We start from the raw sequence: 242,491 nt of genomic DNA, 5'->3' as shown, positions 1-242,491 counted from the left end.
GGAGGTCTGAATGCCTGAGCTGGTTTCCTGTTACCGTGGAAACCAGGGGTCCCGTATTGAGATGATTTGTTTATATCACGCAAGTAGGCTAAGTCTAGAATTAGTAATCATGGCCCTACTTTTACACTTACGACAATTTAACAAGATGTAAACTGATACATAGTGTTTGTTATTGTTGTAGTTAAAAGTGGTGTAAATAAAAAAAAAAGGGGGGGGGGGACTAACTGTTTATGAGCATTTTCCATCATTGGAGGCACATTTCTTGCCTTTTGGAGGGAAACTACTTAAAAAGGACACTGGGCAGTAAAGGTAATTAACGATAATGGGTAGTAATAATAATAATAATAATAATAAATATTATTATTATTACTATTATAAATACAATACTGAATATTTTTAAAGCCAATTAAAAAATGTATATAAAAGAAGTAGTGTACAGTAATTTTCTGGGGCTAAGATTTTCCAAATATTGTATTATAATTCCTTATTTCTTAGAGTGCCTAATATTTTTATTGTTAGTTTAGACAAATTTATTTTATAAATTTATTTTAGTTTAGTAACTGCATGATGTAATATGCTCCCATTTTGTTGCCCTATTCAACTGACTGTAAATTCATCCAATTAAATGCAATAAAAATGTGCATACAGTCATATGGCAGGATGACTTGGACTTACAAATTAGATGTACATGCGTGCTTTCCAAATTGAATATCTCACACGCCAATGCATGTGCATATAACAGCATTATGCAGCTCTGTGAAGATTATATGGTCACTTATTATTTAATCTACTTGAGAGAGTCTGGCCACTATGGCAGTCCTCAGCCTGGGGTGGGGATTATGAGTTTAAGGATATATGTGCTTGAGTTTCATCTTTTGCTGGTTAACTGCACCATTGCAAATAGTAAACGTTTGGTTTAGGTGTGAGAGCCAAGATGAACTTTTCATTGCTTTAAATGTGTTTTCAGCTCCTGATTGTGTATTTGAGGTGAATCTGTCAAAATCTTGTACATATAGAATGTGTACTATAATCAGCAAAAATTAAGTATACAAGTAGAAATTGTTCAGTGAGCTGCAAGTGTGCACAAAATAGATACAAAGTGAAAACAAAATACAATATCTTAATATGTGATCTTTTTCTGTGTACTAAAAAAAATCCCAAGTAACAATATCTAGGACCAGTGGTGAAGTAATAAAGTGCCAACACTTCATTACTGTACTTTTCGTCCTCAGGTATTTTTTTTTTACTTTATTTGGGTATATTTTCTGACAAAGTTTGTTTTTACATTTGTACATTTCAAATAAGAGACTGAACATTGTACCCCTTTTCCAAAATAATGTTACTACTTTTTCCAATATTTCCAGAGGACAACATGACATTAAACAGTAATTAACTCGGTTGAGATGTTGGAGTGGCAGAAAAAAAATACAGGAACAAGTTACAACCACGTGGAGAAGTGTAAATTGTAAAGACTTAATGGTGGTAACTGATTTGGAGAAGTAAGATATTGTCCACCAATGCATTGCTTTATTTAAGCATTTTTTTCTTCACATTGTGCTAAATTATTAAATGGGTAGCTATACGTTTGGTACTTACAGCAAGTGCATTCCAGCCTGCCAGTTGTGTACAGTTGTGCTTGAAAGTTTACATATACCCTATTAGTATGTAACTGTGAGCACACTAATTGGCTAGAAACAGGCTTAATGCCCAAAAAAATCCAAACTACTGTGGCAATTGTTTTGATATTTTCAGAGGCTGGAGTTGACATTAGTCGAGATGTGTATGAGAATTTTGGTGACCATTCATAGCATTTTAGTGTCACTAAGCCATGTTTAGCTTGTGTACATTTACAGTAGTGCTCATAAGTTTACATGTATACCCCGAGGGTATGTAAACTTTCAAACACAACTGTATACAGTATTTAAAAAAAAATAATCCTGGATTCATCCAAAACACACTACAACCTGATTAACTTAATCGGACCTTCTCTATGTTCGGTGTTTTGATCACGATTATGTTCTCCAACAACGAGATGAACACAAAATTCGCAACAGGCGTTGAAGGTATGTATCAACTATTGTATTGGTATTTCAACAGTCAATATTCATTTTTGTTTAATTGTAAAAGTACAGTGTAGCACAAAAGGACGACTTTCCAAAGAAGCAGTCCTCAACCTGAGGAGAGGACAGACGCGCAACACAGGCGCGTGTGCGACTGCGCGCAGCTCGGAATACGCCATCCGCGCACTACTTTAAGTTACCGAGTCGAAGAAAAAATGGTGGCCAGCGCCAGAGTGCAGAAGCTCCTCCGACGATATAAACTCGCGATTGCCGCCGCCCTGACCATCCTCCTCATTCAAGGTCTCGTCGTGTGGAGCCTGAAAAGTCTGGAAGAGGGCGAGGCGGAGGTGAGCAACGGTCCACGCGGTCGTTTAGCGGGATGACACGGATTCTGTCGGGCTCATTTGGAGCTAGCTAACCGCTATCTTAGCTCAACGTCACTTCAGATACGGGTAGCGCTAGCTGAGGGAGGTTAGCTGCGAACAAGGCTTCGCTATCGAATCAGCCTTGCCTGCCACTCGACAGCTAGTACTTGACTTGACGACTAACAAACGGAAATCTTTCAAAAAGAAAAGACTAATCATATGTTGCCTGACCGAAACAGGTACGACTAGCATCATTTCGTCACACGCTCGAGTGCTCGAGCAGCCCCTCTGATGTACATAGTAAGATTTCAAATATGCAACGCTACGCTGACATATTTGTGTATACACCCCCCCCCCCAATCATTTATTACATTCATTTATAAAAGAAAAAAGACAAACAAAAACAAAATAAAATTGTGTGACAGCTGACAAATATATCAATGGCATAATGATCAAACCGAATAACCGTTATCATATTTCTTAATCAAGCTGGATTCTTTTAAATGTAATTTTTAACTTTGATTATTATTTTTTTGGCCGTCTTTATTTAGATTGTTCCCTAAACCGATTCCTTTTACAGAAACACAAGGTTCCATCAGTCTGGTCCTGAATCTTGTTGTTGTTTTTAAAGATCTGTGTTCCTTTTAACTTAAACAAGTATTTGCTTTCTCTTTTATCAAATCTTTATTTGAATATTCAATGGCAACGTTTTGTTGTGAGCCTTCATCATTTGTAGAATACTAATAAATATACAAATTCAAAACATTAAAAAATTGTAATTGAATACTGTATTTGTTTGATCTCTAAAGGACTTTATAGCATTTCCCCATACCTCAATAGATATGGAACAATCATATCATAGTGTTATATAAAATGAACAGCGTTTTCTTTTGCAGTGAATCCTTTACTTTGTGTGACAGAGCTATTGTTTTTAATATTTTTACCTTTATGTACTGTATATGTGATTAGTACATCCAAGTTATCATCCAAAATAAAACCCCAAAACTTTGTTTCTCTTACGCTGTTGATTTCAATTCCATCTATATTGATTGAAGCGTCAGTGTCTTTCCATTTATTACTGAATACCATAAGCAGGGTTCACCAATTCCGGTCCTCAAAAGAATTAGTGAACCCTGCTTAAAGTTAGTTTTTCCCCAGATTAAGGCATAATGAATTTATATCAAAACACGCTTTTATTCTTTTAAATTCTTGTTTAACCACATTCAACACCTGCGTTACATCTTTTCAGATTCAATACCGATTAATCCCAAAACAAATCTTTAACTCTTTGACTGCCAGACGTTTTCAGAAAAGGGATGCCGTGGGTGCCAGCCGATTTAAGCATTTTGACTGATCTTTCAAGGTCCACAGAGAATTTTGTGTTTGGACTATGAAAACACACATACTACCAAATGAAAGATTGGACTCTCATCAAAGTTTGTTTCTACCTTATTCCGTTTTTTTAGTAATCAACAATAGAAAATGGTTAATTTCACCCAAATGCTGTTTTGAAACAAAATACGGAGAAATCAAGCTTTTTGTGAAACGATATTATTTCATACACTCTAGTGAATTTGACACCTTTTTTTTCCCATGAATGATGCCACAAACACCTAAACAGTGCTTTACTTCTGTAAAACACTACCACCAACAATGAAAAAGTGTTTTTTGATAGCAAAATCCGCTTATTTACATTCAACAGTGTAACAATTTGACAAAACAATTTCGCAAACTATTTACAAATGTGTGCAACTGTGGTACTATTTACAATTGTGTGGATGTTTCAAATACAGTTTTTCTTTTTGTAACACTCCCCTGCGTGCAAGGAGACGCAGCAGGATTTGCACAACAGACTAGTTTCACTGTGATTGCAGACGCTACACTTTTTTGCTGGCTTTTTTTCCGGGGAATAGCAAGTATATACTGCAGTGTGTGTTTGGCCATGTTGCCATCAAGTCTACTCTCACGCTCATGGTATGGTGACATTACGGTGGTGTTACGTCTGGCTTTCTCATGTCCTTCAGTTCCTATACCGGCTGGTAAGAGATGTTCTGATCCATCTTATCCGCTCCATTCATGGTGGCATCGTAGTCCATAACCAGTGTCCGATTGAAAGTCCGCCTGAGCACAAGTGCTCGGTTGTGCTCCGCGTTTTCCGGCGTTAGCATCGCTAGCCGGTGAGGCTTTATGACGTGATCATAGCCGCCGCGTCAACGCTTCCAACTTCGGCGTCAACCTCGGAGTCACCATCATCATCATCGTCGTCATCAATGTGCTCTTTAGCACTGGTTGATGCTTCTCTTCTTTGAAAAAAACGATCAAGCGTGAGCTGCTTGCCACCGGTCGCCATTTTTGCTTCCTCAGTCATTGTCCCCTCAACATTCTAGCTCCGCCTCACGTCTTCTACTACTGACGCCTACCCGATCTTGTCCAAAGAGAGTCATCGCTGCCATCTAGGGGCCAAAAATAGTCATTATACTAACTAGATCTGCTTGATACTTTCAGCACAGCTGGCCAAGGCTTTCCTCCACCCGTTTCCAAAAAAAAAACAAAAAAAACTTGGTGAACGTCTTTTAACGTCTTTGGCGCTCCTCCGTAGGATTTTACTAAACGTTATTTAATGTTTTTGGCAGTCAAAGAGTTAAGTTGATTATTGAGATGTTTTGTACGCAAATTTAGAAAATACTAGTCAGTAAACTTGCACATGTACACTGTAAGATTTGCATGAAAATGTATTTATCGGAACCTTCAGGCTTATAACTGTGAGCCACTGTATTTAACAAACAATCTGTTGCAATTAACGTGTGAACCCTAACTCTAAATAAGACGTTTTGTTGAATATTATATTTCCATTAAAAATTGATGTTTAATCATCGATTCGGCCGCATATCGAATTGATTCAAGAATTGTGCGCTGCAATTTTGCGATATATTGCCGAATCGTTTTTTTTTAACACCCCTAGTGCTAACAGTCGTCAGCCATAAAGCAGACTAGCATCTTTCCAACAATATTACTGGTTTTTGACACACTTATTATTCATTCAGGATTAGAAGATGTTTGACTTAGAGTTCAACTCTATTTTATGGAACTCAGATCCATTCTCCATAGAACACCTGAAGCCTGCTCACTACCTCGAGGCATTGCCAGAGTGGCATGTTGTTAACTTTGTGACCGATGTAGGCGTGTGAAGACAGAAAATGTTTCTCTCACCCAGATTCTGGAATGTGACCTGAGACCTGAGTTGAAATGCATCTATGCTTGTTTGAAATATGAAACATGAAAACTTTGTGTTTTGTAGAGCTGCTTGATTATGAAGAAAATATTAATCACGATTAATTTGATATTAATTGAAATCACGATTAGGATGATCATTTATTTTTGGGTACAAAACAAGAAAATGTTTAAACATGTTAAAAATATTAACACAAATACATTTCTTTGAAACACTATAATTATGCAAGTTCCTTTTGGACCAAACAAGATTTACTAAATTAGTCATTTTAAAATTAAAAAAGGTACAAATATATACATTTAAACAACTCACAATTAGTATTAATAATCTTTTATTGTAGTTAACGATATTGACGATTTTGTAATTGTGGAGTGTAGTAATTGAAATTGCTGTAATCTAATTTTGATTAATTGCACAGGCTGCCCTACCTTATGTGTGGTTGCCAAAGAAAGAAAGGTTCAGTTGAACCTCTAAGGTTGACCAAGTTTTGTTGTGCGATGATAATCCTAACTCTGAATCAAATGATTAGCTCTGCAGAAGCCTGATAAGGATCCTGATGATTTGATCCAGATGTGTTGGAGGAGGGAAAGACATCTAAAACAGGTTGGCTCGGAGCTCTCGAGGTCCGGACTTGAGCACCCCTGGGTTAAATGAGTCTTTATTGATGATATTTTTTTCAACATGGGTTTTATTGTCCACAACAAGTTATTTTGGTATTTTTGTTCCTGAAATTGCCGTTCACCTTGTCATTGTGCCACTATACAGTATGAAAAACTCGAATAATATCACTGACATTACAACCAGCATTTTGTCTTTTGTTTATCAGTGGAGATTAATGGAATTAGGTTGTAAAAATGATATTATGTGTGTTGCTGGATGTTGTAAAGTTTAACATGTCCACTCTGTCAGTCATGATGAAATATCAATTGATTTAAAAAGCTTTTAGAAATCTGAAATCTAGTTGTTAATGCAATCCACAGTCAGTTTGCTTACTGAGTTATGCTGCTAAGTGATGGTCCAGCATGAGTGCATAAAATGCTAACATTAGCCAAAATGCCCACCCTGTTATTGTCCACACTGTAAGCAGGCGTGCATATTTTTATGTTGTGCATTTTTTTGCTTGTTATTGTAATGTGCGACAATGTCAAAAGAGTGTGTGAGCTCATTCAATATCAACTCCCAACAGCATAAAAGCTACAAATTACAACAAATATGAAGTTCAATGGAAAATCTGAACCTTGTAAAACGGGGACGTCTCAAACATAGTCTTATTGACTGAAGTTCAATTTCCAGTTTTCTGGTGGTCATCGTATTTCTCTACTTCAGGGTTGTTGTCATTGCTCCCCCTGTACTGTATTTGATAACAAATTTAAAAAGTGTTAACAAGGGATTAATTTGGTACAATATTTGATTTGATTTAATTGCTTGGCTCATCAATTGAATCATGTGGAGTTTGGCACTTAAGTTAAAGTGCTCACTGCTGTGTTATTGTGACAGCAGTGTAGAAGTGATGTTAATTCATTCTGTTGAACTGCCAGTGCCCCTTCTGCTTTCTGATTAAGGTGCACACAGGTTGAAACATGCGCCAGGAATTAGACATCCACTCAGAATGAGTCTAATGAGAGTGTAGAGGAGGCATCTAGCTTGCTCACCTTTGAAAAATGTCACACATTGTATGCTGCCTCACTAAGATCAGTGACAGTGATGCCCAGTCGATGGGCTCTTGGGAGCTGAAGCCAATGCGCATTTTAGGTTTTAGGGCGCAGCTTTTTCCTCAGCTCAAGAAATGTGACACACTGACACGGCTTCGTATGTTCCATGTAGGTAGATAATGCTCAGCAATGCGTGTTTGAACACTCAAATTTCACTCCCCCTCTGTTAAAGCCCTAATACAGGTGAGTTGAACTAGATTGCGCCCAGCTTTTTTGGTCTTTGCATAAACTTGCTCCGTTCATAATCTAATTATGCTGCGACGTGCCTGTCAATTTTAAGCGCCCCCTAATAACATCAATGTGTTATATTTAAAGCTTTCACATTAGAAGGGGAAGGAATGAAAAGACTGAAAAGTCGTTATCAGCACTGACTGGAACTTAACGCTCCATGCTGCTCTTCGCTTCATAGAATGGCGATGCTGATATGGTTTCCCCCCTCATTAATTGGAAAGCAAAGAGGCTGACTTGCTTGGCTTTGAATCAATACATTTTGACATGATGGTGTTAATTAAAATCTGTGCAAATGCCTGATAAGGAAAATTGAAACGTTAGCCACATTAGGACGCTTGTCTTTAGTGTGAGAACGTTTGCTCAGGAAAGTGTCACGCATTTATTGGTGTTAGAAGGCATTTAATTGGAGACAGCGTCAAGCTTCAAAAAACAAAATGTAAGGTTTTTCCTTTATGTTCATCTTCGTCATGAACATTTCAGGTAGCAATTTAAAGTGATGCTTGTTGTTAAACAGAATTACTTCCTGCTGCTGTAATGGATTTTAGAAAGAGGTTGCGATTGTTGTATTTGCTGGCAACCAGCTTACTGGCAGACAAGTGTATAATTTGGCTCCTTGTCCCACCACACAGTTCTGGTCTCTCGCCTGCTCCTGTCATCCTTGGGCAGTCGGCCCACCAGCTGTGGGAGGCCAGGCAGCTTGACTCCTGCCACATCGACTGTGACAGAAGCACAAAACTCTCAGCTACAGCTTTGAATGACCTTTTAGTGCAACATATCAGCGTGCCAGCGCAAGAGCGGCAAGTTGCCCAAAATGTTTTTGCATTCTATTTTTGGATTGATTTCTGTTAAGGTAAAGCAGTTTACCTCCACGCTGTGTACAAACAATGCTTGAAATGGAAGTGCAATTACATTTACAAAGTACAGTGGCATTTTAGGGAAGTAGAAAATCCTTTTACTTATATTATATTAAGATGCGGCTGTCTCATACACAGCATAAATCATGAAGCACAATATTTCATCCTCAAAGTTAAAATTAATCATACTAAATGTCTTTGAATGTCTGCTGGATGGTGGAGCTCCCTGACTTTTATTTTCAAGCTGTTAAAATTGTTGAGGTTTGCATGCCGGTCCCGTGCGTGTGTGGAATGTGTGTGAACACGTCACAAGCGTATGAACCCCCCTCAAGATTTGCCACAGGGGCCTGGCTGAGCTTTCTGTACTGATTCATAGGGCTTGTTATGTCTTTCGCCATTTATGCCTATCTCCCAAAATGTTTGCAGATTTGCTTAAAAGATCAACCAAGCTTAAAAATAGCTCTTTGTGGTGATGACTAATGTGGACTTTTTAGGTTTACTGGCATCATCAAATATTCCTGTTGGGTTTGCTTAATTGTTAATGTGTGGGTAGAATTTGTACCTTATGGTTTCCCTCTTTTCACCCACTCCCAACTTTTCTCCATAGAAAAAAACAAGACGGTCTAAACTGCCCGACAACAGCAGCCAGGACCAAAAGAGGGATGGCACAGTTTTAGAGAGACACAACCTGTTGTCTGGGAGTAACAAGGGCAGATGGAAGGGCAGGCCGGAAAGGACAGGAGGCACAGCAGCCAGTGCAATCAGAAAAGGGAGCAGCCGAAGACAAGGAAAGCCGGGAATGGGGCTGAAGAATCCCCTCGAGCAGGGGCAAACGGGCACGGGCTTGGATGGTGTGGCGCCCCATGACCCATCCAGTAACTTGAGTGCCATGCGAGGTGGTGCTGATGGCTTGATGGCGGCCAGGTTGCCAGCTACTGCCTTACCAGGGGAGCCGGGCAGCGTGGACGGGGCACACCAATCCCCCAGCAGTGATTTTGAGCCCAAATGCGATATCATCGGCAAGGATGCGTGGTCGGCCCTGCATCGTGCGGGCTCACAGCAGTGTCGCCAGGAGATCGCCAACATTGTGTGCCTGCATCAGGCCGGGCAGCTCATGCCAGATGCTTTACCGCAGTTCTGCCCCCAACTCGGTGAGAACCCGCCACACTATGAACAAATATTTATGGTGATTGTGCTTGTTATGCAGGCTGTCCACACCATTTCAATTCATGACCAACTAATGCAATGTTAAAAATATCATGCCACATTGCACTGGATTCAGTTAAGTGGAGTTATAGCACACGACTGTTGTCAAATAGTTCACATTGTTTTTATTAGGAATTTGTCTCTCAAAATCACAGGCATAATTTTTTTTGATGTCCTTCATTAGGTGTGTCAAGTGCTGTTCAGTCAGCTGGCGAGCTGGACAACAGCCTGGCCAACGTAGAGAACCCTGTCCGTGTGGTTTTTGTCTTGATGGTGCACGGCCGCTCTGTACGGCAGCTCAAGCGGCTCATTAAAGCAATATACCACTCGGACCACTACTACTACATCCACGTCGACAAGGTAAGAAGATGAGGAGACTTTACTGGCATGTAAAGCATAGCACAATTTTAATAGAATAGTAGGAAAGTAATTCCTCAGGGCTAGTTAACAGTATTGTTTGTCGTCCCCCTTTTCTTGGTGTTGGCTGCACTGAGCTCAAAATTGTGTTTACCGGTCCACTGGCATTATGTAGATTACATTTATCCCACAGGTCTAACAGCATGGTTGAGGGGATTAGAATAAAGAGATGTTATTCTTAGCAGCTGGATTTAGTGAACGCCACCATCACGTGCTGTTGGAATTCAAAAGGCCAACCTGTTGCTTGTTGAAGTCTGAGACCTATATTTGTAGCATTCAGCATTGTACTCTACCTTTTATAGGTTGCGGCATTAGAATTTTCTTTTAAATTGAGCTGGGCAAAAGGAGCTCTGCAGTTTCATGTCTGTTGTATTTAGGCTGTCTAGCTTTAATTACTAATCACTCTCCCCCAAATGATTCATTTCTTTAAACTGCTTATCACACCAGAAACTTTAATTAGGTGTGTTGGTCTGGAAACTAGCTGCTGTTAATTCAGCAAATGTAACTGCAATGTTATTTATTTTTAGTTGTGACTCATGCCGTTCTAAGACAGTGGTAGTGGTTACACATGCATAGTTGTTCCCCACTTATGAGGAATCCCCTGTTGAGCAGTTTCTCCTTAGTCTGAATTCTGATGATTTATCCTAATGTCACTTTAACAAGGGAATGTATTGTACTACTTTTAGAGTTCTGACTTATTTATAGCTTTATGATCTATGTTTAGTGTTGTAACACTTCATACCAATTTTGTGTACAGACGCTCCCCAACTTACGAACGAGTTACGTTCCGAGCGATCGTTCGTAAGGTGAATTTGTTCGTAAGTTGCTTCAGTGCTATATTTTGTATTATAATTTATGTTTAAAGAGAATACGTACAGTACTGTAGTACGTATGTTAGAGAGAGAGAGCGAGAGACACACAGATTATGTACATGTACGTAATAAGATAAATAAAATGAAGTTTAACTTACTTTTGGAAGATGTACTCGATGCTTAAGGATTTGATGGAGGAGGAGGAAGAGGAGGATTTTATATCATGAGAGGTTCTTCGTCGTCGCTGGAATGGGCTTCAAAAGTTACTTCCTCCTCCGTAACTTCAATGTAGGAAGAAGTTGAGGGTCGCGGAGAAGAAGATGAGGGTTGATGAGTATCTTCCTTGGAGGATTTACTAGAAACTGGCCGAAAGAAGCGATCTAACGACGATTGCACAGTTTTCTTCTTTTTTCATCATAAATGATGCGGTAGCACTGTATGGCATCATTCAATTGATTTGCAACCTTTGTGCAACGTTCAATATTTGGGTCTTGCTGCTCGAAGAGTGCGATGGCTTTATCTATGAGCGACAGGCGTTTCTTCTTCTTTCTCCTCCTCGACACGTTGCTGAGCCTCCAATGCTGGGTGAGCTGTCACAGCGCCAAGCGTCGGTATTAGCGGCGGAAAGAAGCACTACAGTACTCGGAAAAAGGTGCGCAATACAAAATCTAACTTACAGCATCTCTTTCCGAACATTTTTTGACATGCGCGCAGACATGTTCGTATGTACCGTTGTTCGTAACTCGAATGTTCCTAAGTAGGGGAGCGTCTGTACATCATTTTGCCGTGGTAGTGCGGTTATCAAAATGTGTCACAAAACCACGCCCTCATTTGAACTTTTGACCTCATGATCGGAATACCTTCCAGCGGTCGGGCTACATGCATCGGGAGGTCCTCCAAATAGCCCAGCAGTACCCAAATATACGTGCCACGCCCTGGAGAATGGTGACCATTTGGGGTGGTGCCAGCCTGCTGAAGGCGTACCTGCGCAGCATGCAGGACCTCCTCTCCATGCTGGACTGGAAGTGGGATTTTTTCATCAATCTCAGCGGCACAGACTTCCCCACCAGGTTGGTCAGCTAAGTTTATTTATATATATATATATATATATGGATGCAGTGCAAATATAAGTTATAACCTCCATAAAGCTTAGTTTAGTCTGCTTATTCTTTTAATTTTCCCTGATTATTTGCATTGTTTCCTCGTGTATCTTCCTCATTTTTTAATTTTGAATGCTACGCGATTATTGTGATTCAACTTCAATACAAAATTAACAGATTTTTGAGAGAAAGTCACCATTAGTGCTGACAGTTAATTTACTCAACCTCTGATATATAATTTCCATGAAAAAGCTGTTCCTTTCATTAAATGTGTGAGCACCAGCACATTCCAAAGAATTTTTATTTTTTGTTTCTTTACTGAATACTCCTCTTGGTCTTTCTGTTGCGCCACAGGACTAATGATGAGCTGGTGGCCTTTCTATCACAGCACAGATACAAGAACTTCCTCAAGTCCCATGGCAGAGAGAATGCCCGGTGAGGCTTTGTGCACAAAATGTCTAAAATACATAAAAACATCATTTTAATCCACAAATTTAGATGTGTTTTTTCCAAAAACAATTTTCTCAAAGTTCTCTTCAGTATAGGGATGCACGATAATGCTATTTTCAAAAGATACCGATAAACCAATAATAATAATAAGCCGATAATTGTTTGCAAAATTAACTTGAATACAAATATACTTTCGAGTCCTACTATAAGTCTAACATTTACAAATACATTGAAACATTGTGTTAAGCACCATGAAGCTGAATTTGATTGATATCTCTGCTTCAAAGACCACCAGTATCTCATTTTGAGTCGGCCAAAACAAAACAGTCATGTGTTAAAAAATGCAACAAAAAAGTAAAGAAAGCCCACACTGGCGACTCCCATGTCGCCACGATGCATCTTCTGTGAACACGAGGTCACGCCTCACGCGCATTATGATGTCACAATTATGTGACACTAGCATAGGAGAGGGGAGGGGTTGAGGAGTTGGGCACAACTTGAGCCACAACCACAACAGATGGACCAACGCGGCAAGTCTATTATTATGGGTAGATTTCTTTATTATCAGGTTTATTTGTCAATTTGGTCAATAATTATCGGCCACTGATATTATCGTGCATCTGTAGTTAATTAGTAATCACATTAATTCAGCAGTCAATAGTGTCAATAGAGTGTGACCTCGGCAAGAACTAAAAAATAGCTAATAAAAGGCAGCGGCAGTTATGTAGTCATGCTGGCACACTGGTTTGGCTTGGATTTCAAGTGTCAAGCGAAACTGGCAGAACAATGAATCCTGATTAGAGGTCCTCTCTTTTCATAGTAAGAAGTTAGATGACAACTAAAGACAGTCGACAAGCAATTCAATTCAAGTCAACTGAAAATTTTCTTGGCTATAATATGTTGTATGTGCCCCCACTTGTCTAAACATGACATTGTGATTAATGTTGCGTTTGTCGAATATGAGTTCAACATCAAAATCCACCCGTTTTATCCATCTCATCATTTTGTCACTTGCGGTGGACTGAAAATGACAGCTGCTCCTCTTTAACGACCAATCACGACTCAGCTTCAGCAGGTGATAAAATGGCCGCCCTTTTGAGATAGATAAAAACGGGTGGATTGTGCTGCTTAATTCATTATACCACAAACACAATCTGAATACCGTGTTTAGACTAGTGAAGAAGGTATATTATAATCACCAACTGAGGGGTGTAGTTAATCCATAACTTTTTGCGTGTCCAATAAACCAACTGGTGAGATGAGAAATGAACAGAGTTTCCTGCGCAGGATAATTCTTAAAGGAGATCTCCTGTTGCACCATTGAATCAAACTCCGACAAGTTCTGATCAACAATGCACACCCTCCTCTCGAAGGGCCAGCCTTTTATTACAATTCAGTCTCCAAGCAGAATATCTCTCCCTTCATGAATGAGCAAATGTGTTATACAGTTGAAGGACATGTCAAACAATAGAACTCTTAGTGCAGTTGCAGCTGTCTTCGTCTCTAGCCAAAATATGTATATTTTCAAGGCACTTTTCATATTCTTCTTCATAACAAAATCTCACTTTATCATTTGACCCAAAAGCACCAATGACCGTGACTAATGGAAAAGCAAAACAAGTTCTGTTCAAGACCACAATGTACGTGTACAAAATAAAACAAGAAATTCTGGACCAATCAGTGTATAGCAAAATCAAGGGCGAAAATATGTTTTCGTACAAAGTGATGAGAAGGAACTTTTCTAGACTAAATAATATGGTCCCAGCTTTAACCCAGAACATACGAGGTCAACATCATGTGCCCTGCTCAGGACACAAGACACTTTGACAAACTTAAAATGAAGAATTAAATGTTCAACTTTGACAAACTTAAAATGAAGAATTAAATGTTCATGATCAGTAACAATAATCGATATATGAAAATAGGTATTAAAATGTTATAATATCCTTCAGTCCCCCTTTTGGGCTTACGTAAACACTAAGCCCAATAACTAAATATTTAAACATTTTACACAAAGATTCCAGCGGGATCTACATCGGATGTTGCAGCAGGCCGGGCTGAGGAAGTAACAGACTCCATCATCATGTAAGAAGACTTATTTCGTACGTCCTGTTTTTCAATTGCGGCAGAAATAATTTTCTCGCAAAGGGAACGAATACAGGGTATACAACAACATCCGCATATTGTTATTAGAGCCGTAAATACAGCAATTGATATCAAAATTGTGGAAATTAAGGTTTTGTAGCGGCCAAATACAGTCATCCAATTATCCCATAGCGAAGTGTCTATACCCGAGTGTTCATTCATCTTTCTATTAAGTGTCCGGAGTCCCTTAATTGCCATAGTTAAAGTACCATCCGGTGCGGTATTATTAGGAATGAAGGTACAACATTGATCTGCGAACATTGAGCAAACTCCCCCTTTTTCTGCCAATAGCATATCAAGTGCAATTCGGTTCTGAAAAGCCATCAAAGATGTGGCAGCCAATTGGCCATGTACAGCTTCAAATCCAGATTGAGTCCAATTTCCTAGTCTTTGTACATTGTAATGCACATAATTAATTCTGTCTACATTTTTGTTAATGGTACACCACCAACAAATTAGGGATTCAAATCCTGAAGTTATTTGATTAGTCAATTTGTATTCATTTGGCACACCTCTCGGCACTCCAATTGCATCAATGTAGGTGGGGACATTTTCCTGTTGCCAAGAAGATCGTTTAATTCTATGGAAAGGAGGAGAAGATTGTGGTTCCCAAGTGTCAATCATTTGTAAAAGGTTATCAACCGAGGTGGGAAAAAGTTGTACTGGCAGAAGAAGGGTGATGAGAGCACAATATCCTTTGCCATCCCAAGGCAACTTGTCAAATATCTGATTATGCCCACACCACCACCAAATGTCAGCCCTTGATTGCGGCTTGAATTTTTGACCCACATTTATTATTGTAGTGCAGTGTGAAATGTGATCTAGTTCTCCCAATTGTTCTCCGGTACCTGTCATTTTAATACATGAAAAATTACCATCTGCAATTTCCTTTGAAAATATTGGTTTAGTTGTCTGCAAATTCACTAGTGGATATATCTTATCCCATTGAGAGCATTTGGCATTTGGGGCAGTTTTATTCATAATTTCCATTATACATTGTTCCTCGATTTTAGCCGGGATTACTCTCAATAAAGGTCGTGGTCCCACACATACTACACACTCCTTACCAGAGGCGTGTGCTGCCTCGTATGCTAGCAATAGCCAATTGTTGCTGCTTTTGGACACTCCTGTAGTAACCCTAAACCATTCAATTACACCATCAATCGGTACACTTACAGCTTTTACCCCATTCTCCATTGAGTATTTAGTCATTTTTGGTTGGTCTATCTTACTCATAGTCTTATTTACACAGATTAGAATAGGAAAACGTGGGTCAACGCCGTGGGACCATGCCCATAACAGTAATCCAAAACAGGAGGTGTTGTACAGAGTTACATTAGCTGGTCGTATATTCCCGTCGGGAATGGAAAAGGTTAATTCTAGTTGACCTCCCATTTTACGCAGTGTTGTCCTTTTAGAAAAGAAAACAGCCTCCTTGCTTTTTCCCGGTGGCCAATATTGTCCACTTTGGGTGGTTATAAAAGTACCCCAATCTAGTTGCGCAACATTTCCTGTCAAATACCACCAATATTTCACCCATATTCCTCCCCTTGTCTCTTCCCATCCTCTAAATCCCTTTAATGACGTAATGGGAATTTTGGCAGAGGTGTTTGTGTTTGGGGCAACTGTCACCGTGACTGAGTCATCATACGTTTTGGATATAACCCAGGGAATGTGTGGAGAGTTCATGTCTCGCTTAGCCCGAATTTTTGTGGTTGCGTTTACAGATGTGGTTAGGGGATCCCAAAAACACAAAATTGGCATAACAGTCAGTATAAGAAAGAGTGTCGTAATGCAGACGCAATTGAAGACGCATTGTCTCTTCGAAGCAGCCATCTTGTGATTTTTTCTTTTTTTTTTTTTTAAACAGTCGTCACTTTCTTTATTTTCTTGTGTGGATGGTGCACTCAGGTTCCTTGAGCAGCATCAGCAGAAGGTTGAACAGAGCCTTTTTGTGAAGAGGGTCCTTCTGCCTCTCTCCAACTGCCAGGGGTGCAAAAATCGGTCACCGGGATTTTATCTTCCCAAGTTGTGACTCATTCTTTGTGGAATGCCCTGGAAAAAGGGACACATTCCTCCTGTTTCCATTCGAAAGACGTCCTCAGCGAAACTCAATCTTCATGTAGTAATTCCTCAGCTCGTTAGCTGACACTGGAAGCAGTTGAATGGCCTCTCGGCTGGCACGTCTGGTCACTGGAGCAGCTGGCTGGTCTCTCTGTTGATTCCCGGTGGTGGCTGGCTCCTGAAGGTGGGGGTTGAGTAGAAGGCGGACCTCCGGCTGGTCTAATAGGCAAGATGTGGAACCAGGTGCCCCGTGGACTGGACTAGATTGACCTTTTCATCACCTTATCTGGGTGCAAAATATTTTCATTTAGTCACTAATAAACATTTATTCACATCCCTTCTTTTTGAAAGAGCATTTTGGTAGTGTTATTAGTTAGGGGTTAGTAAATGTTAGTAAAGTTCTGTAGGCCTCTCCTGTGGGAAAAAATTCTGTTTGTTGTGACATTAAATTAGGATCCAGCCTTTGGCTGACTTTAATGACCTGAGCACATTCTTAAATGCAAAAAATGAAAATCTTTAGCCAGTTCAAATCTGACGAGGCCAATTTTGTTTACAGAATGTAATAATTATTGGAATGTTTTATAATATTTATTGTTATAGATATAGCATGGATGTGCTTCCAGCCATTAAATAAATGCAACTTTCGTCAACAAATAAAATCAAAAAATAACATCTAACCCCAGGGCCCCAAGGGAAAAATAGAAATAGAAATGGAACATATTCACCTTATTTTCGCCGTCCCTGCCAAAACTTACTCCTTCTCCATGGTCAAGGAAATCCCCAATTGTCCTCCTGTAAAATTCATTCTCACGGACTATCTATAATTATCGCATTAAGACTAACTTTTAATTTTAAATTTATTTATTTAACATGGACTGTTTGTGTCCTTCGCGACGATATACCCAGACCAACCAATAATTCCCCCATCTGAAAAAAAAATCGCTTTAGAGACTCTTTCAGACTAATATATAAAGTTTTGCAGTAAATAAATTTTGCTTGCTTTTTGTTTAGAAAGAGGGGAAAATTTTACATTTAACCAGCAAATTCGACAATGCGTCCCAAGCAACTATTTAAATTTCAAAAGAGAATTCGGGAAAACACTAGAAGACCAAACTTAAAAAAGTAAAATATAATAATTAAGATTGAAATAAATTGTATCTTATCTGTATTCATATTAGCTGTTTCAATTTCTGAAACCAGACGAAATTTACCTGTATTATCTTTTGTACTATAAAAATATTGTAGCTTATGCCAATGAATTTTACAAAGAATCTCAGTTTTCAGCCAATTCATCAATTATTATTAATACATAAAGTTGCCCTTAGTTTTAATGTTACCATTAAGCTTGCTAGTCCCCCTTTTTGATGTTTGTCCAAAAAGCTGACTGTTTCAAAATAGACAGAGATAAACAAATCAGATCAAATCAAAATAGACATCAAACGTTTTTAAAATGTAATAAATCTGTGTGTATATAGTGTTGTCAATCAGTTCATTATATTTACGAAATGTTTTACTGTAGATGTTATCACCTTATATCTGTCAAAAATAGAGTGCAGTGTAAACAGTCAGTATCACATCATATGGCCCGGTATCACTAATTCAAGGAAAGCATTGTTTGTGGGGTTGAGTCACCATCGTAGTGGACAGTTCTGGACGCAGGAATGCTTTAAGGACGCTTGTGCAGAGCATATGGAGCAGTTTTTCATAGGACAGTTCGTGCGGAGCATTGTGTGCATTGGGCAGTGGAGCAGTTTTTCTTTTATCACATTTGTATATGATGGCACAGTCATTGTTGCAACAGGTGGCGCCAGGAACCTCCCCTCTCCATCAGGTATTGGCAGGATGTTTTGTGATGATGGCTGCATCACGCCCCTCTGATGGTGGTGGCAGTTGCAGTTTCTTTGTGGGTGGGGGTTTTTAAAGAGGTCTGTGTCCCGCCAGTTGACTTTGTTCCGAAATAATGACCCTTGACCAATAATCCTCACTCGACTGAAAACATTAAAATCTGCCCCAACAGTATTTAGGTTATAACATGTCAGTAAATATTAAAACCAAAAACTTCCTTTATTAAAAAAATTAAATAAAAATAAAAATAATAAAAAATAATAATTAAAACAATGAAAGTTTACAATTTTAAATAATTGCTAATTATATGTCAATATTTGTTATGGTTTACAATATTTAATTTAATATGTTTTGCATACCTTCATAAATAATACTTAGGATAAAATAGGACAGATATACTCTAACAATTTACAAATATAGTTAATTAATAAGTGTGTAGTTTTCAATTAATGTTTTCTCAATGGAGGCCGCAGCCCGTAAAGTCAGCCTTTGGTCAAACGTCAAAGCAGGAATGATTTTTAATTACATAGCACCTCAAATTATGTCAAAAATGTGTTTCTTCCAGATAGCTTCCCCAGTCTGTTTGTAATGAGACTTCAAATGTCGAATTCAAAGGTTAAATATATTCAGGAGAGATTAAAATTACTTTCTATTTATAAACGTCGGAGAAAAAATAAATAAAAAACTCCTTTTAAATTATAATTAACACATTACTTCATCCCCAGGACCGGAACATGGCACTTTGGTGCGACCCCAATTGTCCTTAATGGGTGTGTCTCCTGATTCTGAAAAGATATTTAAAATTTATTAAACAATGTTCTCGCGCACAAACAAAATCATAAGGGAAAAAACAATCATCTATATAAGAATTATTCCACATTAATTGCCATCCAAGTTATTTGTTTTTAGTTATTATTATTATTATTATTAAAATAAGAGTAGAGACTAAACTATTTAATCTAAAACAATCACACAATTAACATTACCTTTTATAAAAACATTTTATTTGACCTCATTACAAAGATTGATGGCTGTTGGCATTTTTTAACCCGAGAAAGGGAATGAGTCATAGCAACTACAATCAGTCAAAGCCACCCATGCTCTACAAGCATAAGACATGCATCTAAATTTTATAATATCTTAAAACTATACCTCTCTATGTTATTTGTGTATTAATATTCGTTCGTTTTATAGCAAACATAATTTTTAAATATGACGTATTTGCACTCTTGAAGTATTCAACATTAGTGCTTAAGAAATTTATGTAAGGGGCTTATAAAATCAGTTACGGCAACAATTTATATAATGTCGTTCAATTATTTAACGCAGACAATTGCGGGTTTTAGCGTTAGAAGTTTTATTAGTAATTTTACCGTCTAATTAATTTATCCCGTTTAGCGCTTATTAAACGGCTTAATTTGTTTTATTACATAAATTTGTATTATACAGTTATTTTATTTGCAAAGCAACATTTCAGTATTCATCATTTTTTCAATACACTTTTCTTAAAGATACGTCCGGGACTCTCCTCTATATAAAATTACATACACTCATAACATTATTAACGGGCGGTCGCCGTGTACGCACATTCAAAGTTAAATTGCCGTCATTAAAACCATCGAACAAATGCCATATCTTATTAGAATAAACTAACCTTTTTCACAATATAATCAAGTCCCGTCGTTCAATATTAATTACATTTTAAGTCATTATTTAAACGGTATGATTAATCCGGAAGCTTTAATTCCGACTAGCGGAAGTCATATCAGGTCAAATCATTTAGTCTTATATCATTATTTAGTTATATAAATGGTTATAACTTCACAAAAATACCTAAAGCTAGTATTCTAGCATTATTCATTATTTTGTCAACAAGCTTTCGATCATTTCTGGCTTTTCTTCCACTCGAAGAAATTACAGATGTGTGTTGCACCAGCTCATCTAGTTCGTGACGTTTTTTCACACATGCAAGTTCAACGTTCTTCATCAAAGAGATTAGACACACTGCAGATTGTAATGACGGAAAATAACCTTTTCTACAGCCGTCTTGCATCCAGTCGCAAAGTTCTTTTTTTGTTTCTCGTTTAGCCTTTGTAGGTAAAATCCCTATAGCCACAGCGCATGCGTTCCCAATTTGTTTATCCAGCGTCATCCCATCTAAACTCAACGGAATCCCATTCGGGTCAAACCACTGTGTTTTGAGTTCAAATAGAGTGTCCATGTTTCGTCTTAATTATTAACTTAGGTATTTTATAGCTTATTAATTTGTATTATATTATATTGTAGATTATCATAGTTCAGTTGTATTAATATTTAAAATGAAGTGACGTCTCACTTATAACAAAATTAGTCAACTTTTCTCGTCGCGGTCACTTTAAGATTTTACCGTGACGTCAGAGTTTCTTCACCGATCAGACGGCATACACACAACGGACAGACAAGACATGTCGTTTTGTACGACATATCAACACATAAATATCCGGATGTCAACTGCGCTACCCCAGCTTCAACAGTTTCTTTGTCTTTGAATTTTAATCACGAATATTCAATAGACCTATTGGCTTGATCTAAAACGTCGTATCAAATATGCTTTAGTCAGCCCGACTTACACGAGTTGAGTCAATACATCTTATATCTCTTATATCTTGTCTAAAAATGTCAATATCCAATTATTCATAGACCTATCGATTAATCTTAAAACGGCGTACTAAATCCGTTTTATGTCAATCTGACTTCCTATAAGTTGAGTCCTTTGTCCCTAGAAAATGAAGCAGTCGATCCTCCCGCAGCTTTAATCGGCAACACTTATTCAAGGATCTTTGTTATCTAATTACCCAAGAATCTATTACTCATAAAAACAAAGTGTTTGTCTCTCCCGCGCATCAGGCAGGGATCAAGACAAAGATGCTTTTTGAGCCGACTTCTCTCAACTTAAATATGTATGGACGTAAAACCAATGCCCACACATCTAACGCTTGGTTACAACAATAATGTTTCCCCAGCTGATTTACTCTCAACTTCAACAACTTAATCTTATGTCAACTGCGCTACCTCAGCTTCAACAGTTTCTTAACCTCATATACACAGACTTCAAATCAATTATCTACGTATCTATCGTCTGTAAAAACCAAATTGTAAAGACAAAATGTTTCCCAGTACTGACTTACAAGCGATCGCTATTCAATTCAATGTGCACCACAAATATGTATACTTCAAATACCGTAGGAAATTATTCAATTCAATGTGCACCACAAATATGTATACTTCAAATACCGTAGGAAATTCCACAATTATTGACTCCATACAACCAAACAACTTAAACTTCTACCTCTGCTCACACAAATCTCACCCTTGATTTGGTTATCTTACAAGAACGCATGGCGGCCGGAGCGCTCCTAGACAGAAAGAATTCCTCAAAACGTGGATAAGATCTCCACTTACCTCAATTAATATGGCGCCAGGAATTCAAACCGTCCGCGAACGCAACAACCGTCAAACGCCTTGCCGTCGGAGGGTCACCAACTGAAGAAGGTATATTATAATCACCAACTGAGGGGTGTAGTTAATCCATAACTTTTTGCGTGTCCAATAAACCAACTGGTGAGATGAGAAATGAACAGAGTTTCCTGCGCAGGATAATTCTTAAAGGAGATCTCCTGTTGCACCATTGAATCAAACTCCGACAAGTTCTGATCAACAATGCACACCCTCCTCTCGAAGGGCCAGCCTTTTATTACAATTCAGTCTCCAAGCAGAATATCTCTCCCTTCTTGAATGAGCAAATGTGTTATACAGTTGAAGGACATGTCAAACAATAGAACTCTTAGTGCAGTTGCAGCTGTCTTCGTCTCTAGCCAAAATATGTATATTTTCAAGGCACTTTTCATATTCTTCTTCATAACAAAATCTCACTTTATCATTTGACCCAAAAGCACCAATGACCGTGACTAATGGAAAAGCAAAACAAGTTCTGTTCAAGACCACAATGTACGTGTACAAAATAAAACAAGAAATTCTGGACCAATCAGTGTATAGCAAAATCAAGGGCGAAAATATGTTTTCGTACAAAGTGATGAGAAGGAACTTTTCTAGACTAAATAATATGGTCCCAGCTTTAACCCAGAACATACGAGGTCAACATCATGTGCCCTGCTCAGGACACAAGACACTTTGACAAACTTAAAATGAAGAATTAAATGTTCATGATCAGTAACAATAATCGATATATGAAAATAGGTATTAAAATGTTATAATATCCTTCACTAGTAAGGCTGCATAGAACAGATGATTGTAAGGACAATTTTTGAGCACCTTGTGAACAGTATCTAATACTTATGACACTATAGGGACAGCAAAAATCTTTCCCCCCTACCATTCACAAATCTCTGGGAAAGCTCTCATTTACTAGGACAATTGCTTCCTCAATCAATCAGTGGCACTTGTCTTGTGTTGAAGGTTTATTAAGAAGCAGGGCCTTGATCGTCTGTTTCACGAGTGTGACAACCACATGTGGCGTCTGGGAGAGCGCAGCATCCCAGATGGCCTGGAAGTGTCGGGTGGCTCCGATTGGTTCGCACTCACCCGCCGCTTTGTGGAGTATGTCATCAATTCCCAGGACGAGCTGGTGTCGGGACTTAAGCAGTTCTATTCCTATACTCTGCTCCCCGCTGAGGTGAGTGTAGGCCTGAGGTGGGCCCTCTTTAGAGTTCTGTCGCTGCTGAGCATCAAGATCATGTGACACTCTGCTGCTATTTTGCTAAGATGTTCTCAAAGTAACACACAAATCAGATCTTTTGTATAACTAAGTTTGTCTTTCTGCCCTGTCCCCAGTCGTTTTTCCACACCGTGCTCGGAAACAGTCACATGTGCGACAGCCTGGTGGACAACAACCTTCGTGTGACCAACTGGAATCGTAAACTGGGCTGCAAATGCCAGTACAAGCACATTGTGGATTGGTGTGGCTGCTCCCCGAATGACTTCAAGCCCCAAGACCTCATTCGCATCCAGGTGAGTGAGTGAGTCAGCACAAGATTTGTTGCCATGCTCCATTACCACTAATTGTGTTCCTTTGTTTAACCACAGCAATTGTCCCGACCGACTTTCTTCGCACGCAAATTTGAGTCGTCAGTGAACCAGGAAGCCATTGACATGCTGGACACCCACCTGTATGGCCAGTATGCACCAGGAACTGTTGCTATTAAGGCATACTGGGAGAACCAGTTTGAGCAGATGGATAGCGTGGCCTCGCTCAGTGACGTGGCGCTCACTGCTCACGCTTCTTTGTTTCGCCTGGGCCTGAAAAGTCTGGCGACCTCCCAGGGCAGAAAAGAGGCCTGCAGGTCCGGAAACTTTATGAATAACAAAGTGATTCAAATAGATATTTTGTGCTTGATTTATTTTTTGTTTGCTGTCTAGTTTACACAATTTCCCCCCCCCCCCCCATCCCCTCCTTATCGAGACAGGTTTGAACCTATCGGCTACCCTCTGTCAGTGCACTTGTACTTCTATGATGACCACTTTCAAGGGTACTTGATACGTCAGGAGGTTCAGACTGCGGGGTCAAATGTCAAGGAGTCAATAGAGACATGGGCTGTGCCCCATTCGGCAGTGGTGTTTGAGAAGAACCTTAAGGTGTTTGAAAGGCTAAAAAATATTGAGGTGAGGGGATACTTGTCGCGTGTCTTAAACATTGTGGAAAAAAAGAAGAAGAAAAAAACACCTTTGCTGGATATAAACAGTAAAATATCTATTGGTTATATAAACCATTGATCCTTTTCCTTAACAGGTCGGCACAGAATGGGATCCAAAAGAAAGACTATTTCGTAATTTTGGCAGCATCATAGGTCCTATGGACGAACCACTGGCAGTTCAGAAATGGGCTCGCGGGCCCAACCTCACAGCCACCATCGTGTGGATTGACCCCGCCCAGGTGGTGGCAGCTTCTTACGACATCACGGTGGATGTGGATGCAGAATACACCCAGTACAAGCCACCGCTGCAGCGCCCCCTGCGGCCTGGCATTTGGATAGTACGCGTATTGAAGCAGTGGGAGCAGGTGGCCCAAGTTCAGTTTCTTGTCATGCCCTTAACCTTGAAAGATAAACAGCCACTGCGCCAAGGTGAGGCTTCAATTGTATTTATTCTTCTTTTTTTGTGTGCATGTTATTCGTTGCTGTTTTTTAATCAAATCCCACGAATAACCAACGTTAAATAACTCTTGAGTATACTCTGGTAAGCATCTCATATGATAGTATTAGCATTCAATATTTTGAGATCTAAGCTTTGCATTTGGGAGAGCTGCAACACATGTTCAGGTGTTGTAAAGACTGTAGTTCAAAGAAGAACCACAAGAGGGCAGAATGTTCTTTACAATAGCCGCTCTTCCATCCATTGCCTATACTGCCTATCTACTGCTAACTTTGGGTGAAAGGCAGACCACACAAGTGGACTGGTCACCGGTTAATCTCAGAGAGCATAGCAACGCACAACCATTCACATTCACAGTCACTGAGTGGGAATGGAATCCACACTCACTACTCTCAACGGTGACGATACAAGGAAAAATCCCACGGCGCTCACCTCATGGAATTTGACTGCAATTTAGCATTATTGTACATTTTTCTCATCTGCAAAGGATTCTTGTCATTGTCATGTCTTCGTAAATGCCTCCCACAGATAAGGACGCTTGGCTGCATGCAGGCCCACCAGGAAATTTGTACCTGGAGCAGAGCTTCCAGCAGTTGACTTCCATACTGAAGCTGCCGCCACAGGAGGCCGCCATGCTGGAAGCCCAACGAAATGCCCAGTTGGTGGGCCCGCCCCTTGAAGCGTGGGTCGACCGCTTTGTGGCGAACTTCTGGGTTATTGGGGACTCATGCGCCACACAGACTTCATCCTGCACAGCCTTGGTGCCGTGCTCCAAAACGACCTGGAGCTCCCTGTCCCCGGACCCCAAATCTGAACTGGGCCCAGTTAAAAGTGACGGGAGAATCAGGTAGCGCCAGTGTGGGACAGCCATTAAGGAAACGCACGCCTGTGCTTGGTGCCTGCAAGCGGCAACGAGAGCTCCAGGAGAGCCGGTGTGCGTGGGAAGTTTGTCTCAAAGCGAAAGGCCACCAAAACAACATGACATCTTGCACGGGAGAGTCACAACATTCTCAGTGAAAATGACTTGCGAGAGGTGAATGCTGGAAATTTGCACATTGACGACTGCCAGCCCAGAAACCTTTCTTGGTTTGCAGGATCACATGAATGCCTGATACATGTTTTTTTTACCCCCCTGAAAGAAAGTTATGGGAGTGTGAAACATCACCCTTCCCAAATGGTCAGTTTCTCACTACTTGCAGTCAGGATGCAGTTTGAAGTCAACCACAGTCTCCTTGCCGTGTTTTGTTCTCATCTCAAGACAGAACAAAACTTTTTCAAGCATTTTATATTGTAAACATGGAACAGTTGAAGTGCACTATGCTGTTAGATAACGTTACACAGCAGCCATTTCATTATATTGTGCCGACGAGAAGCTGAAAAAGGTCAGTTGTTTATTTGCAATCGTTGTGGGTCACTCACGACATACAGGTGTTGATTAATTGTATGCTTCACACATTTTGTTGTTTTTGCAAAACATTTTTTTATATTTAGGTTCATTCAATGTCCCTACGCTCTTAAAACATGTTAATCTGTTCTCCAACCACTGCTTGCAGAGGGACTTGATTCAAATTTTGAAGCCAATGTAGAAGTTCAAGGAAATTCTGAATTCAATTCATGTTACATTTTTTGCAGCCTGTTTATTAGTGTAGATGCAGTTTTTTTGTGCATGGGTCTGCTCTCCACTCAAGGGAGAAACACTTCAATTCCTTTGACCAGAAATGGTAAACACTGTATGTTTTTATTTTTTTAAAGATTTATATTGAGATAAATCAAAGCTGCCTTTACTTAGCTGAGATGACTTGTTTACTGCAGGATTAAAGATTCCCAAGATGTGCAATTTCTGCCTGCCCAGTTTGCATTTTAGTTTGCAGTTTCGACACATTTAATGTGATCATATATATATATATATATATATATATATATATATATATATATATATATATATATATATATATAATTTTATTTTTAAGAATATATATACTGTATATTCTTAAAAAATGTGTTTTTCAAGTGACCTTGTATACATTGCACAGTACAGTTGCTTCAGTGAAGCCCCATGTCTGTAAAAAGAGAACTGCAGATGTTATTTTTATACTGTGTACTGTTTGACAACAAGTTGTGTCCAGTCCATACGTCTTTGAAATGTAAAGTAGCATCAATATGTGTTTTTCTTGCATTTTATTTCCTGATCGGTGATGGAGCGGTTGAGTTTTCCGTCCTTGCTGCTGTGGTAACCTAAGGAGGTCAGACGTGGACTCGTGTGTACTGCACGTTGTGCCGAGTCTCCAAACAAGAACAATGACGTCATTAAAATGGACACGGATATCAAGGCTTGAGCTTCTCTGTTTTGTCAAACTTTGTCGGATGTTTACCCTCCAGGGCGCTGCAGACTTTCTTGTCACTTCCTTGTTGAAATGCTCAACATGTTTTTTTTAGAACACTACACATCAATATTTAGTCAGGCTTGTTCCTTCCTATCCACAGGGTTGTCAAGCATTTAAGCTAGCAGTGAAAGAGGAAGTGAGGTGAGCAATGATCTACAGCTCTATGGGGTACAGTGAGGGATGGATGGGATCCAACAAACTGAGGAAAAGGAGGTGAAGATGTTTTCCCTTAACAGGCTTCACACCTACATTCAACATCCTGCGCTCTAATGAGGCCTTGATGCATACGGTGATTCTTAAGTGTTTTAAACCAATTCTCAATTCAAAACATTTTCCCAATGCATTACTACTTTTAAAATCTGACATTTACCAATGAAAAGGTGGAAATTATTTTAGTTATTAACTCTTTGACTGCCAAAAACGTTAAATAACGTTTAGTAAAATCCTATGGAGGAGTGCCAAAGACGTTAAAATACGTTGTTGTTTTTTCAAAACAGAGGTGAAACTAACCATTTTCTATTGTTGATTACTGAAAAACGGAATAAGGTAAAAAACAAACTTTTTTTTCTGATGAAAGATGAGAGTCCAATCTTTAATTTGGTAGTATGTGTGTTTCCATAGTCCAAACACATAATTTTCTGTGGACCTTGAAAGATCAGTCAAAAATGCTTAAATCGGCTGGCACCCATGGCATCCCTTTTCTGAAAACGTCTGGCAGTCAAAGAGTTAAAAACATGATGCAGCAAAATAGAATAATTCCACCAAAACAACGTATATTTTCCTGTTGGCTTCGTCACCAGTGCTAAATAATGCTGTAGTTGATAATATAAATAGGGATATTGTATAACAATATAACTGAGTGTGTTCATCTGCTGCATTCATTAGAACTGTTATTATGAGCGTCATTATGTCGCTCTTAAACAATTCAGAATAATAGATGGCATGCTCTGAGGAATTTTATGTTGCCATGGCAACATCGAGCATCTTAGCTGTTGAGAATGCAGAACGAACCCAAACTGCATAAAATCATCTTTTCTCCAACGGCTTCCTTGTGGTAAAATGCTACCTGTTTTCCAAGGAGAGCTTGTAATGCAAATATACATATATATATATATTATTAAAGGAAGCATTAATTAGTAACGATATGCCTGAACCGGTCACAAGACATTCAGTGCGCCGTACACAGAGTGAAGCTGTTATTGCTAAAACCAGATGCACTCAACATAATTGAAGTACTTTATACATTACAAATTCTACTGCCACAAATGTCAAACTGTTTCAACCAAAGTGTTCTGGGAATAATGTGCCTCAAAAGTCGAACCCAATTTGGAGTTCTAATCATCATGTGTGATGTCAAGAGGACATTTGCAGTGACAACCTGAAATGGAACTTAGTGAGAAATGTGAAAGTTCCTGACTGCTCGGTACAAAATGAGGAATACAGTTAGCTTAATATGAATTACATACCTAGCAAGTTGGCTAACGATCTGCAAATTTGTGAATAGTTTTACTATGCAGCCCCACAAGTCAAAACACGCCATTGTGATTAATATTGTCTCTGTGTAATATGAATTAAGCAGAAAAAAATCGAACCATTTTTATCCATCTCAGGGCGCGGCCATTTTGCCACTTGCTATTGACTGAAAAACGACATGACAGTTGCTCCGAATTTGGCTGTTACTCAGGTTTTAATGAAAAAAATGTGCCTTCTTTTTTGTTAAGAAATTTTAGATTACTGTCTGACTAGATAATAATAAATGAATGTACTTGCAATTATTTGCACCAAAAGAACAATAAATATTTTGAGCTGTTGTTATTTATACGTAGATTTGAGATTAAATTTGGATGAAATGGGCCCCTGAATTAAAATGTGTTTGACAACCCTGCCTTACAACCTAATATTTGTTCCACAAAAATATATTAACAATATGTGTCTGTGTAATCTTTTTTGGGTCATGTTATCAGATAAATATTGATTCCGAACTGCTACAGATAATACACAATGTAAGTAAGTATTGAGAGTGGGTCACGGCATACAAGCCCCTACTGAAGTCCCACCACTGGTGTTAATAACTTTTTTATTATTATTTTTTTTTTTTTTATGGCAGGAGAAGGACCGAGGAGGAAGATGAGGTGCTGCTGATAAATGTCAGCAAGGGAGGTGAGCATCTGCTGCCAAAGAGCTCCAGGCGCAATGAAACCATAACCATGGCGACCATACTGATCGTTGCCTGCATCCTGCAACGTGCTGTCTAACAATTCACTACACCTGCGCAATCCAATGCAGACGAGAGCTGTTTAAAATATGCTTATTGTTGTGGATGTGGTTGTAGTTGTATTGGTGTAAAGAGAGCTTGGAAAATGTTGCAATATCATGATTATTTTTTTTAATGATTCGATTTCTGCAAACCATTGTAGTGGGTGACAGCGGCATGCGGGGCAATTTCACGTCCGGGTCTTTCGCCACCAGGACCCCCGTGGGCATCGGTTTCACAGTGAGTGAGCTTCCTGCCATGCACCCACTCACCAAGAGTTTGTTTTGCAAGATTCACCCCCACCCCCTCCCACCCTCACACAAGCTGCTGCCTTCATCTGAGTGATGAGAAGGACACGGCATCACGGCGGGCTGTTTGTACTCAAGTTGTGACATAACACAGACCTGTTTTGTTTTTTAATTCACTGTGGAGTGCTTGCGTCTCTTAAGTGAATACAGAATGACCTAGTCGTGAGAAGAAGCTTCATCTTCTCACTACATTCATTACAATTCTCAACATCCTGTGGGGGGTTTCTTGACGGAAGGTCGGTTATTAAGGGTAATTACGCTCCTGTCATGATTCCGTGATTGTGATGAGGGCCGTAACGTTGAACAGTGGAGGCAGTCTGTTTGCTTCTGGGTGTTGGCTCCAGTGGCGTTTTAAACAAGGATGATATTATGCTTTGTGACGTGGGGGGGAGGAGGGCCAGACGAGAGGCACGGCTCAGTGTAGTGCATGATGTGGCACTTGGCTTCATGTCGATGCATTTATACAGCAGCATGGTGGAGTCTGTGACAACGTAAGGAATTGCCTTTGCCATTTAGATTAACTTGAAGGTCCTTGATGTGTAGCTCCAGCGGCACCCTGCACCGCCATGCATTCAATTGGACCCGTTTATGTGTCTTGTAGTATTTGTGTAGTGGCTTCACACTTGCATGAGAGGATCAAAAATGTGAAATAATGTATGCCAACTACACACTTGTGGGTCACATTCACAATCTAATGCATCGCAAATCAAAAGCTGCAACAAAAAGGCCTCAACATTAAAGTAATACCTTCGTGGAGGCAGTTTTTGGGGTAACAAATGTTGTGACTGTGACCACATGCTGACATTTTCCCGCCTAAATATTTGTCAGCTTTGACATTTAAAGATCAAGGTCCTTTCTTCATGCTGACTCACATTTGGTCGCACAAAATATTAAGAGTCAACGTTGGCAGAGATGTTTACCTTATCTGATAAAACACGTTATCAGTATCTAAATGTGATAGTCAAATAACGCCAGAGGTTTTATTTTTAGTCTACTATTCTTCATGTCGATGCTTGTTTTGAGGAAAGATTGAAGAAGATAGAATTACAAAGTCTGACAAAAAGAAAAGCCATATTTCATAACTATAGTCTTCTGATTCTAATTCTGTGTTTCTAATGCTGATAACTTAACATGACACCTTCCATTATAGGGCACTGGCATGATATGGTTAAATTAGTCAGTGGTGGATTAACACAAGCGCCATTCATGTTCAGTCTAGGCATAAAAAGATAAAACATGGCTACATCAAAGTCAAAAGGTAAGCAGAGCCGCATTGAGCTTTGTCGGATGCCCAGATTAGCATTAGCTCACAATGTTATCTTGTCATAAGTCGACGTTGGTACTAAGTTGATCGTCTCAGTTTGCGCACAACTTTTGCATGTTGTCATGTGGAGTGAAATCGCCATCCGTGCTACCATACTTGTTGTTAAAAGATGCTTTTATAGGGCCTATTTGGTGACTTTTTTATTTGTTTATCATCATGTTTTTCATCGTAAACATTAGGGATGGGCGAGTCGGACGATACCTTATTATTATTTCAAGGTATCAGTACTCCCGACAATGGTTGCCCTCTTGTGGCCATTTTATAATCAGGGCTAGAAATTAGAAGGATAATAAATTGTCATTAATTTCATGCAATTTTAAGGGGGGAAATGCTTTATTGGATTTTATATATATTTCTTTAAATTATGCTGTCATTGTTTTTTTTTGGGGGGGGGGGGTATTTATCAAAAGTAGTAGTGGTATCGGTGGCTATTCAAGAGTTGAATACTCGTGTTGGTACCGGCCTGAAAAAAAAAAAGTGGTATGGAAAATCCCTAGTAAAGATGACATTTTGTTTTATTCATATTTATTTTATTTGGAAATGTGTTTTTGGTTTTAACTCTGATTGTTGAAATATTTAAATGTGTCAAATAAACATAGCACCTTACAACGCACTTTTGCAACAAGATTGACTGGTCCTGTGTTTGTATGACAGAGAATTTTTGTTGTGTCATTTGAGGGAAAGGTCATTTTAGCGCTTGAATCGCTTTTCAACAGTTGCTAAAAGTGTCCCAACAAAATTTAAAAGTGGTTCAATGTGTTGCTAGGTTCTTTGGGGTGCGGGTGGGGGTTGGTGACATACCGGGGTCGTCTGAAAAGGAACAAAAAAGCTAAATTGGCATCAATGAAACCATGCAAACAATAACATAGTTTCTTATTACGAAAGCTAGGGGGAGCCAAATACTGCAGGGAAATGCTTGCACATTTAATTGCTAAATTGACTCTGGGGAAACGATCAAACACGTTTGACATGCTAATTAAGCAAACGAGTCTTATTTTTAAATAGAATCATCTGGTCATGGCAAGACCAAATGTTGGTGATTGGTTAAGAAGGTGAGGAGAGGGGAAAATCCCTTAGAGCAGAAATAACCGATGGAAGATTATAACAGTGACCGCTTCATTGTGGTCATGAATGAAACGTTAGGGGCGTTCAAATGAGTTAAGTAAAAATGAAAGCAGGCTTCTTATGCTCAATTGACAACACCTGTGGCCCGGATGAGTCAGCTATCGGCTCATCTGACCCCTGCAGCTGTTTTGGGTACAATATAAGCCTGGGGGGTTGGCCCAAAGGATGTTTCACTCATGAAAACGCGCGCGCGCGCGCGCTCACACAGTAGACGCTGCCGCCGCCGCGCACTCTTCGTCAATTCATATCGTCTGCCCACGCCAGGATGCAAAGCAGAGAAATGTTTCCGCCCGGGTGTCATTTTCTGCTCTTATGACTGCTGGATGCTTCTAATTTGGCCCCATTCGCATTTTTTTCCCCTTTACATTTTTTTCATAAACACTGAAGGGTGAGCTTTTTCCATTTCCCCCCGTGGTGATCAGGATCATTTTTGTGACCGCACAGCATGCGAGCAAAAGAGCTGGAGACTGCCGGCGACACAGACTGAGATCTACAGCCTGTATACACACATATCCACACACAACACTGTGTGCGTCCTGACTGGACTACATCTTGGACTAGAGTGGCTTTGGCTCCGTGAACGCATCGTTTGCAATCGCGATGTCCACCAGGAAGTCGTCGTTGACGCAAAAGCAGTCTAAAAATGGGACGTCCAAATATGTGTTGGAGCGATGCGCTTCTATTCACGAGTATTATGATATTGCCTTCAAGGTGTGTATTTGCTTTATGCCATTTCGGTATTTTTATTTTCTAGCTGTATTGCAGTAGGGATCACAAAGTATACAGCATATACATGTAGTGTATTGTTTTAGTGCAGACTCAAAGTTTTAATGGTCATTTCGACAGTTTGAGACTGTAAATCTTCCCTTTGTCCACATGTGCTGATGCAAATATTTGTCGAGGGTGTACTTGTGGCAACCCTACCATTTCCAAAAGCATTAAAGGCACACCTGTTACTGTCAAGATGCTCACACAATAGGTGAGTTTAATTGCACCAAGCAATTCATTACTGCGACGAGTTCAAGTGAACGCGCTCTTGCAATGACTGCAGGGCACTTCATTAGGCACACATGGACAAGGGGTCGTTAGTTAGCGATGTGTGTATAGTTGCAACTGCAGTGCATCATGAGAAATGGCAAATAATGTAACCAATATATTGGAAAAGGCTCCCAAAATGATTAAATGCAGCAATTTAACACCACTGTCAACTGCAACTATATTTGCAAAACGAATAGCTCTCTGCCAATGAAAACTAAGCATAAGCTCTTGTATTGGATCTCTCTTTGGGGCACAATTTGACTGTAAACATCCAATCCACTTGACAGTGTCACATGTTGGTGGCATCTCAGTGCGGTCTGATGTTCATCATATTTCCAAAGAAGCCCATCCTAGAGTTGTTGTGCAATGCGTTTTCTGTTGGGAAATATTTCCACACAACTTGATTCATGTAACAGTCAGTATTTCCTTTCCGCCACAGATGAATTGCAATTATTATCAAAAGCATTGTTGCGTTTATGCCCCATTTCCCTCCCTCTGCTGACGTTTGTGTTCTACTTGATAGGTGATGCTGTTGGGAGACTCATCGGTGGGAAAGACGTGCATCTTGCTGCGATTTAAAGACGGGGCATTTGTGGGCGGCAACTTCATTGCCACCGTTGGCATAGACTTTAGGGTGAGAGCAATCCTGTTGAAAAACACTCTCTTTGCCTCACATTTGTCATTTGTCTCCCATTCCTCTTACTCTGAGAACTGTAAAGCAAATAGCGAGCCACTCCTGAGTGTGCCAATTATCACCTCGCTTCCATCAGCGCGTGACGATCGCACCCAATGTACGAATCCTGTCAACAGGCAGCCAGTAGAGTTCACAGCCCACTTGTGCCGCTTGGAGCCACCGGCTGCTTCTTACATGGGCAACCGCCCACATCCTCGGCTCCTTTGTTCTGTGCTGGTCAAGTTCTTAACTCATCCTTCCACTTGACCTCGGAGCATCCTTCCTACCTTTTCTTTCTTAACCTGTATTGAGCCATGGTATATCTTTTACACTCAAATCATGTCACCAAAAAAAAAAACGTTACCAAAAGCATATAGTGAAATAATGATGCTCAGTGTATCACTCTAAAAGCGGTTAGGTCAAAAATAACCCCAATTGGGTCAAAAATGGACTGACCCAACTTTTTCAGTAATTAAACAGATTCAATTAATAACCCACAAAGCAACCTATTTTTTGGCTTGTTTTATGGGTTATTCGTTTGGGAAAATTGAATTTAAAAAAATGTAAAAAAAACAATTTGGGGGTTGGGGGGTGAACCGACCCAACTTATTTAAATGACCCAAACCAACCCAATTTTCATTTTTGTAAATGAACCAACCCGATTTTTGAGTTATTTAATCCAACACGTTGGGTCAAATCAAATGACCCATAGTTTGTTGGGTCAAAATTTTGAGCAAATTGAATAACCCAATTGAACTTTGGGGGAAATAAACTGACCCAACTTTGAGTTATTTAATCCTAAACATTGGGTCATATTAAATGACCCATAGCAACCCAATTTGTTGGGTTGTTTTGTGGGTTAATCGTTTGACCCAAAATTTTGGGCAAATTGAATAACCCAATTGAATTAGGGGGAAAAAATGAACCGACCCAACTTTTTGAGTTATTTAATCCAAAACGTTGGGTCAAATTAAATGACCCATACTAACCCAATTTGTTGGGTATTTTTGTTGTTTTTGAGTTATTTAACCCATTAACATTGGGTCAAATTAAATGACCCATAGCAAACAATTTATGGGTTGTTTTGTGGGTTATTCATTTGACTCAACTTTTTTAGTTAATTGAATAACCCAAAAAGTTGAGTTGGTACCTTTTGACCCAATTTATTTTTTATTTTTTGCCTAACTAGAATGCATTGATTTTGCCGCTGCATTTTCACGACAAAAAATATGACAGTGAATACTATACGCACATATACGGTACGTGTGCATTTAAGTCTGTTTGTCTGGTGTGTATCCCACCGGAAATACACAAACAAAAATGCAGGACAGAACCACCATTTTGGAACGAGGAGGAAACCCACTACTTAATTAGTGTGTTGAGTGACATGAATATAATTAATTTTATTAATTGTAGAATATTAAAAGTGGTATTTGCATCTATTTGCGGAATGTGCATGCAGGAGTAAGTCTGTCCGCTCGTGCATCTACAAAGTAAACGGGTTACCCAAATGTTTTAGAAACCAGAATTTTGAGTGTCTGTAAACACAATCAGTGGTAACAAGTGGATACAAAGATTAATTGCACCTTCTGAAATTTGGTAGAAGAGCATTAAATAGTCTGCCTGTCACGATTGCCGGCAAAGCGAGAGCAACAAAGATGCATTATTGGCATGAAATAGCTCATTTCCTTTACAAACCTCCTGAAGGCTCAAGACACACTAGCCGGCAGTGTTTTGGAATCCGAATCACCGCTCTCTTGCGATAAACACAAAAGTGCTCTTTTAATAGTGAACCCGCTTAACCTTCTGTTTCCCTCCAATCAACACAAAACACTCCCGCTAATGGCGAGACAACTACGGGCGGAAATTGTGCTGCATTAGCCAGAGTGATGTATTGTCTTGGCGAGAAGACATTAGGGAGTGTAATGGTCGTCTGAGCTATGTGGATCATCTCCACTGAGGACAATGTGTTTTTCCAGCACTCAAAGAAAACGCAACAGGTCCTGTCCTCAGGATCCACAGACAAAGAAAGTGAGGAAAAAAGACGAAAAAGATGCATTCACCGCCGCACCGCTCATTCACAGTCATGAATACTCGGCTTCAGGCTTCTTAGGGCTGTGAAAAGGGGGTTCAAGCTGCTGGAAAATGGAGTAAGCTGAGTGAAACAGTTGAGTGCTGAGGTTGTTATTTGTGCATGAAAAGACAGGCAGTGCTGTTGTCAGCTTGGAACATGGCTGCTCTATTTTCGGCATGCTTCCTTATAGCAGTTACTCAGCATGCAGGCTCCTCTCACATCATAATTGGGGGGAAAATAGAAAGCCATGGCAACTAATGCAGGGGTTGAACCATGTCCATTCTGCCACAGTATTCAGCAGGTGGCTTCTGCTGCTTCTGTAAGATATGAACAAACACATCTTGAGCTTACAACCCCCCGAAACCGTGTTTTTCGCACACGTATTTTAGACACGTATTCATATTCACACTTGCCTTATCTGTGAATTGCTTTCTGGTGGGAAGGTTATTGTTGTGAAAGGTTAACAAACCACAATGTCTTGGCAATAGATGGCCATGGGAGCTGACGACTTTTACAATAGTGTTTGATTTATGACATGTAACAGTACATTCACTTTTCTACAAGTTCAAACAGTGCTGCATTATGCTGAAATAAGTTTACTTTGTGTTTTTTTTTCTTTAACTAAATAAGACAACAAAAATGCACTGAAGCCAAAATAACAATAACGCTATACTCTAGTTCCAAAAAAGTAGCATGTGTGTGGAGGCGGGGACTAATTGTTAGTTTCTGTCTTCCAAAATGGACAGGAATCACGAGTTGTCTTTCTTTACTCTAACTTGCAAAAAAAAAAAGCATCAGCATCATTACTTTCTTTCTCCGTCTCAATTTCTCTTTCGCGATCTCTACTCTTCTTCGCGCTTCTTTCCACGCAACAAGTGCGTATACTTTTAGCTTCAAATAAGTAATATGAAGTAAGTTACTATAGAATAATATGTATCATTATTTTGTGAAGCCGCGACTAAAAGTTAAGTCATGGTTGTATTTCAGATTTAGTATTCTATAGCTGAACTCATTTTTACACTTAAAGGCAGTTAAAGGGGAAGTCGACACCACCCCCCCCCCCCATTTTTTTTTTTACAAAATGTTCTATGCAGACTCATTGGTCTAAATATGGTATTTTTGTTAATATGAGTTAAGCAGCAAAATCCAGCCGTTTTTATCTCACATTTGTGGAATTTGAGTTATGAAACAAAATACAGCCATTTTTATCCATCTCAGGGGGCGGCCATTTTCCCACTTGCTGTCGACTGAAAATGCCGTCAGTTGCTCAGGTCTCAGGTAGCAACCAATCACAATGCAGTTTCAGAAAACAGGTGATCTGTGATTGGTCGTTGCCTGAGCCCTGAACAACTGTGATGTCATCTTTCGCAAGTAGCAAAATGGCCGCCCCCTAAGATGGATAAAAATGGCTGTATTTTGTTTCATAACTCAAATTCCACAAATGTGATATTAATCAGAATGTCATGTTTAGACTAGTGAGGTCACATATAACATGTTATGGTCAAGAAATGTTTAAGGTTGACTTTCACTTATATTCATATATTATATTATATTCAGATTTTATGAAGGTGAGTTTGATTCCAAAACGAATCAATTCTATATCAATGATTTCCCATAGAACACGTTTATTCCAAATAAACAAATGGACATAACGCTCATGTAAGTAGTGCAGTTCATCACCATGACAATACAACCATAAAAATATTCAAATGAGAGAGCTGGGAGTGTTAAAACTGTTTGCAAAATTTGAATGTTCACTTTTGCACTAGCCTGTATTTTAATTTTGTTTTTGGCTGGAGTGGTCCCAACTGCTTTGGACCCAGGAAATCAGATAGCCGCCCTGTGAGTTAGCAGGAAATGAACAGTGGGAGTCACTTAATATTCTGCCCATTGTCCTACTGGCTGATCTTGTTGTGCATGTTTCACAATTAACTGTCTCTGGCGGCGTTTACAAGCCACTTGTACTCTTTTCTTTAGCCACATGCTGCGCCTTTGTGCTTTTTTCGTCCCCTCAAATGTGCGTCATTCGTTTCCGTGCCATTTCCTCACAGCACTCTGCTCTGTTAAGCATGCGGTGCATGTCTCACGGCTCTTCTTGCTTGTGTCCCTAGAACAAAGTGGTCGATGTCGACAACCTGAAAGTCAAACTCCAGGTGAGCGAGTCCCTTGTCCTCCTCCCGTCTATTTTGCGCACACATGTTCAGCCATACGTCCGACGGATTATGTCACACTCAACTGGGAGGGTTTACAAATTGAGGGGACTATACCGGATTTCTTCACACAAAGGCGCCAAGTCGTCGTTGCTTATAACCTGTTTGTTGAACAGTAGTGGGAGGTGACAGAATTTGATAGCTCTGCGGTAGCTTTGGTGGAGGCTTAACCTCTTGTCTCTCACATGATTCATGCTCATCTTGTATCATATGTTGCTGTTAATGCAGAATTTGACGCCCACGCAGAGTTTACATCATTTATCTAGCTAGCAGAGGATGGGAAATTTATTTTTAAAAGCACAATTGGCTCCAGCTCGTGGTTGGCACCGTGTGTTTGTCTTTTAGTACATATTATCAATATAAGCATGACAATGAAAATATTCTTATCTTAGCATCCACTTTTTGTCAAGTGCTTTGGAATTAATCCGTGACAGTGACAAAAATAGTCAGATCCATTCACTGATGTCAACAAGTTGGCTTTTACCAGATTTGGACAACACGTAATATTTGAGCCATTCCTCCGTTGGTGCTTTGCAGTTGAACTTGTTCAGTATGCCAACATTTCTGTTTGTGTCAACATGTAATTATGTGGTTTGTTTGAGATCTGGGATACAGCCGGCCAGGAAAGATTCCGAAGCGTGACGCACGCCTACTATAGAGATGCCCAAGGTAACCTTTACTCGTTGGAGCTTACTTCCTCATACTGTGTTTGTGTGTGGGAGCGACCTTTTCTAAGATATGCAGTGCTTTTCAAGCACATGTGTGTGTTACTGTTGCAATACAACTGCCTCTCTTTTCATTTTGACAGCACTACTTCTGCTTTATGATATCACCAATAAGCCATCATTTGACAACATCAGGGTAAGATTTTTAAACTTCCTGCTGCTACAAACCCCCTTGACAAAACACAATGAAGGCTTACATTCCCTTCCCCTCCACCGGAAGCAACACAATGTTATCAAAACAGGCCAGTTTTGATAAGGGAAAGCAGTAAAAGTGTTCCTCGGTGGCTCCTTCTCACGGCTGTTGATTGATGGATGCGTCCCTGGGGGACGAACACGATGCACTTGAGATATTTGTTTGTAAACTAAACGCACATCACTACTGTGTCGATCTGCTTGTTCTTTTGAAAGGCTTGGCTAAATGAAATACACGAGTATGCCCAGAAGGATGTGGTCATCATGTTGCTCGGCAACAAGGTGAGCAAACCTTCCTTTACTTTTGTGTTACACAAAAAGATCAGGAGGATAAATGTAGCATCCTCATTCATATGCATGTTCAGAAAAATGCTCATATATTCAGCTTTTCATTTCTTTCAATGTTGTTTTAAAACATGCAACCAACCCAAGACATGACACATACATTTTTCTAAAATAAATCATAAATTGAGAATCCCTTTCAAGCGCTTCTTTGCTCGAAACCATTTTCTGCACAATGCCTCTGGTGACGAGGAGTCTGCTTGCTGCCAGCAACAATCGTAACTAATCTGTCAAAATGCTCCCTCTAGTGGTTGACAGAGTCACTGCGCTCGGGAGAGTCATCTATGTCAATGAGGCTTATTTTCGGTGAGAGTAGCTGGGATGGCGGCGTCAGGACTCCACTAGAGGGGAAGTTTGTGACACCGCTTCACTCAACGGGAGCTCTAGCTCGGGAACATCCTCTTATCTGGCAGCCAGGCGAGAATTGACTGCCATATAAGAGGATGAGCAGTGTGCATGGCCTGTAACAATTATCTCAGTCAATCTACGACCTCTGACCTCCAGCTTCGGGGTCAGTGACTGTTTGTCATTGTGCTGGTTTACAGGCAGACTTGGCTGCAGAGAGGGTAGTGAAGACCGAGGATGGGGAGAAGTTGGCTAAGGTAAGGTTTCAAATGTCTATCTGGGCAAAAGTTTTGGGACACACCATGGAGGTTAATTATGTGCCTTCTGCCATCTGGTGGAAAAGCATATCATTTCTCGTCACTGACCTAGATAGCGGAACAAACATATTGTTGTCAGTAAATAATTTTTGGCTACATAATTTTCTGACCAATGAAGTGAAATTGGATCATTTTTCGCAGCACACTTGATGATCCCTCATAGCACGATAATAGGACCACGGGTGGGCAAAGAATGGACTGTGGGCCACATATGGTCTACTTCATTCTTTAATACAGCCCACTGAGCATCTAAATCTAAATCGTCTATAGTCCTATATTCGTTTCATACATTTAGCCATCTTTCCCTATACAGTTGTTTCCTCACTTTTTGCGGGTGATACGTTTTCCGCTAAGTAGAGGTCATTAAAGTTGGGGTCTTCCCCCATTCAATAAGTGCTAATACTTTCTGTCACCATAATGAGCTCCTTCAGTTGCGTAAACGAGCCTCATTGAAGTTAATTGCTTTCAATTAACTTGTTCCCGGTAGGAGGAATGAAATGCATTGTGTACAAGTAACTAGGATCTGTTCTAAAAATAGCTCACCAGTGATGGGACACTGACTTGCTAAGAAGAATTAACATAATTAATATTCTATATTTTGTTTAAAAATGTAATAGATTGTGTTGAATGAAAGAAACAGATGTTTTTATTTATTTAATTGTTACATAAAAGGACAAAAATAGCAGCATGAATGGATCCAAATGAAAATCTGTGATGAATCCGCAATAACTGAACCGCAAAGTACTGAGTGATCACCGTCATTTGGGGACTTAAGCTGTGACCTAGCTGCACCATTCAAGTGTTTTTTTTATTTTTTTTATAAAAAAAAAAAATGTTTTTTGTTTTCTAGGAGTATGGAGTGCCATTCATGGAGACCAGCGCAAAGACCGGCGTCAATGTAGAGTTGGCCTTTCTAGCTATCGCAAAGTGAGTGTAAAAGCTGCTTAGTGTTTTGGCATTAAGATCAAATCCCAATTTCAGAACCCAGACAGTTGTCTCAGTGAAAGCTTAGATTAATTAGGCAAGCAGCCAGTCAGTGAGAAAAACAACAGGTAGGAGGGTGGTAAAAAAAAAAAAAAAAAGCACATCTGAGGTCAAGTATACATGGTTGGCTAATTTAAAATAACCTACTGCTGCTATTTTGAACAAGTTATCATCCATGACAGGTGGTTATGATAGAGGGAGGATGGAAGCAGCTGCCGGTGGCCTTCCAATCGCTTTATTGAACAAATGGTAACAAAATGCAATAATCAAAAGCACATTCTCATCACACCTGCCGGTAGCTTCATCTGACAACAGTAGCAGAGACATTCTTCTGTCACGTCACGTGTGTGACATTCAATTCTTCCGGGCTTCAAGCTTAAGGCAAATAAGACCTTATAAATTATTGGATATTTGTTGTGTTTTAGGTTAGCGCTGTCAGCATATATAAGTTGTTTAGCTTCCCTTCTCAGGGATATGAGGCAAATGTGCTGCATCATGCGTGTGACCCACAAAATTGGCAACACCTGGCAACCCCCTGACCCCCTACTCCCTATTTTGTCCAAAAATGAGCCTTAAAATCAAAACCAATTTCTGTCAACTGCTATACTCAGATAACATACTCTTGTTAAAACCATTTTCCCTCTGAAAATCAACATTTAAAGGGGAAGTTAACCATGACCATTTGTTGACAATATGTTACATGTGACCTTACTAGTTTAAACGTGATATTCTGATTAATATTCCATTTGTACAATATGGGTTAAGCAGCAAAATCCAGCCATTTTTATCCACCTCAGAGGGCGGCCATTTTGCCACTTGCTGTCTCGACTGAAGATCACGTTGCAGTTGCTCAGGGCTCAGGCAACAACCAATCACTGCTCACCTGTTTTCTGAAGCTAAGCTATCATTGGTTGTTACCTGAGCAACTGTGATGTGTCATTTTCACTCGACAGCAAGTGGCAAAATGGCCGCCTGATTGGATTTTGCTGCTTAACTGATGTTTCACTAACGGAATATTCACCAGTATACTGATTTAGGCTAGTGGGGCTGCATATTATTGACTTCCCCTTTAATGAAAGTTGGTCGCTGTACTTATAAGATATAATACGTGTATATCTTTAAATGGAAATCAACAAATATATCGTACAAGTAGTTTTGAAATTTTTTCTATCAGGCTCTATTTTTGGAGAATCACCAAGCTAATGCTAATGCTTTAACCAAAAGCATGTTTTTTCTTGCAGTACTAGAATAAAGTGTGATTGCACATCCACTACAGTAGGTGGCAGCGGTGCTCTCATTGTCGGAGAGTATGCAAGGAGTATTAGCTCCCCTGCAGAGGTATACTTACCGCAATTTTATAGAGATATGACACTATTGATCTACCTTATTCCTACGCCTCATGAGCTTTTTGCGGTAATTATGCTCCCGAGTTTTGGATTGAATCAAAACTGGCCTTTTGTTTGCATGGGAACTGTTGCCACGAGTCCACTTTCTGAAACAGTTACAGATTTTACCAATGTGGGAATGCCAGTTGTTGGAGCTTTAGCTTCCTGCTAATGTAGCATGGTAGTAAGATGACAAAAAAAAAGCTAATGATAACAAACAATTGTATGTTTACTTTCCGAATTTTGTCTCTTCAAACGTGAGGCAATCTCAAAAGCTCTGGGGCGAATCAGTACCTACAAAAGAATAAAGCTTCTCCCGCGGTAACTGTTGGAAAGCAAGCAGGTGTCTTCATCCACAAAATGTAACAAATCCAGCATAGTGGTTGATGTGGGCTTCTTTGATTTTCAGACTAAGTCCTCTGTCATCCTCATCCCCGGGTAGGCGCTGTAAATTAGCATTTTTCACAACAACATTCCCTCTTCCTCTCCGGGATGGCTGTTCAAAATATTGATCTGTATTGTAACTGTAACCCAATAAATGACTGATTTATTAAGATACAGCAAGAATGGTCATCTCGAAGTAAATACGCTTTAACAGTGGTCGTGAATGTGGAAAAAAAAAATTCATGATGACAAGCACATAGAAACAACAAAGGCGTCTGTTTCTTTGTCTATAAAAACAAATAAGAATTGATTGCAGGAGCTGTTATTGATGTCATAATGTCGTTCTTGATGGCTAATATGATGGAGACTGTATCCAGATTCATCTGGCTTGACAGTTACAATTGGCCCTCTGAGGGCAATGTAAAGTCTGACCCTCTGTATTAGATTGTGCAAAGATAATGATGTTGCAGCTGATGAGTGCACATTTTGACCAATTGTGGTTATGATATACTGAAAACAGCCTTCTAGCCCTCTATCACATGCACTTTTTTTTTTTTTCATTTCTTAACCTTCCTTCTATAGTTGATTCGCTCCATCCCACTACTCATCCGCCCCGTCAATATCTGACTTCCTCTCTTTCACGTTCTCGTTCTACCAGGGAGCTGAAGCACAGAACCACCCATCAGCCACACGAGCCCAAGTTCCAGATCCACGACTACGTCGAATCTCAGAAGCACAAGACCGGTTGCTGCAGCCTTGAGTAGCTAAACCCGACACTGGGCCGGGAGACACACACACATACGCTTAAACACACGCAGAGAAGGGGATCAAGACAGAAGGGGTGGGGGGGGGGGGTGTAAGTAAAGCCAATCCCGGCACTAATCCTAAGAAGTGAGCGTCGTCCTCTTCTCCACTCAAGTGAATGACAGTGAATCCGATTGCCATCCCTTATCGAAAATGTGAATATCACTCTGTAGAAATGTGTTGTGGTCTTTGTGGTGACAGTTGTGATCAAACAAACACACAAAAAAAAGCCAAGATTTACAATATGCTATCTGTCTGCAGGGAAATGAGCAGTATGTTTGCAGTGTGCTTGGTTAAGTTTTATATGAACAATCAATATGACTGTTGATAGGGAATATAATGACTTTGCTTTCGTGTCCCTTTTCAAAGGCTGTGAACTGAATCCCTTTTGGCCTTACAGTCTTTATCTTCACTGAGTGTGCATACACAGCGCCACAGTCGCACTGTAGCTACATAACCACGTGTAATGTTGTTAGAATAAAATCAATGTTTGAGGGCTTCTGCCCATTTTGTGTGTGTGCTCCACTTGAAGGCCACACGTGAACTTCATTCAATGATTTGCTGCAGGATCTTTCCACTGTTGCACCAGAGATTATTTCCTGCCATGCTTAGGGAATCCCCAAAACATGTACACTCTTGTTTCACAAACACTCTGAAACATAACCGTCTCTCTGTTAACAATTGATGTTGTTGTGGAGACTGTACAGAAGCTGTATTTGTTCCATGCACTGTATTGTCTTAATTTGTACAATGTTCATTTTCAATGTTTGCTTGTCACGTTTGTTCCTTCTTAGAGGTGTCACGTTGATCACAAAGTGCCACGAAAAAGTGCTTTGTTATCATATTATATATATATATATATATAAAGTATATTTTGTAATGTATGTGGTGCTGTTTTATACAAGTGTTTGTGCGCGTGTTGGTACGGTATTTTGAGGGAAAGCTGTGGGAGTCAGGTTGTGCTGAGGTCAATGAGCCACAGTGTGGCAGCAGTGAGCCTGTTTATTTTGTGCAACCCAAAAGTAAATGTGGAGCATTTACAGGCCACCGTGGTGATCTATTCTTTCTATATCTTCACACGACGTCTCAATTGCGACCTTGCCGTTGGTTCTATACGTGAGTTGTATGTGGTGGAGTTAGTCGTAAACATGAAGCACATCTGTGATTCACTGTACCAGCTTTCACACCTCCTCTTCCTCCTCCTCATTTCACATATGAGTCAGAGTGTGCATCATTTTGCTTTCTCAATCCTTTACCTCTAATGAGCTACACAGCTTTAAGCACACCTACTTATCAGTGCTTCTCCAACTGCTTTGCATTTCTCTGTTAGTATGCTTGTCTTTTGTCCACTTATCAGCTCACTCTACGTGGAAAATATTTTGTTAAGAGTTTCGAGCTGTACAAGGGCCTGGAATCTCTCTCTCTCTCTCTCTCTCTCTCTCTCTCTCTCTCTCTCTCTCTCTATATATATATATATATATATATATATATATATATATATTAATCTGCTAGCTCCCACGCAGTGCATCCCACTGACAGGTAGCCTATACAGTATTATGTTATTTTGGTTGCCTTCGTGTCAGCATTTTGTAACATCAACACTAAACGAAGCGAAACTGAGCAATATTCGCCTTATTAACTTTTGTATTGGATTCGTTTTTGTTGTGCAAGTGCACCTAATGAAATAACCGTTGACCCGTTCGTTTCCCATAGCTTTGCGACTGCTTTGCATGAAGCGGCCAGCTGGGCTGGTCCGTGAACGCACCTCCCTCTTCCTGAGTGGACTTTCTACTTGGGTCGTGGAGAGTGTGCTGACGGAGTTTTTGGACCGGGACCTTCGCTCCACGCCGCAAGCGGGTCACGCATTGGACCCAGCCCCTGTCGGACTTTGAACCCGTTATTCGGTGAAAGTAAAAAGCGCGCTCGTCTACTCGTTCGAAGGGCTCGCACTTCTTCGTTTGACGCTCCCCACTCAGAAGCAAGCAGCAGCAGCAGCAGCATCACTCCGGGTCATTTTTCGAGTCTTTTCCACCACGGGTATCGAGCAACAGGTTGAGCCGCGGCCGAAAGAAGCAGTCGATCATGCCGAGTAAAAGCCAGTACTTGCGTCCCCGGCTCTGTACGCTGGATAAAGGTGACAACGGCTACGGCTTCCACCTCCACGGGGAGAAGGGAAAGACCGGTCAGTTCATCCGGCTGGTGGAGCCCGACAGCCCGGCTGAATTGTCGGGGCTCCGCGCCGGGGACCGTCTGGTGTTCGTCAACGGGGAGGACGTGGAGAACGAGAGCCACCAGCAAGTCGTGGGCCGGATAAGAGTTACTTCGGGCCGGCTGGAGCTCATCGTGATGGACCCGGACACGGAGCAGCTGCTGAAGAAGCACAACATCAAGTGTCTGAAGGAGTACGTCAACGACGGGGTCCCGTTACCCTTCGAGGATGAAGAGGACAAGGGGTCAGAAAATGGAGATGAGCGGCGAGCAGAGGGCGTCGAGGCGGAGGAGGAGCGAAGCGGGGGGTCCAGGGGGAGCACACCCGTACCGGACAGTAACGGAGAGATTCACGCGGACGCCGAGAGGAAGCTGAGCGTCGATTCAGACAAGGTGAGGCGCTTCAGGAACTTCATCAGGTACACTTGCACTATCATTCTCATGAAACCTACAAGAAGGAGTCTGACATTACACTACATTGACAGAGTTCAAGTGTCGTTCTCATGGGCACACAGAGGTGGCAAAACTACTCAAACTTTACACCAATGAAGTAGATACTCTGAAATGTGTTTAAGTACAAATTTAAAATAATATTTTTATTACAATTATATCCAACACCAGTTTTTAATAATTTGGCACAATGGGAAAAAACTTTTATGCACATAAAATAGTTTACTTTTATTAGTGCTAAGAACAAACAATAGGGGAGAAAAAAGACTTTTGAGTAACAAAAAAATGCAAAATTAGCTAATGATAACGAGTAAAGAAAATACACGACAATTTTATTTTTATTTTTCAGATTAGACAGAATTTTTTAACACCAAAAACGGGTGGGTTTTACCCTGGCACAAGACATAATCCATACTGTACATCAAGAATAATTCTTCCCTAATTAGGGTCAAGGGTGGGTTGGCACGGCACCAAACGCTGCTGCCTTTAGGTAGGCAGGTACACGACCGGCTTGACGCCAGTCAGTGTCAGGGCACACATCACGCCTATCGTACCTTCAGTATTCAGAATGTGGGAATCTGGAGTACCTAACCAGTGTCTGACCAAGATATGTGAAGTCATTGGGCTATATTTTCATGGACAGTGTGCTTTCATTGGGCGTAAAAATGGGTGCATTGTGTTTTTCGTGCCAGTGCAAGCTGAATTTAATGTGGAATTTTGTAAACTGCACTACGCTCTGCTGGGTTTTCAGGCAGACCGAGGGGCTTTTTCTTTTATAAGCCCCCGGCGTACCTAACAATTTGGTGGCCGAAAGTCAACTAAATTTTAGACTAGCTGGGAGCAGGTCTAAATTGTGGCACAGGTGGTGTAACAGATTCAGAGTTCTATGTATATGTATGGTGGATATCATCATATTTTAATTCATAAACATGACAACAGGGTGCATGAAATCATATGAATCATTGTAGAAATCAATTAATTGAACATATTATTATCATTATCATTATTATTATTATATTTCTAAAATCACTCTCCTTTGCAGCAGTACAGCTATGAGGTGACACTCTCAGACTTAAACAATCGGGTTGGAAGGCGGTGTCCAAGTGCCCACTTCACAGCTGTCATCTTAGATGTCCTGAATTCCTTATAAAAAATACTTTGTCAAAGATTGTGCGCCAAAGCTAGTCGGTTGTGTTTACACCCACAATGGTGCAAATGCCCCTTTCTAAGTGTGCTCGTCTGTGAAAATACCAAAAGTGAAAAGACTGTGGTAAACATTAGTTGTATGAAAACATTCTGTACAAATTGGTCATCGAAATCACTTGACTGGTCGGATATCATAGTTTGCACAATGTTAGCAGAGTCCCTACACCGGGGTTCACCACCATGGTGCCCTCGGGCACTGGGTAGCTCTCAAGGTTCACGAGTCCCCCAGGGGCCTGTTCTAAAAAAATAGCACACTAGTGATGCGACATTGTAATTTTCTAGGATCGTTGCAGAATTGATCATTTGAAAATGAAAATAGATATTGATATTTATAGATTTATAGAAGTGTTGCATATCTTAAATCACATTATTTAAAAAAAAAATGTTTTGGGAAAACAAGGGGGAAAAAACACAAGAAGAGTCAAGTGACCTCGATTCAACCTTTGCTGATTACCCCGTCATGGATGGCTGACAATTTACACAATTTTTAGCAAGCACTTCAAAAAAAAAAAAAAGAGATTGTGATAGTAAATTCAAATGATTTGGTCAATTGTGTTATTAGGCTAACAAAATGATACAGATAAAAATCATTATTGACAATTATTGTGAGAAACATACCCATGATGAATACTATCAACTCTTAATAATAACATTTATTATTTCTGAATTATGTATCAAACTTACTTGGGCACTTAATCAGTACCTCAGAATCAGCTGTCACTTTCAAAATGATTGCTGACCCCATCATTCTTGTGGTTGCACAGTGAATGTTGAACTGCACTGTGGTGCTGTTTGTAAACAAGAAGGACAGCATTTTGGAACGACAGATTATTTACAGGGCAGTTGCACCACTGTCATCTCAAATCGCAACTTGTTGAATGAAAAGTTGAAACTGAACATTGTTATCAGAATGTATTATTTGTCATATAATGCACGTGTTGTAACTGGTGTGTGTACACGACACACAGAAGCTGGCAAACTAGAGGTGGAAAGCCTCAGGTGACATTTTCGAGTGACCTCTGCAAATGAGATTAAATGCTGAGAGCGCCGTGAAGAATAGCTCCTCTGTGTCAGTAACGTAGCGAGCTGCGCCCACATGCTCATGCTGGCTGGACATTTGCTGTGGGTGCTGAGATAGGACAAACAACGCGGGTCAGATCACCAAAACACAACAAGGGCCCATCAACGTCCTCTTTGCAAATATTTTGGAATAATGGGGTTATGCCCTGCATCTGTCTTTAATTCACATCTTGGAAGAAGCTACTTTATCACTGTGCCCTGCCAATAATCAGACTGATCTTTTTTTTTTTCTTTTTTTTTCTTCTTCTTTTTTTTCCCAGGAGAGCTCAGTATTGTTCATTCGATTTGACATCATCATTGCTCTCCTTTTTTTAAAAAAACAAACAAATAAATTAAAAAAATTTAATAAATGTTTTTTTTTTTTAATATATATACATATATATATATACATATACATATATATATATATATATATATACTTTTTTTTTTTTGTATGTGGGTGAGTATGTGTATGTGCGTGTGTGTGTGTGTGTGTGTGTGTGCGTGCGTGCGAGCGTGTGTGTATTCATCAGTTCACCTAAAGCCCATTAAAAAAAATCCCATACTAATAATATAATATAATAATAAATTGCCAAATGCAGAAACATCAATGTAAGTTATCACGATGTGGTGGCTCTCGCTAACAGACAGAATTAAGTAACCGGAATTAGGTTAAAAAATTCTATATACGTAGACCATGTTTCTATAAATTTTGATATTTGGTTTTTATTTGAGGCAGATATTTTTTCCATTAAAATGTGATTTATGAGAAGGTTAGACCATTGGTCGATATTCAGAGTTTGTTTATTTTTCCAGTTAACAAGAATTGTTTTTTTAGCGATAGTAAGGGCTACAAGTGTAGATTGAAATTGTTTATGTGGTAAGTCAGTTGTTGTTAGGTCACCTAGCAAACACAAGTTTGGAGATAAAGGTATCCTACAGTCCAAAATAGCGGAAAGTTTTTCTAAGACTTTAGTCCAGAAATACATAACCGGAGTACATAACCATAAAGCATGAACATAAGTGTCTGTAGTGTTTTGTAAGCATTGGAGACAAATGTCGGAGTCTGAGAGTCCCATTTTCTTCATCATATATTGAGTAATGTATGTTCTGTGAATAATTTTATATTGGATAAGTTGTAAATTTGTGTGTTTTGTCATTTTAAATGCGTTTTCAAACAAATAACCAGATTGATCTAATGACGACACCACCGGGTAGATGAATATTTTTCTTTATCCAAGACAAATATTTTACAATGAAAAACAAACCACAAGAGCAGGACACACTCATTGTCCACTTAATCTCCTTAAATCAAACTAAATCAATTTTTTTGAGACTTTGGATCTTTGTTTATATGAGCACATTCTCCCTCCACAGTCTCCACTTGTTGCTGGGCTTGCTCGTATTTATCTTGTTCCCACGCTTGTCTGTGTGTGAGGCCATGAACGCACCATCGGGGTTCATTCAAAATGCACTAGACGAGAAGCGTCTCCATCCACTGTGGAACATGCGTCTTCCACTGCATTCTGGTTGTTTACCCCCGAGGCTGTTTGCGTCTGTTTGTCTGTCTGAGCCCCTGCTTGCTTTCATCAGTGGCGATATGTGATGAGGGGCCAACATGTCCACAGCCAGAAGCAAAATAGTGTCAAAGCAAAAGCAATTTCTACAAAAGCAAGACATGCCGAGGGTCAGCTGCCCCACAGATTTTCTTTGTTAATTATTATTTAAAAAAAGAAAAGTGCTTGCAGTGAAACTCATTATTAAAACTCATTCACTGCCATTGACGGCTATAGACGTCAAAAATTCATTTGAACTATTTCTATTAGTTCACTTTTGCTAACAAGAGTATGAAAACCTAGATTTTTTTTTATTGCACATTCAGAACAGATATACAATTTGTGATTAATCCTTGGTTAACTAGTGAAGCCATGTGATTAAATACAATTTTAAAAAAAATGATCCCGACGCCCCTAATTTTATTTTTTTATATTAAAAACAAGGAGCGTCAGACGATTAAAATTTGTAATCGTAATTAATCGCATGACTTCAATAGTTGACTCAGGATTAATCACAAATTTTACATCTGTTATAAATGTACAATACAGCATTTTTTCTAGGTTTTCATAAAAAAATGAAATGAAAAGAAACAAAAAGTTAAACTAATAGAAATAGTTCACATGAATTTTTTTACGTCTATAGTCGTCAATGGCAGTGAATGAGTTAAGCATAGTCGATTTTGACGTGCAAAGTAGATTTGAAGAAAGAGGGAAGCAACAAGTATTTTATATGATTTGCGGTAGGCATTAACTGTATTCAATTGGACATAATTGTGATTCCCCCTAACACACACACACACACACACACACGCACACACACACACACACACACACACACACACACCATGATAATTCTTCTTCACGGAAATTTGCATAATTTACTACTTCTCTCCACCCTCTGATTGTAATCTGAATCACACACACGCGAAAAGAGAAGAGAATTAGTTGTTGGGAAGCAGAAGTACACTTTAGGCCTGTTTGTTCTGTTTTGATCTGTGTTGATTGCAGTATTTGTCAAAATGAAAACAAAATTAAACATATGTAAAATTGTAAATAATAATAATAGATTTACATGCTCTCTTTTTTTCTTTGCTTTTTTTTAAAGAAAGAAACTGAGATGAACTTGATGCGTTATTGGATCTTTAGTTCTAACTGAGAAAGGCAAGGAGTGCTAATGGCTTTAGTACCTTGTAAGCGAGCAGCAAAACGACCTTTGGAGCTCACTGTGTATTTTTGCGCTTTGTTTGACGATGACGACGAAGCCTCAGTTATTTTGTTGGCTGGTTCACTTCTCCATGTTGTGACCTTCATTTGTGCGCAGTCTCACTCTCACCTATAATACGTTCATCTTTACATTTAAATGCACTTCTCATCACGTGGTGCGAGAACATCTGTGTAACCATGGCAACATCGTAAGATTCTCCCTGGCTTCCGGGAGGGGGCGTTTCTCTTCGTTACCCTCTTTTGTGTTGCTTCAAAGATCCGGCCAGACGGACGTGCTTGGGTGTCAGTGCGTGCGTGTTGTGTTTGCATGCTTGTGTGTCATCCTGGCGGGACCTCAGGGTTTGGGCAAAAGGAATGCTGCACATGATGTTGGGAGAAAATCCCGGGATGTCGAGCTGTATTAGAAACGCACTCTGAAATGAATGCAACATGGAGACACTAATGTCCCTTGAGTTCAATTTACACTTGGTTGGTCCCAAAAGTCTCTTTGTGCGCGTGCGCCCTACAACCGTCAAAACAGCAGAAAGTTGTCATGAAAAGCCAACAATGCTTGTTCCAGCACGTCCTGTACCTGCAGCCTGCAGGCCAAAGTGAATTGTACCATTAGGCCATCTGCACAATGCGTCAAGAGTAAACATGGGATCAAGCAGTGTGCAATCAAACAACATAACCTAGCAGTGCATAAGTGCTGACCGAGTCTTTGTATCTTTATATTGGAGAAAAAAAAATGTATGTTTAAATAGCTGATAGCACCAGCAGACTTTTATTTATATACAACCTGTTGACAAACAAAAATGATGTACAAACCCAATTCCCAAAAAGTTGGGACACTATACAAAGTGTGGATAAAAACTGAATGCAAGTATGTGGAAATGCCAAATTTTAATATTTTACTACAGACGCTCCCCACCTTACGAACGAGTTACGTTCGGGACGATCGTTCGTAAGGTGAATTTGTTCGTAAGTTGCTTCAGTGCTATATTTTGTATTATAATTTATGTTTAAAGCCTATATAAGTATATTGAAGGTTTATATAAGTATGTTTAAGGCTTGTACAAGTAACCTGCATTGGTTTGTACTGAAAAAAACTTTTAATAAAATGGAGAGAATACGTACAGTACTGTACTGTACTACGTATGTTAGAGAGAGAGAGCGAGAGACACACACAGTATGTACATGTACGTAATAAGATAAATAAAATGAAGTTTAACTTACCTTTGGAAGATGTGCTCAATGCTTAAGGAGATGATGGAGGAGGAGGAAGAGGAGGATTTTATGTCATGAGAGATTCTTCGTCGTCGCTGGAATCGGCTTCAAAAGTTATTTCCTGCTTCATGGGGACCGGCGTTTCTTCCTCCTCCTCCTCGCCACGTTGCTCAGCCTCCAATGAGCTCTCACAGCGCCAAGCGTCGGTATTAGCGGCGGAAAGAAGCACTACGCGCAATACAAAATCTAACTTACAGCATCTCTTTCCGAACATTTTTCGACATACTGTACGCGCAGAAATGTTCGTATGTACCGTTGTTCGTAACTCGAATGTTCGTAAGTAGGGGAGCGTCTGTATGTTGATTTTAAATTCCATGGTGTCAACAAATCTCCAAAAAGTTGGGACAAGGCCGTTTTCACCACTGTGAGGCATCCCCTCTTCTTCTTACAACAGTCTGCAAATGTCTGGGGATCGAGGAGACAAGTTTCGAAATAGGAATGCCGTCCCATTCTTGTCTAAGACGCGTCTCTCGAACTGTTCGACTGTCTTGGGCTTTCTTTTATGCACATTTCTCTTTATGATGCGCCAAATGTGCTCTAGAAGTGAAAGAAGTGGACTGCAGGCTGGCCATTTCAATACCCGGCGGGATCCTTTTCCTACGCAGCCATGATGTTGTAATTGGTGCTGCATGTGGTCTGGCATTATCGTGCTGAGAAATGCAAGATCTTCTCTGAAAGTGATGATGCCTGGATGGGAGCATATGTTGTTCTCCAATCTCAATATACCTTTCCAGATGTGGAAATGTCACCCTATACCATCACAGATGCAGGCTTATAAACTGAGTGCTGATAACAACTTGGGTTGTCCTTGTCCTCTTGAGTCAGTTATGATATAGCGTCCCAACTTTTTTTTTTTAGATTTGTTGACACCATGAAATTGACAATCAACATATTTTCCCCTTAAAATGATACATTTACTCAGTTTAAACTTTTGACCTGTCATCTATGTTCTATTCTGAACAAAATATTGAAATTTGCACTTCCACATAATTGCATTCAGTTTTTATTCACAATTTGCATTGTGTCCCAACTTTTTGGGAATTGGGTTTGTAAGTCTATAGCATTATGTTATAGCATTAAGCTAGCAGACATTTACAAGACAATGTGTTTGCTCAAATACACAAGTGATTGTCTTGAGTTAGTTTACAGGAAACTTCAACTGTATGATGGCGTATTAGGGCCACGTATATAAAAATATATATATTCTTAGAGAGGGTGTAATATACCGAGAAAAAAAAATCGCAGATTTGCAAGAAAAAAAACACAGAAACTTGCGTACTAGCGTAGCGATAGTCTGGAGGAGGTGCTGGCTTTTGTTCACCAGGAGCTAACGTGAGGATTTGTTGCCGGTAAATGGGACAATCTTTATAAAACGAAAAGGCTTTCTTCTTAAACTTTACTCGTCATACACGGCAAGCTACAGCGACAACACTTCCTGACCCCTTATCAGATGACAAACACTAGCAGACGCTAGCAGACTTTAGGTAAATGCAAGTGAATGACTGAGAACAACAGATTCAACACATCAATTTAGCGACTTGTACCCAACGCTTCAAAGTGTGAAGGCTAAATATGATATGGTTAATCAGCGCTAAAGCAATTACTATCTCCTTATTTGAAAACCCGACCGAAAAGTATTGGCACAAGCATCCGAGTACGCTACGTGTACTTCTAGCAAAACTGTGAGTTTATTTCTCGTAAATTTGGGAGTTTTTTCTCGCAAATTTGCCACTTCGGAATGTTGCAACTATACACGTTTTTTTTTTCTTGTAAATGTGTGTTTTTTCTCTCTGAATATTACCCCCTCTCTAAAAATATACAGTGCTGCTCAAAAGTTTGTGAACCCTGCAGGCATGGTCAGATTTTTTTGTATAAAATATTAAAATAACCTTATTAAATGTTTAGTCGTACCCAAATCTACAATGCTGACATTGAAAATTATGGACTTGAACAAAAAGAATGATGATATTGTCATTCATTATCGAGCAAAAGTTGTTGATTTAAGAAAAACTCAGATTTCATGGGTGCAAAAGTATGTGAACCTCTCACTTAATCGGACATTGCACCTTTTGCAATGAGAACTTCATCCAAACACTTTCTTTAGTGACTTATCAGTCTTTCACATCTACTTTGGCTGATTTTTGCCACTCTTCCTTGCAAAATGCAGCCAGTTGAGAGAGGATGGATTTGCGTCTAGCATAAACTGCCCGCTTCATGTCCCGCCGCAGTATTTTGAAAGAATTTAAATCAGGACTTTGACTGGGCACATCCAGAACATGAATTTTGTTCTTCAGACATTCCTTGGTTGTATTTCTAGAATGCTTTGGATTATTGTCATGTTGCACGAGCCATCATCTACCAGGCTGTAACTTTACAAAGGACGGCTTCAGGTTATGATCCAGGATTTCACAATTTTCCTCTGAATTCATGATTCCCTGGATTGTGTGAGTTGTCCAGGTCTTGAGGATGAAAAGCCAGCCCAGAATTTAACATTCTCACTACCCTGCTTCACTGTAGGAAGAAACTTTCTCCAAACATGTTTTAGTTGTGACCAAACAGTTCAATTTTGGACTCATCTGTCCACAGAAGGGACTTCCAAAAAGCTTCAGGTTTGTCCAAGTACTCTCTGGCAAAGTTGAGATGGGCAGCTTTGATCTTTTTTTGTGAGCAGAGGCTTCTACCTAGCAAGCCTTCCATGAAAGCCTTCTTTCTTCTGATTGTTGAAGCATGCACATGTCCCAGATGCAGCAAAAGAGGTCTGCAAATCGAGTTTGAGTTAGCTTTTTACCTGAATTATTATTTTTCTTGTGGTTCTTGCTGATATCTTTAGAAGGTCGTCCACTTCTAGGCAGGATTGTAGTAATTTTCAGGGTTCTCTAGTTGCAGATGATCTGCTTCACAGTGGAATGATGAAGCTCATTTTTTTTTAGATGACTTTATAGCTTTCCCCAGACAGATGTGCTGCCACTTGCTGAGGTCCCCTGAGATTTCTCTTCCTCTCAGCATGGTTGACCTGTATGGGTTCACCTGGGCAAGACTAAAGTGACGTGGTTTTGTCTCCGTTTCAGTCAGAGATGCACAATTTCTTCGCTAAACCTCTCATTTCATTGGTCTATTTCAGTGGTTAGTTTAGCTACCAATTTGTCCTAACTGATCCTACTTGACTGCTTGTTTTAAGCAATGCAGCTCAGGGTTCACTTACTTTTGCATCTACATGAATTGATCAAAAACTCTTAAGTTAAGTTATGACTACACAATTGATTTAAAAAAAAAAAGGCAAAAAAAGGACAATGCATTGAATTGATAAACCTACACCTGTTATTTCATATAAAATTAAATGGTTCAGATTGAACAACAAAATCAGGTTGAAACAATTGGAAAGTCCAAATTGCTCAAGAGGTTCACAGCACGCTCAGGAGGGACAGAATTGAATAGTACAATATATGACAGCATTTTCACGAGTATGAGTACAAACATGCAGTAGCCAATTAACCAATAGGCAATTTATAGTCATCAAAAGAAAACGAATCACTGTATTCTTTAGTGGTATCGAACCAAGAGAGACCTGTAATAGTTTGTCTAAATAATAAAGTCAGTACTCTAAGCGGCCATGATGCAATGCAAATTTGCGCTGCACGACTTTTGTGTCTGAATCTCAATTCCATGAGCTTCTTATCAGATTTGACCTTTTTCACTCCCCATTTGCAGCATCTGATGAAATGGCCCGGGGGGAAAGAGCCAGATGACACTTGAGAATATTAAAGGGCCAATTTTGATGTTCATTTGTCAGTTAGTGGAGATTAGCAGCAGCTACAATAATGATTGCCTGTTACTGTTCAGGAGTCTCCGCCTTGCCAGGACTGCAGAACATTTGCACTGGTTTCCTGTCATTGTTATCGGTGGAAGGTTACCCCACCTTGTCTTTTTGATTGTCCCTCTACACGGCAGTTACAGTATGTGGAGGTCTGCATGGATATATTGTAGCTCAACTTCCCATAGGTGATGTCATAATCTTCTTGCACTCAGTTTCGCGTCAAGATACGATTAAGCCACAATATCTTTTCTCATTTTGTAGGTGTAATGCTTTGTTGAGCTACTACTATAGGTTCTACTTTCTACATGTACAATGTCTTTTTTGACTATTAAAAGTTTGAAATACTTGCCACCGTAATGTATTGCATACACACAGTGCAATGAACTGAACAATTTAAGCCTAAGAGCATTTTGCTGATAGTGATTTTGTGGCGGAGATAACGCAGCAACTGCAATGACACAAAACATATAAAACGATAAAAGGTAACAGATACAGATATAGACAAGTTAAATATTAGTCAAGGTTCAAAGTAAACAGAAATTCCAGCTGATACTTTGTGTATTACTCAAGCGGGTTTTGTTCATGTCTCACTATTGCATGACGTTGACGTACAGGATCAAATATACTTCGTGGTTCACTCAGTGCTGCCTGCACTTTATCATAGATAGTGTGTGTGTGTGTGTGTGTGTGTGTGTGTGTGTTGAAAGGGCTCGTGTTCACATGGTTGCACGTATACTGTACGTGTGCTAGTGTCTTTTTGTTGACTTCACATGCACGAGTCACATTTAGGAGTCACCCTTCCCGCCTCTAATTGTTGATTGTTGGCTTTCAGAGGAAATGGTCCATGTGATAAGTCTGCAAGAGGATGTTATAGTATTGAATATGCAGCGACCTGTTTAGATATTTCCCCATCCTGCATTATTTATAGGAAAGTGCCATTTCAAGCATGTAATGTATGGCTTTGTATCCAAGGAAAAACACGGTGGGCAATTTTGGTATTGCTATGATTCTGTTAAAATTGGATTCAGATTGTTGCTCTTAAGTTCATCACTGATTATGGATGCATCTCAAATCCTGGATGCCTATTTTTCAATGTTTTTTGTTTCTTACTGTGTGACTACTTGCTAGTTTTTTCAATGACAAATACATAAATGATTTTGTAGTTTAGAATGATGTGGTTAGTGGATTAAAAAAAAATACTGGTCACCAGCAACACTCTCACTCTCATTCAAGGTACGAATGAAACATGCATGTTGTCAGAAAACCCCTAGTAAAAATGGGAGAAGGAACCCCGATCCTTGCTTTTGACTGTGAGGCAGACATGCTAACCACATGCGTCACTGGGCTGCCCACCACAAAAACAACAGAAAGGGAGGAACACAAAATAAATCTTACCTCCACAAAACCTGGTGCAGCTTTTGCCATGTCACCTACACGCAAGCTAAATCAAGCCTCAAGATAGCATGTAATAGAGCGGGCGACCATATTTGGTCACTAGAGTGGGTTTTCAAAATGGACGCCACATGCATCTCTGTGAGGCAACGATCTTATAAGCTAAAAAAAATATCAAATAAAGCAAAATATAATTACCTTTTTGTATGACGATACATCATTAAAATTAGATGTTGATAATACAACATTTTTTTAAAGTTAATTTGTCATATAAGGCATTTAAGTGGCGTGACAAATGGTTAAATACTCCAATGGCGTCAAATATATGGACGAAACTGTGACTTTTGGTGGCCATTACGCCATCCAGCAAAGTTGTGCGCTGTGTCACACAGAGATCTGAGTCAACAATGAGGCTACAAATACGAGCTTAGCTGACCAAAGTCGCATTCAGATGCAGAATTTAATATTTCATTGTCAAAACCTTTAAGAGCCCGCTTCCCTCTGTGAAGTAGGTACGATATGCTCTGTTGCCAGCAGCAACACACAACTAAATGACTGTGAAAATCTTCAGTGCAAGACAACTGAAAAAACTCTTTAGGGGCTCAAAAAGAACAATAATGCTTAAGTGCAGTTGAATAACAGTTGAAATTGGCAATTACATTTTAACCTTTGACCTCAGGAAGAGTTCTTTTATATCATTTTATTGCATCGGATATTACTCAAGCACAGTGAAATTATATTCTATTTGTTGAAAGAAATTATATAATAAAATTAGGGATAGACTGATCGGTCTGGCCGATAATCGGCGCCGATATTCAACATTTTATGAATATCGGCATCAGCCTCTTTTTTTGTTTTGATGGCCGATATATTAAAAACTGTTATTTTTGCTCCAATGGGCGCTTTTCTCCTCCGTTTGCTCTGAGTCAGCGGCTGTTGACTCCCTGCAGTATTGGCCCGACCACAGCACCATCTGATTGGTTGCTTGTGCAGTGCTAACAGCCAATAAGCAGCAATTAGCTAACCTAATAGCCATTTTTTTTAGCGGTTATTGGGGAGTAATCTCGGGGTGGTTAGCGTGTGGGTGAACGGTTAGCCCGCAAGCTAACAGTTAGCTCGCAAATTAACGGCTATTAGGTTAGCTCGCGGGTTAACTGTTAGCTCGCGAATTAGCAGCTATTAGCCCGTGAGCTATCCGGCTAGCTCGCAAATTAACGGCTATTAGGTTAGCTCGCGGGTTAACTGTTAGCTCGCGAATTAGCGGCTATTAGCCCGTGAGCTAACCGGCTAGCTCGCAAATTAATGGCAATTAGGTTAACCCGCGAGCTAACCTAATAGCCGTTTTTTAGCGGCTATTTGGGAGTTATCCCGGGGTTAGTGTGTGGGTGAATGGTTAGCCTGCGAGCTAACAGTTAGCCCGCAAATTAGTGGCTATTTGGGAGTTAGTGTGCGGAAGCCACATTATAGTTGGTGCAAAAGCTGATGGCAAACAAAAAACCTTTAACATGTTGCAAATCACAAAAGCTGTTTAATAAACATGTCATTGAAGGCATTTAAGCAGTCAAGTGCTGGAGTTTTTATTATTATTTTATTATTTAAAATTTTGACACCAACTTTTTTTTTCTGCAAATGTGTATTGGCTTCAAATATCGGTTTTACCGATAATCGGTTTCGGCCCTGAAAAAAGCATATTGGTCTATCTCTAAATAAAATATTGTGACAGGTTGGTCTATCATTGTTAGCGTTTATGAAGACAGATTTCCAAATGTCACCGAATAGTAGAAAAGACCGTCATGAAAAATAATAGCGATGACTCATATAAAGCAAGCGTGCTGTTCACAAAAAGAACTGTTTTCATGAAACACTCAATGCAAACAATTGCTCTCAATTTGTCACGTATGCAAATCATAATTCTGCGTGTCACTAACGCGTCTTAGTGACGCCAGTCCAAACAACAGCTCCACTGTACTGTCATGAGTCCAAGGCCATTGCGGCCCAGGCAGGGCTTGAAACCTGCCTTGGGTCCATGTGTGTAAAAGTGGGTGGGTGTGTTTCTGGTGATAGTGATTTTGTCGCTACCGGAGCGAGAGTCCACAATGCCACATTCCATTCTGCTAAAGGTTCACCACCCCGGCCGGACAATAAGCGGGAGGGCCGCGCCCTGCCTGGGGGTGGGTGGAGGGGGAAATGACTTGCTGCTCACCCTCAAATAGACTCACCCCTATTTGTCCTCCTCCTTTCCCACCATGCAATACACACAATTGTTATTATACTTTATACTGTCTTTGCTCTACAGCGATGCTTTTACTTACGCATGTAATTTGTTTCATGACAAGTCAACATGACAGTATGTGCAAAGTTAATTTGGCAAAGGAATACTAATTTATCAATGCATAACTTTATTGGCAATCAATTTCTTTACCATCATTGCTAGTCTCCACCTTATATTATTACTACTTAACTGTAAATACATTTGAGGCGACTCAAATACACGAAACGAGGTCATCATTGGGTACACGGTATCTGCACAGTGATTGATTGATTAGTATAACAATTCTTCACATGTAGCTAAAAAAATGGCAATAAAAGTATAAGAAACATTTCTGCTTTGCCACTGCTAACTACTGTACGACAACAATACAGCATCCACCCACCCATTCTCTGCTGCTCATCCTGTTTAGGGTCAGGGTTAGCTGGAGCATATCCCAGCTGACTTTTGGCCAGCGGCGGAGTACACCCGGGCACATCACAAACAACCGTTAACAACCATAGGCAATAGGAATGTCGGGTTTTTTTTGCACCCGAGTCCAAAGTCACTTCATTTTGAGGGTCTGCTTCAAATAGAAATAAAATAAATAGATAATATTAATAATAATAATAATACATAAATAAATAATTTTTATATATATATATATAAATAATAAATAAAAAGACTCATAGTCCTGATCCAATAACTCGGGATGTTCAATACCACTTTTATTTTTACCGATACGAGTATGAATACTCAACTCTTGAGTAGTCACCGATAACATGTACCGATACAACTGGTCAATGTATGTTATCTGTGAAAATGTAAAAATCGGATCTTTTTCAGCCGATACTGATCAGCTAAAAATCACACGGTCGGCCCAGTTTTTTGAAATTGGATCGGGACAACCCAAATAAGCAACTTATAGGGCTCTTTTTCTATAGATAGCAGACAAAAAGTGTCACTTCTTGATTTTTCTGCTGGTGCAAGCCACTTTTAGCGTGTTTGGAAATTTGGCAGACTCCACTGCAACATGCTGGTTGGTCCGGCGGACTGAAAGTGTTTTCTTTTACACGCTCCTGGTGCACCTGACAGCTTGATGTCCGAATATAGGCTAAACTTTAGACCAGCTCAAAGCAGGTCTAAGTTGTGGCGCAGGTGGTGTAACTAGATTTTGATCGAGGTTCAAGCAGACGGATTCAGACGTCCGTGGACGTGTGTTGGATGTCATTGTTCATTTGTAAATATGACAACAGTGTGCGTCAAAACCCTCTGAATCATTGAATGTATTTTCAAAATCACCCCACTGGCCACAGCACAGTTTTGGGATACGCTCTGCAGGTGGCAGGAAGACTGGCTGAGAAGATAGAACTTGTCTGATAGGAGTGAGCTGTCAGTCAGTGGGAGGTCATCTCGATGTGTTTAAAAAAAGAAGCAGACTTAGGCAGGACCTGCAGGGCCATCTTCTAGATAGCCCAGTCGGTTAATCAATATCTCCCCATTTTGTCTTATCACAGTCGGCTGTGTTGACTGACATTGTTTGTCCGTTTTCAGGCCTTTTCCCCTGTGGAGTCTATTGTAATGGGAACCCTCTGGAGAATGTAGCTTTAGTGTCTTTTGTGGAGTTTGTCCCATCCTGGAATGGAAGTGGGGGACAGTAGCCTGCTTTGTTTCCCTCCTCTGCCTGCCTTGCAGCTGGTCCAGTGGTCCTGCTTGAAATCCAACACCCCCATCCCTGCGTGAGCACAAAACCTGCAGTGTGGCGCTTAAAAGGGGGGGGGGGGGGGTACCAGGTTCACAATAGTGCGGCCATCAAACGTTTAGGACGCTCGTCTGGGACGTTGTTAATCGGTGCCAAAAACGACACATGACAATCACAAGGTGCGCGAGGCCGCCTGATTTGTGGCGTCACGGCGTAACCATGGTGATCGGCGGAGTGTCACCGTGCGCTTTTTCTTGACGCGTGATCAAAGGAGCCAATCTTGCGGGAGCGCCGCCCCCTCATTGAGAGGGGGCGGGAACCAGAGGAGAATAAGCCAAATAGAGACTTGAAAGAGTGACCAGCTGAGCGTGACAGCTTCACTATCAAGCGCAGCTTACTGTAACAGATGCTTGCACAGAAGGAGGCCTATTTAAATTGTCCAAAAAAAAAAAAATCCACTTACACATTTGATCTCTTCCTGTTGTGCAACAATAAGAAAAGTTGCGAGGGATGAGCAGGGCCGCGCAGCCAGGGGTGCTTCACTTTGCGCGCTTTCCGTTGCGCATGCTAGCAGAATGAGTGGCGGCCCTTCAACCAATCACACACAACACAAACACACACTCGGCGCCACTCACACAAACCACAAACTGCCTCGCAGATCAAACCACACTCTGTTCAGCACAATGTGTCCTGTCATCAGCCAACAGATCGTTAGCGAGACACTTTTCTGGGCCCTTATATTACTTTGAATAATAAACAATAATATTCAATACTAAAATTGTATTCAATTGGAATAATCATATAGCAAATAATATGTTTGTTTTTCCTGTTGGAAAGTTAATTCTTGTTTCATGGAGGATCATGAACAAACCTGAAAACATATAAAGGGCCGAGGCCTCCATGAAAATGCAAAGTTCAGCTTCAAGAAAAACTCGTGGAGAGTCTGATTCAGAGATGCAAACTTGTGACTCACATGTCTTTGGGGAATATAAAATGAGGCCCGGCATTGTTTGGGAATGATTGGTATTCAACACAACTTCTCCGTTTTTAAGGCCAAAGCCTCGCAGGAGCGGAGATTCAAAGTACACGCTCTGCTTTGGTTGTCTGACAGGCTGCGCTCGGGCTCTCGGTGGCCACATCATTAGGTACACCTTCACAATCTAATGAGCTGTATCGAGTTCAGTTTTGATCAACATTATGATGGGTGGTAAGTTGTAAACATTGCAGTTGTAGTGATAAAGTGTGCTGCATCATATTCAGTATTTTTTAAGCTTTAATAATAGATCAATACTGTGTTAACTTCAGTGAACTAATTCTTTACATTTTCAGTTAACTTTAGAAGAAATGCTGCTGCAACTTCTGTTTTTGTTTGAAATGAACACTAAGATAAGGGAAATTTCAACATTTTCGGACATTTTGAAATTTTGAAATTTATCGTAGAAAGAAAAAGTGAGCTATTTACATGTTTACGATTTCATTTGACTTTTTAAGACACACGATGACTCCTTGAACTTTTTTGTTAGAATTTTAAAACAATGATATTGTCTAAGGTTAATTAATAAATAAATAAACATTTTCCTGTTTTCAATTAACATATACTTAAAAAAAGTTTTAACACAGTTAAGAGTTGAACTGAAAGTGAATAACAGCTCAAAGTATATGTTATTGGCCTCCTTGACTAATAATAAATTAATGATCGGTATTGGTATCGACACTGAAAAAAACAACATATCGTTCTATCGCTAGTATTTGGTTGTCTTGTTTAATGACTATGTGGGAACATATATTATTATTATTAGTCTAACCAAAATGTTTGAATCATGAATATCGTTGTCATCGGGCCGAAACAGATTGTCTCAGAGAACATAATGGAAATAAATAAAAAGAAATAAATACAAAATAAATTCTGTTGTTAAAGCATATAATGACAGTAAGTGACTATTATTAACCTTGATAACAAGTGACGATGCTTTATGGTGATGCTGGAATCTTTCAAGTCCGAATCTGGTTCAGAAAAAAAAGTCGACAGAAAAATAAATGCAAGTGTACTATAGTTAAATTGTGTGTTATTAATTAAGATGTACATCCATTATGAAATTAAGGCTTTCTAACGAAGTGTCTATCTGCAGGTTTGTCAAGTTAAGCGTGATTCTTTACTGTACATTGCTGATGCTATTTCCATCGAGCAACATTGATGGCCGTCCAGCTGGTAGTTCTTGCCTCCGGCTGACAAACAACCGAGGAGACGGTGAAAACAAACCGGCCCTCCTAGATAGTGAGTGACGGATTAGAAGCGGATTAGGAAAATAATCAGTCAATTGCAGCCTTAATTGGATTTACTTGTCCTCCCAGATGTTGTCTGATCCCCGTCAGGACACAGTGTGGTTCCTCGCCCATTGGTCAGCTCAGATTTGCTTTCCTTTCCTGATTTCCATATCGGTGACCTTTTGTTCAAAATAGTTGTGCTCAACATGGAAAACTATCATTGTCTATGCTGCATTTTTTCAAGTCACTTTTTTCATACAGTGCCTCCCACTTGCCAGTGTTAATATACAACGGCGTATTAGGGCCACGTATGAATATATTTTTTTAGAGGGCGGGGAAAATATTCTGAGAAAAAAACTCTCAAATTTGCTACTTCATAAACTCGCAAATGAACGAGCTTTTTTCTCGCAAATTTGCGACTTTATAAAGTGGCAGATTTGCAAGAAAAAAGCTTTTTTTGCACTTATTTATCTTTTTTTACAACAGCGTATTAGGGCCACGTATAAATAGAGGGAATATTCAGAGAAAAAAACTCGCAAATTTGCCACTTTATAAACTCGCAAATTTGCCACTATAAAGTTTATATAGTGGCAGATTGGCGAGAAAAAAATTCAGAAACTTACGAGAAATACACGTAGCGTAGCTATAGTCTAATCATGTGAGGATTCGTTGGTGGTTAATGGGACACTGTTTATAAAATGAAAAGGCAGGATGGAGACGGATTCATTCTTAATTAAAACTTTACTTGTCATTCACCGCAGCCAGAGCGACAACACTTCCTGATCCCCTATCAGCTGACTAACACTATCCAATCAGAAGCTAGCATACTACGCTTACAAAACACTACAGACACTTATGTTCATGCTTTATGGTTATGTACTCCGGTTATGTATTTCTGGACTAAAGTCTTAGAAAAACTTTCCGCTATTTTGGACTGTAGGATACCTTTATCTCCAAACTTGTGTTTGCTAGGTGACCTAACAACAACTGACTTACCACATAAACAATTTCAATCTACACTTGTAGCCCTTACTATCGCTAAAAAAACAATTCTTGTTAACTGGAAAAATAAACAAACTCTGAATATCGACCAATGGTCTAACCTCCTCATAAATCACATTTTAATGGAAAAAATATCTGCCTCAAATAAAAACCAAATATCAAAATTTATAGAAACATGGTCTACGTATATAGAATTTTTTAACCTAATTCTGGTTACTTAATTCTGTCTGTTAGCGAGAGCCACTACATCGTGATAACTTACATTGATGTTTCTGCATTTGGCAATTTATTATTATATTATATTATTAGTATGGGATTTTTTTTAATGGGCTTTAGGTGAACTGATGAATGCACACACACACACACGCACATACACATACTCACCCACATCCCCCCCCCCAAAAAAATAAAAATAAATAAATAAATAAAAAATATATATATATATATATGTGTGTATATGTATATATATTTAAAAAAAATAATAATAATAAAAAAAAAACATTTATTAAAATTTTTTAATTTATTTGTTTTTTTAAAAAAAGGAGAGCAATGATGATGTCAAATCGAATGAACAATACTGAGCTCTCCTGGAAAAAAAAAAAAAAAAAGAAGAAGAAGCTAGCATACTTTAGGTAAATGCAAGTGAATGACGGAGAGCAGCAGATTCGACACATCAGCTTAGATACTTGTAAAAAAAATATATATATATATATATATATATATGAATGTGTAAAATAAAAATTCGGGAAACATGAATGTACAAGTAAATATACATTTTAGCAAATTAACTTAAATGCTTGATCGTTCGAGTGTGGACCTTCGCAAAGCAAGGCGTCTTTGTCGCTGGCCAGTGGCCGTACACAACGGTTCAAATAGTGAATGCCTAACATGATATGGTTAATCTATGCTAAAGCAATTACTATCTCCTTATTTGGGAAACCGACCGAAAAGTATTGGCACAAACAGTCGAGTAGTACGCTACGTATATTTCTTGTAAAAATTAGTTTTTTTCTCAGAAATCTGCCACCTTATAAAGTCGCAAATTTGCGTGAAAAAAAAACACATAAATTTGCGAGTTTTTTTCTCTGAACATTGCCCTTGAACTCTAAAAAAATAAATAAATTATACGTGGCCCTAATACGTCATCGTATTAATAAGAGGTGTGTTTACATGTGTGTTTTTTCTGTGTTTAGAGGATTTGTGTTCCGATTTCGCTTTGATGTCAGGAAGTTGGTGAGAGCAGAGGGAAGCATATTGAGAGAAGATGTGTTGACAGTTCCTGTGTAACACTTCCCTCCTTAGAGGGAAAGTTTGTGTCACTGAGAGGTTGCTCATCTTGAAACAATGCTCTTCCACACAATAGACAACTTCAAGACATGACATTCAACTGAAGGCAGTAGTTACTTATGTCAGTTGATTGCATGTGAAGGAGTTATCAGTTTGTAATTAGCAGGACACTCCCTCAGCGTTTTGTGTATGTAGCTAACACATCAGCGTCGACTGCACACATTCATAGTCGTGTTTATCAGATCGTTGCTGTGCACCTGCAATGTGCACCTCAATAAAGATAACGAGAAGGCTAATGAGCAGCAGAACCCACGTCAACATGTCCCTCTCGGTCACCTGCGTGGCTTTTGTGTGTTCAGCAAATTCCACTCATTGCAGGCCCGCTGGGGGGATTCTTTCGCATTTCTTTCACACTAACCCTTACCAAAACGAAGTATATTCAAGTATGCTTGAAGTGGACTCAAAATTAGGAGAGTATATTTGCAGTTGACTTTTCTTGTACTTTTTGGAAGTAAGTAAATGTTAAGTGTACTTGTAAGTACTAAAGAATATACTAAAAGTTGACATTCTGTAGTACAGTGGTGCGTGCCCAAGTCCGGTCCTCTGATCAGCTCATCAGCAAGCTTTGCAGAAGCCTGATAACGATCCTGATCATGAATCAGGTGTGTTAGTGGAGAGAAACATGGAAAGCAGGCCTGATAGGGGCTCTCGAGGACCGAACTTGGCCACCCTTGCTGTAGTATATACTTAGAAGGCACTCGCTAAGTAAGGAACCAAATTCATAGGTTACATTTATTTATAAAGCTTTAAAGATCATGTGACTGAATAGCCTAGAGGTTAAGGATGCGACCTTTAGTACCAGTCTTCGCTGGTTTGATCCCTGCCAATTCATCACTGGGCTTTTTTTTTGCTGCAAACTAAACTGTGGGCATAAGTGTACCACAAAGTATACTTTCAAGTATACTTGATAGCGTACTTAAATATACTATAAAGTATGCTTAAGTGTACTTATTAACGTCATTAGCGGCCCCCCGTAGGTTTTTACTTGACGTCTTTTAACGTCCATGGCAGTCAAAGAGTTAAAAGCATATTTAAGTATATTAAGTGTACTAAAATGATGCAATTTAGTCCCAAGGAGTTTACTTAAAGTTTACTTTAAGTACTAGAATAAGTGCACTCGAATAATAAACTTAAGTATACTTTATATTATGTACTTGTTGGTAAGGGAACCCTCTCAAGGAGAGCACTATACTGTACACCATAATTGAGTTTTTTTGTTTTTGTTTTGACACCACTTGGATGTACTTATACCGATAGCAGTATTGGAACGATGGATATTGTACATGTGTACAGCACTCGCACTAGCTACCAGTCCACCAGCCTGACATATACCTTCTGGGTGGGAATTATATCAGCCAGCAAGTGGCAGTCCAAGACAAAATGGCCGCCCATAAGATGGATGAAGTTGTTACTCTAAAAAGTGTTTTGAGTCAAATGTATGCCATGTTCAAGAAAGATTTGTGTTTTTGAACAATGGTTAAAAACACATTTTCACACCGGCGACAATATCACAAACAAGCGGGGCTTCAGTGCGTTGACACGCTATCCTTGTTGTGCAGTTAAGGGGGGGGGGGGGGGGAGCTTGTGGTGATATTGACATCTAAACTTTCCAACTGACAGGATGTACCGTCTCACTGTATGTGGTAGATACAATTCCTGAGGCGAGAAGGCTGACAAACACGTTGATTGAAGTGAACATTAACTCACAGAAGATAGGGGAAAAGGCCAGCTTCATCACTCTCCTGTGTGCCGCGTACTTTGGCTTGCGTAAACAGCGCTGCTTGGCACTTAAGGTGAAGGATGGCAAATCATAGACAATCGCTTTCGTGTAATGATTGACCCGCCTGTTGAAAGTCCAACGTGCTTATCGGGTGCGCATCTGATCAGCACAAAACATGTTGAGCGCACACTCAGCTGGCACTTGGCATGCGCAAAGATGCTCATTCAACATTACTGTTGACAGTAAGTAGAGTGCTGCCAGAACAACTACAATGACACGTTATGTCCTTAAATGGAATGACAACACAGTGTTGGAATATCTTAACTCATTCACTGCCATTGACAGCTATAGCCGTCAAAAATTCATTTGAACTATTTCTATTAGTTTAACATATTTTTTTCCATTTTTGTTAACAAGAGTGTGAAAACCTAGAATTGTTTTATCGTACATTTAGAACAGATATAAAATTTGTGATTAATCATGAGTTAACTAGTGAAGTCATGTGATCAATTACAATTAAAAATTGTAATCGCCTGACGCCCCTAATTTTTAATAATCTTCTTTTTTTTTATCACGTCAGGCGATTAAATTTTTTTTAATTGTAATTAATCACATGACTTCAATAATTAACTCACGATTAATCACAAATTTTATATCTGTTTCTAAATGTTCAATTTTTTAAGGTTTTCATACTCTTATTAACAAAAGTGGCAAAAGTGTAACACTAATAGAAATGGTTCAAATGAATTTTTGACGTCTGTAGCCGTCAATGGCAGTGAATGAGTTAATAAGTAAACGGTGCCCATCGGGACTAGTTACCCTTTTTAGTTACTGGAATCGAATTGCTCGACTTGAATACTGACTCCCATCACTCAACTCAGCTAAGGATAGAGTGGTTATCGGCCGGGCCGATTATCGGTGCTGATATTTGGTATTTTGACGAATATCGGCATCAGCCATTTTTACATGTCTGATAGCCGATAAAGCTGCTATGTCACTGAACGGCGAATACTTGCAAACATAATGGATTTTGGGGTTTTGTCAGGGTTCGCAAAATCTTGCAAAGATGTTAACAGACAGTTATTACTTGTCACAAGCAGTTTTTCTTGTTGCAAAGAAATTCTGAACATGTGCAGACAATTTTTCACTGTTTGCAAACATCTTTGGAAACCTTTGATTTTGCAAGGCCCACAGACAGGGCTCAAGGCATAGGTGAACTAGGCGGTCGCCTAGGTCGCCATCTAGTGGAGGAGGCGCCAAATTGCAGGGCAAAAAAAAAAAGATAACAAATATTTTTCCCCCTCAGGTTTTCTAAAATAAAATATGTAAATGACCCTGCTATTATTTAGATTTTTGCAGTATATGGTAGGGTGACCAAATGTGTCCTCTTTTGGGAGAACAGACCATTTCTTTCTTCGACTAATAGCAAGTGAAGTACACTGTAACTGCGACTGGTACCCACAATTTCAAGGCCGGGGCAAGTGTCGTCTTTTTTGGGAAATGGGAATATGGTCACCCTATTATATGGCTTAAATATGGTAAAAGGATACACTAAACATACCGTTTAAGTTATTAATGGCAATTTTTGTTTATTTGTATTGTATCTCTTACAGTGTGTTCACACAAAGGAAGGTTTAATAAAAGTTGTGAACCATGAGTTGGAGAGACCATCTTTATTTCAACCGAGGAAGAGCGTATACATTTTATTTATTTTACATTATTACATTACATTATTTATATATGTTATATTACACCGCACATATATTTTATATAATAATTATTTTTTGTGACTTCTAGTCCAAATAAATATGAGATCATGACCCCGGCACCCTGAATCTGACCTGCTGCTGCTGTTAACAGTGAAAGGTAGGGGGAGGGGTCGCGCATCATCTCAGAGTGTTAGCGCTATTGATAGATGGATGGCTCGCTTATGTTGTTGTCTATACATCAAAAACCTTTACAATGAAAACGTTGCAATGCATTAAGAAAGCGGCGAAAGGAGGAGGACAGGGTAGAGGCATGTATGTCAGCAGATACAATGAAAACAGCAGAGGACCCAGAATTTAACCCTGTGGAAACCCATACATTACATTAAACATGAGAATTCATATTGCACATATTCGTCCGACCACTTTCTTTTTTTGCTCGCCATATTATGAAGGGATTACAATAATAAAGAAATCACACGAGGTTCCATCTTAACAGTCAAAAGTCGACTAGGAAGCAAACCTAGATTTAAGAACCACTGTTCTACAGTACATATGTGGCATGTTTATCCTCTTACCACATGTTTTCTTGCCATATTTTAGTTATTTATACCCTTAAACAAAATTCAGAACAATGAATCATTATACCCATCCCTACGAGTTAACAATTACAGTACGCTTGATAATGTTCAGTCAATAGAATCCAGTTAAGAAAAGGTTGACTCATGGCGCCTCTTGCCAGCTTTCCTAAAGAAGGCTTGTGAGTCATTTCGATATAATTAGAGGTTGTGCATTTTTCTCCCTGACAGAGGGCAGTAGCTCGGTCACACAGACAAAAGGTTATCCTGACTCCTCGTCCAATGTTCTGATTGCTTCAACTCCAAATCTATGAACGTGTTCTCAGCTAAATAAAGAACGGGTTTCATCTTGCAACGGAAGGGAGGTCCGGGGATTTAGGAGGTTTTTCCTGGATGACAATAATGCGTCCTGCCATCCCGGAGGGGGACTGGACGAGACGAGGTGGTTAGAGGTCAACGCCCAGAATCCATTGTCCTCCTTAGCTCTTGAAAGACGCCGGAAGTTGTCCCTTCCTCAAGTGCCCCTTGGTTACCCCTCCTCAAAACGTCCCTCCAATCGCACGCTTCCATTCAAGAACCGCTTCCTTCCTGGCGAGCGGCTGTTGTCACGAGGACTCCAAGTGCGCTTTTCTTTTATTGAGGACTGTTACAAACACATTGCCTGGCACATTAGCGTGCATGTTTGACCTGGGAATCATATTCATGCTAAACGATTCCCTTGAGCTCTCAATCGTTTTTGTGCCTCTTGTTCTTCACGAGCAGACACCCATGGTCGGACATTTTACAGTTGATTTGGGGTCTGGCGTGCACACGCAGCGTATTCAAATATCTGCTTTCTCTCCTCCGTGCTTGCAGGTGGTGAGCCCCGGGTTGCGACCACGTCTGTGTGTGATCCGGCGAGAGGCAAACGGATATGGCTTCAACCTGCACAGTGAGCGGGCGCGGCCTGGCCAGTACATCAGAGCTGTGGATGAAGACTCCCCTGCGGAGAGGGCAGGCCTGCAGCCTAAAGACAGGATAGTCCAGGTACTTAACACAAAGCCAATGCTAGAACATAGTGAAAAACAAAGACTTGCTTGCACATCTCCAAAAGCATTCTTTCAAAATGCTAACCAAACCTCATCATTTCATACAACTACCTTAATGATAACATGTAATGCAAAAGATGGTAGACAGGCTAAATGAAAATTAGCATTATGTAAATGTTATGTTTTTTATAAATCTTCAATAAAGTGCTGCTTTTAAAGCCATGGATCAGAAAAACGCAGAACTTACAACAAAACTCAAAGGCATTCTTGTCTGTGCTGGGAAATATTAAAAATATTTTAAGAAAAATGCTAGAAACAAAATTGATCGCGACATATTGCACATTCAATCATGAATTTTTAAGGGCTAATTTGGAGCCAGTCAAATGTATCTCTTTTCAACTCTGCTGGCATCTGGTTCATTGTAATGCGAGGTGACAATTGCCTTTGTATATAAAGTTGCAGAATGGCCACAAAGGAGGAGTTCAGTCAAACAAATTATGCCTTTTATGCTGTTGTTGGCATCAGCAAAAATAATTTGATTATTTCATTTCTTTCCTGTAATATGTGTTTGTCTTCCACTAACACTTCCAATTCCATCACTTACTTACGGTGACCTCCCAAATGCTTCATGGCGGAAAACCATGAGAGCAAAATATGACCGTCCACATTACCTTTACACCTGTTTCTAAAATTGTTCCCAATCCTTTAGAATGAGTGAACACACAATTTAGCGCCCGCTAGCAGGAGCTCAGTAAAACTCTTAGTAATCTTACTAAGATAATCACTTGGGTCATAAATACACAATACTGTACTATTAACTGGAAGTGAGTGAGGGACCAATAGGAAGTAAACTGACTTCCACAAACGAGGAGAAACAACAAAACAAACATACCATAAATACTGCAGACTTTTTAAGTGTTTCGGCACTGCCACAATGTCACTCAATGAGTCACACAAATCCCTTGCTGGTACCCATCTTGTGTTAACGTTTAGTGAGTGTTAACTAAAGAGGAATGTGAGCTAATAGTCACTGTGTGAGGTCTTAAATCCCCTGCAGTGTAATTGTCTAACCGGGGAGTAATCAGCATCATAAAAAGTCTGGGGTATGTACAGTATGACCACTTCAGTCTGTACTGGGCAGGCAGTACAGTACAGCACTCACTTGTCAATAATTAGCTGACAATAATATGCTCCATGCAGCCACACTAGTCTAAATACGGTATTCTGGTTAATATTGCATTAGTGGAATATGAGTTAAGCAGCAAAATCCAGCCGTTTTTATCCATCTCAGGGGGCGGCCATTTTGCCACTTGCCGTCAACTGAAGATGACATCGCAGTTGCTCAGGGCTCTAGCAACAACCAATCACAGCTCAGCTTCAGAAAATGGATTGGTCGTTGCCCATGAGCAACATTGACGTCATCTTCAGTCTACAGCAAGTGGGAAAATGGCCGCCCCCTGAGATGGATAAAAACGGCTGGATTTTGCTTCATAACTCATATTCCAAAAATGTCATTTTAATCAGAATATCATGTTTAGACTAGTGAGGTCACATATAACATATATTATTGTCAAGAATTTTTTAAGCCTTTAAAAAGTAGGGAACATGACAGACAATGTGCCCTTGAGCAAGGCACAACTAAACTCAATCAATTTATTGTAGTTTCAGTGAATAATACTACATTTTTTTATCCATCCATTTTCTACAGTATATTGTTTGTTTTCATTCGGATTAGGTTGACTCCAGCTCATTTAATCAGGACAAGCGGTATCGATCATGAACGGACGGATGGACTAATCCTTAGCTCATTCACTGCCATCGACAGCTATAGACGTCAAAAATTCATTTGAACTATTTCTATTAGTTTAACTTTTTTTAAAATTTCATTTCATTTTTTATGAAAACCTAGACATTTCTTTTATTGTACTTTTATAACAGATATAAAATTTGTGATTAATCGGGAGTCAACTATTGAAGTCATGCGATTAATTACGATTACAAATTTTAATCGTCTGACGCCCCAAATTTTTCATTTTATTGTATTTTTTAATCAGGGCGTCAGGCGATTCAATTTTTTTTAATTGTAATTAATCACATGACTTCACTAGTTAACTAACGATTAATCATACATTTTATATCTGTCCTAAATGTACAATATTTTTTTCCCTAGGTTTTCATACTCTTGTTAACAAAAGTGGAGAAAAAAAAGTTCAACTAATGGAAATAGTTAAAATGATTTTTTGACGTCTATAGCCGTCAATGGCAGTGAATGAAACCAAACCAATAAATTACAAATGTATAAATAAGTTAGAGAATAAGTGCAGAAAATGGAGTATAATAAAGTGGCTGTATAAAAGGATGAAGTTAGGGAGGATGCATGGATTGAACGTGGTGCGGTGAGGGGCTTCCAGTCCCCCCGAGGGCCCCCAGACGGCCTCACCACCCACTGAGGAGTGGGCTTTGAGGGGAGCGCACCGCCATTGTTGCTGCTATTACTGGCCAGGCTGCTATTGTCCAGCTTCCTCTGTGAGACTGGCTTAGAAAAGCCGGTCCACCCTATGACGTCATTACACACACTCAGACATTTCTCACATGTTTTCCCATGGTGAAAGTTAGGCCTTTACATCAATTCAGTCACATGAGAGACTCACAGTGGTGAAGCGGTCTAGTTACATTTGATGAGTATCAATTACACATTTTTGGGGGTTATCCAAGTTGGTGTTTAAAAGAATGTGTGTGCGTGCATTTGTGCTCAGACTCAGGATTTCCTGACCTCAAGCAGACAAAATGATAATATGGACAACGAAATCCTGTTTGTGAAACAAAGAAAATCCTGCCGGCTGTGTTTTTTTTTTATTTTCGGGTGTGTGTTCCTCAGGTGAACGGCGTGTCGGTGGAGGGTAAAACACACTCTGAGGTGGTGGGGACCATCAAAGCCGGCGGGGACGAGGCCCGCCTGCTCGTGGTTGACCCCGACACGGACGCCTTCTTCAAGAGGTGCCGAGTCGTCCCCACCTCCGACCACCTGACCGGTGAGACGACACACCCGCAGCACAGAATTACACCATCGCTCCAAAGTCGCGTACTTTTTTACAAAGTGAGCAAATGACTGCGTTAATCGTTTAATGTTCCACTGCGGCTTGATTGTAAGGAGACAGCCTGCGTTGTCAACAAGTTGAAGGCACTAAAAAAACAGGACTTTGCCTCCTGGGGGCTCCTCAAAGCTGCTGTCACGCTCGCTCTTGTCGTCTTCTCGCTTCATCCGGCTCCTATTTCAGCCTTCATCTTTTTCTGCCAACTATCACAGACAGCACAGCGATTTCCTCAGAGGAATTCAGTAGAACTCTAATTACTTATGTACTTAAGTGCAAAAGTAAAAACTAGCAATATCTGTTGTGGCACAACAGGGGGGAAATACATATAAAGTAGTTAACCACTTTGGTTAACTTGCATAGTGCTCACACTGAGGAGAAAAACATCACTGCTGCAAGCGAGATTTGGACCTGATAAGCAGGACTGAACTGGCAGCAGGTTCTGCATGAGCGGGACAGAACGTTACCCAAAAAAAGTGATGATATGAACATAAAAACGGGGGGGGGGGGGGGGGGGTTCGATTATACAGAGAATGTTTTAACATCAGAAGATGGTGGGTTTTTTTTCGCTGGCACAACCAATCTTCCAAGAATAACACTGGAAAACACAATTTTTGTTGAGTTTGGTCTGAGAGCTGTTTAATAGCAAGAGACCGATTATCAGCCGGGACGATTATACTGTGGGCACCAATATTCAACATTGTGAGGCCTTTTTTAAGAATCAGAGAGCCCATAATAGCGCTGTTTAAAACTCATAAACTTTTTATTTACATTTTCAGTTAACTTTATAAGAGTTTCTGCTGACCCTGGGAACTCTTTTCGCCTTCTGTTTTTGTTTGAAATTAAAACTAAGATAAGTATTAAAAAAAATAATAATAAAAAAAAATTCCAGATATTTAGGAAACTTTATTTACTGTACAAAACAATTGTTTGCTCTCGTTTAGATTTTTGTTTAACTTTTTATTACATGCTAACTGTTCGTTAGAATTCAAACAAATATGTCTAGTGACAAAAAAAAGAATTTTTATTCCAATATTTTTCTAATCTTAAAATTTGTTCAGTAAACATATGTTTAAAAAACAAAAGTTAAGAGTTAAAGTTTGTATTTTTTATTTATTTATTTATTTCATTTTGATGCCAATATTTTCACTTTTACTGAAAATAAATATCAGATGCAAATATTGGTTATCGGCCTCCTAGGCTACTAATACTCAGTACTGTATATGGTCTATCTTAAGTTTTTAACTAATTTTTGGGTGCAGAATCCAAAACTGATTTCCGTTTTTCTCTGTCACGTCAAATTTGTTATCTATACGATCTCTGATCTCTTAAAAAATATGAAATAAATGTGTTTGTATGTATGCAAATAAAACACAAAGATAAAATAGTTACAAACTTTGAAAACTTTTATTTTAACAGCATATAACAAAATTTTACTTAGAACCCATGGTTACAAGCATACGAGAAACAGCATAAGCTATAAGTTTTGTGTTTGCAGATATTGATAGTACTGACCAATTGGGAGCAGCACACACCTCTCAATTGTGACTGCCAAAAAAGTCTCGTAGATGTAGATCATTGTAATGCTAATCAGCTCTTCTTACTACAGTCTTTCTACAACTATCATTTGAATTTTGCTTATCTGAGGGTAAGCTGCGGAGAAAAAACCTGACGTGCTAGAAAAAAATCTGACTGCACACTAAAAATAATTGGGTCAAAAGTAACCCAATTATGGATAAAAAAATGGACCGATCCACTCTATGGGTCAATTTGACCCAACTTTCTGGGTTGTTTTATACAAAATGACGCAATTTTTTGGCCCAAGTAAAGGACCTGACCAATATTTATGAGTCTTTTACGCTGACTCTTGACTCAAAATTGGGTCAAATCGACCCAAGTAGAGGATCGGTCCATTTTTGACCCATAGTTGGGTTATTTTTGACCCAACTCTTTTTAGAGTGCAATTTTAGAATCAGCATTCCAATTTTAGTTCTTAACGGCATAAACATTTTACTCAACAGATTAATTTTTTTTATCGATCAAAATGATCTTAAATAAGGCCATGGATGGGGAAATTCTCCCTGGTTCAAGATCATTCTGCTGGTTTTTTTTCCCCCACTTTATAAGACCAGGTTGACTTTACTTCTCTCTATTAACGTCTTTTATACAATGTGATGTTGAGATTGAAATAAGTAAGGAGCCTATTTTGCTAAATCTAGAAACAGAAAGTATTGGTAGCTGCAAGAAGTCATCAGATAAATAACTACTCAAGTACAGTACCTAAAAAATGAAGAAGAAAAAAAAGTACAATAATGAAATATTTGTTACCTCCCATCACTGGATTTCCCGCACCCTCTTTGTGTTTGATAACGTTAAGACAAGGGCCAACATTGCACTTTTGGAGTTTAAAAAGTGGAATATTACTGTCCGCTGAGCTGTTCCTGCCAAAGCCCATAGGGGGAGCCCTAGCACGGCCGAGTGTGTGTCCAAAAAATAGTGCTCCAAGAAACTCCTCATGCAGTCATGGTGCTGCCAGCTGTTGGCATGGCAACCCATGAGAAAAAGAAAGAAATGCACTCGATGGGAAAAACATGTATTGAAGAGGCACTGCGCATTTGATCATCACGCCCCCTTAAGTAATAATCAGTATGTACACGGATGTTGGAACATTCCCGGCCCGGTGCCTTCACTGAACGCTCGTGCAAATGTTTCATAAACTTCTGGAGTGTTTCCATGACGGTTACTCTGCCCGTCTTTCATTAAAAGTACAAACCCACTGCGGGGAAGATATTCCAGTCAGGCGTTTCCCAGGTAACCGGCTGTTTTTTCGCACGCTGCCTACTCAGAGGGCACCTGCCTACGCTGACTCTTAACTCCACTGCCCTCTCACACACACACACACACACACATGCGCAACGCACGCATGCACACACACTGGCCAGCCTGCACAATTGTTTGGTTTCCAAGGAGCTCGCTCCAAGTGGCCTCTCAGCCTGGCGCTGCGCTAGGACTTGGAGAGACTTCTTTTTGAGCCAAGACACACACACACAACATAATCCAGCACACACACATGTAGTGTAGCTAGACAGATTAATACTGAAGGACTAGCAATTATCTCCTTTAATAGGCCATCATTGGCCTTGTGAAGGGAGCTGAGGGATGGAAGGTAAGAAGGCTGCAAGGTGAACGTTTGGATGTTGTGGATGTCCTACATACAAAAAAGCTCCATGGCAGAAAAAGCTGTTGTGAGGCATTTGAGAGGCATTTGGTTCACTTTAAGCAGCGAACATCTCATTGAAGATGAATAATTGATTAGCATACCTGTGCAATGTAATAGAATAGCTGTTGGTGTTGTTAAAAGCAAGTGAACGTATCCCAATATAGTAAGGGTTGTGTCAATAACGTGTATTTTTATGCCTACAGGTCCATTACCTGAGCCGGATGTCAATGGAGGAACGGAGAAGGTAAGACTTGCTAGCAATGATGGAGCATCTGGGAGGAGGTCAAAGTTTCTTTCATGTGTGTTTTGAAAAGTGGCATCCTGATGAGTTATTAATCACCAAATTCCACTTGGACTGAACGTCCTTTCCTGGAATTGTCTTCAAGGTGCACTGCTCAGTCAAGAAATGGCTTTAAGAAATGAACATTAGAGAGGAACCAGAAGGGTTAACAGGAAATAAATAGTTGAACACAAAACAAATTACATAACATAAAAGTAATGTTAACGTCGTAGGAATAGTGGTAATCCCACACAAATATTGCAGCACATTCTTCAGCAAGTCAATGGAAAACTAAATGTGCTAGTGCGCAACCATATTCGCCAAATATGTAAACCGGAGCCGTGCTGTCAGTTAGGAACTGTATGTGCAGCGTTGTTACATAACCCACGCTGATTAAAAAGCGTTGCACAAGGTCATGCGTCAGGTGGACTTTGTAGACTTTAGACGGGTCGGGTGGTGCTTTGGGTTAAAAATTCTCGGAGTTGGACAGGTTTTACAAGCTCGCGTTTAGTGGCTTGTTGTTCTTTGCTGCGATGCAAAGTCCTCCCAAAGTGGTCTCATCAGCTCATTTGGGGTAATGAGTGCCGTAAAAGGACGGAAACATGTGACTTTTTCAACATTAAATCCTCACAGGAAACACATGTCCGGGTGGTTTCATGAATCTGAGTGATGTTTTCCCCTAATGAATTCCAATTCAAGCACACAGATGGTTTCAATTACAATAATTAGTAAGTCCCACACACCTCTCCGTGCTGTCATTTACACAAACTTATTTATCATGCTTGTATATTTTTAGCATCTTCTTTTTTTTTATGGATGTGTTTTAATAATAGAGTTATTATTTCAAACAATGGACAGCCACTTCACGACCTCGAAAGCTGTCGCAAACACAATGCTGCCTCCCCGTGGTGGGATTTGGTACTCCACCATGGATTGGCAAAAAGCTATCATCGTCCTTTGGCGTAAATGCGAGTTTGAATGGTTGTTTATTGTTTCTAGCCAATCAAGTGAAGTCAGGTTAACGTTTGTGTTGCCAGGTGAATGGCAGAGGGGCTGAGAGGGACTCCAAATTGTCGGTCAGCCCTTCCCCATCTAACACCTCATCCAACGCCTCACTCACAACTCCAACCTCAAGCACCCCACCTGAGGTATGGAACACCACGTTGGCAGTCATAATTTTACCTGGTTAAACACAAATAAATGAAGATTGAGTCAAGTGGTTGAACAGATTATAGCCAGCGCCCACGAGAGTTTAGTTGTTTGATATCATTTGATCCTGGATATTTTATTTTATTTTATAAAGAAAAAAAATGTTATTGTATTTTATTTTATTTTATTTTATTTTATTTGCCAGTGTTGTGCTTCTGCAGAAGTTAGCTGCTAGCCTCTCTCCACTTGCTAGCAACTCATGTCCTAGCCGAAGTTCTGTAAAATGTTGAGTGTGAAGAAAGTGTGAATTTGTGATGGTCTTCTAATGTAACAAAAGTAAAGTCTGTCATTTATTTCATTTTCCACATTTCTATAAACTGGAACTTTCACTTTTACACTACATTTCCCAAATAAAGAGTACAGTATACGTTTACTGGTAGTCTAATACAGTTACACCAACCATCTTTATTGCCACTAAATAAAATCCGAAAAAAATTGTTTGTTGACATAATGCCTTAATTACGACCCTGCCGGTACCGCTTTAGTAGTAGTAACGTTATAGAGAGGTCATGGAAATTAGACCCAGGTTATCAGGAAGTGCATCCGTAGTACGTCAAGGCTAACTTCTCTCATTAGCCAACAACATGCGTATGTTGTTATATGTTTTGTGTTTAGTTTGCCACAAAACTGCACTTTTTCTATCTCTCCTGCAGGGTGTGGTGACGGAGGCCATCCCAGCTCTGAATATGAGCCTGCAGCAGGTGAAAGAGCTGGCCCATCAGAAACGCTCCAATAAGAGAGCCCCGGCCATGGACTGGACCAAGAAAAACGAACTGTTCAGCAACCTATAGGGCCTTCACATCGCCTGGCACACAACAACAACAGCACCATTTGTGTTGCAGTGATTCCCACGACCATCACAAAGACCCTTTTACAAGTTTTATTAGTCTCTTTATTACTATTCATGAAAGGATATTACACAAATGATCTAATCGTAACGTACTACTAACCATGACCGACAACTGGACTGTTGAATATGTGTGCGTGCGTGCGTGCCTGCTGCTACACCCACTCACCTGACAATCAGTTTATTTGTATCATTTAGTTTATCAGGTAATCACTCAGAGTGGATCAAACGTCTTAAAATTTATTCCTGTACTCTTGTTAACAATAATATATGTGTAGATATATGCTTCTGATAACAGCACATTTGATTTCTTGTTAGCACAATTTTAGGGGGAAAAAATAGGGTGAATGTTATTGCTGTCCTTCAAGAATGGGTTTTTAACTGGTAAAAACACGCACTGATAGCTTTAAACAGGAATGATTTCTAATGTGTGTATATATCATATACCATGTATATTTTTACATTTTTTGATAGAATCAACTCCAAAATGAAAGTCAGATGAGCTAAGGCCTCGTATCTTTTAGTCTGTGATTGACATGACTCAACTTAGACTCTTCAAGTTCTCAACATGTCTTATTTGCTTGTTTTAAAAAGACAGACATTGTAAAATGTTCATTCACTCCTAGTGATGTTTGTAGTTAGTTCGAGATTGTCTTTAAAGAATGTTTGCGCTTTTCTAGATTGTGCGCTTTTGTCCAATATTGCGATTATTTTCCAAATGAATGATGAGCTTGTGTACAAGCCAGCCTGTGTAAGCAGTGAGTGAAGAGTCTATTGTAATAAAGCAATATCTTATCAATGTCATGTTCATTTACATGGCTAGATATACAATAACATTTTCTCCTGCAATAAATGTCTTGAGATCACTAGTCAGGAAACATAAAAAGCCATCTAGTTTTTTTTTCATCAACAAAATTTGTCAAGCAATTTCTATTGTGTCAAAGTCTCAGTATGATAACTTAAACACAATTTTTTTAAACAAAAATCATTGTTAAAACAAGTAACAGCTCACAATATGATTGGGCCAGTTCTAGAAGTTATTATCTATTGTATCAGTTCACACCTTAGTAATGTTTATTTAATTATTTACTCGTGGGGTCCCCCTACTGTACAGTTACGTAAGTGTGTCTTACTGTCAGTGTTTTCACTGGGGCAAATACAACGTGCTCATTTAGGAAGAAATCAGTTTGTTTTTTGAAATAAAAAAATCCCCTGAGAAGAAAATAAAAAAAACAAGCCTACAAGGTCAATTCAAATATATTAGGGATTTCCACATTTGTACGTATTATTTTTTTTTCTTTTATTTTTTAATGACAAACTGTCAGTACAGATACTTATGTGAAAAGAAGACTCAGAGGAAAAAAGCAACAAGCTTATTTTTGACAACGTATCGAACATATGGCCCATAGGCCAGAACCAGCCCATCAGGGGGTCCAAACTGGCCCGTGAGCACAGAACGTTTTTCACTCAAATTAACTGTTGTTTCTATTTTTTTCCACTAGAGGGCGTATTGACGACCACTTAAGTAACACTTCGAAATTTGGCTGTTAGTCAGTTTATGATGCAAAACCTTTCCACTGATTTTGTTAAGAAATTTCAGATTACTGTGCAGTAAAATAAGAGTAAATATCATGAATATTTTCAAAATATACTTATAATTATTTGCACACAAAAAAACAGGAAATATCTTTCCCTGTCATTATTTATCACTCACTCGGCCACAACCCACTTAAGATCTATAGGTAGAAGTGGCCCGCCCGTGACATAAAGAGTAGAAAGTACAGAAATCTGTTATCATATTAGATATAAAGTGATTCAGAATGCAAACAATGGTTGACTCCAAGTAACGATATATTTGGATTTTTATAAAAAAAAAAACTGTGTGTGTGGGGGGGAGGAGGGGTCTTATTCCATAATGTGAACTACGTTATCAATCTATTGCGTCACAGTTTCCATAAAGAGCACCTTTCACTCACCACCAACAAAATGCGTCAGGAGATTTGATGGTTTCGCGTCTTGAGGGGTCCGTCTGCTGCCCTCGTGTGTCCTCCAGCGGGTCAAGTGTCTCCAGCAGCTGTCTTACACTAATCGCCACGTCCTTCATGCTCCTCGGCTCTCCTTGGAGCTGCCGTTATTACCAGCAGAGCTCAACACACCACTCACTACCACTCACTGTGAATCTTATACTTCGTGTTAGTTCGGTCCCTGGCAACTAGAAGTACGGAAATTAATGTGATTTTGTGTAAGTGATTGTAAATGATGGCGAAAGAACCCTGGTAAGCAAATATAAACGGACCTATGGTTCTAATATATTCTGATGATGTCAATCATAAATTAGCTTCGACACCATTTTTTATTTATTTATTTGATAAAGTTTTGTTAGGCTCGGGAGATTTACCATTTGGCAAACACAAGCAATTGCCCGAGGAATCGAGATTTCCAGGGGCCCTTAAACGTCTCATAAAGACAGTTTCCTTCCCATGCGGAAAATAGCATCGAAAGGAAAAGTTAGCTCTGTAATAAAATGTAGCCCCAGCTAACTGTTTGCTCACAACAAAATAAGAAGAAGCTTTCCAGCCGTGTGCTTTCAAAGCCCCAACACATGACGTGATATGCGCAGCAAATGGAGGAGGATGGGGATGATGAAGATGATGAAGGGCAGGTGCAGGTCATGTGCTGGACATCCGCAGCTGAGTCGCAAACACGGCAGGTCGCCTGGCAACCGTGTCCACCCTGGGGGACCTTGTAAGGGCTGAAGCTCGGGTGAGACTAAGGGTCAACCCGGATCTACCTTCAAACATCACCGTGTGCTAAAAATAGGCCAGTGTGCGTGTGCACGTGTGTGTGCGCGCGCGCAGTGGAGAAAATGACTGCCTGAAGCAGAGTTTCATGGAAGAAGTGACAAGAAGAATACTCAGAAGGATGGAGGCGAGGACGAGAGTGAAGTGTGACGTAGTATCCGCACGCAGTGTGAGGCTCCTGCGAGGCTCCTTTTCGTCTTCTCCTAGAAAGCCTCATCCCTTTCTGTCTTACTCCACAGTACAGTGCTCACACAACCCACAGCTCCTTTTGTAAAAATACCCAAGGACAGTCCTCACTATTAATAGGAAGTGTTGTCAACTGGCACTGGAGAAACTGGACCGTCTATTCTGCTAACAATTTTTGGGATCTCTGAAGCCGTGACCTTCTTTCTACTCTCAATTACATGCATTTTTCAGCAGTGGAGTCAATTTAGCATGTGCTTTTTTATTTTATGATTGTTTTTCTTGCAGTTTCATTTCCTGGAAGTCCACGGTCGTTGTTGACTGTTATGACTTCCATAATCCGCTTTCCAAACAGCACTGACGATGTTCTAGTATTCACCTGGCGCCTCTTTCAGCACTTTGGCCCCTGCTAAGCAGCTCCATCAATACCACCGTTGATTTATAACGGCAGAGTCGTTATCCCGCCGTCAGCTAACCATGTGACAATTCACCATTAGCATGTCGCGTCCATGCTGCTATTAACAGTTAGCACTGCACAAATTCCACTCAACTTCACTTCATTTTGTTGCGCTTGTCTTGATTACATTCCATTACATGTATATGGATGTATGTTTTTGTTTTTTGTTTTGTCCAATCAGAGGTCAGGCTCTCTGTGTTGCCATGTCAAACTGTCAATCTGCCAATTGACGTAACTTAAACTACTCTAATAAAGAGACTGTTTTTTAAACCAATCAGATCACCCCACAAAAAATTTCACAGCCAAGTTCAACTAGCTAAACACATTTATATATCTATCTGGCTGCTTATACATTCAATAATTAGCACTTCGGTGAGTTTGCTTCAAGGTTATTATAGTTTGGGAATTTTCATTTTAGTTTAGTTTTTATTTCATTTTGAGTTTTGTTTTTTAAATGCAGTTAGTTTTCATTAGTTTTCAGGGTGGTTCTGTTAGTTTTTATTAGTTTTAGTTATTTAAAAAATGCTTAGTTTTAGTTTAGTTAGTTTCGGTATTAGTTTTCGTTTTTGTTTGTTTAAAAAAAACAAGCATTACTTGTGCGCAATATTTAATAAACACTATGGTAAAATGGAAAATGAACACCTAGGATTGCATTTCGGCTGAATTGTCATCATCATTGCTCTCTCTATTTTTTATTTTATTTTCTATTTTTTAAATACATTTTTATTTTGTATGTGGGTGAGTATGTGCATGTGCGTGTGAGTGTGTGTGTGTGTGTGTGTGCATGTGTGCGTGCGTGTGAGTGTGTATTCATTAGTTCACCTAAAACCTGTTAAAAATCCCATGCCGTTCACCTAAACCGAATACTTCAGAATCCAGCTAGAGTCGTGAGGTTGTCAGGAGACCCGAGGAAGGATCAAAGAAAAAAAGGAAAGTGAAATCCAGCTCCAACCAGACATCACCTACTATACCCACCAGGTTACCAACCAGAGTCTTTCACCAACCCCAGAAACATCTAAATTCCAACAAATCAGGGAGACCTCAAGAGACCAAATGAGAGACTGAGGAAAGGAAGGAAGGACAGACGAAGCAGAGTGAGATCAACAGACATCAGCTTCCACCGATTTAATGACCTGAGGAAGAAGCAGGTTGTGTTTGAATTTCGATAGATGCTGGTGTGGTGGATCTGGCATGCGTGAAATTCTCCACCAAAGAGGGGAACCGTCGACCCCGGACAGGACAGAGCAAGCACAACCCCCCAGGGCCACCCACGCCACAGCAACGCCAAGGGACAAGCCCCGGGTCCCGCAGGGGCCAACGGCCGGAGAGCAAACCCAGGGGCCAGGAGCGCTCCCCACCCCAACACGGCCCGCGCCCCCCACCCAACGCAGCAGGACGGGGCATGGCAGGCCCGCCAGGCACACCACAGCCCCCGCTTCCCCCCACCCGCCCCCCATCCACACCCGCCATCCGCCCCAACCCAGCCCCAGCCGCTCCCAGGCCCCCAAATGGCTCATGTATTAAATTAATTACCAAAGACAAAAACGAAGGACACTTTCCCTATAATTATAGTTAATTTTAGTTAATTTTGTAAACATAAAATGTAGTTTCAGTTTTTTTTGTTTTTTTTTACTCATTCACTGCCATTGACAGCTATAGACATCAAAAATTCATTTGAACTATTTCTATTAGTTTAATTTTTTTTTCCATTTGTGTTAACGAGTATGAAAACCTAGAAATTATTGTTCTGTACATTTAGAACAGATATAAAATTTGTGATTAATCGTGAATTAACTAGTGAAGTCATGCGACTAATTCCGATTACAAATTTTAATCGCCTGATGCACCTAATTTTTAACTCTTTGACTGCCAGACGTTTTCAGAAACGGGTTGTCGCCAGTGCCAGCCGATTTAAGCATTTTGAGTGATCTTTCAAGGTCCACAGAGAATGTTGTGTTTGGACTATGGAAGCACACATACTACCAAATGAAAGATTGGACTCTCAGCTTTCATCAGAAAAAAAAGTTTGTTTCTACCTTATTCCGTTCTTCAGTAATCAACAATAGAAAATGGTTAGTTTCACCGAAATGCTCTGTTTTGAAACAAAAAGCGGAGAAAAAGAGCTTTTTGTGAAACGATGTTATTTCATGCACTCTAGTGAATTCTACACTTCTTTTTGTCCATGAATGATGCCACAAACACCTAAATAGTGCTTTACTTCTGTAAAACACTATCACCAACTATGAAAAAGTGTTTTCAGTTTGCAAAATACGTTTATTTCCATTCAACAGTGTAACAATTTGACAAAACAATTTCGCAAACTATTTACAAATGTGTGCAACCGTTGTACTATTTACAATTATGTGGATGTTTCAAATACAGTTTTTCTTTTTGTAACACTGCCCTGCGTGCAAGGAGAGGGAGCAGGATTTGCACAACAGAGTAGTTTCACTGCGATTGTCCGTTTCGCGTGCAGACGTTACACTTTCTTGACAGCCTTTTTTTTCCGGGGAATAAAAAGCAAGTAGCAGACTGTGCCCACTCCTCCGATGAATATGCATTGGACTCGGGGCACTCTTCGTCGTCCGATTGAACGTCCGCCTGAGCGTGCTCGGTTGTGCTCCGCGTTTTCCGGTGTTAGCATCATAGTCATTAGGCTAACTAGATCTGCTTGAAACTTTCACCACAGCTGGCCAAGGCTTTCCTCCACCCATTTCAAAAAAAAAAAAAATTGGATGACGTCTTTTAACGTCATTGGCGGCCCTCCGTAGGTTTTTACTTGACGTCTTTTAACGTCCATGGCAGTGAAAGAGTTAATAATCTTTTCTTTCGTTCTTTTTTTAATCATCTTTCTTTCTTTATTTTTTTAAAGAAAAGATTATTTAAAAAATTAGGGGCATCAGGCAATTTTTAATCATAATTAATCGCATGACTTCACTAGTTAACTCACGATTAATCACAAATTTTATATCTGTTCTAATACAATTTAAAAAATTATACTCTTGTTAACAAAAGTGGGAAAAAATGTTAAACTAATAGAAATAGTTCAAATAAATTTTTGACGTCTATAGCCGTCAATGGCAGTGAACGAGTTCAAAATAATTTTCATTTTTATTTTATTTCGTTAACGAAATTAATTTTCTGAATTTTTGTTTTAGTTTTTTCGTTAGTTTTCGTTAACTAAAATAACCTTGTTTTGATTATTACGTGGCACAGTTGTGTGCTGTTTTGTTGCTATTTTGTATTTTTAGTGGATTAAGTCGAGTTACTGGCGCAACCTGAGAGATAAGCCCAAATTCAAAGTGAGAAGAGACTGTATTAAGCAGTGTTTCTTTTGTCCTTACACTGTGTGATTAATACATTTAAACTGACCCGTGTAAATGGTCCTAATAGATAATCATTAGTAACAGTTACACAACTCAATTTAAAACAATCACTTTCCTACAGGGATCATAAAAGCATCATTGTCACGTGTGTGTGTATGTGTGTCCCAAGAATAGGGTTTGGTGGGACTGTACTTAAAGATTAGCACCATTCCAACTAAACACCTGTTGCACACAAACACCCTTACATGTGCACTCGCACTTTCATGTCCACACACGCGCACACACCTGTCTGATGCATGCCACTCGGTCAGTCTGACTATCTGAATAGCTGTCTGTCTGTTTGTTTGTTTTTAACAGTGTTTCCTTGTTTTACACTGAGCGTGCAAAAAGTTGCGAGAGAAAGGCGATTGCAATTTTTAATTGTAATTAATCGCATGATTTCAATAGTTAACTCACGATTAATCGCACATTTTATATCTCATTCTTAATGGACAATAAAATGTACAATATTTATTTCTAAGTTTTCATACTCTTGTTACCATTTCTATTAGTGTTACACTTTTGCCACTTTTGTTAATAAGAGTATGAAAACCTTAAAAAATTGAACATTTAGAACAGATATAAAATTTGTGATTAATCGTGAGTTAATTATTGAAGTCATGTGATTAATTACAATTTAAAAAAATTTAATCGCCTGATGTGATAAAAAAAAAAGAAGATTATTAAAAATTAGGGGCGTCAGGCGATTACAATTTTTAATTGTAATTGATCACATGACTTCACTAGTTAACTCATGATTAATCACAAATTTTATATCTGTTCTAAATGTACGATAAAACAATTCTAGGTTTTCACACTCTTGTTAACATAAAAGTGGGGAAAAAAAATTTAACTAATAGAAATATGGCTACATCTTTTTGCGTAACTTTTGGACACACGCAAGTCTTGAAATGCTTCTGTGTGTACGAGATTTGTTTGAGGAACGAAACCGGCTTTTGCTTCCGTCTTTAGCTACAGGTGCTTCTACTCAACTGACAGGTAAACGAGCTCATCTCCACCTGTTGAGTAGAAGCACCTGTGGCTAAAGCCGAACTGTTTTTACTTTCTAGGCCTGGATTCCCCAACCCTGAATCCAAGACACACGTTCTACCAAACTGCCACAGTAAAAGCTCCACAAAAGTTAGGTCACATTGCAAGACGTTAGTGTACATTGCATCTGTGATTAAATGCTATAAGATATCTTACACGTTTTTATACTATGGTGTAGTGAATAGCTTATTGACAAGCCACTGACTGGCAAGCTTCATCCTGCATGTGTGCGCACGATATGCATTTGCCTGAGATGTTCTCACTTGAAAGTGCGCATTGTGACTCACAAGCTATGACAACTCTGACGGCAGGGCTGTGAAAGAGCAACAGCAGCGTCGATAATCGTCAGTAGGTGGAAGTAACAATATCAACACACCATAATTGTGGGAGTGAACCACAAAGACAATCACTTACATATAGCAATGGTGGGCAAGCTTTTGGGCCACCTTTGATCTGTAAATCGGACAAATGGGCCAGGTGAAACCAATTCATTCAATATTTATAATTCATTTTATCTGAATGAATTACCCAATGTATTATTATTATTATTATTATTATTATTATTATTATTAGTTTTCTATTTACAATAAATAAAACATATTTAGGGGACCATTGTTAATGCAACTAATAAAATAATTTATGATAAATATTTAATGCTTACTTTAAAAAATGTTTTTATAATTAATTCAATTATAATTAACTAAATATTTAATAAAAACGTTTTTAAATGTATATGATTTTATTTAATTTTAGTAGTATTCTTTTATTTAGAATGAATCAATGTTTTTAATTAGATAAATAAATGATAATTGATAATATTAATAATTGAAAATATTTCAACCAAACAATTTTAAATACATTTATTCTAATAATAAAATAATAATTTGTGATCATTTTTAAATGCATTATTTAATTTTAATATCATTAATTAATCTTATATTATTTCAACAAATAAAATAACTATTCTGTATATGTACATTTTTCTAAAACATGTTTATTTACAATAAAAATAACATTATTTATTATAATTAAACATGTTTTAGAAAAATAAACAAATTTACATATACATAATTTATAATAGATTTATATTTATATATTATTTTATCTTTATTTATTCATAATAGATCAGTTATTGATGAATAAATAAAATAATTGTACTCTTGATAATGTAAATGATGACATGAGGTGTTACTTGGGGGTAAGATATCATACATCAATAAAATCCAGAAGAAAAAAAAATTGATTTCCCAGGCAATAAGAATTAATCCATTGTGTGCAATTACAGGGTTGGGAGGTTCCTTTTAAAATGTATTCCGTTACAGTTACAAGTTACCTGCTAATTTTTTTTTGTTAGTAACATAATCCAAGTACCATAATACTAAAGTAATGTAACTTGATTACTTTGGATTATTTTGGGATTACTCCAATACCGAATATGCTCATGAAGAAAATTGATTGAAGGACATATGTTGTTTTCGAACTGTCAGTAAAAGCAACCACACCTCACAGTTTTGACGGACGGACGGACAGACAGACAGACAGACAGACTATGGTTGTAGGCTAGCAGACTAGCTAGCAAGAAGCCACAGTGCGTAACATGCCGCTGGACTCTGTAACTTTTGCTCCGAGTAAGTTCCAGTAAATACCGGTCGCCATTTCCTCCTCCTGTTCGTGAACCTTTTTCAAACTGCCCGCGTGTGGAGGACACGACTAGTCAGTTTGTTCGTCCCCACCTCTCTGACATGTAGCAACGGTCCCACTCGCATGGGTGTGCACGCGCTCTCTCTCTCTCTCTCTCTCTCTCTCGCCCTCGCTCTCTCTCGCACTCTCTCTCATTGTAGAAATTGTAATCCCTCGAAGTAATCCCCGTTTTTAATAAATGCACCTGTAATCTGATTACACTTTTTTACTGTAACTGTAACGGATACAGTTAAAAAAAAAAAAGTAATCTGATTACGTAACGGTGGTACATGTATTCCGTTACTCTCCAAGCCTGTGCAATTATAGCGTGAAGCAAATAAACAGATATCATAAGCTGCTAATGAGACATTCACTGATGTCAGAAGCTCATAAAAGGTTAGACAGGTTCCTGTAAACAAAACCACAACACTTTGAAGAGACACCATGCACCAAGTGGACTGTATATTTAGATGTGTTGTGTGTATGGGGGTGGGGGGTTAACTTTGGGCCTTCTGGATCGGTTTCATCGCAAAGCCCAAGCACATCTTCTGCGGAGGAATTGCCACTTCATTGGTTTACAATTTTCCCACCCATGAAAGGAGAGTCCAAGTGTGTCCTTGCTACCACTTCTGAGGGACACTCACACTTCGGAGCGCATCCACATTCCAGGGTTACGCGATGGCAAAGTGGCGTGGCAGGGCCAGGATGGCAATCACAGGCCAGAGGATTGTTTAGATTACTATTAGCATGGATAAGGATTTCACCTGTCACTACCATAATAATTGTGTCCTATGACAGAGAGGCTCAGTCCTCCTTTTCTTGTTTTAGCTTCAAAAGTCTCTCCATCTCAATAGAGACTATTGCAAGTAAAAAAAGTCTTATTTGAACAGCCCTATTCCAAATGAGTCTTTTACCTGGTTAGCATTAACTTTCCACATACACTGTTTTGGTTAGCACAGTCAGTGCAAGTTGAAGTAAGTTTGTCACCTCTGGTCTGCATAAAAAAAAAATTGGGCAAAAAAAGAAAAAAGAAAAAAAAATGAGACCCAGCATTCACTGCCCACCATTTGTAAGTTTTAAAATCCAACGAGATCAGCCTTTACAAAGTCAAACAAACTAGAAGAACACTGACAATAAGATTTGGTATTGAAAAAAAAAATGTCATTGTGGAAAAAGCTGCATTGACATTGAAACAAGTAATGGCATTGGAAAACAACTATAGGCATTGTAAAAGGTTGTATTGAAAAATAAAATACAGACATAAAAAAAACAATATTTTCTTTAAGCATATTTTTTTGTATTATGATGTTTTTTTAATGCCAATCTGCAGATTTTGTTTACACTCTCATTTTTCCCCGGGTGTCACAGGTTTTCAGTTTCAACTCTGGTTTTCAGTTTCACTTCTCTTTTTTTCAGTTTCAACTTATTGGCAGTGTTTTAATGTCGGAGGGCGGGGTTGTGGTTGGGGGCGGGGCTTTGAGCTCGAGAACGCATTCGCCAGGAACTCCTAAACTGCCTGTAAGCCACAAGGTTATATGCGGTTGTATATGTTACTTGAGGCGTTAAAACCACCATGTTTTAAATTACTTTATGCATCATGTCATGCAAATTTAGCTAACGTGCTAACTGGTTTACTACAGAAACATTAACACTGACGCCACAAGGTTATATGTAGAAAAAACAACGATTTACAGGTGGTTTAGGAGTTCCTGATGAACTTGTATCCATGAATATTGCCTTTAGCCAACAGAGAGAGCGCTCTCCTCTCCTGAAAGCCCCGCCCCCAACCACAACCCCGCCCCCCACATTAAAACACTGCCAATAAGTTGAAACTGAAAAAAAGAGAAGTGAAACTGAAAGCCTGTGACACCCGAAAGTTAGAGTGTAAACAAAATCTGAAGATTGGCATTGAAAAAGACATCATAATACAAAAAAAAAAAAGCTTAAAGAAAATTGTGTTTTTTTAATGTCTGTATTTTATTTATTTATTTATTTTTGTATTTTTTTCCCCACAATTACTTCTTTTTTTTCCAAAACCATATCTTTTTGTCAGTGTTGTGGCTCCAGAACTTGACACAGTGGTGAGGCAGAATATTGTCTTGCCTCACCTTGCGTTTCATCTCTGGTTTTATGTGATCACCAAATTAAATATGGAACATACAGATGACTAAATCACAGTGTTGTACGATATTCAAATGTGCTGAGATGCACATCTATACAGTATGTACACTGCATATAAAGTGACTGAGACATTCTCAAAAACAATTCATCACTAATGGCAGAGGGCCACAGATTCCCCACATACTCATCAAGCAGACAATCCTCTCTTGTTCCAATCATGTTGTTAAACCTTCTAACAGTTTCAGCTGCTGTGCCCGCCAAGATGGGCACGTCGCATGCCATTTACATCGGCCACCAAAAGGGCCTAAGACACATGATCATGACCTGCTCTCACTATCAAGCTGACAACTTGTTGAGTCGGAACAAATTTCAGACTGGAATGCAAGCAGGATGCTGTCACAGTGACTCAGCATGGAAGTACACATTGACTAAAACATAAATAAAAATCTGGATGGCAAATCCTAGATGTTTCACATGCTAGACGTCATCATATGGGGTCATTTTATGTGTGCTTGTTTTATGTCCATTGTAAGAGCAGCGAAGACTTTCACAAGTCACAAGTCATTTAGAAATAAAAGCAGAGCCAGAAATAACCACTTGAAGGTGTTACCACCAAAATGGCTGCCCAGTTGCCAGACTTTCCTAGAAAGACTTTGTTGTGACCTTTTGCCTGCACATTCAACATTTAACATCATCACATGATAAAATGACTATTGTGTGGTTACAGCTACACATAATTACTTACCTCAACTAAGACAGTTTTAATGAGAAAAAAAATCCACTACATTAAAACGTCCGGAATGATTTTATTTTGGATGCACCTGTTTTCTATAGCTTGGGTCCTCTTCAGGATTGCATGTGAGCGAGTGCTCTAGATAGTATGCCTGATGGCAGAGCACCTGGCCCGGATGGTTATCCGGCTATATTTTTTTTAACCAATTTTGGTTAATGCTTGCGCCATTATTCTTAAAAGTTATTAAAACTAATGGTTACATATGTCCACATATGAATACAGCAGCAATAAAACTTGTATTAAAGCCAGAAAAAGACTCCACCCTTCCGTCAAGTTACCGTCCGATATCACTAATTAATACTGACATTAAAATTATTACAGAAAATTCATGGAACGCTGCAAGCCAGGACCCACATTACTCTTTTCCTATAGGTAATTTAAAATATTTAGGCATAAAAATCTCACCTAAATTAACTGATTTAATTCATTTAAACTTCACTCCACTTCTGGATAGCATTCACAGTGACCTGGAGCGCTGGAATAATCTTCCTATTTCTCTAATAGGATAAATAGCGACCATTAAAATGAAAGTTAGCATTTTTTCTCAATGATTCCATTCAAACCTATGTCTAACTGGTTCCAGTCGCTGGACTCGTCCGTTACAAAATTCTACTGGAATAAAAAATAATAATAAAGCAAAGATTAGTCTATGAATATGAAATCCAAAGGAGGTCTAGAGGCATCAAATTTTATGCACTACTATCTAGCTAACCAGCTGTAATATATCATTCTATGGGCACAACCCAACAGAGATACCAACTGTTGGCTGGAACTAGAACAGAAGAATTGTAATAACCTCAGACTTTTAGATTTACTCTTTATTACAACATCGACACAATTGTTTTAAAAACCCAATGATTTCCGCCACCCTGACCGCCTGGTGGAAGGCACTAGAAATCCCAAAATCCCAATTGGAGCCCTGCGGGCTTTCTCCCCTATGGCATAACCCCGACTTTCAACTTAACAATCAATCGTTTTATTTAGGTGTGTGGGAGCAGAAAGGAATTACACATCTCCACCACCTCTTCTCAGATAATATGTTTATATCATATACAAACTTGCTCCAAAAATACAAAACAAAAAACAGATTTTTTTTTTTTACATTATCTGCAAGTTAAAAATATGGTAAAAAAAACTAATTCCAACACTTCAGGGTACCCTTTAACCACCTGTTTTAGCTAAGGATATTACAAAGCTTTCTCCGACAACAACAAAAAAAACTCTAAAAAAGATATAAGTTACTTTCATACACAGATAAAATGTATTTACCCATCTCAAAATGGGAGACAGACTTGTCTATAGCTCCGGAATTTGACTTTTGGATTAGAGTTTGTGATAACGTATTCAAAATGACAAAACGCACAAATTTACAACTTATCCAATATAAAATTATTCATAGAACACATATTTCTCAATACATCATGAAGAAAATGGGACTTTTAGACATTTGTCTCCAGTGTTTACAAAACACTGCCGACACTTATTTTCATGCTTTATGGTTATGTACTCCGGTTATGTATTTCTGGACTAAAGTCTTAGAAAAACTTTCCGCTATCTTGGGCTGTAGGATACCTTTATCTCCAAGCTTGTGTTTGCTAGGTGACCTAACAACGACTGACTTACCACGTAAACAATCTCAATCTACACTTGTAGCTCTTACTATCGCAAATAAAACAATTATTTTTAACTGGAAAAATAAACAAACTCTGAATATCAACCAATGGTCTAGCCTGCTCATAAATCACATTTTAATGGAAAAAAATTGACTCCTGACTCCTGGGTTTGCTCTCCGGCTGGTGGGGCCCGGGGGTTGTGCCTTGGCGCTGCTGTGGCCTGGGGGGCCCTGGGGGGTTGTGCTTGCTCTGTCCTAGCCGGGGGTCGATGGCTCCCCTCTTTGGTGGGGATTTTCATGCCAGATCCACCACACCAGCATCTACCAAAATTCAAACACAATCTGCTTCTTCCTCTTGTCGTTGAATCGGTGGAGGTTGATCTCACTCTGCTTCATCTATCCTTCCTTCCTTTCTTTTGTCTTTCCTTTGGTCTCTTGAGGTCTCTCTAATTTGTTGGAATTTATATGCTTCTGCGGTTGGTGAAAGATTCTAGTTTTTTTTTTTTTTTTTTTTAAAAACATAACCCCGACTTTCAACTTAACAATCAATCGTTTTATTTAGGTGTGTGGGAGCAGAAAGGAATTACACATCTCCACCACCTCTTCTCAGATAATATGTTTATATCATATACATCCTTGCTCCAAAAATACAATATAAAAAACGGAAATTTTTTACATTATCTACAAGTTAAAAATATGATAAAGAAAAAAATTCCAACACTTTGGGGTACGCTCCTACTGCCTGTTTTAGCTAAAGATATTAACACGCTTTCTCCGACAACAACAAAAAAACTTTCAAAAATATATGTTACTTTTATATACTGATAAAATGTCTTTACCCATCTCGAAATGGGAGACAGACTTGTCTATAGCACCGGAACCTGACTTTTGGATTCAAGTTTGTGAAAACGCATTTAAAATGACAAAACACACAAATTTACAACTTATCCAATATAAAATTATTCACAGAACATACATTACTCAATATATGATGAAGAAAATGGGACTCTCAGACTCCGACATTTGTCTCCAATGCTTACAAAACACTGCCGACACTTATTTTCATGCTTTATGGTTATGTACTCCGGTTATGTATTTCTGGACTAAAGTCTTAGAAAAACTTTCCGCTATTTTGGACTGTAGGATACCTTTATCTCCAAACTTGTGTTTGCTAGGTGACCTAACAACAACTGACCTACCACATAAACAATTTCAATCTACACTTGTAGCCCTTACTATCGCTAAAAAAACAATTCTTGTTAACTGGAAAAATAAACAAACTCTGAATATCGACCAATGGTCTAACCTCCTCATTAATCACATTTTAATGGAAAAAATATCTGCCTCAAATAAAAATCAAATATCAAAATTTATAGAAACATGGTCTACGTATATAGAATTTTTTAACCTAATTCTGGTTACTTAATTCTGTCTGTTAGCGAGAGCCACTACATCGTGATAACTTACATTGATGTTTCTGCATTTGGCAATTTATTATTATATTATATTATTAGTATGGGAATTTTTTTAATGGGCTTTAGGTGAACTGAGGAATACACACACGCTCGCACGCACGCACGCACACACACACACACACACATACATATACTCACCCACATCCCCAAAAAAAAAAAATATATATATATATATATATGTGTGTGTATATGTATATATATGTATATATATTTAAAAAAATATATATTAATTTTTTTAAATTTATTTGTTTTGTTTTTAAAAAAAAAAAGGAGAGCAATGATGATGTCAAATCGAATGAGCAATACTGAGCTCTCCTGGAAAAAAAAAAAAAAGATTCTAGTTTGTAACCCTGTGTGTAGTAGGTGATGTCTGATCGGTGCTGGATTTCGCTATTCTCTCTTTTCTTTGATCACTCTTCGGGTCTCCTGACAACTTCACGATTCTATTGGGATTCTGAACTATTCGGTTTAGGTGAAGGGTATGGGATTTTTTTATAGGTTTCAGGTGAATTAATGAGCACAAACTCACACGCACGCACATATGCACGCACACACACATGCATAAACATACTCACGCACAAAAAAAAGAAGAAGAAAAAAAGAGAGCAATGATGATGACATGTTGAATCGGTAAGATTACCGAATGAACAATACTGAGCTCTCTCAATGCATGTGAGCTGGAGCCTTTCCCAGCTGACTTTGGGCATAGTCGGGGGACCGGGTACACATCAGACTGGTTGCCAGTCAGTCACAGGGCACAAACTATTCCCACATTTAAGACTACTTATCCAAGTTTCTTGCCTTGAAATTTTGAACTCACTCATCTTATTTTTTTCAACAGTGCCCACCTCTTATTCTGTACCTTCTCAAGGCTGAAAATGAATCTGTCAAATGCCATGACATCACTCATCAATGTGATGGGCTCCCATGCCCACCTTGATGTAACCTTCAAGACTGGCTGAAGCATCTTTGGTGGGGGTCAGGGGCGTCCTTGCCGGCAGGGTGTTACATTCTTCAACCTCCCTGAAAGAACAGCGAAATTCTGCCATTGTGTCATTGCTGCCTGCCCTGGACACATGCCCACGCCACGGCACTATTTATACCAGAGGAACACAACTGCTGTTATAGCTTCAGTTACAGTGGCGTACTTCAAACCGCAGCTGCCCAGTCTCCGTTAATTATACTGCACAGACGACACACTTCCTAAACACACGCCTTGCTGCTTTCCCTGCTACTACTTCTGGCCTGGGCTGTTTTGCTGCTAAGGGCTTCCCGGATCCATCACAGTGATTAGCAGGCACGGGCAGGCATGACTTACATGCCCGCCTCCCACACTGCCTGCCAACAAGTTCTCATACGCACACGCACACTGGTTACATCATATTCAATTCAAGCTGCAAATTATTATGCACATAATCATTTGATGCAGACACAGAATGTGGAATGTAAATGTGTTTTTGAATGCAATAAAATGAGCCAACCATCAAAGTTTGTGATTTGTGTGAGAATTTTTATGACAAATTTTCAGGCTGCCGTCAAGTGTGAATGAGATTTCCTGCTTTGATTGCCAGTCAATTACAACATAAATATAACATACTGAAACACTGTGGCCACAAAGAAGACTCTCAGATCTCCACACACTTATATGGGTTCAAAGAAAATTCTGAACATCCATCCGTCACCCTTACCCACATACCTTGGGCATGGAGGGGCATGAAGGGACACCAAACTGCCTGCCCCCAGGTGCATCTGCAAATTTGGACACAAAAAGTAGACTCGATCTATCATCTTAGACTTGGTAAAAGCAGGTCAAAATGGTGGTGTCATTGAGGCACAGGCAGCAGATTGGTGGATGTCATTTATTCCATTCATGAATGTGATAACGTGGGGGAATCCCTCTGAATCATAGTTGAAATCAATTCATTCAAAGAATTATAATAATTATCATCTTAACTCTTTGACTGCCAAAAACGTTAAATAACGTTTAGTAAAATCCTATGGAGGAGTGCCAAAGACGTTAAAAGACGTTTGTTTCAAAACAGAGGTGAAACTAACCATTTTCTATTGTTGATTACTGAAAAACGGAATAAGGTAGAAACAAACTTTTTTTTCTGATGAAAGATGAGAGTCCAATCTTTCATTTGGTAGTATGTGTGTTTCCATAGTCCAAACACATAATTTTCTGTGGACCTTGAAAGATCAGTCAAAAGATCAGTCAAAATGCTTAAATCTGCCGGCACCCACGACATCCCTTTTCTGAAACCGTCTGGCAGTCAAAGAGTTAATAGCACTGCCCTGACCGCGCAGCACAACTATTGCTGGGGGGGGGGAGCATACAAGTAGGTGGGTGCAATGCAGTCTCCAATTGCGCAAGAGGAGATCTTGAAGTTTACTGCCAATGTCATGCACGGACACCAGCGAGTTTATTTGTTTGTTTCCGCAATGTCAAGTCCGCATGTGCTCCAACAGCAAATAAGGGATGTCGTCACGATTGGCAAGGAAAAGGCTTCGTTCCATCCCACAAAATCGCACAATGGCGCACACGGCCTGTTTGGCCACAAATTCATCCTGTTCAAAGTCTAGGAAAATACAGAAATAAAAAAAACTCCACCCATGCACACAGTTAAACTACACTTTGTGCTAAAATCGTGCTGGGTACAAAAATCGGGCTTTTGTGTCTCTATAAATTGCTCTTAGTGTGAAAATATATTGTAATACATTTTACTGTTCTGAATTTAGGCTATTGACGGACAAGGATTTTTCCAGATCTGGCACAGTTAATTAATTACAAAAACAAATCAAATATGTATTATTTATTATTATTTACTATTTAGGACATCGATAATTTAGGACAGTTGCACCAGATGATGGTTGGTGGCAATTATCTACCGAAACAAAACAAGCGAGCTAGTCACACAAGTAATGTCCATCCATCCATCCATCCATTTTCTTGACCGCTTTTCCTCACAAGGGTCACGGGGGGTGCTGGAGCCTATACCAGCTGGCTTCGGGTAGTAGGCGGGGTACACCCTGAACTGGTTGCCAGCCAATCGCAGGGCACACAGAGACAAACAACCATACTCACAATCACACCTATGGACAATTTGGAGTGTTCAATTAACCTGCCATGCATGTCTTTGGAATGTGGGAGGAAACCGGAGTACCCGGTGAAAACCCACGCAAGCACGGGGAGAACATGCAAACTCCACCCAGGAAGGCCGAAGCCTGGACTCGATCTCACGTCCTCTGCACAAGTAATGTTACACAGAAAATAAAATATATTTGTTGGACAAAATTAATATTCATTTTCTTTTGGTCATATCACATGATCTCCAAATAGGACCATTACCAGGTGCGAAAAGGGTAACTTTTTTTTTTTTTTTTACATAGTGAGACAGTACAAAACTGATAGCTGCTCTCTTGGGTTCTTGACTGTTGTTGTTGATACAAACTCCTGTCTTTAAAAGTATTTCAAAATAAACATCACAAATTGGTCATTTCTTTGTGTTTGCAGTTGCACCACATGATAGTTCATAAACTGGGCATCATTGGACAAACTGACCCATCAGTGACCCATTTGCAAATCCCCATTGTGTAGTTTTAGGATGAAAAATGTGCAGAAAGCCTCCTTTAATGGAAAAATCTAACATCAACAACAGGTCAAATTACAGCACCTCCTCTTTGTATGTCTTGTAAGTAGTTATATGTATGTGCATGCAGGATTATCACCATCTTTTATGAGCATAAAAGTGCTTCTTAGAAAGAGCCGCAGCAACCTGATCCCAAAGGAGGATTGAGCTCACGCCAGACGACAACCCGGGTCATGGGGAGGAGACGGGGACATACGACATGGGCCAGGACGACAAAAGTATAGAGAAGTGCAAACTGACAGGGACGGCGGCTCCAGGATTTTTTCTCTCCCAGGGCCACATAGGGGGGCTTGACTGATCCATCACGGGGCTGGGGAAATCATTTATAAATCTATTTTAGGATATCAAATAAAGATATCCAGATTTTCACACATCAAATATGATGATGATATTAGTATTTGTTTTAATCCCAAACTGAGTGAATGAGTGTGAAGATGTGCACGCGCATACACAAAGTCATCCCACGTGTCCATCAGTGTCCCCTAGCTCTCATTCACAAAGTGTCACCCCTCCTGCTTGTCTCTCTTTTACACATCTTATTTCCAGCATGCTGGCCCAGCGAACCCCCTCCGCAGTTGTTGCCCTCTACCCCCTCCCACCTGCGGCACGCTCAGCAAATGAGTGGCGAGCGCATGGTGAGCAGGCACCAATGGGAGAACTTTTTCACACGTATAAAACTTTTGAGAGTAGTTTGCCAAGTTGCACTTTGTCAGTCGGGGGCCCTTGGAGGAGAGCAACATCCCATAGAGAGCGTGAGAGAGTGCGGGGGTCGACTCAGCGTGAACGCAGGGGGGGTTGCCTTTTTTTTTTTGCTCCCAAACACCACACTTGAAGAAAGTGGTGGGTGATTTTCATGAAACTTTGCCCTTGCTGCATCAGATGAGCTGATGTGAGTATGGCGAAAAAGTGTGTGCGCTCTTAACGTGTCCTTGTGTCCCGAAGCCTCTCCGCTTCAGCCGGGATGGAGAACGCACACATCAAAGAGTCAGAGGAGGTTCTGGCCTACTTTGGCGTCACCGAGGACAAAGGCCTGTCGCCTGAGCAGTTCAAGAAGAACCTGGACAAGTATGGCTACAATGGTGAGGGAGTCGGACGGACGGACGGATGGATGGATGGATGGATGGCTGATCACAAGATTGGAGCATTAAAATGTAGTAAGAACAAAAGTAATCCGGATTTTTATATCCAGGAAGAAAAATAAATGCACTGGTAGACAATTGACAATAATGGACAATTTCAACAGTTTTTAACTAATGGTCTTATTATCTCTTTGACTGCCAGACGTTTTCAGAAAAGGAATGCCGTGGGTGCCAGCCAATTTAAGCATTTTTGACTGATCTTTCAAGGTCCACAGAAAATTATGTGTTTGGACTATGGAAACACACATACTACCAAATTAAAGATTGGACTCTCATCTTTCATCAGAAAAAAAAAGTTTGTTTCTACCTTATTCCGTTTTTCAGTAATCAACAATAGAAAATGGTTAGTTTCACCTCTGTTTTGAAAAAAAAACGTATTTTAACGTCTTTGGCACTCCTCCATAGGATTTTACTAAACGTTATTTAACGTTTTTGGCAGTCAAAGAGTTAAAATACTGTACATAGTTGTAGATTGTAATATGAGCAAAAAAAAAAACATGTCAGCGTCAGTTTGCGTCTTAGAAAAATGCTCGAGGATAAAATGGTTTTGTAGTGGTGGTCAAGCATCTTGGCCCACAAATGGATTGTGACAGCAAGATGGAACACGAGGGTGGTTAAGGTCACAAAAGGTCATTTATTAAAGACAACATACATTGGTGCCTTGAGACATGAACAATCATGTGGTTATTTTATTTTTTTGTTTACTTTGACTTGTGAGTACAAACCTGAGATAAAAGCACTTCATGGTAGCACTGAACTCAACTCACTTCATCATAGGTGGAACTTTGGCAAAGAGAAACATAAAACGAGAATTACATGATGTGTATTTAAAACAAATGCATAGATTAGCCTTTAGTCTGCTTGAATGATGCTAATGCTGACACATAATGTGAAATGCATACAGAACCCCTTAAGCAACTGATATTTGAATATATAACAGTACTCACAATCATATATTCTTTTTCCTCTGTGAGGTGTTGAGACGAGCTGAGAGGAGCTGAGAAATCTATATTGTGCAGACATCTACAGTACTGATGTAAAAAAAAAAGAAAAAATTAAATTAGCACACACAAAAATATTAGATACCCCCACCCACCTTAGTATTGCGATTGCAATCTTCAATTTTATTGTTTCATTACTAACATTAAATACAATATTAGCTATTGGTATTTTTCTGATTTAAGAAACACATGACTATTTTTGTTTTTGTTTCCTGCCATTAGAAATAACCTATGTTACACATTTCTTGGGGTCCAATGGACCCAGAGTGCTTAAAATCAATTTTGAAAAATGGGGTCCATTGGACCCCAAAAGGTTTTCTATATTTAACTGAGAAACCACTGTCCGAAATTAAATTTGAAGTGTTCCATGTGTTACCAATAGGTTGGGTGAGGATTGCATAAAGTATGAACTTGATATCTCAAATAAGAAGAAAGATATATAAAAACGAAAATGCCTGGGGTCCATTGAACCCCAAAAACGGGAATAGGGTTTTGAATAGATTAATAGCATTTACATTAATATCAATAGAGGAGTATTACTTGCAGGTGTAGTCACAAATCAAAACCGTATATCAAGGCACCAGAGATTTTGTGTCAATGTAGTCATCATCAAATTGCCACAGTACCGTATATCTATTATTCGACCTTGTCTTGATTATTTGCCTATTTCTTGAAAATTGATCTTGAGTGGAGTCTGGTGCCGTGAAGTACAGCAGAAATGACAAACAGCTGCAGGAAATGTGTCAAGTAATAATGCGGGTCTGATAATCTCTCAAATCTCTCATTCCTCACCCACAGAGCTGCCAGCGGAGGAGGGTGAGGCTTCCGTACGCATACGCTGCATGCTGACACTCGCTCATTCTACACCTGATTTCAGCTGCTTGCTCCGTGCAGATGCTTGAAAATCCATCACATTGCATGATCAAAAACAATCCAGCTCATTGTTTTAATTTCTCATTTTGTATACTGTATTAACTAACAGATCAGTTAACTGTTTGTTGGTGTTTCTAATATCCTTTCAAGGTTGAAAGACAAATGATTTTTGTAGTCGACTATAATGAGACAAAAGTCAAGTCAATTACTCAGTAGTGTCATCGACATTTTTACAGCACAATGAAGCTGGCCCTAAGCTTTTTTTTGTACCACGAGTAGAAACAAATTTCAACAGAAACAAATACAACCCACCATTATGCTCAATGTACAGTAGTTGTTGTAATTAGTGGCATGTTTCACTTCAATGAGCTGGGGGGGGGCTAATCTTATCTCCAGGATCATTAGCTTAGCATAACGTGTTGTCAAATGAGACTTGGTAGCAACTAGGCAGGCTCAAAGAATGTGAAACAAGTGTGTTACCACAACTTGTGATATTTTGAATTACAGTATTATTATTATTATTATTTTACGATAAATAAAGGACTCGTTAGCATGTAGCTGTTGTTGACAACAGAGCCGGGAAGCCACTTCACGCCGCTGCTCTCTTTCCTCGCCACCGGTCCCGTGGCATTTTAAAACCGGCGGTGTTAGCCAAAGCTCGCAAGGCTAACCGCTAATCTCATCAACAACCATTTTCCTTTCTTACAGTTGGACCAACACAGACGTAGGGCGACTGTGTTGAAGTGTTATAGTTTAGTAAATTGGTCAAGCAGAAGACAACATACCAAAAACAAGTGATTAGCGATTAGTCAACTTCATATTTAACGTTGCCACAGAGTAATGAATTAAACTTTTTGACTAGTCAATTTGTCGATTCAACCCCGAATATGCATGTGTAATTTAACGAATTCTGCAGGTGCAGGACATGATTATTTGTATTTCTTCCAGGTAAGAGTATCTGGGATTTGGTAGTGGAACAGTTTGAAGACTTGTTGGTCAGGATCTTACTGCTGGCCGCCTGCATCTCTTTTGTGAGTTTGATGACTTTACTTTTCATTTTGCAAAAACAAATTGTCGCATTTATACTCGCTAGACAGGCAGAAATAGGATTAAGTATGCATGCTGGGGGGTTTGCGTAACTACCTAAAAGTATATTATAATGATCATTTAAATTTTGCACACATTTACACAGTATGACAACTAAAGTGTTATTGGACATTTCCTTTTTGTTTTCTGGAGAGCTCAGTATTGTTCATTCGGTAATTTTACCGATTTCACATGTCATCATCATTGCTCTCTCCATGATCATAAGTATTTTTTCATCTTCTTTTAAATATATGGATGACCACTTGAAGGAAGACAAAAAAAATCTAAAGTATATTTTGCTTGTCTTTCTTACAAAAGACTTTCACCGTTTGAAGGAAATACTTTTGATCATGCCATTTGAAAACTTAAAATGTAACCAATTGTCCAATAATCAATAACTCATTAGCCTCAACATGTTTCATATCAAAGTCTTTAAAGTGACAAAATATCTTAATTTTAGTTGTCTCAGAAATGAGCTGAAATTAGCTGTGAACATGTCTAACCTTGGTAAACCTGCCTGTAGCTCAGAGCTATTCAATTACATTACAACGTGTGCCCTCACTCCTATGTAGCCGAAGAAGCCCTCCTCCCGCCTCTGTTGTTCTCTCCAAAACAGTTTAGCGGAGGGAGGGCGCACACTTTGTCTTAATCTCCCATCTCTGCCCTCTGGCCTGCCTACACAGCTGTCACGATGGCCTTAGAAGGCCCGATGGTGCCGGTGTGTATGCATGCGTGTGAGAAAGAGAAAGGCGGGCTGAAAAGGAGCGTGCGCCCTTGCTTGTGTGTGTACATACGCATGACCGGAGCTTTATTTTAAGAAATTCTCAAGCCAGGAAGAGAAACTGTATCCTTAGACAAAGGTCAGAGATGGAAGGAACGAGGGGTATCTTGCGGCAGCAGGAGATTGAGACCCGAAGGGAGGTGGGGATTGGGTTGCACAACACCATTGTTTGTTACGATGACAAACGGGAGCAATAGATTCGGAGTCATGTATGGTTTCTAAAAGAGAGAACAGTAAATACTGGGAATACACGGCTCCCCTATTCATAAACACAGGAATGTCCTGCCGCGACAATGTGCTGACAGGCTGGGAATTTTCTGGAGATCTTTTGTCCTTAGACAAACAAGGTGAAGATGAACTTTTGGAAAGAACAATTCGATACAGCAAAATGACTAGCTTGATTCTTCCAAAGAGACGTGTGAGAACCTTTTTTTTATGGCTAGGACTTTGCTCCACTGGCCTGCAACTAATCTGTGTCAATGTCAACATGACAGTATTCCAAAACAGACCCATGCGTTGTTGCACGGAGCTGTCACGGACAGAAGCGCACACGTGTTGGAGGAGGGGCAAATTAATGATGATTTTTTTCAAATTCATCGCTAAATTATTTACAAATATAATCTTACATATCGCACTTTGTCTGATTTGCTGGTTTGACTACAATGTTCAGTAGTGGAAATTCAGTGTGTGTTGAGTTTCTCTCTCTCTCTCTCTCAGGTACTGGCTTGGTTCGAGGAAGGTGAGGAAACTGTCACAGCCTTCGTTGAGCCTTTTGTCATCCTCCTCATCCTCATTGCCAATGCCGTCGTTGGCGTGTGGCAGGTCAGCGCCTCACACAAACACACGCGCAGGAACAATCGCAGTCTCAAGGACACATACCTGCCCCCCGAAGGCCGTCTTTTACACTCACCTAAATAGACTCGTATTCTTAGAACCAGTCGCACATAATAAATTATAAGAGCAGCATGTTCAGGTCGCAGTCCTTTTGTCCTCTGCGGCGTGCTCCTTCCAGAACCGCGGCGAGAGCTTAAAGTTCATGTCAAGCCAGAATGAGCGGCATGAAATCAGCAAAGCGGTTGGGGGGGGGGGGGGGTTAAGCCAAGCTTGTGCAGGTGCAGAGGCGGGGAGGGGAGGGAAGACTTACGTCTGATCTGCCTTGAAGACTCCATACTACACGTGTAAAAATACCTACAGAAGAATGATCACGTTACCATCCCATGTTTGTATGCAGTGTTTGACGGAGGAGTGGAGGGCATCAATACTGTGGCAGTCATTTGGAAACTATGCACAAGGATTCACACATGAGAATGGAGAGGGAGAGGGCTTTACACTTCGAGGCAATGAGAGGAGCGGGGTGTCAACTCCTGTTTAGTATTGATGTACAGTGTTGCGAAAAACTATTTCTTGTTTTTGGGCATATTCACCTCAAACGTTTCTGATCATCAAGCCAATTTTTATATTTCACAAAGACAACCCAAGTAAACACAAAATGCAGTTTCTACATGAGAATGTTATTGAGGGAGAAAGAAAACCCAAACGTATCTGGCCGTTTGTGAAAAAGTACCTGGACTCGTATCGTACACCATATACACATTCACATACTCATTTATCATTGAACCACTGAAGTCCGAATCCATTCAAATGAGTTTCTAAATGGATTGCACCAAAGTGCTTTACCAAGCGTCATTTTTTCAAACATATCCTGAGTGTGCATATGCGGCCAACCCGCTAACACAGCCACGTCAACTTACAGCAGTGGTGTCAAACATACGGCCTGCGGGCCGGTTTAAAAACAAAAAAAGATTGTCAGCCCAATTACTCAGACGGCCAAAATCAAAACAGATAAACTTGTACTTTCGCAAGCAAACCTCAGATGAGCAATGCAACTTATACGTGGAATTGACCTGGATGTCATTATTTCACACACAAGCTAAAGTTACGGTTTGTTGGAAAAAACTAAACAAAAACAAAAACATAGACCTACATAAAAACATGCTGAATAAGGCAAACATGCTACTGGTAACAAACTCATATGACATGGATAAACGTATAATTTAACCAATAACACAATGCATTCTGGGAACAATATATATGCAATAGGTAGAAATAACATGCCCGGAACTCATATGGGCGAAGTGGTGCTGCGTCCATTTACATTTGTGTTATTTTTTGGAGCCATATCTTTATAGTTGAACCCCGCTATTTAGGGCTGGCCTGCAAATAGTGAAAATCTATGTATAACTGAAAACTGACGCCAATTGTTTTTAAGTTATATACCAGGATTTTACCGGTCCGGCCCATTGGTAATATATTTGCTAATATGAGTTTGATACCCCTGACCTACAGAATAGTTTTCATTTTTTGTTTAAAATAACTTACTTTAACCTCCAGGATCCCTCGCCGTACACTGCCACTGGCAGAACCCAAGGTGTTGAAGGTATTATTTGATTACTATATTAAATGTAATCTTTGCGTGTTCGAAATAATTGAAAAATGAGATCTGATGAAGAAGCTTCTTTTGCAAAAGATTTATTTTAGGAGCTCCTAAAAGACACAAGACATGCTTACATTCAAAAGTGATGTTAAGCCTCGAGTGTGTCAATATGAAAACACACAGTCGCTTTATAGATGAAAAAAGCATACTCCTCCTCTGAGGCTGGACAAAGGGTTAGTAATTATAATAGACAGACAAGTGATTTACTGACATGTTTACTTCAGTTCCGTCCAAAGCCGGAAATATATGATTAGACAGGTACTACCATGCGACCTAGACTCCCCTCAGACCCACAGTGTTATCACCATGAGAACTTGAGAACATGCCTCCCATGTGCATTCCTATCTCACCAGCTGGAAGGGAGTGAAAAGTGTTATTCATTACAATACACAGTTATATGTCCAATATATTTCACACAAACATTATCACAGTTATATGGCATCTATATACTATAAGTAGATTCATAAACAGTAAAAATATGCATAGAAAATGTTAAATGTCTTCAGTGTTTTTTTACACACATTCTAATCTATCGATGCCATGTTTGTCGTAGCATCTAGCTCGCGCTAAGCTAAGCTAACTCCTGTGAGGTTTCGCGTGTCCGATCCAGCTGTTTTTTGTTTTTTACTAACTCTCCAGAGGGCACTGTTGAGGGTGTTTTTGGGTGTTGTGCTTGGGACCACAAAGATACATACCGTATATTGTTTACCAGGGCACATATGGTGCGGTCAGGTAAAATGTGATCAAGTGACTGAAAAAATCATGATCAACAATGATTGTGAGGGATAGTGTACAGTACTTAAGGTTAATCCTGAAATTTCACCTGAAATCACAATATCCCTAAATTGGTCTGAGTAATGTATATTCAGTATGTTACTATAATGATGTTGATATATATATATATATATATATTTTTTTTTTTCATAGGAGCGCAATGCAGAGAGCGCCATTGAGGCTCTGAAGGAATATGAACCTGAGATGGGTAAGGTTTACCGGTCAGACAGGAAGAGTGTACAGAGAATTAAGGCCAGGGAGATTGTTCCTGGTGACGTGGTAGAGGTCTCTGGTAAGTTCCGCATCATAACCTGCTGTATTATTTCATAATCTTCCTTCCTTTACACAACCTAACTCAGTGATAGGGAACACTGGCCCTCAAGAGCCACTGTCCTGCCTGTTTTCCATGTTTCTCTCCACCAACACACCTGATTCGTAAACAAGATCGTTATCAGGCTTCTACAGAGCTTGCTGATTAGCTGATTATTTGAGTCAGCTGTGTTGGAGAAGGGAGACATGGAAAACAGGCAGGACAGTGGCTCTCAAAACCAGGCTTCCCTAATTCATCTAATGTATAGTGCTACATGCCATCAGCATACCCGATCAACCCATACAGTACTTTCTGAAATGAACCACTATCACGTTTTTATTAACACGGAGCTTTTGCGCATTTCCATTTATTTGCAGTTGGGGACAAAGTACCAGCAGACATCAGGATTATCTCCATCAAATCTACCACTCTGCGTGTGGACCAGTCCATTCTCACTGGTGGGTGGTTCTACATATGACACATTTTACAAAGAGGTTTTATACTGATACTCTGGCCACCCGTGTCTCCCAGGTGAGTCAGTCAGTGTGATCAAGCACACTGATGCCGTCCCAGACCCCCGAGCTGTCAACCAGGACAAGAAGAACATGCTGTTCTCTGTGAGTGTCTATTTCACACTACCCCTCATGTTTCAGAAAAACCTCTGGAAAAAGAACAGATACTTAATGTCATTTTCATTATGGATCAAGCCAATCAAAAGGAAGAATAATAAATTGAAACATCCCTATCCATTCGTCCATCATCTATATTATTCCGCTTGTCTTCATTATGTCAAAATGTCTACTGTAAAAAAAAAAAAAAAAAAAAAGTCATTTAAATGGCTTAAAACCCTACACTTAGGGCACCAACATTGCTGCTGGAAAAGCCACTGGCATCGCTGTGGCGACTGGCGTCACCACTGAGATCGGGAAGATCCGTGACCAGATGGCTGCCACTGAGCAAGAGAAGACCCCTCTACAGCAGAAGCTCGATGAGTTTGGGGAGCAGCTCTCCAAGGTGGGAGCCCCGAACAAGACATGAAAACAATCCTGGCCATTAGTCCTGTGGCCAATCAATGTTTAAAAATGACTGATCTGTCTGCTTTCCTTCGCCTTCTCCAGGTCATCTCCCTCATCTGTGTGGCTGTGTGGATAATCAACATTGGCCATTTTAATGACCCAGTCCATGGTGGCTCATGGTTCCGTGGTGCTATCTACTATTTCAAGATTGCTGTGGCTTTAGCTGTGGCTGCCATCCCTGAAGGTAAACCCCAGGAATTCTATTTGCCTGCTTATGAAGATTATCATATCTAAATTTCAACTCGAGCAGCGTGTACATACGTTACCTAAACTGGTAACCTATTAAATACTAAATGTGGCCCCCACTTTTACATGATGTGAGTGATGTAACACAGTACTATACAAGGTTAAGGTATGATGTGTTGGTTTGCTCACTACTTAATTGTGTTTGAAGTCCAACATTAAGAAAAACACAAGCACAAGCTAGGTGTTGTGAATTTTATTCTATCTATCCAGGAGACAGAACCTGTGGCTTTATTATTGAAGTTAATACCCATGTACTGTGTTCCAATATGTGCTTCTAACTATCCCAGGTCTGCCTGCCGTCATCACCACCTGTCTGGCTTTGGGAACGCGCCGCATGGCCAAGAAGAATGCCATCGTCAGAAGCCTACCTTCTGTGGAGACCTTGGGGTGCACCTCAGTCATCTGCTCTGACAAAACCGGTACCCTCACCACCAATCAGATGTGTGTGACTAAGGTAGGTTCAAACGTGTCTCATTCTCATTCAGTATAAAGCTTCTAGGAGAGGAATATTCATTTCTAGAGTTGAAGGAAAAACTGTTCCCTCACAGATGTTTATTATTGATAAAGTCGACGATGACAATGTCACTCTCGGCCAATTTGACATCTCTGGTTCAAAGTACACCCCTGAGGGAGAAGTGTAAGTGTATGCATGTAAACATACTGTATAAAATGATGAGCATTTCCTGGACAGTGCAAAACAAAATTTGTGCAATCTCTTTAGGACAAGGAGGGGCATGAGTGTCAAATGTGGCCAATTTGATGGACTGGTTGAGCTGGCTACCATTTGCGCTCTTTGCAACGATTCCTCGCTTGACTACAACGAGGTCGGTAGAGTAGTAGAGACCAAAACGGCAGAAAAGTTTGCAAATCAAATAACCTAGAATCAACTTTCTCCTTTGCAGTCAAAGGGAATTTATGAGAAAGTGGGTGAGGCCACTGAAACAGCTCTCAGCTGTCTGGTGGAAAAGATGAACGTGTTCAACACGGAAGTGCGTAGCCTGTCCAAGGTGGAACGCGCCAATGCTTGCTGCAGTGTAAGTCCACAAATATCCCTCAGTCTGCAGTGAATCCGATTGATCTTTCATTTTCTACGTTTCTCTGACAGGTGATTAAGCAGCTTATGAAGAAGGAGTTCACACTGGAGTTCTCCAGAGACAGGAAATCAATGTCAGTCTACTGTTCTCCAGCAAAGTCTGGGAAAGCTCCAGTAGGAAACAAGATGTTTGTCAAAGTAAGTGACATAACATTGATACAGCTCCTATACTCAGGGATGTGATTTGACCAAAGTGAAATTATCTGAAAATTTAGCCGGGGGTCTGGGGGCCGCTGGCACCCAGCTAGGTCCACTCACATGACAAAGAAATAGACAAAACAACAGCATAAATTTTCAATGTATATTGAACTATCCCATATAAAATGGCAGTTTTAGTCAACTCAAAATCAGTCACATTCAAAAACATTGGACTGCCTTTGCTTTTAAAAACTATCACTGAGAATATCATCATATCTAACTAATGTGATTACTAAGTTAACACATAAATAATGTTGAAGAGTTCAAATTTCATGAACAAATAATTGGATCATGACCAAATGAAAAGTAACTCATATTAGAGCATACCACAAATGTCTTTGCTATAGCAGAAGATGTTATCTGTCGGAGTCATGTGCATACACAATGAACTACTAAAAAAAAAAAAAAAAAAAAAAAAAAAAAAATCGGAATTTTTTTTTTGGGGGGGAAGATAAAAAAAAGCGGAATCCCGCGAATTAGCGGAAAAATCACATCCCTGTATACTGAAAAAAGCTGCTTGGAATAAAAGCTTTGCAAGTCAGATGTCTCATCTCAAGTGAAGAAGCAAATAACGGTGCATTCTAAATGTCCTCCCAGGGTGCCCCTGAGGGTGTGATTGAGCGTTGTTCTTACGTTCGCGTGGGCACCACCCGCCTTCCCTTGACTGGGCCGGTCAAAGATCACATCATGGCAGTAATCAAGGAGTGGGGCACAGGGCGAGACACCCTCCGCTGTTTGGCACTGGCCACCTGCGACTCTCCACTAAGGAAGGAGGAGATGAACCTGGAGGACTCCACCAGGTTTGCAGAGTATGAGGTGAGTGACTGCCTCTGCTGTGATTGTTTAGTGATGCAATTGGCATGACTCGAGGTTTAAATCCTCGAAGGAACTGCTTTGGTACCCTTGATTCCACACTTTAACAACTTTGGAACATACTAGAGTTACAACTTGCGTCTGGGCTGCTTGTCTTTGAAATCTAGATGTTTGGCCGTGGAAATATACAACGTAATCTTCAATAAATTGCCCTATACGACGAGTACTTCATATTGTAAAGAACGCAATTTTAATGGACCCCCAATAAGTGACCAGCTACTCAAGTTGATCGATATTAAAAGTAAGCACCTCAAGAATCATTCAAACTTTCTTTTTGTCATCAGACTGACATGACGTTTGTGGGCTGTGTTGGTATGCTTGATCCTCCGCGTAAGGAAGTCATGAGCTCCATCGAGCTGTGCAGAGCTGCTGGCATTCGTGTCATTATGATCACCGGTCAGTGGTCCACAGGCTCGCCCTTGACCAAAACACTGGAGGAAGAAAAAAACGGTCTATGATTCTGCTTTTGTCACCGCAGGTGACAACAAGGGCACGGCAGTGGCAATCTGTCGCCGCATTGGCATCTTCTCTGAGGATGAGGACGTCACCAGCAAGGCCTACACCGGTCGTGAGTTTGATGACCTGTCTTCTTATGACCAGAAGAACGCAGTCCGTAAGGCTTGTTGCTTTGCCAGGGTGGAACCGTCCCACAAATCGAAAATTGTTGAGTTCCTCCAAGGCTTTGATGAGATCACTGCCATGGTGAGGAGATGAACATCCCCTGAACTTGAGAGGGAATAAGCATCCGTTTTGTCTGTGGAGGCTATTTCCCACTAAGATTCTCTCGATCTATGCTCCTTCCATAAATAACACAGACCGGTGATGGAGTGAACGATGCCCCTGCCTTGAAGAAGGCGGAGATTGGCATTGCCATGGGCTCTGGCACTGCAGTTGCCAAGTCAGCCTCTGAGATGGTCCTGGCTGATGACAACTTTTCTTCCATCGTATCTGCTGTTGAGGAGGGCAGAGCTATTTACAACAACATGAAGCAATTTATCCGCTACCTCATTTCTTCCAATGTAGGCGAGGTTGTCTGGTAAGTACTTGATGATGGTCATCCATAAGCACTTTGTTTAGGACAGTGGTGTCCAAACTCGGTCCTCGGGGGCCGGTAGTCCCGCAGGTTTTGGATATTTCTCTCCTCCAACACAGCTGAAGCTCATCAGCAAGCTCTACTAAGCCTGATAACAATCCTGTTGATTGAAACAGGTGCGTTGGAGCAGGGAAACCTCCAAAACCTGCGGGACTACCGGCCCCCGAGGACCGAGTTTGGACACCACTGGTTTAGGAGATTACAGGGTTGACTGAAAAACACTCCAGGATAGTGAGTTTAAAATCAACAGCAAAGTAGTAGTAAGATAACAGAAACTCAAATTCTTCCTCATTTTGAGTTAAGGCTAAGCAGCCTTAGAATGAAGTAGTTTAGCAGAATTCTAATTCAAATTCATACTTTGACCAGGCAGAGAATGCTAAAATGTAACTCTTTCCCATATTTCTTCAGTATCTTTCTGACCGCAGCCTTGGGTCTGCCTGAGGCTCTGATCCCAGTTCAGTTGCTCTGGGTCAACCTTGTGACTGACGGGCTTCCTGCTACTGCTTTGGGCTTCAACCCTCCAGACCTGGACATCATGGGCAAAGCCCCTCGATCGCCCAAAGAGCCCCTGATCTCTGGCTGGCTATTCTTCAGATATCTGGCCATTGGAGGTACAAAATAGCTCCACTTACTTCCTTTGGATGAATGCATTTCTGTGATTAGTAGCACATGAAATCTATTTATAGATGACCACAGTATTTCCCGTTAGGCATCCTCCACTTGTTTGGGGTACTGAATTGACCTTTAAAGTCAACTTGGTTCTAATAATGAGCTCAGTTCAAATTGAAATGTCAACTTCAAGTGAAGGGCTTGATTCAAAATCCAAAATCTCACAACATGACTAGACTCGGGGCGTCATGGCTCAGGTGGTAGACTGGTTGCCTCTCAACCTGTAGGTCGTGGGTTTGATTGCCAAACTAGTGACTATGTCCAAGTGTCCCAAAGGAGTTTGCTCGCCACATGGACTTCAACACCTCAAATGTTTTTCAGGTTATGTTGGTGCTGCAACTGTTGCCGCAGCTGCCTGGTGGTTCCTGTATTGTGAGGATGGCCCATTGGTCTCCTTCCATCAACTGGTTAGTATTTGATGACAGGGGAGCATTTCATTTCAGTTCTACCAAATCTTTGGGACAGACATCTAGGAATTGACCAAATAAAGATTATGAATTGTTGTTTTTGTTGTCTTTAGTCACACTTCATGCAGTGCAGTGACGACAATGAGGACTTTGCTGGGATCCACTGTCATGTGTTTGAGGCGTCGCCGCCAATGACCATGGCTCTGTCCGTGCTGGTCACTATTGAGATGTGCAACGCTCTAAATAGGTGGGACTAATGAAATATTGACTTTACAGGTTCTCTCACATATTTGTGAGTTAAATTATTTTTGGGAACATATCCTTTATTAGCTGAAAAAACTCACTATTCACTATTTTTGTGTTCAACCAAAGTACAGTCTATTATAAAAGCAAATGCTTTGGCGCCAACTTGTGGCATCCATTGGCAAAACATTTTAAAAAATGGGCATCAATTAATTCTGGATCTTTGTTTCTTAAACAAAAAAAAAAAGAACCTCAAATCCAACCTCTTTCTGTCCCTAGCTTGTCTGAGAACCAGTCCCTGATGCGCATGCCCCCTTGGAGCAACATCTGGTTGGTTGCTGCCATGACCCTCTCAATGTCCCTTCACTTCATGATTATCTATGTGGACCCCCTGCCCGTGAGTCTGACCTTCTGTTCTACTGCCGTTCTCATCTATCTACTCTTAATAGGGACACAATTTACCTCCCACCTCCGTGCCCTCACTTGCATCACGTAAATAGTCCTAGAGGATGTTGATGGTCCAATTATTAAGTGAAGCACAATTTAGTTTGACTTGCCGTCAGACAGCTGCGGAGATCATGATGGTACTCCAGCATAGAATACAATCAGTGTACATTATTGTGAACATTTGAATATATCGTTTTGTGTGAATAACCACCACCGTTAATGATTCTGGTTTACAAAAGGGTATTGAAAAAGCTGTGTGTGCCTTCTGCAGATGATCTTCAAGCTCACTCACTTGAGTGTGGACCAGTGGATTGTGGTATTGAAGCTTTCCCTCCCAGTCATACTAATTGATGAGATCCTCAAGTTTGTGGCTCGCACATATCTGGAGGGTAGGTTTATTAATTATTACAATTTTCTTTTTAATTACAGTATTTGATACATTTTCCACAAGAGAGGGAATATATAGGTATTGCACTGTAGTAATTTGTTTTTAACAACATTTGGTGAATGCCGGTGACAATTGTTAAAATTTTCTTTTTCCTTATTTGTAAATCATTTTAACACAATGCAGGCAAATAATCACCACTCAATTAATGTTAATGTATTAAAAAAACCCTTAACCTCTTTCTCATTACTTCTTCAACACGTCCACATATAATGAAATCTAATTTTCTTCCATTTGGATGCTTTTTAACTGTTGCCCTCTTACAATCCAGTCTAAACCAGCCCCCCTCCTCCAAATCCCTGTAACAAGACAAGGTATTGCTCACCTCGAGGTTTTAGCATTTTTAGCATTATGCATGCCTTGAAAGTCTAACATGAAGTTTCATGTTAGTGTTAAGAGTTGAAGTCGGTATTTCTGCTATGCTTTCTGCATAGCTGGCACTTTTATTGCAATATTGAAACATCATTGTAGGTTATTGCTTGAAATAAAAATGAATTTAATTGATGCTTGCTGCATCGACTGCGTAATTAGATAAGAAACCAAATTGTATTAAGCCAACAAAGTATTAAAACATTTTAACAATTTAACAATGTTGTTGTCTACTGCTATTGTGAAAACCGTTTGTCAGCTCTGTTAAAGGATTGACCACCAGTATAACACATTAACTGTGCTACTAAAACATTTGTGGCGCTTAGATAACAAATATTTGTCATCTTGACCTCTCTTTTGACTGAAGGGTTTTGTTTTGTGTCTATGAAATTCTACATCAATAGAAATTAATGAGGACCATAACTTTTCATCTAAGTTGATGTACGAATATGCTGAAAATCTGCATGTGAGGATTCACTACAGCATTGAGGCCTGAGTGCAAATGTGCAGCTTCAGAAAGCCCTTACAATGACAATAGCATTTTGTTTATTAGAGATGGACATAATAATTGATTAGTTGATAAATTCATCGTTAAGAAAGTCGCCAACCGAGTGCAACTGACTGTTGATTAATCAACGTGTTGAAACAATTGAGGTAAAATGGACACCACCACAGTACTAGGCTGAAACTGGTCAACATTGTGCTTATTCAGTGTCACGTACAGTGGACATAAAGTCTACACACCCTACTATAAGACCCTCAAACAGGAACTCAGAACATTGAGATATTTTTTTTTTTTACATGTTTTTGAAAATGAAGGTTAAAAAAAACAACACATACGGTAATTAATCTAGAAAACTGTCCAGCCCTTCTTCTTCTTCTTTTTTTTACATTACTCACAAACAAGCCTAATGTAAATGTTCTCGCATGACAATCACAAACTACTGATTTTGACAAGAACGTGCACTGCAAAAGTGACTAGATCTCCGTTTGTCATTATTTTCAACTGATGATCTTTTGTTTGCTGATGCAGCCAAAGTCTAAAGACAAAGTGCACCAACGTTGAGCTGACAGAGCGAGAAAGAGTGGAGAAAAGAGGCTGAGCGCTCCCACCAAAGGAGAGAGACAGTGAGCGCACGCCAACAGTCACTTGACGGATCTGATCAAACAGAATATGCATAAGCCATCTGAAAATACACCAAGGTGCAAAATATATTTTTTTCTGTGTATGTTCTGAAATTATAATAGGTCGGAGTTAATTATTATAATTATAGTGTTCTATTCTTAAAGAATAAAGATATTTAAAGAATGTTGGATAGCTGTGTTTAGTTTTTGTGTAGTTTTGAATATTCAAATAATTATTGGCAGGGACAAGAAAACCAACAAGGTACACCATCTAAAAGTAAAGTTTATTGCTGCTCCCCAACAATGTAGTCATTATGTATTATATTGATATTTCTTCAAATAGAATTTTTGACAAACAAAAATGATATGTATCATACACCATTCTCATTGCATATTATGTCTCCATGTGTCATGTGGCTTGACCTCATACACAAACTAAAATGTTAAATATTAAAGGTAAGCATAAGAACTAAGACAATCATTTGCTGAAAATAAGGACATTGTTTTGGTTGAAAGGAGAAAAGATAACAGTAAAGTTATGACACAAATTAAGAATATTTCAGAAACACACATTACTTACAGACACTGGAGAAATTGTATCACTTCATGAACCGTTATTGCATAGCGTCCTTTTTCCAAAGATGCTGGATAGATGGTTACAAAATGTTGACATACACAAGGAGCACATTGCTTTTAACACTTGTCAACTTGTATGCATTTTTTTTCTTGATCCATTTCACAAATAAATGGAAAGCCATCATTGGATGCAGATACTGTATGTAGTGGTGTAGTAGAATAGTCAAAATATAGGCTTTGGCTCTATAAATAATGAGTTAGTAATGTCTGCTGGTTTATGCACCATTCACAAAGTTCCTGCTTTACATTAGCTTTCTCGCACTGCTGAGCTGCCTGGAAGCTGACCATTTCATGGTTCAATGACAAAAGAGTAAGGTGGAGAGATACATTTTGAGGATTAATTATTGTTTGGGTTAACATTCTGCATTATAATTAATTAAAAAAATATATAAACATGTAAAATGACTGACAAACCCATAACAGTGCGCCCCGTTGTGATAACATGATTTAGTGGGTTTTTTACAATGGTCAGTAAATGACATGTGAACAACAGCAGCTGTCATTCTCCTGGTCACTTCAAAACAGCCTTTGGTCCGCATTGCTGTTCTTTCCTTCAGCGTCATTGGTCCATCTTTTGGCTTGGTCAGTGCTTTATGTCTGCAATAACAGGCTCAATCGACATCTGCAGGCAAGGAATCGTCTACACTGATTCCCTCCTCCAGGATCTCCCTGACTTGTTCAAGAGATTCCGCCTGCCGGATTAACTCCAGTTTCACCTACGAGGAGAGAGAGGTGTCAAATATAGCACCCATTTTAAGCTCATTATAACTCCGGTGCAGTGATTCCCAACCACTGTGCTGTTATACGTGCAGATCATCAAGTGTGCAGTGTGAAACGTAGAAAATTCCATTTTGAATCGCTACTGCCATCTGTGGCCAAAAAATGAAACTGCACACTCCCTCCTTCACATACACATGTCAAATCTGCAGACATAGGGTGGGAAAGTCGAACCTGAATCCAGTCTGAAAACTCAGCAAAGGTGTTAATCTACTCAATAGAAGACGTTTCAGTCATAAGCTGCGTTTCCATTACAGTTTTTCTCAAAAATAAAAGCGATATTGTACTATTTCGCTTAAGTACAATTTCGACTTGCCGGTGTTTCCATTGAAGAGCGTTTCGCTTCTGAGGCGCAATTCTTGTAATGTCCCGTCTCGCGGGACCTCGCAGTTCTGTAGGAGATGCTGATGATGTTTACGGACACCCGGAGTTGTTAATATTACTTTTAAAACTTCTCCCTCCCCTCATCGGGCGAGTTCGGCCATTTGGTGTTGTGTGTGTGTGTGTGCGCACGCTTTTAACTCATATTATGGTGCGGACGGATGGATTTCAACGACGACGTATGTCGCCCGTTTGCTTGTTGCCAGGGGCAACGGTCATTTCTCATGCAACGATATGGGACGTGCGTTCAACGGCGGCATATTGGCTCCATAGCTGAATTGCTTTGTGCTTAAAAAGACTTACGAAAGCGAGTGGCCCCATACTTCCTACTTCCTTTCCTCCAATGCTGGGTGGGGGTCATATGACTACAGGGAATGCGCAAAAAGTGTTTCCATTACACTTCTTGCGAAATACTTCTATTTCAACATGTCTCAAAAACAATGGCAATTTATTATTATTAGTATAGTATTTTTTTTTAATGGGCTTTAGGTGAACTGATGAGTACACACGCACGCACGCACGCACGCACGCACGCACGCACGCACGCACGCACGCACATGCTCACCCACATACAAAAATATATATATATTAAAAAAAAAAAAAAAAAAAAGAGAAAAAAACCCCAAAACATTTTATTATTATTTATTTATTTAATTTAAAAAAGGAGAGCAATGATGATGTCAAATCGAATGAACAATACTGAGCTCTCCTGGAGAGGAAAAAAAAAAAAAACATGTCTCAAAAACCACCTCATGAGAGCGTAACAACTTTTTTTGCGATATTTGAGTCTTTTGGAAAATCACGTGTTTCTATTACCAGCTTGCTTTTGCGCAAAACTGAGGGTAATGGAAACGCACCTATCGATGGTTAACTAAAAAGTTTATTGTAAAAGATATTCTGGGGCAAATTGTTACAAGAGCAGCTTTAACCAATTGTATGCACCGTAATTGGACTGAAAATGATTCATTTATTTGTTCATCAATCTGTCAGTAACGAATAGTGGCAGGCAGAACAATGACATTTTCTTCCAATACATGGCAGAAGGTGCAATAACCAGCATATCCACCTGCTAATACACCAACTGTGTGTGCTACTGAACAGGGACACATTCCCCATTTAAATCTCCCATCTCCGCGCTACTTCTTTCTTACCTGCAATGACTGAGACAGCTGGACAAAGTCTCTCTGGACAGTCTGGCTGGTGTCGAGCTGAGAGCGCAGGCTGATCACTTGGCTGCGCAGCTCCAGACAATGCTCATGTAAGGCCACCTGACAGCCACACCAAAGTCAAGTTATATCTCCCGAAGGTCGCATTTCTTGAGCACAGAGCTGACTCACATTATCACTATCGAGCACTTTGTTGTTGCCCTGCACGTGAGAGAGCGCCACCCGGAGGGCTTCAAGTTCAGTGCGGCAGGCTAACAAATCGTCCTGAAACTGGTCCTTCTGGGCCTCTATCCTCTCGGTCTCCGTTTTTAAACTGGAAAACTGCACTGTGTAACGCAAGCACAAATATTATTGACTTTTATATGACGTGATGACATCATACATGAAGATATTTCATATTCTAAAAAAGTTTTAAGGAACTGCACAGCACACTCAAGGAAGAGTTTGCGTCATGAACTCACCTTCGAGAACTTCTGAAGTGGTTGCGCGTATGAGCAGGTAAAACAAAAAAAACAAAGAATTCAAAATGTGTCTGTCAAGCAGAAAATAACCCTTTCAATTCAAACCACAAAAACAACAACAATCCTATTACATACCATTCTCCTCTGCTCGGATGTCAAGCTGCTCCCTTAGGTTGACAATCTCAATACGGAGGCGCTCCTCACAGTGTGCTGCCTGCTGGTTCGATAAGAATGCAACAGTTACTGGAACTTCCACCCCAGTAACACAACAGTGCTGTCACGTTGCTTACGGTACAATGGATTGTTTACCATTAAAATTATAACATAATACTTTCAATAGTTTCCCATAGAAAATAAAGTCAAGTGAATTCATATATTCAAGACTCAAACTGTCATCATCGCTAAAACATTAACTAACTGTATAGATAAACGTACAGTAGTTTACTTGGACACATTAGTTTAAGAGAAATTAACTACTGGACAATCAAACTATAATAAAGTATAGTGCTAGTAGTAAACTACTCACCCTTTGAAGACGCCTGACAGATGAAATGGAGAAAAGGAAGGTGTTTGTGGGGAAATACTGTCACCTTGTGGAATTTTTTGGTATTGCGTATTGTAATATTTAATCCGGTTTGCTGCTCAGATACCTTATTACTGAAGAAGTAGAACGTTTGCTATGTAACAGTAAGTTCCACTTTCGCTGCGGACAACTGATTGGTGGAGAGATGCTAGTCAGCATTTTGACTACTCTGGACGTCTGCAGGCATTTTGGTCAAACTCCAAACAGTGCCACTTACAGTACGGGGCGGTATAGAATTGTTTTATTTTACTATGAGACTTAACATTTTGTTTGATTTATTAATTATATCTCTTTATGCGTTTAAAACTGCTTTCGTGAAGTGGGTGATTATATGTCAGAAAATGGTATCTGCAGCACAGTTTTTTTTGTTAACAGTAATACGGCACCTGCCGTGATACTGGCTGAGATGAGGTGGAGCCTCTTACCTCATCGTCAACCGTCTCGCCTTTCAGCCTGGACAGCTCACTGCACACCTTCCTCTGGGACAGTGACAGCTCGGACTGGATTCGCACACAAACATCACGCACGTGTGCTGTTGAACTTCTACTGTACAACATGCAGACACCCGGTCGGGTAGGACATTCATCCAGATCAACATCATCGCTCACCAGTCGACTCTGGACTGTAGTTTGTGACTGGCTGAGGGATTTCTGTAATTCCTGAAGAAGGGCCTCTGACGACTGGGCCTGAGACTGGAGCACTGATACCTAAATATGCACATACATACACACACCTGCCTAAGTAAATTTGCACAGCACCTCCATTGTGCATGTAACCGCATGCCTCCTTCCTTATGTTCCACCTGTTTGCGTGTGTGGTTGGTCTGTGTGTCCAGTTCCTTCTCCAGTTCCTCCTTCGCTTCCAGGAGTCGACTCACCTCCCCTCGCAACTCTGACACCTGTCCACCGCGCGACATCTAATGTTAAACTCCAAACTAAAATTGACACTGATTTCCATTTGAACAGAGTCACTTCCATACTTTGCTACGCACAAAAATTGATTTATGTAAACTAAGGGTTAACAACCTTTTTGAAACTAAGAACAACTTATTGATTCACTCTAAGGGCAACATTTGTGATACGCACTTCTGAAAAACTGAATTTGCTCAAATTACCTTTGTTTATTATAATGAATAATTACTCCAGAACAAACATGACCCTGGTGAGGATAAGCAGTTCAGAAAATGAATGAATGAATTAATTATACTCATCTGTGAGAAAGGTCACAGAGCAGGTGAATTCATACTGAGACTAGATTGCACACAGGGTGACTAGTTACAATCATCAGTCATTTATATTTTATCCAATTTTGGATTATTCAGAAAACATCAGGGAACTTCTGGAGTCAGATGTCTGCACTGAGAGAAAAGGGGGTGAATAATTTTGCGCACCATACTTTTCAGTTAATCATTTGTGTAAAAAAATATATTTTTTTAGATATACAAATTTCATTCCATTTCATGATTGCGTCCCACTTGGTGTTGATTCTTCACACAGAAATCCAATTACATATCTTTATGTTGGAAGCCTGTATTGTGGCAAAAGGTCAGACAGTTCAAGGGGGGGGCTACTACTTTTGCGAGGCACTGTAGTCCCCCCATACAATGTGTTATAGTACCGGTACATGTTGTTATTACAGGGGAAGTCAACACAAAAAGGTTTTTAGACAATATGTTCTATGCAGCCACACTAATCTCAATATGGCATTCTGATTAATATTGTGTTAGTGGAATATGAGTTAAGCAGCAAAATCCAGCCATTTTTATCCATCTCAGGGGGCGGCCATTTTGCCACTTGCTGTCGACTGAAGATTAAGTCAATGTTGCTCAGGTCTCAGGTAACAACCAATCACAGCTCAGCTTCAGGAAACAGTTGAGCTCTGATTGGTTGTTGCCTGAGCCCTGAGCAACATTGATGTCATCTTCAGTCGAAAGCAAGTGGCAAAATGGCCGCCCCCTGAGATGGATACATTTTTTTACTGTCAAGAAATGCTTAAGGTTGACTTCCACTTTAAAAGCGTAAGTAAGAATATGAAACCTCACCTGAGCATTGAGTGCATCCCAGTCGCTATGTGTGACTAGCCGGTGGCCGGCTGGCGGCAGGTAGATGGCTTCCGGCACCAGAGTTCCTGTTGAGACCAGAGAGTCTGTGTCTTCCTGAGCGTGGAGCTTTCTAGGTAAGGAGGGTGTGTCGATGGAGAACGAGGACAACGAGGCCGAGTCGCAGTTGCGCAGTGAAAAATATCCTTCGCTATTAATCGGCGGGGCTTCTCCCTCCGGTACAAGTTCAGGGTCTTGTTGGCAGTGTAACCTGTCTGGCGATGTCTGGGAGTCATTAATGATGACTTCTGTATCCATTTTGCCCTTCTTTCCACTCCCCTATCAGGTAAAGAAGAACAAATTGAGAATGATACAGTAAATAAATAATGACTCACTAACCTGATTCTGGCTACTAGTTCTCCTCCCCTCAAGTAGAGCGGCTATCCTGGCCTCATACTGCGCTGCTGTCTCTGTAAAGACATGAAATAATGATAAAACGACTTTATCCACAAGGGAGATGAACTTAGTCCACAATGGGCAGATCTTAGTGATTGTGCCTTATATCAAGGCCATTCTATCGTTATCACTGTTTCATGGGCCCACTGTGTTCCAGACTGCCATTATAAGGGGAAAAAAATCATCAACCATTTTCTATACTGCATGTCCACTAGGGTTGTAGGTAGGGATGTAACGATAACGACAATATTGTGATATCGTGATATTAAAACTGCCACAATATATCGTCGTTGTCATGTCACGATATTAAAAGCAGTACATCTGTTAAAAAAAAAAAAGTTGGGTTGATTTCCATTTGTGCAGTTCTGGCACCTTCTTGTGGCTAGTTTTTTAGTGCAATTTAATTTTCACAAGGCATTTTTTGGCCCTCTATGTTTAAAATGCACGCTAATGGTCAGATGAAGGGGAATGTAATATGCTTGTGAAGCGAGTCAATATGTGGAGGAACTCAATGCATTAGCAAGTAAGTGCCTCAATATATATATTATATTTATATATTTTTGATGTATAATATTTATCATATTTTTCATTGCTATAATGTACAAAAGCACAATATTGTGTGTGTGTTTTTTTTGTGTGAGCGCATTTTTTGGATAATATTGTGACCTTTTTGTTGTAGGAGTGTGACGATATATTGATATCGCGTTAAATCGTGATACTTTGTCTCCCGATATGCCTACGCAAGTATCGCAATATTTGTAGTTAATATACAGCCACTATAACGGCTCCATTGTTTATTAGTTATTAAGCCATTACTTGGCAGGCCGCTAGGGGGAGCGCCTCATAAGAGTGGCGGGGAAATGTATGGAAGTCTTCAGGCGAAGAAGACTCATGATCTTACTTTTACTTGTGTAAGACATTTATTATCTGTCCAGCAACTGACTCAGTTTTGCATACGTAACATTTGAAAACATATTTTATGGTTCGATTTTTTTTTAAGCACACAATTTCTCGGGAATATTAATATTGATCTAATTGGATTTAATATTTAAGTAATTTGATTTATTTACTTTTGCAATGTTACACAAAAAAATCATCAGTTTATAAAATAAAACAATTTTCTATGTAACTGACTGACATGTTGCATGACAATAGTGTTTAAGAATGACACAAATTTGTTGACAGAAAGTGGTCTCTGTTAAGAAGACATTTGTATTTGTTTTAAAAAAAATACACTAAAGTAGTCACTGTGAAGAAGACACCAGTTTTAATATTTTGTTTCATTGATGGTAAAAAAAAAGAAACTATTTTCTCATTGAAAAAACATAAATTTATGTCTTTAGTAGTTTTATCGTAGATTATCGTGTATTTATTACCCGACCAATATATCGATAATCGCGATATCGTCATATCGTGAGATAATCGTTATCGTGAGCGTGAGCCTTGCATCGCATATCTTATCGTAACGTGAGGTACCCAGAGGTTCCCACCCCTATTTTTTTTTCTAACGCCAACCTCCCCACAATATCGTGATAATTATCGTATCGTGACCTTCATACAGGGATGTGATTTGACCAAAGTGAAATTATCTGAAAATTTAGCCGGGGGTCTGGGGGCCGCCTGCACCCAGCTAGGTCCAGGGCAGTGCCCAGTGGGGGGGAGCATGAACAAATAATTATATCATGACCAAATGAAAAGTAACTCATATTAGAGCATACCACAAATGTCTTTGTTACAGCAGAAGATGTTATCTGTCGGAGTCATGTGCAGACACAATGAACTACTAAAAAAAATAAAAAATAAAAATAAAAATAAAAAAAAAAAATCGATTTTTTTTGGGGGGGGGGATAAAAAAAGCGGAATTCCGCGAATTAGCGGAAAAATCACATCCCTGTTCATATCGTGATAATATCGTCTCGTGATGTTTGGATATCGTTACATCTCTAGTTGTAGGTGGGCTGGAGCAAGAGACAGGATGTGTGTCTGAAATGCGTGTTTCTGTCCTTCCAATTTCCTTTTCACTTTAGTTAAGTTGGATTTAACGTAGAGACATTTAAAGAGCAATATTCACATTTTTGTTAGGCTCATGTGTTTAGGGCAATAATTGGGGTGCACTATACTATGCACGACTTATCACATGTAAAGCTGCACTGACCCCTGAGAGCCTCTTGAAGGGACTGGATCTCTTGATCACATTGTTTTTGCAGCTCTGCCAGTTCCTCCCGTTTGCTCAGTTCACAGATGGTCGCCACACCCTGCCAGTGTTCAACCTGAGCTTGACATTCCACCAGTTGGGCCTGAAGGATGGCTTCTATAAAATGACAAACAGGAGTTAATGCTTTGTAAAGGATGATGTCAGTCAGGATGGAATGAAGGAAGATGGTCAAAAGCAATATCCTGGGTGAAAGAAACACAATTCATTCATTTAAAAAACTATTGAGTAGCATAACCTAATATCCTTTCTAAATGCGGAAATTAAACCATGTTTCTGGCTCTCCAGATGGGAAGACATGCTGATGAGCCAATGGTTGAGAATTGATGGTAATACACAAATTAAGGCAATCCACAATTTAGAGTTTCCAATGAAACTAACATGCATGTTTTTGGAACGTGGGAAGAAGCCAGAGTACGCGGAGAAAACCAATGAAAGCACAAACAGTGAATCTCAGATCTGCCAACGGGCTAATCATCACCGTGCTGCCCCAGAAGAAATGTTTTCTGTCTGTTTTATGTTATGAGATTTACGCTGGAACACAAAAGTACATACCAAAATATTAATATCCATCAGCAATCATTTGTGTTTATTTCTTTAATAGACTTTCACACTATTCTAGTTATTAATGTTTAGTATCACAAACTATGTAAATTTTTGCCCATTCGGCATCCAATGCAACCTGATCATCCTGAAAGGGGGGATTACCACTTTTGCGATCCCTACTCAAGGTTTCTCATTTTTTGCCTGTTTTTGTTTTTTTGTTTTTCCTTGCCCTTATGTGGTTCGATTAGGGGACTGATATTTGTCAACTGTGGTCATGTGAAGCCCTTTGGAACTCTTGTGTGATTTAGGGCTATATAAATAAACTTGACTTTATTAGCTGCAATGCTGCATGTTTTAGGTCTGTTATGGTCTGGAGGAAACTCATGCAGAAACGCAGTAAACATCAGCTTCACTGACTGTATTGCTTCTGTTTGATTCTGTGTTCTGATGATTAAAAAGTTAAAAAGATAGCCCCAAGTGTCATTCAACCCAAGTTTATTACAATAATACGATTTTTCCTAGCTGTTGAAAAAGTGTATGCTGAGGCATCATTGCAATTTTATTTTATTTGACCATGTTCATTTTTTCTGCCATTTTTCATATACACAGTTACTACTAGTTGACTAGTCTACTATTATTACTACTGGTAGCAGTAGTCATACAACTGTGAAATTAAAACATCTCCACGCGTATCTTTAAGAACATAGCCCACGACATGGTCATACAGGACAGGAGTTAGTGAAAGTTGACAAGCTAACAAAGCTAACTGTTAGCCTTACGGTGTATGACGTCATAATCTTAGTGTTACAGCAGGAGCAGAACATGTCTGACATATTCTTATAACTACTACAAACTTAATACAGTATATCCTATGATGGTGTCTACGACGGGAAATGATCAACCAAGCTCACACACCGAAAAGCGGAGTGCAGTCAAGTAGCAGGCTAGTGATGCTAAATGCTAACACTGCCAGGTTAGTTGCTGCTTCAACAGGTCCCAGAAAAGTAGAGTGACAAGTTCTTTGTACTTGAGACAATCGATTCATATCCCGACATGTCACGCATCCCGTGCAGTATTTGTTTGATTTTTACCTTTGTCTTTTCTCTTTGAGCTCATCCTTTCGTCAGACAACTCCATCAGAAGAGGAAAAATGTCACAACCAAAACCAGACGGACGATGAACTTGCGCAAGGCATTTTAACACCAAGAGTTTGGTGTGGAAATGATCACTAGTACAGTTTCAACTTCAGGAAACAACTTTCCCCGGTCTAAGCCTGCGGAAATCGCGTCAACCTCCTTCCTGTGTCCACCACCTTGTTCTCTCTTTCTCTGCCTGGAATGTTTCACTGTGACATAAATACTAAATCTGTTGAACACTAAAGTCTTTGCAGAAGGCAGGATAAAATAAGACATCCCTTGAATTAATGGATATGACGTCATAGTTTACGCTTGATTACATTTTAAGTCATGTAAATGAGAGATTTCATAAATAAATTTTGCACAATTTTAATAAATGTAGCCAAATATTAACAGCAAAATATTGTTGTTGTTATTTTATGATCGTATATGTAAATAAACCAAAAACAAATTTAATACCAAAATAAAAAATTGTTCTTGAAAATGGATTTCTTCAACACAAGCTTCAGTCACAATAATAAAAATGACTGTATCAACTGAGCATGTTTAGCATAAAGATACTGTACTATGAATTGAGGAAAATACTTTAATTTGACCACTAATACCTATATTGTTATTGCGAACAGATATTTCTTACTTCTGTTAGGAGACCATCTAGTGTTCAAAATTGGTATCATTTCATTTCAAAACTGCATGGTCATTGTCAAAAAAAATGCAATATACTGCGTGAGTTTGAAGCTGAATGGGATTGTATACTGATGTTAAAGTAAATGCCATAAAAACAGTGTTTAATGTGTTCTTTGGTTACTGGAGTTTTCAGTAGGGCGAGGACATTCCACAAATTCCAGAGGGACAACTACCACAACCATTTTCCCATCACAATAACAATAATAATAATAAATAGATATTTTTATAACAACAGACACATTTGTATTCACACTGTAAACTGATTCCACAAGAATAGCTTGCTAGAACACAGTTAAGTAGATACCAGAGGCCTACCAGTTTCCAGTTCGGTGCTATTTTAGCTTGAGTAAAAAAACTACGCCCTCATCCTCACATCGTAGTTAAATATCATCTGCTTATTAAACTAATAAGATTTCCTGCTGTTTCGCTTTCTCATATGCTTGCACCTACTGTAGTTTTACCACCTCAGGGCTAAGGTTTGTTGACAAGCTTCCATTCCCACATTCATCCTCTTCCAGACACTATAAACTTGCTTTGGTTTGTTTAGGTTTATGTTTTTTTATTTAACATATAAACATAAAGAAAACAAAAAAACACATTACAAGTTTAAAATGTAAATTGAAGTAAAATAAATAAATAAAAAAGAATAGGAAGAAAAAAAAAGAGTTTATATGTTCAAAAGGGGTAGGAGGAAGTTAAAAACTTATCTAGTCCTACCCCTTATTCATTTTATGTTGATAAAATGATAAGGTAATGTATTTCAACAAAAATAAATGTATAATAAACCTAGTCATGTATACAAGTGCACTTTAACATATCATACTCACATATACAATTTTCATTACACTCCTACCGATACATCCAAAGACATTACAGCATATATACATTTTTAACAGCTCATGTCTGATGTAAGTAACTTTTTTTAAACTTTGCTTTTAAACATTTTTTTCAAATTAAGCAAGTGACTGACTGACATCTTTTCAGGTCAGCTCCAAAATAATTCCGCAAATTAACACCTTTTACAGAAACACAACTATTTGTTCTTGTTTTACTTTTTTTTATAGACACTTGTCCTTATGTTATAAGGACTCTCTCTAATTTCAAACAGCTTCTGAGTACTGTGGCAGAGTAGATTGTTGTGTACTTTATACATTATTTGTATATTCTGATATATTTTAAATTCAACTACGTCGTAAAATGTTATTGTATTTGATTTAATAAACAGAGAATGAGTTGGTTCTGTATATTTTGATCGATTTATAATTCTTATGGCTCTTTTTTGCAATTTGAAAACAGGATCGGTATTTGTTTTATACGCGTTGCCCCAAATTTCCACACAATATGTCAGATATGGTAATAATAATGAACAATATAATGTGTATAATGATTTCTTATTCAGGACATCCTTAGTTTTAGAGAGTATCCCTGTAATTTTTTGACATTATCTATGTGAGACTTCTAACATCATTTTTCATCAATAACTACTCCAAGAAATGTATTTTCATACTCTTTCTATTTCAATTGAATTTACCATAATTTTGACCTGTTGTGTGGTTTGTTTAGTATCAAAAACTATCAACTTGGTTTTGTTTAAGTTTAGTGATAATTTGTTCATGTCCAACCAATTTTGTAATGTGTTTAGTTCATTCCCCACAGTAGTCAGAAGCTGCTTCAGGTTTTTCTCCTGAACAGTAAAGAGTTGTGTCATTGGCAAATATTATCTATGTTAGTAGATATTGCCTCTACGAGTTTCATGACTGCCATTGTGGTGGTCTGTTTTTCTCTAAAGCCATATTGATTTTCACTTAAAAGCTTATGTTTTTCAATAAAGTTGTCCAGTCTATATGAAAATATTTTTTCTAGAATTTTTGAGAACTGCGGCAGCAGTAATATTGGTCTATAATTAGTGAATATATTTCTTTCTCCATTTTTATGAATAGGAATGACTTTTGCTATTTTCATTTTTGATGGAACTATACCGGCTTTAAAGGACAAACTACATATATATGTGAAAGGTTGCACAACATATTCTATAATACTTTTTACTAATGTCATATAAATGTTGAAGCAGTCAGTGGACTTTTTATTTCGTAGTATTTTAACAACATTGACTACTTCTGTATCATTAACAGCATTAAGCCACATAGTGGATGATTGTTTTTTTGATGTGTTTATCTATTTCGTGTTTGTTTCTTGGCTCAGGCTTGCCAAATTACTGCCAACATTAACAAAATACTCATAATCATTAGCTATATCTGAACATTTTTCAATATTTTTATCTTTTATGAACTATTCTGGATAATCTATTTTTTTTAGCTATTTTTAATTACATAGCTTAGTATTTTCCATATTTCTTGTGTGTTGCTTTTATTCTGCTCTAGTAATGCATGGCAATAATTTTTCTTTTCTTATTTTCTTTCTATAATATTCAATAGTTAATTTTTGTAGGTCTTGTACTTTATTTCAGCTTCCATAGTTCTCAATTTAATAAATCTTTTGCATAAAATGTTTTTCTTTTTACATGCATTTTCTATCCCCTTCGTCATCCATGCCTTATATAGACCTTTATATTTTCTTGTGACTTTTGTTAATGGACAATGTTTATTGTCTAGAGAAAAAAATGGTAGACTGAAATGCACTGTATGCGATATTGGGCTCGTCGTTTTAATAGACCTCAGACCAATTGTGTTTTTCTAAATCCAACTTAAAAGGCAGCCATGTAGCGTTGTTTTCTTAGTCTTGTTTCTGATGTGTGTGTGTTTTTTTTTTTAAACAAAATAGTCTTGGAAGATTGCAAAGACCGGAAGATGATCACTTATATCGTTAATAAGAAGTCCACTTTCTATTTTATGGCTACATTTATTTATGAATATGTTATCTATTAGTTTAGCTGTATTATTATTGTTATTCTGCTAGGTTTCATAATTGCAGGGAATAGATTATTACTATACATTGTACAGTATATATAAAAATCAGTTGTTTTCTGATGCCCATTTGTATTTAACAAATCAATGTTAAAATCACCACACATTATTTGCATTTAAAAAATATATATAATTTGTGTATCTGAGAATGTCCGTTAGTTTTTTATTAAATATGTCAAGATATGATCCTGGTGTCCTATACATACAACTTCTAATGACATTTGGTGCTTTTTTGATATGTACTTCTTCAATGGTTACCGTGACTGTGAACACAATCTTATAGGCTGTTTTTTTATTTTCTTTATTCTCTATGATGTCAAAATTGTTGAAATCTTTTTGTATCAAAGCAAGCTTGAGGACACTTTGTAAATTGTATAGCCTCATTTTTCTACACCAGACTGTTGAAGAAGCTGTTCATATGTTCCCATTGTGAACTTGCAAGGAATACTACTTGGCATTTCAGATTTTGTACAACAAAATGTCAGACAATCGCCTTTCCAACGCAAGTCCGCCGTTAGAGATGGTCGAAGCGCAGCAGCAGGACCACGTTCCGCCCCCGATGTCCAACAGGGGTGGCGTGCAGGAGTTCATGGACCGCTACAACTTCGACCCCATCAACGATAGGCCGCTCCCGGATGGGAACTTTGAGTGGACAGTGATGCAGCATGCGCCGGGGTTCTACTCCCGGCTTCCGCACTACTCTGGGGAGTCTCCTCGTAGACCAAACGGAGGTCGTTTAAGACCTTCGGATACTACAGGTGACAACGACACTCCATTCACAACCCAAAAGAAAAACACAGCCTCTTGAAAAATGTAACACCCACATTAACTCATTCACTGCCATTCACGGCTATAGACGTCAAAAATTCATATGAACTATTTCTATTAGTTTCGCATTTTTTTCCCACTTTTGTTAACAAGAGTGTGAAAACCTTGGAAAAAAATGTATTGTACATTTAGAACAGGTATAACATGTGTGATTAATCTTGAGTTAACTAGTTGTCATGTGATTAATTACAATTAAAAAATGTAATCGCCTGATGCCCCTAATTAAAAAAATAAAAATAAAAAATTAGGGATGTCAGACAATTAAATTTTTAATTGTAATTAATCGCATGACTTCAATAGTTAACTCACGATTAATCACAAATTTTATATCTGTTCTACATGTACTTTTTTTTTTTAATGTTTTCATACTCTTGGTAACAAAAGTGGAAAAAATGTGAAACTAATAGAAATAGTTCAAATGAATTTTTGACGTCTAAAGCCGTCAATGGTAGTGAATGAGTTAAATGAATGACAGCTTTGGTATGCGTTTTTCAGTCCGCCGAAGAGGTCCCACCCTGGGAGAGACGACAATGATGATGGAGGCCCGGCGCCGTAGGTCTTCGTAAGAGCGTGTGACTGAACGTATTACAAGCTCTTTATTTACACCTATCTCCACTGATGTCAGTAACGCGGATATGACCACTTTTTTTTTATAACGAGTGATGGAATGTATTAATATTTCCAGACCGGTAATCAGATTAAAATTGCATATCCAATTAACTGTGCGTTACTGTTTTTGTTTCCTTATTTGGATGCCCCTCCAGCAAAATTTGGTTGCCCTTGCCCTGTTGGGCCCCCTCACTCTGCGCGCCACTGGTTGGAGGCAAGGATATCTGGCAGAGCTGCAACCGATACAGAAATATATTTAAGACAAAGTCAGTATTCAAGGAGGCGATCAAACTAAATGCTGTCAATAGCTTAAAAGCAACCCTAGTGAAGACGAGAAATTCAGGTGTAAACGTTTTCATACCATTGCTTGGTTGTAATTTTAGGTTTGCATGTGGTTGATATTGATTCTTAGTGTTTTTTTTCAGTGGTGGCCGGTCAAGTCTTCCAAAAATGCACATACTAGATCATGTAAACAGCACAGCAATGTTAGTCATTAACTCATTCACTGCCATTGACGGCTATAAACGTCAAAAATTCATTTTAACTATTTCTATTAGTTTAACTTTTTTTTTCACTTTTGTTAATAAGAGTATGAAAACCTAGACATTTTTTTAAACAATATTTTATTTTATAAATTTTTTAAAGAAAATATTATTAAAAATTAGGGGTGTCAGGCGATTGAAATGTGTAATTGTAAATAATCGCATTACTTCAATAGTTAACTCACGATTAATCACAAATTTTATATCTGTTCTAAATGTACAATAATTTTCTTCTAGGTTTTCATACTCTTGTTAACAAAAGTGGAGAAAAAAAGTTAAACTAATAGAAATAGTTCCAATTAATTTTTGACGTCTATAGCCGTCAATGGCAGTGAATGAGTTAAATACTGATTCAATGGCTTACATATATGGGGGGAGAGTGCCGCCATCGGTCTCGTATCAGAAATGTTTTTTTTTATGTTGATGCTTTATTAAAGGCATCTTGTGAAACAGGTAACCGGGACCCACAGAATACAACACACTCAAATCACCAATCTGGATCAAATTTACTTGTACATCCAATGGATGGATCAACCCTGAAATCAAGAGAGCATACATTACCTAAATCTATTAAAAATAACAGTAGTGCACTTGTTTTTTTAGATAGTTCAACATATTTTGGTATTGGGCTTCTAAGCTACTCTTACTTTTAAATTAAAATCCAGTATTTTTTTTATATTTATTGCATTTAACCTACATTTACAACCTAAATTTGCTAAATGAAAGTATTATTTTATTCACAACAGCCTATTCTCTATTTCACAGTGTTTCTCTTGGGTATATGTTTTGTTTTTTTAATTCAGATTTCATCTTTTATATGCTCCAATTTGAAAATCAGTAGTCCTGGTCCACAATCATTCAGATATTTGTCCTCACAGGACTGCTGGAGTGCTGGCATTCGATGATGACAGTATTTTTCGTCCTGTGATTGTCTGGTAAGAGCAACTTTTGTTACCGATAAAACGAAACATGCCTGCGATCACACATCAGGCTCTGAGTGTGATTTATACAATTTAATTTTTGTTATCATTTTATTAGGTGAACATTGATTGTGAACTGCTCCAGATGATGTAAATGGCACAGCTATATAGCGTCTTTGTATCATATTGATGGTTACAATAATTGTGATTGTGATAGTGTTGGTTTTAAGGCTCATTTTGTATATCAGGAAAGTCAGTCGCTTGTTTGGGGCCCCTATTCCAGGCTGTCTTTGAAACTAGCTTACTACGATAGTATAGTGGCGATGACACTTTAAAAGTGTATTCCATTTATTAACCTGCAAATCTTGCAAAAATAATGAAGAGGAGCTATTGACAAAATAACTGAAAAAGTTTGTTAATTTTTGTTGTTGTTGTTTTATTAAAATTATGACAAATACTAGTGAGAGGAGACCCGGCTAATTTTAGTTTGAGGCCCCAACACACCCTAGAATCGCCTCTTGATTAGTTACCAAATAACCATACTATCAAATGTTTTATTTTGAAAGGTTTTATTAGGAAGCAGTGCTTTCTCAACCGCTAACTTGCTGGTGAACATCCGCCGGAGTCTCACTTGGACCGCCTCTCTCCTCCAGTCAAAATTCGGGTGTTGTCGTCTAGAAGCGCCCTGTCGGAGGAGGAAAAGGAACGGAGACGAGAACTCGCGTTGGTTTGGGAAAAAAAAAAAGTCCAAAATAGTAAATAATCCACAGCAACGTCAGCGGAAAAGTGAAAGCGGCGGGACTCTACAGCTTTCAAGTGGGCAGGCAGTGTGTGTTTCATGTCCATTTTTACAGCTGGCAATCTACTGTGTGTTGTAAACACGTTTAGTGTACAGTTCAGTAGTTGTGACATTGTGCTACAGAGCCGAGAAAAAGGTCTCCTCTCAGCGTGTGTTGACGGATACAGCTCGACCCAGTGCAAGGAGACTCGGAAAGACCTGAGTGCACGTTCACCACCTCGGCCAGGTAAGACACAATATTGTCTCCACGTTTCGATATTATATCGCCTTCTTCCAGTTGTTTGGTGAGGCAAGCTCACGTTGGCCTCTTATGCAACAACACAGCTCTAATGTAGATCGAACCTTGCCAAACTTCAAAGCTTAGAAATGGGACTTTTATTGACTCATTCAACAGGTGAGTGATGGAAGCTAAAGGCTGTGCTGGGGCCTTGTGAGTACTGTTCTGTGATGTATTCCTTCCCACTGTTTGTGTCTTCCAGAAAGTAAATCCACGAAAGTGTTTTACAGATTATACAGTACCGTGAATTACAATTAATGCAAAATTGAATGTACATTAATCCATTTCAGACCCCCAGAAACACACTGCTTTTATGTGTTTTTACAAACCAAATAGGATTCAAAAACATACATTATAAAATACAATGGTACCTCGGAGTTTGAACATAATTCGTTCCAGCAAAGTGTTCAAAGTCCGGATTGTTCAACCGCTGAAACATTTTTTCCCATAGGAAATAATGTAAATGCAATTAATCCGTTCCCAAGCTCCAAAAACAGAAAATTCCTATTTTAATTTTTATTTATGTTTTTTTTACATTTACAGTACAGTACAGTATTTAAACAATAAAAATACCTGACCTTACCTGTTGTGGTGTGATGGCATCGGTGGATGATAAATGTTAATGCTAGCTTTAGTTCAGTGCTAAGTTTGTGTATTTTACATTGGGCATATTGTTAGACTACTCAGTGGTCCTTTCCTGCGTTGTTTAACATCAGGCACGTTGTTGAACAGCTAAGGGGGGTCCTCGTGCCAGTATTTACGGAAGTAGTCACGATAGTTACAACGGCGCGATAATTTCCTTCCTAATTCCACTGTGGTTCGTAGCACAGTGTTTTTATTTGCTGCCACTGGCACTGTTGTCTTTCTTTGGGTCCATGGCAAAGAAAATTGTCGTGGAAAAATCAAAATGCACTCGCAAGTATGGAGCACCTTCGGGAGTATTCACGATCTGACTGGAAATGAGCAGTGGATCGTCTCAACTACCTCAACGTGAGCATTCGGTATTGCTCAGCTTTGCTCGGCTTCACTCGGCTACCCGTTTTCAAGTTACGTTCGGCTTAGCTTGCTTTGCTTGGGTGTTCAAACTCCGAAAATGAGTTCAAACTCCGAGGCATTTTTTACTCCGATTTTTTGGTTGAAGTCCGAATTTCACGAGTTCCGAGACGTTCAAACTTCGAGGTTCCACTGTACAATGATTGAAAATAAAAATAGGCTAAACTTGTTTTCAAAAGTGTAATTGACAATTCCAAACATCCAAGTATTTTATTTTGCCTGTGACTAGCATACACGCCGGGTAGATAGTAGTCAAATGACATTTCATCACATTTTGAAATCAAACTAATCCTCAAAAATCTAATCACAGTGATCCAAAGTCCAATGAGTTTCAATGAGAAAGCATCTTTTCACCGAGTTAATGCTGCATTCTAGGAAAGTGGGAAGTCTGATTGATCCCACTCAGATTGTCCCACTTCCAACTACAAAGCGTTTGAGGTAAATGTAAACAACAAAGATGGCTGATTACGATAAATTGTTTGTTGTTGTGGTTAATGCAGTCAGTCCAAATAACGTTGGGTTACGTGAAGTCACTACGAATACAAATGTCATAATAAAGAGATTAATATGTTTATAATTGTGTAAATTACGTTTTGCCATTCACGGTCTGTGTCGCTTCAGTCAAGTGGCGTCAGATTGAACCCGGTCGATGATGTTGGGGTTTTTCCCACCCTCCTCCAAGTTGCACACTGCACATCCCCCCCACCCCCCCCACCATACCTCGAATCTCAAACGCAACACAAAGCAAAATATTGGTCGAGTGAAAGCCTGTAAATAAATAAAAAAATCATAAATTGGGGCTTAGGGATGGACAGATTTTACATGCTGACGGTGATAACCGTGAGCAAAAATATTGCTGTAAAATTGCATTTCTTGAAAAATTTGATTATAACATTTTCCCCTATTGAAGAATATATATATTTTTTAAACTAAATACAAATGACTTTAGAAGAAACATTTATCGGGGTAAGTTTAATTAAATGTTAACATTCTTCCTCGGGTTTAATTCTATCTAGTAAATCACAGTGTCCCATCGCTGGTGAGCTATTTTTAGAACTGCCCCATGGGATACTCCTGTTGTAATTGGGGCTAACTAGTACCTGCTGGCATTCAAAAAAAAAGTTTATTTCTTTTAGGAGAATGCAGATTAAAAAGCGTCTGTGTCAGCAGTATCTCGTCTCCCTCCCTCCCTCCTTTTTCTCTGTTATGTAGGTGGCTCTTTTGCGCAACTCTGCTAGCAGTCAATCGTATTGTGCCCTCCTTAGACGTCCCCTCAGAAAACGGAAAGCTTATTACCAGTGACAGCCATTGTAGTTATTGAAACCTTGACTTGTTAGTCCGGTAATAGGCTCATGTTTAGTTGGGGTAAATCGAGGTACCACTGTGTTTAAATCAGCCTCTTTTACATTCATTCATTCATTGTAAAGCCATTTGATTGTCAACTTGGAAGCAGAAGCCCCAACACAGGGAAAGAAGCAGTGTTGGGAAAGTTACTTAAAAAAAAAAAAGTAATTAGTTATGGTTACTCATTACTTGCCTAAAAAAGTAACTGAGGTAGTAATTGAATTACTTCATGATAAAAGTAACTTAAAAAAAAGAAAGTTTTGTATCAAACAATTTTGTTTTGTTTTTAATTTTTTATATATATATATTATTATTATTATTATTATATTTATATACAAGGAATTCAAATTACGTCCAGGATATATAGGGTGTTTTCATTTATTCTTGCGAGTATTTGTCACACAAATGCCTCACTCCATAATTTGACAATCATACAATAATAATAATAATAATAATAATTCATTACATTTGGAGTGGTGATGTATGTTCTACCACTGCCAGTTACTACAGCAATCAGAATAATAATACATATAAAATAAATACTGGATAGATGGTGATTTGTGGCACCTATGTCATCTATAGGTAATTTGTTGCCAGTCCTAGCCAGTCCGGGCATTTTTTATGATTGTTGCGGGCTAAAATAATCAATAATAGATCAAAGAAATTGCCAATGCTATTAAAATATACAGTGCTTAATGCTAACATGGCCAAAATCATAGCCATAACGACTACTATATTTACTCATCAGAATCATCAACTTCCACTTGATCTCTCTGAAAAACATATACTTTTGTACACTTTCAAATATGAGAGTACGGTGATATATCAGTTTACGAGTGAGTATTTAACAAACGGGTTGCAATCAGTTTCATGTTTGAACAGCATTGAAATAAAATATTAAGGCTTAATGTTCCATTAATATAACAGTCTTCCATGCTTAATGTGTGAATCCTAACCCAAAGTAAGACATTTTGTTGAATATTTCCATTTAAAAAATTGATGTTTAAACATCGATTCGGCCGCATATCGAATCGGTTCGAGAATTGCGCATTGTAATATTGCGATATATTGTCGAATCGATTTTTTTTATAACCCCTACTAGCTAGCTATGCCTAAACCATGAAAAGGCTTTCTCCCTTTGTATAGTCTGCTGTAGTGGCTTCTTTAGAGTGTGTTGTCAGCTGTGAATTCACGCACGTCACGCAGAGAAACGTACAAAAGTGAAGAGTGGAGATATTTATTTTTTTAGCCGGACTGGACAACCATTATGTGAACAAGAGACTGCACTGGCATGGCTGCTTTAGAGTGTCTCCTTGTAGTGGCATGGAAATGATCCGTGACGGCCGGGAGGAATATATTCCAGCTACCACCAGCTTCAAGCAGATAGGTTTTTGTGTCTTAAACATGTGGCTGTGTGTAGGCATGAGAAAGACGCTAGACGAAGTAGCATCCATTTTTCCAGGTCGTAGCATTGACATTTGATTGACGCTTAACAGAGTGCGGCGTGCTTTCGGTGGAAACGGCTTATAGGTTTGAGAGTGCGGCGTGCTTTCGGTGGAAACGGCTTATAGGTTTGAGAGCGGAGATCAGGACTTTTGAGTTAATTTTTTACCATTTTTAAATCTTATTTTGCTTATGTGGCTCTTTTTTTTTTTAACAATTAAAATTAACAAGGCTCTGTGTTATGAAATTGAAGATATTTATTTTTACTTTACTGTACTGGGACTACAAACATTGCATATTTATACACCAAAATATTGAACCAAGTTATATGATGATTTAGTAACAACAAAGCCTAAATGTCTGCTAATTTTAATGCAGTTTAATGGGATATATCATAGACTGGCTATGGGAAATTAGCATAGATGTTAGGGTAAGGATAGACCTTCAAATAACTGCTACTTAATTCAGACTTTCTGAAGTACCTGTATTAAAAAAAAAAAAGTTTTAAGAACTGTTTGTATGTCCAAAATATTTGCTTGTTGAATATTGCTAACTAGGGGTTAGATATATATGTGAAAACAGATAGCGAAAGATTGCTTAAAAACTCTGTACTGGAAATGAACAGCCCTCTTGTTTGATGCCATCAGGTTCTGGTCATGAGGCTGCCTGGTGTTATGCCTTCTGAACAAACACTTGTCTCTGTATTCACACACACAAAAAAAAGGCAACATTCATGAGGGTGTTATTTTTGTCTCCTTGTTTTGAACAGCAACATGTTGTTGCTCCCGGTAAAAATGTGGCCTTTGACCCCGAAAGACCAGTTTCCGCCCTCATTAGCTCTCTCGTGTGCTTTGGTGGGATGGCTTGCATTTGAATAGGCTCGCTTCTCGCTGGCAGGGTTTTCAGTGACATGTGATGCATGTAAATTGATTACTAAGACAAAGAGTGGTGGTCAAGATGGCAGCAATTACGTGCTTCATGGATGGATTAGTTTAAAAGGAAAGGGTTGTGTATCTGACTATCTATGCCATCAGTTTGAATTTCTGTGTTGTTTTTTTACCAAACCCAGAATTTTTTCATCACAAAAAAAATGTCAGCAGCAAAAATTCAAAATTTAGTAAAAAAAAAAAAAAATCATCGTTGACATGTCATATTCGTGGTGAGTAACATTGGCTGGATACTAGATAACTTAAGAAAGGATTGATTGCTTTGCTCTGACTTATTCTCAACCAGATGTAGTATTTTTGCCTTGAATTTTTCACACAATTTTTACACTGCAAAATTAGTGTCAAAGTATCAGCGCCAAAAATAGGCATTGCAGTGTCTTATGACCAATAGAGAAGATGATTGGCTGGATGTTAGATGACTTGAAAAAGGTTAGATTTTTTTCACTGACTTCTCCGTGGTTACCCAGATGTACTATTTGCAACATTGAATTTTTGACGCAGAAAAATACCCCCCCCCCTCCCCCTAAATGTTATGCTTTTTTTTTTTTTACTTTATATTAAACTGTTAACATTGTTTTTACTATCAAATTTCCATAATGAAATTCAGAATAAAAAATTTGCTGTTGGACCGTTCGTTAACATGGCCAATGAAGCGGAACATGATTACAGTACTGTAATTTCTGGACTATAAGGCGCACCTGACTATAAGCTGCGCTAGCTATTTTGTGGGCTACTCAAGTTTGTTACATATAAAAGCCGCACCCGAATGTAAGCCGCAGGTGTTTTAATGTTACCGTACTGGGTATCCGCTACTTTTTTTCCCACGAGGGCGCAAATAGTCTCGCTCTTGTTCTGTCTGTCCTACTGTATTTGGGTTCACTTGGTTTGTTATGCTCTGCCTGACGCTCTTGCGCTTCCTTTATAGTGCGCCCCCTTGTGATCGCATGGATAAGCCACACCTCTGTATTAGCCACAGGGCCGAATGCAAGTGAAAAAAGTAGCGGCTTATAGTCCCGAAATTACTGTAACTGAACTTTGGACTTAAGTCGGCGTTGGTCTTTTTGAAACTCTGTTGGATCTCTGTTCAGCGTTTGATTCAGTTAATTATAATATACTGTTGAACAAATTGGAACCTTAGGTGGGATTAAAAAGGGCAGTCATAAAATGGTTCAGGTCCTATTTGGAGACTATTACTTTGTGATCATTTGTAAGATTCAGATCTGATCGAATGGCTATGACGTGGCGTCCCTCAAGGGTCGGTACTTAGACCCCTTTTGTTTGGTCTTTGTACGTTATAGCTGTTTACACACATAAGCATCAGCAGTTCAATTCAACTTTCAGCAATCATCAATCAAATGAAAAATCAATCACTAAAACAGCCTTTTACCAGCTGAAAACATCTCCAGACTGAAGGGTTGCATGCTCCAAGCAGACCAGGAGAAGCTTATTCATTCTTTTATCTCCAAGTAGGCTTGATTATTGTAACCGTCTTGTGACTGGACTCCCTCAAAATAGCATTAAACAGCTGCAGCTCATTCAGAACACAGCAGCTCGGGTTCTGACTAGAACAACGAGATCAAAACCTATTACTCCAGTCCTAAAGGCTTTACATTGGCTCCCAGTCAGCTGTAGAATAGATTTCAAAATTCTGCTACTGGCCTAACTGACTGAATAGTATGGGTCCTCAATATGTTAAAGAAATGCTGATTGATTATAAACCCACTAGGGCTATGAGGTCTGTGGTCAATTAATGGAGACAAGACTTCTAAGCAAACATGTTGAAGAGGCATTTAGCTGTTATGCTGCGTGCAAATGGAATAAGTTGCCAACAGAAGTGAAGTCGACCAAGAGTGTAAATACTTTTCAACCCAGTTTTTTTAACCATACCTTTGATTAAAGGTACAGTGTGTAAAAGTCGAGCACTAGATGTTGCCAAATAATAGAATACAACCGAAGCGTGTGCATTCACTACAATGACTCAGAGAGACCACACTTCACAAGCCTACCATCAATTATTATTTGCCACGAGCGACAGCAACTTGGCAGCTGGGGAGAATCCCGGCAAGTGACGGCAAAAGACGAGCTAGCCATAGCAGCTATCAAGAGCAGATAGTGGGAGAAAGCCCAAGCCATAGGCTGGAATGAGTGGCTAACAATAGCGGCTAGGCAAGTTATCTTTATTTATATAGCAGTGGAAGAAGCTAGTAAAGCTTTCGAGAGCAAAACGGGGGGCGACAAGTGGCTGGAGCCCAAATCACGAAACGCTGTGATGACCACCTGCAGGCCCCAGGTAAATGGCAGTCGACCCATTGGGTCCGACACTAGCTTCAAGCACCACCAGGGCTAACTACGTTCACGAAATTTTCCTTTGGACATCCGTAGCAAGAAGATGGTGGTGAAATATGTCGCCTCTTGTAAGGTGAGGCTTCAGCCTAAGATTATATTTTTAAAAAATTGGGGGGATATTAATTGAAATCAATAGTGGGTTTTTCAAAATTAATGATTTATTAGTTAACCACTAGATGGCACTCATTATTACACATTTTGCCTTTAATGTTTTTAAAACATTTTTGAAATCAGTTTTCTAGAATTCTACTTGAATTTATTTTATTTCATTTTTAAACTTTTTGTTGTTTTGTTGTCAATTTACATTATGTTAGTAATTTTGGTAAGCTACTTTTGCTTCAGAATGTCGTCTGCTGTTGTTTGTAAATGCTTTTAGGTGTCGTCTTTGCTTTTTTTTGTGTGTCTTTGCTTGTTGTTTTGTGTGAAATGTGCTAAATAAATAAAGCTCCCGTTCCTTGCCTTAAGAAAGGTGCAGATGGTTTTTCGTGGCTTCCCTCTGGTTACCCGGATGTGGTATATTTGACATGAAAAATCATTACCCTGAACTCTACCTAGAAGTTTTTACACATTTTTTCATCTCTCAATTCTAACCCTATCCCCAGTTATTTTTTGGTAAAAAAGAAAGAGTGTTATGCTAAAAACAATTTGATCCGAAATTCAATCTTAGATGGCATAGATACACTTCCATAACGATGGGAAGTCCCCAGCACAGCTTTTTGAGGGAATCAATTTGCTCTTGTTCCTTTTGTCTCCGTCTGCGTTTTGCTGGCCGAACAATGGCCAAACTGTTCCGGATCACATGGGAAGTGGCACACACGACCGTAACCAATGCTTTAATATGTTACTGGGTAACAGGCTCTTTTGGAAGTCGTGAGCATTGCACTTCCTCTCACACAGAATGTTGCCCGACTCGATTGGCAGCTTTGTCAGTGAGCCTCTGACAGTCAGGCGTAAAAGAGCAACACTTGGGAGTCGGGATAGTATAGTGGAACCTCCAAAATAGAACATGGTCCATTTCATGACGCCGATTTGTTTTGTATTTCTAATCTAAAACCAAACTAAATTTTCCATTTAGGTCAATATATTTAGTCTATTTTGTTTCTGGGTACAGCTACTGAGTGCAAAGTGAGTGAATGAGTTTTGCCACAGTAACTTTGTAGACTTGAGTGAAACTTGAATGTTCAGACTTACATAATGTGACTTAACTCCTACCTCGGCTCATTACCCACTTATCCAAATAAGAGGCACAGTGTGCTTACTACAAGTGTTTTATCTGCACTTCAAGCTAAAGTCTACAGACAAACCAATGCATAAAAAATGAAAGCAAATTTAACATTACTGTATATTTAAAGGCCACAGTGTTCAACCAACCGTACAGTTTCATAGAGTGAAAGTCCACCACTAGGCTCATGCTAACTTTTAATTCTAAATTGTCCAAAGCGAGTTAGACTTATCAAAATATTACAAACCTCTTTATAAATGTGTTTTTCATTTGGGAGCTGTCAATCAAAACATAGCAATACAGCTACTATTGTCTCCAAAGGCATGATTTTCATTCATTGGTTAGAGTATGTGTTAGATTGTTTATCTTATACTGTATTGTGGTTAGTAAGTGAACATATTAGTGTTGTAACACACAGATGCACATACTGTATTTACTGTTAATTTGTTAGCTGTGGTTTGGACATAAAAAAAAAAAAGTTATGAAATGGTTGCCTAAACTGGAAGTCAGAAATAATAATTTTATAATAATTTTCTGGAAAATCCCAGATGTTGCAAAGCTCAAGTTGTCATAATGTTGAAAGGGTGGGATTTACTGTAGATGTTTTACGTCTTCCTACTTTTCAAACAGACGGCATACAGTGTTAAATAAAAGATGAATAAAGTAATGAATAAAAGATAAATTAATTTAAAAAAAACCAATGCCAGGTCCGACAGATAATTGATTTTTTTAGCGACATTTGGCAGAAAAGAAAAATACAAATTACCTATTTAATATGCTAGCTAGATAATAAAAAAAAATGTAATGCCTAAGATAAATTCCTTTTTGGTGCTGTACAGTATAGTATTTTTCCTTAAAATTAAAATTTTCTATGATTTTTTTTTTTTGCATTTGTCCTTTTTGGTACTGTACAGTATAGTATTTTTCCTTAAAATTAAAATTTTCTATGATTTTTTATTTGTTTTGCATTTGTCAATAAAATATATACTTTGTATAGAAAATAAAATGAATTTATAAAAGGGAACACAAATATCAAGTGGCCAAACAAAGTCCCAGTCAACATATGTGGTTGTACAACTTATTTTCCATTGATACAGTCAAGTGAAAATAATTAAATTGAATTAAATACAACAGTGCTTTACTCTAGCAACACAAGTTTTCGATCTTGTTAAAAGGATCATTATATTCATCTGAGGTTTCTTTTTTTGTTACATATTTAAATATTTGGCTTACAAATTAAACAATCGTTCAATAAAAAAGAGAGAAAATATAGAAGAAAAGAAAATAGAAATACTGTACAAAGAAAAGAAAAAAACAGACAAGATTACCATTAGCGTTTTATTAGCCCGGCGTCCCACCGGTATGTTATTGTGTTGTGAACATTGCCTCTGAATGTTTGTTTGTTTTGACTTTTTATGATGCTATTTAGCTCCCCAGAATGTCCTGTTTAATTCATAAGTGTGGCAAACAACTGGATTTGATTCTGACTCTTGAGTCGAGGCTTTGAATGTAGATACAGAGACAATCTATGAGAACGCAGTAACCGTCCATCAGGATTCGGGATTCAATATTGGGATTACTGTGAGTTCATCCGCTTTGCTGAAATCTTAATAAGGACAATTATGTACATTATTTGTGTTGCTAGTCACAAGCTGTAGCCTCCAGTGGTTGGCTTTTGCTTAAATTCCTCTGTAGCTAGGAGCAGATGTACTTAGAGGAGTGGTGGTGAATGGTGATACAGTCACACCCTACTGTTGGTTTGGCAACGGAACACATGCGTTCACGGAATACCAAACTTTACTGGAAGTCTTAATTTGCCCAGAATAGGCCAACTCACTGACAAGGGTACGCAAAAATCTATAAACTAAACAAAAAGGATGTCATTGTGTTGTGCTGCATATTTCTGAAATGTATATTTCATGCTAGATTCTTGAGGAAACATTAACACAGGAAGTCACATGTCTGTAGCACTCGCTCCCTAATCAGGTTGACATCAACCTCAGATTTATAGTCAGCAAACCAGTCAGGAAGCATTGCCATAGCAACCCTCACAAATGGGTAAGAAAAGAAAAACCCATGGCTGTTTTCATTTCTCGCCGTTATTCCTGGGAGGTACAGTATGAGGTGGAGGTCTTTTGCCCAACTGTGAAAGAAAGGCGCATATGTCAATACATAGCTGCCAACTGTTGTGGATTGTCTGCATTTTGTTAGGGAAATCAATGAACGCAACCTCGTTACGCCCGTAGCATTAATTATTATTATTATTTCTTTTTTTTTTATCATTGCTCAAACAGATTGAGAACGAGCAAATATACTTTGTATTGTTTGACAACATGCTCTAAAGTAGTGGTCACTCATGGGGCAACGGAAACTATCAGATGAGCCTGATGCTAGCTAAAAGCTAATAGCTTATAGCTTATAGCTAATATTAATGGTGGCCCACCCGTGTGTGACTTTGTTGGACCACCATGCCACCAGTACAAATTTTATAAATACTGTAAATGTGATGGATCTTGCTTTTTTTTTTTTAAATAAACTAATATTAACTCATTGACTCCCAGCCATTTTCACTGAAGCAACCCCCTTCTCTCCCGGTTGGTTTACTGGATTTTGCAAGGCCAACAGAATATTTTGTTCTATTGCTATAAAAACATGGAACCTACCAAAAGAAAGATTTGAGTCTCTTTTTTCATCAGGATAAAAAAGTATGTTTCTATCTATTTCCGTTTTGCAACACATAGCCTTTGAATATAGCTAAATTTCTTCATTATTCACAAATCTGTTTAAAACCAATGAAATTATTTTTTTCAACATGGCCCTGATTGAGCTCTTATACTCTGCTGCCACCTGCTGGCCGTTTTATAACTACAATTGCTTCAACCATTCTCTTCAGTTTAGAGGCTGCATCAAAGCCTTCTGTATGCTGTAGTGTAAAAACAAACAAACATAAAAACATATAAATTCTTTGGGAGCATGGTCATATTTAAGATAGAACGCATTTATACCTTTTTGGGAGCAATTGAGTTAAGTATTTTGAGTTGTATCCACTTAAATTGATCATTCATCTTGCAATAACTGCATCAAGCTTTCGACCCATTGACTTCACCAGACTTTTCCAGGCCTTTACTGCAGCCACTTTCAGTTCTTGTTTGTTTCTGGGGGTTTCTCCCTTCAGTCTCTCCTCTTTAAGTGATACAAATGCAGGCTCTATTGGGTTAAGGTCTGATGATTGACTTGGCCAGTCTAAGACTTTCCACTTTTCCTCCCTGATGGATGTCCTTTGTTGTGTTGTCTGTATTTTGGGTCATTGTCTTGTTGTATGCAGTCAAAGTGGGTTTGTAGATTTCACAAGTTATTCTGCTGCTACCGTCATGAGTAACATCATACGATTGTGTAATTCTTTGTTGTCACTTAATCAGTAGTGTTGGCTACTCTATGCACATAAAGAATTTATGAGAGGGACTATGGTGTGTCCTCCAAAGTGTGAAAAACTACACCTCGCCCATACGGATAACTAGCAGATGAGATGGCAGGAGCCAGGCTTTTTTGTTTGGTTTTTCTTGTTTGTTTGTTTTAGTCATTGTTGAGACATAGATAAATCAAGGATCCATCCATTTTCAAGAGTGCTTGTCTGGAAATAAATACTTAAGTTTCCCTGAGCTGAGAAAGTGCACAGTAAAAGTCTTTAATTTGCTTGATTTAAAAAAAAAAAAAAATTATAATAATAATTTTTATAATTTTTTTGCCGCAGTAAATAGGGACTTGAGACATTCCCACCTCTCTAACTTGCTCTATGTTATCTGATCTTTAACATAGTTTTTTTTTTTTTACAGCTCTATATTGAGATACTAAATACTACCTGGATAAAAATTGAACTGTTTATCATTTATAATAACTGGAACATTACATACTGCGCACCCAGTGGTCGGTATTCCAATATTTGGTCAACTTTTGTCGATGTTCTCTTTGCCTGCAGTGCTTTTTTTTGCTGTGCTTAAATAAGTTTGTGGTGTTTCCTCATGATGCAGCCGCTGTTCCCAAGTTGGCTTTGCACAATATCATCCTTTGTCTTCAAACATGAAAAGTCCATATTGTCAAAGTTGTGCTACTTTTATTCTGGACTAAGAGGCCAGTGTTAGCTCAGCAGATGTTACTTGTTGGTGTCAAAGACATCATGTTGTCTTGAAGTTTCTCTTGATAGTTGACGGTGGATGTACACAGAGCGGTCATGCGACACTTCTCCTTTGGACCATTAGACAGCAAGAAATTGCGACATATTTTATAGACTGTTATTTACATCTTTTGGGCAAAAAGTGTCATTCTGATGTAAAATAGTTTTAATTGATTTTATTTTAATACATTAAATACTCAGACTAAATAAATTCGATTAGTTGCACATCAGGCTGCTCCATTAATTTCCAGGAAAGTAGCAAGTTGTTTTATTTTTTTATAGACCTCAGGCAAAATGTTTCTCTGAACTGAAAAGTGTAAAAGCGCTATAGATAATTAAATTTCCTTGATGTTTATATCCTTATCCTATAATATATACAAGCCAAATTAGACATAATTTTGATAATCTTTTTCTTTGGTGCTATTTTGTGTCATACTTGGTTGTTTCCAAAAGCGCACAAAAACACAATAGGTGAGTTTTTCATCAAAGATATGTTCCAAAGGGAAAAAAATGCCCACAAAAAAATTGCATTTGTGAACAGTGAGCTGCAAAAATGCAGGAGATTTCTGTACTGGAAACTGAGTAATACAAGTACTGATTATTTTATATATAAACTCACCCCCCCAAAAAAATCATGTTCAGATTACTGAATAATTAAAGGTTTAGTTTGTAGTTTTAAAACAGCTAGCTTGATTTGAATATAGCCTCACTTCATAAACCATTGACACCTCGTCGGTCACCCCTGCTGACTGTGATAGGTTGTTTTTCCTTGGACGTGGTGGTGTATTAAGATTTTTTTTTTAATAATTGTTTCACACATCTACAGTATTATCAAAATGTTAACCTTAGCATTTTGCATTTTATATATATATATATATGAAAAATCCCATTAGTCTTTAATAGTGATTGATGCCAACATTCGAGAATGGTGCAGTCGATCTGTGAATGTGCGTGCGTGTTTTTCCGGACGGATAGGACACTAATGGGTAAATGATTTAGAAGAAAGCAAAACAGTTTAAAGGTTATTTATAGCGGAAGGACGGGTGGCCTAGTGGTTAGCACGGCTTCATCACAGTTCTGACGTTTGGGATTCTAATCTGGACTCCAGCCTTCCTGTGTGGAGTTAGCATGGCTTTCTCCCACATTGCAAAAACACGCAATGTTTATGATAAATTTATCGAAGGTTCTTAAATGTCCATAGATGTGAATGTGAATGGCTGTTTGTCTATATGTTGCCATGTGATTGGCTGGCAACTAGCCCAGCTGGGAAAGCTTGCTCGTGACACTGATGAGGACGAGCGGTATAGAAAAATGGATGGATGGACGGTAATTTCCAGTCCCAACTACAGCAGCGACAACAGAAGGTCTATTTGTGGCCTTGCTGTCATGCCACGCCTTCTGCTAATCACATGACTGTTTTCTATCCAGGAGACTGGAGATGGCATTAACCAGCTCAGTGTCTCCCAACCTTAATTGAGTCAAGGCAGATATTTTACATCAAAATGTCATTGCACACCACCAAACAAGGCTGTCACAAATAAGTGTACTGTATATTTAATACAATGAAATAATGACATTGTTTCATTGAAATCAGAAATGTGCGAGTGTGTGAGTGACATGATGACTTGTGTGTATTACATGCATGGCAAAAAGTGAATATCCAGATCAAGTGTACCTTGTGCCATCTAGTGGAAGAGCATTTTGTTGTTTTGCTGACATAGTAAACTTCCATTTTTTTTCACCAATTACCCAATTAGACATTTTCAGTAATTTTACAGATATTTAGTTTTCTGCTTCCTGCATTTTTTTTAATGTTGTAGCTAACATTAGTTCCTAGTACAACATAACCATTCTTATTTTCAACCATTGAACTTCCCTTTTTTTTGCACCATGTAAAGGTTGCAAAAAAACAAAAAATGTGCAATTTGAAGTACAGTATTACCAACATTGCTTACCAAAATAGCACAATCCTTGTACAGCCAGCAGGGGAAGCTTCCATTTCTCACAGCCGGGGTCACCAATTATGGTGACGCATTCTACATGAGTAGCCTACAAATCTTTATAAAAAAAAAAAGTAGCACACCATTAATGGGTATTGTGATTTCCTAAGAATGTTATAGAAGTGATCATTTGAAAATGTAAACGCTTGCAGATATTCATTGAAATAAAGTGTTGCATATTGATATTAGCAATGTTTCTCTTTGATAAGTATTGCGAGAAATCAATTAACATGATCAGTGACTACGCAAAGCTGATTATCATTGATTATTTCATATTATTAAGGTCAATTTGATTTTTCCACCCCATAGGTCTGTATGAAACTGGTTGCCTTCCCAATAATCAGTACCCAAGAAGTGGCTGACAGTTTCAAAAAAGGTTGGTGACTTATGTTTTCAGTTAAAAAATTATAATTCTTCTCTATGGTCAGCTGAGTATATCAAAATTGTGTCACACATTTGTCCAATCTGAGTACAGTAAGCCAGCAAACATTTATTTCAGAAACTAAGAATATCACTTGAAATTGCTCTCTTGACCATAAATTCATAAATGATGCACCCTGGTAGAAAACAAGCTACAATTTTCAAGAGTTGAAATTAAAATCAATTCTATTTATTCAAATTGATATAAACAGTATACAATTGTGAAGAGATAAAGTTGTAAAATAAAATCAGACAAAATCTCCACCCTTAAGGAAGTTTCGTTACAATTGATTTACATTAAGAAAGATGACTTGACAGCTTAAAGTACTTAAAAAAAAGAAAAGGAAAAAAAAGTGCGCTGTCAAATGGCCAATGTGCTGTACCTCTTTCTGCCACACCGTGGAGCTCTCTGACAGCTTATCCTCCAGATTCAACCCACGGTCCTCTGTCCTTTGGTCTCCTGTGCAGTGCACACCCTTTCTCAGACACTCTTACACCCTCTGTCTCTGGCATTGCTAGGTGGGCCCACCTTTTTGTAAGTTTCCACTTAAAGTGCTCATTATACTTCATTCTATTGTCTACAACGACTGTGAGAAACAAAAAAAAACAGGACTTTCTTGCAGACGGTGTGTTTTGCATCAGATACATGAGTCACTTTTCAGTTATTCGTCCTGCTTGGTGGCTTTGATTGTGTGAGCACCCATCACGTTGTTGTCCGCATTATTTACTGGATAACCCACACATGCAGAATAGAGCCAGTAATACCAAGTAAATTAAGTCTTTAGCTCAACCAATGCATGGTGGTTCCTGCAAGACAGAACCAAGGCATTGTGACATTTTCCAATTAGCTTCACTTATGAGTAGGGATGTAGTGAGTATGGGGCATTTCAGTACTCGCCAGTACAGATTATCAAAGCTTGATGTAATGTACATCAAATCGTGTAGATGTGATGAAAATGGGTTTTATTATAATCAAATATTGTTAAAAACAACACAAGCTTTTCTTGAACATGGTATGTTCTAATCATCCATCCATCAATTTTCTTAACCGCTTGTCCTCACAAGACAAAGGGGGGTGCTGGAGCCTATCCCAGCTGGCTTCGGGCAATAGGTGGGGTACACCCTGAACTGGTTGCCAGCCAATCGGAGGTGTTTTAATCATATATAACATTTTTCAAGTGTAACAACTTGTCATGGCAGCATGAATACACTAACATAATAAATCTACATGGTTCGTTCTGTGACCAACCACGTGACTGAATTTGCAGGTATCAAATCAATTTTCTCCATTGAAATGAATGGAAATGCCATTAATCCGTTTGATCCCCCACCAAAAAGCAGCACAATTTTTACTGTAAAGAAATTAACTGGTCTTATTAAGTGTAACTACTGTTTGTAGATCACAACTACTGTTCGTGTGTGCCCTTAAGAGGCGTGGCCTAGTGAGTGATGTCGCAAACATGGACGGTTATTCTCCATTTTACCTTCTGGATGCAAGTTTGTTGATGTAGCTGATTGCTAGTTTTCTCATTTTGAATTTGTGGTTTCAGTGGTCCTACAATGTTTGCAACTAATGACTATTTCAACAATTGATTAATCTGTCAAATAATAATAATAATCAAATACAGGTAATTGATTTACCGGATTAAAAACATTTAAATTTCATCCCTTGTTTCAAAAACAGGGCATTATTTCAAATCGACAGTGCACAAAATACATTATGTTTCAGCTACAGGTTTAGTCTGTAACATTGGAGAAAATAGGCAAAAAATACATAGTAAAAGCAATTGTTTAATTTTGGTTCAAAACAAAGGAGGAGAGGGAAAATTTATAGTTGAGGAGTTGGAATTCTGAGCATTTGGACAATTTTAAATTCAAGGTATCAAAACATTCACCAATTGTCAAAATAATAATAATTTGATCATCAATAAGTTGTTAATTAATCAACCAATTGCTGCACCTCTAGTTTGCACCATTCAAAAAATGGCTGAAAGTGCTTTCACTCGTGTGACATCATATCTGAAGCTCACTAGTAACTCAAATTTTGACTCTCAGCACAAAGCAAAAAAAACATTGACCAAGCAATGGCTCATAACTTAAATCCATGTCACATGTTGGAAAAAATGAAGCTAACAAGGATTGCACCGCCACCTATACCCTATATTGATAAACTGCGTGACTTCCTGGTTCACACACTCGCATTCCACCTTAAATATGTAACAGCCGTCATTGTTGGCGGACGATGGCAGTCTTTAAAGTACTCCCACACACAGGAAGACGCACCTCTTGGAATTTTACGTTGTTTCCTCTGATTAGCAGCACATACACACACTCCACTGTACTTGCCCATATTTGGTCATATCCTTTTTAACTTAGAGAGTCCGGCTCGTGTAACCCAGTTTCCTGTCAGACAGGTTGGAGGGAAAAAATGAAAACAATAGGATGTGACTTTCACAAAGTTTCTTTATGGGGGGGAATTTGTCGTTTTGATGGATTGTACATTTGTTTAGCACTTTTATGAGTGTATGGGGAAGTACGTTTGTGTCCCAGACAGAGGCCAGTGTGTGTATGTGTGCTTTTAGACTATATTGACCCTAAAGGGCACCTGTAGTAGACGTCTGATGGTGCATCTGTGGGCTCCCAAATGTTTTGTTCCATGCCACACTACATCTTTTGTGTGAGCAGGTGTCCGAGCTGTGCACAGTCGCAGCTTGTTTTCTTGTGCGCGTCCTCACAATCAGGTGTCTCATTTGCACTCATCCTCATTTCAAGAACTCTGGAGCTTTGTTCCTCTTGGATTTTTTAAAGCCTTTTATTCTTGTGCACTATGGCACAAGCTCCTTAGTATATTTTAAACAGAAATGCTCCTACTACAGTGACTCCTTGTGTAGGTCACCTCTTGAACTTTGCACACACAAAAAAAGTTGCCTCTTATTGGGCCTCACACTTATCTGATTGTGTGCACTTTTTTGGGGGTGGGGGGGGGGCAAAGGAGCAATCAGCTGTAGGCTTTGCGACACATTTCATGCTGGCTGAATGCATAGAAACATATTTCTTTGTGTGCACAGTCAAACAGATAGCTTACACTTTGTAACGTCACCTACAGGCATGCTGCCTTTGTAAATATGATTTCTGTGTGTGCAGTTTGAAGGATCTTCCTTCAAGCGATGTTGTTATCATCATTGCTATTACAATATGCATAAGCATGTGCAATGTGTCTTCAGGGTGCCAGCATAAAAATAAACTGTGCATGCATGAAACAGCGCAGGTGGACCCAATGACCTCGGCGCGGACCCGTTTGTGCTGAGAAACGGTGAGTGCATGAGGAGAAAGGAAGTGAAGGGAGGAGGAGAAGACGGTGTCACTTTTTCAAGGGACTGAGGGGCGGTCTGCACAGGAAGTGGCCTCCGTGTGACCCACAGAGCGTCTTTCCTTTGCCCGACATGTCTTTGAAAGTGTTAAATGACGAGGGAGGGGAGGCCGTTAATGCACCCGCCCCTGATTGATAGCGTTATTTGTGCGAGCGCTCTCTCTTGATGTGTCGAGTTGGAACGAGCGAAAAACTGGCTCACGTTACTTTAGTTAGCCCCGTGCTTTCCCAAGCTACATTCCTATCAACAAGTTTGGATTTGTGGGTTTAACCGCTTATGAATCAGCCTGCTCTTGATGATCATCTTTTAGTTGTTTGTATATGTTTTTTAACCAAATGAATTTGACTGGCTTTACAGTGAAGCCACACCCAGTTGATTATTTTATCCTGTGGAACCCTCGTGTTTTTTCCATATTTATACTTTTCTAAAATGCTAGACGATTGGATCAAAGCTATGGCTAATAGGAAAGTAGTAATTGATGTCAATGAAGTGATACATCTTGATTTATGGGACTAAGGTCAGGGGAGAGCCAAGTTTAGCCTGGGTTGTTAGTAGATTTTGCAGAGAGTCTTCACCGCATGTGCCTGTACATCTGTACTAAAACCACATTTTGAAAATATATTGAATTCTTGTGCGATCATAAGACATGATACTGTATATTAATCTTTTCAACTATTTGTGTAGTATTCCGTGCATATTTGTGATTCACCACTAGTGGATACACATTTGTGTGTTTTTCATAACTTACCCACCATTATTTGCTGAAAAAAATACTATTAACTGATTTGTTGTTTAAATTGTTTTTTTTTTTCCTTATTAAAAGTAGATCAACTTGATCGTCTCAATTGGGATCAGCTGATTTATTTTTTATTTTTTGCATTTTATGCAAAATAACAAGTTGTTTAAATGGATATATTGCTCCATTTTCTGATCAAATTGGTCAAGTCAAGTTTATTTATATAGCCCTTAATCACACAAGAGTCTCAAAGGGCTTCACTTGCCCACAGTTGACAAATATTAACGACATCCGCTTATCAAACCACAAGAGTGCAGTGAAAGAAAAGAAAAAAACATCAGGTGAAAAAAGAGAAACTACAGTTGAGCCACTCTTTCTCCTGCAGCGCCTTCCTTTTTTTCTTTGATCAGAGCCCGTCAAGCACTTCCACTTTTTCACTTGCATTCAGGTGACCGTGCTAAATACTTTCGCTAATGTTAGCACTATTGCTATCAACAGTTTTGAACAAGTAAACACTTACCACTATCTCCGGTTGACTACAGATCTCTACAGGACGCCGTGTGGGACTTTGCAGTTTTAAACGTTGGTGAATATGTGAATGTGCCGATTTTAAGTGCGCCGCAACGTGTCCCGCTCCAAATAGCCTACAAATAAATGCGTCATCCGTACCCGAAGTACTATACATTGACTATAAAGTGCAATTGCACCCCCAGAAAATGCTCAGTTGCTCACCCCGCGTTTGGTGTTTAATATACCATTCGCCAACATGTCTGTGGTGTGGACACATTTCCATTTATATTGTGCTTTGTTAAAATGCTCTTGCTAAATAGGCCTAAATATTTTATAATAATATCATAATTTTAATTAATTATAATAAATGCAATGATAATAAAAAATTGGCATAAATCTCATTTTCGGTGCATCCCTAAACAAAACAGATGCTTCCTGCACGTATTGGCCTCTTAAGTACAATGAGATGGAAGAAGTTCGCATTTGAGCTCTGTTCATACAACTCGTTTTTCACAGATTGGGAAAATGTGTAACTTTGAGCAGTGTTATCCTACCTCTGTGAATGTGTTTCAAAAACGTTAATGTGTGAATATCTGTTATTTGAAGGAATCTCACTGCCGAAGTTGATGCTAATTTCCTGTTAGCGTTTGAATGAGATCGGCCATCGACTTTAGCATTAGCGCTAGCGATGTTTTATAAACAAAGCATGTGTTATATGTTGCAAGCACGCGTTGCATTTTGATGACATATTGCCGTTCGTCGGTGCTAGGGCTGCCAGATAATGGCATTTCCCGCATAATTAAGGCGCATATGCAGTGTCTTTACTCTAGTTTTCTAGCAAGAGAAAACCTGAATACAAAACTGCGTTCAAAGCCGCCATTTTCTCCAAGAATGAGCTCGTTCACAGGAACGTTCACGACGCAAAAATGCACTACGCATACTACAACAGAATTCTATCTATTACCTGGATCTTGAAACTCTTTGATTCATGATGAAGAAAAGTCATAACCCGATGATGTGAATAAGTGTAAGCTATGTAATTGGCTCTTTGCACAAATCTACTACTTCCTGAACTCAATGCTACTTTTATGATTGGAAAAACTGATTAATCCAGGTGTGTATGGACATTGTCATCAAGGTTACTGAGGTCAGCCACACCTGGATTAATCAGTTTGTCCAATCATGAAAGACAGGAAATGAATGAATTGTGCAAAAAGAGCCCATTGTCAGTTTTTTACTCCACCAGGATGTATCAGGATATCTCGTGAGGTTAGACATCAGTCAGTGGTCACGCGCAAGCTAGCGTACTGTCTTCAAAGCATGTGCATGTCATTCGTGTCCTGCTTCCGAAATGTCCCTTCCTGCCTGAAGATAATTTGGACTCTGAGATAAAGACTCAGTGTTAGTTTTGGTTATCTCCCTGTTTTTTTTTTTTTTTGATGGAGCAAAGTGACTGCCGCTATGTTTTTAGTGTGTATGTTCTCCAGCATTTTCAAGACAGACTGTTGTTTGATAGCCACATAACACACTGGAAGTACACACTTTTGTCCAAGATGTACTCAGTGTGTCTTGGACATGGTTTATGACACAATAGCCAGCTAGCTCCCCCTGCTTAAGGAGTTTAAGGTTTCAAGTATCTGATATCATCTGCACTGTGATCTCCGTACATTTGCAACCTTCTTTTCGCGCCCTTAAGTGCACACATATTCGAAAGTGCTCCATTTCAGGGAGGAGAAGGAAATCCACACTGACCCGGTCGACCCGTTGAACTCTGATCTGCAAGGGCAAAGGCTGGCACTTTGGAGGCAAATAAATTTCTCACGGACAGGCTGAGCACTTTTTCAAATGTCCTGCGGTTTAATGAGGCAAAACACGAACTAATGTCCTGTGCAACTTGAGATTTAAGTTGAATACTACAAAAATCCTGGTTCTTTTCTCTTCATAACATCACGGTTTCATGCTGTGTTTGCATTTCACGGGTACCTGATATCAGAAGGTGAACTAGTCAGACGAGTGCTCTAATGTGTACATAAATAAAGATGTTATGCATAGGTAAATAGTGTTGTCACGATAGCAAAATGCTGCCTTGTGTACTATACAGTACCTGCATACAGGACCTCTATACCAATACTGAAACAATACCATGGCAAAAAACGAAAAGCATTGGTATCATACATGACAAATTCGGGAGCTTCAAATCTTTTATTTTGGTTAATTTTATTAGCATGTGACGATACAGAAAGCTTTATCTACCGTACAGTACATCCCCGCTATCTTGTGTTGGCCTAAAGCTGTTGAACAGGAAATCATGCTCTCTCTTCAACTATGTGCAGGTTTGCTATCAAGGGACTGGATAATCTCGGAATGTTTTGAACTCTTGTTTACATGCCAGTGTTGTGTTAAGCACTTCTTAGACCAGGACTGAAATTGAGTCACAGTTAAACGACTGAAGGCCTTTTTCACACTGCACTCAGTTTTCTTGAAGTTCACTGCGGGGTAGCGTGCAATAATGACGGCACACTGGCGCACTCTTGCCCATATTTAGAAGTGCTAATGTGGCAGCCAACCAGGAAGTAACGGAGAGGCTTTTCCTGCTAGTTAGTTTTCAATTGAGGGCGTGCCATGCCGCTGCCCTTGTTCATCACCTCCAGTCCTTTGGTCCCATGAGAATGAATATTTCAAGCAGCGGTTGGAATTGTTATTGCAGACCTGCTTTGATGTATCCGGATTTTGTCGCCTTGTCGGCCAGACACAGAACTCCACAGAGCCTTAGAGTGCAGCGACGGCAGCAGACTGGCGAGACATAAGACTTCTGTAAATTGGCTGATTGGAAGTTGGGAAACAAATCGACAATATGAAGTTGTATATAGTGCTGTTACTATCGAATATTTTAGAATCGATTAATCTATCGATTATTCAATCGATTCGACTAATCTGATTCATTTTAATTTTGCATTCAAGTGTGTTACAAAAGCATTTTTTCCCTGATTACTGTTTATTAACCAGTGATTGTTGTTTATTTCGTACTTTGTATTCATTTAGTAATAAAAAAAAAAAGGGGGGGGGGGTCCTCAAGGACCGGGTCTGAGAACCAGTGGACTAGTGGATTAATTGGTTCAACCCCTACCAACTACTACATTACGTTTTGCTTCTTTTTTTTTTCCCAAGATGCAATTCATCAGCAATCAGTTCCACACACAATTAAGCAATTAAATCACCATAAATAACTAACTCAAACATGCACTGCTATAAAATCATATGATGCACATGGGACTTGAACCAAATCACTTTCAAGAACACAAATACAATCATTTTCCCACAGACACTTAACCATCACTTATGCCACCCTGCATGACTAATCATGATGACTAATCATGTTTCCCCTTTCTTGAAAAACAAGCAGCCTTTTATAACCCTTGCGTCCTTGCTGTGTGACGTCTAAAGTCGTTATCAATTCTTCCATCCGTGTACGCCGTTGTTGTTTCACCCTCCCCACCTCATATCCAGCTGGGAGGTGAGACAGTTTGATGGCCTACGAGCAACACGTTCAACCTTTGGCCTTGTCAGCTCCACCTTGGCTGGCATGCAGCGCTTGCAACGTACATGCAACCACTCGTGTGGGCGGAGACTGGAAAGACTGAATTCGTTTGTTTATTGTTCCACATAGGCAGGGCAGAATTGAGATCCATTGTGTAGTGTCCCTCTGTCCTTGTCATGAATAGTAGCTTTCAGAGGCAAGGGGGAGTTGAGGCAAAAGGCATCGAACACACAATAGCTTTAAGTTTTATGGCGCTCCTGTTGCCGGCCGCTGATTCTTGGCTCGGGTCCAAATGCAACATACACGCAGCTGCACCACTTGCAGAACATTCGCACACGCATGCACACACAGACGTGGACGCTTATCTCTCTCTTGTCCTTTTACAGCGCCTCTCTGCCTTACTATTCAGCGAATGCCACTTCGTTTTTTGACGACAATACAGTGAGTTTATCACGGCGTTCCAGACCCACCTGCCATTGGTGCAGACCATGTGCAAAAATTCCCCTCTCCCTGTAGAGCTACTACAACATGCACAAATTATTTTTACATTTTTTTATGAATTGTTATGAAATTACTGTATCAATGACTAAAAAAATGCAACCATATTTTTATTAGGTTAACATTTCTTGCCACTTTTATGTTAATAAGAGTATAAAAAATTGTAAATTTTGATGTAAAATCTGCGATTAATCGTGAGTTAATATTTGAAGTCATGCGATTAATTACAATAAAAAAATTGACACTAAGTAAAATTTTTGTTGTTAAATGTTTTAGTTTTAACCCCCAAAGTGTATTTTCTAGGGGTGGCAGGCGATTAAAATGTTTAATCGTAATTAATCGCATGACTTCAATATTTAACTCACAATTAATCGCCAATTTTATGTTTTAAATGTTCAATAAAATGCTTTCATAATCTTGTTAACATAAAAGTGGAAAAAAGTCATTGATACAGTAATTTAATAATTTATAAAATCGGGTTAAAATTAAAAAAATGTACTGTACTGTAAAAAATATTGTGGTATTGATTTTGTGTTGAGGTCATTTTCTGCCACTAGATGGCATAATTGCATTTGTAAGATGCTGGTGAGTAAAATACAACTTGACCTCAGTCTCCACAAATATATGCATCATTATTAAATGTATTATAGCTCAATTTTAGACGTGGATGTGTCTGCTGTGTTGTGACTGGAATTCCCTATGTACAGGCTTTCCAAGTAATCGGTGGTCATTAATTGCGTGTTAATAAAATTTGTGGCGTTAAAAGAACTTTAAATTAACTCATAATTGACACACACATTTTGACACCCCCTAGTAGTCAATTGTTTGACTGAGTTGATTTATTTAGTGTTTAAGGTACTGTTTTGGATTTGTTTTGGCCTGTCTGGAACGTTTCTGGGCGGAGATGTGACGTGACGTTTTGCCTCCAGCCAAGCCGCAGAGGCAAGATACTATCAGTGGCATATGCAAATGTCGCCTTGCAAACCCACGGTACTGATTGGTGGACTGGTTACACGCTCGTTCCTGATTGGCCGCTGTCCTCGGCATACTCGAGTGTCTGTTTTGAATGTTGTGTTTACAAACAGCAATGGAAATCTATCGGACAGTACTTTTAAACCAACTCGGCATAGTTTTACAGTTCAATGTATTTTTTTAATTTTAATGATATGTTCATGTATTATAATCAAATACATGATTAGTTTAATGAGAATTTTAGTGTTGTGATAGTAACAGCGAACCGTGGCTGAAAGTCACATTTTTGTAAAGCTAATATAAAGGTAATTAAAGCTAATTTGTGTAATTGATGTTCTTTTAATTAATAAAATATACTATAATTATTATTAATTGCATTTAAATGCAATTACATATAATCTCAGCAGTGTTACTTCTCTACTCCCATAATGTTAAGTCACTTTGGCACAGTGTAAAATGGTTAATTATTTAGAAAGTGTTACTTCAACTCTGTAGAGTGTGGAGTTATATAAACCCAGAAAAAGTGTTGGAATTGACTCTGTTGGAGTACTTGTAAGATTTGACTTTTTGCTGTGCACTAAAGGTGTGCAACCCTAACATCGGCCTTGCCTGTATACTATAAAACCTCATAAAATAATATGATGCACTGAGATGGAGCCGACAAATCCTGCATTTGTTTTCTGACAACAGAGCAGAGACTTGTGCCTGACACCTTCTCTGCCTCGCCTTTTGTCTGCTGCATGTCACCGTGCGTCTGCAGTGACGTCTGAGCGGTATTATCTGCCACATGCCTGTGTTTGTTTTGGGCTGCTCTGCGCTTGATAATGGCCTATTAACTGGGGGAACCAGAGGCTCCTAGGCACCTCAGTGGAAACTGTCGAGACCTTGATCATTTGGATGATACCCAGCTGGCACCAACGCGCGCGGTTAGTTGCTGGCATTTTAGGCTGAAATTGTCTGCATGGTAGCCAGCAACAACAGAGGCGACCTGTTAGCGCGTGCACCAAAAATAGCCCACTGCTAATGATATCATTGAGCCGCTCACGGCCCTGCCCGCCGCCTGTGTCAGACTGCTGGCACCCTGTGCATAAAGAGAGGTGCCTAAATACTTACTGAGCATCAACAAAGACATGGCTGACTAGTGGGGCACCGCCTGTGCAAGGAATGCAAGGATAAAAAAAAAAAAAAAAAGATCACTATCCCCTACCAACAGCTTATTGTAACACACACGATGATACCCAATTCAAAGATATATATATATTTTTTTACAACCTTTAAAGTAAATATCTTCTATACGCCCTCACTAAACATGATATTCTGATTAATATTGTGTTTGTGAAATATGAATTAAGCAGCAAAATTCACCCGTTTTTATCCATCTTATTGGGCGGCCGTTTTGACACATGCTGTTGATTGAAAATGACATCACAGTGCCGAAGGGCTCACCTTGCGAATGTCACATGACCAAACACAGAAAACAGGTGAGCTGTGATGGTCTTACCTAAGTTTTGGACTTGAATACACCTTAACTCATTCAAACCCAAACACGTACTGTATATGTTTCTTTTAATACTTTGCCCTTCACTCCCAAAACACATTTATACGTTTTTAATTTAATTTTATTTTTTTGCTAGAGCATTCAGAAGGCTTTAATGCAGCCTCTGACCTTAAGAGGTCGCTTAAAGCAATGGTAGTTATTATTTAAAAAAGTGGGTGGCAGCAGAGTATAAGAGATCAGCCAGATCCATGTTGCAACAAGCTCTTGTCCCCAGTGTGTTCAACAGCTTTGTGAATAATGATGAAACTTAGCTATATTCTAATTCTAATTGCTGCAAAACAGAAACGGATACAAATGTACTTTTTTTCCTGATGAAAGAAGAGACTCTAATCTTTCTTTTGATAGGTTTCATGTTTTATAGCAATAGAACACAATATTTTGTAACCGGAAGCGAAGGGGGTTGCTTCAGTGAAAATGGCTGGAGGTGAATGAGTTAAAAATAAATGGCTTTTAGTTTGTTTGTTTTTTCAATGTAGCAGCATATTTTTAATAGCCACACAGCAGACAATAGAAATGCACGATGGAAAGACTGTATTTTTCACTTACAGCCCAGGCTAAACTTGACTCCTCCCCAACTTACAAAGATCTAAGGACAGTTGAGATTGTGTGTGCACCAACCACAATTTTCTGGCTGATCCCTGATCTCTAAAAATTCTGAAGATTTTTGCCGATTGTGATTTTGTTATTTTTTTTACAACAAGCAACAGCATGCACCTCCAATGCTCCAATATTATTTTATTGTCAAACATTGAATGATACTTGGGAAACAGTACAAATGGGTTGTTTTAACTGCACATGAAGTAGTTTTCTCAAATAAAAATGAAAAGCCTAATATTCATCTCACAGAAAAAGAGAACAAAGGCTAATTTTCCAGACTTCTGTTGAGAGGGACATGAGATCGGTGGCCAAGATCGTTTTTATTTTTTAGTGATCAGCTGATCACCAGTAGTCTCCCAAAATTAAGGTTATTAGGGGCTGATCTCGATCCTGGCCACTCGATCGTGCTACCCTAGCTGAGATTTATCACTTGAACATAGTTCCATTGAATACAACTACTACTTGCCTATTCGCCAGGGCTTTGGCTCCATCTGGTGGCATGTTCGGACCTGACTGAAATGTGTGAATAGGCTAGTGTATAGTGTATAGCAGCTCACTTATAGTTCTAAAAAAATAATAATTTTTTTTAAAGTCATTTCTATGCTTTCTTATCCATCATCTGGCCCACTGCTGCACGTGTCACATGCATCCACTTTTGCTTCACTCTCCTCCACCGCGTTCCCTCTTCAACCACACAGCACCCACTTACACAAGTGGTCATTTGCAAATTCAACAATAGACAAACAGCAGGCCTGACCCTGCTAGCTTGTAATGTCCCACTCAGCAGTTCAGGAGCTACATTTTAATACCCGGATCACTGCTTGTGTAAGGGCAGCTAGAATAAGGCTATGTCCACAAGTGCAGGGGTATTTCTCAGTCCACATGGATGTGTTTGCAGAACGTTAGTTGGTGCAAAAACCCCTAACATTAAGGATGTTTTAGTTTTTTTGCACCTTAACACAAAACAACAAGAGTGACTACTGTGTGCAGACTTTTGCCAAGGCTAAATAATCTTATCCGTTTGACTCGTGTAATGTTGAGGGCAATACTATTCCATTCCCATCCTGTAGATGGAGCCAGTGGTGTCAATTTCACGTCGTGATCAACAAAGGTGGCAAATCCATGGCCAGAAAGTAAAAACCTAGCCATTGATGCTAGCTAGCTAGCTAGCACCGGGGGTTAAAGCCAAACTGGGGCAGGTTTTTTACTTTCTGGCCATGGATTTGACACCTCTGTAGAGCAATAATATCTGGAATCACGTGTAAGGGGTCTAAAATATAGCCGTATAAGCAAAAGATAGCAATCTAGCAGTTTGGTATGTCAAATTGCATGACAACAAAATATATTCTTTAATATAATGCTTTTTGTGGCAATATGACAAAAATGCTGTTTTATAGATCACAAAACACACCCCTTAGTTCTCTGCCAACGTGATTAGTGCACATTCACTGAAATGTAGCCATCACGAGTTTGCTAGATTAGTTTGTGTATTGTGGTGACTGCGGACCGTAATTATAGCATGTCCAGATTTGACCATGTGTGAATTGTGGCCCCCGGTTAACCCTTGCTCGGCAGGAAGTTTCCCGTGCCCCCGTGTTATCGCAGTTATCTGTCATGATGTCAGGCAGTCCCTGACACACATGCTGCTCCTTGTCAGTCCTGTTCCACTGCATGTGCAGTCAGTCTTGTTCGTAATCCCGTTCCAAGCATCAACATGTTTGAGGACACTGATTAGCTCCCTTGGTTGCCTATCTTACTGATGTGCTCACTTTATCTAACTTGACACACCGCTTTGTTTTAGGAGCTGCTAAAGTGTTCTTGATTTGATGTTTTTAAAAGTAGTTGTTGCGATAGTTGTAGCAGAATTAGTCCGCCATCTACGCAGTCTCTTCTTCCCTGCATAGTCTCGGTTCACTATTTACAAATTCACCTATGAGTGTTCTTTTTGTGTTTAGGAAGTGTGAAGTGATGCATGAAGAGACAAGCTTTGTATGTAGGGGGGTGTTTACTGTTAATTCATTGGTCCTTGAGATGCAAGTTTAATTCGTTTGACTATGCTCGTAGCTCAAAACATTTGTATCTCAAATTTCCACATTGAAATGAAGAAAAATAATATTATTCAGTTTCGGTCTCCCAAATAAATAAACAAAAAGTTTTTTAAATAAGGAAACTAGCAGTCTATAACATTGCAAATTAGAAATATAATGTGCAGAATTAAACAATGAAATTAATCATGCCTGATTCGTTGTGACTTCTTCGGGTGTGCGCAACTTGGCCACTCGGAGGCAGTATAATGCAGTCATGCATACAGAAACGAAGAGTTTCACAACCACTCTAAATTACTCAATAAGTGCAGTATTTCTACTTTTTTCGCAGAGGATAAAGAATATATGCTTATGAATATTGTTTCTGCACAATAGTCTTTTTTCACATGTTAAAAACACGGCAACATAGATGATGTTCGTTAGCCCATCTATGGTATTTTGCACTGTTTGTTAGCATTAAGCCAAACTGTCTTTTCTAAGGCAAAGCTATGTGGTTGTTTTAAATTCACAACCCGCTTTGTTCTCGGTTTCGTTTGCCCGTAAACTTCAACTGGGCCTTACAATAAACAGTTGAGGGTCGCGGAGAAGAAGATGAGGGTTGATGAGTATCTTCCTTGGAGGATTTACTAGAAACTGGCCGAAAGAAGCGATCTAACTATGATTGCACAGTTTTCTTCTTTTTTTCATCAAAAATGATGCGGTAGCACTGTATGGCATCATTCAATTGATTTGCAACCTTTGTGCAACGTTCAATATTTGGGTCTTGCTGCTCGAAGAGTGCGATGGCTTTATCTATGAGCGACAGACGTTTCTTCTTCTTCCTCCTCCTCGACACGTTGCTGAGCCTCCAATGCTGGGTGAGCTCTCGCAGCGCCAAGCGTCGGTATTAGCGGCGGAAAGAAGCACTACAGTACTCGGAAAAAGGTGCGCAATAAAAAATCTAACTTACAGCATTTCTTTCCGAACATTTTTTGACATGCGCGCATGCGCGCAGACATGTTCGTATGTACCGTTGTTCGTAACTCGAATGTTCGTAAGTAGGGGAGCGTCTGTATATTATAAGCGGTCTGAGTAATTACTGTTTATTAACCAGTAATTGGTGTTTATTTTGTACGTCACATTCGTATAGTGACTTTAAAAATAAAGTGGGGGAGGGGATTGATGTTGTACTATGCTACTGGTTCGCTCGTTATTTTCGAAAAAGTAAAAAGAGATGTTTGCAAATGCTTGTTTGTCTTGTTCTGATCAAACACAGAAGATAATCTTCTTTCATGAAAGACTACAGAAATCAGTGAACAATTAACTGTTGGTATGCTGAAATCAGAGGAATTAGATTTTTTTTTAATTAAAGCATTCAATTATTAAATAGTTATCAATTAATCTGATAATTGACAACACTCTGTTCTCACATTTTGTCAAACAAAAAAAAGAGAGTCTGACGGATGGCTTGTGTCTCGCAAAACTTGTAATTGCGCACTTGTATCTCAAGGCACCACTATATACTGTAGGCAATTATACACATTTGTGGTAAGACTCGCTCTCTATCCCCCACAAGTAACTGAGAATTAATGTACTAGACAGCGTTCATGGTACAGTTCAAATGGGCCACAAGAAATTGCGCATGAATCCAGGGTTTGGAAATGAGTCTTGTCTAGTCTTCTGGTCTAGACAGTTTACACATGACTGTCACTGTAAATGACACTTTTCTTCATTTTTTTCTCGTGAGCCACAAGCAGACTGAACAAGCCTGTGCTGTTCTTCTTCGTTCTTAGAAGTTGCTGTATGACCATTCAAGTTAGACTGGAATTCTTCACGGTAACGCAGGAATAACAAACGTTGTGTTTTCTAGCACTGGCCTATGTTTAACCAAGTTCCCATTAACCTTTGCACATGCACCCTTTTCTAAGAAATCCTCTTTCTAAGGAATAATGGAGACCTCTCAGCTGCTCAACCCAGAGGCATTCTTGCAGGCTGGCATAAGAGAGAGAGCATTGCCTTTCCCAGAATTTCTTTTGTTCAGAATGTGCAATGTGGGTGGGGTCGTGTCAGCTCCACTTATCTCTCTAACCATACCTGCTGCTACGGGGTGGTGCTACAGCTCTGGCTCTCGTCAGGGTCCTCGCACCCAACACCATGTCACCAGCAGTTTTTCTGCTTCCTTCAGCTGACCTCTCACTTGCTGTGCAGCTGATAACACTTTGGCTGTACAGCAATCCGTTCCCTTGGGATTCTGGTCAACAACCTCACATTTGTTCAGCTTCCAAAGCCTGTTTTTTCCACGGGAAATAATGGAAATAGAAGTTTGCACACTTGTGTTGCTGCACCAGAGAGACAAACCCTTCTTGGCTAGCTTAGCAATAGCTAGCTAATACCACAGACACCACACGGATGGATTTAAAACGTTACAAAAAGTCAAAACAAATTCTAGATTCTGCCAATGGCCATTATACGGCAATTTTAAAGGGGAGGTCAACCCCAAAAAACATTCTTGACAATATTATGTTCTATGCAGCCCCACTAGTCTAAATACGGTATTCTGGTTAATATTGCATTAGTGGAATATGAATTAAGCAGCAAAATCCAGCAGATTTGATCAATATCAGAAGGCGTCCATTTTTCCACTTGCTATCGACTGAAAATGACATCACAGTTGCTCAGGTCTCAGGTAGCAACCAATTCTAGAAAACAGGTGAGCTGTGATTGGTCGTTGCCTGAGCCCTAAGAAACTGTGATGTCATTTTCAGTCGACAGCAAGTGGCAAAATGGCCGCCCCTTGAGATGGATAAAAACGACTGCATTTTGCTTCATAACTCATAGTCCACAAATGTAACATTAATCAGAATGTCATTTTTAGACTAGTGAGGTCACATGTAACAGATTATTGTCAAGGAATGTTTAAAGCTGACTTTCTTTTAAAATAAAAAGGATAACCTTTTTGTAGGTTGACGTGGCTGTGTTAACGCATCGGCCGTATAAAGCCTTTACACTCTCCAATCTGTTGTCAAAAATGTGAAAATACACATTTTGATATTTGTATTACACATTTTTATTTTAATAATCAGTGGAATCATCAATACAATGTTTGATTTTAAAAATGTTTTCAATAGCTGCTGCTCCAGTTGTTTCTTAAAAAAAGCTACATTGTCAACTAGTGCAGGGTGACCAGATGTCTTGTTTGGGCCGGGACAGTCCTGCTTTTTAGCCTTGGGTCCCGCATCCTGTCGGATTTTGCCAATGTTTTTTTCCCAAAAATACGGCAATCACATAGTTGTCATAGTGTTTCATGCAATTAACTCAATAAAAGGAAATTTAACTGTTATATTCCTTCTTATTTACTTCCAAATTCACATTGAAGAGGCAAGAGACATTGACCGGAACTAGAACTACTTCCTGCCTTTTCTAAAAAATCATGGGAAATGTACTACTACTATCCACTGCGGTCGCAACTCGCAGGTCAGACTGCAAGCTGAACATACTAGTGGTATATTTCCAACATTACAATGCGAGGCCAGTAAATGGCACAGCCAGTTTCTAATAGCTGTCGGGACCGATCAATAAAAGCTTGGATATTGGTGAGAGCATTGAATTGTTTAGCGCTGTTGAACTGTCTACCGCGATAGCATTTAGCATTAGCGATTGACAAACTTACCCTAAAGCTAAGCTGAATATTGCACGAAGGATTATATATAAAACAATGTGTTTTTGATTGGTCCAATGTCCCGCATCATGTCACAAAAAATACTTAGTAACTGTGTAACTTATTCCTGATATGAATTCTCCCAGTCTCAGGTCAAGACAATTGTACATTAATGTCAGAGAAAAAAGCCATAAACAGTAACTGCTTTCTCTTTTTTTTTTTTTTTTTTCGTTGGTGGGAAAGTAATGATGTCACTGGCGGTTCTCACAGCATGAACCACCATCGGCCACACAATTTAGTCCCTCACAGAAAAAGTCTCACCAACCCCTCTGGCTCGTAAACAACAAGACTGATGACTGAGTATTACTACGTTTTATAAACAGGGCAACCAAGTAAGAACAAGTCGTTGTTTATACAACGGGGGGAAAAGCGTCGAGAATTGATGTGAAGCGAGGGGTCATGTGGAAGGTGTAGCTGGCGACGGTTTCTCACTCAGCTGGAAAAGTGCTGACTGGCGACGGGGAGCATGAGAAGGCTACTGTTAGCTTGGCCCTCAGACTGGGAAACTCCTTCTCGCACAGTTTGTACTGGGAGGGGCGCACATGAGAGGGAGGATGTGTGTGCGTGTTTGTGTGCGCCAAACGCGGCAACCAGTCGACTGCTTTGTGGCTTGCGTCCAAGGCTTTGAACTGTCCTTTGTTCAAAATAGCAGACGTCAGTCTAGACTCCATTTCTTACGTACGCAGTTCGTCACTTACCTTAAGTAATGCATGTATTAAAAGCTGCCACTTGAGTGACGTGAGAATTAACTTACTAGTCTCACATGCCACCGCACCAGGCCCCGCCTCTTAAAGACACATATCGACCAGACAGAGACTCTTGAGATGTACAGGCAGTGGCGTGCAAAGGAGGACGGTCCACCTTTTGAAGGTCTGGACGACCTCGAAACATTTCGCATGAACTTTCTTTGACGTGCTTGCAATAAAAAAACTGTTTGTGGACAAGAGCGGTAACTGTCTTGTAAAGCCTGAATTACAGTACAGTTAATTGACTGCCTGCTGCTCCATTTCACACGAATGCAAACTGCCATCAGATGTGCGGAGAGAACTGTCATCACATGTAAATGTGGGTGACGGAGGGTCTTCGCTCCAGTGAGGCTTACTTGACACGTTTTCTATCTTGACTTATAAGCACCCCAATTTACATGTTTTTACGGGACTCACGTTAGAGCCACAAATGTCGATACGCTTTCAGACATTTATTAAACTGGACAAATGGAAGTTCAATTTGCTATACAAGTAAATTGAGTTGCAAAGTCGAGGCATCACTACTTATTGGGTGGAGCGGCACAAAGGGTGTTATCGTGTAGTCTTGGAATGATCCTCAAAAGTGTGTATAAAAAAAAAAAAAACTCTACTACCTTTTTTTTTCTTTTTCTTTTTTTCCCTGGAGAAACCAGCCAGGAAAAAACTCTACTTGTAACACCCAAGTGATCATCTCCACCGCAGGGTGTGTAGTCGACATGGCTGTGGTTTTGTCACCTACAAAAATAGTGTGACATTGCAACCATATCAGTGAGACATAATGTCATTCACAATAATAACTCATCAATCAAGGATGTACTCAAAGCTTGTCGCAACAAGGAAACTATTATTATGGGTGACTTCAATCTAAATTGGCTCGATAAAACACGCTCCAGCAAGATAAGACACCTTGCTAAATAGTTTCATCTAACTCAAATGGTAAAGATTCCAACTAGAATAACCAGCTCCACAAAAACATTACTAGGCTAACAAATTATAAATAAAATGTCTAATCTAATCAAAGGTTTATCACACCATAACCTAACGTTGGTTTCAAGGCAACTCTATAAGACTCGTTATAGAAATCAAAATAGAGAAAAAACTTTTAGAACATTTATTCCGAAGCGTGACACTGAAATAAAAACTACTGTCCAAAATAATCTAGTTAGTGGCCAAGACACCGAGCAGGCTTGTAGAGTGTACTTAAAAATGCAATAACTCAAATTCTTTCCAAATTCGCAAAAACACAGTAGCAAAAAAATTAAAAGCAAAAGAAAACCTTACCATGGCTCAGTGAGAGGTTATGGCTTCCAATTAACAGGGATGTGATCTTTCCGCTAATTCGCGGAATTCCGCTTTTTTTTTTATCTCCCCCCCAAAAAAAAAAATCCGATTTATTTATTTTTTTTTAGTAGTAGTTCATTGTGTATGCACATGACTCCGACAGATAACATCTTCTGCTATAACAAAGACATTTGTGGTATGCTCTAATATGAGTTACTTTTCATTTGGTCATGATACAATTATTTGTTCATGAAATTTGAACTCTTCAACATTATGTATGTGTTAACTTAGTAATCACATTAGTTAGATATGATGTATATACAGTGATAGTTTTTAAAAGCAAAGGCAGTCCAATGTTTTTGAATGTGACTGATTTTGAGTTGACTAAAACTGCCATTTTATATGGGATAGTTAAATATACATTGAAAATTTATGCTGTTGTTTTGTCTATTTCTTTGTCATGTGAGTGCATTGAAAGTACTTAAAAACACGGAAAACCCATGAACTCCGCCCCCCTTGTCCCCCCACCACTGCCCTGGACCTAGCTGGGTGCCAGCGGCCCCCAGACCCCCGGCTAAATTTTCAGATAATTTCACTTTGGTCAAATCACATCCCTGAATTGAGGATAGAGATGCTGCGCTTTAAAAAGTACCTCAAGTCAAGGTTAGGGACTGATCGGCTGATCTAACAAAGCCTCAGAAACAGTTACAGTACAGGTCAGAAGAGCAAAACTTATTTTTGGAAAAAATAAAACAAGCCAAAGGGAATATTAAAAGGATACGGAAGTGCGTTGACAATTCATCTGGGAGAGAACGGAAGACTGGAAATGGACCCATAGAACTTCAAACCTAAATTCCTGCAACAATGATGTGCTCACACCTCTAATACAAATCACCGCAAAGGGCTGCTTAACGGTTACAAACATGTTTAATGACTATTTCCTGACCTCCATCCTAAAGCTGAGCAAACCTTCAAATACAGAGCATCGCTTAACATCAACCGCACGCGTCTGTTGGGGCTGTGGAGCGTGGCCCCCCCCCCCAGGAGGATTCCAGCCAACTCTGGCGGCCGCACTGGACTTGAAATGCGTGAATGAGGATAAGGTCATCAAAACGATCTCATCTTTCAAATTCAAAAGCGAAAGACTCATGGGGATGACTTGACCTGCTTGTATTAAAGAACTATAAAGGTCTCCTTTCAGGACCAATAACAAGCATAATTAAGAAAAGGTGTGTTTTTTTCATCCATTAAATCTGCAATTGTAACACCTATTTTTAAATCAGGAAAAAGGAGGGATATCAATAATTATAGACCAATTAGTATACTTCCGGCAGTTTCTAAAAAAAATTAAAAGATTGTTCCTGAACAGCTGATTCAGCACCTTGACAACAGAAACATGTTACATCCCATGCAATTTGCTTTTCGATACAGACACTCCACCGAAACCGCTTGTTGTTACTTCTTTGAGGAGCTACGTAAGGCATTCGACATTGTCAGTGCTACTGACAAAAATGTTGAATTTGAATTTCTCCACAAACACCATTAGTTGGTTTAAATCATATTTTATAGACCGATCCCAGTGTGTTAAACAATAAACATTTTTTTAGACTGTGCACTGCAGGGGTATTAATCCAAGGGTCCGTACTCTGGCCATTGCTCTTCAATCTGTACATCGATGACCTTCCTTCCATCTGTGACAACGTGAATGTCGTGATGACACAGTTTTTTTTTTTTCACCCACGGTTAAAGCAACTTAGTGGTTGAACAAGTCCCACCTCACGCTGAACAAACATCTATGCTGATAGTTTTATGATTCAATACAGAGGTGTGTCCTTAGATCCCACACTTAAATTTATTAACCATGTTAAAGCGGTATGCCGTAAATTTGTATGTAATTTTAACTTGCTCTGTTATCTTATTTTATGGGGACTACAGATGGAAACTAGCATTGTGCTAAAGCTGGTGCAGCCATCTTCTTAATGTTACTGCACACTGTCCTTTTAATAAACTAAACTCAAACTCATGTGTCATTGGCTATACTAACCCAGTGATTCCCATTATAAGAGATCCATTGGGCATTGCTGGCTTAATGGAAGCAAGGCATTAAATTCAGTCATGGACAAATGATTATTGATGACCCTGGAAAAAGTTCAATTAATTAATTAATTTTAATCTCACTTCTGTCTAAATTAGGTCTTTGGTGTAATCAGATATCTGCTGCTGCCTTTTTTGTCAACCCTAACCTCAACCCCAACCTTGCCCTGACCTTATAGTCCTACAAAGCATAAAGGGGCCGATTCAATTTGTTTATTTTGAAGTGAGATTTCAAGTTTCTGTATAAAAGCACTGTCCTTCACACCTCTCACCGTCTTCTGTCAACCAACTCTACAGGTATAACAGGAGCCTCGAGTCAGTCTAAACTGCCATGAAAAAGTATGTTTTTTTGGGGGGGTTGTTTTTGCTTGATTATCTCAAATGAAACCAAAATCAAACCAATTTTGTTATCTCACAAAGACAACCCAAGTAAATACAAAATGTTTTTTTTTTTTAAATAATTTTGATGAAAAAAAATCTAAACCTAGTTAACTTGGCTTTGTGTAAAAACATAATTGCTCTCTGAACTTAATTGGTTGTGGCAACCTTGGCAGCTCTAACTAAAATCAAGCATTTGCGATAATTGCTAATGAGTCTTCCCCGTAGCCGTAGTCGGACAAGAATTGTTTTAAGCATCAATTAGGATTTAAGTTCAGACTTTGACTTGGCCTCTCCAAAAGCTTCATTTCTTTTCTGTTTCATAACCCAAGAGCACAAACTGATGGCAGTGTTTTGACCTATAAACATCCAAATTCGTCCAGGTCTTCGAGAGACAAAGCAGTATCAGACCATTTTACTTCAACCACCATGTTTTATTGTTGGCATGATTTCCTTTTCTATCAAATGCTCTACTTTTATTTATTTTTTTACAGCAGCTGTAATGGGCCACACACCTTACAAACGTTTAACTTTGGTTTAATCGTAAAATATTTCTCTAAAGGTCTTGTGAATCATCAGTTCTCTTTTTTTTTGTGGCCTATTAAGTGAGTCATCATTGTAATCTTGGAGAGTAATGTTAGATGATCGACAACATCTAAGAGGGTTCAACTGTCGCCGTTTTCCCCATTTGTAGATAACGGCTCTGACCGTGATCTGCTGCAGTCCCAAAGGCCTTTGTTTCTCATTTGTTCTTGAATTAGCATGGCGTGTTTCTTTTTGAGATTTTCTTGCTTATTTCACTTTGTCTGACAGGTAATATTTAAGTGATTACTTGAGTCCAGCAGTAATCCAGGCCTGGGTGTGTCCTGTAAAATGTCACTCGGCTTTCCAAAAATAAATTGTAATAATAACAGTAAAATGTGATAAATGCTAGCTAGGTGTGTCAGAAAAGTTCCAGGACTGGTGTCACAAAAGATCTATTTCAAATTTACCTTACAAACTACGGGTTTAAAGTAACCCTCCTGGAGTCGAATGCACTTTCGACCGTGGCATCCTACTACGGCTCCACCACACCTCTGGACTCACTGACACTGACCTCAGCTGGTTTCAGCTCATACTTGACAAATCGGACAGAATACATATCCTTGGGCCACTCTACATCAAACCTACACACAGTCCCCTGCGGTGTTCCCCAGGGGTCAGTTCTTGGCCCCATCCTCTTCACTCTTTACCTTACTCCCCTTGGCCATGTCATCAACCGCCATGGTTTTTCATCCCATTGCTACGCCAACGACACACAGCTATATGTCAATGCTACTGCTGCAGCCACACCCTTTTCATCACCGTCATCCCCGTCACAACTCACCACCTGTCTGGAGGAGATAAAGATATGGATGGAGCACAATTTTCTCCAACTCAACAACTCCAAAACCGAAACTTTCCTGGTTGGCACTCCTCACCAGACCAAATCATCACCCATGACCTGAATCACCTTTTCTGGTTCCAACATTCTTCTTTCATCCACAGTAACTAATCTTGGAGTGAAAATGGACCCCCAGCTCACCTTTTGAATCCCACATCAACCACCTCTACAAGACCACCTCCGGAACATTTCTAAACTCCGTCCAATCCTCTCCCTCTCCGATGCCGAGAAGCTGGTCCACGCCCTTATTTCCACCAGACTGGACTACTGCAACGCACTCAACGGTATCCCTAACAAGAGCCTGCAGAGGCTCCAATACATCCAAAACTCTGCAGCTAGAATCCTGATGAGAGTACGCAAATATGAGCACATTACCCCCATCCTCCGCTCACTCCACTGGCTTCCTGTCTCCACCAGGGTTGAATACAAGGTTTCCCTCCTCACACACCAATGCCTTTCTGGTCATGCCCCCCCCTCTATCTCAAAGAACTCCTCAGTCCACAAAGCCGGACACGTTCCCACCGCTCTACCCACTTAACCCTCCACCACACACCCAGGACTAATATGAGGACCACGTCTGTGGAACGCCCTCCCAGACACACTGAGGGCACCACAATCTATTGACTGTTTTAAAAGAACTCTTAAGACATTTCTTTTTAGCAGAATCTCTGGTCCCCCTTCTTAGATGTTTTCATAACTAAAAAATGCACGTCGTTTTTCTTCTCTACGTGTAGCTCTTTGAGATCTTGCGATGTAAAGGGCATTATAAATAAAATCCATTATTATTATTATTATTATTATTATTATTACTTTCCCAGCTTTCTTTGCCACGCCTTCATGCACTCTAAGGATTCTTCCCAGATCCTCTTCAGCTGAGTCATCAGAGCCATCTTGCGGTTGTCCACAACTTCAGAACGGGTCCCATTCATGACACCCTTAAGCTTGGGAAAGGGGGGGGGGGGGGGGTTGAGAATCACAAGATCCATGTTGGGTGAGTAGGGAGGGTGCCCCAGTACAACAGAGTTCTTATTGGCCAGGAATTACTCGGGGCATTGTGAGCAGGTGTGTCGTCATGGTGAAGCATGTTGTCTCGTCTCAACTCTCGCCTACCTTGCAAACTGAACAAACGCCGTAGGATCTCTTTGCTAGTTGATTGTCTGGCAACTCAGTGGACCATGACCTTCAAATTGAAGAATGCGTTCAACATGTCATCATACCCGAAGGCTCTGGGGTTCAGCCTCCCAATCGCACTAGATCAGTGGTGTCAACGTCCAGTTCTCGAGGGCCGAAGTCCTGCCTGTTTTAAAGGTTTCCAACGCAGCTGATTCATATTCAAGATCAACAGCAAGCTCTGTAGAAGACTGATAATGATTATTGAATCAGGTGCGTTTGAGTAGGGAAACCTCGAAAACATGCAGGATTCCCACCCTCGAGGACTGGACTTTGACACCTGTGCACTAGAATGTCTCAATGACTCAATAACGGTGATGACTGTCTCACAGCACTCTATCTAGCTTCCGCAGTCTGGAAAGCACCTTTCACTGCAAAAAAGAAAAAGCTTTCGATAAGTGATACTCAAGAAGCTTATGGGGTGGCATGGCTCAGTGGTAGCATGGTCGGCTCCAAACCGTGAGGTTGTGGGTTCGGATCCTCACCCCTGTGGTGACTATGTCGAAGTCTCCTTGAGCAAGACACTGAACCCCGATTTTCTGCTAGTGGACCTGTGTGGCAGCAGTCGACCATTAGTGTGTGAATGGGTGAATGTGAGGCATTGTAAAGCGCTTTGGGCACCGTTGTCATGAAAAGCACTATTTAAAAAGCAGTTTATTTACCATAAAGATATTGGAATTGATGACGAATGGGTCAGATAAGGATGTGGAATATCACCAGATTTCTTCAATCTCTACGGTGAATTCATTCTCCAAAGTCTTGACGACATCCCCAAAGGCATTGGCAGCATCTGAAAGAGGCAAATGACCAATATCTGATACGCAGATGATATGGCCTTTATACCAACATCACAGGAAGGTGCCCAAAATGTCTGAAATTGAGTAAGACTCTGGCAAAAGCAAGGGCTTGAGCATCAACTTTTAAAAGACAAAGGTCATGTGTGTCTCCAATTCATCACCAGAACCCAAATTTAATTTAATTTAATACATATATATATATATATATATATATATATATATATATATATATATATATATATATATATATATACTTTTTTATTTTATTTTTTCTGGAGAGCTCAGTATTGTTCATTCGGTAATTTTACCGATTTGACAGCATCATCATCATTGCTCGCTCTCTTTTTTTTTTTTTTTTTTTTGTATGTGCGTGAGCATGTGTATGTGCGTGTGTGTGTATTCATTAGTTCACCTAAAACCTATTAAAAAATCCCATACCGTTCACCTAAACCCAACACTTCCAGCCAGAGTCGTGAGGCCGTCAGGAGACCCGAGGAAGGACCAAAGAAAGGAAAGGAAAGTGAAATCCAGCACCGACCGGGCCACCAACCAGAGTCCTTCACCAACCCCAGAAACATCTAAATTCCAACAAATCAGGGAGACCTCGAGACCAAAGGAGAGACTGAGGAAAGGAAGGAAGGACAGACGAAGCAGAATTTATCCTTACCTCTGGCAACAGACATTACAGAGCAAGTTTCTTCATTTACTTACCTCGCAACTACAAACACAGAAAATGGCAGAAGCAAGAAAGAAATTCCGTAAATTCTCTGCAAGTACTACCTACTCCTTAAAATCCCTGGCTCACTATTTTCAAAAAGGAAAATTCGAAGAGTTGAGCCTCAGCGGAAGGTTCGCAGGAACTAGAGCTGCAAAATTTCCAACAATTCAAGTCAAATCGAGAATTATGGGACGCTGTCCGAGATTGGAAAAATTGCCGTCAATGCACCAAATGTTCGCCATCAGGTACCATATAGACGAAGAAGAAAGCATTTAAAGTACCCTGCAGGACCACACAGACTGTACATGAGACTGGCCCGCGTCTTCTTTTACACTTTAGTGGTTGCTGCTTGTATTTGTCAGCAGCAAAATTTAAGAGTTTTCTTTGGAGTGTTGCTCTTAACGGCACTGAGTCATAAGGCTTCTCTGTTCTTCGCTCTTTGAACGCAGACTTAATGAAACGCATGTGTGTGTGTGTGTAAGGTACAACATAGCAGTGTGGCAGCGCTGCCATGGTGGTCCAGGATGTCTCGTGTGTGCGGGTGCGCTTAGTGCGAGTTTGCAAGAGTGGGCTGCAAGAGGTGGTCTATTTCTGATCCTTAGAGTTCACTTCTTTTTTTTTTTTCCTGCAAGGCTTCTACATGCACATATTGCATCAAACACTCAAACATGCCTTCCAATTGCACTTTTAATTGGAGCAGTGGCGCGAGTAGCTTGTTGGCATCACATCACAGGGACTGCACACTTGGACTGCAAGCGAAATGGTTGCCTGGAGACATTGAAGCCTTCCCGCACTTTGGGCGCCCTAGAGAAGAAAACGAATAGTTGTGTATTTGTTCTCAAGTTTCAGTGCAGCTTGACAGTTTTTCATCGGATAGAAAAACTGGCCTCTGATAATCCCATTGTTTCCTGCGTCTTTCTCAAGGCAACTTAAACACAAATACCCCCCCCCCCCCCCCATTTCCAAGTCAGCAGAATGCAGTTTTCTTTAGCACACGTGATGCTCACATCATTTTACATTGCATCATGTGAAGCCATTTTTGCTGTCAGACTGATAAAAAACAAAAAAGTCTGCTAGCTTTGCCAAAAGTTGACCAAAGCCCAGACTTGAGTCCAGAGTTGAATTCTCAATAAGCTTGCACGACAAGACCGACTCCTTTACTCATCCTATGTGGATGAAAGGATTTTGGTGCCCTGTTCACCTCCGCAGCCGCCTCGCCTTCGTGACTAAGCGCCAAGCGTTTCCCAGTGATGACTGTTCACTTTGCTATGTGCACTTACAGTAGACCCTTCCATGTCTCACGCTTGTTATTGCAGACAATGAAAAAAAAAAGTCTTTACTCAGGTGTTTCCAAGCCAAAAAATTACTTTGCTTCCTGTTTTTTTTACTTTTGTTTTCAGGCTGGATTTTTGAGGGGAAGGGAGGCTTTAATAAGGGAGAAGTCTACCCTAAACATTTTTTATTGAAAACATATTCTATGCAGCCCCACTAGTCTAAATACGGTATTTTGGTTAATATGGCATTAATGGAATATGAGTTAAACAGCAAAATTATGCGTTTTTTATCCATCTCAGGGGCGGCAATTTTTATTTTTGGCAGATTTGTTCATTTATATTTATTTTTTTGTATTGGATTTTTGAATTATATTTTTATATATTTTTTTTAATTTATTCATTCATTTATTTTTAATTTTGGCAGATTTATTCATTTATATTTAGTTTATTGTATTTAATTTTTGAATTATATTTTTATATACATTTTTTATTTAAATTTTTTTTCTTCATTAATTTATTTATTTTTAATTTTGGCAGTTTTGGTCCTCCATAGTACTTGGCCCTCTACTGTCACTGTTTGCCGTTAATTACCCTGTCACATTTCTAAAAAACCCTTCTCCTATTTCTACAAGTTCTCTTCTGCAAAAGTATGTGCACTATTCCAGGCCAAAATGACGATTCTCTTCTTTTGGAAAGCCTCCTCTCGTTCACGTTATCCTGTCCATAAACAGTTTTTTTTCCACGTGCATTTCTCCAGAAACGACCACGGGGAGGCCTTAATAGAAGTTTCCTGTTGCCCGATAAGAATAGTTTTTCCGTAAGCGGAATGTGTCTCAAGAAGAAAAGTATGTTGCAGAATGTGTTCAAGGAAGTAATGTGCGTACTATTGTGTTGAGAAACTGCAGTTAGAGGAAGTCAGCTCGCAAGGGAGTGAGGAACGGCGCAAGTAGAACGCACGCAGCTCCCACATGCCATGTTGGATGTGTCCGGGCTTGTTCCCATCAGGTCTGTCAATGATTTGCAGGAAGCGGAATCACAAGTTCAACCTGTTGCAGCTCCCTCTCCAGACACACACACACACACACACACACACGTCCGCCGTTCGGTTGCACGTTTCAGTACAGGAATCTTGACCTTGCATTTGGTTTCTGTTGTGGAGGGAAAAAAAAAATCCCTGCACGTTTTCTGCCATTGTGTCAGTTTTGCAAGTGTCAGGTTGCTGGGCAAACAGACTGAATGAACAATGTGGCCTCGTTAGGGCACATTGAACGTGAACGTGCGCCGGCCCTGACACAAAAAGTGGAAATTTGTTGGGAATTGGCACCCCCACAAAAAGCATACTAAAAGTGCTTTATTTGAATAATATTTCGTATGTCTGCAGCACGAAATAAATAAATGTGAGAGCAGAGCATTTTTATGTATTGATATTTAATTCTATTTATATATTTATTTTTTGAATCTCGTTTTAATTTATTTTTTTTATTATTACTTCTATTTCTTTATCGCTATATATATATAATAATTATAAAATAAAATTTACTAAATTTTAATAATTGTAATTTTATTTTTATTTTTTTTTTAAATCAAGTGAAAGCCTTATATTATTATCTAATCTTTAACATGAAGTAACTTATGAAATTTTGCACATTTTTAAAATTGTAAAATACATATTTTTGTATTTAGTTCCACATTTATTTATTTTTTAATCTCGTTTTTAATTTTTTTATTTATTACTTTTATTTCTTTATGGCTATATATAAAAAAAATGTAAAATACAACTTGATCTCGGTCTCCACAAATATATGCATTATTATTACATTTATTACTGCAAAATTTCGATGTGGACGTTTCTGCTGCAATTCCCCCAGTACAAAAAAATATATATATATATATATATAAAATGTGTGTGTGTGTATATATACAGTATTTACGTATGTATGTTGTTTTTATTTCCTTAATTTTGTCAGATTTGGTCCTCCATAAACACCAGGCTTAGCAAGTTTTGTGGGGGGAAACCCTAGATCAGTGGTCCTCAACCCTGAACCTCAGGGACCGGTATCCAGCCTGTTTTCCATGTCTCCCACAGCCAACACAGGTGGAGATCGTTCTCAGCCTTCTCCAGAGATTGCTGATTAGCTGATGATATGAATCACCTGTGTTGGCTGTGGGAGGCATGGAAAACAGACTGGATACCGCTCCCTGAGGACCAGGGTTGGGGACCTCTGCCCTAGATCACACAATGAAATAAAAAAGGTCATAATATAAAAATAAAATAAAACACAAATATTCAAGTAAATATTATTGAAAACTGGTGATAGTAAAAAAAATATATAAAAAAATAAAAAAGATTTATAAATGGAAATGTGTTTTTTTTATGTAAAACTATTTCAAAAATGTTTTTATAAACGTGGCTTCTTTTTCCACCTGTAGCGGGTGGCCCGGAATGTAACCCGCATGTGTAATTTAGTCTTCAATTAACCTACTTGTTGTTGGAATGCGGTAGGAACTCGGAGAAAAGCAAGCCTGGAGAGAACATGCAAACTTCATACGGGGCGAGGAAGTCCAGAACCGAGATTCAAACTCAGAACTTCTCAACTGTTGAGTAGACCTGCTAACCACTAGTCCACCATGTACTGCAATATAAAGACGACATTCAAATTCTACTTTTATACCATTATTTGCTCCGTTTTAACGCTATTTTATTGTGATATTTTTCTGCTGTATCTTGCAAACTAAAGTGACAAATTCGTTGCTACACCACTGCAAACAATTTCTTCAGAGGTCAAATGATTATATTGGATGTAATTATGGTGCGCATGTGTCCATAATGAAGTAGCCTGTGAGTTGTGGCGCCGAGCCAGAGAAATAATGTCACTTCTGGGAACAATGAAGCAAGAGGAAGTGTGGAAGGTGAAATGACGTTCATTAACCCGACAGTGTTGTTTCTTTCCACGCAGCCAGCTCGCTGATTTACAGCCTTCAGCTGCTCAACATGACAACAAGCGTGCAGACCTTGTTCTGTTTTTTGTGTTTTTTTATCCTCTGGTCATTCATTCAGCTTATTCCACCAGAAAGCAAGAATTGTCAGCTGATAGTGGAAACTTGGCACAAATGTTGATGGGAGTTAGCAATAAGAGGTCCTGAACCTCTAGAAAGTACTAACAGGCACTTATTTTGGCTCCAATTAATTTAATTTAATTTAATTTAATAATATATTATTTTAATGTATTTTAATCAAATAAAATATATAATTATAATAAAATAAAATGTAGTACATTTGAACAATTTTAGCATAATTAAAATTTAAAAAATTCAAGTGAAAGCCCTTCAATTTAATTTAACAATCAATTATTTTAATACATTTTAATAACATAAAATATATAATATGTAATTATACTAAAATAAAATTTGATACATTTTTTTTTGTTAAATAAGAAAATTAAGTGAAAGCTCTTAACTTTATATTATCTATAAATAATGAAAATAATTTTTGATGAGACTTGATAGGAAAAACATGCATTTTTATTTATTTACATAAAATTCAAATCAATAAAAAAAAATCAATAATCTCCCAATTTTAGTAATATTTCCACGATAGACAAGTAGATACGTTCCACCTAAAAATTTGCTAAGTATTTTTTGCCATTTTATGGTTTGTTGGTATGCCGTGATAATTTTTCCCTTGTAAATGATGTACCTCATCTCTGAGGATTTTTGATATATTGGTGTTATGTTCCATACTAACAGTGCGTCCCTTGCTATTGTCTTATCCAGAGTTGATTGCCCAGCCAGGATGTCTTCAAAGGCTCACAGTTCGAATAACATCGCCCATGCCAGGCGGACTGTACAGCAGCTGAGGATAGAGGCCAACATCGAGAGGATAAAGGTACACTACAAGAACTCTCCTGGGCTAAATAGACCTTTTCATGTTGTGTGCAATATCGTTAAATAACCGATGCCAGGTTACTTCAAGGTGGCAGAAAAGTCATTAATGTAAACATATGAGCACAACTGTATACCCCAAAAGGTAACAGAAAACCCCAACAATGGCCATCAGTGGCACGATCTGTGACGCGCATGCGCAGAAGATCGGCCATCTTGGATCACTAACTACGGCAACCACATAGGTCAAAACACGTCCACACACGCAAAATGAAACGGACATTGCGAAAGGTACAGGACAGGTGCACTTTTGTTTTGATTATTTATTTATTTATTTATTTAAGGAAAGCAGTTCAGTACCCAAGCATATCTTGTACGAATAGAAAAGATTTTGACACATACTGTAATTATAGTTAGCTGTGAGAGTGGGTACGGTTTCGTTCGAGAAGAGAGTTAAATAAGAGAGACGTGCTTGAATCCTGTCCTGCCGTGTCTGGTTAATTTAGCAGGAAGACGCCAGAAAACATCAACTGGAAACTATTTGTAGCCCGCCTTTTTATCCAGCCTCCGGAAACAACGACAACATCTTAGGGTCACATTAGCATAGTGGTTGAGACTGGGTGTGGGGGGGGGGGGGGTCATTTAAAACACACAATGTAGACTCAATGGAAATATAATGGGGTCAAAAGTAAAATGTTCCTCTTTAAAACGTATAGGATCAAAAGTTACTTTAAAATTCATCAATCTAAGATTTTTTTTTCATGTATCATTTTACGAACGCGCAATATGGCGCAGGCATATAAAAGTATTTTTGTTCTAGTGTTGTTGCCGTAGTTAGCGATCCAAGATGGCCGATCTTTCCGCGCATGCGCGTCACAGATCGTGCAGGGGTCACAGATAGCGCCTTGACAGGGTACAGAACGAATGAAAAGAAAACATGAGGAAAGGTGAGGGTGGGGGGGGGGGGGGGAAACACCCCCAGATTAAGCTCCTGTTGGGGAAGCACACTATGGATTTGCAGGGGGGGGGGGGGGGGGTTCTCGGGCGGCGAACATTACAATCCAGATGCCGTGTTTGAATTAGTTTTTTTTTTTTTTTTTTTTTTTGGTCTGGTTGTAGGTATCCAAGGCGTCCGCGGACCTTATGACTTACTGCAACGATCACTCCAAAGCCGATCCTCTCCTCATGGGCATCCCCGCGTCAGACAATCCCTTTAAGGACAAAAAACCCTGCACTATATTGTAGGAGGATGCCAAGCTGCCTTCATGGGAGTCCGTTTTGGCTTATTAATGTTGCTGTGTTCTGTTTGCCGGGAGGAGTTGAGGGGTGGATGGTGATCGTAAACATCGCCGCGGGCTTGTTTCGTCTATTTGTGTTAACAAATTACTGACGCGACTATGTTTTTGTTTTTTGTTTTTTTTTTTCCCTCCAAAATATCTTTTTGTACAGAGCCAACACTCAAGTCTTTAATTGTTGCGCCACTTTTGGGTCTGCTTCTGTGGCCACTAGCAAGCCTTTGAGTTACCATGACAACGGGCACTTCCTGGCGTCACTGGTGGTCGTCAGCTTAGTTGAGTTCTCGTAACGGGCAGCGACTGTTATCATCCCTCAGCAGGTTCACGCGGCCCCTTTTTGCTACAATTTGACTTGAGCAATTTTGACCCTTGCGATCCGGTTCAGATGGCTGCAGATTCAGGGTTTTTTCAGATGAGCTCGTTACCGTGGCGGCCATGACAATCCACATTCCGTGTAATTGATATTGAGGTGATTTTCACCTCGAAACGTCAGGTTCAGACTAGTTTGCTTTTTAAGTGTGTTTCATAGTTTAACACCGTTTTTGCTCTGGAGATTATATACAGTGAGCCCCTTTTTATCACGGAGGATACTTTTCAAAACCATTCGGAATCTATAGAGACCATTACAAAAAATTATATATATTTTATATTTAATTAAGTATTCCTTAACTGGAGCTTCCAATAAAGTTATACCAAAATGTTCAACCAACCATCTCATTTCTTTAACAAATGGCCTCATTTCAGTTACATGTAATGGATGCAGATGAAGCAAAATTAGCATAAATGCTACAATATTGATAAACTTTCTAACAACTGCTATTTTAACACAAAAAATACTTGGCATGTTGTGGCACAATGTGGTACTACACTAATTCAGATTTGCTTGTATATTGTAAAAACTAGGCCTGATTTATTCGGCCGATATTAGCTCTGCAAAAATCGTACGATTTTTCAGTGATTTTTTTTTCTCTCTCCTGGAGAAAATAAACACTTAAATGTTCTTCCTATAATTCACTTCTCTATTGTTGTAAGTGTTAAAGGAAAAAAAAAAGTTATTTTATCCGTCCATCCATTTTAGTCATAAGATATATTTTTAAATTGATCGCCCAATTAATCGGTTAGCGGAATTTTATTCTGCCAAATTCGCATTGGCCTAAAAAAAAAAAAAACATATCCGCAGGCCCTACTAAAATGAAGATCCTCAATTTAATGGGGGTTCACTGTATAATAGATGATTATCTGTATGTAATGTTCAGAACGGAAAAGATGCCTTCGTCAGCTGACACGCTTCTAATGTTGTGTAATGATGACATGAAACTCCTTGGACTTAAACGTGTCATGCGGCCTTTGAAGACCAGCTCCAGTACTTATTCCAACAATGGTGCAGTTCAGCTCACCTGGCTACAGTTTGAAATGGTCAACTTTGATGCACTTTGAGTTTCCAGCGTTCCGCTTTCAAATGTAGGTTGCTATGGTGACAGCTGTGTCAGTGTATTTTTTATTTTATTTTAATAATGACGTCATAGCAGTGTAGTCTGCCTATGGATTTCACAAACAAGCTCATTCACCATAAATCATAATCTAAATATGTTCCTCTTGATTATTTTTTGGACCAATTGACAGCTTTGTCCATTTTGTTCTGTTATTTATTGCATTAATTAGCTATTTTTACTCTCTGTAAAATTGTTTAATGTAAAGGTCTTTTTTTTTTAAATTAATTTATTTAATTCAGTAGCTTAATTGATTATAAATGATAATAAAGTTTTACATATACATTTAATGTATTACATAGTGGTGCCTTGCGATACGAGTTTCTTGACTTTTTTTTTGTAAAAATGTGAGATGACGGCAGCAAACTTCTCGGCATCCAGCAGCCATCGATTCACATTGGCTTCCTTGCAGTGGAAGAGCAGTAGCAGCTGGTGGCGCTAATGTGCCGTTTAAACCCTTTTGCCAACCACCAATTAAATAGACACTCCAGAAGAAGAACAAGTAAGGAATATATATTCGGTACAGACAATTATGTTTTGCGGCCCTGGTGGATATTAAATGCTATTACTTTGTGTGTTTTTTTACAGTATGATATATCTGAGTGTAATTTTTCTGGTGAAAATCGAGCATGTTCGATTAAACTCGAACCTTAAGGCACTACTTACTGGAAGTGGAACTATAATTAAAATAATCTGATAAAAATATCAAATTGTATTATTAAATTCAACTTTTAAACGCAAATTTATATTTGATTTTTGGAGCTAATCTACAAATGACCTGTTAACCCTCCGCTTATCATCCAATTTTGTACCTGACAAACTGTATGCTGAACTGTACCAGTGGTGCAAAACATGCACCTCAATCCACATTCTGGTGGTCTGTTGAGAAAAAAAAAATGGAGTAAACTTCTCTCACTCTTTACAGCCTTACTGTGTGCTTGCCTTGTATTCTGAAGAACACTTACTGGGAGAACAACCGTGTTTGTATTTGCAGGAAGAAAGTCATTTTTGATAATACTGTACTGTGCCATCTTTGTGTCTGTGTTGGAAATGTTCGGTGCTTCTCTTTCCTGCGGTTAATGTTATCGCTTTATTTGTATTATTTTTTGCCTCTAACAGTTAATTCCCCTTATTTGCAATAATTCCCGTAAACCTCTTATGAAATGTTACGCTTGCCACTGCCGTGTCCTCCTTCCTGTCCATGAAGCAACTTTACTGTACAACTGTTCTATTTGAGAGTCCAAATCTGCTTTTTTGAGGAACGTCTTGACTATTAATATACGGGCCGGCCTTTGGATGAAGATGAACCATGTCAAGTGTTTCCATAATTGTTCTAATATCTCAATAAAGATGTGTTGGTGCTTGAAATGCAGTCTGTTTATGCTTGTGTTATTTTGTTCACGGTCTCGTAATGCGGGTGAGAGGTAAATAAGTATATAATATAATATATATATATATAATAATATAATATATATATATAATAAGTCTGCACACCCCTGTTCAAATGTCACTTTTTTTGTGATGTAAAACAAAAAATGAAATCAAGATACTCTAAATCTTTTTTTTTTTTTATCCTACTATTAAAAAAAAGCGGTCTGATGAGACCAAGATTGAACTTGCGGGTAATGCGGTCTGACGAGACCATAGGTTAAACTTTTTGGGCCAAATTCCACAGTGAAGCATAGTCGGGGCAGCATCATGCTTCGGGGCTCTTTTTCCTCAACTGGAACTGGGAGTGAATTATGAACAGTTCTAAATAGCAGTGGGTGTTACCACAAAACCTTCAAGGTATACTTGATTCATTGAGATATTTTGTCCAGAATGAATTTGATAACTACATTATTTTTTGTACACAATACCTTTAAAAACTATTTCTTCTACTGTACTGTGACAATTAGAAGACGCCTGTGTGATGCTAATCTATTAGCAAGAAGCCCTTATAAAGTCCTACTGTTAAAAAAAATTGTCTTAGTTATCTTGGTTCCAGACCAACAAAATTGCAGTTATGGAGTGGCCAGCTCAATCCCCGGCTTTAATCCGATAGAAAACCTATGGGGTGATATTAAAAGTGCCGTTTCTGTGGCAAGATGTGAAGCGGTTCTCAGAAACCATGGTTATACGACAAAATATTAGTTTAATGAGTCACAGGAATGCTAAATCCAATACATTTTTAAGTTTATAAAGTAAAGAAAAATACAGCACAATTTTCTTTTTTTTTGCATTTTCCTAAAAGCAATTCAAATCTTGACAATTGTTGCTTCATGTTTTGATTTAGAATATGATCTGCAGTGGTCCCAATGCATGAAAATAAAAACTATTGGACTACTACTTTAGGATTTTTGGCAGGTTTGGGCGTGGGATTGAGGACCCAAGGATACCATTAAAAAGGGGATTTAATTAAGTAAAAGGAAAAAATAAAATCAACAATTTCCAAAAACATAAATCGAAGCAACAAACCAAACAGGAACACGGCTAAGCAAGGAAATGATGACGACAGGACATGGCATGGGTGTGACGGACTACGTTTACATGCAGGCAATGTTCGGGTTATGGTCAGAATTCGGGTTTTCTGGAACAATCCGATGTAAAGGGGTGAAGAACGGACTTCATCATGGCAGAAATGGACGTCATTTCCGCCTCTTTAAACGGTCAACAAAATACATTCTATTCATGTCACTGACCACGCCAAAAAAGAAAAAGAAAAAAAACCTGCGGTTCTTGTCGGTACACGCCAGAAGCACGGACTTACTTCGTTTGGATAAAGCGGAACAGTGTGCGTGTCATCTAATGTTCCTACACGGGCGTGTATTGATGAACACAAGCTGGAGATAAACATTGTTTCAGCATTACGAGTGATGTCGTGTCTGTCTAATATAAATAATTAACGTGTCACAAACTGTGGCATTTTCGCCATAAAACGCCGCGGAGAAATCAATGTATTTAAGCGAGGCCCGGTGTAGGACGGCGCTGCGCATACACGTCGTTACTACAAAGACCAAGATTCCTTGCGGGTGCAAATAAGCCAAGAAGAGGAAAAGGAGACGAAGAAGAAATTGTGCGCATGCGCACAACGAAAAGCAATGCCCCGTTGATTCGAGGTATTCCGATTGCGTTTATATGAACCAGTATTCCGGTTATGAAAGGGGTAAACCCATTTTTAAAAGCCCGGATAAGAGCATATTCGGGTTATTGCGCGTGTTTACATGGCATTTCAAAACCCGAATATTGCCAATATTCGGGTTTTAAAAGTAAACGTAGTCACAGACAATGACTCGACATGAACTGAAAGAAAGCAGGAAACTAAATACGCATAGTAACGAGACAACGAGAGACACCTGGACAAGACGCACGTGGCTTGGGGAGCTGATTGGGTAACACCAGGGACCGGGATTGACAAGAATAGGAGGACATAAAACTTGACGAGACATTGACAAAGGGAGACACAAAAGGAAAACATGACTCATAAACAAACAAAAACACAGACCATGACAATTGTCCTTGAACACAACTGTACATCATCAGAGAGACTGAGGCCCCGCCCACACGAAGGCCAGTTTCAATGTACCCTCACAGGTTTTTTATTGTTTAGGCCGTTTTCGTCCACACGATGACGCGGTTTTCGGAGCTTGAAACCGGTCACTTTTGAAAGCGGGCTCCGGAGTGGAAAGATTTCAAAACGCGCCCCGTACACATCCGTCTGGACACCCTATGCAGGATACTCCTCCAGTGATGGCGTAATGGACGCGGCGCTATGACGACGCATTGTCGCATGCGCCAAATCTCGCATGACTGCGCGCGAACCGTCAGTCTGTCAACAACAATGGCGGATAGCCGCGTCTTTTTTTTAATGCTTTTAACACATTTAAAACAAAAAGCCAAACATTAAGCAAACAAACATCATCACAGTACACAACAATCTCACAATAACAGTAAAGGGGGGAAAAAAATATGCCAGAAGTCTTAAACTAAGAAATATTAAAAATACCAAAATGAGAACACAAATTTAAGGTCTTGATAGCCTTCTTATTTTTGGAAGTAGAGTTGAACTGTAAATATACATCCATCTCTTTCAAAAACATTTAAAAAAAATTGGTTTCGACTTTACACGTTTACATTTATGAATATAAAACTTAGCAAGATAAATTAAAAGATTAATTAAATAATATTCTTTTTCAAATGAATTGTCATAGTTCAAAAATCCAAACAAAACATTCAGTAAGGAAAGCGCAAAATTACAAAAGATATTGTCCAAAATAAATTTGCAAATGTCTTGGCATAGCATGTGGTTTTGATACACGATTCTCTCTTCTACGCTTTCCGTTAACTCCGTGTGGCTGCGCTACAGCGCCACCCCAGACTTGGCATATACATTACAGCCGTTGAACGTCCTCTTCTGTGTGTACGAGATTTGTTTGAGGAACGGCTTTGCTTTGAATCTTGACATACCGTACTTGGATATTCTGAAAGAAAGAAAACAAAACTTGTGTGAATCTTGCCATTCTTATTTAAGAACACCAAGTTAAAGTCCCCAAATTCCAAACGTTTTGCCAATAGTGTCTGTACTGTATATTAAACTGTATGTGACCGGGGGCTGGAAAAACCTTGGGCGTCCCTCGCCACGGCTGTTAAAACCACACAGCAGACATGTAAATGCAGAAAGGCCGCTTTTAGCTGCTGGGAGAGTCGCGTTACTATTTGGGGAAAAGGCCTGCTTTGTTTTCCTTCTCTGTCGGTGGCCTCGTGGGTGTTTCTCACGTTGTTTCTGTGCGACCAGAGGACCTGATTTTCTTCTCTCCAGTTGCACGCAATGTCAAGATGGCAGGAATAGCTCGCACTGTTACCTGGAATAGCATCACAACATTTATTACGTCATGAGAAATACAAAAGGGACCAACTTTTCCGCATATACTGACTGTATTGTGCATGTATTCTAAGTCAAAAAATGTGTCTCCTTTTTTCCCCCCATTTAACCATGGACTATCCCATTAAGATTAAAAACCTGTTTTATAATTTATATTTTTTTCAATTAAGCATTGAAAAACACTTTGATTAGACTATTCTCAAGTTGGAATAGTTAATTATAATTAATTATTATCCTACAACTTATACTGTTACTACTAATAATAATAATTTTATAATTGCGTTATATAATAACCCAAGAGAGAATAAACAGTACAAAAAATGAATGGCTAATTATTACATTACCTCATTCACTGCCATAAATTAATTTAAAAAAAGATTATTAAAATTAGAGGCGACAAGCAATAAACAAATTTAATTGTAATTATTCATATGACTTCACTAGTTATTTCACGATTAATCTCAAATTTTATATCTGTTCTAAATGTACAATGAAAAAAAATTCAAGGTTTTCATACTGTTGTTAATAAAAGTGGGAAAAAATGTCAAACTAATAGAAATATTTCAAATGAATTTTCGACGTTTATAGCCGTCAATGGCAGTGAATGAATAAAAAAAAAAAAAAAAGAGTATTAAAAATTTGGGGCGTCAGGTGATTAAAATTTAAATTGTAATTAATCACATGATTTCACTGGTTAACTCACGATTAATCACAAATTTCATATCTGTTCTAAATGTACAATAAAAAAAAATTCTAGCTTTTCATACTCTTGTTAACAAAAGAAGGGAAATGATGTTAAACTAATAGAAATAGTTCAAATGAATTTTTGACGTTTTTAGCCGTCAATGGCAGTGAATGAATAAAAAAAGATTCTTAAAAATTTGGGGCGTCAGGTGATTAAAATTTAAATTGTAATTAATCACATGATTTCACTAGTTAACTCACGATTAATCACAAATTTCATATCTGTTCTAAATGTACAATAAAAAAAAATTCTAGCTTTTCATACTCTTGTTAACAAAAGAAGGGAAATGATGTTAAACTAATAGAAATAGTTCAAATGAATTTTTGACGTTTTTAGCCGTCAATGGCAGTGAATGAGTTAATAACAATAATTACTATTACCATGATGATTAAATTCATGCCAAACTTTGGATGCCGTTCTCACCTTTGATATTCCGCTTGTGCAGGTGTACCTAATAAAGTGTCCACTGAGTGGCCTGCAACATACAACATACAACCGAGCACGCATGCGCAATAATGTGCCACCGTGTGACAATCCAGCGTGGCAATTACAGTGTCACTGTGTTGGAATGTGCTGATGAGGGGGGGGGGCGGGGGAGCAACGTGTGTGTTGGGGGGGGGGGGGGCTGAGTGAATGGACTGCAGTGGCACCTTGCTTCCAGTGGAAATGTACAACACTTGTGATTCAGAACAACCGCAGTGAAAGTCGTGTTTCAAAACGGGAAAGATTTCATCACAAATGTAAAACATTATGTACAGCCAACATATGTCATTGTATTAAGCGTTGAGTAAAGATCTAAATGTACAATAAAAATGTTTCCTAAGTTTTCATACTCTTGTTAACATAAAAGTGGTGGTGGTGGGGGGGGTGTTAAACTAATATATGGCTGCATATTTTAGTCATTGATAAAGTAATTTCCTAATAATTCATAAAACTGAGTTAAAATTAAAAAGATGTACTTTACTGTAAAAAAAAAAGGGGAAAAGAATGAGTGCGATATTAGTTTGTAATGAGGTCATTTTTATGCCACTAGATGGCATAATTGCATTTGTAAGACATTGGTAACACCTCTGCATTTTTCTTTTCCTATTACGAGCTATTTAATCTTTAACATGAAGTAACTTGTGAAATTCTGCACATTTTTAAAATTGTAAAATACAACTTGACCCCGGTCTCCACAAATATATGCATTATTATTACATTTATTACTGCAAAATTTCGACGCGGACGTGTCTGCTGCATTGCTACTGGAATTCCCCCAGTACCAAAAAAATAGTGATCATATATATATATATATTAGGGGTGTTCGAAAAAAATCGATTCGGCAATATATCGCGATATTACGGCGCGCAATTCTCGAATCGATTCAATATGCTGCCAAATCGATTTTTAAACATAATTGTTTTATTGGAATATTCAACAAAACGTCTTACTTAGGGTTAGGATTCACACATTAAGCATGTTATTGATGTTATTAATGGAACATTAAGCCTTAATATTTTATTTCAGTGCTGTTCAAACATGAAACCGACTGCAACCTGTTTGCTAAATGCAGTGGCTCACTTATAAGCCTGAATTTTCAGATAAATAAATACATTTTCATACAAATCTTACAGTGTACATGTACAAGTTTATTGATTAGTATTTTCCAAATTTGAGTTAAAAAAAAAAAAACGCAATAATCAATTTATAGATTCGTATCGGGATTAATCAAATCGAATTGTGTCCCATAAATTGTGATACGAATCGAATCGCCAGGTACTAGGCAATTCACACCCCTAATATATATATATATATATATATATATATATATATATATATATATATATATAATGATACTCAAGTAATATTTCAGTCTGCAGTTTTTGCAACCCTAAATGGCAAACTAGATGTGACAACCCGCCCTTAAATGGAATTTTGTTTGTTGCTGATAAGGTTTGTCATTACAGTAGTGTGGGATGCATTATTGCATTATAATTAGGGAAGTAACAGTGAAAGACATTTTTGGGTGGAGTGCACCAAATCATTTTCATTTGAATATGTGTCATGCTTTCATGTCTTGTTGCATTTTTCGAATTCTCCTTTTGCTGTAAGCCATCCTGTGCTACGTGACATATTCCTTAGCTAACGTTTACCTTTGACTTTTAAAGCAGAAGAATGTGCATTATTCCCGGTTCACGCTGTGCACGGAGTGTGGAATTCGGCTCTATTTTCAAATGTCCCAGATAAAAAGGCTGCACATGAACTCTAACCTACAATTTCAGCAGACTTTCTAGGACTCCCTTTTTTTTTTTTTTTTGCCGGAAGCCTCAAGTGGGATGATCTGCGCTACCCCACCCTGATTTGCAATGAGCCACAGTTCCAAGGTATCACGCTGTTGAGTCACACGCCACGCAACCTTTCACACAGTGCCAACTGGACCCACAGAGGCCCACAAGCCTCGGGGGCGGAGTCTTACTTGGAATCCACTACGGACTATTTGCTCTTTTGGGCTATTTTTAAATCACCACTCGGCAGTTTGTTTAAACTTTAGCCCCCCCCCCCAACACACACCCAATTTCCCCTATTATACTACACCATGTTGACTTTTGCACAGTATTGAATGTGTTGTTGGCAGCTCCTGCAAGTTTTATCACATGATAGAAAAGTCTACACACCCCTGTTCAAATGCCATATTTTTATCGAATGACGAAATGAGAGCAAGATAAATCATTTCAAAACTGTAATGTCACCTATAACCAAAGTTATTACAATTAGTTGAAACTAACAAAATAAATCAAACTAAAATCATAAAAAAATATCTTAATAATATACCTTTTACTAAAATAAAATTAAAATGAAATAAAAACACAAATGCTTTTAAGAAAACTAACTAAAACTACATTTTATGTTAGCAAAACTAAGGAAATCTTACTGTAACAAGACTTTAAAAAAATAAACCTAATAAACTACAGAAGCATGGAAATGCCAATGTGGAGTAAATATTATTTTTATTTTTTATTTTTTTTGGAGTAAACATTTTTGACTGGCGAGTATGTTTGAATGAACTCGCGAGTATGTTTGAACCTATTTTGCAAGTACTTTTGAATGTATTTAAAAATGTTCGAACTTCGAAGATACTCGAAATACGTTTGAACATACTCACAAATACGTTCGAAAACTACTCCAGAGTACGTTCTAAAGTACTTGTGGGCTAAATGCTACAAACATAGCATATTTCCCCATAATGCCATAATAACCCCTTGCATTATGCTAAAACATGTCTAACCTAAATCATGCATTGCTGATATAATAATAAATCATAAAAGTTACGAATAAATATTTTTTACTTAGTTTTCATTTTTGGTATAATGTGGATCAATTTTTTTTCACTTGTGCATTTCCAAGTAATACCCCATGGCATGATGGGAAAATATGTTTGTAGCATTTAGCCTACAAGTATATTCGAAAGTATATGCGAGAACATATTTAAAGACATTCGAACGTACTCGCCAGTCAAAAATGTAAACACTTCCGTATAAAACTAAACTAAAACAAAGCTATAAAAAAATAGAAAAAATAAACAGAAAAAAATTGCCATGAAAAAAATTATTAAAATGAACTATATTTCTGAATTAAAAAAAAAAAAAGTCAAAATAAAAACTAACTGGAATGAAAAATCCAAAACTACTAACCTGTGCAACTCAATAAAATCAAAGAAAAATCTTTTCGAGAGAGGAAGTTAGAATAAACAACTGAGCTAATGTTGCACAAGTGTGCACACCCTCATAACTGCGACATGGCTGTGTTGAGAACGAACCCATCACATTCAAACTCATGATAAATGCGAGTCCGCACACGGCGGCCACCATTTAAATTGTCTCTGATTAACCCCAAATAAAGTTCTGCTGTTCTAGTAGGCTTTTCCTTTTCAAATAAGTGAAAATTAGGATTTGAAGTGAAAAATTAAGTTTTCAAATTAGGGTTGTCAAACTTGTTGTCTCGGATCTGTCCTGCCTGCTTTTGAAAACAATAGACGGCTGAAATGACAATACGTCAACATTGCAAATAAATTAAAAAGAATGGAATGTGCCCTGCATAGCTAATTAGTGATCAAATGTTATTTGGGGACACGCCTCCCAGTCTCACGTAGTTTTTGTACATTTGTACATTCGTTGACAGAATGATGACAAGCCTGCACTTCCATTTTGTACGACGCTTGTCATTAAGGTCACAGTAGACAATTTAGAGTCTTCCAAGCTAATATTATGTGTTAGCATTAAGCTAACAGCAAAAGGGGCTTTTGATAGTGAATGATGACACATTAAATAATCTATCATGTTAACAAATGTGATCCAGCCCGTTCTTGTTTTTTTGGGGATCTTATAACAAAGGTTGTTTTGCAAGGTGAAGTGTCACATGACACCTCCGGGCCGCATTGTGCAACCCGCAAGACCACGTAGCTTCTCGTGACGGTGACTCATCACCTTGCAAGGGGATTGCCTGCCTGACTTCAACCCGGTGACATCGCCTGCTCGTGGCGCAGCTGGAAAAGCACCAGAGGGGAGCGGGAGGGGGGCCGAGCGCGAGAGGCGTTTGGAACACAAGTTGAGATCAGTGCTATGAACTTCGAGTCAGGCTTCAACGACAATTTAACAGGGCCTTGAGAATCAGTAGTGCTGGTGGCTCATATGATGTCATCGTTGCAACGTTACTACTCACAACATGGCAGGCATATTGCATAACACGCCTGTATCTGTCTGCATTTAGCATTTTTGTGTCAGCCTTAGCTGATTACTAGTATGCCCCACTTTCGTATGGTGTTCCACAGGGTTCAATTTTGGGGCCCCTGCTGTTTTCATTGTATTCGCTGGAGAAAGAAAGTTACATTTCCTTTCACTGCTATAATGCTATTTTCATGCATGTTTTATTGTGTTTACTGTTTTTAAGTGAATTCATGTTTTTATAACTAAACTGTCTTTGTTTTTGTACAGTATGTCTTTTTACTCCAGTACTTTGTTTGCAGTGATGGTTGTTGTTAAAGTGATCTATAAATAAAGTGGAGCACCACTACTTTTACTTGAGTCATTAACGTAACGTTAAACATGACTCTTACTTGAGTCTCAGGTCATTGAATCGATTGCAATTGGGAAGACGTTTTGCCTCTCATCTGAGCAGGCTTCATCAGTTTTATGCAAAGAGACTTGGTTTGAGAGTACAATTGCTGGTGTGGCAAACAAGTTGGGATTAATTCAGTGCCCTGAGAATGAAATAACCTGAACGAATGAGAACATTTACAAGCATACTCTAACTCGAGTACAATATTTGGCTACTCTACTCACGTCTGGGTACTGTTGATGATGCCGTTGGGCTCGAACACCTGTTGAGATTTCAGTGGTTAAATTGTAGGTATATACTAGGGGTCTTCAACCTGTGGCTCTCGAGCCATATGTGGATCTTTAGTACCCCTCCTGTGGATCTAAAAAAAAAATGGTATTGGTATTGACATTGTTTTTTTGTTTTGTTTTTTAGATAAATAATCTTTAAATGTATAAATGATTTATATTTAATTTTTTTTAAATATATCTATTTAAAAAAAAATTGTAGAAATTTAAAAAAAAATTGGTACATATTGTGTTGTTTAAAAAAAAGATAAAAAATCTTTAAATGAATTAATGATTTAGATTCAAAAAAGAAAGAATAATTAAATATTTAAAGCAATGTCAGTCTAAATTTTGTCAGATAAATAAAAAGGTATGAAAACGTTTTTTAAAAATACCTTAAAATGTCCAAAAAGGAAGCAGAAAATTACCATAAAATGTCCCTGAAAATGACCCCCCCCCCCCCTCCCCCAAAAAAGTCAGAAAATTTAATTAAGAAAAGGCAGGAAAGAAAATGTTCAAAAAGTAACCATACAATTTCTAAAAACAAAAGAAGTGATCCCGAAAATTACCATAAAATGTCCACAAAAATGTCCGAAGTTGTTAGCAAAAAAAGGCAGAAAAAAGTGTAAAATAAATAAATAATAGCTCTAACAACTCCATAAAAGGAAGAAGAAATGCAAAAAATACCTTAATATATTTCAAAAAATAGCTATAGCAAAAAAAAAGGCAGAACATTACCATAATATAGCCATAAAATTGTCCAATGTCAGGAATTTGACAGAAAAACTGAAAATCTAAAAATGTATGGAAAACAAAGCATGAGAAAAAAAATATATATATATATATATATATATATATATATATATATAAATTTAGAAAAAAAAAAAATATATATATATATATATATATATATATATATATAAATTTAGAAAAAAAAACAGAAAATGAAAGGTAGAAGAAATTAATCTCCAAGTATTGGATGCTGCACATTTTTCTGTATGGTGCAGCTCTAATTATCACTCGAACCCTCAGTGCATCAGACTAACACTAAAAACACCGTTTCGTTCATCATAAGGTTTCATCACAGATTATTTTTGTTCTTTGGCCTGATATTTCTTGATTGTGTAAATTAGCAGTGGCACCGTTTCTATTACCTATCACATTTCAAATTTGTCCTCAAAGGGCACCTCGATGTCAGCATTTTTATATCCTCGAATCGGTTGGTCAGACAAAACTCCAAAATCGCAACGTCATTGTGACAGCATCAAGATCTGTATTGAGTAAGTTGCCGCTGAAGGTTCCTGCTGGATCATACGGTGCGGAGCATTTGAAAAAGTAGCGAGCAAGCAAAGTGTGCTTCCGTGAAGGAAATCAGCTGGCAAGAATGCAAAGCGACCGCTCGCAACAAATGGAGAGCGGATTGTGGAAAAGGCAGCGAGGGTTCGGATGAATGAGCACGGTGGTGCTGAGCCACGCAGAAGCCGAGCGGCGAGAGCGCAGAGGATTATTGTTCTCTTTAGCTGAGAGATGGCAGCGAGGCCAACGTGACCCCCGTGATCCGCACGTGATTCTCCCTTTACAACCGCGTGCTAAAGGTCACAACGCTTATTTTGCGCAAATGAAAGGAGAAACGCCGTTGTGGCTCAGAACAAATACTTTTTTTTTTATTGACAACAAAACGTGAGTGTCCAGTCAGATTCTGCAAAAGTAAAAAACAAAAAGGAAAACATAAATATCCTTAAATATATTTGAAAATAATTTAAATGGTAACACAACAATTGAACTTAGCATAGGAATTATTAAATACACACTTCACTGGATGTTTAACAGCCCTTCCCTTTTTCTTTTTTTTTTAAATTATGTCAACATCAATATGAACAGTTGAGTGAAATATGAACTCAAATAGTAAAAGGTCCAGTGCTTTAAGTGCTTAGATGGAGCGGAGACGCTGGCCGGCCTCGGCCTCGGCCTCGGCTCAAGCGCTCCGCCTTTCCTGAAACGCGTCACGCAGGCCGTGAAGCAACAGCGGCCGCCGTGCGTGCGTGCGTGCGTGCGTGATGTAATCCTTCTGCATGCGCCACGTCCGGCTTTGACGCCAACAAAAGCAAACCAGCTGGCTCCATTTTCGTCATCCGTGACGACACCGGGCCACAACAGACAGACAACTCCAAAACAAGTGGAAATCCCCATTCCACTTTTTTTTTTTTTTTAAATTCATCGCAACTACACAACAGGGTCTGTCTTTTTTTTGTTTGTTTTTGATTTTATCCAACCCAAGTAGTGCTTCGGAACTTGAACTGCAGCTTGTACTACATCCACTGCGGTGCAGATTTTTCAACGTCCTTCGTGGTTGGATTTTGTTTTCATCGCTCGGGCAGGTTGATGATGGGCACCCATTGGTCCATACATCGGCTCTCCCGGCAGAAGACGTTGACTTTGCTCAAGGCGGGGTCCTTCCGCACGGAAGACTCGGGGCTCTGGAAAAGAAAGGCGAAGTTGAGTCATGTACGCTGCACCTAAACGGACAAGTGGCCTCTGTGTGCGTCAGCGTGTGTGCGCGCGCACGAGGTATTCCCTTCTACTGACATTCCTCACAAGTCACGGGCGGGAGGAGTCATGTGTACGTTTACCCGAAATGCACACGGGACTTTCAGTCACGTGGAGTGGCCTTCATGTGTGCTACCGGTCGAAAGTCTGCATTGTCTCTCATCTCGTTTAGCTGCATGAGAATGTGTGTGCATGTTATGATTTTGTTGTGCAAATTTATACTGCACATCCCGTTACTTTTTTTTGCACCCAAGCTTGATTTTACGCATCGGACCATACTCAATCCGATCCGATACAACGGATTAAAAGATTAACATTTTTAAACATGCAATTACTGTTTTGGTCTATAATGTGTCAGAAAATGTATTATCAACGCAAAATCAGATGTCTGCCAATGTCTTATTTTCCTTCACCTCAAAGATGGTTGCTCTGCTATCATGGAGCAATCGGAGGATATTTACTTTTGCTGAGGCGGAAATTCACAAGATTTGCATAATTTCAAGGTAAACAAGGTAACTCAATGAGGAATCGATGATCATAACAGCTGTCGATTAATTTGACAATACCTCTAATATATAGTATAGACTCTGGAATGTACTTTTATAACAAAAAGTAAGTCGATTTTAAAATATATATATATTTATTTTAATCAAAGCCATTACCAGTTTTGAGAACTCGGTGCAACGACTACGAAACCCTGCGCACACAAAATGCAGCTTGTACGCGAGTAGAAAAAAGACAAGTGGACATTCGAGCAGAACAACGTGTTCCCATAGCTTTGTTTATGTGACACACACGCATAGGAAAAGCAAAATTAGCTAACAAGTGGGAAAAACTACAACTTACTTGTAGCCTAATAGCATCATTACTTAAAAATATATTTTTTAACTTACAATTACGCATTTATTTACAATAGGAATAAAAAATACTAATGTGCTTGCTAAAATTTTGTGTGAGTATTCATCCACTTGATGGTAATCCGCAAAGGTTGAATAAAGGCAACTGGACTAGCCTTGTTTGTTGAATGTATTTTTTCTTAACAATTGAGCTATTAGGCTAATCGTGTAGTTATTGTTTTTCAGAGTAGACAAGAGATTTTTTTCAATGGCAAGTGCTTGTGCTTTAAAATGGAAGATGTGGAAAATCTTGCTCCTCTGAATCTGTTGTCGTCGTCAATGCTCCCTGGTTCATGGTCATCAATCAATCAATCAATCAATCAATCAAAATTTCAACCAGGGATGACCTAGCCTTATTTGGACCTATCGGTCGTATTCAGACTAGTACGGAGGCTTCCCTTCAGACAACATGACCTCAATTTGGCATTGAGGAAGCTCCACAAACATTTTCTGCAATTAAATGGAATAATAACAATAGTACTTCCACCCTAAATGACTGTTGTAGATCAACAACAGTCATTTAGCATCCTGATAGTCTGATAGCATTCTTGGTGGGGTGTGACTTGGGTTTTCTAGCCTATGTGCATGAAGTTGAACCGATGTCTGTTGCAATCAATTGAATTGCATGAGACTGTAATAGAAATCAGCTTTCGAATTTAAAGTGGTTTTTTTTTGTTTGTTTTTTAACCATCCTGCCCAAATTCAAAGAAAAATGGACTCGGGTGCAGTGACGCCGTCCGGCAGGATGTACTTACAGTGACAAGCACACAGTGCAGGTCCATGGGCTCGCCCCCGCTCTGCTTTCCTCCTCCTCCTCCCGCCGCCAGGATTTGAGCCAGGCGCCGGGTGTTATTCACTCTCAGGATGTTGATGTCATTCTCGCAGCAGAAAGCCTGAATGAGCGTGAAGTGGATCTGCAGGGCCACGTCTTTCACGTCTTCGTCATCGGCCGCCAAGATGCACAAGACCACATTGTCGGGGTCCCTGGGGAGGAAAACATGACAATTGACCATTGTTGGCAACAATAGAAAAAAGTCCTGTGCATACAAGAGTACAATGTAGATATGCATGAAACGCTGAATAGTGTGATGATAGGATTTTACAATCCTGTACTTACACGTTGAGGGACTTTGCTGCCTCATAGACGCCCACAGTTATGCAGTCCTGTGGCAAGGCTCTTGTCAGGACGTCTTCTAACGCTTTCGCCACTGAATCCATTCTGCACCGGCGTAAAAAAAAAAAGTGGACTCGTTAGCAAAACGGCACATGAAAAGTTGCACTTTACTGCCGATGCTAGGCGACTTCAAAAAAAAAAAAAAAAATTCTCTTTTATTGTCTTTGAACGTCTTTTGGCCAACGACTGCAAAACGCAAGAGGCATATGTTAACACTTTTTGAACGTGTACACGAACAGTGCCGTTTCCTCACTTTGACGCTCACGTTTGAGGTAATAAAGTGCACCAGATCTTACTAAAATACTTTGATATCCATTTACATATTCGTTTAGTCTACATACGCACACGCCGGCCGGCAAGTCTGCATGCACGCGCCACAGCAAAAAAAATAAAATAAAAATAACAAGGAAACAGTGCTGCAAAAATAAAGCCATACCTTTCTTGAGAGTAATCCCCACTTATTTCCTCAAATGTCATGTTGTACATACAATCCCAACTCCAATTTCAAGCGAACTTCTGGTGGCTTCTCTTGTCTTCTAAACACGGGCGCGTTGAGCGTCGCTTGCTTCGAGTGCAACTGAGGCGTGAAATCTAGCAACTTCACATAAGAGCGTTGGAGGACAATAGGCAGTCACGGGAGATATTTGCATATGCGGTCCTGATTGGCCCTATGCTAATTTCTCTGACGACTCTACAGTGAGACTGCACGGAAGGCGGACCCAGCTGGATTCTTGTTGCAACTGCAGCCGTTGAAAAAAAAAAAGAAAAAAGTTTATTTCTCTCAAAACGATGGTGGAAAGTAACGAAGTACAAGTAGTTAGTGTACTTAACTAGATTTCCTAGGTATCTTACATTTCGTATGAAGTGCATTTAGTTTGAATGTTTACTTATGTTTTTTTTTTTTTTTTTTTTTTTTTTCTACTGTACAGTCGACCCCCAACTATTGACAATTCCGTGCCTACGTCACAAGTCAAAACAGCAGTCTTGGTGAATGACGTTCTCCGCTCATTGAAAAGCATTGGACTTTGCATCGTTGTAATTTGATTTTTTATTTATTTTTTAGAGAGAAGGAGAGAGAGAGAGAGAGCTCAGTATTCGGTAATCTTACCGATTCAACATGTTATCATCATTGCTCTCTTTTTTATTTTTTATTTTGTGTGAGTGAGTACGTGAGTGTGTGCGCGCGCGCGTGCGTGCTCATTAATACACCTAAAACCTGTTAAAAGTCACCTATCCTTCACCTTAACCGAATACTTCAGAATCCCGCTAGACTCGTGAAGTGATCCAATTTAAAGTGATTTGATTTGTATGGATTATTTTGATTTCAAAATGTGATAAAATGTCATTTGGTTTACTATAACAATCTGCCAGGTTTGTATACTAGTCATCACAAGCAAAGTAATCTTGAATAGCAATACAATACGTCGTTTGCTTTCACCATGTAAAGGAAGCATTTGCATTGTGTTGCATTGTGGAAATATCAGAAATGCCCGGATGTTCAGAATTGTCAATTTAAAAAAAAAAGTGTGGAACTGCTAATGTAGCGGAATTTTTTTTGACTGGTAACTTCACACTTAAACTTTTGAAAGTAAATCGGAACATATTCAAACATGTTCCAATGTATTTGCTGGTATGCTCGAACGTACTTGCATATATATTTCAACGTACATATTTAAATATATTTGCAAATACGTTTAAGGGCATTTTAAGTATGTTCAAACATATTTCTTTATATTTATATGGCAATAGCCAGATTGATATTGTGATTCACTCAAGGGAGTTCCCCACAAAATTAATTTGGGACTACTCCACGGTGATTTGCTCGGGAAAAGCGGGACATTATGTACAAATGCTGGAGCTGATTGGATGATGCGGCATTGTGCACGTATGTTTTGACCAATCAGGGCCACAGGGAATAAAAGCATGAACATCTTTACTAGCCAAAAATGCACGAAGCGACTCTCGCTGTTCAACATTCAACAAGGAAACGGTGAGTAATTCTGCAAGAACAGAATTCATTGCAGCATTCCTTCGTCCATTTTAGGTTTGTTTGTTAGCCCCGGCGTCGGCGCTGGCTTCCTGATTTCGGCACAATGTCGCTCTGTATTTGGTCCGAACCACTGATCGGTGGAAATCAACGGGATCGGTACAAGATGAATTCTGCGGAGTTTGTGAACTCACAAATACCGTGAGAATTCAAGGTTATAGTTGTAGACCAAATGCTAAAAAATTTGCACTTCTTCCTATTATGTCACAGGGTATTGCAGGGTAAAAAAAAAAAGCTATTTATTTTTCGCACTAACCTACATTATACTAATACGTTAGAACATTTTAAAAAGAGATACTTGACTCATTGAGCCATTTTCAGCAGTAAAAAGTTAATATTTTGTCCAGAATTAATGTGATAACTTCATAATTTTTCATGAACAATTTTTACCTTTAAAAACTAATTTTGCCACTTGATGTTGACTGAAGATGACATCACCCGTGCTGACCAAACCCAGAAAACAGGTGAGCCATGATTGATCGTTACCTATACTTCCTTAGCACAGGTGATGTCATCTTCAGTCGACAGCTAGTGGAAAAATAAGATTTTAAAGGTATTAATTGTACAAGAAAATAATGAAGTTATCAAATTCATTCTGGACAAAATATAAACTTTTTACTGCTGAAAATGAGTCAAGTATCTCTTTAACAAAGTAAACATTATTTGTAACTTTTATGATTTATTATTATCTTACAGTGCATGATTTTCGTTCGGCATTTTCCCCCATAATGCCACGGGGTATGCGCTTGTACGGGTTAAAACCCTGTGGAATTATGGAATGCTTAGTAAGCATTTAACCAACAAATACGTTTAAATGTATTTGCAAATTGAAAATATTTGCAAGTAGGTTCAAACTTATTTAAATACATTCAAATGTATTTGCAAACACGTTTGAATGTATTTGCTGGTCAAAAATGTTGACTCTATATTGGCAGTTCCATGTTTCTGTACCTTTGAGACGCTCCCATTTCACCCCAAAAAAGTTGACATTTTCCAATGAACTTCACAGCCACTGTATAAAGTCGATGTTATGCCTGTTAGAAATGCATATAGGTCAAGCTCCCACACTTGTTTTTTGTTGAAGAAATGAACTACAAGTGGACAATGTACACACAAAACAGATAAATAAATGAGCTTGCTGACAAGGTGGACATTTTTGGCTTATGTTAGCATTTAATGATGACATAGTTAAGCAAGTTAGCTGTGCACCATTTAACATTTAGTATGTAAGTTTTTTTTCTAAAATTGATATTTAACTATGAGAGAGTGGATATGCTAAGATTAACAAAATCCAACTACACACGTGATGAAAATTACGGCACATAAATGCAAATATCCACTCTGCAGCTAGCCACTCTTTTAACCTCCATTCACGAAAGACAAAATGCTAGTAGTAATTTTACTACATTTTCATGACTAATAATGATGACATCAAAAGCCATGTAGATCGTGACAATTTGGTCTGAAGATACAGACGAGGCGCTGCAGGAGTGTCTCTTTGACCCCTACTGCTTTTATATTTAAATTAAAAGATTATATTGTGATAAAATAATTTGATGTATTTGAAGTATTAATTTGTTGTTGGTATTATACTTTTTTTCTCATTTATTTGAATAACATTAAGTTGAAAAGAAAATAAAACAATTACAATATAATGATGGTACTCAAAAGGAGCAGGCAGAAGTTCACAGAATTTATAATAATCCTACCCCTTATTTTCCACCATTTGGAACAGAATGTACAACAGAACCTCAAATTAAGGACAAAAACAAAAACATCAAACAAACTATACTCCCTTTGTTTCAAGTGAAGTTTTTTTTAAACTGCTCTATAAATAAAGTTGGGTTGGGTACATTTGAAAACAATTATCTGTACTTACTACTCAAAGGGTGTCAAACAAATTTTTGTCTCGCACCTTATCATATTACCAGAGATAAGTAGCAACATGCTACATTTATGTCGTTACATTTCCCTAAGTAACTTTTCCATAAATTGTACTGTCAGAGTATTTTGAATGCAACATATTTTTATATCTTGAGTAGCCTACTTATGTTAAGAAGAAACACTACTTTTACTTAATTACTCTGAGCTACCGTCCACTTGCTGCATGTATTTTTAGCTTCATACAATTATGTAATAATCTCCGCCTGGTGAGTCTGTTACGCTGTTTCATAAGTGTAAACAAAGAGAGTTCATTTTAGGCCATTTCACACAGCTGAATTTGCCTCCATTTATGTATTTTATGGAACGTATGACTTTTTTTTTTAAGTTAGTGATATTTTTGGGCAATACATGAAGTTGCATTCCCTTTTCGATATTTTTTTTGTATTTAACTAAAAAATAACTCAGAAGTCACCTCCATATACCTCCAGTATTTTTGTACTATTTTTAAGATATTCTCCATTTATAGCCTTGGGCTGTTTGATGTTGGTGGTGCAGTGCCAGAGTGGTTAGCACAACTGTCTCACAGTTCTAAAGTAATGGGTTCAAATCTGGGCTCTGGCTCAACTTTCTTGCTGTAAATTACCCAAATAAATGTTAGTTTAGTTTAATTTGTGTGTTGTATAAATTCTGGTTAAGTGGCTAGCACGCTTGCCTCACAGGTTTGAGTATTCTGCAGGTACTTTTGTTTCTTCCCCCATTCCATACAACACACAGTTAGACATTGAATACCTCAAATTGTGAATGTGAGTGTCATGGTTGTTTTTCTATACTTGCCCTGCGATTGGCTAGCCACCACGGGTGTACGGTTCTTGGCAAACGTGTTGTTTGTTGCGCCAGCTTCTAGAATTCAAAGATTCTCCGTCAAACCTGAAAGAGACACATACGGTACAAAAAATAAGTGCTTTTTCAGTTATAACTGGCTAATATAACATTTTATTGTTCGTCTGTTCACAGTTAGCAGTGTTAGTTAGTTACGTGAGAGTTTTTGACCCCTGCGCAAAATAACAGAAACAATAATGTTACTATCCTCCTGCCATTTTGTACTCACGACACATGTGTCGAACGTAGCTTTTTAACCCACTCTTTCCTTATCTCCGCTAAATTGGGAGCAAAAAAACCCCCCAAACGTCACAATATTGACGAATTTAAGTTTATGTATTTATTAAAACTAAGTTTTACTCACTCGGAGTCGTTTGAGTTTAACACACCGGGGGAATTGACAGGTGCTGATGCTCAACCACCTTGCTGCGAACAAGGTGGTCCCTGGAGAGAGTCCAAGATCCAGCCAGTAGCAACAGCATAGCAACGGGACGCTCGCCGAGGAAAGGAAGCTCTCTGATTGGTCCGTTCCGGTCGACGCGAAGGCCAACCGGAAGCGCGCACAAATCGAAACGACCGGCGCGAATCCGACTGTCACGTGATCCAACGACCTTTGATCCTTTCATCTATCAAAATCCATGTCATTAAAAAAGAAAAAAAAGGAAGGAAAAATCTTGCCCAAAATGTAACCTGGCACAGTGGGGACAAATTCATGGCCGTTTACACAAATTACTGCCAGAAGGGATTTAATGCTTTGCACTGACACTTCAAGGCTAATAAATGTCCAAAAATGACATCATCAAATTATGGGATGCTGAATACCAAGGTTATGAATGACGGGCCTACTGTGGAAGTTAAGGGATATGTTGCTGCCCTCTTGTGACGGCATTAAAATATCACCTTTGCAAAGTGAAAGCGTATGCAATGTATCAGACTACCTGCAGAAATTCTTATCATTATTTGTTTTATTATTTATTTTTTATACTTGGCTATTTATTTATTAAAATATCAGTTTTGCACAACAATCATTTGGTTGAATTATTTGGCTGCAACCTGATGACGCCAATGCAAACGTATTTATTTATTTACTTACTTATCTAGGGGCAGCACGGTGGCTGACTGGTTAGCACGTCCGCCTCCCAGTGCAGAGGACGTGAGATCGAGTCCGGGCTTCGGCCTTCCTGGGTGGAGTTTGCATGTTCTTCCCGTGCTTGCGTGGGTTTTCACCGGGTACTCCGGTTTCCTCCCACATTCCAAAAACATGCATGGCAGGTTAATTGAACTCTCCAAATTGTCCCTAGGTGTGAATGTGAGTGTGGTTGTTCGTCTCTGTGTGCCCTGCGATTGGCTGGCAACCAGTTCAGGGTGTACCCCGCCTACTGCCCGAAGCCAGCTGGGATAGGCTCCAGCACCCCCGCGACCCTAGTGAGGAAAAGCGGCCAAGAAAATGGATGGATGGATGGACTTACTTATCTATTTAACACGTTTATCAAGAATAAACAAATTTTTTAAATACCGTTTTCCATGCATGACCTGACAAAGACAGTAGCATAGACGCAATTACAACAAAGATAATTTGTATTATTGTGTAGTAAATCCCAATACAATTTTAGACCAAAAAAAAAGCAGGGGTCCTCAAACTTTTTATACCAAATGTCACCTAAAAAGACTTACCTTCTCAAGTACCACCATTTCGGACAGTTAAGTAAAAAGCGTAAGCCATAGGAAAATTATTTTATTGTAAGCTACTGTAACATTATGCTCCGTTTGATAAATAATCACTCTGCTTAAACTATAGGAAATTTCGATTTCTAAAGAACTGTACAGTACTAAGACAATGATTATTTTTGCATACCACTAGAGGGAGCCCGTGTACCACCACCATTCTAAGAACCACAGCAGGAGAGGGAGGGAAACTGTCACAAAATATGCACACTGTTTTTATAAATTTGCTCAAATAAATAATAAAATAGATACATAAGATGAAAGCTGTCACTTAGAAAAATCTATGTATAATTTACAGGTTGTTGTAGGCAGTAAGATCAACGTAAGGACACTGTCACCGCATTTACTAAAAGAGCATCTGTATATAACAACTTCAACATCCATCCATCCATCCATCCATTTTCTACAGCGCTCTGCCTGGTTTGTATGCTAGTCACATGCAAAAGCAATCTAATACTTAGTTTGTTTTTTTAATCAAATTTTAAAGAAATTGAACATGGAGTATGATAATAGCTCTAAATGAGTAAATATTTTGACAAAAGAATGGCTAATAATCTAACATGGAGAACTTTTATGCACTGATTGCAACCTGACACCATTCCCACTATTCCACCCAAACAGTGTCGTGCCTTCACTGGTGAAACAATAACCAATGTTATTACTCAAGATGTACCACAAAGTTTAACTGAAGGAGACAAACAAGTGAACAAGTGCAATTTTTTTTCTACTCAGAGCAGTCAAGTGGAAATTAGGCAAATTTATTTATGTAGGCTTTGGCTATAATTTTACATCATTAGGACACAATATTGTTTCAGGATTGAGAGAACGTGAACAGAGAACATTCACATAGAACAATTTGATGAACTACTGTATATATCTACTGTACATCAACTATTTGTTATCAAGTATGGTTTGATTTCGGGCGGGCCCCAGTATCCGGGGGGCGAGCCGGGGTCCCGGTGGGGTGGGTGGGGGATTTGGTGGGCGGGTGCGCCTCCCACCCCCGCCCGGTTGGGGGGTGGCCCAGCTGGTCGCTCCTCTTAACTCACTGCACTAGTTTTGCACAATACATTTTAGACATAGAGGACACATAACACACTTTGGGGGGGAGTGGGGTAGGCCTGCAGCTCCCCTCCAATTTTAATGCACCACACAACTGGGGGCATCGGTTGGGGCAGGCCGCAGTATGGAGCAGTGCTGTCAAATGATCAATACTGAGCTCTCCCAAGAAAGAAAAAAAAAAGAAAAAAAAGTATGGTTTGATTATTGACTATCGATCAAAGCTGGATGTGTCAAATTCAGATTTACATGCATGAATTGTCCCCCAAAAAAGGAAAAAATAAAAAGAACAGTGGGCATACTGCACATCATATCACTTTTTCCTATTGGTCCAATACACTCGGATGGGTCATGTTTATGAAAGCATCACTGACACTTAACAATCCGTTACAAGACATCTTCAGGAAAAAAAAACCCACAACTGGATCCAAGGAACAGAGCTCAAGGTACATTTTAGTCACGTTTGATGCATCTCATTTGAGTTTTACTGATAAACATTATCTAGTAATTTCTGCTTAAATTCATTCTCTGCCATTTCATGTCGTTCAACACGAGTCAAGTTCAATTTACCACCGCGGTAGAGTGTAATCATTTTTAAAATAGTTCACACATTTGTGCAGTGTTTTGATTGGGTAAAAGTCATGGAACAATAAACCTGATGTCATTTAATTAGTTAAGGAAAAATGATTACAAACAAAACACACTTTATATTGACTTTGGAACTGCAAAGCATACAGTCAATGAATAAACCATCTGGTTAAGATGGTTAGTGAGGAGTTAATAATGAATATTTTGGGCTATAAATCGCAAACTACAGCCGAGATACTCCTTAGAATTCAGCTAGATGGTCGATGATTTTGGCCGTTCTGCGAAATGGGGTGGTACTGTTAGTATATCGGCCTGAGGTTCCGGATTTGAACGTAGACAACAGCCTTCCTGTGCGGAGGTAATTTTTTCAATCAAATGAAGTCCAAGTCGCTTGTAATATATTGACAGTGGAAACTATTTTGTCATCGGACCTTTCCGGATACTTAATGTGTTGCTGTGCGTGTGTGGGGTCCATTACATTGTATTTACGTTCTCAAGATCAAGGTCAAAGTGCAAATGGAGCCAACAAATAGTCCCGAAGTGAATCCACTGAGAAAAGACCAAGATCCAAAGGATCCTCTGTTGATCAAGCGAGGCAAATGGGCCAACAAGAGAGAATTCATTCTCGCGGTTGTTGGCGAAATCATCGGTCTGGGGAATGTCTGGAGATTTCCTTATCTGTGCTTCAAGAATGGAGGCGGTAAGAGGATGCAACATCAGAGTCACACACTGCACACACGCACATGCACATACAGATACTCACCCACATACAAAATTAAAAAAAATAAAAATAAAAAAATAAAAAAAACAAGAGAGAGCAATGATGATGACATGTCAAATTGGTAAAATTACCAAATGAACAATACTGAGCTCTCCAGGAAAAAAAAATATAAATAAAAATAAAAATAAAGAAATTTTAAAAAAGAGTCACACACTGCAATTGTCATCCGGTCGTCTCCTCTTAGGGGTCTTCTTGGTCCCATACGTGGTGTTCCTGGTGACCTGCGGAATCCCCATCTTCTTCATCGAAGTATCTCTGGGGCAGTTAACCGGTCAAGGTGGTATCACCTGTTGGAGGAAAATTTGTCCTTTACTTGAAGGTATGCAGCTCATGTCAAACTTTCAACACGGAGGTAGGTGACAGAAAATTTTGGTTGGCATTTAAGTTGCTGAACTGTTTACAGGGTTAGGATATGGTAGTCTAGTGGTCATGTTGTTAACGGTAATGTATTACATCATCATCCTGGCATGGGGTTTCCTCTACTTCTTTTCGTCCTTCCATTCTGAACTCCCCTGGGCCAGCTGTAACAACACCTGGAACACAGGTACGTCATATTCACTTAACATTATGAATGATAACGCAACTCACGACGGACATACCTGCAGACCACATTGCACACCGCAGAGATTTCCTTTATTTGCCAGGATGTGTGCAAAGATTCATGGCTTTCCACGCATGTTTACACCCTCATCTGTGAAATGGGAAATTGAGTTTTTCCCGTGATGTGGCCAGTCAATGTTTTATGATGTTGACTGTTTTTATGTTATGAATTTGTTGCTTCACTCTCATTGTTTTTGAATGTCAAATTTTTGCTCCATGTGCAGCACTTTGTATGCAGCAACGGTTGTTTTTAACGTGCACTATACATAAAGTTGAGTTGAATTGAGTACAATCGCACTATTTAAGCCATCCATAGCTTCAATCCGTCAGCCCTTCTTTTGGATGTCAATGCTGCAAATGATGTGATCGATGTAACCTGTTGTAAAAGAAAAGAAAAATGAATAAAAACACAGTCAATTTTGTAGAGTAAATTTTGCTCTGAAAATACTATATTGTGTCCCAGTCTAAATAGAGTAAATTTTATACTCTGAAGAGAGTTATAATATATATATATATATATATATATATATATATATATATATATATATATATATATATATATATATATATATATATATATATATATATATATATATATATATATATATATATAATTTTTGGTCTCCTTTTGGACACACCAGCAATATGTTAACTGGCAAGACGTCTCGCATAGCTCAAGTGGTAGAGTGGCTGTCTTCCATGCTAAAGGTTGTGGTTGTGTTCCTCCCATCCTTGAGTGTTTTTTTTTTTTTTTACTCTCTTCAAAGTGTAAAGTTTACTCGAATTTAGTCTTTTTAGAGTAAATTTTACTGTGAACAAACAAACTATTCATGTTGAATAGGGACTGAGCCCTGCCACAAATGCCCAAAACAAAACCCCAACCCCCCCACACCTAAAATTTGGTTAGAATACCCTATATTAACAGTTGAAACTGTATACAGTAAATTCTGTAGAGTAAATTTGACTCTATTTAGAGTGGGACCAAATAAACTCAGTTTTAGAGTAATATTTACACTTGTAAGAGAGTACAAAAATGAATTAAAACAATAAATAAATAAAAGTCATTCAAGGGTTAAGGAACAAACTCACAACCTTCAGTTTGTGAGACTGCTATACTATCACCTGAGCTATGCCCCCTCCTACTGTTTGCTTATATCAAATAGTTACGATTCCAGCTGACACGAGCGATGTCTCCCCAGCAGATGGTTGTGAGTTTGTTCCTCCACCCTTGAGTGACTTTTTTCCCCTCAATTCTTTGTTAACTCTCTTCCACCTGTAAATATTACTCTAAAACGGAGTCTATTTGGTCCCACTCTAAATATAATCAAATTTACTCTACAGAATTTACTGTAAATATACCATAAAGGATGATCCCAAAAGTTATTTTCTCCCTAACTTAATGAGAGAAAACGTTAGCCTCGGAGTTGAGATTTATTACTTTTTTGATTGATTGATTTTTATTGAACATATAAACACGTTACAAGATATGGAGAAAAAAATTGAAAAATAGAAAAGGATCATCAATAGATGTCATCGTTCAAGGCAGTTTCCATGCTCAAAGGGACTAGTACAAGAACTTGTCTAGTCCTACCCCATATTACTCATGTTGTCAGTGCACTACTAGGTTATTCATTTTCAGTAATACAGTGTATCAAAATAAATAAATAAAAAATAAATACATTTAGGTTCATGTTTATACCTGATTAGTATATTCTTCTAACACTATAGTTTTTTTAAACTTAATATACCTTCTTCTTCTTTTTTTTTTTAAAAGGTGACTGTGTTGATTATCGCAACAGTCATTCCAAAACGAACATCTCTGCAAACGCAACATCTTCAGTTGAAGAATTCTGGCAGTACGTATTCTTTCACTGCCTACATGACCCAATCAGTGAGGCCGGCTGACGTCTTCCAGATTCAGATAGAAATCAAATGTCTTATTTAGGAGGAGGGTCCTGAATTTGTCTGGAGGGATTGAAGAAATGGGAAGTATTCGCTGGGACCTGGCTGGATGTCTTGTGCTCAGCTGGATTATCTGCTACTTCTGTGTATGGAAAGGTGTCAAGTCTTCAGGAAAGGTGATATGCTAAACAATAATGACTCCCTCCAAAATAGCACACCCAAAAAAAGTCAAACTATTGTGCTCATGGTGACCTCCTTACAGGTTGTCTACTTCACGGCCACATTTCCCTACGTGATGATGATTGCTTTGCTGGTCCGTGGTCTGACCTTGCCTGGGGCCATGGATGGAATTCGCTTTTACCTCTCTCCTGATCCCACACGTCTGTTTGAGCCGCAAGTAAGTCAAATATATTCTCCACTTTCCCGTAAAGCCAGTAAATGCGTGATTTCTTCCCAATCTGCACCAACGGCAGTCTTAGAAGCACGGTGTAATCGTGGTTAACATATCTGCCTCACAAATATATAACAAATTTATTTACATTCATGTCAGAGTCGGATCACTGTTCTGTATTGTATATAAAACACAGGTGTGGATGGATGCAGCCAGCCAGATATTGTTCTCTTATGCTGTCTGCACAGGCTGTTTGGCATCTTTGGGAAGTTACAACAAATATAATAACAATTGCTACAAGTAAGAAAAACTCGAACCCGCAGTTGTTTTGTTCATCCGTGTTACATGTGTAACTTTCTTCATTCCAGAGACACATTTGCACTGTGCCTCCTGAGCAGTTCAACCAGCCTTGTCGCTGGCTTTGCAATCTTCTCAGTGCTTGGCTTTATGTCATATGAGCTGGGTGTGGACATCTCGGAAGTTGCCGAATCAGGTGCCACCATTTTCCTGTACAGTCAAATTTAAACTGTTAAATGATGTGCATCATGGGAAATTCGCAATGTGCTTTGAAATGCCAAAGACATTAAGAATGGCAGTAACAAATTTGTAATGTTTGATGTCTCATTTGGATTACCTCTCACAAACACAACTGAGAAATCCCCCCTAAAATGCTCTCACGCATAGTGAAATAGGAAAAATATACAGATATACATGTTTCAGCAATTTGTGAATGTTTCTGAAGTGTGAATGACTGAAAAAATCTCGTGAGTGAGAGCATTTCAGTTGTGTGTAAGTGCGTTTCGGTACTGTATGTGAATAAAAACATTTCATTGTTGTGGTGAGAGCTCACTTCAGGAGTATTTGGGTGAGCGTTTTGGTAGTAAGTGAGAGAGGAATTCAGGAGTGAGTGAGTGAGTGAGCAAAAAACATTTTAGTCAATTTGCATTGGCGAGAGTCATAAGTGTATGAGAGCGTTTCAGTAGTTTATGGGCATTTCTGAAGTGTTAGAAAGTAACTAAAATAATTGCGTGAGAGCATTTTAGTAGTGGGTGTGAGAACGCTTGTGCTTGTGTCAATTTGCATTGGCGAGAGTCATAAGTGTATGAGAGCGTTTGAGTAATGTAGGAATAGTGCTGTATTTTGAGAAAGTGACACAATAAATGTGTGAGAGCATTTTAGTAGTGGGTGTGAGAGCGCTTCATAAGTGTATGAGAGCCTCTCCGTCGTGTATAAGCAGTTCTTCATTTTGACAAAGTGACAAAATAATTGTGTGAGAGCATTTTTGTAAGTGTGAGCACTTCATAAGTGTATGAGAGTGTTTCAGTAGTTTATGGGCATTTCTGAAGTGTTAGAAAGTAACTAAAATAATTGCGTGAGAGCATTTTAGTAGTGGGTGTGAGAACGCTTGTGCGTGTATGAGAGCATTTCAGTAGTGTATGAGCATTTCTGAAGTTTGAGACAAAACTGTCAAAATAATATGAGAGCATTTCAGTAGTGTGTGAGAACGCTTCATACGTGTATGAGAGCATTTTAGTAGTTCATTAGAGTTTCTGAAGTTTTAGAAAGTGACTAAATAATCAAGTGAGAGCATTTTAGTGTGTGAGAGCGCTTCAGTAGTGTATGAGCGTTTCTGTAGTTTAAGAAAGTGACAAAATAATTATATGAGAGCATTTTAGTAGTGGGTGTGAGAGCGCTTGTGCGTGTATGAGAGCATTTCAGTAGCGTATGAGCATTTCTGAAGTTTGAGAAAGTGACAAAATAATATGAGAGCATTTAAGTAGCGTGTGAGAACGCTTCATACTTATATGAGAGCATTTTAGTAGTTCATTAGAGTTTCTAAAGTTTTAGAAAGTGATAAAATAATCGAGTGAGAGACAATAGTGTATGTTTATTATTTAGTTTTTTTTTTTTGTGGTGTTGAAATCCTCCGCACCATGCTGCTTTTATACCTGCCATCTTGTTTATTTACATGTGTGCTGAATGATGATGAGATTACCAGCAGTCACTTGGCTCTCCACACGATGACAGATGTAGTTTCTCCTCATTTCTGATCTCAATTCAGGTCCGGGCCTGGCATTCATCGCATACCCTCGGGCAGTAGCCATGATGCCTTTACCGCAACTCTGGGCTGCCTTCTTTTTCATCATGATTATCTTCCTGGGAATCGACAGTGAGGTGAAAGTATTTTCAAACATTCACAAAATTAGGTACAAGCTAATGCTATCCAATACAAGTGCTGTGTCAATGATTCTGCCTTTAAAACGATAATACTAATAAAGAAATAAATAAACCGGTATTCAATTAATTCATGACATTTTGCTTGAGATATATTAGTACATAAACAACCCAAAAATAAATAAATAAATAAATAAACTAATGATAGCTTCGAAACAATGACTTCTATTCCACAAATAATTTAAAAAAATAATAATTTCCCCCGCAGTTTGTGTATCTTGAAGGACTGATCACATCTATATCAGATTTGTACCCATCCGTGTTTTTCACTGGACACCGACGTAAAATCCTGTTGCTGGTTCTGTGTGGCATTTCCTTATGCGTCGGCCTATGTATGGTCACTGAGGCGAGTGTGTTCAAATATTTACAACTCATTTTTGTGTTTGCTATTCACTGGACATGTATTAGCGAATTTTTGACGCTGCAGAGTTCCGGTGTCGCTTTCTGATGTTGATTTTGTGGCCCGCAGGGTGGACTGTATCTTTTCCAGCTTTTTGACTATTATGCCTGCAGCGGCATCCCCCTGATCACGTTTGCCCTTCTGGAGTCACTTTGCATAGGATGGATATATGGTAAGCTTTAAAGACACACAAACAGAAAAAAAACATCAAGATACTTACTGTATGTAATCTATAACATAACCTGATAACTTTCTATCTGTCTCCAAGGTGCTGATAATTATTACAATAGAATCAAGGATATGATTGGCTATCGGCCTTCATTTTATATGAAATATTGTTGGAAGTATGTTACTCCTTTTTTATCTACAGTAAGTAAACTCCATTATTTCAGTTCTTTGACCATGCAATAACAATTGCAGGCATGTTTACTACTACGATTACTATTTTGGATTTAAACCATGTCAGCCACTTTGTGTCTCCATTGTGAGAGTTGCTGTAGAAATAAAATCAACTCACTTCACAACAAGCAATAGTTGAATTGGGCAATTCTTTAAAAAATCAAATTAAAAAATAAAGCGTCCATGTTGTGTATTTAATATCTGCTAGCTTAATGCTAACACATAATGAGAAATACCATAGAGAGGCTAACGAGTAGCATTGGTGTTGCTGTTGTTACAAACCTTTATTAATCGTTGTATATTTGAACGAAAACAGTGAAGAAACACATGTAGGTAGAATTTGTAAGCATCATCACAGGGGTATATTCTTTATCCTTTGTGAAGAACAAGTAATATATTCCTGCAGTTTACTAAGCAGCTGCAATCGTTTCCATGTACTACATTTTATCCATATATATGAATTATACTGCCCCCAGGTGGCCAACACGCATGCACCCACCAGAGAGAGCAGTACAATGTCCATCGAACTGAAGTAAAAAAGAAGAAAAAAAGAGTGCAATAACCTTTAAATTTCTTGTCATTAGTTAAAATTAAAGTTTTTATGAAGCAAAATAGTATAAAGAAACACATATTTTTGTTGTTGTATATCAATCCACCAGTGTATAACATTAAGTTATTACCTCACTGATATGTCAAAAATGGGCATTATTATGGAAGCAGAACTTTAGATACGGTTCTTGTCATGGTTATCACAAAACTGGGGTGATTTTTTAATTTGTTAACTGCATCTTTTCTTGTGTTCTACATCCACAGGGTGTATTACTCTTCTTTCTTGTCCAATTCACCCCTCTGAAATACAATAACAGCTACCAGTACCCCTGGTGGGGACACGCCCTGGGACTGTTACTTGCATTGTCTTCAGTTATCATGGTTCCTCTGTGGATTCTCTACAGTGTGGCTAAAACACCGGGATCAATCCCTCAGGTGTCATCATACACATCACAGGGCTCATATTTGTTTTAGCGCCATTTTATTTTATTTTTTAAAGAATACTGGGAATAATGGTGCCTCTCTTCCGTTTACTTTACAGAGAATAATAGCGTTGACGACACCAGCAGACAGGTCACTCTGGGTGTCAGTGGAGTCTGAAAAATGTCACTGGATCAAGCCCGAAGTACTTCTCGAAAAGGAGTAAAGCAGCAGACGTGGCAACCAAGACACATGTAACATAATAGGATGTATATAAGGATGATGTGACAACTCTCTTAATGTGAATTAAATGACAAATATACTGTATCTTATGTAGATAAATAAGTATGATTTTTGGCCAGGAATTGTATTCATTTTTTAATAAATGTACTAATTTTGAATTAAACATTGAAATCAGTTTGCATTTAATTAAACATAATTTATGTGTTCATTGTGAATTGTAAATTATTGTACTGTTAGGTTAAATATGTTTTATTGAACAATGGAGAATACAAAAAAATACAAATAAATGCATTTTTTCTTGAATAACTTTAAATATACACTCATTGTTGTCATAATTAACAGTAAGCACATTGCCTTTTATATGAAATGTGTTACTCGCAAAGTAGAATTAAACCTTTAACAGTTTCCTATGTTTTCCGCTAGAGGGTGCTAAATGTCTGTTTGTGCGTGTGTGTTCGTGTGTGTGCTTGCGTCCTAGGATTCCTCTTAATAAATCATAATAAATAAAATGTTTAATAACAGTTAAGATGAACAACTGAATGATAAAATTGATGTTGCAATATGCATGTATAGTCATATGGTGTGCTTTCTTTTTATCCTTTCTGTTAAAAGAAAAAGAAAAAAAGGCAACAAGACTTTTTTTTCCCAAAAAGGCCAAAGGTTTATCCTAAAAAGTAACATTTTGCACAATTTCAACATTAACGCTATGCCTAATTATAGTTAAATGTATTGCACAATGAATAACAATTCCACTAAAATAAATGTTTGAGTAAAAATATTTCCAAAAGTTAAATAAAAATGCATTGTAGTTAAAGGTTAAATACAACTGAACTGCACTTAACAAATGCACTGTATTGAAGGTGAAAAAAAAAAAGTTTAAGCCACAGTAATATTACTGAAAGCTTGGACATTAACATTAAGTTTAAATTTAATAACAAAAAAACCTTTAACTGCATTGCACATAAAGTTTAAATTGAATTAAAATGTTTTGTTTTTATTTATTTATCTATTTATATGTTTTCTGAGAGAGCTCAGAATTGTTCATTCGGTAATCTTACCGATTCGACATGTCATCATCATTGCTCTCTCTCTCTTTTTTTTTTCTTTTTCTTTTTTTTATGTGCGTGAGTATGTGCATGTGCGGGTTGTGCGTGTGAGTGTGTACTCATTAATTCCCCTAAAACTTATTAAAAATCCCAAACCGTTTACACTACACTAAAATGTTTTCTTAAAAAAAAAAAAAAAAACTGGTAAATTAAAATATATTATGAACCACTAGAGGGAACTGTGTACCACAAGTGGTACCCATACCAGATTTCAAGAACTACTAAAGTTAAAGAAATTTAAAAAAAAAAAAAAGTGTGCAAAAAATAATCAGTTATCAAAACAGATATTGTATGTATACAAATGACAGAAAAAAATACACTAACTTTTTACTTTTGTACTTAATTACACTTTAAAGTCTGTCTGAGTCCACTAAAAACAGTTGGGTCGAAAGTAACCCAATCATGGATCAAAAATGGACCGATCCACATTATGGGTCAATTTAACCCAACTTTCTGGGTTGTTTCATACAAAATGACCCAATTTTTTGACCCAAGTAAAGGACCTGACCAATATTTATGAGCTGCCTAAAAGTAGAGGATCGGTCCATTTTTGACCCAACAGTTGTTGTTTTTTAGAGTCTACCTTTGCCACCTCTGAATAAAGCTTTGACTAACCATGAAACTAAAGGTAAAGAAAAAGTAGATAAAGAAGTCTACATCATTGCGGTATGTTTGCCAAAAATAAGTGGTTTTAAAAATACAGCAGGTTGTGTGAGATGAAGGCCTCAAGAAATCGTTGACAGCTGTGATGAAGTATGGACGAAGACGAAAGCTACCAGTGTCTTGTCACAGTAATGCTCATCTGTTTGAAGAGGAGAAATGGAGTGGGAGTAGGAGATTCGTGTTGGGGCGGTGATGAATGGCGCTACACCAGGAAAAAGGGCTCAGGATGATGTTTCTCTCTAATAGCCTGATTGCTCAATTAATTCTGCCCGCTCGCCGCTCGGACCCTTTGAATGTAGAAAGAGCTCGCAGATTAGCAAAGACACCGGCTGACAGTTTGCACTGCTCAAGGTATTTGGGGGGTCTAATTCATTCATAATGCCACAATGCGCCCCATCTATCATCTCAGCTTTTTCATCCGATAACTTGCCGCTTGCTCCCTCTTCTCATTCCAGCCTGCTGGCTCCTCTGGGGCAGGTGGAGAAGGAGGGGCATGGGGGGGGGGGAGGGGGTGTAACGGAACCCTTGCCTTTTTTGCGTGTGCGTGTTTGTGTCCACGTGCATGCATATATGCGAGTGAGTAATGCGCGTGAGGAGATAGGAAGTGAGTGTTTGCAAGGTTGTGAGGTCGTCAGCGTCTCTTCTACTGACGAATTATATGCAAGCAGGCAAAGAGAGTCAATTATCCAACGGGAGAAAAAATACACGGTCGCCGCACCTTGTGGCCCCAGGCTCCCTTTTCCAATTCAGATAGTGATTTTCCCCAAAATGTAGAGAAAAGACCATGAAGGAGAGAGTTGGTTGATGATGAGTTAAAAAAAAGAGAGAATAAATGGAACCCCCGCCTTCTTCTGCACCTTTGTGTTCTTTTCTCCCCCCCCCCGATGGAATCCAGAAGGCACGAAATGCAAAAGGCTATTATGAGGCCTTCAAAGCGCGCAAACGCCACTTATGATGGATGAGTGTGGGATTTAGAAAGGCCTCCTGTCAAACGGCGGCCTGCTCTCTCCGCTTTCCTCTCATGTGTCTCGTCTATCAGTGGCCCGCTTACTTAAAATGGCCGCTGATTAGAAGACCTTTTGAATATATTGTGCTTCATACTGACATGGGAATGGGGGGGAAATTCAACCCTGCTCACAATATAGATATCATGTGATCAGATATGCAAATTTCACACCATGAACTAGCTATAAAAAGCACATGAAGTATAAAAAGTGCATGAAATGCTCATTTGTGGCCACAAAATAAGTAAATATGGCTACAGAATGATCATTTGTGGCACACAAATTATCTATTTGTGGCCCTGAAATAGTTATAATAGGTGTACAAAATATCAATTTGTGATGACGGAATACAAATATGTGGCAACGTACCAATCATAATTTTCCGTTCGATCAACTATGACAACTGACCAAACGATCCCAATTTTAGTTTTATATAACAAGTAGCATACACCTTCAGTGTTCCAATTTTGTTTTATAGTAAAACTTTGAACAATATCTGCGAAACAATACAAACGGGTTGTTTTACAAGTTTATTTCTCGAAAATTTCTGAGTTTTTTTCTCTCGCAAATTTGCCACTTTATAATGTCGCAAATTTGCGAGTTTAATTCTTAGAAATTTCTGAGTCTTATCTTGCAAGTTTGCGAGTTTATTTCTGGTAAATTTATTAGGGGTTTTCTCTCGCAAATTTGCCACTTTATAATGCCGCAAGTTTGCAAGTTTATTTCTCGTAAAATTCTGAGTTTTTTTCTCTCGCAAATTTGTGACTTTATAATGCCACAAATTTGCGAGTTTATTTCTCGTAAATGTAAGAGTTTTTTTCTTGCAAATTTACCCCTTTATAATGTCGCAAATTTGCGAGTTTAATTCTTATAAATTTCTGAGTCTTATCTTGCAAATTTGCGAGTTTATTTCTGGTAAATGTATTAGTTTTTTTTCTCGCAAATTTGCCACTTTATAATGCCGCAAGTTTGCAAGGTTATTTCTCGTAAATTTCTGAGTTTTTTTCTCTCGCAATTTGCGACTTTATTATGCCGCAAATTTGCGAGTTTATTTCTCGTAAATGTAAGAGTTTTTTTCTTGCAAATTTACCCCTTTATAATGTCGCAAATTTGCGAGTTTAATTCTTATAAATTTCTGAGTCTTATCTTGCAAATTTGCGAGTTTATTTCTGGTAAATTTCTGAGTTTTTTTCTCTCGCAATTTGCGACTTTATTATGCCGCAAATTTGCGAGTTTATTTCTCGTAAATGTAAGAGTTTTTTTCTTGGAAATTTACCCCTTTATAATGTCGCAAATTTGCGAGTTTAATTTTTATAAATTTCTGAGTCTTATCTTGCAAATTTGCGAGTTTATTTCTGGTAAATGTATTAGTTTTTTTTCTCGCAAATTTGCCACTTTATAATGCCGCAAGTTTGCAAGGTTATTTCTCGTAAATTTCTGAGTTTTTTTCTCTCGCAGTTTGCGACTTTATTATGCCGCAAATTTGCGAGTTTATTTCTCGTAAATGTAAGAGTTTTTTTCTTGCAAATTTACCCCTTTATAATGTCGCAAATTTGCGAGTTTATTTCTTATACATTTCTGAGTCTTATCTTGCAAATTTGCAAGTTTATTTCTCGTAAATTTATGAGTTTTTTTCTCTCGCGATTTGCCACTTTATAATACCGCAAGTTTATTTCTCGTAAAAAAAAAAAAAAAAATTCTCGCAATCACGAAACAGGTATATCATTCACCCGAAACTTGCAATCTCCAAATAAGTGTCATGTTTGCATGGAATAAAAATTTGTGACATGGAAAAATGTGCGCAAAAACCTAATTTGTGGGTACAATTTCAATTTACATGAACAACTTGGACATCTGGTTAAGAAAATGGAACAAAAATTGGCTGCCAGTACCAGTACAGAGCTACTTTGTGGTTACAAATTAGCCTTTTGTACACACGTTATATCTATAGTGTGACCCTGTAGTCCTTTTCTGAGAGAAAACGTAGGTGCGCTGTTCAAAATGACAGTCATCCCTGCATTTGAATGAAAATGAAATTAAACTGTGTGAGTTCTACCTAATTAGACAAAAGCAAAGTCCAAGAATCCCAAAACGATTTCACATTTCTCACAGTAACTCGTGAAATCAGGAAGTGACTGAGCTCCAAAATCATTGGACCATCTTGGTCAAAGTGTTTATGTTTATCTTCACTTGCTTTTTACAGCTCAATTTAATCTCTTGGACGTAGATACCCGACTGGTTTAAAACCATCAGAGAGAAAAGCAGATCATGTTTAAGCTCATAATTGGTGCACGCAGCCAACTGTCTTGAACGGTTCGAAATCTGAAAGTCTGTGGTTGCCAAATGAAATAAAATTAAGAAACAGTTCTTAAGTGAATTGAATGAAGGCAGAAGCAGCGGAGAGAATGACAAAGAGGGTTATAACAATAAAACAATAGACAATGTGTTCAATAAAGATTGTGAGGCAGGGGACGCTTCAACATTAAACAAAGAGCTTAACCGCTATCATTATATTAGTAACCAACAAAACAAATTTTACTCAGCACTTTTCCCCCGCTGATTAAAAAAAACGAATAATTGTATTTAAAACATACTATCTCAAATAGAATCATTAAAAAAAACATAAACGGGGGGAGATTGATGTCTAAGAGAACATTTTGATAAACGTGATTAGCGAAAACTTGAATCCAAATCCAATTTGCTGCTATTGATATATTTATTAGGTCAAATGAATGTGAAGCAAAGTGTTTGTTTGACTGATAAAGTTCCGACTCCTGACCTCCAAATTGCTGTACCGCAGGATGAAAATGAAATCGCACCTCGTAAATGTACCCGGTTGTCTTCTCATCTCCACACATGACGTCATCGCAAGCTTTGTGCTGCGACTCTCTGCTGTCACAGTTTTCCAGTGGGACTCTCGACCCCTCTGCTTCCTCCATTACCCCCCCCTTCGCCCCTCCCATCCCCATCCCACACACACCCTTTACGCCCTCCCACACTCACACACACATCACCTCCCTTACGCCCCGCGGCGACGTCCGCTCCACAATAGAGAACGACGGAGTGGTTGGGGAAATGATGGCCATTTATAACTGTATCCCGCCACCTCTGCCACACGCGCACACGCACGCTTGAAATCTGGCGCTGTGGTCGATGCACTGAGATGGTAGACAAAGGAGGAGAGCACTAAATGGCACAAATCTTAACTGTGCAGTTAGATTTATTTTTTGCCTTTATACCATCACAATGGATGTGAAATGAATGAATGAATCAATTTCAAACACTTATAAAAGGAAATAACGGCAACAACGGATAGCATTTACATGTTCAGAAAAAGAGTAGGAAAAAGTATAGATTTTTTTTTAAACTCCTACCGCTTTATGACTTAACTTATATGACGCTAAATAATAAATGAATCAAGTAAAGTGTGATTGAAGTCAGTGAAGTTGAACTTTTGATTAAAGAGGGTTCACGAAAATGTGACGAGTTCAAAAGCAAAAGCAGACATCTCCAATTTTTGTGTTTGTCCAGTTTTTTATTTTATTTTTAGTAATTATCTATGGTTCTTTGTTAAAGCTACACATGTTTTTATTTAGGGTATTTTAAGTTGATGGAACTGGTCTAAAAAACAAAAACAAAATTAATTCTCACTGTACATTCAGCGAGTGCGATTCTACGACGGCGTATTAGGGCCACGCATAAATCCATTTTTTTAGAGGGCAGGGCCAATATTCAGAGAAAAAAACTCGCAAATTTTCCACTTTATAAAGTCACAAATTTTCCACTTTATAAACTTGCAAATTTACGAGTTTTTTTCTCACAAATTTGCCACTTTATACAGTGGCAGATTTGCGAAAAAAAAAAAAAATCTAAAATGTAAGAGAGAAATACACGTAGCGTACTACTCGACTATTTGTGCCAATACTTTTCAGTCGGGTTTCCAAATAAGGAGATAGTAATTGCTTTAGCATATTAACCATATCATGTTAAGCATTCGCTCTTTGAACCGTTGTGTACGACCAGTGGTCAGCGACAAAGACGCCTCGCTTTGCGAAGGTCCACACTCGGACGATCAAGCATTTAAGTTAATTTGTTAAAATGTATATTTACTTGTACATTTATGTTTTCAGAATTATTATTTGCAGATTCATACTTTTTTTTTTTTTTGAACAAGCATCTAAATTGATGTGTCGAATCTGCTGCTGCTTCACTTGCATTTACCTAAAGTATGCTAGCATCTGATTGGATAGTGTTAGTCAGCTGATAGGGGATCAGGAAGTGTTGTCGCCCTGGCTGCGGTGAATGACGAGTAAAGTTTGTATTTAAGAATCATCCTGCCTTTTCATTTTATAAACAGTGTCCCATTGACCACTAACGAATCCTCACATGATTTGACTATAGCAGTATTTCTCGTAATTTTCTGAGTTTTTTTCTCGCAAATCTGCCACTATATAAAGTGGCCGAGTTTTTACTCGGAATATTGCCCCCGCCTTCTAAAAAAAAATTTTTTATACGTGGCCCCAATACGCCATCGTACGATTCAGTGTGATTCGGTTTGATATGATACGGCTGAAGCTTTTGTCATATTTTGTAATAGGTAACATCATGTGAAAGCCCTTCAAAGCCCAAACTAGTATTGAAGTCAAAGCTGCACTTTGTAACGATTGTGTGTTGTGCTTCTCCTCAATAAGATGTGAAACAGACATGTAGAGTATAAATGACAGATATCCAGTTTCCATGGTAATTACCTGCTTTGCAAATACTTTTGAAACAGTCAAGTGTATGAATGTCAAATGTGTGTGTGCGTGTACATGCGTGTGCGTGCCTGTCACTACACTGGATGGGCTGTCACTTTCTTAATTGCCTGAATGTGACCTCACCTGCTCCGCTCACCTGGCTAATTACGGTTTCTTTCTAGCCAAGACATTGAAATAAATTTGACTCCATTCGGGTGAGGTATATGAGTTTTTGTGTGTGCGTATACATGTGTGTCATTTTCATAACACAGCATGTCAGCTTTTGTCCTTCAAGTGATTGTGACAACCGAAGAGTTTCTAAGACCTGGCACGCTAAACTGATCCAGTGTGGGGCAAGATAAAGATCCAGCAAATACTTGAAGGCACAGTTTGATCTCAGTATTCTTAGAAATGTGTGTTAAATTAACAGAAGAACATGACAATAAAAAGCTCAAACAAGATAGTCAACTTTTCATCCATTCAGATTCCGAATATAATTCTCCACAGGGAATAATGGAAATAGGATTAATTCGTTCAGAGTCAAACTATCACCACCACAAATCCATCACCGTTTTGAAATAAGAAAACTAGCAAAACTAGAAATGACAGTGGAAGATCTGTAGAACAAATTTGTTTGGAATCGCGCAGAAGCCACGCTAATGTAATGCTAATAGGATGCTAACGAGCAGAGGGAGGGGAGTGAGTGGGGCAGGTAGGAGGTAAAGTTTGCTTAGAGAGCGCGTTGCCGAGACCGCGTGCAAATGGGTCGCGCTCTGGTGAGCAGTGATCCAAGCAATCATGGCTGCCTGGATGAGAGCGGGAACATTAAGCCACAAGGAGATGAGAGCAACTGAGGAAAGAACGACGGACCCCGTGGGCTAATGAATGCTGATTAATTCCCAAATTACATTTCATAACTTCATTGTTTTGTTTTGCTCATGGTGTACATTAGCCAGAGAAGGTGCTGCTTATCACTTTCTTTGCTTACTCATGACACTGTTTTTCATTAGTCCTGTGACAGATCGCTCATGTCTGTGTGTTACTTATGCCCCACTAAACCTATAGCTGTGCCGCGGCCAGTGTGATGATAAAAAATGTATAATAAAGATCTGTCCAATGATTTAGAACACATTTACACACATTTACTCGGAGCGGAGAATCTGAACAAATATACTAAAATCGCATTACACTACCTGCAACAATAGACATGCTTCCAGCACTTCACTTTCCTTTCTTTTCTTTGGTCCTTCCTCGGGTCTCCTGACGGCCTCACGACTCTGGCTGGAAGTGTTCGGTTTAGGTGAACGGTATGGGATTTTTAATAGGTTTTAGGTGAACTAATGAATACACACTCACACGCACATACACATCGTCACCCACATAAAAAATAAAAAATAAATAAATAAAAATAATTAATTAATTAATTAAAAAATAAAATAAAAAGAGAGAGCAATGATGATGACATGTCAAATCGGTAAAATTACTGAATGAACAATACTGAGCTCTCCAGAAAAAAAAAAAAAAAAAGACATGCTTCCAGCAGGCGCTGGAAGTTTGCTTTCTGCCACAACATTATTAGGTGCGCCGGGGGCATGTCAAAGACAACGTCCTCTGTATGCCAGATATCGCAGTATGGTGCAGAGAGATTACTCAAATGCCCAAACAAGCGCATCAAAGATTTGCGTCGGCAAAAAAAGCAGGATGCGCCAGTTCTTACGGTTGAATGCAGTTGTCTACAAATATAGAGCCCTTGATGGTATTGGATAGAATTTTTGTTTTTTATTGTACAATCAATTAAAAATCAAAAAGATGTGATAAACTTACATCTGAAATAGAACTGTTGCTAATTCTGCATCGCTTCTGAATCCTTTCAGCGACACTCAACCTTCAGGCAACTTTTATGTTCACACTTATTTTGTCTTAGGATTTGTCCTTATTCATTCTTTTTAACTTTTGTTGCTAACCAGAGGTAAATATTCAGCAATAGTATGAGCAAAGCTTTCTTATTAAAAAGGCAGAGAATATTTTGACCAGAAACTCTCCTGCTAGCACTATTTTGCCATGAACGGTTGTAATTGGTCAATCGCTAGATCAAGTCATGCACTAGGTGTGGTTTCTGCCTCCCTTCACCCTCTTCTCTGTCTTTTCATAACGTTTTCATTTTGTTTTCGCCACCAAAGATAGAAGAATGCTATCGGGATAACTTTCACAGCAGGGTTATGAGACAGTTGGACACACTTTGCATCAAGAAATTGTAGTAAAAAAGTGTACAAAGCAGGAATCAAACTCGTACGCGTTCAGTGGCACAGACTTGGTACTTGTGGTTCTCAAGAAAATGCTAGGTGGCGAGTTGCAAGTCACTTAGTATTAAAAAAAAAACACTTAGTAGGTTTTAGGTGAACTAATGAATACACACTCACACGCACGCACATACAAAATACATTTTAAAAAATTTATAAAAAAAAAATTAAAAAAAGAGAGCGCAATGATGATGACATGTCAAATCGGTAAAATTACCGAATGAACAATACTGAGCTCTCCAGAAAAAACAAACAAACAAAAAAAACACTTGGTATTAAAAAACTGATTACCGTATTTTCCGGACAATAAGGCACACTTAAATTATTTTTATTTGACCAGAAATCGACAGTGCGCTTTGTAACCTTATGTATGGATGGATGAATGTCCACTTTTCAGTTTGTCGACTTTAGTTAAAATTTCTTACTATTATGTTCACATTGTCATTGTCATCTGCATCTAATCGATATCGGAACTAGAAGTACTTCCTTTTTTCATGTCTAAGAGTCATAAGAAACGTAGTCCTACTACTAGCCTGATGCTGTGGTCGCCGGCTAGACCCAACGCAAGCTAAGCTTTTTTCTGGCGGAATATTTTCATTGTTACAATGCAGGACCTGATCGGCGCGAGGTAAACGACTTCCAATAAATGCCAGGACCAAGCAAAACTATTCGATAATGGTGAGCGTATCGGCTTGTTTACAGGTGTTGAACTGTCAAACAAGATTGCTTTTAGCATTAGCAAAAGTCATAATACAACCACTGGTCACCAGATTGACGATCAATGTTTGTTCAAACTTTTTTCTTTTCATTTGTCAGAGGATCCCCTCGTCCTCTCGAAGCAACCCCTGTGTCAAGCGAGACGCGCAACTCTACCCAAGATAACCTAGCATAATAGCGCTAAATTTATCAAAAAAAACATACGAGACAATTTAATATAAAATTCTTTACAAAAATAATGTGCCTTATAACACTGAGCGCCTTATGTAGAAAAATATTTACAAACAGACCTATTTGTGGATATTGCACCTAATGATAAAAAGTTGTAGGATATTTGTTGGTGTTTTTTGTGGGGCTGGAAACCTGACATTTCCATTGTCATTCAATTCATTGTGGAAAAGTGATTTGGGTTGCAAACTTGGTTTGGGACCAAATTAACTCTTTGACTGCCAAAAACGTTAAATAACGTTTAGTAAAATCCTATGGAGGAGTGCCAAAGACGTTAAAAGACGTTTGTTTCAAAACAGAGGTGAAAGTAACCATTTTCTATTGTTGATTACTCAAAAACGGAATAAGGTAGAAACAAACTTTTTTTTCTGAGGAAAGGTGAGAGTCCAATCTTTCATTTGGTAGTATGTGTGTTTCCATAGTCCAAACACATAATTTTCTGTGGACCTTGAAAGATCAGTCAAAAGATCAGTCAAAATGCTTAAATCGGCTGGCACCCACGGCATCCCTTTTCTGAAAACGTCTGGCAGTCACAGAGTTTTTAAGCTCGTAAGTCAAGGTGTCTTTGTACCCCAACTCATTCACTGCCATCCAAGATAAAATGGATCTTTTTTTTTTTCTTTTCTGGAGAGCTCAGTATTGTTCATTCGGTAATTTTGCCGATTTGACATGTCATCATCATTGCTCTCTCTCTTTTTTTTCTTTTTTTTATTGTTATTTTTTTTATTTTGTATGTGAGTGAATATGTGTATGTGCATGTGCATGTGCGTGTGTGTGTGCGTGCGTGCGTGTGAGCGTGTATTCATCAATTCACCTAAAACCTATTAAAAAAATCCCATACCGTTCGCCTAAACCGAACACTCTCAGCCAGAGTCGTGAGGCCGTCAGGAGACCCGAGGAAGGACCAAAGAAAAGAAAGGAAATGGATCCTTGACGTGCATGGCCGTCAATGGCAGTGAATGAGCTGAAAGTAAAGGGTCACATACTGTATTCTGCTTAAGTATATACCTACGCAAGCTAACGAGTTCCAGTCCAAGAACAGTATCAAGCTATAAAGCTAACCATTTTGACAGACACTCTTACTTACTGTTGTCATTGTAGTTCACTCTGGCATTTTTATGAACCATCTGCCAACATCCATCAAGAATGATGATCATTCCGTGTGCAGCTGTACCCAATGTTGTGGCTGGTGAGTGTATGTATACGGGTGCATGGCCGTTGGGCTTCCCCTCGACATCAGTGTTAAGAGAGACAAAATGTGACAACGCACCCGTGCGAGCGAGCGTCTGAAGAGCCGGCGAGCGCGTGCGAGGGGAAAGGAATGATCATATTTAAATAGGAGACAGGACTCCATTTCTTTCGGAAGCAGCTATTAATGATCTTTCATTTGGATCTCATCACAGATGCGGCCGCGGGAAAATTGCTTTCTTTGCGGCCGAGGTGTGCGTAGACGTGAGACAGGATAATAGTCAATACGTGTTTCGGAGCGGGGAGAACAACACCGGGTACACGGAATTGACAAATTCACCAGAGAAGGGGATGAAGGGAGGGGAGAGGAGGACGAAAAACATTGGAAGATTGAAATTTATGACATTGAAAATGACGAGGTCCCTCTCTGCGCTGGCTTCTTTGGTTGCACTCAACCTTGCAATGAGGGCAGATCAAACAAAAATAGGCTATTGGGGGGTAGCGTAGGGCGGTGGGGGGGGTTACAGGAATGAAGGTGGTGAAGGGTGGGGGGAGCATGTAGAGCAAAGGAAGGAGGGATGCAAGTGAAGGTGGACATTAAGGCAGCAAATGATGATGCTGTCAGTGAACAATGTAAATGGCGGCGACACAGTCAACAGACACAGTCGGCTGGGCCTGTCTCAGCCGCGTGGCACTGACAAATGAAATATTTTGCCAGGACTTAATCAGAGGAAAATGGACTTTCGCGTACTCGCCTGCACCGCTGCAAAAAAAACCTCGCGCCCGGAAATGATTGTCTCCGCTCGTCCCCCGTCTCTTCCTCTTGGACTCTGTGGGGGTCACATGAAGGGAATCGATCACACGGATTTTACGACACCATATAGTGACACTAAGATCACCTCTATAATCGACTTTGATTGGGTGATAAATGCAAAGAGTTGTTGAAAGGGCGAGAGGGGCAAACTAATAAAATGAAAATATAAACAAGAAGTGATGGATTCTAGTACAGGATTATATAAAGTACAATACATACTGCGCAGTAAAGACTTTTACAGATATTTTACAGTGGCAGATTTGTACTTTTGGTACCTTGCTGGGTCTTCAGTAGGGATTTACCCAACATAATAAGTGTAGAAAGAGGAACCATAAATACTATACAAAAAAGGAAATATACAACTAGGGTGCAACTTATTAATCAGCTGAGCAATTTAATCGGTCGGAAAAAAACATCCCAAAAATTGCAGATTTTTTTCTTTCTGATATAAATTAAACAAATAAGGTCAAAGTATTGAAAAACAGTCAAAAGATTTCTTGTTGTAAGCTTTAAAAGAAGTTATTTTATTCATTATGTCATCTTTTAAATCATAGGTTATCGTAATTTTACCATGCATATCCGAAGCAGGCGAGAATCAAAAATAGGAAAACAAAAACCAATCAGAGGACTGAAAATGTAGTTGAAGTTTTACATGAGCCAGCACTATGATTCTGCACTCCAAAAACAGTTGGGTCAAAAATAACCTAAATTAGGTGAAGAATGGACTGACCCAACTTTTTCAGTTGAGTGAGTGAAAGGAAATTATTAACCCAAAAAAGTGACCCAATAATTTTTGGGGGTTGTTTTGTAGGTTATTTATTCGACCCAATTTTTTGGGTTAGTTGAATAACCCAATTGAATTGTGTCAAAAATAACCTGATTCAACTTTTAAGAGTTACTTTTTGAGTTATTCAACCCCAAAACATTTTGAGTTATTTAACCCAAAATCATGGTTCAAAAATTGGGTTGGTTTGTGGGTTTTTACTTTAACCCAACTTGTTGGGTTAATTGACTAACCCAATTGAATTAGCTAAAAAATGAACTGGCACGAGTTTTTTTTTTTTATTTAACCCAAAAAGTTGGGTCAACTTAAACTAATAACCCACAAAGCAGCTTTTTGTGTGTTATTCATTTGACCCAACTTTGAGGGTCAAATGAATGCAAATTACACCAATAATCCACAAAGCAACCCAAATATATGGATTGTTTTGTGTGTTATTCATTTGACCCATTTGATTTGGGTAAACTGAATAACCCAAAAAGTTGTGTTGGTCCCTTTTTTTGACCCAATTTGTGTTATTTTTGACCCAACTGTTTTTAGAGTATGGCGACCTGGGGTAAATTAGATTGGCATGGCAAAACACAGAGGCTGAAATCTAATTGGACAAGAGTGACTGCAATAGCTCAGTATTACAACAACAGCCAATACTGAATTCAAGATAATATGATGATTTAATGATGCTAATAATTATATTGTGTGAATGACAAAAGGTATTGAACCTTCTATTATCTAATAGAAGAGCATTTTCTGCAAATGTACCTAATGATATAACCATATATCATTCAAAATGGTGTTATTGACGTCCATGTTGTGCAGCACTCCACACAGTCTTGCCTGACACACCTTCAGACTCTCAGCCTGCGCTCACCACTAAAACCTATTAGTTGTCATGAAAGCCTCATTTCCTACAGTTGCATTTGATGTAGCACCCTGGCGCAAGCCCACAGCAGCACGTATGGGCCAACAGACAACGCTGACATGATCTATTTCTCCCGTGATGAATGCGGCAATCTGCTGCCCTGTTGCCCTGTCCACCTAATTTGTTACGATGTGACACCGTTCACGCGGGTCTCCATGAAGAGGAACCTGCCTGCAGTCTTCATCGGCAATAAAGGGGGATGAAGTCTCTGCGTGCCGTTTTGGACCTTTAACAGTTATTTGGATAGCACTTGAAATAGTCTGCAACTTTTCAACTTGGATTAATTGGCATTTGATAGCCTTTGAGTGGTATAATCAGGTGTACTTTTTTTTCATTATATCCATCCATAACACAAAAAATGCACACTCACTAAAATAAATAAATAAATAAAGGAACATTTGCATCTCTAAAAATGATTCCCATTTAAACTAGCTAAACAGACTCTCACGACTCCGGCTGGAAGTGTTCGGTTTAGGTGAACGGTTTGGGAATTTTTAATAGGTTTTAGGTGAAATAATGAATACACACACACTCACACGCACGCACATACACATTCTCACCCACATACCAAAAAAATGAATTTAAAAAAAAGAGAACAATGATGATGACATGTCAAATCGGTAAAATTACCGAATTAACAATACTGAGCTCTGCAGAAAACTAAAACTAAAACTAAAAATAAAAAAAATAAAAAATAATAATAAAAAAAACAATAAATAAAAAAAATAAATAATAAATAAATAATAATAAAAATAAAATAAAATAATAAATAAAAATTAAAATAATTAAAATAAATAAATAAAAAATGAAATAAAAAATAAAATAAAATAAATAAATAAAATAAACTAGCCAAACAGATGAGTTTTTCAGCAAACCGCTACATTCGTGTACATGCTGACAATCCATCCAATACTTTTATATTGACTACAGGAGTCAATTTCCACAGCAACAAGTGTGTATTAGCAACAGTGGTGAGGTTGGGCTACGCTTGGAGCAAAGATCAGCCAGTGGAGCAACAGCAGATCAATAATAATGACTCGGCTGACAGGAGAGCAGTTATAAGTTTACAGGATCACTAACAAGGAGGGACGGACATGAAAAAGGAAGGGATGAAGAGCTCTGGGTCACACTTAGCTGAGAGCGGATCAATACTGTGTGAGATATGGCTGTGACCAGCCTCAAGGCCCCGACCAGTCTTAGGGCAGCTCAACAAGCCATTAGTGCCTTCCTTCACAGGCCAACATGCTGCCATCGGAAGAAACTCAAAGAGATCTTGGCTGACACGTTTGCATTTTGAGAAATAAAATGGAAACGTGTCATTTCGGGTTCTCGGTGTTCAGACCCACTCAAGCAGATTTGAGAATGAAATATGAAACAAAGAGGCTATGATAGCTCTCTACACCCTGAACAGGGTAAATGGTACAGAAAATGGATAGATAGGAATTGTTAGTTGCACAGTTTTCAATGTGATGCTATTTTCCCTGTGTGACAGAAAGAAACCAGGGAACGAGACACAAGCATGATTTTGAATAATGTGGAATGAATGACACGGAATGATCTACAATGACCTGGAATGAGTGGAATTTGTTGAAGTTGGAACGGTTCGAATCAGTCATGTGGAAACTGGAGGTGAGTTTTAATGTGTAGATATTTTTAATTTGGGACTTTTGAAAATTTTGTGAATTTAGTGAATAGGAAAAATAAATGAAATGGCTTGAATGATCGGAAATTGGCGGAGTTGGAATTGAAGTGAATAACGTACAATATGCTCTAATATGGGATTTTTTTGGAGGTGAAAAATTGGAAATTTGCAAATTTTTGGCATGTTGAAAATCGTTCTCAAGTTTTATTGAATGAGCTGAATTTTAAATGGCAATAATGTGGATCTGTCATGTTGAATGTGTTATTTCGAATGAAAAGCGAATTATTTGTTGGTATTTTAAAAGTGAAAATGTTTCAAAATTATGGTCAGTGGGAAATTTTGGCATGTAAAGATTTGTTCCCAGGGTTAACTGAATTATATGAATGATTTAAATTTCAAATTGGAGCAATGTAAATGTGTAATGTTGAATGTGCAATTGGGAATGAATGATCAGCAGTTTGTGGGGGAAATTTGGTTTCATTGGGAATACATGGGGAGTATTACATGGGTGATTTTTTTTATTATTATTATTTTATAAAAAACGGTGACCATTTGGGATGAGAAAAATACTAGCCCCCATGGTGTGAATTTTTGGAACATGTTGAATGACACACTTCACTGTATGTGATTGCGCCAAACATACCTTTTTGGAGTTATAGCCAAAAAGTTCAACCATGGTTTCATCTGACCCAAACTTTATCACACAAATAGGAAAAGGTGCCGACAGTTTTGAAATAATTTAACTTTGTCTCATTTTGTTATGTCACAAAAACCTGGCATTTGAACAGGGGTGTGTAGACTTTTTATATCTGCTAGACCAGGGGTGGGCAAACTTTTTGACTTGCGGGCCACAATGGGTTTGAAATTTTGACAGATGGGCCGGACCAGGAGCATTTGGACCTCATAGCACAGTAAAAACACACAGATAAATGTACAACCCAATTTACTTATAGTGTGCACTTAGGACTGCGTTTTTCAAATGTGCAAAATCCACATATTTAAAACAGCTTTTCCAATAGCTTCATTTTTATTGTTTTAGCTCAACTTATGCTGTGTTTTTATGCTTTGTAAAGTGACCTTGGGTGTTCTGAAAGGTGCTGTTTTTAAATGAAATGTATTATTATTATTATTATGATTATTATAAAATAGCCCTAATCCAGGTAGTACGTTTGCCTCAATGAATATGCAAGATGCGGCATTTACACACTATTTGGCAAAGTGGGAGGAGAAATGTAAATAGATTATAATAACACATACACTGTGATCTGTCAAACCTGGTGACTGCATCTATTATTAATAGATTTCAATTCAAGGCGTAAAGTTAAATAACTTTTTTCCATTGGCCCACCCATTTTTAACCCGGGCCCACAGTACGTGTGACACATGCGGCTGCATGATAGCGGCTGCATGATAGCCGCTGCTGCCTGTCACGCGCTGAGGACAAAGCGCGTACATCCAATCCGTCTCTGACCACTTTTCCATCTCCGTGGGGGACGCATAGCACACGGTGTTTGTGCAGCAGCTCAAAAAGAAGCCAAAAGCCAACGAGGAAACGCTCATAGAAGTGCTCGACGCACGCCCCGGGGATGTCTTCACCAATATCAACAGTCTCCTGCATGCGCGCTCCTCACCTCACCCATGACAACATGTAGAAAGACTATCTTCAGCTGTCAAAAGGATCAAAACACGCAACAGTGCCACAATGTTGACTGATAGACTGAACTCTTTGTCCCTGTTTTCTTTCAAAAAAGAATTGACCGATTCTCTGGACTATCAGGACATTATTGCTGTGTTCAACACAAAACCGTGCCGTCTCCTGCTGTAAATGTCCAAATCCAGGAAGAATTATATTTTTTGAATCAGTTATCTTGAGTTAAGCTTACTGCCATTCTCCCGTTTATTTTAATAAATTGCAAACGTTGTTATGAATGTGCCCTGCGTATCTTTCTGTCCCCTTTCTGTGCGTAAACGAGTTTATCAGTGAGACCCCGACCCAGTGATCATATTTTCCGGGTGTGTAGAAGTTATATAGTCTAGTATAGTCTTTGGTATGACCCGGCCGGGAATTGAACCCAGGACCTCCCAGTCTCAGGGCGGACACTCTAACCACTCGGCCACTGAGCTGAACAAAAATAAAAAAATAAAAAAATTAAAAAATAAAATTAAAAAATAAAATTTAAAAAATAAATAAATAAATAAATAAATAAAAATAAATAAATAAATAAAAATAAATAAATAAAATTCTAGCCTTATTGGATAAGTTCGGCGGGCCGGATTGAAACGCATAACGGGCCGTATTTGGCCCGCGGGCCGGGGTTTGCCCATATCTGTGCTAGACTGTATATTTCAAAGTTCATAATATTGTAATAGTACCGGTAAGTGCTATATGCTAAGTACATTTGTTTGGGTAACTACTGTATATATACCCGCTCTATTAAAAAAAAAAGGCTGTTAAATCTTTGATGACTTTCCATCCTAAACCCTCACTTTAACTACTGATGATTTTCAATACCTGATTACCCCCCCTCTCACACACACACACACACACACACACACACACACGCTCACACACTAATCTATATCAGACAAATGAGGCCGGACTAACCGAGTGGAGCGAGAGAGAGAGAAACAATTGACGTGGCAAGAGAAGGCTAATTAGCGGAGGCTCATTAGCAGCGTACGTGAAACTGTGATTAGGGATGTTTGCTCACACAGCATGCTGCGGCTCGGCTTAATGGGCCGGCCCGATCGCTACATAACTTTAGCCTACAGCGTCCTACTGAGCTGCGGGATGGGTGGATGCATAAAGGGAGGTGTACTGTATTTGCAAAATCATTTATCTGCACTTAACTGACTAGCATGCATGCCTGGGATATTTAGTGTCGTGCAAGCTTGTAGAAATGATCACATTTAGACATGTTGTGAAGTCATGTGTTTGCTAGGTAGCATGGATCATTTCTTATGATAATAGCAAAGTGTTTATATTTGTGCTTGAATGTGATACCTTTCCATTAAATTACCATTAATACCCAACTCATTTACATACACTCCCATGGAAAGTTTTCAATTTTAAATACAGCGGTGCACTGTATACGTATGCTGAATTTGCGCCGTAATGCAAACTTCTCATATCTCAAGTTTCCCTGTTGAAATACATGGAAATAACTATAATAATAACATAACTCTGCATTTTACTTTATGAAACATACATCAATTACATTTAAATAAATAAATTAAAAAAAATAATTAAAACACAAAGCCCCTCACATCTCCTCAATAAGCTGCAGTCAAATCAATTCTTTGCAGAGGATAAAGAAAATATGCCTTTAGGTATTGTTATTAGGGCCCATCCAATTAATCGTTCAGTAGAAGAAACATGATTTATTGCTAAAAGGAATCATGCATAAATCATGTTTTTTTCCCCAGTAACTTTATTCATTATATTGTTTATGTACTGAATACATTTATGGCCTAAACCTAAATTGACCAGTTCATGTTTTTTTCTCCATATTTTTGTACTTTGTACTGTGTAAAGTCAAACAAATACCGAAAGACAACATGTAAAAATAATAATAATAATAATAATCCAATGTGTTGCCTATAATAAATGCATTTGTTGTTGTAAGCATTAACATTTAAATAATGGCAAAATCGGTTATTGGAAGCTTTTTCTGCCGAATATTGGAATTGACATTGACCTAAAAAATAAATAAAAAAATTGTCTGTTATTCTGTTTGTGTTCTGGCATTAAGATAGCACAGTGGTTCTTAACCTGGGCTTGATTGAACCCCAGGCATTCGGTGACTCAGGGGTTCGGCGGAGGTCAAGACACGCACCCAATTTTTTTTTTTTTGCTAAAGGTGATCACACTACATTGCTTTGGTCAAATTTGGTGCACTCAGTAGTCAAACAGGCTTTTGTGATGGTATGTCATGTGATTTCTTTATTATCGTAATCCCTTCTTACTTACAATATCGAGCAAAAAAAGAAAGTGGTCGGTCGAACGAATATGTGTTATATGAATTCACATGTATAACTGAGGTGTTCCACAGGGTTCAATTCAAGGGCATCTGCTGCCTCTGGGTTCCATCGTAAGAAAACCGTGGTGGCTGTTTTAAATACATGTGTAGTTCTCTTTGATTTATGTTTAGATTGACAGTAAACTTCAAGTTGGAGTGCCCACAAAAAAGCTTGTAGCCGTGTTTTTAAAGAATTGTTACCTATTTGTTAAACTGCTGCTTGTTTCGAAATGTTCCACCCCTTTGCAAGCGCAAAGTCGCGTGTGCAGGCCAGATCACACCTCCTCGATTCAGGAATCAGCCCCCCCTCCCCTGCAATCGAAAAGTTTACCACCGAGTCCGAGCTCTCGGCTTTTTAAAGCCCTTCACTTAAATCTGATAGCAGTCCAAGCGCTATTGTGATACGATTTCCCCCCCACGAAAGTCCGATCGTGATCCCGCATTTCCCTGAGTCCCTCTCGTTCCACTTCCTGAACTGGGGTGGATTGTCTGGAATCAACTCCAATCCTCCTTAAAAGAAGAGAGCAGGGGAAGGGGAGAGAACGCTGAGAGGATCAAGGATACGAGGGCCAAAGCAGGGGATCCGACCGAGCGCAAAGTAGAGTTAGCGTCTCTGTCTCCGCTTCCTTGAATTCCTCCGGCTGCTGTCTGATTATCTTCCCAATCACCCTCTCTCTCTCTCTCTCTCTCACACATTTCCATCCATCCGCGCATCCGCCGCCGCATGCACTTCTGCTAGCGGCCACTATGCAGCGCTGCGAGCGCGCACCTCGGTGCTGTTTGGTTAGCAAGCGACAGTGCTGATCCATGTGTTTGTTTTGTGAATCCAGGATTTGCTGGGCTAGATTAGACAACAAAAGCATATGGGAAAGATAAAGAACACTTAGGTAATGGATTTTGGCAGACTCTCCAGCACAGGCGAGAACTCATCCTCTTTTCCATCTCCCATCTCTCCTTGCTGCCTGCTCTAAATATGTTTATTGTTCTTGAGCCCAATATCAAACTGTGTCTGAGTGGAGAAAGGCTCCATGTGTTTATGGGGAGACTTGGAGAAAAGACGATATACTGTCTATATTTTTTTGCATCTACCAGGCATTGGCTCAAGAGATGACTTTATTTGACTTATCTCACACATTTTCATGAAGTCTGAAATTGATGTTTTTATTGGTTAGCAGATGAGATGAGATCAAATACCTTCCACACAAAATGCATTTTTGACTACTACTACTACTACTTAACATTAAATATAGTCATGGATAGTTTCACTCAAGAATGCATTTATTTATCACATTTTTGAGTAAAAAAAAAACTTTTTTCGCCTCCTGATTATGATTAAGATATAATCACATAAAAATCAAGATTCTCATTCACTACCATCCAAATCAATGTCCCAAAATTGATTTTAGTCATTTATTTTGCACTATAAAAGCTATATATATATAAATACAGCTAGCTACAGAGTAGCAGTTGTGGTTCACATGCTGTTTTTGTGGAAAAAGGCACATTCTTTACAATTCAAAACGTAATAATTGGAAAAAAAATAATAATAATTTTTAAAGGACACTTTAATGTCTCCATTTGTCAGTCTGTGTTGAAATGCAGACTGGAGTCCAAAGATGACAATCAAATTGACGCCTTCTTAAAATAATTGCCTAAGTCATTTTTTCAGATTTTTCAGGAAACACAAAAAATTGAACCATTTGCATCATGAGGAGATGATTTAGGCAAAAAATAAAGATTTTCGCAAAAAGATGACTTATTTTAAATCGAACATCGTTGCTCAATCGAATCACAGATCCAAAAATCAGAATCGCAGACAGTCAAAGATTACCAACCCTACAATTCAGTACTGCATGCAGTAGTAATAATTCATACGTTTTGAGGGAATTTTTAAGTAAACAAATTGAACATTCTCCATCGCTGTATACTTTAAACAATGACAACACCAACTAATAAACATTGAGTTTTTTTGTTTTTTTTTACTTTAAAGGCTCTGATTTTGTACTTATTTTTGGAGTTCTGTTAAATTATTTGGTGGAGCAAATAATGAAATAATTATTCAAATTATGAATACATACATATACTCTTCAAAAAACATTTTCAAAAAATATCATTGGGAATCCAAATTTCCAAGATGGTGGCAGCAAAATCCAAGATGTCTGCCCCAAAATATTTTTTTTCCCCCTTCATAACTCAAAATGTATTGATTTCATCATAGAGCAGGTGCATTTATACTGAGACGAGATCAGTCATTTGGGTCAACATTGGCTCATTCAGAAAGCATCAGGGAACTTCTGAAGCGAGTTGGCTGCACTGTGAGAAAAGGGGGTGAATAATTTTACACATCTTACCTTTCAGTTATTTGTGTTAAAAAAAAAAAAGTTTAAAATATTGTATTCATTTTGTACCACCTCACGATTGTGTCCCACTTGGTGTTGATTCTTCACAAAAATGAAAAAATAAAAATAAAAATCACATTTTATGTGCTTATGTTTGAAGCCTGACGTGCAAAAGGTCAAAAAGTTGAAAGGGGGCTAATACTTTTGCAAGGCACTTTCTCCACTAATTCCTGTGTTTTAAAAAATAAACTTAACAATTTCAAGTAATTGAGAAAATACAACTTGGGTATCATCCAGCCTATTTAGTTATGGAAAAATTAGATTTTTAAGTTAAGAAACTCAAAAAAGGCAACTGATTGGGCTACCTCCCTTTTTTTTTTGTTCTGCTGACTTATTTGTGTTTACAGTGCAATTATGTTCAAACGTGTATAAAGTATTGAGAAACAAATCTCAGATTTTACTTTACAGGGAGTTTAAAGCTTTGTCAATACAAAAAAATAATTATTTGTAAGATATGCATTGTAGTACGTACAGTATATATGTGCACATACAATAGAGGGCTCTTAAATAACACGTCGCAAACAACGTGAGCAAAACAACTCATGTGAATGATCGCCTCCTTGCTAGTGGCTGTTATGAATACAAATTGAATTTGCGCCGCAGCCTCGTCGCCGTCATGCCTCATTTGATTTATTCCTTAATGAACATTTTATAACAGTGGAAACGGGGAAAATATTTCCACACCAAATGAGACGCGCTTGCATAGATTGAACAAACATTGTTACGTTTTGTGATGGAGACAAAGGAAATTTACACGGTCATAAAAACACCTGCAGTAGGTAACTTCTTGCCTCTTTAGTACCGGCACTCTCACGAGTTGATATAAAATATTTGTGCCAGCAAAACCGCATTTCTTGCGTCAGACAGAAAGAAACCCAAACATGTCGTAGAAAGAAAAGACATAAGGAGATCTCCATATTGGATTTGGGCTCTAAAGCCTCCTCATTGACCGTCTGGGCTGTGACAAAGATGCTCCTGGCCACATTGCTCAAGTGCTACTCTTAGACAGATTCCACACGGAAAGCCATTTACCTGCTAATGTTGTGTAGATAATACGCAATTGACTGTAGGCCTGCTAAATAATGCAGCGGCTTGTTTGGGGCCATAAGGAGAATTTAAAGAGTATTGATAGGCTAAGCTGCCAAGGCGCAGAATGTATGCAGTCAGAGAGCTCCGTCCGGTATCGATCACGCTGAAGTTCTTACAAGGAGGAGGGGAAAACGTTAGACTGGTGCGATAAGTCAGCGAGGGTTGAGGTGGAGGAAGAAGAAGGAACCTGACAACATGTGCTGTCAAAGTTGGTGTTAGTTAGGGTTAGAGTGCATCGTTGTTTGTAGTAAATTATCAGGAGAACAAGATCAGTGGTGACGGGGAGTCCATGTAGAAGCAGAGTGATGTTTATTTGTTTACACTGCAACCTGCAGTGTTTTTTTTATACAGTATATAAACTGTATTTACTAATTTGCGCTAATGTCTGTTCACTTTTGCCCAGACTTTTAAGAGTTTTCTTCTTTGTATCGTTCTCAAAACTTCACATACACTATGTATCAATGGCGGCCATGCTTTCAGTGAGGACTTAACCAATTGAATCCATTTCTTAATACCAACACTGTGATGTCACAATTATAAAATGAATCGATACTATACAAAATCACAATACTTAGTTACAATAGTTATTGTGATTTCACTCTATTGTGAGTTTTCATTTGTTACCTTTACTTCATCTAATACAGTTTTACTTTGCTGTTGCACTTCTTATTTTAATTCCTTCTAAATTGGACCAGTCACGAAATGTCTTTATTTTTCTTTTAAGGGAAATTTAATTTACAAACACTGAGACCTTATTTTTATTTTATTTCATTTTATTTTTTACTTAAAATGGCTTACTTTAACCCAGAATTCCGTCTCGCATTGTAGCTAAAAATACAATCCTGGTGGATTAATGCGCCTTGTAAATCTTTGTGAAAAGCGAAACCAAGTAGCTATGATGACGGAAGTTGTTTCTTTTTTGTCTGCTCTAGGAGAAGAAATCAAAGTCACGATTCTGATTCTTCGAAGTTATCATTCATTACTGATTCTGAAGCTGCTGGGCAGATTAGATAAAACATGGCAACACTGAGGCTGAAATCTAATGGGATAAAAAAAAATAAAAATTGACACCGAAATAGGCCTACACAAACTGGAAGCATGTGTAGCCAAGAGAAACGCTACGAAATGAAGAGAGTAGAGTTTTGTGAATAAATTTATCAAATTTTGTGGTATAAATAATGAAATTCCGGGTTAATGCAGTTGCCTTGACACCATACCAACTTTCTAGCATAGCATAGCATAGCATAGCATAACACAACACAACACAACACAACACAGCACAGCATAGCATAGCATAGCATAGCATAGCATAGCATAGCATAGCATAGCATAGCATAATAGAGCATAGCATAACAATATAGCATAGGATAGCATAGCATAGCATAACAATATAGCATAGCGTAGCATAGCATAGGATCGCATAGCATAGCCTAACATAAAGTAGCATTTAAAAAAAAATTTTTTTTGAATTAATGCAATCTTTCTCCATTCATTTTTAAGGTGATCATTTCCAGTGTCTTTTTTTTTTTTTTTATAAAAAAAATGATATTAGTTTTTTTTTTTTACAAACTAATACATCACGCCAAGTTTGGCTGCGTTTTTAAGGAGAGTTTGTGAACTCTTCCATTCAATAGTCCACATGCGAAATTGTACGTCAATGCTGTACTTATGTGAACATGCTGCAAAACAAATTATTCTCTTAAAATCAAGGTATTATTTCACTTTCAATTTACTTAGTTGGTAATCTGAGGAAAATATTTTTAAAAAGAAGAAGCATCGCGTCATGTCAAGTTATTATGTGACAAACATCTCTTCAGATGGTGTCAGATGGAATCCGTTAAAGCCGTCTGCAGGCGCAAAACAACACACTTAGAAAAGATTGGTGTCACGCATCCTTCACTTATTATGAAGAAAGTTCACATTTAATCTGTTATGATCAGTGTCAATGAAGAAGAAAACATGTTTTAGTGTGGCCGGCCTATTAGAGCGTATGGGGTGCGGGTGCGGTGACCTGAGGCTGTGTGCTTAGTGCGGATTGTAACGGCACAGCTTTAATGGGGGATTAATGCAATATGGCCGAATGAGAAAAACAGCCTGCAAAGAAACAAACACATAATTGAAAGAGGGCATACCTCAATCAGTAAACATTTTCTTACACTTTTTAGTCTACCCTTGATACATTATCTGGACTCTCACCTGCGTGAGAGTTTTCATTCAGAAAAAAACATTTTCCTTATTTGGGATGGCCAAGTGACATTCGTTTTTGCTGTCTCTTCAATTAGTCATCAATTTTCCTCGTCCAGGAAGATTGGCTACAATTGCCTGGATCTTAAATTTGGAAGTAACTGCAGTCACAGAACATTTTGGAGATTTTCTTGCACCTTTAACGTGCACGTCTGTACACAACTCTCTCCTTCGCTTCATCTGGTCCATGTTTAGTGCGTTTACACACTATGTCACCAAACAGCACAGAAACTACTTGCCACTCTGTAAATAGGCCCGACTGACTGCTTATAAATTGGAAGACACCTGTGATGTTAATTAGAGGGCATTTTTCTGAATATTTTTTTTCTGTTTTGCTGAATATTTTTATTATTTATTTTTTATTTTTTTTATTTTCTGGAGAGCTCAGTATTGTTCATTTGGTAATTTTACCGATTTGACATGTCATCATCATTGCTCTCTTTTTTTTTTTATGTGCATGTGCGTGTGTGCGTGCGTGTGTATTTATTCACTGAATATTTTTTCTGTTTTGCTGAATATTTTCTTCTGTCATCATTTTTTTTTCTGAAAAAACAGGGTTGGGGGGGGGGGGGGCAGGGAGGTCTATTCAAAAACAGGAGGAAAAAGTACTCCAAAAAAGAGAGGCTGGTGCTCTGTTTTTCTGAGTTTTTTTCTGAACTCCAAGTGACTTGTTGTAGACTCGCTAATGGCGGACATTTTTCCACATGCATCTAACATACCTTCAACTATATCACTTACTGGCTCAGAATACGAACATGTCAATCGATCGGCATGATTTTAGTAAGCTAACAGTTAAGTTTCTACGGAAGTGTATTGTATGCGGGAAAGTGTTCGCCATTAGCAGGTCTGCAACCAGTCACGTGCAGAATAATTATTATAATAAAATAATAATAATTACTCTGAAAAACAGAAGCTGGTACTCCGTTTTTCGGAATATTTTTTTTCAGTTTTTTTTTAAATTATTTAAATAATTCATTCCGTTTTTTAAAATATTTTTTATGACATAAAAAATATGCAGTAAAAGAGAAAAAAGATTCAGAAAAACAGAAAATTAAAACAATCACACACACACACACACACACAGGGATTTTTTTCCCAAGTGAATGCAATACACTTTCGTAAATATATATATATTTTTTTCTTTTATTATTATTTTTCTTCATGGCATTGGACCTGATGTGTAAACCTGCCTTAGATAGCAAATTATTTGCGACTGGATCAACAGTGCCTCTGCTGGTTGCAGCCAAGTACTTCACTCCATTTTGCCTCAATTGCTTCTAGACACGATTAATCAACAATCATTCCTTACCAATATTTCGATTTCTTCTGCAAGTATGTCAAAGGATCATAAGTTCACTCAAAAATGTCGACTATATATGAGTGTAATAGCTCAGCCTCTTATAGCCTCTGATGTTGCCACTTTGCATGATAAACAGCTTTCCTGTGTGGCCATATTTATTCATATGTGCAGCATGTGAGGAGTGTGAGAGTGAAAGTATTTCAATAAGAAAGTAAATAAACAGTCAAAATAGATGGCTGGGGGTAATAAGGTTAACTAGTTTGCAAAGCGAGGGCAAAGTTAATGACTGCAGACGCAAAGCTGCCGGGTTACTCGGCAGTGTGTCCAATACTTTAAGTAATAGCGTTAATGGCGAATTTGAAGGAATTTCATTTCCAACATCAAACAACGGCGCCCTCGGAAAGCCAGCGCCCCGTCGCCTGCGCGTGTTGGGGCTCTCGAACCGGCTTCCTCTGAGCAGGAGGAAGACGAGGAAATCATCTCCGAGGTGGCAGGCGTGCCGCGAAAAACTTCCAAGCAGAACAGCCGCTCCGCTGGCAGGGTGACGCTTGTTAGGCTCAGGCCCAGAGGAGGCGGCATGGCCAGTAAGTAAGGTTATTGGGAAATAATTAGCCTAGCCCAGAAATCAGCGGGGATAGCAAAGTCCTCTGGGGCACAAACGCCAGTGCCCCTGGCCTCGTTTCCACAGCTAATTAACTTCCATGAGAGCCTATTAATAAGCATGTCTTCAAACTCTACCAGGGGGTGTCAAACTCATTGTAGTTCAGGGGTCGATTACAGCCTAACTTGATGACCAGTCAAATT

The 242,491-nt window shown here is 38.8% G+C and overlaps 9 protein-coding genes and 1 long non-coding RNA gene across 23 annotated transcripts; 7 read left to right on the top strand and 3 right to left on the bottom strand.

The window, feature by feature from the left end:
- Window positions 1-2,236: 2,236 nt before the first annotated feature.
- Window positions 2,237-26,969, top strand: xylt2 (xylosyltransferase II). The gene is made up of 11 exons (XM_077558932.1): window positions 2,237-2,407; window positions 9,062-9,605; window positions 9,845-10,020; window positions 11,757-11,959; window positions 12,344-12,424; window positions 22,949-23,165; window positions 23,324-23,500; window positions 23,576-23,832; window positions 23,956-24,151; window positions 24,279-24,612; window positions 25,169-26,969. The coding sequence occupies exons 1-11, from the start codon at window positions 2,276-2,278 to the stop codon at window positions 25,489-25,491; spliced, it is 2,640 nt and encodes an 879-aa protein (XP_077415058.1). The 5' UTR covers window positions 2,237-2,275; the 3' UTR covers window positions 25,492-26,969.
- Window positions 13,780-20,729, bottom strand: LOC144044485 (uncharacterized). Its single transcript, XR_013291282.1, has 2 exons — window positions 20,525-20,729; window positions 13,780-19,278 (listed from the first exon to the last, which is right to left on the bottom strand). It is a non-coding gene; the product is annotated as an uncharacterized LOC144044485 (long non-coding RNA).
- A 5,284-nt stretch (window positions 26,970-32,253) lies between the features above and the next one.
- Window positions 32,254-118,163, top strand: LOC144043177 (ras-related protein Rab-37). 2 transcript variants are annotated; one of them, XM_077556475.1, is made up of 10 exons: window positions 32,254-32,746; window positions 33,597-33,707; window positions 37,932-37,973; window positions 38,633-38,699; window positions 38,839-38,891; window positions 39,164-39,229; window positions 39,835-39,891; window positions 40,802-40,878; window positions 43,363-43,519; window positions 118,153-118,163. In XM_077556475.1, the coding sequence occupies exons 1-9, from the start codon at window positions 32,636-32,638 to the stop codon at window positions 43,466-43,468; spliced, it is 690 nt and encodes a 229-aa protein (XP_077412601.1). In that variant the 5' UTR covers window positions 32,254-32,635; the 3' UTR covers window positions 43,469-43,519; window positions 118,153-118,163. The 2 variants fall into 2 exon arrangements, with proteins under 2 accessions (XP_077412601.1, XP_077412602.1); XM_077556476.1 differs by lacking the exon at window positions 32,254-32,746 and adding an exon at window positions 32,815-33,014.
- nherf1b (NHERF family PDZ scaffold protein 1b) lies at window positions 45,061-80,726 on the top strand. Of its 2 annotated transcripts, XM_077556702.1 has the most exons (6): window positions 45,065-46,109; window positions 71,107-71,277; window positions 74,158-74,311; window positions 77,795-77,835; window positions 78,909-79,019; window positions 79,734-80,726. In XM_077556702.1, exons 1-6 carry the CDS (start codon window positions 45,591-45,593, stop codon window positions 79,869-79,871), a joined length of 1,134 nt encoding a protein of 377 aa, XP_077412828.1. In that variant the 5' UTR covers window positions 45,065-45,590; the 3' UTR covers window positions 79,872-80,726. The 2 variants fall into 2 exon arrangements, with proteins under 2 accessions (XP_077412830.1, XP_077412828.1); XM_077556704.1 differs by lacking the exon at window positions 78,909-79,019 and having other exon boundaries at window positions 45,061-46,109.
- On the top strand, window positions 99,827-116,170 carry atp2a1 (ATPase sarcoplasmic/endoplasmic reticulum Ca2+ transporting 1). The gene is made up of 25 exons (XM_077556470.1): window positions 99,827-99,954; window positions 100,057-100,193; window positions 102,053-102,070; window positions 103,076-103,158; window positions 104,712-104,816; window positions 107,416-107,554; window positions 107,950-108,030; window positions 108,104-108,189; window positions 108,431-108,586; window positions 108,691-108,832; window positions 109,182-109,348; window positions 109,443-109,531; window positions 109,616-109,718; window positions 109,797-109,928; window positions 110,000-110,125; window positions 110,783-111,001; window positions 111,343-111,454; window positions 111,537-111,760; window positions 111,874-112,094; window positions 112,560-112,762; window positions 113,142-113,227; window positions 113,341-113,474; window positions 113,750-113,867; window positions 114,189-114,306; window positions 115,765-116,170. The coding sequence occupies exons 2-25, from the start codon at window positions 100,076-100,078 to the stop codon at window positions 115,773-115,775; spliced, it is 2,991 nt and encodes a 996-aa protein (XP_077412596.1). The 5' UTR covers window positions 99,827-99,954; window positions 100,057-100,075; the 3' UTR covers window positions 115,776-116,170.
- On the bottom strand, window positions 116,122-126,476 carry rabep2 (rabaptin, RAB GTPase binding effector protein 2). 4 transcript variants are annotated; one of them, XM_077556472.1, is made up of 12 exons: window positions 126,204-126,476; window positions 124,510-124,665; window positions 122,298-122,368; window positions 121,902-122,237; window positions 120,663-120,758; window positions 120,469-120,567; window positions 120,286-120,360; window positions 119,413-119,491; window positions 119,278-119,289; window positions 118,988-119,142; window positions 118,802-118,918; window positions 116,122-117,208 (listed from the first exon to the last, which is right to left on the bottom strand). In XM_077556472.1, exons 1-12 carry the CDS (start codon window positions 126,247-126,249, stop codon window positions 117,104-117,106), a joined length of 1,347 nt encoding a protein of 448 aa, XP_077412598.1. In that variant the 5' UTR covers window positions 126,250-126,476; the 3' UTR covers window positions 116,122-117,103. The 4 variants fall into 4 exon arrangements, with proteins under 4 accessions (XP_077412598.1, XP_077412597.1, XP_077412599.1 ...); XM_077556471.1 differs by having other exon boundaries at window positions 119,413-119,494; window positions 126,204-126,475; XM_077556473.1 differs by lacking the exon at window positions 119,278-119,289 and having other exon boundaries at window positions 119,413-119,494; window positions 126,204-126,475.
- A 3,739-nt stretch (window positions 126,477-130,215) lies between these two features.
- On the top strand, window positions 130,216-131,407 carry LOC144044299 (uncharacterized). The gene is made up of 2 exons (XM_077558628.1): window positions 130,216-130,617; window positions 131,183-131,407. The coding sequence occupies exons 1-2, from the start codon at window positions 130,338-130,340 to the stop codon at window positions 131,251-131,253; spliced, it is 351 nt and encodes a 116-aa protein (XP_077414754.1). The 5' UTR covers window positions 130,216-130,337; the 3' UTR covers window positions 131,254-131,407.
- Window positions 131,408-132,844: 1,437 nt separating this feature from the next.
- LOC144044372 (guanine nucleotide-binding protein G(I)/G(S)/G(O) subunit gamma-12-like) lies at window positions 132,845-184,222 on the top strand. Of its 7 annotated transcripts, none has more exons than XM_077558732.1 (5): window positions 132,856-133,574; window positions 133,681-133,783; window positions 148,670-148,736; window positions 179,958-180,069; window positions 181,185-184,222. In XM_077558732.1, exons 4-5 carry the CDS (start codon window positions 179,977-179,979, stop codon window positions 181,308-181,310), a joined length of 219 nt encoding a protein of 72 aa, XP_077414858.1. In that variant the 5' UTR covers window positions 132,856-133,574; window positions 133,681-133,783; window positions 148,670-148,736; window positions 179,958-179,976; the 3' UTR covers window positions 181,311-184,222. The 7 variants fall into 7 exon arrangements, with proteins under 7 accessions (XP_077414862.1, XP_077414863.1, XP_077414861.1 ...); XM_077558734.1 differs by having other exon boundaries at window positions 132,856-133,585; window positions 133,662-133,783; XM_077558733.1 differs by having other exon boundaries at window positions 132,856-133,587.
- An 11,233-nt stretch (window positions 184,223-195,455) lies between these two features.
- Window positions 195,456-203,754, bottom strand: gadd45aa (growth arrest and DNA-damage-inducible, alpha, a). Of its 3 annotated transcripts, none has more exons than XM_077559569.1 (5): window positions 203,611-203,754; window positions 203,202-203,294; window positions 198,380-198,481; window positions 198,018-198,246; window positions 195,456-196,296 (listed from the first exon to the last, which is right to left on the bottom strand). In XM_077559569.1, exons 3-5 carry the CDS (start codon window positions 198,478-198,480, stop codon window positions 196,183-196,185), a joined length of 444 nt encoding a protein of 147 aa, XP_077415695.1. In that variant the 5' UTR covers window position 198,481; window positions 203,202-203,294; window positions 203,611-203,754; the 3' UTR covers window positions 195,456-196,182. The 3 variants fall into 3 exon arrangements, with proteins under 3 accessions (XP_077415695.1, XP_077415696.1, XP_077415694.1); XM_077559570.1 differs by having other exon boundaries at window positions 203,636-203,652; XM_077559568.1 differs by lacking the exons at window positions 203,202-203,294; window positions 203,611-203,754 and adding an exon at window positions 198,873-199,241.
- A 3,380-nt stretch (window positions 203,755-207,134) lies between these two features.
- LOC144042667 (sodium- and chloride-dependent GABA transporter 2-like) lies at window positions 207,135-214,528 on the top strand. The gene is made up of 14 exons (XM_077555540.1): window positions 207,135-207,318; window positions 207,584-207,718; window positions 207,803-207,943; window positions 209,774-209,855; window positions 209,945-210,077; window positions 210,164-210,298; window positions 210,489-210,592; window positions 210,661-210,785; window positions 212,355-212,467; window positions 212,736-212,873; window positions 212,997-213,099; window positions 213,196-213,296; window positions 214,140-214,310; window positions 214,417-214,528. The coding sequence occupies exons 1-14, from the start codon at window positions 207,135-207,137 to the stop codon at window positions 214,519-214,521; spliced, it is 1,770 nt and encodes a 589-aa protein (XP_077411666.1). The 3' UTR covers window positions 214,522-214,528.
- The last annotated feature ends 27,963 nt before the right edge of the window (window positions 214,529-242,491 follow it).

Source organism: Vanacampus margaritifer, chromosome 2 (genome assembly GCF_051991255.1).
Source record: "Vanacampus margaritifer isolate UIUO_Vmar chromosome 2, RoL_Vmar_1.0, whole genome shotgun sequence".
NCBI lineage: Eukaryota > Metazoa > Chordata > Actinopteri > Syngnathiformes > Syngnathidae > Vanacampus > Vanacampus margaritifer.
This window is presented reverse-complemented; position numbering and strand designations above follow the sequence as displayed.

Excerpts from the sequence above, each read along its gene's own strand:
- xylt2 (XM_077558932.1), top strand. The coding sequence starts at position 2,276 with ATGGTGGCCAGCGCCAGAGTGCAGAAGCTCCTCCGACGATATAAACTC. Across the intron at positions 12,425-22,948 it reads CATGGCAGAGAGAATGCCCG|GTTTATTAAGAAGCAGGGCC; the intron begins GTGAGGCTTTGT and ends CTTGTGTTGAAG. Across the intron at positions 24,152-24,278 it reads AAAGGCTAAAAAATATTGAG|GTCGGCACAGAATGGGATCC; the intron begins GTGAGGGGATAC and ends TTTCCTTAACAG.
- LOC144043177 (XM_077556475.1), top strand. The coding sequence starts at position 32,636 with ATGTCCACCAGGAAGTCGTCGTTGACGCAAAAGCAGTCTAAAAATGGG. Across the intron at positions 33,708-37,931 it reads CCGTTGGCATAGACTTTAGG|AACAAAGTGGTCGATGTCGA; the intron begins GTGAGAGCAATC and ends TTGTGTCCCTAG. Across the intron at positions 39,892-40,801 it reads ATGGGGAGAAGTTGGCTAAG|GAGTATGGAGTGCCATTCAT; the intron begins GTAAGGTTTCAA and ends TTTGTTTTCTAG.
- nherf1b (XM_077556702.1), top strand. The coding sequence starts at position 45,591 with ATGCCGAGTAAAAGCCAGTACTTGCGTCCCCGGCTCTGTACGCTGGAT. Across the intron at positions 71,278-74,157 it reads CTAAAGACAGGATAGTCCAG|GTGAACGGCGTGTCGGTGGA; the intron begins GTACTTAACACA and ends TGTGTTCCTCAG. Across the intron at positions 77,836-78,908 it reads TCAATGGAGGAACGGAGAAG|GTGAATGGCAGAGGGGCTGA; the intron begins GTAAGACTTGCT and ends TTGTGTTGCCAG.
- atp2a1 (XM_077556470.1), top strand. The coding sequence starts at position 100,076 with ATGGAGAACGCACACATCAAAGAGTCAGAGGAGGTTCTGGCCTACTTT. Across the intron at positions 108,031-108,103 it reads GGACCAGTCCATTCTCACTG|GTGAGTCAGTCAGTGTGATC; the intron begins GTGGGTGGTTCT and ends CGTGTCTCCCAG. Across the intron at positions 108,587-108,690 it reads TTGGGGAGCAGCTCTCCAAG|GTCATCTCCCTCATCTGTGT; the intron begins GTGGGAGCCCCG and ends CGCCTTCTCCAG.
- rabep2 (XM_077556471.1), bottom strand. The coding sequence starts at position 126,249 with ATGGAGTTGTCTGACGAAAGGATGAGCTCAAAGAGAAAAGACAAAG. Across the intron at positions 124,666-126,203 it reads CTCAAAGAGAAAAGACAAAG|AAGCCATCCTTCAGGCCCAA; the intron begins GTAAAAATCAAA and ends GTCATTTTATAG. Across the intron at positions 119,495-120,285 it reads GCGAGACGGTTGACGATGAG|CAGGCAGCACACTGTGAGGA; the intron begins GTAAGAGGCTCC and ends TTATCGAACCAG.
- LOC144044299 (XM_077558628.1), top strand. The coding sequence starts at position 130,338 with ATGTCAGACAATCGCCTTTCCAACGCAAGTCCGCCGTTAGAGATGGTC. Across the intron at positions 130,618-131,182 it reads AAGACCTTCGGATACTACAG|TCCGCCGAAGAGGTCCCACC; the intron begins GTGACAACGACA and ends TGCGTTTTTCAG.
- LOC144044372 (XM_077558736.1), top strand. The coding sequence starts at position 179,977 with ATGTCTTCAAAGGCTCACAGTTCGAATAACATCGCCCATGCCAGGCGG. Across the intron at positions 180,070-181,184 it reads CCAACATCGAGAGGATAAAG|GTATCCAAGGCGTCCGCGGA; the intron begins GTACACTACAAG and ends GTCTGGTTGTAG.
- gadd45aa (XM_077559568.1), bottom strand. The coding sequence starts at position 198,922 with ATGTACAACATGACATTTGAGGAAATAAGTGGGGATTACTCTCAAGAA. Across the intron at positions 198,482-198,872 it reads GGGGATTACTCTCAAGAAAG|AATGGATTCAGTGGCGAAAG; the intron begins GTATGGCTTTAT and ends ACGCCGGTGCAG. Across the intron at positions 198,247-198,379 it reads GCAGCAAAGTCCCTCAACGT|GGACCCCGACAATGTGGTCT; the intron begins GTAAGTACAGGA and ends TTTCCTCCCCAG.
- LOC144042667 (XM_077555540.1), top strand. The coding sequence starts at position 207,135 with ATGGAGCCAACAAATAGTCCCGAAGTGAATCCACTGAGAAAAGACCAA. Across the intron at positions 210,078-210,163 it reads GTGTCAAGTCTTCAGGAAAG|GTTGTCTACTTCACGGCCAC; the intron begins GTGATATGCTAA and ends ACCTCCTTACAG. Across the intron at positions 210,593-210,660 it reads TATAATAACAATTGCTACAA|AGACACATTTGCACTGTGCC; the intron begins GTAAGAAAAACT and ends TCTTCATTCCAG.